This window comes from Mustela lutreola, chromosome 8, assembly GCF_030435805.1.
Source record: "Mustela lutreola isolate mMusLut2 chromosome 8, mMusLut2.pri, whole genome shotgun sequence".
NCBI lineage: Eukaryota > Metazoa > Chordata > Mammalia > Carnivora > Mustelidae > Mustela > Mustela lutreola.
The window spans coordinates 77,514,743-77,803,100 of NC_081297.1; the positions used below are offsets into that span (position 1 = coordinate 77,514,743).

The 288,358-nt window shown below is 38.5% G+C and overlaps 2 protein-coding genes, 1 long non-coding RNA gene and 1 pseudogene across 10 annotated transcripts; 2 read left to right on the forward strand and 2 right to left on the reverse strand.

Annotated features, from left to right (window-relative positions):
* Positions 1-13,350: 13,350 nt before the first annotated feature.
* On the reverse strand, positions 13,351-67,196 carry LOC131838898 (uncharacterized). The gene is made up of 3 exons (XR_009356735.1): positions 67,087-67,196; positions 20,420-20,590; positions 13,351-13,507 (listed from the first exon to the last, which is right to left on the reverse strand). It is a non-coding gene; the product is annotated as an uncharacterized LOC131838898 (long non-coding RNA).
* Positions 61,534-166,453, forward strand: AMN1 (antagonist of mitotic exit network 1 homolog). Of its 3 annotated transcripts, none has more exons than XM_059185709.1 (10): positions 61,534-61,658; positions 61,995-62,154; positions 64,599-64,678; positions 102,812-102,980; positions 132,211-132,343; positions 135,860-136,004; positions 137,876-138,093; positions 144,716-144,772; positions 151,384-151,495; positions 165,883-166,453. In XM_059185709.1, the coding sequence occupies exons 5-10, from the start codon at positions 132,227-132,229 to the stop codon at positions 165,954-165,956; spliced, it is 723 nt and encodes a 240-aa protein (XP_059041692.1). In that variant the 5' UTR covers positions 61,534-61,658; positions 61,995-62,154; positions 64,599-64,678; positions 102,812-102,980; positions 132,211-132,226; the 3' UTR covers positions 165,957-166,453. The 3 variants fall into 3 exon arrangements, with proteins under 3 accessions (XP_059041692.1, XP_059041690.1, XP_059041691.1); XM_059185707.1 differs by having other exon boundaries at positions 61,536-61,658; positions 102,812-103,000; XM_059185708.1 differs by having other exon boundaries at positions 61,538-61,647; positions 102,812-103,000.
* A 2,551-nt stretch (positions 166,454-169,004) lies between these two features.
* Positions 169,005-176,272, reverse strand: ETFBKMT (electron transfer flavoprotein subunit beta lysine methyltransferase). Of its 6 annotated transcripts, none has more exons than XM_059185706.1 (6): positions 176,114-176,265; positions 175,459-175,637; positions 175,039-175,077; positions 173,914-174,354; positions 171,869-171,999; positions 169,005-170,892 (listed from the first exon to the last, which is right to left on the reverse strand). In XM_059185706.1, the coding sequence occupies exons 4-6, from the start codon at positions 174,237-174,239 to the stop codon at positions 170,549-170,551; spliced, it is 801 nt and encodes a 266-aa protein (XP_059041689.1). In that variant the 5' UTR covers positions 174,240-174,354; positions 175,039-175,077; positions 175,459-175,637; positions 176,114-176,265; the 3' UTR covers positions 169,005-170,548. The 6 variants fall into 6 exon arrangements, with proteins under 6 accessions (XP_059041689.1, XP_059041685.1, XP_059041688.1 ...); XM_059185702.1 differs by having other exon boundaries at positions 174,940-175,077; XM_059185705.1 differs by lacking the exon at positions 175,459-175,637 and having other exon boundaries at positions 176,114-176,272.
* A 13,063-nt stretch (positions 176,273-189,335) lies between these two features.
* Positions 189,336-189,979, forward strand: LOC131839786 (histo-blood group ABO system transferase-like; annotated as a pseudogene).
* Positions 189,980-288,358: the final 98,379 nt, after the last annotated feature.

Below are 288,358 nucleotides of genomic sequence, written 5' to 3' on the forward strand. Positions count from 1 at the left end.
AGGGATGGAGCAGCCAAAACATAGTAGCAGAGTGCACACAGCACACACCAGAGACACTTCCTAAAGCACCCTGTGGTGCTTTCCATTATATAATCACTTCCCTACGGTGGTTGTATAATGCCCAAGGACATTACATTATACAACCACTTCTTCATAAAGCCATTACTCTCAGGAACAGGAAATATTAAACGATTTTCTAAAACAGAGAAGAAGACACGGACCTAGACAAAATGTCAAGACAGAGGAATTTATCCCAAGAGAAGGAACAAGAAAAAGTCACAGCCAGAAATCTAATCAAAACAGATATTAGTGATATGCCTGATGGAGAACTTAAAGCACAGTCACATGGATGGTTGCTGGCCTCCAAGAAACCATGGAAGACATCAGGGAGACCCTTGCCACAGAGATCAAAGAGCTAAAAATACCAATCAGGCAAAAATGAAAAACGTAATAATTGAGATGCAAAACTGTCTGGATATAATGATCACAAGGATGGAAGAAGTAGAGGAATGAATAAGTAATACAAATAGAATAATGAAAAATAATGAAGTGGAACAAAAGAGAGAAAGAACCATGGATCATGAGAATAGACATAGGGAACTCAGTGACTCCATCAAACACAATTTCATTCATATCACTGTAACCCAGAAGAAGAGAAAAGGGGACAGAAGGCTTATTTGAGGAAATAGAACTGCAGACTTCCCCAAATTGGGGAAGTAAACAGACATCCAAATCTAGGAGCACAGAGAACTCCATTCAAAACCAACAAAAACAGGCCTACACCAAGATATATTGTGGCTAAATTTGCAAAATACACTGCTAAAGAAAAAAAATCCTAAAAGCAGCAAGACAAAGGAAGCCCCTAACTTAAAAGGGAAGACCCATAAGGTTAGCAGCAGATCTCCCCATAGGAACTTGACAAGCCAGAAGAAAGTGGCATGTTATATTCAACATGCTGAATGGGGAAAATATGCAGCTAAGAATACTCTATCCAGCAAGGCTGTCATTCAGAATAGAAGGTGATAAAGAGTTTCACAGACAAACAAAAACTGAAGAAATTCATGACCACTAAACCAGCTCTCTAAGAAATATTTAAGGGACCCTCTGAGTAAGAAGAAAGACCCAAAGCTGCAAAGACGAAAAAGGAACAGAGAAAATCTCCAGAAACAATGACAAAATAAGTAAAAATGGTAGTAAATAAATATTAGTAATTACTCTGAATGCAAATGGACTAAATGTTATAATGAAAAGGTGTAGTGTACCAGAATGGATAAAAATATTACCCAAGGGCAATCCTCTTAGATCCCCTTGGGTCCCCTCACTCCTTGGGAGCTTTGTACTATCACTTTGCTATTCAATAAATCTTGCTTTGCTGCCCGCCCACACCCCCCAAAAACCATCTATATGCTGCCTATAACACACGCATTTTAGATCTAAAGATAACTGCAGATTGAAAGTAAGGAGATGGAGAAACATTTATCATGCTAATTTAGGACTTCAAAAGAAAGCCAGAGTAGCAATACTTATATCAGACAAACTAGATTTTAAACCAAAGACTGTAACAAGAGATGAAGAGGGGCACTGTATTGAAATAGAGGGGTCTCTCTGAAAAGAAGACATAACAATTGTAAATATTTATGCACCCAATTTGAGAGCACCCAAATATGTAAAACAATTAAAAACAAACATAAAGGAACTCATTGGTATTAAAACAATAATAGTAAGGGACTTTTGACACCCCACCTACAGCAGTGACCAGATCATCTAAGCAGAAAATCAATAAGGAAATAATGGCTTTGAATGACACACTGTACCAGATAGAGTCAGAACATTTCATACTAAAGCAGCAGAACACACATTCTTTTCACGTGCGCATGGGACATTCTCCAGAACAGATCACATACTAGGTCACAACAAATACAGAAAGACTGAGATCATACCATGCATAGTTTCTGACCAAAGTGTTATGAAACTTGAAGTTAACCACAAGAAAAAATTTGAAAAGACAACAAATACATGGAGGTTAAAGAATGTGCTACTAAAGGGGTGCCTGGGTGACTCAGTCAGTTAAGTGCTGGTTTTTGGCTCAGGTCATGATCTTCAAGTCCTAGGATTGAGCCCTGCAGGGAGCCTGCTTCTCCCTCTCCCTCTGCCCCCTCCTCTGCTTATGTTCAATTTATCTCTCTCTCTGTCAAATAAATAAATTCTTTTAAAAAAAATTTTACTTATTTATTTGACAGAGAGAGAGAGAGAAAGAGACCACAAGTAGATAGAGAGACAGGCAGAGAGAGAGGGGGAAGCAGGCTCCCCGCTGAGTGGAGAGCCCAATATGGGGCTCCATCCCAGGACCCTGAGATCATGATCTGAGCCAAAGGCAGAGGCTTAACCCACTGAGCTACCCAGGTGCCCCCAAAAATAAATTCTTAAAACAAAAATAAAAGCAAAACAACAACAACAACAAAACATGCTACTAAAGAATGAATGAATATATCCACCAGAAAATTAAAGAAGAATAATAAAAATACATGGAAACAAATGAAAATGAAAACATATGGTCCAAAACTTTTGGGATGCAGCAAAAGTGGTCATACAAGGTAACTGCATAGCAATACAGACCTAACCTCAAGAGGCAAGAACAATCTCATATAAACAACCTAATCTTGCACCTAAAGAAACTGGAACAACAAATGATGCCTAAAGCCAGCAGACAAGGAGAAATACTAAAGATTAGAGCAAAAATAAATGATATAGAAACAAAAAAGAACAGATCAACAAAACCAGAATTTGGTTCTTTGAGAAAATATTGATGAATCCCTAGCTGGACTTACCAAAAAGAAATGAGAAAAGACCCAAATAATAAAATCACAAACGAGAGAGGAGAAATAACAACCAATACCACAGAAATACAAACAATTTTAAGAGAATAGTATGAAAAGTTATATGCCAATAAATGGGGCAATCTGGAAGAAATGGGTACATTCCTGGAAATATATAAACTACCAAAACTGAAATAAGAAGAAATGGAAAACTTGAACAGACTGAGAATTAGTAAAGAAATTGAATCAGTAATAAAAAATCCCCCAACAAAAGAAAGTCTAGGGCCAGAAAGCTTCTGAGGAAAATTCTACCAGACATTTAAAGAAAAGTTAATACCTATTTTTCTCAAACTGTTCCAAAGGATAGAAATGGAAGGAAAACTTCCAAACTCATTCTACCAGGCCAGCATTCCCAATTCCAAAACCAGACAAAGGCTCCACTAAAAAAGAGAACTACAGGCCCAAATCCCTGATGAACATGGATGCAAAAATTCTCAAAAAGATACTAGCAAATTGAATCCAACAGTACATTAAAAGAATCATTTGCCATGATCAAATGGGATTTATTCCTGGGCCACACAGGTGGCTCAATATTCATGAATCAATCAAGGTGATACACCACATTAGTAAGTGGGAGGATAAGAATGATATGATCCTTTCAATAGATGCAGAAAAAGCAATTGAGAAGTAAAACACACATTCATGATAAAAACTGTTAACAAAATAGGGTTAGAGGAAACATACTTCAATATCATAAAGGCCATATATGAAAAACCCACAGCTAATATCATACTCAAAGGGGAAAAATGGAGAGTTTTTCCTATGTAGTAAGGAATAAGACAGGGATATCTACTCAGTACTGTTATTTAACATAATATTGGAAATCCTAGCCTCATTAATCTGACAACAAAAAGAAAAAGAAGGTCTCCAAATTGGCAAGGAAGAAGTCAAACTTTCAGTATTTGCAGATAACATGATACTCTACTTAGAAAATCTAAAAGATTCCACCAAAAAATAGCTAGAACTCATATGTGAATTCAGTAGTCACAGGATACAAAGTCAATGCACAGAAATTTGTTGCATTTCTATACACCAATAGTGAAGAAGCAGAAAAAGAAATTAAGGCATCAGTCCCATTTAGAATTGCACCCAAAACCATAAGATACCTAGGAATAAACCTAAGCAAAGAGGTAAAAGATCTGTAATCTGAAAACTATAAAACACTTATGGAGGGCGCCTGGGTGGCTCAGTGGGTTAAGCCGCTGCCTTCGGCTCAGGTCATGATCTCGGGGTCCTGGGATCGAGTCCCGCATCGGGCTCTCTGCTCCGCAGGGAGCCTGCTTCCCTCTCTCTCTCTCTCTGCCTGCCTCTCCATCTACTTGTGATTTCTCTCTGTCAAATACATAAATAAAATCTTTAAAAAAAAAACACTTATGGAAGAAATTGAAGAGACACAAAGAAATGGAAAAACATTCTATGCTTATGGATTGGAGGAATAAAAATTGTTAAAATGTCTATACTACTCAAATCCATGTACACATTTAATACAATCCCTATCAAAATTACACTAGCATTTTCCACAGAGCTCAAACAGTCCTAAAATTTGTATGGAAACACAAATGACCCCAGTAGCCAAACAATATTGAAAAAAAAAAAAGGCAAAGCTGGAGGCATCACAGTGAATTCCAGACTTCGTTATATTACAAAACTGTAATGATCCAGACAGCAGAGTACTGACATAAGAGTAGGCACATAGATCAATAAATCAGAATAGAAAACCCAGAAGTGAACTCATAACCATATGGTCAACTAATCTTTGACAAAGCAGGAAAGAAAATCCATGAAAAAAAAAAAAAAAGTTTCTTCAACAAACGATATTGGCAAAACTGCACCGCAACTTGCAGACGAATGAAACTGGACCACTTTCTTACACCATACACAGAAAGAAATTAAAAATGGATTAAAGACCTAAATATGACTTAGGAAATTATCAAAATCCTAGGTGAGAACACAGACAGAAACCTCTTTGACTTTGGGAGTAGCAACTTCTTACTAGAAATGACTCCTGAACCAGGGGAAATGAAAGCAAAAATAAACTATTGGGAGTACATTCAGATAAAAAGCTTCTGCACGGTGAAGGAAACAACAAATCTAAAGGTGACCTTTGGAATGGGAGAAGATATTTGCAAATGACATATCTGATAAGGGGTTAATATTCAAAATCTGTAAAGAGCTTATCAAACTCCACACACAAAAAATAACCCAGTTAAGAAATGGGCATAAAATGTGAATAGACAATTTTTCAAAGAGGACATTCAGATTGCTAAGAGACACATGAAAAGATGCTCAACATCATTCATCATCAGGGACATACCGATCAAAACTATCATGAAATTCACCTCACACCAGTAAGAATGGCAAAAATTAACAACACAAGAAACCAAAGGTGCTGGCAAGGATGCAGAGAGAGGGCTCCTTTTGCACTGTTGGTGGAAATGGAAACTGGTGCAACCACTCTAGACAACAGTACAGAGTTTCCTCAAAAAGTTAAAAATAGAGGGACGCCTGGGTGGCTCAGTTGGTTAGGCAGCTGCCTTCGGCTCAGGTCATGATCCCAGTGTCCTGGGATCGAGTCCCACATCGGGCTCCTTGCTCTGCAGGGAGCCTGCTTCTCTCTCTGCCTCTGCCTGCCATTCTGTCCGCCTGTACTCGCTCTCTCTCCTTCTCTCTCTGACAAATAAATAAATAAAATCTTAAAAAAAAAAAGTTAAAAATAGAACTACCCTACAATTCAGTGTCCACTACTAGGTATTTACCCAAGTGATACAAAAATCCTGGTTCAAAGGAACACATTCACTCCAATGTTTATAGCAGCACATATGCAAATTATGTAAAGAACCCAAGGGTCCATGGATTGATGAATTGGTATAGAAAGTGTATAAATACAATGGAATATTACTCAGCCATTCAAAAGAATGAAATCTTGCAATTTACAATGATGTGGGTGGAGCTAGAGAGTATTATCCTAAGTGATATAAGTCAGTCAAAGAAAGACAAATGCCATATGATTTCACTTATATGTAGAATTTAAGAAACAAAACAGATGAACAGGTGAAAAAAAAGAGTCAAATGAGAAAAACAGATTTTTAAGTATAGAGAACAAACTGAGGGTTATAGGAGGGGAGATTTGTGGGGGGATGGGTTAAATGGATGATGGGGATTAAGGGGACACTTCTGATGAACACTGGGCATTGTATGTAAGTGATGAATCACTAAATTATACACTTGAAACTAATATTACACTGAATGTTAAGAAACTGACTATAAATAAAAACTTGACAATGATAAATATCTATCTATAGATAGATAATTCTCTATAGCTGCTTTCATTGTACAACAAAAGAGTTGAGTATTTGCTATATTTCACAGAAAAATTTTGCTAAGCCCTGAATCAAATTACAGCCCAGCTGTAAAATGGGCATTTAATAACTGCATTATATTAATATGAGAGTTTAATGAAATAATGTGCCTAGTCAGCAACTGGCCAGTCAGATATTGTCAGTGTTACAGAATTTACAATTACAGTTGACTCTTGAAAAATGCATGGGTTAGGGGCTCTGCTTCACACCTGCACAGTCAAAAATCCAAATATAACTACTGACTTCCCCAAAACTTAACTACTGATAGACTACTGTTGACCAGAAACCTTACCAAAAACACAAGTCAGTAAAGACATATTTTGTATGTTGTATTTATTATATACTATATTCTTACAATAAAGTAAGCTAGAGAAAAGAAAATGTTAAAAACACATAAGGAAGAGAAAATATATTTATAGCACTGTACCATAATTATTTTTAAAAATATGTGTGTAAGAGAACTCACACAGTTCGAACCTGTGTTGTTCAAGGATCAGCTGTGAAGTTCTTTCACATCAAGATAGGGAGGACTGTTGGAATCTCTGAGCTTCAGCATGCGATAAACACTGAAGTATAGATGTTTTCATATATGTAGTTGTGAAAGATACAAAGCTATTGGGGACACACAGAGGACCCTCTGGGAAGATCTGCCATATCCAGAGCTACATTTGAAGTCTGGTTCATGGGAGGCACAGAAAACATGAATCAGAAGTTTTCCACAACAGCATCTCAAGAGTTTTCTCTTTTCCCCATCTTTTTGGATGGGATGCTTATAGCTCTATAGATGCTCCTTAGAAGAATTCTGCAAATTGTGGGAAGAGGGCCTTGCCCAGAAATTATGCTAAAATAATCTCTGCAGCTATTTTAGTTATGTAATGCTAGATAATAAACGACTCCAAACTACTCATAGTTCCGTAGTTTAAACTCCAAGCAAGGTTTGACTACATGGTTCTTCTCTGTTCTATGTGGCAACGGCCATTGTTACTCACTAGGCTGATCTAGGTATAGGCTCAAGCTAGGCTGGAAGGCCCAAGAAGATGTCACTCACATTTCTAGTGCCTCAGTGTTCCTCCACATGGTCTTTCTTTCTCCATGTGGTCTCTCCCTTCAGTAAACCTGCCTGAACTTCTTTACACTGAAAGGGTTTAGGGCAACCCTGTCAAAACATGCCACTTTGGCATATGGACTATTTTGAGCTGAAAGCAGTGGAGATGCTATGGGATCAAGATAAACTTTTGCCCTTTCTTTAACTATACAGAAGAACCTAAATTGGGGGGTCTTTCACAGACTAGGGTTATTGCCAGAGATAAATGTTATTTGAGTGACCTACCTATAGAGCAGAGCGAACATCTAATTACCAAGCGTCTGTTCTTCTTATTGCTCTGTGAATTGCATCCTTTCCCTTTGAAGTCCCAGACTCCTACTCCCTTCTATTTAATTCAGAATGAAATATATAACTCATTTTACCTGTCTTTGGAATTTCCATGTCTGTATGGATTCCCTGTATCAAGGAAATTAAATCTGATTTTTTTTCCTGGCAATCTGTTTCATGTCAACTTGATTCACAGTTCAGCTAGAGAGACCTTGAAGGGGACAGGAAGTTCTTCCTCTTCAACAAGACCATGAAATCTAGCTTCTTGAAACAAAAATGGAAACTTCTAGACTCCTGAAGAGCTAAGCCTAGAATTGGCACAGCATCACTTTGTTGGAAGGAAAACTTTTCTTCTACTAACTTAGGTCTATTCATTGGGAACCTGGAAATTGATTGACAACAGACAGATTAACAGGAAAACAACAACCACAACCACAACCACCACAACAAGAACAACCCACCAAGTTTTATTAGCTTGCATGCAGGAATGTCCAAAAGAAGAGACTCACTGAGCAGTTGGGCATAAAGGAGAATGAGGAGGGGGTGTAGATATAGGACTTCTATGAGAAAGAAATAGGAGAACAAATGGAAGGTATTACAACTTATAATCATATTTCTTTATGCGATTTCTCTCTCTCTCTCTCTCTCTCTCTCTATATATATATATATATATATACACAGAAGTCTCTGTATTAAGTCAGATAAGGGAAGCTCAGAGAAGGCTTCTTTTCACATCTGCTCAGTATCTCAAATATCTTCATTTTAAAACAATCTTTATACCATCTTGGTGGGATGTGAGTTCCTTCAACTTCCACTTTATTTCTACTAATCAAGGCAAGTTACAGGTCAGACCAGATGCACAAAAAGGAAATAATTTCAACTTTCTTTCTTTCTTTTAAGTAGGCTCCACATCCAGCATGAAGTCCAACACAGGGCTTGAACTCATGACCGTGATATCAAGATTTGGACGCTTACCTGACTGAGTCACCCAGGCACCCCAATATTCTCTTCTTCTTAATGGCTGGAGTAGCACGTGCATGGAAGTAGGAAAGAATTAAGGAAGGTCATCTTTAAGGACTATCTGCCTCAGGAGCTGAAGCGAAAGGACTTGAAAGGACTGTTCTGTCTAGGCTTTCCTAACTGTGGCTCCAGGGACCATTTTCTGCATTAGACAGGGAAAGGAAGCTCCCAGGAAAGTAAAAAGGCTGTTTCCTAAATCCCTCAAGTGCTACCCAACTATTGCCCCACCAGCTATTCTAGATATATCACAAAGAAGCCTAGCCTCTCAAAAACCCCAAATCAGATGTCTCATCTCTGGCTCTTGTTCATGAATCAGGTTATTACTGAATGCGGCCTGTTACAATGATGAAGGCAGGATGAAGGAGAACTGGAGAAGATCTAAGAGTAATGGGCAAAGATTCATCAGAAAAACCTTTTTGAAAGTATAATAGGTATGTGCCATGTTATTTAAGCTGTATTATTCACTTTAACTAGAAAACTTGAGAAATAAACAAGTGAAGATACATTGAATTATTTAGAGACAAGTAGTTTGTGAGACAGGTAGAATTCATAAGATGTGCTCATGAACGTTGTATTCATGAACACTGAATATACACGAGGTATACGAAGCAACAAAAAACTGTGAAGCATTAAATACATGTAAGAAAAACAAGTGCTAAGTGTTTATGAAGTCATAGTTGGGCAATCAGCAATCCCTCTTGTTCAACTATAAACCACAATAGTTAAAACCAGAAATAGACAAGACCATTTAACTCATGCTTGAACTAAAACCCATTGTTCTTATTTCTTATCACACTTTCTTGAAGGATTGATGACGATGTTTTACAGTGACCAGAACATTCCAACCACGGGGCCACAAAAGCCCTGATAGCAACAAGAATACCTAGAAGACCACACCCCACACTTTCCACTTTCCCTTCCCTGCCCATGATCACATGCTGAACACATACCAAGCCCCATCCACGATCACATGCTCCCTGCCTGCTCTCTTACATGCACCACTCCACCCCAGCAACATCTGCTTAGAGCTTTAGGTGTCCATCTTGCAGCCTAGAGCTTGCCACTGCCCTAGGCTGCCACCACCTGAAATAAATTTCTCCCTTTCACTTTTCCAAACCCTGTTCTCTTAAGTTATTGGCTTCTCTTGCAAAGAGTTTATCTGACTATGTTGGCAAACCCAGCTGGAACCTTCACTTTCAATTTGCCAGCCCCTCAGGATTCCCTGGAATGGAGTAGTAGGCCATGGCATTATGGGTTATGGGTTCGATTCCTAAGTTAGTGGCTCTGATAGATCTGTAACAGCCCTTGCCATGTAGATAAAAGCATGATTATTCAGCAGGCTAACTGGCAAGTTACAGCGTATTTACCTCTGGGTCTCTCCGATATGAAAACCCAAATACCTTTCCTCTAATTGAACCCACTTTCTCAGACTTTGAGTCTTGTTCCTGAAACTATGTGAGTTAGCAGGGAAGGCTGCTGCAGCAGAGAGAGTGGCAGAACATATGAACATCATACATCCCAGGATTCAGGTGATAAGGCCATTGTATCCCACTTACATCCCATCTTTTTCATTTTTATTTTTCACTTGAACTCTATCTTAATTGTGTTAATTTTACTCCATCTCTTTTTCCTTACCACTTGCTTGTTTCAGATTTATTCACTAAACCATGTATTCTGGGTACCTTTATTTGTCTGTGAACCTTTCTGTACCATGGGCTCTAAGTTAGCTTGCTGGGTAGTATAGTTGGCAAGTATAACAAATAATCTCCCACAGAACAAGAAATTTCTTAAATTCAGATTGAGATGTTGAGTTTCTGCTTCCATGATATTAACATGCTAATAATTTTTTTAAAGGTTATGGGAATCAGCCTGGTCTCTGTTTTTAATTTATCCTGGGACCCTAAGAGCCCAGGGTTTATGAAGAAGAGTCCTTGTAAGTTCTACACTACATGTAAACAAAGAGCAGTGAGCATTCCCTTGAAGAATTTATTTCTGGGGCTGACTCTTTTCATTGCTCTTTTACCATTTCCGATTTTCTTTGTTAAACCTCTCAAGAGCAGTATAAAAATTTGTTTTTCTTCTCCCCAAACACTTGCCCCATAACCTACTACGGTCTACCCTTCCCACTTACTTGCCACTGAAATTCATCAGTTGAATGTTCCAGTGCCATTGTAATGAATAAATCCAAAAGTTTGTTCTCATTTCTTATTTTGTGCTCATGTGTCATTTGACACTATTAATCTCTTCCTATTTGGCTTCCCTGATATTTTAAACCCTGTTTCTTGTACTTCAAGCCCTTTTACTCCACTCTCTGGGATATATTTTCAAAATCCTTCTTCTGTATCTCCTTAGGTAGTATAGGGGATCAAAATATGTCACTCCCAAATATGCCACTTTGGCGTAAAAATTATTGTAGGCTGAAGAAAACTGAGAAACATCACACACCAAAAAACTTCTCTGCCCCCCCATACTTGCCTAAAAACACATACATTTTTTCAAAAATTTTTGAAGTTTTTATTTTTTTATTATTTATTTTTTAGGGAAGTCTATGCCCAATGTGGGGCTTGAACTCATAACCCTGAGATTGAGTCACATGTTCTATAGACTGAGCCAGGCAGGCACCTCTAAGTTTTTATTTAAATTCCAATTGGTTAACATATAGTGTAATATTATTTTCAGGTGTACAATACAGTGATTCAACACTTCCATGCAACACTGGGTGCTCATCACAAGTGTACTCCTTAATCTCCACTATCTATTTTTACCCATCCTCACCCCCTCTCCTCTTTAGTGACCATAAGTTTGTTCTCTATAAGAGGTAAAAGTCTGTTTTCTTTTCTTTTCTTTTTTTTTTTTTTAAGAATTTATTTATTTGACAGAGATCACAAGCAGGCAGAGAGAGAGGGGAGAAGCAGGCTCCCTGCCGAGCAGAGAGCCCGATGTGGGGCCCAATCCCAGGACCCCAGTATCATGACCTGAGCCAAAAGCAGAGGCTTTAACCCATTGAGCCACCCAGCACCCCAAAAGTCTGTTTTCTTGTTTGCCTCTCTCTCTTCTTTTTTTCCTTTTGCTTATTCGTTTTGTTCTTAAATTCTGCATGAGTTAGATCATACAACATTTGTCTTTTATTGAGTGAGTCATTTCACTTAGCATAATACATTCTAGATCCATCCATGTTGTTGCAAATGGCAAGATTCCATTCTTTTTTTATGGCAGGGTAATAGTCTATCATGTATATATACCACCTCTTCTTTATCTATTCATCAATTGATGGACAGTTGGACTTTCCATAATTTGGCTATTGTAGATAATGTTGCTGTAAACATCAGGGTGCATGTATCCTTTTGAATTAGTATTTTTGTATTCTTTGGGTAAACACCTAGTAGTGCAGATCATAGGGTAGCTCTCTTTTTAACGTTTTGAGGAACCTCCATACTGTTTTCCAGAGCAGCTACACCTGTTGGCATTCCCACCAACAGTGTAAGAGGCTCCCTTTCCTCCACATCCTTGCCAACACCTGTTGTTTCTTGTGTTGTTGATTTTAACCAGTCTGACAGGTATGAGGTGATAACTTATGTAGTTTTGCTTTGCATTTCCCTGATGATGAGTGATGTTGAACATCTTTTCATGTGCCTGTTGTCCATCTGTATGTCTTCTTTGGAAAAATGTCTATTCATGTCTTCTGCTCATTTTTTAATTGGATTATTCATTTTGGAGGTGTTGAATTTTATAAGGTCTCTATATATTTTGGATACTAACCCTTTATCAGATAAATCATTTGAAATATCTTCTCCCATTTGATAGGTTGTCTTTTGGTTTATTGTTTCTTTTGCCCTGTAGAAGCTTCTTATTTTGATATAGTCCCAATAGTTTATTTTTTATTTTATTTCCCTTGCCTCAGAAGACAGATCTAGAAAGAAGTTGCTATAGCTGATGTCAAAGAATTTACTGACTGTGTTCTCTTCTAGGATTTTTCCATTGAGTATTTTTTCCTGCTTTGCTGAAGACTGATTGACCATATAATTATGGGTTTACTTTTGGGCTTTCTGTTCTGTTCTATTGACCTATGTGTCTATTATTGTGCCAATACCATACTGTTTTGTGCCAGTACCATACCATACCACTATATTACAGCTTTCTAATATAACTTTAAGTCTAGAATTGTGATGACTCCAGCTTTAATTTCTTTTTCAAGGTTGCTTTCACTATTCAGGGTCTTTTGTGATTCCAAACTAAATTTAGGGTGTTTTGTCCTGGCTCTGAAAATACGCTTAGCCTCTTAATCACCAGAGACTCTTATTAGTGCAGAGATGGCATTGAGAGGAATATACATAATCAACTTTATGAAAACAACTCCTGCCTTCCATTATTTTGTTATATATTTGCCTTCCTGTAGTTTGCCACACCTGGAAGCCCAGAAACCTTGAGGGGTAGAGGAAAATTTTACTTTCTTCCCCTGTAGTGCCTTTTCTTGTTCCTTTCGGCATCCTTTCCATCTCTATTCATTGGCTTCAAAGAGTAAGGGAACAGAAGTAGGCCCAGCAACTTAGGCAATGGAGATCAGGCAAAACCCTAGCAACAAGTGCTCTTTGCATTGCTACTCTACCACCCTTTAAGCAAAATGCTCCCAGAGACTAGAGTATTTAAGAGAGGTTGGGGTTGTGGTAGCATGGATAATAAAGCACATTCTGTGTAGTGGAGAGGCTTGACAGTCTTGGAGAAGCTGACACTAGAATCAGAGATAAAAAAAAAAAAAAAATCAGAGATCATAACCTGAGAGCAAAAATTTGAGTGCTCGAATACCACAAGGTTTTATTATTGCTGCCAGCTGCTCATGGTGAATGGCCAAATTAACATGCCAGGAACTGTCTCACTGTGACCTTGAGAGAGAGAGAGAGAGAGAGAGAGTGTGTGACCAGTCTGTGTGGCGTTCCTAAGAGATAGCTGCCTTAAAAAACACAAAATCAAAGAGAGCAAAACCACAAATAATCCGCCATCCTGGAGGCTGGGGGAGACTATGGGAAGTGATACAAGGCAGTCATAATGCCTAAATCACATCTCTGTGTGTAGATTGATGTTGTTAATGTAAAAGATATTACTTAATAATTACAAGAGAAAAACCAGGAAAAATGTTATAACCTATTCAAAGAAGTCAAAGAAGGGCACCTGGATGGCTCAGTCGTTAAGCAGCTGCCGTCAGCTCAGGTCATGAGGCCCACATTGGGCTCCCTTCTCAGCGGGAAGCCTGCTTCTCCCTCTTCCACTCCCCCTGCTTGTGTTCCCACTCTTGATCTGTCTCTCTCTGTCCAATAAATAAATAAAATCTTAAAAAAAAAAGAAGTCAAAGAAGAACAAGTTTATGTGGAATAAAGAAATGTTGAAATTAATATGCAAATGAAAGCAAATGGCTTGGGGTGGGGCCAGTGCTTGTCCTCCACAGGAACAGACACCATTTGCATATATATGGGCAAGAATTATTTTCCATTGTTTTCAATGCTTTGATGTTTCAATCAATTATTTTAAATTGTTAACAAACTTGCAGAGGTGTAAAATAGCTCTTTTAAGTTTAGAATCAGATAACCAAAGAAAGTGTGCTGTAGACAATGGGGTTTTCCACTGAAGCAATTTTTTCCCTAAATGCAAAGCCTTGGAAGGAGACACAGCAAACATCTTTGCCAAAGTTAGGGAAGTGCTCTGTGTTTTCTTTCAGACAGTTGTATAAAACGGGCTCTTAAAAAAATGTATTCAGACAACGTTTGTTCTAAAAAAATGGGAAACAGTATTTAAAAGTTGAGTTGAATTGAGTGCTGCACAATTTAAAGGATAAACACAAAACTCTATAGTCAGTGACTGAGTTTGAATTCCAGATTCACCATTTGACAGCTGTTTAATCTTGAACAAGGTACTTAGCCTTTGTAAGTCATTTTCTTAAGCTACAAAAATAAATAATAGTAATACCATCCTTCTTGCAACTATTGTGAAGATTAAATGAGAAAATGTATGTAAGGCACTTAGCACTATGGCACATAGTAAACATTTATAATATTGCCTATTATTATTATTATTAATTGCTATGAGACTGAAGTAACATAGAATGGCAGGACCTGAAGATGACATTGTGAGGCCAAAAACTGTGAGTCACTCTCTGAGTAACATCTTCAGAAGGGCCTTGATTTCAGACAATGTAAAGTTCAAATATATGTTAGTAACTTTGGGAAAAGTTATGCCTGGAAGAGTTTGAAGTGTCCTGTGTTAGCCAGTTCATAGAATTATAGAAATTTAGAGCTGGAAGTAGTCTTAGTCCAGTTTTTTTCTTGCAGGCTAGGAAACTATTATGGACATGTTGCTTGGATGTCACAGAAAACTAAAGGACCGTAATGGGAAGCTCTGAGAAATGAAGGAGAATATGCCATCCCAAAATATGCCAAAATATGTATTATTTAAAACTGAAGACAGTTGAGAACAGATGGAGAAAGTAGTCTTCTTGGAGATTCCCTCATCTGATTAAAAGTAGAAACTTCTGAGAAATGACGACAGTCATAAATCTCCTTTCCAGGAGAGTTCTATGACCATGAAGATGGAAAGCTAGCACTGAGATAAGTCTATACAAACAAATCTTATTAAAATAATCTTTATTTTCTCTTAGTTCTCCATGTATTTACCTTCTCTAAAAGCCCCCTTTCCTTTATCCAGTACTTTATAGATATTTTACTGCCCTTTGTTAAAATGGTGTATAAGCTCTCAAGCCTAACTACCTTTTCAGCTTTCACTTCTTTTCTGTAACTCCCAATGCATATAAAATAAAAAATATAAACGTCATCAAGAATTTATATGCTTTTCCTTCTATTCTTCTTCTTTTGCCAATTTAATTTGCAGGCTATAGTTACAGAATTTAAGAGGGTAGAGGAAAGTTTTTCTTCCTCCAAAGAAATAACTGTCAGGAAGATCAGGTGTCGCAGTAATCCTAAAGGCCTAGGAATGAGAAAGGTATCTGACTTGAGAAAACCTGAGCAGGCAAGGTCCCTGTTTACCTCTCAACTATACCACCCAACACTTCACTCTGATAATCCATTTTCTATCTCCTTTCCCTTCTCTTTTCTCTTTGAACAGATTGAAAATCAACCAAATTTAATGACTTTCTAACAGAGACACTATGTTTTTATGAACACTTAGTTCTTTGTCTTCTGATATGTAGCACAAATAGCATCCCTCCTACAAAATCAAACCAGGAAATAAAACAAACAAATTTAGCCAATTTTGAACACATCTGGGGAAAAACTTTTCCTCTACTCACTTAGGTCTTATCGCCAAGTGCCTGCAAATTAATTGACAATAGACAGATTAACAGAAGAAAACACATTTTATTCACATACCTGTAGGAGCATTCAGATGAAGAGGTGCCCTGAATAGCTAGAGATAAGGGTTTAAATACCAGTTTAATAGGGGAATTCAAGGAGGGAGAAAGGGCTTCCACGGGAAGAGCAAATGGGCTTTTAGGGAAACAAATGGAAGGTATGACATTTTGTGATAATGTTTGTTTATGCAATTTCTCATCCCTGTGTGAGTGGTCAGTCTTCTCCCTAGGAGTAAGGCTCTCTCAGAGAGGGAATTTATGGCAGCTTCACTCTCTGCTTCTTAGTCAGATAAGGGAAACTTTGAAAAGGCTTCTTTCTGCATCTGCTATATCTCAGTGTGTCAGCTTAATCATCATACCAACTCTGGGAATCTGAGTCTCCAGAGAACTGTCTGATGCAAAGGAAAAGAAAGTCACTTCAAAGGAAATTCCAGAAATTTAACAAATATCCATATACATATAAAATTTCAGGTGATCACATTAAAGTTTATTTTTTAGAAATTAATTAATAATGAAAAATATAGTGATAATTATACTGTAAGTTTCTATGAAAAAGAGTGATGAATATTAGTCAGTGCCTCCAGAGTTTAAGGAACACAGACACATGTAATAATGACTTCTATACAATTGAATTTCTTATGTAATAGGAAACAAAACATTTAATATCATTGAAAATTTGTCACCTATGATCTCTAGAATATGGGAACAATGAGTACCTTGATATCCTGGGGGATATGTTAGAAGTATCAATGCTTTATGAAATTGTTGAGTATTTTATTTTTCCTCCATTGTGGCCACTGCGATGTCAGCTGTGTTTAGACCTACACTTTCTACTCATATTTTGTGAGTTTGTTCTATATCTCAGTACCATGACATTTTCCAGTCTTAGGTACTGGGGCAATCTGATTATTTGGTTGTGTATAGAACACCACCTAACCTACCCTCACAATATGATTTTTATTTGGCAATCAACTGTCCCCAAACTCAGTGTTTTAGGTTAAGCTTGTTGCTTTATTGAGGCATATCATCTATCTTGACTTGCCCTGAACTCTCAAAGCCCCAGTGACTTTCCCAGGATTCTTTTTAGTAGATCCAAATCTATATACTCACTCGACAAATATGAGTTAAGCATTTATTATTTGCTAGGCATGTTCTAGACTTCTAGAAATACAAAAAAGAATATAACTTATATAGGTTTTTGTGAATCTCAGCCTAGTAAAAAAGAAAGACCTGTAAATAAATTATTGAAATATAATGTCAGACATGTTGTAATATAAATGAGCATAATAGAAGCCTCCTTAAATGACCTCTTCTTAACCTACTCAATGGATTAAACAATGCTCATGGTTCTTTCAGCAAGACTAAAAGAAGACTTCAGCTACCTTCATTTGGACCTCAGTCTGTACTTTCTAATACATTAAGTTCTTCTTTCCAAGTCATCTCTAAACTCAGGCAAAAAAACCAAAACTACCCCTCAAGCAATGACAACTGCCCCAAGCCAGCAGTACCTCCTGTGGTTGCCAACAACAGACAACAATCAACCAGACTTTTACTGCCCACCGGCATGTACCCACCTACCTTTGTCTCACATTCTCCTTATATGAACCTAGAAGTATTTTCAGCATTTTGGAGAGGGTTTTTGAAACATTAGTCCACTATCTACCTGGTGTTGGCCTCGCTGAAATAAATTTCTTCTTTTACAACTGCCACTCTCTGCCTTTGGATTTTGTCAGTGGTGAGTAGCTGAACCTGGTCTGTTTGGGACCCCTGGAGCCAGGTGCTTTTGTACCTCTTCACTCCCGTTATAAGACATGGCTGATAGTCATGGCAATTTGAGCATTTTCAACCAGTGGACTCATGTCTATAAATATAATCACTTCTGCTTTTATACCATCATATTGCATTCTTACTAGTAATCAGACATGCAAGAAGAATAAAAAAAGGAAACTTGTTCAAATTCTATTTATTATAGAGGTATACTAATTAAAACAGTATGTTCTGTAGGAGGGGGAAATTTTTGATGTATGAAAGTGAAGCATGGTATTTCATGCTTCAGTGGGAGGGGAGGGGAACAATTCAATAAATTGAGCTGGAAAAATAATTATCCATATAAAAAAAGAAATTGGATCCCTAGCTCACACCATGATAAAAATCAAACAGAGAGATTAAGGACTTGAAAATTAAACATAAATGGGCGCCTGGGTGGCTCAGTGGGTTAAGCCGCTGCCTTTGGCTCAGGTCATGATCTCAGGGTGCTGGGATCGAGTCCCACGTCGGGCTCTCTGCTCAGCAGGGAGCCTGCTTCCTCCTCTCTCTCTGCCTGCCTCTCTGCCTGCTTGTGATCTCTCTCTGTCAAATAAATAAATAAAATCTTTAAAAAAGAAAATTAAACATAAAAATTTAAAACCTTTAGTAGTAAATATGGATAAATATATTTCGGGCTTTTGGCTAGTGAAGGAATTCTTAAGACACAGAACTACTTAACCTAGAGGATATGAAAAGTCTGCCATATAAAATAAAGAATGTGTATTCATCAAAAACACCTTAAAGAAAATGGAAAGTCAAGACACAAACTTGAAGAAGATATATTCATTACACATAACTGATTAAAGGATTAGTATCGACTATAAAAAACAACAACAACTATAAATGAAAGGGAGAAGGACCAATCCACTGGAAATAAAATGGACAAAGAGCATGAATAGGTTTACGCCTGAAGAAATACTAAGTTTAATAAAAATGAGGAGATACTCAATTTCGACAGTAATCAGGACCACAATCAAGACCATAGTGACGTGTCATTTTCTACTCATCTGATTGGCAAACAACATCAAGTATTGGAGAGGATGTGGGTCAGCATACATCTTAAACATCGTTGGGAAGGACATAAATCAATTTAGGCATTTTTGAGAAAAGTAACTCTACTCCCAACTATATACCTTAGAGAAACTAGTTTATGTACACCAGGATCCAAATACAGGAATGCTTGCTTTATGACTCCTCATAATAGTAAAAGCAAATATACAAAACACCTAAAAGCTCTTCAACAAGAGAGTGAATATGTATAAAATATTAGAGGGGTGAAAATGGATAAATGAACACATCAATATGAAAGAATCCCAATAATGTTGCATTTGAATGAAAAAGCTGAGACTGATAATATTAAGGATAATACGATGTACATTTCATAAAATTCAGAAATAATGAAAGTTAAACAGCATGTTTTGGGCACACATGCAAAAATAACTTTAAACAATAAAGTAATATAATCAGATGAACAGAATATGGAATACCATACAAGACAAGTTATCTTGTAAGTATACAAGATAAGTATCTCATATTCTCAGAAGATTAAAATAATACTGCAGGGAATGGCTAAAATTAACAAGTCAGGAAATGACAGATGCTGGCGAGGATGTGGAGAAAGGGGAACCCTCCTACACTGTTGGTGGGAATGCAAGCTGGTGCAACCACTCTGGAAAACAGCATGGAGGTTCCTCAAAAAGTTGAAAATAGAGGTTCCCTATGACCCAGCAATTGCACTACTGGGTATTTACCCTAAAGATACAAACATAGTGATCTGAAGGGGCATGTGCACCCGAATGTTTATAGCAGCAATGTCCACAATAGCCAAACTATGGAAAGAACCTAGATGTCCATCAACAGATGAATGGATAAAGAAGAGGTGGTATATATATATACAATGGAATACTATGCAGCCATCAAAAGAAATGAAATCTTTCCATTTGTGATGACGTGGCTGGAACTAGAGGGTATTATGCATAGCGAAATAAGTCAATCAGAGAAAGACAGCTATCATATGATCTCCCTGATATGAGCAGGTAGAGATGCAACATGGGAGGTTTGGGAGGTAGGAAAAGAATAAATGAAACAAGATGGGATTGGGAGGGAGACAAACCATAAATGACTCTTAATCTCACAAAACTAAGGGTTTCTGGGGGGAGGGGTATCGGGAGGTGGGGTTATGGACATTGGGGAGGGTATGTGCTTTAGTGAGTGCTGTGAAGTGTGCAAACCTGGTGATTCACAGACCTGTACCCCTGGGGATAAAAATACATTATATGTTTATAAAAAAATAAAAAAAATTAATAAAGGTAAAAAATATAATACTGCAGGAGTAGGAAGTAACTAAAAGATAAGCAGAGGATAAACATTTTCAAATGTGCATTTAAAATTTATTAATCTGGTGGCTGCATGGAAGATCATTTACAAGTATATGGACAAAACCTCAGTGGTTAAAGTACAGGCATACCTCAGAAATACTGTAGCTTTAGTTTCAGACCACCACAATAAAGTGAATATCACAATAAAGTGAGCCAAATGAATTTTTTGTTTCCTAATGCATTTAAAATTATGTTTATCTATACTGTAGTCTATTAAGTGTGCAATAGCATTCTGTCTAAAAAAATGTACATACCTTAGGAGTACCTGAGTGGCTCAGTTGTTGAAATGTCTGCCTTCGGCTCAGGTTATGATCCTGGGATCCTGGGATCCTGGGATCAAGTTCTGCATCTGGGCTCCCTGCTCAGTCTCCCTCTCCCTCTGCTGCTCCCTTGGTTTGCACTTTCTCTCACTCTTCACCAGCTTTCTATCAAATAAATAAACAAAATCTTTAAAAAAATGTGCATACCATAAATAAAAAATACTTTATTGCTAAAAAAAAATACTAACCATCACTGAGATTTTAGCTAATCATAATCACTTATCACAGATGACCATAGCAATTACAATAATTATGAAAAAGTTTGAAACATTGTGAGAATTACCAAAATGTGACACAGAGAGACTACATGAACAAATGCTATAAAAAAAATGGCACCAATAGACGCTCAACCCAGGGTTGATGCAATCCTTCCATTTGTAACAAATGCAATATCTGCAAAGCATAATAACACAAAGTACAAATAAAATGAGGTATGCCTGTATAATGACACATGAAAATCACATAAAACCATGTCCCTCTTCTTCTTCTGTAGCACACTTAAATAAATTATACAATTTATTGCAGGCTTGATTGTAATTGTGAAATATTGGAAGCAATCTAAATGCCCATACATAGAAGAGTGGTTGAATCAACTATGGCATATCTACACAATGGAGGACTATGTAACTATACAAAACAATGAGGATGATCTCTATAAAGCAGCACAGTTTTTGTCAACTATTGTGACTAGACTATTTGTCCATTTAATTTATAGATGCTTATTTCTAGAATTGTGAAAACATTGACTTTATACCTTTTGTATATTTATCTTGAATGCAACTACCTTGTTAATACTTTTATTGATTCTTGTAGGTTTTTCATTTGTTTGCTTTTTTATTGGAGTCTTTGGAATTTCCAGGTATAAATTTTATAATCAGTCCAAAGGGATCATTGTTTCTTTTCCATCATACATGCCAGGTTTTTTTTTCCACTTAAAAAAAATCTTACTGAATTTATTAGAAGACTTAGGATAATAATAAAAATTATAGATGGCATCCCTGTCTAGTTGCAAATTTTACTATTTCACCATTTAAAATAGGAAAAAGATAGAAATAATTTAAAGGAAAAGATCAATCAATTCCATTATATTACAATTTTAAAACTTTGTTCATCAAAAGACCCCATAAAGAAAATGAAAATTCAAATTACAACCTGGAAGAAGATACTTCATACACATATATAATCCTGATAAAGATTAGGAAGATTAGAACCCAGAAAATGTAAATAATTTTTACAAATAAGTAAGAAAGACTAAATAACTCACAGAAAAATGGGGGAGAGGTGCTGGGGCAGGTTTTGACTTCAAGGGACAGTAAACTGGGTGCCCGTCACCCAATTACCCCACCCCTCCACCAACCTTCAATTTTTTTCCTGTGATTAAGAGTCTCTTATGGTTTGTCTCCCTCTCTGATTTCAACTTATTTTTTTTTCCCTCCCTTCCCCCGTGGTCCTGTTTTGTTTTTTAAATTCCAAATATGAGTGAAATCATATGGTAATTGTCTTTCTCTGATTGACTTATTTCACTTAGTATAATACCTTCTAGTTCCATCCACATCATTGCAAATGTCAAGATTTCATTTTTTTGATGGCTGAGTAGTATTCCACTGTGTGTGTGTGTATGTGTGTGCGCGCATGTGCGCGCGCATACGCGCATGCACACATACATACTACATCTCATCTTTATCTATTCATCTTTCAATGGCCATCTGGACTTTTCCCACAGTTTGGCTATTGTAGACATTGCTGCTATAAACACTGGGGTGCAGGTGCACCTTCAGATCATTGCTTTTGTATCTTTGGGGTAAATATCTAGTATTACAATTGCTGGGTCATAGGGTAGCTCTATTTTCAACTTTATGAGGAATCTCCATAATGTTTTCCATAACATCTTGCATTCCCACCAACAGTGTAAGATGTTCCCCTTTCTCTAGATCCTCACCAACATCTGTTGTTTCCTAACTTGTTAATTTTAGCCGTTCTGACCATGCGAGGTGGTATCTAATTGTGGTTTTGATTTGTATTTCCCTGAAGCCAAGTGATGTGGAATATTTTTTCGTGTGTCTGTTAGCCATTTGTAGGTCTTCTTTAGAGAAATGTCTGTTCATAGCTTCTGCCCATTTCTTGATTGGGTTATTTATTCTTTGGGTGTTGAGTTTGGTAACTTCTTTATAGATTTATCTGATAAGACATTTGCAAATATCTTCTTCCATTCAGTCAGTTGTCTTTTAGTTTTGTTGACTGTTTCCTTTGCTGTGCAAAAGATTTTTTATCTACATGAAATCCCAATAGTTCATTTTTGTTTTTGCTTCCTTTGTCCTCAGAGATGTGTCCAGCAAGAAGTTGCTGTGGCTGAAGTCACAGTAGTTGCTGCCAGTGTTCTCCTGAATGATTTTGATAGATTGCTGTCTCACATTAAGGTGTTTCATCCATTTCAGTCTATTTTTGTGTATGGTATAGGAAAATGGTCCATTTTCATTCTTCTGCATGCGACTGTCCAATTTTCCCAACATCATTTGTTGAAGAGACTGTCTTATTTCCATTGGATATTCTTTCTTGCTTTGTTGAAGGTTAGTTGGTCATGGAGTTGAGGATCCATTTCTGGGTTCTCTTTTCTGTTCCATTGATCTTTGCATCTGTTTTTGTGCCAGTACCATATTGTCTTGATGATCACAGCTTTGTAATAAAGCTTGAAGTCAAGAATTGTGATGCCACCAACTTTGTGTGTGTGGTTTTTTTTTTTTTTTTTTTTTAACATTCCTTTTGCTATTTGGTATCTTTTCTAGTTCTACACAAATTTTAAGATTATTTGTTCCAGCTCTGTGAAAAATGTCAATGATATTTTGGCAGAGATTGCATAGCCTGCATCCATGTTCATCAGGGATATTGGCCTGTAATTCTTCTTTTTATTGGTGTCTTTGTCTGGTTTTGGGGTCAAGGTAATGCTGGTGTCATAGAATGAGTTTGGAAGTTTTCCTTCCATTTCTATTTTTTTGAATCAGCATCAGAAGAATAGGTAATCATTCTTCTTTAATTGTTTGATAGAATTATCTGGGAAGCCATCTAGCCCTGGGCTTTTTGTTGGGAGATTTTTGATTACTGCTTCAGTTTCCTTGCTGGTCATGGGTCTGTTCAGGTTTTCTATTTCTTCCTGTTTCAGTTTTGGTAGTTTATACATCTCTAGGAACGCATCCATTTCTTCCAGATTGCCTAATTTGTTGGCATATGGTTGCTCATAGTATGTTCTTATAATTGCATTTCTTCAGTGTTAGTTGTTTTTTTTTTTATTTTTATTTATTTGACAGACAGAGATCACAAGCAGGCAGAGAGGCAGGCATAGAGAGAGGAGGAAGCATCTCCCCGCTGAGCAGAGAGCCCAATGCGGGCCTTGATCCCAGGACCCTGAGATCATGACCTGAGCCGAAGGCAGCGGCTTAACCCACTGAGCCACCCAGGCGCCCTCTTCAGTGTTAGTTGTGATCACTCCTCTTTCATTCATGGTATTATTATTTTGGGTCCTTTCTCTTTTCTTTTTGATAAGTCTGGCTAGGGGGTTATCTATCTTATTAATTCTTTCAAAGAACTAGCTCCTAGTTTTGTTGATCTTTTCTACCATTCTTTTGGTTTTCTGTTTTATTGATTTCTGCCCTAGTTTTTATTAATATTTATTAATTTTCTTTTCCTGCTTAGTTTAGGCTTTATTTGCTGCTTTTCTCCACCTCCTTTAGGTGTAAGGTTGGGTTGTGTATCTGAGACCTTTATTGTTTCTTAAAGAAGGCTTGTATTGCTGTATACTTTCCTCTTCAAACCACTTTTGCTGCATCCCAAAGGTTTTGAACAGTTGTTTTCATTTTCATTTGTTTCCGTGAATTTTTTTTAGTTCTTCTTTAATTACCTGGTTGACTCACTCATTCTTTAGTAGGATACTCTTTTGCCTCCATTATTTGAGTTCTTTCCTAATTTCCTCTTGTGAATGTGTTCAACTTTTAAAGCATTGTGGCCTGAAAATATGCATATTCTTATGGTACTGGTTGAGACCTGATTTGTGACCTAGTATGTGATCTAGTCTGGAGAATGTTCCATGTGCACTTGAGCATACTTTTGGTTATTGTGAGTTTGTGCATCTGGGTATGTATGTGTATACAGTGAAGAATATATTAGAAAATATTTCTATTGATTGTCCTTCTTCCCCAGCAGAAACACATGTTCATATTTGTTATGTTTTTGCCTAACAATGCAATTACTGAAAAGTAAGTGCCTTATGTTTCAAACATGAAAACATTCAAGATTTAGTTAAGTTTGCTCTGTTAACTTTTGTATATGAAAAAAAATTGTTTTTCTTTAAGGTGTCTTGCTATCAGCCTTGTGTCGTATGTGACTAAGATATCTTTGGTCCAATTTCCTTTGATTTAGGTACCCAGGCAGACATAGAAGAATTTCTCCATTTTCTTTGTTTCAACCTATACATTGTCCTTTTCTTTTTGTTCTTAAATAGCTTAGTCACACTTTAGTAATATATTCTCCCATGAAGGGATGAGGTCAGCAAAAAAGTGGTCTTGCTCTTTTTCTTATTATTTTTTTTTTAATAAAGAGCCAGATAGTAAATATTTAGGCATGGCAGGCCATACAGTTTCTGTCACAACTAATCAGCTCTGTCCTGTCGCATGAAAGTAGCCATAGACAATACGAAATTAGTGTAGCAATATCCCAATAAAATTATTTATGGACATCAAAATTTTCTTTTAATTTTCATGTGTCACAAAGTAGTCTTTTGATTTTTTAAGTATTTAAAAAATGTAAAGACCATTATTAACTTATGGATTGTACAAAAATAGGTAATGGGCCAGATTTGGCTCATAGGCTATAGTCTGCCAATCACTGATCTAGACTAAGAAAGAAACAGGGTAGAGCAAGTGCCTAGGCTTCTCTTTGTAAGGATTGTTCACTCTTCCTGACTGATAATTGAGACCACCTGCATCAACACAGCTTAACTATTGAGACAGAGAACTAAAATATTTGGCTCAGGAAATCTTATCCAATAAATCAATAATATCACTGTCCCTTTGGAGAAATTTTTCATACCTAATTTTTTCTAGATAAGCAATTGTTCATCTAGGCACACATCTTTTCTGTTAGGACAATAGATCAACCACGTGGACAAAAAACTTACTTATCAAGTAATTGTTTATTTACCATTACTCATTTCAAGCTCCTCATCTCACTCTATCTACCAATGCTAAACTATTATAACACAAATTTTGTCTGATCCCAATCAATTTTATTTCTTGAAAGATACATCTATGCCACTTGAACTCAAGGCTCTAAAGCTGTATGAAATATCTTCTTCTGACTTCACTCTTTGGAAGCATTACCAAGAATATCAAGGTGGTATTCTTCCTTACTGCAGCTATTCTAACAGTTTTGTCTGTTTAACAGGTTTTTCTAGTAATATTTTGGAAGAGTTGATGGTTGATCTGAGTAACAGCTCTATCCTCAATTACTGGTTTTGTATTTCCTTTATTATTTTTTTGGATTTCAAGATAGGCTAGCTTACATGCACTTATTATGTAATTATTCATCAACCTTATCTTATGTACACACTGTTCTTACAAGTACATTCAGAGTTCTCTCTTTTTCAGCAAGGTTGAAATTGTGAATGTCCTTTTTTTTTTTTTTTAAGATTTTATTTATTTATTTGACACACAGAGAGAGATCACCATAGGCAGGGAGATAGGCAGAGAGAGAGTGGGGAAGCAGATTATGGAAAATTGTCTTCTAATATCTCTTAAATTGCCCCCTTTCAAAGATCTTGTTTTGAACATTCCACTGTACTTGCCTTAAAAGAAATCTCATTCTTTCCAACTGTTTCCATTGTGGAGACTCCCAATTAAGTCCTGCTAATTTCCTCAATATCAAAACACTGTGGGTGACAAACTTAAAGTGTTCAATCACATTATTTTGGCAAAAAGTACAATGATAGATGGTGTATGGAACAATAATCTTGAGCTAAATGAGGCTATAGGAAAGCTTCTATCTCTCACAATTTATTTTAAAAAGCCAATTATATTAGATATTAGGAACTGTGTTTAGATTTACTACTTGTATAAAAAAGGAGAGTAAAGGGATGCCTGGGTGGCTCAGTTGGTTAAGCAGCTGCCTTCAGCTCAGGTCATGATCCCAGCGTCCTGGGATCGAGTCCCACATCGGGCTCCTTGCTTGGCAGGAAGCCTGCTTCTCCCTCTTCCTCTGCCTCCTGCTCTGTCTGCCTGTGCTCACTCTCCTCTCTCTTCACTCCTCTCTCTCTCTGACAAATGAATAAATAAAAATCTTTTAAAAAAATAATAATAAATAAATAAATAAAAGGGGAGTAAAGAAAGAATACATATGTAATTTATGGTGTGTAGACATCAATGTAATTTTTGTATTTTGTATCATGTGAATTAGATTATTTAAATTTTTTAAATATATCCTGTCAGGCATATATACTAAAATGATTCAGAATAGGAATAGGGTAATCTTCATATTGTTGCATGGTTTCTTTGCATTCATGTCCTTCCATTTCCTTTTCTTTGACCCAAGATGATGATAGTGAAGGAATAGTGTGAAAAAGATATTTTGAAGTATTCTGGCAATGTCTTCAAAATTCTGAGGGAATTTCATTTCCAACATAAAATTCTGTACCTAAATGAATGATCAATCCACTGTGAAATTTACACATAACTTTCCTCAGGAAATTTTACTTACATTCCAGGATAGTAAAATAATGTCTTTTTCTACAAGGTAGGATAAGATAGATTTGCCAGCAACACTGTAAAGATCAGAGTCTCTGAAACTTGGACTTCATCTTCTTTATTGAGCCCCGGAAGCATGTGTAGGTACCATCTGGCCCTTCCTGTGTTGCTCTTTGAGGACTGGGGCTCAGGAAACCAGAGCTATCTATATGTTTTCTTGGCTCCTGCCTTCACTGTGAGTACACAGTTTTTGTCTCTGACACAGAGATTTCCTGTTTTCTGCTAGTGTGTATACAAAACCCTATGGGATCATAATGTGTTAGATTGCAAGCAGCTTAAAATCTCATACCTTTCATAGTTTCTGACTTAGCAAGAAGAGATTAGGGAAAGTAGAGTTGGAAAAGAGTGACTATATGAGTGTCATTTAAATAAATGGGGTGTTGGTCCCTTTCTAGAGTGACAGGGCAACTCTCTTACTTTAAAAATAGTAAGATTCATGGTTATTGGTGTTGCTCACTAATAAATGATCCTCCCCTTCTTTCTGACACATAGGATTAAATTGAGGTTAGATTGGACCAAGTTAATAGTTCTGGCCAATGGTTTATGAACAAAAATGACATATGCCCCACCCCTTTTTTTCAGATGTAGAAAAGCCAATCCTAAAATTTGTGTGGAATTGCAAGAGTCTGTGAAGAGTTAAAATAGTATTCAAAAAGAAAAAAAAAAGAATAAAGTTGGAGACTCATGTTTCTTCATTTAAAAACTTACAACACAAAATTACAATAATCAAAAGGGTATGATACTGTCATGACAACAGACATATCAACCAATGGAATAGAATTGAGAATCCAGAAATAACCCATACATTTATGGCCAGTTGATTTTCGACAAAGATGCCGAGGCCATTCAATGAGGAAAGGATTGTCTCTTCAACAAGAGACTAGCTTAACTGGATATCCACTTGTAAAAACAATGGAAGTTGTACTCCTACTTCATATCACATTGGAAACTTAATTTAAAATGGATTAATGACAGGGACCCCAGGTAGCCCAGTCAAAGGGCTGACTCTTGATTTTGGCTCAGATCACGATCTTAGTGTCATGAGATTGGGCCTGTGTCAGTTTTTGCACTCAGCAGGGAGTCTGCTTGAGATTCTCTTTCTCCCTCATCCTTTGTCCCTCCCTCTGTTCATGTATTCTCTCTCTCATTCTCTAAAATAAATAAATAAAATCTTTTTTAAAAAAAATGGATCAATTGACTGGAATATAAGATCTCAAATTATAAAATTTAGAGTAAAACAGGGATAAATCTTCAGGACCTCAAATTTGTCAAGCAATTCTTAGATATGACACAAAAAGCACAAATAACAAAAGAAAAAAAATAGATTGGATTTCATCAAAAGTAAAAAGCTTTTGTGCAGTAAAGGACATTATCAAGAAAGTGGAAAGACAACCCACAGAATGGGAAAAAAATGTGCAAATCATAAAGGTCTTATTCCCTGAATACATAAATAACTCATAACTCAACCACAAGAAGACAAAGAACCCAATTTAAAAATGGGCAGAGGAAGCAAATAGACATTTCTCCTAAGAAGATACAGACATACAACATCATCTGTCATTAGGGAAATGCAAATCAAAATCATAAAGAGATACCATACCCACTAGAATGGCTATAATAAGAAATAAAGAAAGAAAGAAAAAAAGAAAGAAAGAAAGAAAGAAAGAAAAAACAAGTGTTGGCAAAGATGTGGAAAAATTTCAACCTTCATATACTGTTGGTGAGAATGTAAAATAGTTCAGCCATGTGGAAAATAGTTTAGTTCCTAAAATAGTAGAACATAGGATTTTCATTGATTCAGAAATTCCACTCCTACATATATAGCCAACAGAATTAAAGACAGAGATTGAAACAAATACTTGGACATTAATATTCATAGCAGCACTACTTACAACAGCCCAAATATCCAATCCAAATACCCATCAACAGATGAATGGATAAAACTGTGGCATACACATTTGCGACAACATGGATGGAACTAGAGCGTATCATGCTTAGCGAAATAAGTCAAGCAGAGAAAGACAACTATCATATGATCTCCCTGATATGAGGAAGTGGTGATGCAACATGGGGGCTTAAGTGGGTAGAAGAAGAATCAATGAAACAAGATGGAATTGGGAGGGAGACAAACCATAAGTGACTCTTAATCTCACAAAACAAACTGAGGGTTGCTGGTGGGAGGGGGTTTGGGAGAAGGGGGTGGGATTATGGACATTGGGGAGGGTATGTGCTTTGGTGAGTGCTGTGAAGTGTGTAAACCTGGTGATTCACAGATTGTACCCCTGGGGATAAAAATATATGTTTATAAAAAATAAAAAATTTAAAAAAAAAACAAATAAAACCTATTTCTTAAAAAAAAAACACACAAAAAAAAAACCCTGTGGCATACACATACAATGGGATATTATTCAGCCGTAAAAAGAGATGAATTACTCTTACATGCTACAATCTAAACAAATCTTGAAAACATCACACTAAGTTTAAGGAGCCAGGCACAGAATGTTACTTATTGCAGGATTCCATTTCTATGAAATGTCCGAAATAGATAAATCTGAAGAGACAGAAAGCAGCCTGGTGGTTGTCAGAGACTAGAAGGTAGGAGGAATGCAGAGTAACTGCTTAATTGGTACAGGGTTTTTTTTCAGGGTGATGAAAATATTTTGGAACTAGATTTGGAACGAGAATTGGGTTATTCACAACAATCACAACATTGTGAATTCACAACATTGTGAATGTGTTAAATGTCACTGAATTGTTCACTTTAAAATGGTTAATTTTATTGATGTGAATTTCACCTCAATTTTTGAAAAAAGTGACATATGTCATTGCCAGCATAAGCATTTAAGTGCCCAATGTGAGAAACTAAGGAATTTTCCTCCCTAACATGGCAAATGCCAATATTCAAGATGGCAAGTACTTTATCAGCTGAGTGGCTGGATGACTAAGCGTCTAAGATGAACAAATCTCTTGAAGAACCCCAGGGTAAATGTAAGTAGCAAAAACCTTTGTTGTTTTAAACTACTGCGATTTGGGGATTATTTTCTCTGCAACATAATCTAGTCTATCCTAACTGATAAAGTGCTACCAAGTATTCTTCTACTATGGGGTTTATGTAACAATGAGGCTGGTCTGAAAGGATTCCTTAGGGAAGTTGTATTTGAGCTGAGTTGAAGAGACTATGAAAAAGAAAAGGAAAAACACCTCAAGAAGAAAGAATATTATGTGCCAAGTTTCTGAAGTGGATGAAAATAAGGCACATTCATAAATGTGGTTCATATTTTGAAAGCAAAGGGAAGAATGGTAGGCAGTGAACATAATAAGGTAGAAAAGGAGAGATAAGGTAGGGTCTTACAGGCCTTGTTAAAGATTTTGGTTTTTATGATAAGAATAATAGGAAGTCTGAATGGTGTTAATGAAAATAATGACAATAACACCTAATATTTCTTGAGCAATTATTATGTTCCACTTACCATTCTGACAACTTTGTAAGTATTGTCATTCAATCCTCTGCAAAAGCTCTATAAACTGTTATGATTATCTCCTACTTTACAGATTAAGATATTTAAATACAGGAGAAGTTAATGGTTTTTGCTTATTTCCACAAAAATTTGTAAGTAGTAGAGCCATAATTTTAAACTAGGAAATCTAGTTTCAGGGTCATAACAAGATTTCTATCTTTACATTGTATTTCACCACCTCAGACCTGAAATCACCCCCCCCCCCCCCAATTAAAAGCCAATGTTTCCTTTTGGGGGAGTAGTATTTAGAAACTATAATCTGGGCACCCAGTGTGATCAATGCTACTGGAGTGTCATTGCTTATGTACCACACTAGTGAACAAAATTAGGAAGTGACACAGTTTTTAAATCATGAATTGATATTGACATTGACAGTTCAAATTTAACATTACTATTTTCCTCTCATTTTATTTTTGTTTCTTATTTTTTATCCTTCTATATCTTATTTGTCTTATAGTTTACTCGATATACTTTATTTGCTTCATCCTATGATATATGTAAAATAGTTATGTATAGTTTTTAAAAGCCAACGTCATGAAGAACAAAGAAAGAAAGAAGGTGGGGCAAATGTTCTAAATTAAAAATGTCCCAAAAGACCAGACAACCAAATATAATGCATGAACCTTGATTGGATTCTGGGTAGAAGAGAAAAACTAACAAAGAAACAAAACTAGCAATAAAAGGCTGTATTGACCCTTGGGGGAATTTGAATATGGACTAGGTATCAGATGCCATTATAGAATTATAGTTAATTTTCTTGGATGGGGTAACAGCTTGTAGTTATAAGGAGACTCTCCTTATTTCTAAGAGAGAATTCCTGAGATATTAATAGTTGAAGTGTCATGATACCTGCAACTTTCTTTTAAAAAATATTTTATTTACTTATTTGAGAGAGAATTACAAGCAGAGGCAGGCAGAGAGAGGGTGGAGCAGGCTCCCTGCTGAGCAGAGAGCCTGATGTGGGGCCCTATCCCAGGACCCTGAGGCCATGACCTGAGCCAAAGGCAGAGGCTCAACCCACTGAGCAATCCAGGAGCCCCTGCAACATACTTTCAAATGGTTAGGAAAAAATGCCTAAACACACAGACACAGACAATTAAAATGTATACTCTAAAATGAACAATTTCCTTTAAAATGGAAAAATAGTTGATTCCAGGTCTGGGACAGGGAAATGTCAAATAAAAACAAACCCAGACTTAGGTAGGGAGAGACTTTAATTAGAAAGAAAGACTATTGTCTCAGAAATCTGCAAGCAACTAAAAATAAAACATAAAATTATTTTTATTTTATAGGGTAAAAGAGGAGAAGCAGAGATATGCAGAATCTTTTGTGGAGAAACTGAATAACCAAAGGAAGGACCAGTGAGAGGAAAAGGGTCTCACTGCAGCCAGCCAGAAGCTAATAAGCAGGTGCATGTTCCACTTTACTTTGCATGTGTTCTTGCTGAGTCTCAGGACAAGCACAGTTAGGAGCTTACAGGGAAATAGAAGCCTGATTACACTTTGGTCAAGACAAAAACAGAGGGAAAGAGATGGGCAGTTGTGAATACTTAGAAGATATAAAATTAGCTTAGAATGTCTTGATGTAACCATAAAATTAGATTTCCTAGTATTTCGTTTTGTTTTATTTTGTTTTGAGGAGATGTTCTAGTTTTAGATGATGGCTCCACCACTTGCAAAATTTGTAGAAATGGCACAACAAAAAATTATACACACAGACATTAAATATGACAAAGTAAACAGTATGAATTTAGGTGAAAGTCATATAGATGTGTATTATATTATTTCTATTTTCCTGTGTGTTTGAAAGTTTTTCATAATAAGAAGTTGGGGGAAATACACCCCTCAAAATATTGTCATTTCAACATGTAATTATGAGCATATCTCAGTGACTGACAGCATGGACTCTGGAATCTAATAAAGCTGGGTTGAAATCCTGGCTCTACTATTCATTTTGTTCTATCAAGTGCCAGCCAATATAAATAATTCAGTCCTTATAACAATCCTATGAGGAATATATTATTATCCACATTACACAAATGAAGAAACTGAGGCACAGAGAGGTTAAATAACTTGGCAAGGATTACAGAGCTAGCAAAGTGTGGAGCTAGGAATGAACCTTGTCAGTCTGGCTCCTGAGGCCCTACTAATGAACTACTGTATCTGGTTTTTGTATAGAATCTGGTATGGTGTCTCAGTGGAGAGGCCCAGGATACCATTGAGAATATGGAAAGGGAGATAGAAATGTAAATTTTAGAGTCATCAGCCAGTAACCAGCTTATATGAATGTCAATGCAATGAGGTGCATATATGAAAAAAATTTCCCCTCAAATCAGTGCTTTCAATCATGCTCTGCTGAATTCCCTTTTCACATCCTGTAACAACATCTATGAACAGAGTCCATGATCTCCATTTGGATTCCTCACTTTTAGTTAGTCACTCCCCCTGCGTGTGTTCCGTCTCTCGCTGTGTCTCTCCCTATCAAATAAATAAAATCTTAAAAAAAAAATTCAATCACATGTCTGATTCAAAACTTCTCTACCCTCCATTTCTTGCTAGAGTTTTGGCTTGAGAAACCAAAAGTAGTGGCTGGTGGGGATTGGGTCAGCAAGAGTCAGTTCCTTTATTTCCGCCACCATACTGACATGAAATCTGGCTTTCACTTGATCAATTCCTCCTCAACCTACCCTCAGCCATCTCTTTCCAGTTTTTTTCCACTAGGGTCCCCTCACCTAACAGTGATTTGGGGCCAGCTAACGGCCCAAGAAAACATGCCATGCCAAATAGTGAGAGTTGTGACCACTCCAAGGCTGCTGCTCACTGTCATGCTAACAACTCCAAGGTTCATCTGGACAAGAAATGTCAGTCTCCTTTTTCCAGGCATTCCAAGCTCTCTAAGTGTTTCTGTTGGAGTCTTCTCTCTCACTTGGTTTTGTGAATGAAGCAAGGACCATGTGGCTATGGTCTAGTCTGACTCAATGTTTCCATACCACTCTCCATCCTCTTCTGTAGACTGGAGTTGGGGTAGGGTGAAAGCTGGTTTGAATAAAGCTCATACTATTGTCTGTTGGCAAGCTCAGGGGTAGAATCTAGCCCCAAAATGGGTGACTATTTTAAAATGTCTTTCTTGCTCTTTGCCTCAGCTTTCAACACTAGCCCCTGATTCTGATTCAACAGGAAGAATCACTTTCACCATCTTTGTTATAGACGCACATATGGTAAATGAAGCCATGAGAGTTGACCTAAGACTTCAGGAACTATAAAAATAACAGAGAGTGAGAACTACTGTGTCCTTTATTAATAATCAGGTCTCAATTGGAGTGATGACTTTTTTAAAATGGTATAGTACATTTGAAAGTTGTGAGAAAATAGACCCTGAGAGTGCTCATCACAAGGAAAAAACAATTTTTTCCTTTTCCTTTTTTTGTGTGTATCTATGAAATAATGTTAACTTATTATAGTGCTATATATCAATTATATCTCAATAAAACTGAAAAAAGATGTTAAAATATGATTATGCATTGGCAATGATAGTAAAACATTAAATAACCATTGTAGAGTCACATCTTGAAATGTCTTATGTTGGCTAAATATATTCAGAGTTGCCATTCAAAACATACATCATGAAGGGCAAGGGGTCCTATGCTGGGTAAATGTCGATGAGGAAGAAAGAAACAATTAGAAGATCCACATTAATAAGTACAATAAAACAAAGGGATTCCAGGGAAAAAGAAAAGTCAGAAACAACCAAGAAAGCTGACATGCATCTTCCATCTCTCAGAGAAAAGAAGTATCGAGGACAAGGAGATGGAGCCCATGCATAGATGTCTTCTATTGTCCCAAAGGACCCAACTGAGCCCACACCCTGGTTTATAATGCCTTTCTAGGTTGACTACAGCTTGAGTGTCAACAACAGGGACCCACTGGAATTCTTCTCAAAAGTGTTTATTTCATCACGTTCACTGCTTCCTGGTTCAGAGTATTTCCCAACATAGCACAGCACCTCCTCTTCAGTGGTCTTCAAATCAGGGTATGTTCTCTTTAGGGGAACTTAAAGAATTCTATGATGTACATGAGTATGAAAAACTTTAAAAGAACCAATTTCTGTCTCTCAGTTTCTATTTGTTGTCTCATAGAACCGACCTGCCTGGGAATGTGTCTGGGGTCTTCTAGTATTCTTATTACCTTTCTCTGAACTTACAAAATAAGGCACACCTCTGACCCATCCTAAAATGTGTACAGTGTGTGGAATGTGAAGGTGGAAAGCTATAAAAATGCTCTTTGAGGCATGAAATAAAGGGACTATTCATCACATTCAGCTTTATTTCCTCTAGTTACCCAAATGACCAACCCATGCCTTGATCAATTAGCTATTTATCCATTACTACATAGAAATCACCTCAAAAATTTAATAGTTTAAAACAATAAACAAAGTTCCCCTGGGTCTTTAAACCCATGGTGGGATAGGCTTTCTCACCAGTTTGAACCATCAAGATAGGTACAGGGAATCTTGGCTTCTGGAGAGGCCGAAGCAGAAATTTCCAGCAGGGTTTTTTCCCTCTGATCACATAATCAAGTCAGGTGATCTAACTGGTTAGGCTGGTTGGAAACCATCAGTAAAGAAAGTGACCGTGGGGTTTGCCAGGGGAGTTTCAGATTTTAAACAGCACATCATAAATTCCACCACCTTTATGTTAACAAAGAGTCAAAATCCAAACATCTAGCCTTCCTTAAAGCTATAAATCAACCTATTGTCTATCCACATTTTCCAAGTAAATGGCCTCTCCTTTAAGAGCTCTTCATACAAACTCAACAAACAAGGGTTTAATGCATATTGGTTAAACATCTAGAAACGTTGGTGCCTATTTGATACATATTCTGTAAGTCTTTGCTGAGAGAAAAGAAGAAGGAAGAAAAAGGAAGAGAAATAAAAAACATTTGTGGGTCCATTTCCCTTTCTGCTCCTACTCTTTTCCTCTCCTAAGCATTTTCACTTCCTCGTCTATACTGCAGTTCCCCACTTAGCTGTTTAAACTTCCCCTTCTAAAAGGGGCAGTGTAACCTTGCTATCTTAACCTTCTGATACCTATAAAATCTGTTTCCCTCTTCTAACACTGATTATATGCTCTTTTCTCTTATTCCTGCATGTCTATGGTCTGAGCTCCTACTGGGTCATCTTTTAGCTCATCCCAAGACAGACGTTAGACTTCCTGCTGTAGAAGATAGAATAGACTTGATATGTCCTGTGTATATACCCTGTGTATACCTGAAACTAATGTAATGCTGTATGTCAACTAACTGTAATTAAAATAAAAAATTTCAAAAAAAAAAAACCATAATATCAATATCCAGGTTCTACTTACCACTTTTTCCTAAGCAAATAGGTTAAAACTGATTTGTAACCTTTAATATTTGTGTGATTTATTTTAGTCACTTCCTTATTATTTTCTTTGCAATCTGTTTTCTCCTCAATAAATTTGTTCTTCATTCTTTGGGGATATTGAATTTTAGTGTGTGAATCTTATTAATAAAGATCCAGAATGCTAAAAACTCTCTTTAAAAGACCACCCATTACATGAGGTAGGCCAACACATCAGGTCTAGTCACTCAGCCCTCACATCTCCAAGGCAGCCTTGAACTATGGTTGACCTTTGGCCAGCCCACAGCAACATGGTCCTCAGAGCATTCTTTACATGACTAATTGCTGATTTTATTGTGTACATCCAGAATGATGCACAGTGCATGAAAGCTTGCCAATTTGCTTTGCACAAGACCAAGATTGATGACGTACACCTGGTTTCATTGTTGAGGTCCTGAGTTTTGGTTCCTACCACTGGTAGCACATAAGGATATGCCTGTGACTGGTCCTCTTTAAAGCCTCATTCTTTGAATCCTGAATGAGCTGCTCTGAGCAAAGACATTCCACCTATATCCCTGTAGTTTGCTTCTAGATATAAAACATACCCTGTGTGCCTTCAGATTAGGAAGAACTTATAATACATGTTAGATGTCTCTAGATACTACCTAATGCCTGTCATTTTCCTATTGCTTTTGCTCTGTAGCCTACGTTGTACTAAACTTTAGCTGTAATTTTAACTTGCTATTGAGTCTTGTAAAAATCACTTGGCTTGGCGTGATCTTGGAGCCCCCAAAACATCATCTATCCCAACCCACGTATATGTTGCCTTTGAAATGTATCTGGTAACTAATCATTCCATTGTTGTTTAAATATGACCAGTAATGGTGAATTCACCACGTACTTGTGGTACATAAACTTAGAAATCATTTGACTTTAACAATTATGTAATGCAATATTCCTGACTAAAAACTGAACAGAAAAGTTGAGTGATAAGAAACTATTCTGTCAGGGGCACCTGGCTAGGTAAGCATCTGCCTTCTGCTCAGGTATGATCTCCAGGTTCTTGGAATCAAGCCCCACACTGGGCTCCCTGCTCAGCAGGGAGTCTGCTTCTCTCCCTGTTTGTGCTCTCTGTCTCTCCCCTTCAAATGAATAAATAAAATCTTTTTAAAAAGTTTTAAAAAGGAACTCTTCTCTCAGTCAGAACACTATCCTTTTTAAGAATCTAGGAGAGCCTCAAGACGGCAATTTTTGTTTTTTTCACTAGAGATTGTATCAGGAAGTATGAAAGAAAAAATCCACCTCATAGAGAAATCATGAAAAAACAAATAACAAGTGTTGGGGAGGATGTGAAAAAATAGGAACCCTCAAACAATGCCGGAAGGAAGAGTTTAGAAGTTCCCCAGAATGTTAAATATGGAGCTATCATATGACCCAGAAAATTACTCAGAACTATATACCCAAGAGAAATGAAAACATGTTTAAAAAAAAAAAACCTGTACATGAACATTCAGAGCTATTATTCATCATAGCCAAAAAGTAGAAACAAATATCCTTCAACTGATAAATGGATAAATTAAATGTGACATAGCTATACAATGGAAAATTATTCAGCAATAAAAGGAAACAAAGTACTGATGCATGTTATGACATGGATAAACCTTGAAAGCATGGTAAGTAAAGAAGCTAGTAACAAAGGACTGCTTTGTTCATACATGGATTTTATAAAATGTCTGAAATAGGTAAATCCATGTAGACAGAAAGCAGATTTGTGGTTGCCTAGACTTTGAGTAGAAATGGGAGTGATGAGTGATGAAAATCTTCTAAAATTTATTTTAGTGATCTTTGCACAATTTTGTGAATGCACCAAAACCACTGAATTATATACTTTAAATGGGTAAGTTCTATGGTAATTATTGGAACCCTCAATTCATTATTTCTAAACTAACAAAAACATGCTATTATTAACTGTACTATGTATTATGAAGAGTTGACAAGCATACGTTACTTTCATGATAAAATATTTTAAAATTATATGCTACTAGAATCTCTTGCTAGTTGTTAATTTTAACTAGATAGACTCATAGACAGTTTGTTAAAATAAAAAAAATCTAGCTAAGTCATAGGCTTACCCTCCCATAATGCATGAAAGAAAAGAGGAACTAACGATCTTCTCATTTGCAAAGCACTCTTACAAGAATTTATACTATTTATTTCCACAGAGATGTCAATTGCAACGTTACTAATGGGGCAACAAATTATCAAGTAAAGCAACAATTCAGAATTATAAACTTCAAGGAAGAAGGGAGCTAAACCCTTGGAGTTAGCATAGTCACATGTCCTCTGAACACATTAAGACAAGATCTATCTTTCAGTCTTGTTTAACATGTGTATCAAGATTTAACATGTGTATCTGCCTCGTGGTTTGAGTGGCACCATGAGTGGTCACGTAGGAGGAATATGCGTACATGACCAGATTCCTGTAAGAATTCTGGGCCCTGCGACCTAAGTGGGCTTACCTTGGCAGAGATATCTTGTACAAATTCCTATAATTTGCTACTAGACTGAAAGAACTGTAGTGTGACCGACATGTAGGGAAGACCTGGAAGTCTATGCCTAAGCTCTCTGGTCTTCACCTTGGCATATCTTTTTTTTTGTTGATCCTATTTTCTATCTTATGCTGTATAAACTTAAGCCATGATTATAACCTGTTATTTAGTTAAATGAGTCCTCCTAATACATTTTCAAACTAGTATGTTCTTGGGACTCTCCAAGTACATGAGTTTCTCTGAAGGTTATTTTTAAGGACCTATTAAACAACTGAATGCTATGTTTTAATAGTTTTACAAGATTCTTTTTCTTAAAAAATTATACTTCCAGGATACCTAGGTGGTGAAGTCAGTTAAGTGTTGAACTCTTGGTTTTGGCTTAGGTTGTGATCTCAGGATCATGAGCTTGAGCCCCACAACTGGCTCTGTGCTCAGAGCATTATCTGCTTTGGAGTCTCTCTCCCTCTGCCCCTCTGCATGTTCTCTCTCTGTCCCCCTGCCCCCTCTGTTTTTAAAATAAAAAAATCCTAAAAAAATTATAATTCCAAGGAAGATATTTGCAAATGATATATTTGATAAGAGGTTAATATTCAAAGAATTGCTAGTTGTTAGTTTTAACTATATAAGACTCACACTTTGCTAAAATAAGAAATCTAGCAAAACACAGGCTCCCCCCACCCCCAGCATGCATGAAAAAGAAGAGGAACAAAAAGGAACTCATACAGCACATCTGCTTATTTCTGGAATTATCTGGAGTCATGGTACCAACCCTTAGCCAAATCCTGGGACCAAACTTGAACAATTCAACATCAAAAAACCCCCCAAATAATCTGATTAAAAATGGGCAGGGGACCTGAATAGACATTTCTCCAAAGAAGACATACAGATGGCCAATAGACACTTGGGAAGATGTTCAACATCACTCGTCATCAGAAAAATGCAAATCAAAGTCACCAGGAGATATTACATTACCACCTGTCAGAATGGCTAAAATCAAAACACAAGAATCAACAAGTGTTTGTGAGGAAAAGAACTCTATACACTGTTGGTGGGAGTGTAATTTGGTGTAGTAACTATGGAAAGCAATATGGAGATTCCTCAACTATGGAAAGCAATATGGAGATTCCTCAAAACATCAAAAATAGAAATACTGTATGATCTGGTAATACCACTAATGGGTATTTACCCACTAAAAATGAAAAGACATATGCACCCTTATGTTAATTGCAGCATTATTTACAATAGCCAAGAAATGGAAGCAACCCAAATGTCCATCCATAGATGAATGGATAAAGAAGATGTGGTGTGTGTGTATGTGTATAATATATGTTATATATTATATATATGTGTATATATATATATAATGGGATATTACTCAGCCATCAAAAAGAATGAGATCTTGCCACCTGGGACAATATGGATGGACCTAGAGAGTATTATGCTTAATGAAATAAGACAGAGAAAGACAAACACTGTATGATTTCACTCACATGATTCTACTTTATGTGGAATCTAAAAAACAAATCAAACGAATAAACAAACAAAAAGCAGAAACAGATCCATAAATACAGAAAAAAACCAGATGGTTTCCCAAGGGAAGTAGGGTGGATAAAGGAGAATGGGAAGCTTCTAGTTATGGAATAAATAAGCCACAGGGATAAAAGGTACAGGTATAACATAGGGAATATAGTCAATGGTATTATAACAGCATTGTATGGTGACAAATAGTAGCTGTACTTGTGGTGAGCACGGCTTAATGTATAAACTTGAGTCACTATATTGTATACCTGAGACTAATGTAATATTATATGTCAACTATACTTCAATAAAAAATAGTTTCAGTAAACAGAAAAAACTATACTTCCAAGGACAGATTTATAATAAGAAATAGAACATTCTTAAAGTTATGAAGTTACACCATCTCAATTTTGCACAGAAAAGAAAAATCAATATTTTTGTGACTACCCACTATTTAATATTTAAAATCAAATATTTCAAACAAATTTTATGTCACAGAAAGATAGTTCTTCCTCTGTGGTATGGGAATAAAAACATATCATTTATCTCTTTCTGAGTCATCTTTTGTTAATTAGAAAGGCTTGCATTGATAAAGACAAGCTCTAGATTTTCAGTAGTTAACATTGTAAGCTAAAAGCAGAACTGTGAAGACCAATTTTACTGGCATAAATATAGTTAAGAATGAATAAGACCTTATAATAACAATTAAATAAGGAACACATAGCATTACTCTTCCACACTGTTTGGTCACATATCTATAAATGTGACAATAAAGGAAGTATCATTAGAATGCTATTCTCTACAAATTTATGGCAATATAAGCAAATATACCCTAAATGCTGCTTTATTCTTTTATAAGCAATTGTATCTTTACATATGCTTTTCTGTCAGGTCAGGCAAATTTTACTTTGGTACAACAAGAGATAATGGGTCATTAGGTTAAAAGATAATAGATTTGGGTCACAGGGTCACCTGGGTGGCTCAGTGGGTTAAAGCCTCTGTCTTTGGCTCAGGTCATGATCCCAGGATCCTGGGAAATCTCTGCCCAGCAGGGAGCCTGCTTCCCTTCCTCTCTGTCTGCCTCTCTGCCTACTTGTGATCTCTGTCTGTCAAATAAATAAATAAAATCTTAAAAAAAAATCGATTTGGGTACAGCCAGGGAATATAAACTTAAGTTGATTTGTGTATATTTTTAACAGGACAAAAGTTTGAGGCTGTTACCCAGAATGCACAGAGTTATCTAAATTGTCTCTGAAGTAAAAATTATTTACTTTTCGAAAAAAGTCCTTCTTTCCTGTTTTAACACAAATAAACAATAATAAATTAGAATAAGTGGCAGAAAGTAAAATAAGAAAATTCCTATGTTGTTTTCTTTAGCTTTATGTGGAAAAATAAACCTTTCTGACACTAATCTCTCTTGTAAATATACAAGGTATGTATCTGAAACCTTATCACACAGAGCAGGATAGCAACTCCCTGACTTCATAAAAATAAATCAAAACAAAAACTTGTGAGACAGTCCTCTATTATGAACCAGAAAATTGTTTCCTAGATCAGGAATGAGGAAGATTGTTTCTTAAGTTCAATTCCTTGCTTTTTATCGTCTTCAGTTCTTCCTATCTATCTGTCTATCTATCCATTTATGTGTCTGTCCATATTCCAGCTTTACTGAGATATAATTGACATGGGTTCTTCCTATTTATACTGAAGTCATGTGTTTTGTTACCAGGTCAACAAGCCTACTCCTGAAGTGCTGATCCTGGGAAGAAAGTGGTTTTTGTTTTTTTTCTCCAACAGTCAGAGGTATATCTCTGATGACCTTGGCCTTCCAAGTAGGATACAGAACACAGAAGAGATCTTTTTAAATGACAAACTTGATTACTATAAAAAATTACATAGCTTAAGTCAAGAATTTATTAACAAAGTCAAAAGACTTTGTTATAAGTCTTTTAAGATATAAGAATACCTGGAAACACACAAGGCCCATTAAGGTGATTGGGATGTAATATCATCGAGAAAGGACTAAAATGTAATTGTATCCAACATTGCTAAAATATCAATTTTACACTGTACAAAGAAATTTTGCAGTAAAAGCAAATGTTAGAGGAGATGATTAAAGGATAGCAAGAGAACAAGGTTTGGGCACTGATTACCTAATTACTATCGTTGAGTCCAGAGAAGTTGACTATGGTGGACACATTTACTTTGTGCCTGAAGGATAAGGTTGGTTTACTTACCTCATTATAATTTGGCTCAAGAATTTCATAGTTTTGGGTAAATGTATATTCCTGTTGTTCTAATTCCATTCTCCCCTAAGTAAACAGATTGTTAAGTGCTTCCCAGTCACCAAACCAGAGGGCATGAAAAAAATATATAATTTCACTATAAATTTTTCTGATAGATGTCCTGTCTTATAAACACTTTCTTCTGAGTTTATTTATCAGGGTATTCATGGAGTGTGATCAATTCTGGATTTATTAACAATATTTTTTTAGATTTTATTTATTTACTTGACAGAGAGAGAGATCACAAGCAGGCAGAGAGGCAGGCAGAGAGAGAGAGAGAGGGGGAAGCAGGCTCCCTGCTGAGCAGAGCCCGATGCAGGACTCGATCCTAGGACCCTGGGATCATGACCTGAGCCGAAGACAACAGCTTAACCCACTGAGCCATCCAGGTGCCCGATTTATGAACAATTTTAAATTTTCACATCTGTGAGCTGAGAACCAGACTGTACATTGATGACTTTAATTAACAGTTTCACCTCATGAGCCCTTACCCAAGCAGCAATTGATCTCAGACATTCCTATTTCAGGTAGCCTTTGGTGCATTACAAACCAACACCAAAATCAGTAACCTAAAACCTAAAATGTATTGTTCATAATTTCTGTGGATTGCAGTTCATCAGCTGGGTGATTTTTCTGCTGATCTTTCCTGGAATCACTCATGTAGCTACAGTAATCTCTCCAAGTCTCTAATGAGACTGTTCCAAGTCTCATTCACATCCCTGGCACTTGTGCTGGCTGTCAACTAGTGTTCCTCAGTTATGGCCTTTTTCTCCAGTAGCTGAGACTGAGTTTATTTACACAGTAGTCTCAGGGCAGTATTCTAAAAACGAACAGAAACACAAGACCTTTGGAGTCTGAAATTCAAAAATCTGTAATACCTCTTCTACATTATATTGGACAAAGTAAGTCATTAGACCAGTCCTAGATTCAAGAGGTAGGCATGATAGTCAATTTTATGCATCCACTTGACTGGACTGGGAGAAGGGATGTCCAGACAGCTGGTAAAACATTATTTATGAGCGTGTCTATGAGGATGTCTCTGGGAGAGTTTAGCATTTGAATCAGTAGGCTGAATAAAGATTTCACCATTGGGAGTAGGCATCTTCCAGAACAAAAAGGATGGAAAAATTCATTCCGTCTGCTTGAGCTGAGACATCCATCTTCTCCTGCCCTCAGTCATTGGCACTACTCAGGTGTTCAGACTCAGACAGGACTCATACCATTGGTCTCCCGATTCTCAGAAATTCAGAGTTGGACTAACTTATACCACTGGTTATCTTAGTTCTTTAGCTTGTAAATGGGAGACCCTGGGACTTCTTGGCCTCTGTAATAACGTGAGCCAATTCCTCTTATATATATATCTAGAACTGTTTCCGTATATGTCTTATTTGTTCTGTTTTTCTGGAGATCCCTTACTTACACAGTGAAGAAACAGTCTCCATCTCTTTTCAGGAGAAGCTACAAATGAATCTGTAGCTATATGTCATCCTCCACTATTTCTAACATAAATTCATCAGTTGTTCCAATGATGATGTTTATAGAAAAAGAAAAGATTCTGTAGTTCTAGGACCCAATTTGGCATCACATGTTGCATTTAATTGTCATTTCTCTTTAGTCTCCTTTAATCTGGACAGTTCCTTAGCTTTTCTTTTTCTTTCAAATGAAATTTTAAAATTTTGTCTTTTGAACTATTTGACATTTTGAATTTTATAGAATATCCCTCAATTTGTCTGATATTTCCTTGTAATTAGATCATGTGTTTTTGGCATCAACGTTGTATAAGAGAGGTTATGACCTTTTTGTTATATTACATCAGGAGGAAATAGTATCAATTTACTCCTTTATTGGTGATGTTAATTTTGATTGGTCTTTCCACTGTAAAGTTACAGTTTTTCTTTTGTAATTAATCAGTAATTTGTGTAATGATATACTGTCCCTTATTAAACATTAAACTTTTACTTGTTAAACTTTTTAAACCTTTACTTATTAAAACTTTTACTTATTAAACTTTTACTGACTAGTTTTAGTATCAATTAATTATTTCAATTATAAAATTTATAGAAGAAAACATTTTAAAATTTAGGTTCAAATTTTGGTTTGCTACATTTCAACTGTATGATTGATCTTAGGGCACTCATGATGGCTCTGAACCTTAGTTTCATCACTTGTAAATTGTAGACAATACCAATTATTTTATAAAGTTGTGAACATTAAAATAAGATAATATATGTAAAGTACTTAGCAGAGTGATTACCATTTATTTATTTTAACTAGTTTTTACTGGGTTCTCTAATTTTTATTAGTGTTCTAGGAAGTCATGACTAAAACAGTATCTTTGCCTTAAAAGAGATTATAGTCTATTCTACAGCAGATGTCAACAAACTTTTTTTTACAAAGGACCAGAATGTAAATATTTTAGGAGCCATACAGGCAATACATAAATGAATGGGTGTTGCTGTGTTCCAATAAACTTTACTTAGAGAATATGTTGGGGACTAGACTTGGCCCATGGGCCATTGCTTTCTGATTTCTCTCCTTTTTTTTTTTTTTAAAGAATTTATTTATTTATTTGTCAGAGAGAGACACAAGCAGGGGGAGCCTCAGGCAGAGAGAAGCAGGCTCCCTGCTGAGCAAGGAGCCGGATGCAGTACTTGATCTCAGGATGCTGAGATCCTGACATGACCTGAACAGAAGGCAGACACTTAACTGACTGAGTCACCCAGGCACTCTGCTGATCTTTCTTCTATAGGAAACAGACCAAAAATAGTTATAAATTCCCATAAGTGCTATGAAGGAAAAATACAGGTATTAGGAGATTATATAACCCTGACCTCATCTTGTCTAGAATATCAAGGATAATAAAGCTGAGGAAATAACATGTACACTAAGACCTGAAAAATAGGTAGCTGGTAACCAAATATATGGTGGCTGGGAGCTTTGTAGGCAAAGCAAATAGGATATGCTACAGTACTCAGGGAGAAAGTTACACTGCATTTTTTTAAGACTGCAAATAAAGGCAATGTGACCAGAGGGCAAAAACATAAGAAAGGTGTTGTGAAAGTCTTTTCACAAATGGCTATTAATTTCTTACTACATGCCAGGCATTGTTCTAGCTAAAAGGAATATGTTAGTGAATAAGACTGACAAGGTCTCTGTCACCCTGGGGTGGACATTTGGGAGGGATAGAGATGGACAATTAATTAATAAATATTACATATTTAATATATAACTGCATGTATGTAGATGCATGTATAAATGAGTATAATAACATTGTGGTAAGAGCTAAGAAGAAAATAAATGATTTCTTCTATGATATAAAACAGGATGAGAGTATTTTAGATGCATGGTTGGAGAAGACTTTTTGAGGAAGTGACACTTGATCTGAGATTTGAACACTGAGAAAAAGCCAAACATAGGAAAGCAGGAAGAATAACATTAAAAATGTGAAACAACAAAAGGAAATAAGACAAAAAAGAGCCAGTATTGAGGACAGAATCCTAACCCAAAGAGAGAATGCTTTGAAACAAGATTGAAGACATAGGCATAGCTCAGATAATTGGAGTTATTAGTGAAAAATTTAGATTTTACTTGAAATGCACCAAAAATCCACTGCAAAGTTTTATTGAAGGGAGTTACATTACATTTATATGTTGAAAAGATTTTTCTGGGTAATAGCATGGTGAATGCAATAGAAGACACCAAGATCGAAAGTAGGAGAGGCAAGTTAAGAGACCATTTGCACTAATCCAGGTGAGAGCCTACAAAGCAGCTACAGGAGGGTGGCAACAGTATAGATGGAGGGAAACGAGCAGATTAGAGAGATATTTAAAAGTCAAAACTGATTGGATTTGGTGGTTGATTGGATATGAGCATTAAAGGAAAAAGATGATCTCTAGGTTCCTGAAGGGAGAAGTTGGGTGATTGGTGGGGCCATTCACTGGGACATCCAAGTGGAAATGGTAAATATGCAGTTGAAAAGAGGATTTCAGGGGTACCTGGGTGGCTCAGTAGGTTAAGCCAGTGCCTTAGGCTCAGGTCATGATCCTGGAGTCCCAAGGTGAGTCCCACGTCTGGCTCCCTGCACAGCAGGAAGTCTGCTTCTTCCTCTGACCCTTCCCCTTCTTGTGCTCTCTCTCTCTCTCATTCTCTCTCTCAGATAAAGAAATAAAAATCTTCAAAAAGAAAAAAAAGAAAGAAAACCCCAGGAGCTCAGAGGAGATTTTATAAAACTGGGGATGCATTTTTTCCATCGGTGGTCACCAAAGTCACAGATGTAGATAGCAACACCTGAGAAGAAAGCATGAAGAAGGGAAGCCAGCCTAAGTCTGAGTCTTGAGAAACTTGGACATTTAAAGATGTCAGAGGGGACAAACTGATCAAGGAGACTAGAAAGAATTGAGTATAGTGTAGGCAGAAGACCAGGAAGCGTACTGTCATAGAATGCTTCTGAGGGACAACAAAAATGAGAAGTGAAAAGCAGCCACTGGATTTAAAGACAAGGAGATCATTGATAGCCTTGGTAAGAGTTATTTTAGCAGAGAGCACAGAGCTAGATTACAGTGGTGATAGGGATCATAGAAGACTTTGAGAAATGTCTTTTATCATAGATAGATAGATAGAAGATAGATATAAAAGGAGTAGATGCATAGGCCACAGAGTAATCTCTTAGTCAATAATTATTTTTGTTACTATTATCTTATAGTCACTTAATAAATGTCATAGATACTTGAAATTTTTCAATTAAGTATCAAATTTGCTTGCTTAGTCCACATTAATTTTTAATGTTAATTTTGCTTTTTAAAATATGCAATACACCCAAATGGTTCTAAATTCAAAAGGAACAAACAGTACAGTGAAATGTTTACTTCTCACCCTGTTCCTCCACCCCCAGTTTCTTTCCCAGAGGAACCAATGTCATGAGTTTAGCTGGCTCATTCTTTTTAACAACTGCATGGTAAGTACTCAGTTATATATGTTACCATACTTCATTTGACTTGTATGCTAGTGATGGATATTTAGCTTGTTAAGAGTCTTTTCCTATTACAAATAATAAAGCAATGAACAATCTTGTAGGTGTGATTTCACATATGTGTAAAGTATCTTAGGTCTGTCTCTATAGAAGCAGATATTCTGGGGGAGATTCTCCTGGAAGTGTTTTATTAGAATACTCAGGAGTAAACCTAAAAAGAGTGAGGGAAGCAGGACAAGGAAGGGGAAGAGGTAAAGCAAGAATGTGGTTTCAGATGACTGGAATCAGTCCATTCCTATAGGGAGCTCTAAAGCATAAATTGCAAGCAGCTTCTATCTGCCCTTAGGCTAGGGACCAGAACATTTGTACCCTCACTGTAGGAGTGCTGACAACACTGACTCCATCTTTGGCCGTTTGTTTTGGTCAGGCCTTCACAATGACTTCCCTCAAGGCTGTGTGTTCCAGGGCCCATGGAGGTTAATGTATGACGAGAATACAGGAAGGTTTGCTCTGATCTTTCCTTAATTGGCACACAGAAGATGCCACTTTAAATAACTAGTAGAGAAGACTGGCTGACAGGAGGCACCACTTTAGATAACTATCCTTTGACCTCACCACAGTGATCCCTTCACTCTAAAAAAGTCATGGGTTAGGGGCACCTGGGTGGCTCAGCGGGTTAAAGCCTCTGCCTTCAGCTCAGGTCATGATCTTAAGGTCCTGGGATGGAGTCCCACATCGGGCTCTCTGCTCAGCAGGGAGCCTGCCCCCCCACCCCCATCTGCCTCTCTGCCTATTTGTGATCTCTGTCTGCCAAATAAATAAATTAAACCTTAAAAAAAAAAGCCATAGGGTTAGGGTCCAAACTGGGCAGAAAATAGCTGTGTGGTGCCTGGATCCTTGCCCACCTGATCTCCTCCATCAGTAAGTTAGTCACCCTAATACTCTGTGTACATGGTATGGAGCAGCTTGCTTCATTTTTCAGTCTCTAAAAGGCATTCTCAGTCTGGAGAATACTTCAGTGCCCCTCCCTCCACCTTCTAACACCCAAATAGTCACTGGCTACTCCAGGGTGGGGGTGGGGATGGGGAGGTATGGGAGATCCGCTCATAGTTCCAGGCACTTTAAAGTTCGGGTGGCTCTAATCATCCAAGGGCAATCCTCTGGGGTTGTAGGTAGAAGCCCTTCCCAGGAGCTCCCACAGCTGCGGGGTGTGGGGGAAGGGTAGCAGGAACAGGCACACTGAAATGGTAGCAGGGATGCCTGGGGGCACCAACAGATTCTGCAACAGTAAGTATAACTGTAGGATAAATTCCTAGAGGTAATATTGCTGAATGGAGCTAATATTACTAGTTGCCTACTCAAACAAGATCCACCCCACCTCTGCCCAACTCTTCCTAATAGATCATCGATCTCATTTGAAGTAGCTGTGTGCCCCATTCAAAAAATACTTTCCTATCCTCCTGGGCCTCTGGGCTGGTCATGACAGTTTTTGAAATAAGATGGAGGTAGTAGTTTCTGGGGATAGTGTCCCTTTCTGAATTAAAAAAAAAAAACCCAAGCTTATTTTTTCCTCTTTGCCCTTTACTTCACATCTTTCTTTTTGCCAGGAGTGTACAAAAATGGGTCTGGAAGTGCAGCAACCATCTTGTGACCCTGAGACAGAAAGAAGGAAAATGAAGTTCTCTGCAAGAAATTGGGGCAAGTCAACAGAAGCCATGAATTAAAAGTGACTTCCTGTACCCAAGCTTTAGTGTTGTAGGGTCAGTAATAATTATTATACAACCTGACATTCATTTATATGGTATTTTCTAAGTCACAGGTGTGCTTTCACAAAATTCGCCTCACCCTCATTCTTTCAATGCCTCCACCTCTGTGTGATAGGTATCAGTACCCTGGGGCGGGGGGTGGTGGAAAATTTCCTGCAGTATTAAGAGCACATAATTCACTGATGGCTAATTTTGAGTTAGTTTGCTCTCCTTTTAGCAACTAGCAAAGATCCACCACCTTAGAAGTATGGAACTTTGTAATTTGGGGACACAGGACAAAAGTATTCCTGTGGGATAGAGTATTTTGAAAAGCATCCCATACCCCCAAATTGAAGTGTTAGGGTAGAGTCCCACAAAGTGGCAAAAGTCAAAGGAAGAATGCACTAAATGGGAGGGAGAGAGCACAGAAAGCATATCTATACATTATAAAACACGAATTTTGCCCATTCTGAAATTCTGCACTACAGTCTTTGGGAAAATTAATTTTCCCTGTGTTCCTGCAGGACATTGAGCTACGGATATTGATCTACTATGAAGATGAGAATACTTGTCCTTTACAGCCAGCTTGTAGAAACATTTGCTGCCATTATAAGGGTCATGAAACTTACCTTACCTGGAGTCGACGCCTTACATCCTGACCAGCAACTTTCTCTCCTCCCTAGAGAGGCCTAAGGAAGGACTTTGGGAACTATCTGCCTGTGTGTTTACACATCAAAAGAACAGAAAACTGGTTGCAATTTCAAAGAGGCTAGTTTTATCTTCCTTCTGAGACAATTTAGATAACCGAGCTTCGGAAGGGTAACAAAACAAGATTCTTCAACTTCTGTTCTAAGGATAACTTACATTAGAAGCAAAGACTTTACTCCTTCCTTTAAGAAAGGGGAAGAAAAACAGTTATTCCTCCCTATATAAGCTCCCAGAGTCCCTCTCTTGTAGGGTGATCCTTCCCTACATATAGGGCTAGCCACCATACTCTCACTGAGTCTGCCTGCGTGGGGTGTGAGGCCTAAGGAACAATGCAACACTGTTAGTCCACCTAGTGATATTACAGTGAGTAAATAAGGCTCTGATCTTTCATCCAGAGACCAGGTGTTTTTACTAGTACCCTCTCCCCCACCCCGGCGTCTCTCATTCTCCCATTCCCCCTACCTATTTACCTAACTCTGTGCAAGCAGGGTAGCATCTAAGACCCATCTCACTTCCTGACTTGACATTATCTTCCTTTAAGAAATTAGTGAATTACTCAACACTGAGTTTCTAATATGTATAGGATATGACTTACACATTTTCTTGCCTAAAATGGAGGAAATCAAAACTTGGAAAAAAAATCTTTTTTTTTTTTTTTAAAGATTATTTATTTATTTATTTGACTGACAGAGATCACAAGTAGACAGAGAGGCAGGCAGCGAGGAAGGGAAGCAGGTTCCCTGCTGAGCAGAGAGCCCGATGTGGGGCTCGATCCCAGGACCCTGGGATCATGACCTGAGCTAAAGGCAGAGGCTTTAACCCACTGAGCCACCCAGGCACCACAACATTGGAAAAAATCTTAATGGGCAAACATTTTAAAAATGTACTTTTAAAATGTCAACGTCAAAGAAGACGAAGGCTGTGGCACCATTCCAGATTAAAGGAGACTAAAGTGACATAGATGCTGAATGAAAAATGTGAAGGAGAAGGTTTGTTACAGAGGGCATTACTGGAACAATTGGCAGAATTTGCACATGGGCTGTATATTCATAATAACAGTGCATTGATATTAAGATTCCTTAATTTGGTAATTATACTGTGGTTTTGTAAGACACTACCTTTTTTTAAGGATAGATGTTAAATTAGGTGTGATAGGTTGTGATACCTGTAACTTAGTTTTAAAGGGATAAAGAGAAAAAAAAATCAAATTTGGAAAAATATTTACTGAACATTGTTGATCTAGGTGAAGGGAATTCCAGAGTTCATGGTACTATTCTTATAACTCTTCTCTAATTTAATTTTTTTTTTCCAAATAAATGAGAGGAAAAGTATTCTTCTCCAGTGACTAATATGTGGCAGTGTGGAGGCCGAGAAAATTAAGGCCATCCCACCTCAAGTTTAACGTTAGCATGAGTACAGCCATCTTAGCTTCGGCAGCCATCTCAGGCCCTGTGACCAGGGACTGAACTTTACTCTACTTTAGCTTTAGTAACAGGAACCCCACCCTGCTTTAGTTCCAGGAAAAACAGGACCCTGCCTTTAGTTCCAAGAAAGTACCTAACCCTATAAACAACCTGGCAACAGCTAATCAGCTTACTGCAGGAAAGTCTGAAATTTTCCCGCTCCCCTCCCCCAAGCCTCTGGTAACCACACATAAATACCCCTGCCTTAACTAGACTCGGGGTCCAAGTCCCTACTCTGCTGTGTTGGGTATACTTGGGCCCAAGCTTAAGCTTGTCGAATAAACCCTCTTGTGATTGCATCGGTGTTGGCTCCTTGGTGGTCTCTCGGACGCAAAAACTTGGGCATTACAGCAGGCTCTGAGCTAGCCACGGCCCTAGAGAGTAATGGATGTGATATATTCCCAGGCCTCAAAAACCTGACATTTAGTAAGGAGCTAAACAGGGAAATTGATACAATGTGATAAAACTTAAAAGCACATTATTTATGTTTATGTTTATGTTTATAACTATTTTCTTTTCACATGGCTTATGTGACACCCCTCTCTGTTTATCTTCCTCCTTTCTCCCTGGCTACTACTTCTCAGTACCTTTGGCTAATTCCTCTACATCTCCTCACAGAATTCACTCTTTGGACTTTTTCCCTTCTCTGGCTACTCTTGATCCTCAGGTGTACTTAATTAGTTATATGGCTTTAATATAATTTATATATCCAGCCTTGTCCTCTCCTCCAAACTCCTGCCTATTCCACAACCCCACCTGAATGTCAGGGATCACAAACTCAATTTCTCTAAAAACAAACTTCTGATTTCCTTTCAGTCCTACCCTTCCTGGAAAATATGTGCAAGTCATATATCTGACAAAGGACTTGACTCCAGAGTATAGAAAGAACTCTCAAAAGGCAGAAACAGGAAAATAAACAGCCTTATTTTTTAAATGGTAAAAGATTTAAACAGTCAGTACACCAAAGAGGATGCACAGATGGCCAATAAGCACATGAAAAGATGCTCAACATCACTAGTCATTAGGGAAATACAAAATAAAGCTACAATAAAAATGAATTACTACATACCTACTAGCATAACCACACACAAACAGCCCACAAAAAATTGACAATATGAAGTGCTCTGCATCCTTAAAGTAACTGGATTTTGTATACATTGGTGAGAATGCAGAATAGGACAACAATTTGGAAAACTCTTTGGCAGTTTCTTTTAAAGCTAAACATACACTTAGTATATTTATCTAAAGGTAATGAAAATCTATGTCCACACACAAAAAAAACCTGTATGTGTTTAAAGCAGCTTTATTCATATTCATTAAATCCTGGAAACAACCCAAATAGCTGTCAACTGGGGCGGGGGTGGGGTGGAAATCCTACGCTTCCTATAGCATTACCCAGCTCAGTGAAGAAAAATTTCTTTTACATGGCTAGGACAAAAATGATGGAGTCATCTTTGATGTCTTTCTCTCAAACTCTACGTGAATCCTTTAACAAACTATATTGGCTTTATTTTTATTTTTAAGATTTTATTTATTTATCAAAGAGAGTGCGGGAGAGAGAGAGAGAGAGAGCGAGCGAGCATGAGCAGGGGGACCAGCAGGCAGAGGGAGAAGCAGGTCCCTGCTCAGCAGGGAGCCTGATGCAGGGCTTGATTCCAGGACCCTGGGATTATGACCTGACTTGAAAGCAGATGATTAACCTGCGGAGCCACCCAGGCATCCCTATATCAGATTTAGATCCTAAATGTAATATATCCATAACTAACCATCTCATAGCATATCATTGCTACCACTGTGTTCCAAGCCATCATCATTTTTTTTTCTTTAAGATTTTATTTATTTGACAAGGACACAGCAAGAGAGGAACACACACAGAGGTTGTGGGAGAGGGAGAAGCAGGCTTCCCACCAAACAGGGAGCTGATGGAGGGTTCAATCCCAAGGGATGATGACCTGAGGTGAAGGCAGATGCTTAATGACTGAGCCACCCAAGTGCCCCCAAACCATCATTATTCCTTGCCCAGATTATTGCAATAACTTTCTAGTTAACCTCAATACTTCTCTGTATCTGTTCTTCATACTATTAAAAATACAACCCAGTTCATGTCACACTCTGGCTGAAAGCCTGCAATGACATGCTGTATCACTCATGATTTTACAACCAACACCTAGCCCTAGCTACCTGGTCTTATCTCCTTTTGTTCTTCCCATTAGTCCCTAAGCTCCAACTATATTGACTTCCTTTTTGTTTGTTGAATACAAGCATGCTTCTACCTCAGGACCTTTGCACATATTTTTCTTATCTTTTCTTTCAAATTTTTATTTAATTTCTAGTTAATGAACATACAGGGCTATTTGGGTTTCAGGAGTGGAATTCAGTGATTTGTCATTTACATACAACACCCAGTGCTTATCATAACAATGCATTTGCTTTTCCTTCTGTTTGGAATACTCTTTCATCACATGGTCATATTGCTAAATCACTTCCTCTCTTAATTCCTTCAGGTCTGTATTTAGATGTCATCATTTTCATGGTGAAGCTTTCCCTGACCACCCTATATACTATCCCATATTTCTGCCACCTCACCCCAGGACTGCTAACCCTCCTAGCTCTTATTTTTCTCCATAGCACCTATTACTGTTTGATATAATATCTATTTATTTATTGTTATTTGTGTTCTCCAATTAAATCTAAACGCAAAAATTTAGTTTTCACCCTGTATTATCTCTACATCTAAACCAATGTCTGTCATATACTAGGTGCTCAATAAATATTTATTGAAAATGTGAATGAATGAATAATAGAATATAAGAAATAGAATCAGAAATAACAATTATATTTGGTTAAAAGCCTTGGAAGATGGTGAACGTGGTCATATAGATATGGGTATCTGGAGGATTTTAGGTTCTATGAGAAAATTGTCCTGGTCAGCAATAAAGAAGAATGAAGTTGCATAGCTGGCTCTCAGATAAGAGATTAGAGAATGAAGGCCAAGTTCGGCTTCAGACTTGCAACTGCCCCACCTAACTCACCATGTAAGCCAAGAACACACTAGAAGCTGGCCAAAGGAATCAGTAAAAGGCTCCACAAAGCAGGACTCCCCAGGCATGCACTGGTTTCCAAGGAGATGAGACTCGTCCTGAGGATAACATTATAATGAAAAAATGAAGTAAATTCTCTATAAGAGTTGAGCAGCACATTGGTTTAATTAGTGCCACCTTGGAGGAAGATCTGGGGGAAATGAAACAGTAGATTAAGGATAAGATAACCTGAGCACAGATTTTAGATTGTAAATAAAATATAAACCAAGAATGGGCTCAAGAACTTCATGGGTACTGATCATCCGTGAACCTTCCTCTGACTAGATTAGTGTTTAGGATTTATGTTTATAAATTTGATGTTTGACTCAACAACATTGATTTATTTTATATTTCAGTAAAAACAAAGTTATTTCTTTGTTGTTGTTGTTGTTTTTTTTTCTGAAATGAAACAGAACTTATTCTCTAAGTAGTTTGTGTGCCTGGCAAAGGGATAGAATGCCTATGGCCTCTTGCTGCTTTGCTTGCTTGCTCTGCCTCTTACTATATTATTGCAAAGAATCTCTCCTGATGCGGAGAGTATCAGGAAAGAGGGAAAGAGCAACATAAATCATCATTTAATATACAATGAAGGATGTGAACTAGTTTTTTTGTGATCACTTCCCAATATATACAAGTACAAATCTTTATGCTGTTAACCTGAAACTAATATAAAGTACGTCAATTATACCTCAATAAAACTTATATATTCACACAAATGTATTCACACACAGTGTGATGGTGAAGGTCAGTAATATTAGTCATAGTCATTTTAAAATGTTATATTTGTGTGATACTTTACAAATTCAAAAGTGCACTATCCTCTCATTTTATCCTTACTACTGCCCCCTTGAGTTAGGTGTCAGCACTTCCATTTACAGTGAAGAAACTGAGGCTCAAGCAGGTTAAGAGCACTAGCTCAAAGTCATCTTCACTTTTGTTTCCTTTGCCTTTGGAGACATATCTTGAAAGAAGTTGCTGTGGCTGATATCGAAGAGATTACTGCCTATGTTCTCCTCTAGGATTCTGATGGATTTCTGTCTCACATTGAGGTCTTTTATCCATTTTGAGTTTATCTTTGTGTACGGTGTAAGAGAATGGTCATTCATCTGTGACCTACACTGAGAATGAAGATATATACTGGTGTGTCTAAGATAGTCCCAATTTGTGCCTATTGTCCTAGTGTTATACTTACTAATAGCAACTCTTTGACTCTCCAAAGTCTCCTAGATGCACAATAAATTTTATGGTCAATCTACCAATATCTACTTCTTTTATTCACTCAAGTCCAGTTCTTTTTTCATTATTGCTTTGTTTCTTCTATTTACAGCAGTTTGGGGTGGTTATAACAGTCTAAACAGCTGGCATAGACCACACTGCGCTCACTTCTATGAGAAAGGGCATTTCAGTTTGCAAACAAACTCATCCTTAACAAACTTCTAAAATGGAAAATTACCAATATAGTATAGCAGTTAAATGACCAGGGTATCAAGCTCAGCTCTACTACTTCCTAGCTATGTGGCTTTGGGGAAATTAATGTAGAAAAAAATCAGCCAGAGCATCATTAGCATAGGACTTTACTTTAAAATGTTGGTCCTAACATAGACACTTTTCTTCTTTTTTCTTTTTAAGGATTTTATTTATCTATTTGTCAGAGAGAGAGAACACAAGCAGGGTGAGCAGCAGGCAGAGGAAGAACCAGACTCCCCACTGTGTAGGGAGGCTGATGTGGGACTTGATCCTGGGACGACAGGGTCATGACCTGAGCTGAAGGCAGATGCTTAACTGACTGAGCCACCCAGGTGTCCCAAATAGACACTTTTTTAAAGAAGATGTCCAGATGACCAACAGACACTTGAGAAGATGCTCTACATTACTCATCATCAGGGAAATGCAAATCAAAACCACAATGAGATATTATCTCACACCTGTCAGAATGGTTAAAATTAACAACACAAGGAAAAAACAGGTGTTGGAGAAGATGCGGAGAAAGGGAAACCCTCTTGCACTGTTGGTGGGAATGCAAGCTGGTGCAGCCGCTCTGGAAAACAGTATGGAGGTTCCTCAGAAAGTTAAAAATAGAGCTATCCCACAACCCAGCAATTGCATTACTGAGTATTTACCTAAAGGATACAAAAATACAGATTCAAAGGGGTACATACACCCCAGTGTTTATAGCAGCTTCATAAAATAATAGCCAAACTATGGAGAGAGCCTAAATGTCCATTGACTGATGACTGATGAATGGATAAAGAAGATATAATGGATAAAGAAGATGTGATATTGATATAGATATCTATATCTATATACCTAGATATATAAATATCTATATCTATATCTGTATCTATATATCTAGATATATATATAGGATGGATGAGAAGGATGGTTCGCCATCCTTCTCAACCCAACCAAGTTGCCATCTCTAAACCCCAATGTACTGAATCTGCAAGGAACAGCTAAGGGACTGTATCAAGGCTTTCTTGTATTTCACAATAAGTTCACTATTTACTACTTAGATTACATATTTATTTTAGACCAATATGTAATCATTTACATAAACAAAGCCCCACATCTATATAGATATATATATATATATATTAATTAGTCATATATTCACATATTCATTATTCATATATATTATTATTCATATATATGATTTATTCATATATATTCATATATTCACATATATATTCATATATATTCATATATATCTAGATATGTATACATATCTATATATCTAGATAGATATATATATCAACCATCAAAAAGAATGAAATTTTATCATTTACAATGATGTGGATGGGGCTAGAGTGTATTACACTAAGTGAAATAAGTCAGTCAGAGAAAGACTCCATATATGATCTCACTCATGTGAAATTTAAGAAAGAAAAATAGATGAACATATGAGAAAGGTGTAGGGAGAGAGAGAGGGAAATAAACCATAGAGCCTCTTAATAGATAACAAACTGAGGGTTAGTGGAGGAAGGGGGGAGGGGAGATGGGATAGATGGGTAAAGGGTATTAAGGAAGGAACTTTGTGTGATGACCTCTGGGTGTTGTATATAAGTGATGAATCTCTGAGTTCTACTCCAGAAACCAATGTGCACTGTATGTTAACTAAAATATAAATTAAGAAATAAAATAAAATAATAAAAAATATAAAATGTTGGTCTTGAGAAAGCTCCTGAAAGAACTAGAAAGCAGTTTGTCTTCAGGAAGGAAGGGGCAAGAATTTTACAGAATTTGGCTGGAGTCAGGGAGGAGAATGTCAGTCAAAACTCAGCTAGTTTGGGGAATAGCTGGTCAGAAAAGCATTTCAGAAGAGGAAGAAATTGCTATTGCACATTAGCAGCCATAATTTGGGCAATTTGAATTTATCAAAATGGATGGGAGACACAGACCAGGATTAAAATCCTATGCAAGAAGGAATGGGAGGAACAATTCAGGCAAAGTAGACATACAGGGGGCATATAGAAAACTCTTGGAACTTCAAGGACTCTCACATAAATCCAAAGCTCAATTTCCTCATCTGCAAAATGAGGGGATATATGGCACATACCTCCTAAGTTGTGAGAAGACAAAATATATTATTAAATATAAAGCAGGCAAAATAGTGTCAGACACATATTAAGTGCTTAATAAATGTTATTATTATTATTTTCTTTCTTTACTTACCTCTGCCTTCTTACCTTTTACTTTACCGCTTCCTTCTAGGATGTAAATGAGGGTGAACACATATTTGCCAGAAAGATTTTTTTTTTTTTTAAAGATTTTATTTATTTATTTGTCAGAGAGACAGCGAGCGAGAATGAGCATAGGCAGACAGAGTGGAAGGCAGAGTCAGAGGGAGAAGCAGGCTCCCTGCGGAGCAAGGAGCCCGATGTGGGACTCGATCCCAGGACGCTGGGATCATGACCTGAGCCGAAGGCAGCTGCTTAACCAACTGAGCCACCCAGGCGTCCCTTGCCAGAAAGATTTAAGGCACTGCCATCTCCAGAATTTTTTTATAAAGTTGGGCTTAGGGCTCACAATTCATTTGGAAGGGGGTTAATAACAAAAAGAGGCTTGGTTTGGCATTAGTGCCTTGATACTTTAAATAAATTCCCACATATATCCTTTGATGTGGAAAATGACTTTTTCTCAAAGAACTAGCCCAACACTGGGTGCCTGGGTGGCTCACTGGGTTAAGCCTCAGGTGATGATCTCGGGTCCTGGGATCAAGCCCCACATTGGGCTCTCTGCTCAGCAGGGAGCCTGCTTCCCCCTCTCTCTCTGCCTGCCTCTCTGCCTACTTGTGATCTCTGTCTGTCAAATAAATAAATACAATCTTAAAAAAAAAAAAAAGAACTAGCCCAACACTAATCCCTGTGACACCATACCATTCGCCATCCTTCTCAACCCAACCAAGTTGGCATCTCTAAACCCCAATGTACTGAATATGCAAGGAACAGCTAAGGGACTGTATCAAGGCTTTCTTGTATTTCATAATAAGTTCACCATTTACTACTTAGATTACATATTTATTTTAGATCAATATGTAATCATTTACATAAACAAAACACACTTACTAAATAATAAATAAATAAATAAAACACAATTTACTAAAGAAGATTTGATTCATACTTTCCATATGTTTGAGAGGGAAAAATCAATTGTTTACAATAAAAGATGAATGTTCTATAGTTCCTCGAGTACAGATCCTTTACCTCTTTGGTTAGATTTATTCCCAGTTATCTTATGGTTCTTGGTGCTATAGTAAATGGAATCGATTCCCTAATTTCCTTTCCTGTTTTTCATTGTTAGTGTATAAGAAAGCAACTGATTTCTGTGCATTGATTTTGTATCCTGCCACACTACTGAATTGCTGTATGAGTTCTAGTAGTTTAGGGGTGGAATCTTTTGGGTTTTCCATGTAAAGTATCATGTCATCTGTGAAGAGAGAGAGTTTGACTTCTTCATTGCTGATTTGAATACCTTTTATTTCTTTTTCTTGGCTGATTGCTGTTGCTAGGACTTCTAATACTATGTTGAACAAGAGTGGTGACAGTGGGCATCCTTGTCGTGTTTCTGATATCAAAGAGAAGGCTGTCAGCTTTTCCCCATTGAGCATGATATTCTCTGTGGGTTTTTCATAGATTTTATGAAGTTGAGGAATGTTTCTTCTATCCCTATACTTTGAATTGTTTTAATCAGGAACAGATGCTGTATCTTGTCAAATGCTTTTTCTGCATCAATTGAGAGGACCATGTGGTTCTTCTCTCTTCTCTTATTGATTTGTTCTATCACATTGGTTGATTTGTGAATGTTGAACCAGCCCTGCATCTCATGGATAAATCCCACCTGGTCATGGATCCGTACTTGAGGAACTACAGAACGCTCATGAAAGAAATTGAAGAAGACACAAAAAGATAGACCATTCCATGCTCATGGATGGGAAAAATAAACATTGTTAAAATGTCTATACTGCCTAGAGCAATCTGTACTTTCAACGCCATCCCAATCAAAATACCAGTGGCATTTTTCAAAGAGCTGGAACAAACAATCCTAAAATTTGTATGGAACCAGAAGAGACCCCGAATTGCTAAGGAAATGTTGAAAAAGAAAAACAAGATTGGGGGCATCACATTGCCTGGTTTCAAGCTTTACTAAAAAGTTGCGATCACCAACAGCATGGTACTGCTGACAGACACATAGACCAGTGGAATAGAGTAGAGAGTCCAGATAAGGACCCTCAATTTTATGGCCAAATAATCTTTGACAAAGCAGGAAAAAATATACAGTGGAAAAAAGACAGTTTCTTCAATAAATGGTGCTGGGAAAATTGGACAGCTACATGTAGAAGAATGAAACTTGACCATTCTCTTACACCATACACAAAGATAAACCTGAAATCGATAAAAGACCTCAATGTGAGGCAGGAATCCATCAGAATCCTAGAGGTGAACATAGGCAGTAATCACTTCAACATTGGCCACAGCAACTTCTTTCAAGATATGTCTCCAAAGGCAAAGGAAACAAAAGCGAAAATAAACTTCTGGGACTTCATCAAGATCAAAATCTTCTACACAGCAAAGGAAACAGTCAACAAAACAAAGAGACAACCCACAGAATGGGAGACGATATTTGCAAATGACAGTACAGACAAAGGGCTGATATCCAAGATCTTTAAAGAACTCCTCAAACTCAAGACACAAAACAGATAATCATGTCAAAAAATGGGCAGAAGACACTTCTCCAAAGAAGACATACAAATGGCTAACAGACACATCAAAAATGTTCATCATCATTAGCCATCAGGGAGATTCAAATCAAAACTACATTGAGATACCACCTTACACCAGTTAGAATGACCAAAATTAACCAGAAAGTAAACAACATGTGTTGGAGAGGATGTGGAGAAAGGGGAACCCTCTTACACTGTTGGTGGGAATGCAAATTGTGCAACCACTTTGGAAAAAGTGTGGAGATTCCTTAAGAAATTAAAAATAGAGCTTCCCTATGACCCTGCAATTGCTCTACTGGATATTTACCCCCAAAATATAGATGTAGTGAAAAGAAGGGCCCTCTATACCCCAAGGTTCATAGCAGCAATTGCCACAGTTGCCAAACTGTGGAAATAATCAAGATGCCCTTCAACGGACAAATGGATAAAGAAAATATGGTCCATATATACTACGAATTATTATGCCTCCATCTGAAAGGATGAATACCCAACTTTTGTTCAACATGGAAGGGACTGGAAGAGATTATGCTAAGTGAAATATGTCAAGCAGAGAGTGTCAATTATCATATGGTTTGGCTTACTTCTGGAGCATAAGGAATAACATGGAGGACATGGGGAGATGGAGAGGAGAAGTGAGTTGTTGGAAATTGTAGGGAGAGAAAAACCACGAGAGACTGTGGACTCTGAGAAACAAACTGAGAGTTTTGGAGGGAAGGGGGTGAGGGGTTGGGTAAGCCTGATGGTGGTTATTATGGAGGGCACATATTCCATGGAGCACTGGGTGTGGTGCATAAACAATGAATTCTAGAACACTGAAAAGAAAAAAAAAGATGAGAACCCCAAAAGTCATCTGAGGTGAGGGATAGAGAGCATGCATAGAGATTATGGAGACAGGGAACTTCCCAAGCTGTACTCAGACTTCACCCACTCAGAAGACTGGAACCCAGACCAGCAACGCATGGTAGTTTAAAGGTGTTTTATTTGTTACTCATTACTTAGAGATTTTACTATATTTTCCTTGGGGGAAAAATAACTCCTTCTTTTGGCTTTTGGAAAATAAGGTAGATTTCTTCAGATGTCGAAAGTATTAATGACTAGTTCAATAACTTCTCTAGCTCTAAGACTAAAAAAATAGTGGTTAACTTCTATTTGCTGTTTAGTAATTTTGTTTCCAGAAATCACAAATTTTCTGTTATTTTCTTGCTGGAACTGTTCGAACTCTATCTAGAACCAAAGGCTTAGGTGATAAGAACAGTTTCTATTGTTAAGTGTCAACTTTCTACACCTTTTGCTCTATCTGGACAACAGAACAAGTGCTTTACGAGATATGTGCTGCTATGAATCAAGGTCTGGAGAGGCTGTCCATTTTTTTCCTCTGTTCAAGGAGAGGAGTCTCCTCTGAAATCAAAACTCACCTAACTAAAAAGAAACGACGTTTTACTTCATGGAACAAATATCATGTAGAAAGGTAACACTTTTATAAGGCAAATTATTGTTTCTAAATTCAAAGTTTATATTTATGGCACCAGACTAGATGGTCCTTCCCTATCCCAAGATTATACAAATACTCAACTTGGGTTTTTTTTTCTTTTGTATTTATTGTTTTATGACAAGTGTTTCATTTCATTTTACTCCTTTATGTTTTCCATATTTTAAATTGAACAAGTTTTACTTTTATAATAAAAAAATATAAAAACAAATTTGTAAAAATGCACAAACAAAGGGATTCACATAGTGTCAAAGAAATGAAAAGGTAAACAATAAGGGCAGAAAGAGTTCTGAGAAAAACAGATGGAAACTAAGGTGGCAAGTCTGCTTTGCAAGGGCAGTGGGATTAAAATGGCCTTGAACAGAAGTGACATAGATTAGAAGAGAGGAAAAGGGGAACGAAGGATCAGGGGAAGGAAAAAAAGCAACAAAAGCACTAAGTTTATGCTAAGGGGGAAATTAGTCGGTTTGTCAATTAGTCTGTTTGAATTTTTATGCAAAAGAGAAAACTTCAGGGAGGTAGTATCCACACTGTAAAGAGTTTAGAATTCGGATTAAAGAAACTTTATTCTGCAAATCTCAGACACAAATTCAAGAACTGAGTAGAGTCTTAACTTGTATTTGCAAAGGAGACAAGTTAGTGCAGAACTGGCTCACCTAATCAAGAAAATAGAAGTCTTTGAATAAAAACCCACAAGGTCAGGCGATAACTCAGTTTGTTCTATGGTAGTCAGTAATTCTGGTTGGATAAATTTGGGGTTCATTTTGATAAAAAAGAAAAACAAAATGTTTCTGTCTTTGGAATAAAACACAACTTTATGGCTTATCTTAGAATTCAAGGCTTTTTAGAATATTCCTATTTTTTAAGACTCAGAGTGGAATGTTTTTAGAAATGTCAGCCTTTTCTAGGCTTTGGTACAAAATGGGCTTGATTAGTCATTGTTGTGGACAGGGTTGGACAAGACATCAGTTTTCTTCGCCATATTGTGTAGACTAGAGTGTAGAATGTAAAACACCCAGAGGTTTCAGCCAGGCACGGGGTAGAACTGTGACTCCACAGGGTAGAGTTGTGCACTGCACAACTGCAGGGGGTGCTATGTACACAGTGTCCCCTGGAGTTAAACAATGCAAAATTGGCTCAGCTTTCCTTGAGAACCTAGAAGCCAGGCAAGTAACATAAATCAGTGAAGCATATGACCAACCTAAAGGATTCCAACTAATTAAAAAAAACAATGTTCAAAACACAGTGAAGAAATAACACAAATATATTTTGACTATATCCAGCCTTGGAGCTCCACTTTGCAATTTCTGCTAGAGTGTAGAAATAGTCATCTTTTTGAGCAGTGTAATGATGTGTTAAAGAGATTTGTAAAATGAATCATAGAGAAAAAAGACTAGAAAGAAGGAGAACAGTAAGAAAACTACTTCAATAGTCAAGAGCAGAGGAGAAACAAGAGCCTGGCCTAGGCTGAAGATAGTCGGATAGAAAGGAAAGAATTTTTAGGATTCATTGATAGAATTCAGATTTGATTCAGAATCAAGTCATTTCAGATGACTTCCCACAAGGAAAAAAGCAAAGGAGTTCAGAGTAATGCAAGGTTTTGAACCTAGGTCCTTAGGAAAATAATTGGGAAAAAAAAGATTTACCTTTGAAACAGATTCAGATTTTTTTAAAAAAAGGTTTTTTAGATTTTAGATCTAAAAAATAACTTAAATTTTACATACAAAAAATCAATTTTAGACTATAATAAAAATCATGTTTTGAAAGATTATTTAATGCTATAGTACTGCTTATATTGAAAATATGAGGGAAAAAACCAAAAAGAGGGAGAGAATTGGAAAAACTATACAAAAATGTTAACAGTGACTACCTTTGAGTAATGTGATTATGAGTTCTAATAATTTTTTTCTTTATATTTACATGCAGTTTCCAAATTTTCTACAATGAAGGTGCTATGTTTATAATTAGAAAAAATTCTTTTGATATCCTAGGAATTCACCTTTTACAAAATCAATAAATTAAATTTCCATTGTTTTGTTTTTGTGACAAGTATTTGCAGTAGCAAATGCTAATAGGTTAGCTTTCTTTTTTTTCCCCCCCCTTTGGTTAAGAAGGCTCCACACCCACTGTGTAGCTCAATGCAGGGCTTGAACTCAGGACCCTGAGATCAAGACCTGAGCTGAGATCAAGAGTCAGACACTTAACTGACTGAGCCACCCAGGCAACCCTAGGTTAGCTTTTTGGTGTTGGGAAAATAGAGCTTGTTCTACAGTGCTAAATACAAAGTCCTTGTAATCTCAAAGAAGTATTCAATATTTTCCAGTAATGCAGACTTGCAGGCATTATTTTTTGACTGAAAAATTAATTTCAAATGTGTTAATAATATTGTTTAAAAGATAGTGGTTTTGTTTTCTTTTTTTCAGCATTAGCTATTAGCCTTTCTCAAGTTGCACTCAAGACTTAAAGACCATCTGAGCTCTTGTCAAGAACATAAAGATTTAAGGTAAGAAGAAAAGTTAACAGTATCAACAATAAAAATAATAATATGTTTATAGCTTTAAAAATAGCTTTACATATATTTGATATAAAGCTATTTGACTTTTGGGGCGCCTGGGTGACTTAGTCATTAAGTGTCTGCCTCAGGTCATGATCCTGGGGTCCTTGGATCCAGTCCCACATTGGGCTCCCTGCTCAGTGGGAAGCCTGCTTCTCCCTCTACCACTCCCTGTACTTGTGTCCCCTTTTTCACTGTATCTTTCTCTGTCAAATAAACAAAAATAAAATCTTAAAAAAAAAAAAAGCCTATTTGACTTTTAAGAAAAAAAATTGACTGTAATAATGGCAGGGTTTTTGTTTTGTTTTGTTTTGTTTTGTTTTTTAGCTCTACTTTGTGGAGGAGACATTGCGATTCAGAGAGGTGTCTCTTGCTCAGTATCACACAGCTACTAAATAGTAAAATCAGGATTTAAATCAAGGTCTTCTTCTTCCAAGTACTTGATTTTTCCCACAAAGTATTAATGGGAAACCATGAAACCCATGTCCACCTCATTAGACCCTTCTCTGGTCTGACAGCAGGGCCTGATTACTCTTGCCACCTTTGGCCAGGGTCATGACCTTGTCAAGCTCCAGGCTCTCACTGTCGTCCAGCCTGCTCCAACCTAGTGAAACCCAAGTACAACAAAGGAGAAGAGACAGTGATAAAAAAAACAAAAACAAAACAAAAACTCGTTAAGAAATAAAGCCACTGTCTTTCATTTCTTTGAGGCATATTTGGCATTTTAAACTTTGAACAATGGTTTGCAGAGAAGTCCTTCCTAAATGAATATTAAAGTTCTGAGATAATGGAAATGACTGCAAATTTACTAGTTTATTAGGCAATAAGTCACATCTACCAACAGAATAATTTTTATGCATGCATCTTATACTTGTCATAAATGGACAGAACGGGGACAACAACTCTCTTGGATGACCTGAGGCAGAACTTCAAGAATCAGCTTCAGTTCCACCTGGTTTTATCCCCCAAATTAGTTTTCCCTTCATACTTCTTTTATATGATCGCATTTGGCAGTTATACCCACTTGCTGGAAGAATTTCTCATTGTTCTATGATCAAGAGTATCATTTGTCTTACCTGATACTCCACTGTTGATCATGCAAACACGATTTTTGCTTTGAACATGACTTTGATATATTCTCAGATTGTTCTTCATGCGTGCATGGGTTCTTTGTAGGTGTCATTTTTTTCTTCCTGGATCACTGACTTCTCGTATACACTTTTTGGACATTTGTTCATGCTTTTATGCTTGATACCCATACTCCTTTGTTCAGTATGGGTGGGTAATTTGGATATAGTAGCAAATAGCTCACCTGTCACTCTACTACTTACTTAAAAAGCAACACTGCCTTCTCTAAAGTTTATAGCAATGTCATATAATAAATATTTATCAAATGAGTCATTAAATGGATATCAACTACGAGGTATTATAGACAACTTTGAGTGGGATGTTACAAAAAGTAGGAGATTCTGATGCAGGTTTTTTTTGTTTTGGGCTTTTTTTTTCAGAAATAAAAATGATTAAAGTTTAATTGTAAGTTAGAATTTGAAATATTTCAAGATACCAAACATAAGCAATAAAGAATAAGCTTAATGAACAAGAACTTGTAAAAACGACTGGACTTGATAAATTCTTAGGAGGAGAACATCCTTCTGCCCAAAGCTACTCCCTACTGTATTATTTATCTATTTATGCTGGTAGGGTTCAGAACATGCTATCCCAAAATATGAATATTGAAAATTTTAACTGAAGGAATTTGAGAAAACAAACAGAAGCAGAAAGATCACTCTGACCTTTCTTCTACACTTCTGCCTTGAATCAGGTCACAAAACCCTCAGGTCCCTCCCTATATAGGTGGAAAGAGCATCATTATCTCCAGGATAAAAGGACACCAAGAAGAATTGACTTAAACAGGCCTATTTTATTCCTATTATATTTTATTCCTATAATATATTATATATTTCTCTATTATATTCCTCCACAACAATGTACTCTTCAAACCTAGCATAAAAGTACTTGGGTCTGTTCCTTTGGGTCTTCATTTCCTTATGAAGGCTCCCGTGTCACATAAAACGTATTCAATTTGCTTGTTTTTCTCCTACTAATCTGTCTTTGTTAGTTTAATTTTCAGACCCAGCCAGAGACCTTCACAGTGTTAAGGAACACTTTTTCTTCCCTGACACTGCATAGCAAATTACTTGAGACTTAGCATCTTAAAACAATAAATATTTATTATCTCACACCATTTCAAATGGTGAGGAATCTGGGAGCAGCTTAGCTGATTGTTTCTGCCTCAGAATTTCTCATGAAGTTACAGCCAAGATGTCAGCCAGGGCTGCAGTCCTATGAAGGCTTACCTGAGCTGGAGGATCCCCTTCCCAGCTCCGCACTTGGTTGTTGGCAAGAAGCCTCAGTCCCTCACCAAATGTGTCTCTCCATAATACTGCTTATGAAGTGAGAGCCGGCCTCCCCCAGAGCTAATGATGAGAGAGAGAGAGAGAGAACACACACACCAAGATGAAAGCTACAGTGTCTTTTATGACCTCATCTCAGAAGTGATACAACATCACTTTTGTTGTGTTCAGTCAGTCATGAAGACCAACCCTGGTACAACCTGGGAGGAAATGACACCAGTGTGTGAATACTGGGAAGCAGGGCTCATAGGGGAACATCTTGGAATCTGGCTACCACCCTTCCCTTGTATTCTTTATTACCTTCTCCATCTCCCATTGCTCTTTTGATCTTTCAACTTCAACTACTTTCTTCTTACTAGGTCTTCCCCTATCTTGGTTTTAGACACTCTGAAACTATACTCTGAAGCTCCACTTCTATACCTTCTTGGGGGAAAAAGAAAAAACAAAACCGTTCCAAAATGTTCCTCCTAGTTCAGCTCTAGTTACCCACTGTGTCTCCATGGTTGAATTCCCGAAAGAGAAGTCAACACACGCTTCCACTTCCCTACCTCCCATTTCTTCAGCCCACAGTGATTTGACCTGCTCCTCAAACTTTCCAGGGGAGCCGTGGTCCCCAGGTCACTGGAACATTGCAAGGAGTTCTCAGTTTAAAATTCCAAAACATTTCTCCCCCTTAATTAATGTCTGCAGCATTTGTTTTCCATGAATCTCTTTTCCCTGGGCTGCTGGGACACCATTCCTCCCTGGCTTTTGTCCTAACCCTTTCATGACTATTTCTCAGCTTCCATTGCCGATCTTCCTCCTTTACCTCCCCGTAAGTATTGGCATCCTCCACAATTCAATACTTACCTCTTTTTTCTTATTATTCTAAACTCTCTCCCTGTATTTTTTTTATTCCAGAGGCTTTAGCTACCATCTCTATGCTGCTAACCGCCAAATCTAAATCACCAGATTCGTTCTCTTTCTTCAACGGCACGCCATTATAACCGACTCCTGGCTTAACATTGTGAAAGCCCCTTGGGTTTCTCAATAGAGAAGAGTTTGTTCAGTTCAAAGAGATCAATTACTTCTGAGAACTTTAGCTGGGAAGGGAAATTTAAAAAAAATCGATTCTAAAGGAAACCTTATCTCTAAAAGAGTTTTATCCATTTGGTACAACCTCTAGTGCAAAGGCATGATGGAGATGATCCCACCAGAGGGCTTCCTCTCTTCCTAGAAGAAGCCACCAATATGTCCACCAAGCCATTAGTCATCATTTTGGTTTAACATGAAGAACAGCAGATGGCTCACCCTCATTATTAGTTTATGCAGAGATTGGTAAAAGCCAGAGCTGTGCTGAGCCTCATAATCAACTCCTATCTGTCAATACCTCCTTCAGATACTTCATGATAGCTGTGCCAAGACTCCCAGAATCTTGCCACATTCTGTCCCTCTGGACAAATTGTTCAGCTAAGACCAACCTCTCCCTGGAATGCTCAGGGTTTCAGACCTAAATCCCCCTTAAAGTCCTGTCATGAGACCACGTTCTGAGTCACGTTCCACAGTGTGTTGTTAGCGTAATCACTCTTGTTTCTACTGCAGCTACTCCTGCTGCCCTCACACTTTTACCCGTAAATGTGCTGTGAGCAAAAGCATTTCAGGCTCAACAATGTCGTGATGTGGTGCGTTGTCAAGCACCCCAGGCAGCAGCCTGCTGTTCTTATACCTACAAGGTCAGGAACATCTCACATTTCCCTGTTGGTTATGTGCCCTGCCTCAGGAGCAAAGCTAGGTGTCAGGTGAGTAGGTGTTTCCTTTTATTCGAGCCACAAATCTTGTTTTTGCCAGGGAAATGACTGGCATTGAGACTAAGCTCCCAGAACTTCTTCACCTCTTGGAGTCTCCAGAGCCTCGTTCTAAGGCTAATGAGACCATCTCTGTACTTCAAGCCCAGCTATTCAAAGAGACTGTCAGAAACCAGACAGCAGAGCTACTGCTCTTCTAAGGTATAAAACTGATTGGAAAAATATTAAATAAATAAAACTGATCAGGGATCACAAGAAAAACTCTTCTTTCACCAAGGGGAAATATCTAAACATTGAAAAGCTTCAGTAGTATGGGGGGAATTGAAAAATAAAATGAAATGTTAAATAGAAAGAAAATTTGACATATGTACTGAGAAAATGCCATGCCTAACAAATTTAATGCTAGTCCTAGATTACTTATGGAGAAAAGGTAGAGAAGAAGAAAGGAAGAGAGGAAGGAAAAGGAAGAAAAGGAAAAGGAAGGGCAAAGTGATAGGAGAGAGAGCAAAAGGAAAAAGTATAGAAAAAGAGCCTCTTCATCTAGAAATCAATGAAAAAGTTCCAAGGCTTCGTTCTAGATACTCTGAAACTATCTGTGCCACTTAGTCAAGTTCCCTTCATCTCATAGTGCTACTTTTTAATTTACTGGGATTCCATAAATTTATGGCTGGTGTTGTTTTATACCAATATAGTTGTATTTTTGTCATTTTGAGAATGCTTTATAGACTTATAACTAAGACATAATTCACAGGTGAAATAGACAAAAGGGATTATGAGTACACTTACCTTGATGAGTGCTGAGAAATGTATAGGATTGAGTTATTATATTGTACACCTGAAACTAATACAACTTTGTATATTAATTACACTTCAACAAAAAAAGACGTTATATGCATCCTTTATCACGTTAATTAATTGTAGCCACATGTAATCTTGATGTTCTGATGATTACTGGGAAGAAGGCACAAAAAATTTCAAAGAGCATCTCTAGCACCAGGACAAACCAGAAGCATTCTGATCTGACAGTTGTTCAAAGACTGAGTAGTACTAACTTCACAACATACCAGAAGCCCACAGTAAGAAATAAAGCTACTAGAGGACTTCAAGTCCACAGTTGTCAACTTAGGAGGAAGAATTTTGACAGCAGAGCAGAATACAACCTCACTCCGTCTGCAAATACAGCAGAATACAACCTCACTCCATCAATCTGCCCAGTCTAACTCTGTACATTACACTGGTGCATATATGCAAAAGGAAACACTGAATGACACCGAGTATTACAAACACTTACAGAATATAGATAATCATAAGGAGACTCTTAGCACTGTTATAATCAGTGTAAATTTGGGATGGTTTTGATTATATATGTTTTTTTCAAAAGTTTATTCTCATGTGCTGGGTTTGAAATAGCACAACACTGGCATGAATCACAAATTCAATAAAACCTTCCAAGATTCCATAAACCTGGCACCTCTGTCTTCTTGACATTCTCTTGTTATATTTAAGACAAGCTGTTGAGCTTGAGGGGGAGGTTAGATGGGCAGCCTGAAGAAAATTGTAAGTGTTTGAAAAATTTGTTGAGGGAATTTTAGAGAAGCAGATGGCCCAGAACAAATAAAATGATTGCCTAAGCTCTACTGGAGGTTCACCTGAGTTTAGAGGTCATGGATTTATTGTCCCATGGTGGAATTTGTCCCATGTAAAACCCCATATGGTACGTTCTTTGCCAAGTTGCCTCCTTATAGGAATGGAGAAGGCCGACTGTTAGTTGGGGGTTACAGAACAGGTGGAATAGGAGAGTAAGAACATGAGAGAGTTGAGATGGCTGCAAATAATGACAGATGATGAGGCCTCCAAGCTAGGGATAACAGTGAGGCCAGAAGGAGCCTTCAAAAGCAGGAGAACTGGAGGGACAGGGTGCTAAAACAGGTGAGGTAAGGGCATTTCTGGGAGTCTTCTCAGATGATGCCAGAAATTTTACGATGTAAACCAGGTGAGAGATATGTCCTGAGAAGCTGAAGTATGTCATGAAGGGTCACGAAAGAACAAATACAGTTCTAGCTGTGTTTTCATTTCTGAGACAGTCAGAAGCATACTAATTATTTGGTTCTTGAAAACCTAAGCAGGAGGGAGACAGTTCATTGCCATAGCCATCTAAAAAATAAAATCTGCTCTAAAGATTTTACAGCTTTGTGTTGAGCACAGGAAAAATGAAAACTATATTGATCATGGTATTTACAAACTAAGTGAAGAATGTCTGAAGAGCATTTTATGAAAACTCGTTTTTCTACCTACACCTTTCTCCAAAGAACCGTTTTATGACTCCCGGTAATTCTCTCAAACAAAAAGAGCATTAACAATCTGAGGGGTTTGAAGTGGCCAGGGGGTGGGAGGTTGGGGGAACCAGGTGGTAGGTATTAGAGAGGGCACGGATTGCATGGAGCACGGGGTGTGGTGCAAAAATAATGAATACTGTTATGCTGAAAATAAATAAAAAATAAATTAAAAAAAAAAAAGCAAAAAAAAAAAAAGAGCATTAACACAAGCCTAGAGGCAGTAAGTTTTTTGTTGCCTAAAGATAGTCCTACTGATAAAAAGAAATTGAAAGCAGGTATCTTTTTTTTTTTTTTTAAAGATTTTATTTATTTATTTGATAGAAATCACAAGTAGGCAGAGAGGCAGGCAGTGAGATGGGGGCAAGCAGGTTCCCTGCCGAGCAGAGAGCCTGATGCCAGGGCTCGATCCCAGGACCCTGAGATCATGACGAGAGCCAAAGGCAGAGGCTTTAACCCACTGAGCAACCTAGGCACCCTGAAAGCAGGTATCTTTATTTGCTTTGTATTAAAAGGAAGGAAAATATATCAGAGGAAATCGGTCATTTACAAAAAGAGCAGAGCACATCAAAATGAACCTTTCTGGAATGTGGAGGGCAAGAAAAGAGTGTAGGTATAAAAGGGCAACCTGAAGGATCCTTGCGTTGCTGGAAATAATATGTACTTGGACTGTATCAGTGTCAATATGCTGGTTGTGATACTGTACTATAGTTTTGCAAAATGTTACCACTAGAGAGATCTTTATATTATTTTTTACAATTGTGTGTGTATCTATCATTATCCCCAAATAAAGTTTAATTAAAAAGAAAAACACACACACAAACACAAAATGAACTTTCCTAGCTATAGGGAAGAACAGTCACCTCCACTCCTTGTGTTTCCATATGCAGTAATTTAAGTGAGGCCAGAATGATTCTCTAACCTGGCTGCTCATTTGTTCTCTGGGTAACCTCAAATTTCCTGGAAAGCTGAGAATCACCAAGTCTCTCTCCACCCTTCATTTACTACCCCCCAGGGGGATAGGAGAGCCTCGGAGAAGAACCACGTGTGAGTTGGGGAGAATAAATAGCTCAGTCCTTCCCCCACACTTTCTAGACCTGTGTTTTGCAGAGAGTGTGTCAGCTTTCCTCTCATGGGCCTGTATTCTACTGGGAAGCCCTGTGTTGTTCAACTGTACCAGTAACTACTGGATTAAGTCTGGGAAAAGTATGACAGCACCCACTTCACCATGTCGTCAGTCAGCTTTATTAAGGTGACAGTTTGACCTTCATTTGTCTGATTCTGTATCTCCTTCAACGGATACCGAATCCAAGAGGGAGAAAGGGACACTATTTTTGAGGTACCCGGTTCCTGCAAGAAAAGAGTTTTCGGCTGGCATGAACTCATACATCAGACCCAGGGACGCCTGGGGATATGACCTCAGATTTGCCTTCTTGCCATTCCGCTCTCCAGAATGTAGCAAAGCAAGATAAATGTGGAATGTTAGGAGCTCACGTTGCACCTGGTTTACAGAAGCATGCATTGTGAAATCTCTGACTAATGAGCTGCAGCTGCACCGGGAGGCATGTGACTTGGCATCTACTCCTGAAGAGACTGTACGAGCATGGGATTATACACGCATAGGGAATAGAAAGGGGGGCTGCCCCAATGGGAAGCTGTCTGCCCTGGATTCAACCTCATCTCTTGTGCCTGAGCCCTGCCGAGTGGAGGAGAGTAGAAGCCACACCTAACCTGTCACCAGGTATCCTACAACCCATGTAGCAAGTAGTCCAATGACATTCTAGCACCTGCTAGCAGTACCTGCTCTTCAGTGACTGGATGAACTTCTTTTCTAAGTTCACTTAGCTGTTGCAGTCATGCTGGAGGTTAGTGCAGCTATCCCTCATTCTGACACTGATTTCCATTCTCCTTCCCTTTCTAGAGATGCAGCAGAGCTCAGGTACCTTCTCAGATTGCCTTGCAGGTGGAGCTGGCTCCCAAGTCTCTGTTCTGGCAAATGAAATAAACTGCATTTTTCTGGTACTGCCTCTTCTACTTCATTCTTCTTGCCCAGACCACATGCATGATGCCTGAGGCTTACAGTCATTGCAAAGCAGGTACATGGCAAGACAGGAGGGGTTGGTTAATGGTGTCATGGAGGCACCAGACAAGTCTTGGACCTCCTATTGCCAGACCTGTGGAGTGTCCTGGATTATCCAGCTAGATCCAATGTGATCATAAACGTCCTTATAAGGGAAAGAGGGAGGAAGAGAGAAGGATCAGAGAAAGATGAGGCAACAGAAGCCAGGTCAGAGGAATGCTGTGTTGCAGGCTACGAAGGAGGAGGAAAGAGGAGGAAGGAGGCTGTGAGGCAAGGAATGTGGGCAACCCCCAGAAGATGGAAGAAGAAACAGATTCTTCTCCAGAGCCTCCAGAAGGAATGCAGCCCTTCTAACACCTTAATTTTAGCTTAGTGAGGCCTGTGTCAGTCTTCTAAACTACTGAACTATAAAACAATAAATCCATGTTTATACCACTATGCAGTAATCTTTTACAGTGGCAATATAAAATTGGTAAGCTCTATTAAGACCTTTTTTTTTAAAGATTTTATTTATTTTTTCGATAGAGAGAGATCACAGCTAGGCAGAGAAGCAGGCAGAGAGAGAGGAGGAAGCAGACACCCTGGTGAGCAGAGAGCCCGATGCGGGGCTTGATCCCAGGACCCCGGGATCATGACCTGAGCCAAAGGCAGAGGCTTAACCTACTGAGCCACCCAGGTGCCCCTCTATTAAGACCTTTTAATAATAAATTATGATTAATCTAAGGAAATTTTTTCCTTTCAGTGCAAGACACCTGTAATTTTCAAAGCAAAAAGAGACGTAACTTATTTTTTAAGAATTAAAAAAAAAAAAAAAATCCCCAGGAACCTAGGAAATGACTGATGTTTTTCTAGCTTATGGTGACAAAGACCAAAGCTGGTTTTAAGCCTATTGAATTGATCAGTGACAACTTACTCCAGTAAACACACCTCAGGAACAGGAAACATGCTTTTATAGCTCATGTTTCTAAGGCTGATTTTCAACTACTCCTGCCTCAGTAACCAGTATGTCCCCAAATAATACTCCTATAAAACCTCTATTTGCTCTGTTCAGTGAGACTATGTCTGATCAGCATAGCTTTCCCTTACCTAAGTAAGCAATAAATTCAGTTTCTAGGTTTCACATTTTTTAAATTTATTTTCAGCATAACAGTATTCATTGTTTTTGTACCACACCCAGTGCTCCATGCAATCCCTGCCCTCTATAATACACACCACCTGGTACCCCGACCTCCCACCCCCCCGCCCCTTCAAAACCCTCTGATTGTTTTTCAGAGTCCATAGTTTCTCATGGTTCACCTCCCCTTCCAATTTCCCCCAACTCCCTTCTCCTCTCTATCTCCCCATGTCCTCCATGCTATTTGTTATGCTCCACAAATAAGTGAAACCATATGATAATTGACTCTCTCTGCTTGGCTTATTTCACTCAGCATAATCTCTTCCAGTCCCGTCCATGTTGCTGCAAAAGTTGGGTATTCGTCCTTTCTGATGGAGGCATAATACTCCATAGTGTATATGGACCCCATCTTCCTTATCCATTTGTCCATTGAAGGGCATCTTGGTTCTTTCCACAGTTTGGCGACCATGGCCATTGCTGCTATAAACATTGGGGTACAAATGACCCTTCTTTTCACTACATCTGTATCTTTGGGGTAAATACCCAGGAGTGCAATTGCAGGGTCATAGGGAAGTTCTATTTTTAATTTCTTGAGGAATCTCCACACTGTTCTCCAAAGAGGCTGCACCAACTTGCATTCCCATCAACAGTGGAAGAGGGTTCCCCTTTCTCCACATCCCCTCCAATACATGTTGTTTCCTGTCTTGCTAATTTTGGCCATTCTAATTGGTATAAGGTGATATCTCAATGTGGTTTTAATTTGAATCTCCCTGATGGCTAGTGATGATGAACATTTTTTCATGTTTCACATTTTGGGTGATGATCTTATCCTTGGTATACTGTACATTCTTCTTAATTTAACAAGGTTCAAAGAAATCACAAGGTGCCAGGTTTTCATACTAACTGTTAAGTGAGGGAGTTGGGAAAGAGAGAAATAGGAGAATTTGTTTTGGTTACGTGAAAAAATCAAGAGTTGTTTAAAACTCTTGATTTGTTCTTGTGTTTTATTTGAAAAACAAAAACCCTAAAACTAAATAAAATCACTCATGATTCCAGCATCTTCATTTTTTAAATATTTAAAGAAGTGCAAGTCCTCCATCTCCTTCCAATCAATCCCACCCACGAGGGGTAATTGCTAATAACAATTTTATGTAAATCTCTTCAGATGTAAACTTAGGTACAGAGGTGTTATAATAAGCCTATTTGAACTGGTTGCCATGGTGTTGCTGGGGCCTTTGAAATGTATTTTGTATGGTTAATTATAGTTTGGTATTTTAGCATGGTTGTGGGCTTCATGAGAATGGTAACCATGGTACATTCTTCTCTTCATAACAAATTATGCTACATATTTATGTAGCTACAAATTATGCCACAAATATTTATTGAATTTAACTAAGAACTAAGTTTCTCTAAATAAGATCCCATTTAATTTCTGGTAGAGAATATAATATTTAGCCCTAAGGTGATAGAGATAAAGATTTTGAGTCCAACTGTAATAGACTCTGGGATTTTAATGTTTGAAGTTCTAAAGCAATACTGCTCAAAGAGTGGTCAAAAAAGTTTGGCCATTTCAGGGGAAAAAGTATAGAAGTTATTTTGTTCCCACACAGTTCATAAAGGTTAAGTTAAGATTAATTACTTCTTTTACAGAAATCCTCTTGTATTTTTAGTTTATTATTTTCAAAATAGATATTATCTTCATGATTCAAAGTTGAAAATGGCTGGGGTGCCTAGCTGGCTCAATTGGTAGAGCATATAAGTCTTGATCTTGGGGTTGGGAGTTTGAGCCCAATGTTGGGTGAGGCAGTTACTTGAAAAATTAAAAAAATGAAAAAAAAATTGAAAAAGATCAAAGGATAAACAGTAAAAGTTCTTCTAACCACATCTCCTAGCCAATACTGATTTGTCTGTTATGTATCCTTCCAGAGATATTTTACAGTATTATAAGAAAACCCACACATACACACACTTCTGATCTTTTCATTCGAGTAATTTCGGCTATACACTCTTCTGCACCTTCCATATCAGTACACAAAGAGCAGTCTCATTTTCTTTTACAGCTGCAGAGAATTCTTGAATGGACACAAAGATACTTCTCTTTTTAAATTACAAAGAAGGTCTTAATAACTTTGTACAAGTGTTAGTTCATAATACTTGAATACATCTGTAGGACAAATTCCTAGAAACAGACTTGTGTCAAAAGGTATGTGAATGTATAACTTTTAAAGTTAATTGCTAAAGTCTCTCTTCATGGAGGCAATTCATCTCTCATGGAAATTAGAGTTCCTGGTCCCCCATAGTCTCAGCTACACAATACATCATTATCCAACATATTTTCTCTGCTAATCAAACAGCTCAAAACTGAACTCTTAGCAGGACATTAACTTTCATCCTATTGTGAGTGAAGTTAATTTTTAAAAAATATGTTTGAGTCATTTGTATTACTTTTTCAGTGAATGATTAAGTACTTATTTTAGGTTAAGTAGTTATTTTAGGAAAATTAACCCTTTGTGATACGAATATAAAATGAATTTCCTCAAGGAGCCATTGCTATTACTTTATGATAACTCCTCCCAAGAAGAATTTTTAAAAATATGACTTGCAAATATTTTATCATTTGCTTGTCTCTTCACTTTCTGGATAATGTCTTTGAAGCACAAAAGTTTTAAACTTAATGAAGCCCAAGGAATCCATTATTTTTTTCTTTTCTTACTTATGCTTTTGGTGCCATATCTAAGAAACCACTGCCTAATGCAAGACCATAGAGACTTTTAATTTATGTTTTCTTATAAGATTAAGCTCCTGTATCTAGGTGTTGATCCATTTTCAGTTAATTTTTGTATATAGCAGGTGATACTTGTGTTTTAAATTTGTTTATAAATTCCAGGTGCCCTAGAACTGCTCATTAGTTCATTACTTCCTCAGAATTCCTCAGGAATTGTCTTGACAGCCTTATTGAAAATCATTTTACCATAAGTATATGGGTTTTTTTCTGGACTCTCAGTTCATTCCATTCATCTCTATGTCTATCTTTAATGCCAGTACCACAAAGTATTGAATATTCTAGCTCTGAAGTAACTGAAATGAGGAATTGTGTATTCTGATTTTAAATTTTTTATTATACATCTGAAATAGTCTTTAAAAAATTGACATACAATATTGTAAATATTGTATTACTTTCAGGTGTATAACATAATGGTTTGATAATTTATATACACTATGAAATAGTCACTGCAATAAGTCCATCATCACCATACAAAATTGTAACAGTATTATTGGCTATATTCCCTATGCTATATATTATAGCCCTGTATTTTACTTATTTTGCAACTGGAATATTGTGCTTTATTTTCAACATTGTTTTAGCTCTTCAGGGCCTCTTGACATTCTCTGTGAACTTGAGGACTAGGTTTTTCATTCCTGCAAAAAGGCAATTGGAATCTTGACAGGGATTGTATTGAACTGGCAGATTAATCTGGGGGAGTACTATTATCTTAACAATATTAGATATTCCTTTCTATAAACATGGGTATCATTTCAATTCCAGTCTTCTGTCATTTCTTTCAATGGTATTTTGTTTTTCTATGAGTCATCCACTTCTTTCATTACATTTATTTTTAAGTATTTTATTCTTTTTAATACTATTATAAATGGAGTTATCTTCTTCAGTTTTGGAATGTTATTACCAATGTATAGAAATACAATCATTTTTGTATATTGATCTATATCTCTGCAACACTGCTAAACTCATTTATTAGCCCTAATGGATTTGTGGATTCTTCAGGATTTTCTATATATTAAAAAATGTCATCTGCAAATAGAAATAAATTTTACTTCTTCTTTTAAAATCTAGATTCGTTTTATTTCATTTTCTTGCCTAATTGCCTTGGCTGGAACCTCTAGTATGATGCTGAGTAGAAGTGATGGAAACAAACATATTTATCTCCATATTTTTTAACTTTGAATTTTCCCCCAAATTATAAAGATAATTGCATTAGCTAGGAAAATGTTGGTAGAAATAGTAATCATCATATTTTTAACCATTTGTTAATGGGAGTACTTCTAATATTTTCCTATTGATCATAAGCTGGCTTGGAGGTTAAAATAGATTTATGGTAAGATAATGTATTCTATTCTTATTCTTTAATAAACATCTTTGACGCAAAAGTAGATTTTATTTTTCAAAGGAGATTTTAAATTTTTATCAAATTCTATTTCAGAGTCTGTAGAATTGAACTTCTTTATATCTATTCATAAAATATATATCCTGATATTTAATCACCTTTGTATTCCTGAAATAAATCCCATTTTGTCATGTTATTCTTTTAAGATACTGCAGGTTTCCTTTGCTTAATATTTTATTTAGTATTTATTTAATCAATATATATAAGTGAAACTAATGGACATTTCTTTTCCCTATCATCTTTGTCAGATTTAGTATCAAAATTATTCATGCTTCATATAAAGAATTTGGGAGGTTTCTTTCTGTATGTGCTGGAATAACTTAAATTTTGGAATTATCTGCTCCTTAAAGTTTCAGCATAACAACTTATAAAAAGTTATTTGATTGTGTGGGATAGCTCTTTATACTTTCTTTTACAGTAATTGACTTGTTTAAACTTTTAGTTTTTTTTGAGATCAGTTTTGGTATATTACAGCTTCTTAAAAACAAATCTATTTTATCTAGAATTTCTAAATTATTGCATCAAGTAGATTTGTGCTTTTTTTCTTAATTAATTCACTTAAAAGTTTATCTTTTTTTTTTAAGCAACCAGCTCTTGTGTTATTTAATTTTACTATTTTTTATTTTAAAATTAAGTAATTTCTTCTTTTATCTTTTTAATCTCTTCTCTCTGTTTTCTTAGAATTATGTTGCTGATCTTTGTTTAATTTCATTTGGATGCTTACTTCATTTGTTTTCATTCTTTCTTCTTAGTTAATATGGTGAAATTTTCTAACTGCTTTGTAATTTATTTACCTGTGACTAAGAGCTGGTTGGGAATATTTATAGAGCTATATTCTAGGATATGTTTTTGTCAGCATGACCTGACAAAATTTACATCTGCTTAAAAAACAAAATCATTTAAGCAGGCACTGAGAGCCAATGACAAAACTGGTCAAACTTAATGCTTGACATAACTTTAGTTTACTAAGGGATGGCTAACCCTAAACTTTATGTGAACTTTCTGTGCTGAACCTGGTTTGCTCCATCTTAGATCCAAACTCCACCCATGTGTCTAACACCAACTAAAATTTCCTGCTTTGATCTTCCTGCTTTTACAATATTTAACAAAGTTCTTTAAGGTCAATTTTAGTATGTGCTTTCCTCTTTCCACAGCATACCTGTCCCATGGTCTCTGAACATAAAAGTTTTGGTTGCCCACTTCTTCTCAGGAATGTTTTTGGCTTAGGTTTTAAGTATCTCTCTATTGCAGTAGTCCCCCTTAATAAACTCTTGCCTTTCTAATGTCCAGACTCCACATTTTTGTTTTGACACCAGAATAGTTTGAAAGATACTTTGATTTCTAGAACTTCATTGATTTTTGGATTTAAGTTTTGTTCCTAGTGACTTTTGCTTATTATAGGTTATTTACAAATGTAGTAGGTTTTTTGAATCCTCTAGTACAATCCCTATTTTAAGCAAATTGTGACATATTACCAAAGCATTTAAAATATGTTTCCTCTAAACACTGCTTTAGCAACATGACATATGTTCCAATATGTAATGTTTTTATTATTGTTTTATCTAAAAAGGTGCAATTCCATTTTTCTCTTGGGCCCAAAAGTTTTTAACCCAAGATATTTTATTTCCAAGTGGGCCCTTTGTTGATTATACTGTTACTAGAGGAAGTTATCTGTACTGTTTTTTTCTTTTCTTTTCTTTTTGGAATTTATTGAGATTTCCTTCTTAATTAGGAACATAAATAGGAGGTATATTCTCTAATTTCAGAATCACAGAATTTGACATACAACAATTAACTCTACTGTATTATGTTATTTAAGTCCATTATATCCTCATTTGTTTCTTTGTATGCTTTATCTGTCATGAACTGGAGGGATGAACTTAAGTATCCTGCCCCTAATGCGCTTCTGTCTACTTCTCTGTATAGAACTTAACTTTTTTAAGGACTATGCTTATACTGATGCTGTTATTTGTACATAGATATCCCTGCTATGTCTGTGAATTGCACCTTCTCCATATGATGTCCCTTATCTTATTTAATGCTTTTTCTCCTCTTATTTTTAAGTTTCTCTTTCCTTACAGCATAGAATTATTTTTTTGGTATCCAATCTGACTTTCCCCCCTTTTACTGCATGACTTTAACTCATTTATAATTGTTACGTGTATTTATCATTATTTATATGAAAGATATGTTTAGTCATGGTTATGTCATGTTAGATTGTGGTATGATTCTTGCTTTTAAAGTTAAAAAATTATTTCCTATTTGGGATTTTACTTGGTTATATGTATGTATAATTCTTCTGATGGCTATGACTATTTGTATTTTTGTCTAATGTCTAATCTTTTCTTTCTTTAGGTAGGATTATAAATGCCATAGTCTAAGCAATAAATTAGTAACTTGCTCCATCCTTCCACCTCCCCTTTCTCTTCACAACTTCCCAATTTAAATTAATTATGTTATCTTTCTTAATGTTTAGCTTTCAGTTTAGTAAAAATTAATGCCCATATTTGTTTTCATTTTAATCCTATTTGTCAGCAGTCCTTAATGCTATCTATCTTATGTTTTCTAGTCACCTATTCCATAAAATTTGTCCACTGGCAGAATCTTCAAGTGAGTTAATGGAAACATCATCCCTATGATCTTGTATTTTTAGGATTCTCTGCCTTTTTACTTACACAAAAGTTTGACTGGAAATACAATTCCTGGGTCACACCTCTTTCTTTGACTTTGTTATTCTATCTCTAATATCTTCTAGGAATGAATATTATAGAGAAATCTGGTCAGCCTGTTTTTCTCATTATAAGTGATTTGTTTTCTTTAACTTTCAAAGAATGCTTATTTTTGAAATCCAGTAATTTTATGAGGACATATATTGGTGTTGACCATGTGGGACTATTTTGTAAAAATAATTATGCCTTTTCATCAATTCTGGAAAATTCACAGCCATTATTTCTCTATATATTTCCTCTCCTCCTTTCTTATTATTCTTTCTATGTGGAACTCTAAACGTTAGATCTTGTCATTCCATCTTCCATATCTTTTAGCCTTTTTCTTTTTTCACATTTTCCATTTTCATGTGTCTCATACTACATTCTGGATCAGTTCTTTGGAGTTTACAAATTCTCATTTGGGTCATCTAATTGATTTAATCCTTTCACAGTTGTTTATTTGTTCTTGTTGCCAACAATTGCATTTTTTAATTTCTGGTTTCTTTTGGATTGTTCCCAACATGTTTCTGAAAATTCCTGGATGTTTCTAATTGAATGATAACTTTAAAATTGCATGCTTTTTTTAAACAGTTCACACACAGCTGTTTTATGTTATACATATGTAACTATAATTCCAATCCTTGGAATTTTTAGGGAATCTAAATCTGCTGTTTGTTTCTGCTGACTCTCACTCATGGTTATTGTCTTCTTGTGTGTTTGGCAATCTTGTTTCTGAGTTCACTGCTTAATCATAATCTGTCAAGGTCCTCTGGACCAAATTTGGAGAGCTCTCCTCTAGACAATGTTTGTTTCTATTTCTGTCAATAACCAAGATGACTTCAGTCCTCTTTGGGGCTTTGGCTTAGAGTGTCCCAGGTACAGCTTGTCCAGATAGCTGCCATTCCAAGGGCTGGTACCCAAAACAACTGTGTTGTTACAGGAATATTTTCTCAGGCCAGTATTGCTCTTCCTGGCTTCCCGCAGCCAGGCAGATTCCTTTTACTCTGGCTATCTACACTGTTTTCCAAGCCAACAGGAATCTTACTATGACCCAGTGTTTTGTGTGGGAGTTTGTTTGACTTTTCCCCAGGTGATGATACTTTCTTTGCTTCTTGGACCCATGTAGATACAGGGAAGCTCTTGTAACCAATCTGTGAATTGCATTCCTGCTTTTTAAATGAGGTATTTAGGTTCTATACAGGATATTTAAGCTATGTCCTTAACTTATAAGCAGTATATTTTGCTACTTAACCCTAACTCTGACACCAAGCCAATCTGAAACCCTAAATCTAATGAGATCTTTCTAAAATCTGCACTCTCAACATCCTCCCGTACTCTCACTCTCATCCACTTATTTTGTAATTTAAGGATTTATATCATACTATTTCTTTTTCTACTCTATACTTCTGGGTGATTTAGCCTCCAAAAGGAAAAATGCTAACTTTATGCTACTGTCTTCAAATAATAAGTCCTGCTACATTCTCTGTGATAACATTGTTTTAAAAAAATATCACATGAACTATAAGACCCGTGCTTGGCAATTTGGCTCCACTAATATTCAATTATCAGGTACAGTTCATCTTGATTTCAAATACTTTCCCAACACTTTAATTTTTGTGTTGTTACTATTGTGTGGTCTTATATCTCCAATGTTTGAAGAAATGTTATTAAGAATTTCAGAAGCACTAAAGCAAAAATATAATGATGAAAATAGTAATGTAAATGTTAAAATTCAGAATTTCATAAGTATAAAAAATGAACAGGACCCCCATTTTTAAATAAGAGGCAAATGTGATAATTTTACAGGCAAATGTGATAATTTTACAGAAATATATGAAGTGTGACAGTGACTATCTGAAAATTAGCAATGTATTTTTTTTTCCATGCTGTGAAACTTTGTCAAGTTTTGGCAAGAAATTAATGACACTTTGATTTCAAGGTCTAACATAACACTGTAACCCCCAGTAAACCAATTAAATTTTTCATTACTAAAACAAAACAACGTCATACAGGATTAAATAAATATTTTTGCTAAAATCATAAAGAGCCCCAAACTATCAATAATTTATTCAGTGTTGTGTTCCTTGTACACTAAATGGGGTAGTTCTCACTATTGTCAAAAGTTCTGTAAAACAATGTGGAAAGTTGTTGAAGATACGTTCACAGAAAGCAAAACAAGCTACTGGCAAAATTCCATTGTCAACTTATTTGACATTACATAACATCAATGGCATTTAATGTGAAAGAGGAATTGATGTTCTGCACTCATGCTAGCAAATATTTTATTTAGAGTTGCATGAAGCCTCTAATCGCTAATGTCTAGAAAATAAATTAGTTCTTACACATATGTGGTTTAAGGAGAAGTGCTAGGGGACTTTTTACTCTGTTCATTACTAAAATCCAGTGATTCAGGAAAACTTTTTTTTTCCTAAGATAATCACTATTTTGTGAGCCATAACATGGACTGGAAAGGGTATGATAGATTCAGTTCTGATACCGGATAGCTATACATAACAAGGAATACATGCTCTGCTTCATAAGGAAGAATTGGTGGTCAATGATATGCCTCCTGGTATTTTTTGAAAGAAACTGTAAAAAAGAAGAAAGCTAAGTGTTCAACTCCCCAATGTGCTGTGTAAAGCCAATCAGGTTTTTGCCTGCTTCCTCCACAAAATATCTCTTATACTTACTGACCATCTTTACTTCGCCAAATCTAACATTTGGTTCTGTCTAAATCATACTTGATTTTTGAGCAGTATTTGACAATTCCTTTCTCTTTGAAACACTTTCCTCCCTAAGATTTCCTGAAACCACAGTCTTCTGTTCACCTTCTTCCTCACTAGTTGCTCCTTCTGAGTCTCTTTGGGAGGACCCACTGCTTCCTCTGCCTACCTTCTAATTATTAATGCTCTACATGAGTCCTTGATGCTCTTCCCTCCTGTGTCTACACTGTCTCCCTGTCTTATCTTGACCAGTTCCATAGTTTTATGACACCTTTATGCCACAGACTCACAAGTGTACACCTGTAGACCCACTTTTCATCCTAAACTCCAGATTCATATATCAGATTGTATTTTTGACTTCACTTAGATGTTGAAAAGCTCCTCAGCTTTAACATATCCTTCAAATAGTTTTGCTTCCCTCTCCCAAAACCTTGTTCCTTCTGTATTCATTGCTGTCCCAGTTAATGGACCACCACCTATCCTGTTACTTCATTTAAAAACCCCATAAGACATTCCAACTGGTGTTCCTGATTTATCTATCATTTCATTATAACATGGGTTCTTCACAGACAGGGTACTCCACACGGCATCCCAGCAATTATTTCCAATTGTATTTTTAAATCTATGAAAAATATTTCACATATGCAAGTAAATATAAAGGTATCTATACACAGGTTTAGAAATGTAACATTATCTGCAAAAGAATGATGCCCACTATCTCACACTATATATAAAAAATTAACTGAGAATGGACTAAAGATCTAAATGTAAGAACCAAAACTATGAAACTCTTTGAAAAAAACATAGGGGTAAATACTGTGTCTGCAGATTTGAAAGGATTCTTTTTTTTTTTCTTTTTAAAGATATTTATTTATTTATTTATTGAGAGAGAGCAAGATCATGCATGAGCAGTGAAGGGGCAGAGAGAGAGAAAATCCCAAACAGACTCCCCACTGAGCAGAGCCTGATGTGGGACTCAATCTTAGGATTGTGAGATCATGACCTGAGCCAAAATCAAGAGTAGAACACTTAACCAACTGAGCCACCCAGGTATCCCATGAAGGATTTTTTTTTTTTCATATAACACCAAAAGCACAAGCAACAAAGGAAAAAAAATAGATAAACTAAGTTTCATCAAAATTAAAAACTTTAGGGGAGGAGTCAAGATGGCGGAGAAGTAGCAGGCTGAGACTACGTCAGCTAGCAGGAGATCAGCTAGATAGCTTATCTAAAGATTGCAAATGCCTACAAATCCAATGGGAGATGGAAGAGAAGAAGAACAGCAATTCTAGAAGCAGAAAATCAAGCACTTTCTGAAAGGGAGGACTGGTGGAGAAGTGAATCCAAAGGGACGGGAAGATAGACCACGGGGGGAGGGGCCAGCTCCCGGCAAGTGGCGGAGCAATGGAGCATAAAATCAGGACTTTTAAAAGTTTGTTCTGCTGAGGGACATCACGCCAGAGGCCAATCTGGGGTGAAGCCCATGCGGGGTTAGCGTGGCCTCAGGTCCCGCAGGGTCACAGAAGGATCGGGGGTGTCTGAGTGTTGCAGAGCTTACAGGTATTAGGACGGGGAAGCCAGCTACAAAGACAGAGCCGAGGAGTGAGCTCACAGCTCGGGGTTACCTTGAACCGGTCGCAGGCTCGGTGAACTCGGAGCGCGGCTGAAAGCCAGGGAGATGGGAGTAATTGGGCACAGTTCTCTGAGGGCGCACTGAGGAGTGGGGCCCTGGGCTCTCGGCTCCTCCAAGCCGGAGACTGGGAGGCCGCCATTTTCATTCCCGTCCTCTGGAACTCTACGGAAAGTGCTCAGGGAACAAAAGCTCCCGAAAGCGAACCTGAGCGGATTACTCAGCCTGGCCCGTGGTAAGGGCAGTGCAATTCCGCCTGGGGCAAAGACTCTTGAGTATCACTACAACAGGCCCCTCCCCCAGAAGATCAACAAGAAATCCAGCCAGGACCAAGTTCACCTACCAAGGAGTGCAGTCTCAATACCAAGGAGAGCAGCAGAATTCCAGAGGAGGAGAAAGCAAAGCTCGGAACTCTTGAATTTCTCCCCATGATTCTTTAGTCTTGCAGTTAATTTCATTTTTTCTTTTTCAATTTTTTTTCTCTTCTAAGTTTTTTTAACTTTTACCCTTTTCATTTTTAACTTTTAAAAAAAAAACTATTTACCTAATATATATATATTTTCTTTATTCATTTTCTTTGCTTAATTGTTTCTTTTCTTTTTTTTTTTTTCTTTCTGAACCTCTTTTTACCCTCTTTCTCCCCCCTCACCATTTGGGATCTCTTCTGATTTGGTTAAAGCATATTTTCCTGGGGTTGTTGCCACCCTTTTAGTATTTTACTTGCTCCTTCATATACTCTTATCTGGACAAAATGACAAGGCGGAAAAATTCACCACAAAAAAAAGAACAAGAGGCAGTACTGAAGGCTAGGGACCTAATCAATACAGACATTGGTAATATGTCAGATCTAGAGTTCAGAATGACGATTCTCAAGGTTCTAGCCGGGCTTGAAAAAGGCATGGAAGATATTAGGGAAACCCTCTTGGGAGATATAAAAGCCCTTTCTGGAGAAGTAAAAGAACTAAAATCTAACCAAGTTGAAAAAAAAAAAAACTATCAATGAGGTGCAATAAAAAATGGAGGCTCTCACTGCTAGGATAAATGAGGCAGAAGAAAGAATTAGTGATATAGAAGACCAAATGACAGAGAATAAAGAAGCTGAGCAAAAGAGGGACAAACAAATACTGGACCACGAGGGGAGAATTCGAGAGATAAGTGACACCATAAGACGAAACAACATTAGAATAATTGGGATTCCAGAAGAAGAAGAAAGAGAGAGGGGAGCAGAAGGTATACGGGAGAGAATTATTGGAGAGAATTTCCCCAATATGGCAAAGGGAACAAAAATCAAAATTCAGGAGGTGTAGAGAACACCCCTCAGAATCAATAAGAATAGGTCCACACCCCATCACCTAATAGTAAAATTTACGTCTTAATGACAAAGAGAAAATCCTGAACGCAGACTGGGAAAAGAAATCTGTAACATACAATGGTAAAAATATTAGATAGGCAGCAGACTTATTCACAGAGACCTGGCAGGCCAGAAAGAGCTGGCATGATATATTCAGAGCACTAAATGAGAAAAACATGCAGCCAAGAATACTATATCCAGCTAGGCTATCATTGAAAATAGAAGGAGAGATTAAAAGCTTCCAGGACAAACAAAAACTGAAAGAATTTGTAAGCACCAAACCAGCTCTACAGGAAATATTGAAAGGGGTCCTCTAAGCAAAGAGGGAGCCAAAAAGTAGTAGATCAGAAAGGAACAGAGACAATATACAGTAACACTCATCTTACAGGCAATACAATGGCACTAAATTCATAACTCTCAATAGTTACCCTGAATGTGAATGGGCTAAATGCCCCAATAAAAAGACACAGGGTACCAGAATGGATAAAAAAACAAAACCTATCTATATGTTGCCTCCAAGAAACTCATTTTAAGCCCAAAGACACCTCCAGATTTAAAGTGAGGGGGTGGAAAAGAATTTACCATGCTAATGGACATCAGAAGAAAGCAGGAGTGGCAATCCTTACATCAGATCAATTAGATTTTAAGCCAAAGACTATAATAAGAGATGAGGAAGGACACTATATCATACTCAAAGGATTTGTCCAACAGGAAGATCTAACAATTTTAAATATGTTTGCCCCTAATGTGGGAGCAGCCAACTATATAAACCAATTAATAACAAAATCAAAGAAACACATCAACAATAATACAATAATAGTAGGGGACTTTAACACTCCCCTTACTGAAATGGGCAGATCATCCAAGCAAAAGATCAACAAGGAAATAAAGGCCTTAAATGACACACTGGACCAGATGGACATCACAGATATATTCAGAACATTTCATCCCAAAGCAACAGAATACACATTCTTCTCTAGTTCACATGGAACATTCTGCAGAATAGATCACATCCTCGGTCCTAAATCAGGCCTCAACTGGTATCAAAAGATTGGGATCATTCCCTGCATATTTTCAGACCACAATGCTCTGATGCTAGAACTCAATCACAAGAGGAAATTTGGAAAGAACCCAAATACATGGAGACTAAACAGCAACCTTCTGAAGAATGAATGGGTCAACCAGGAAATTAAAGAAAAATTGAAAAAATCCATGGAAACAAATGATAATGAAAACACAACGGTTCAAAATCTGTGGGACACAACAAAGGCAGTCCTGAGAGGAAAATATATAGCGGTGCAAGCCTTTCTCAAGAAACAAGAAAGGTCTCAAGTACACAACCTAACCCTACACCTAAAGGATCTGGAGAAAGAACAAGAAAGAAACCCTAAACCCAGCAGGAGAAGAGAAATCGTAAAGATCAGAACAGAAATCAATGAAATAGAAACAAACAAACAAAAAAATAGAACAAATCAATGAAACTAGAAGCTGGTTCTTTGAAAGAATTAATAAGATTGATAAACCCGTGGCCAGACTTATCAAAAAGAAGAAAGAAAGGACCCAAATAAATAAAATCATGAATGAAAGAGGAGAGATCTCAACTAACACCAAAGAAATATAGACAATTATAAGAACATACTATGAGCAGCTCTACACCAACAAATTTGACAATCTGGAAAAAATGGATGCATTCCTAGAGACATATAAACTACCACAACTGAACCAGGAAGAAATAGAAAGCCTGAACAGATCCATAACCAGTAAGGAGATTGAAACAGTCATCAAAAATGTCCAAATAAACAAAAGCCCAGGGCCAGACAGCTTCCCAGGGGAATTCTATCAAACATTTAAAGAAGAACTAGTTCATATTCTCTTGAAACTGTTCCAAAAAATAGAAATGGAAGGAAAACTTCCAAACTCATTTTATGAGGCCAGCATCACCTTGATCCCAAAACCAGACAAGGATCCCATCAAAAAAGAGAACTACAGACCAATATCCTTGATGACACAGATGTGAAAATTCTCACTAAAATACTAGCAAATAGGATTCAACAGTACATTAAAAGGATTATTCACCACGACCAAGTGGGATTTATTCCAGGGCTGCAAGGTTGGTTCAACATCCGCAAATCAATCAATGTGATACAATACATTAATGAAAGAAAGAGCAAGAACCATATGATACTCTCAATAGATGCTGAAAAAGCATTTGACAAGGTACAACATCCCTTCCTGATCAAAACTCTTCAAAGTGTAGGGATAGAGGACACATACCTCAATATCATCAAAGCCATCTATGAAAAATCCACAGCAAATATCATTCTCAATGGAGAAAAACTGAAAACTTTTCCGCTAAGGTCAGGAACACTGCAGGGATGTCCATTATCATTACTGCTATTCAACATAGTACTAGAAGTCCTAGCCTCAGCAATCAGACAACAAAAGGAAATTAAAGGCATCCAAATCAGCAAAGAAGTCAAACTATCACTCTTCGTAGATGATATGATACTATATGTGGAAAACCCAAAAGACTCCACTCCAAAACTGCTAGAACTTGTACAAGAATTCAGTAGTGTCAGGATATAAAATCAATGCACAGAAATCAGTTGCATTTCTCTACACCAACAAGACAGAAGAAAGAGAAATTAAGGAGTCAATCCCATTTACAATTGCACCCCAAACTATAAGATACCTAGGAATAAACCTAACCAAAGAGGCTAAGAATCTATACTCAGAAAACTATAAAGTACTCATGAAAGAAATTGAAGAAGACACAAAGAAATGGAAAAATGTTCCATGCTCCAGGATTGGAAGAATAAATATTGTGAAAATGTCTATGCTACCTAAAGCAATCTACACATTTAATGAAATTCCTATCAAAATACCATCCATTTTCTCCAAAGAAATGAAATAATCCTAAAATTTATATGGAACCAGAAAATACCTCAAATAGCCAAAGAAATATTGAAAAAGAAAGCCAAAGTTGGTGGCATCACAATTCCGGACTTCAAGCTCTATTACAAAGCTGTCATCATCAAGACAGCATGGTACTGGCACAAAAACAGACACATAGATCAATGGAACAGAATAGAGAGCCCAGAAATAGACCCTCAACTTTATGGTCAACTAATCTTCGACAAAGTAGGAAAGAATGTCCAATGGAAAAAGGATAGCCTCTTCAATAAATGGTGTTGGGAAAATTGGACAGCCACATGCAGAAAAATGAAATTGGACCATTTCCTTACACCACACACACAAATAGATTCAAAATGGATGAAGGACCTCAATGTGAGAAAGGACTCCATCAAAATCCTTGAGGAGAACACAGGCAGCTACCTCTTCTACCTTAGCCGCAGCAACATCTTCCTAGGAACATCGCCAAAGGCAAGGGAAGCAAGGGCAAAAATGGACTATTTGGATTTTATCAAGATCAAAAGCTTTTGCACAGCAAAGGAGACAGTGAACAAAACCAAAAGACAACTGTCAGAATGGGAGAAGATACTTGCAAACGATATATCAGATAAAGGGCTAGTGTCCAAAATCTATAAAGAACTTAGCAAACTCAACACCCAAAGAACAAATAATCCAATCAAGAAATGGGCAGAGGACATGAACAGACATTTCTGCAAAGAAGACATCCAGATGGCCAACAGACACATGAAAAAGTGCTCCATATCACTCGGCATCAGGGAAATACAAATCAAAACCACAATGAGATATCACCTCACACCAGTCAGAATGGCTAAAATAAACAAGTCAGAAAACAACAGTTGTTGGCAGGGGTGCAGAGAAAGGAGAACCTTCTTATACTGTTAGTGGGAATGTAAGCTGGTGCAGCCACTTTGAAACAGTATGGAGGCTCCTCAAGAAGTTAAAAATAGGGGCACCTGAGTGCCTCAGTCAGTTAAGTGGCTGCCTTCAATTCAGGTCATGATCCCAGGGTCCTGGGATCGAGCTCTGCATTGGGCTCCCTGCTCCATGGAGAGCCTGCTTCTCCCTCTACCTCTGTCTCCCAGTTTGTGCTCTCACTCTCTCAAATAAATAAGTAAAATCTTAAAAAAAAAAGAAGTTAAAAATGGAGCTACCCTATGACCCAGCAATTGAACTACTGGGTATTTACCCCAAAGATACAAATGTACTGATTCTAAGGGGCAGCCGCACCCCAATATTTATAGCAGCAATGTCCATAATAGCCAAACTGTGGAAAGAGCACAGATGTCTTTTGAAAGATGAATGGATAAAGAAGATGTGTGTGTATGTGTGTGTGTATATGAACACATACACATATACATACACACAATGAAATATTAGTCATCCGTCAGAAAGGATGAATACTTACCATTTACATGGACATTGATGGAACTGGAGGGGATTGTGCTGAGTGAAATAAATCAACTAGAGAAGGACAATTATATGGTTTGACTCATATGTGGGAATATAAGAAACAGAGTAGATGATCATAAGGGAAGGAAGGGAAAACTGAATGGGAAGACATCAGAGAAGGGGAAAAAAATCACGAGAGACTCTTAAATATGGGAAACAAACTCAAAGTTGCTGGAGGGGAGGTGGGTGGGAGGATGGGGTAACTGGGTGATAGGCATTAAGGAGGTAATGTGATGTGATGAGCATTGGGTGTTATACACAACTGATAAACTATTGAACACTACATTTGCCACATGTTGGCTAGCTGAATTTAAATTAAAAAAAAAAAAAGATGTGAGAAAAAACAGATTTTCCTTGCCTATACCTTGGTTGGAAGATATATTGCTTAGAACTGTAGGGTCATCTTACAAGCATGAGAAGAAATCTTGAGAATCACAGAGATGCTGAGTTGGAGTCAGGATGTCATTGAGCCACTGAGTAACCAACCATGGAACAATCCTACTCTGACTTTTCCTATGAGATAAAAATCTTAATGCTAAAGGCATTTTGAGTTGGGTTTTCAGCCAAATATATCCTACCTAATAACCTGTTACATTGCCCTCTTTTATTTTCTCGGCACTTAACATTCTGTGTAATATCTTGTTTGTTTATTGCTTTGTCTCCATCAATTAGAACATAAGCTCTTTAACATCAGGAGCTTCTCTTATTTGCTACTGTACCTAAAGCATCTTTAATGGTACCTAGTATCCAGTCAAGAGCCAATAATTATTAGTTAAACATGAATGAATGAACAATACCTTGATTTCTCTCTTTCCCTCACTTCTAATCCTTCAGCAAGTCTATTGTTCAACCTTCAAAATATATCCAAATTTGACTACTCTGACCATCCCTGGGGTTATCATCAGTAAGTGTCCTGGTTGGAAATGTCTCACCCTCCTGTTTACCTAGTAATCTCTTTACTCCTCTTCCTGTTTTCATTGATCCCATGTTTATTGAGGTACATGCAGGGCACTGGGCTACTCTCATGAACCCATAGTCTAGTCGGAGAATTGATAGAGGGATACTGACACAGGTCATTACTGCATAAGAAATAGGAGATACAAAGGTGGGTATGGTGGTCTGGGCAGCTGGAAACCTGCAGTCCTCACTCCAGTTGCACAGAAGACTAGGCAGAAGACAAGGAGCCCCTGTGTTCTGTGCAGGGGTGGAGATGGGGTTTAGTATTAGGTTGGGAGCATTTCCTTATATATATAAGGAAAGGTCAGGCAGATACTTGCAAATGTTCTTTGCCTCAGATGACATTATAAACAAAAATAACCCTTCCCAGGCTGTCACCTACGCTTCTGACTTACTGGCTGTAAAATGGAAATTCCAATGAACTTCTTCTTGGATTCAATTACTTTGGTAGAACAGCTCATCGAACTCAGGAAAAATTTTTACTTACTAGATTACCAATTTATCATAAAAGAATATAACTCAGAACTGCCGGATGTAAGAAACACCGAGCGTTAAGTTTTGGGAGAAGGAACATGGAGCTTACATGTTCTCTCTCGGTGCACCACCCTCCCCAAATCTTCATGTGTTCACCAATCCAGAAGCTCTCCAAACCTATTCTTTTGAGTTTTTATGGAGGTATCACAAGCAGGCACAGTTGACTAAATCGTTAGCTATTGGTGATTGATTTAACCTCCAGCCCCTCTTCCTCTCCCCAGAGGGAGGGGACACTGGAAGTTTCAATCTTCTAATCAGGTTAGTTCCCCTGGCAACCAGCCTCCTCTTTAGGGGTTTTCCAAAAGTCAATGCATTAACATAAATTCAGGTGTCGTTGAAAGGGGCATGTTATGAATAATATGCCGTATTCCTTTCACCTTTAAGGCTCTGGAGCTATTTCAGGAACCAAGGACAAAAAACCAAATACTATAACAAAAGATGTTCCTATTGATCTTAGGACAATTTCAAGAGTTTTAAGAGCTCAATACCAGAAACAAGATGAAGACCAAAACATAAATGTATACATATGTGTGTGTATAAATAATTATAAATCAAACATATTATTTTACACATATAAAATACATGTAAACATATGTATTTTATTATACACCTATATCAAATATATAAATATACATATTTTTTTATTATTATAAATCACAATACTACACTCACCTTGGGCAAAAATAAGGGTTCAGACTCTGAGGTTAGAGCTCAAGCTCTTAGACACATGTAGGCTCCATGGTTCTGAGATCATCACCACCATGACAGCAACCCAGGATTGCAACTTTCAGAGTCCCAGGCCTAAGGGCCCTATGGATGCATTTGCTGCTTACTACCATCATAGTTCTCCTTCCCTGGGGGCTCCTTCCACCTGCTCCTTATGTCCTTTCAACTTTATCAAGCACATTTTTTGCTTCAGAACCTTTCTCTTCCATCTCCAGAGCTCTGCATGGGTTAGCTCCTTTAATCTTCCAAGTCTGTTAAGTTAATTAAACAAGGAGGCCATTGGATTGAGGTGGCTCTAATGCCATAGTGGCCAACATGTACAAACCAGAGTCTAAGCCTGGAAATGCCTCAAGGTTCTAATATCAAAACACTAAGGATAACCAATCACAAAAAACCAACTAGACTTTAATATATAGCCAACCAAACAATTTCCTTTCTCTTTTTCTGCACTTTGTCCCCAGAAGTCTTTCCCCTGAATTCTACTGGTTCAGCACTCATAACTACATTTGGTTTGACAGCGCCTAATTCCAATCAATTTTTGCTCAAATAAACTTAAAAATTTCAATATCCCTTAGTTTATCTTTTAACAGATCTTAACAAAAATGTTACAGCCTTAAAGATACCTTCCTTGGGGCACCTGTGTGTCTCAGTTGGTTAAGCATCTGACTTTGATTCGTGTCATTATCCCAGGATCCTGAGATCAAGTCCCGCATCAGGCTCCCTGCTTAGTGAGGAGTCTGCTTCTTCTTCTCTCTCTCTGTCCCTCTGCCCCTCCCCCACCACTCATGTTCTTGCTCTCTCTCAAATAAATAAATAAAATCTTAAAAAAAGACAAAAAGATACCTTCCTTGACCACCAAAGCAAAATGAATCCCTCTATTTCTGTCTCTCCCTCTCCTTCTTCCTTTCTCTCTAGTACCCTTTGGTCCCCCATCCTATCTTGTTTTTTATAGTTCTTATCTCCACATATTTTTTTGTTTGTGTACTTGTTTTCTTGCTTTCACACTAAAATATAAACTCCAAGAGGACATATTTGTTTACTGATTTATCCTGCCTGGCACGTAATTGGCATTAAACACTTAGTTGAATAACTGTTATTAATGGCTTTCTAAAGTCTATCCAATGGAAATACCAGGAATTTGATTCCACTGAAAATGATCAATAAATGTGAGTTAGGAATTGCAGAACTTTATAAAAATAAAAATAACCAATGAAATTAACTAGAAAAAGACAGGGCTTATGCTGTCATTGCCCAGGCTCTCAGAATCTCAATAAAGACCACAATTTCCATCCTTTTCAGTTATAAAACTATAATAATTATTACTTTAGCTCAGACTGACTTATTACTCATTAATTTTTCAAAATGTTCATGATATTTAATTATCTTATCTAAAAAGCAATGACTTATAAACTGGCTATTTTCCACTCTATCTTTCCCAACTTTGGGCTTTAAAAGACTGACTAAATTCTGGGTGGGTTAAAACTATAAGCAGAAGCACCAGGAGATCAAAAGGGGTATGGAGAATAGGGTTAGAATATTTATTCTTCCAGGATCCCTCCCAGCTGGGTTGTCACAGGTGGACAATGTCCTTTTACTGACCCAAAAGCCATAGGTCCTTCTAGGTGACCTCACCTATGGCCACTCTCTCCTGGTTTTGGTAAACCAGGAAAGGTAAACCAGGGAGGAAAGTCCCTCCCTGACTTTCAGGACTAGGAGAGGTAAGGGCTTCCTGCTATTGCTAGTATAAGGGTATTAAACCACCCTTAACTCTGCTTTGCCTTAATTCCGGTCATACCTTTATGAACAGTTTATTTATTAATACTTCCTTGCCTGACCTGTTTGAACTTGCCCAGCTGTTTCCTGCAAGGATCCTGAGTCATACATTTTATGCCTCAAATTAAATCAAGGGCTAAGTCAATGGAAAATTTTAACAATGCCCAAGAATTCATAAGCATGGGCACTGTTGTTTCCAATTTGGAGTAAGATATGATATGAAATATAAAAAGAAATTAAATAAAAAGAACATGTGTTATTTTTCACATTGGCATGAATTAAGGACATTCCCACTTGGAAATAACCCATACATGGTAGGATAAAAAAGTAGTCACTCATTTGGCTTCTCTGTATTCTGTTTGTTTTCAGCCCCCTTCAGATTTATAACCTAAAGATCAGGTTTAGAAAATGTACTGGACATGGGATTGGCAAATATATTCTAGTCCCACCTTTGTTCAGAAATTGAGAAATCAGTCAACTTTTCTGAAACACAGTGGCCTGAACTGCAAAATTAAGTTGTTGAAATAAATTATAGCTAAGATATCCATTAGTTTTAAATCTCTGAAAACTGTCAAGAACTATCAAGAGTTTTTATTTTAAAGGTGGTAGGGGCAACAATATAGGATTATTTAAGAACCCAGCTCTGCAGCCTAATTGTTTGGCTTCAAATCCCAGCTCTACCACTGACTAGCACATGAAATTGGGCATGTTTCTTAATCTCTTTGGGCCTCAGTTTCCTTGTCTGGAAAATGAGTATGATAACAATACAAATATCTACATGAGGGTTTCTTTGAGGGTGAAATGAGTTAGAACTTGTAAAATACTCACTGTGTGCAAGGCATTATTCTAACCCCTCAATAAGTGTTACAGAAAATTTTCCACAATTTACTGATCTAGGAGGTTTTATTCAGCAATTCCTAAATGGGGCAACATCTCATCTAGCAGATAGAAAAGAGCTCTACAAAGCTGTTCAAGACAAGAAATGTTTACAGACCAAAGTGAGATGGAACAAGGAAGTTATACTTGGCATTTGCTGATTGGTTAAAGGGCTACTTCCCTTATATGGAGGAAAGGAGAGTCTTAGAGCCAGGTCAGATAACTTGTGCTGGTCAGGCAAGCACTGATTGGTTGGCCAAGACCCACTTTTTCTGGGAAGGGTAAGCATAGAACTTAAAATTCCAGTTTGCTGATGTGGGATTAGCATAAGTGGTGCCATCTTGGACCTAGTCTAGACACTAACAATACCCAACTGAAATGATTTGGGGTTAGTAGTAAATAATAATGTATAGGTTATACTGAGCTGAAAATTAACATTAGATGAGCCATTCCTGGGGCACCTGGGTGGCTCAGTTGGTTAAGCTTCTGACTCTTGATTTTGGCTCAGGTCATGATCTTGGGGTCCTGGGGTCAAGCCTGGTGTTAGGCTCCATGTTCAGCAGAGAGTCTGCTTGGGATTCTCTCTCTCTCTCTCACCCTCTGCTTCCAGCCCCCTGCTTAATCATGTGTACTCTTGCTCTCTCTCTCTCAAATAAATAAATAAATCTTAAAAAGAAGAAGAGCAATTACTATTTGAATCTATATTTTGATTTAAGTAGTATGCTTAAGTATGCTTATATTTAAGCAGTATAGTTTAAAAGTGAAGAACCTAACTTATAGCCTGTTCTTACATTTTGAGATATGACGTGTAAAGATGATTTGAACAATTTATTGCTATTTAATTGTGTGTACATGCATTCTTTCTTTTTTTATTATGTTATGTTAATCACCATATAGTACAACATTAGTTTTTGATGTAGTGTTCCATGATTCATTATTTACATGTAACACCCAGCGCTCCATGAAATCCATGCCCTCCTTGATACCCATTACTGGGCTTACACATCCTGCACCCCCCCCCTTTTTTTTTTAAAGATTTTATTTATTTATTTGATGGGGGCGATCACAAGAAGGTAGAGAGGCAGGCGGAGGTGGGGAGGGAAGCAGGCTCTCTGCTGAGCAAAGAGCAGACGCGGGGCTTGATTCCAGGACCCTGAGACCATGACCTGAGACGAAGGCAGATGTTTAATCACTGAGCCACCCAGGTGCCCCCCTCACCCCTTTTAAACCTTCAGTTTGTTTCCCGGAGTCCATAGTCTCTCATGGTTCATCTCCCTCCCTGATTTCCCCCCCCTTCATTTTTCCCTTCCTTCTCCTAATGTCCTCCATGCTGTTCCTTATGTTCCAAATAAGTAAAACCATACAATAATTGACTTTCTCTACTTGACTTATCTCACTCAGCATAATTTCCTCCAGTCCTGTCCATGTTGGTACAAAAGTTGGGTATTCATTCTTTCTGATGGTAAACACATACATTCTTAACAAATGACCCAATATTCATTACATACATACATACACACATACACAGTTGACCTAGGGGCCTGACCCCCCTACACAGTCGAAAATCCACATAAAACTTTTGACTCCTCCAAAACTTAATTTTTCATAGTCTACTATTAAGGAAGCCTTACCAAACATAAAGTCAACACATATTTTGTATGTTATATATATTTCACACTATTTTCTTACAATAAAGTAAGCTAGAGAGAAGAAAATATTAAGAAAATCATGAGAAAATACATTTGCAGTACTGTACAAAAAGAAATTCCATATAAGTAGACCTGCACAGCTCAAACCTATGTTGTTCAAGGGTCAACTGTGTGTGTGTATATATGTGCACATATCTGTAGACACTTATTATGTATTTTTCTACATGTACACAAACACACTAGGGATAAATAGCATGATTTAAGGTAACTAATGGTGCTTATTATTCCTATATAACCTGCCCAGAAAAACAAATCACAAGTTTTCTTTATATGGTAGCTAGGACAGAAAATGGAGGAAGTTCTGAGCTAAAGGAAACTACAATAAAGTGGGCACAGCAAAGAGGGGAGAATGGGAACATGACATCTTGCTCTTAGCCTAGCGCTGTCCACAAATCACTTACCATGCACCAGTCAAGACTTTAATAACCTTGCATTCCAAGATAAACCATGAATAACAGGAACCTCCTAAAAGCATTGACTAACAGGAAATCCTGAAAGCTTTGCTTCATGAGATAAGCCACAAAAATAAGAACATCCTGTTTTCCTTACAAAAAGACAGGAACATCTTATTCTTATCCAATCTAAATGGTCAGCTGCCATATCTGAGCTATAAATATCTGCCATATTATCAGAGCTATAAATTCCTCCTCTTCCATGGGATGAGCCACTACTTCTGAACTGCTAGTGAAAATGTTTTCTGAAAAGGCAACACAGGTAAAGGGGATAAAGAGGTATAAACCCGCAGTTGTAAAAGAAATAAGCCACAGGGATGAAAAGTACTGTATAGGGAATATAGTCGATAATATTATAATGACTCAGTATGGTGACTGATGGTAACTTAACTTCATCATAATGAGCATTTCATAATGAATATAACTGTTGAAACACCATGTTGTACACCAGAAACTTATATACTATGTCAACTGTACTTCAGTTATTTTTTTTAAAGTTTCCCTGTGTTCACATTTGTCTCTGTATCTTATTTTAACAAAGAGCTATTGAATAGTCAGTAGTAGTAGTAGTAGTAATAGGATTTCCTTGGGAATTCCTGCATATACCAAGGCCAGCTTCATGGGTGGACCACTGGTGCAGTTGTACAGGTTCCTACCTTGGCTTACTGTTCTGCTTTACCATCTTGAAAAACCTAGTAACTTTCTGAAAGGGGGCTTTGCGAGTTATACTGATGATCTTAGATGTACCATAAACCTCTCTCCTGAGCACTCAAATAAAGTAGAAACAGCATTGTCTTTGGAGTCTGACAGACCTACTTACTTAGGTCTTACTTACTCACTGTCATCTATAAAATAGCATAGCTCAGACTTGATTGATGACTACATGAGATCATGTAATCATATGTTTTATACCTAGATGGTCCATAAATAACAGTTCTGAGTTATTCCACTTTACCTTCTATAAAGGAGAGCTATACCCTTTTACAATCTCCTTTTCTCAGCATAAGTCTTAATAGAAGCAGCAAGTCATGTGAATAAGAACATATGGTAAATGAGAGTTGGGCTACTTGTGTGTTCATTTCCTTACTTACCATTCATTCCTCCCATTAGAATCAGACTACATCCTCCATCACCACCTCAAAGAGCCTTGATGACCTTCTTCTGGCTAAACCACCTTTAAGTGTTATCTCACTTGATTTCTCTTCAGCATGTGACAATTTGGGTTATGTTTGTCTTCTGTAGCACCCCACTATTTTTTTCTCTACCTCTTTGGCTGTTCCTTCTCAGTGTCCATCGCCGTCAATTGCTATTCTCAGCTACCTTTCCAAGGACTTGTTCTCACTTAAGGTACATCTGATCCACTCACTCTCTAAAATAAATAAATAAACCTTTGAAAAAAAAAAAAAGTTCTAAGAATTGTGATACTATGTATGCATCTTTGACCTTTAAAATAATTGGCTAAAGGGGCACCTGGGTGCCCCTCAGTCAGTTAAGTGGTTGCCTTCAGCTTATGTCATGATCCCAGAACCCTGGGATTGAGCCCCATGTCAGGCTCTCTGCTAAGCAGAGAGAGAGCCTGTTTCTCCCTCTCACTCTGCCTGCTTGTGCTTTCACTCTGTCAAATAAATGAACAAAATATTAAAAAATACACAAAAATTTTAAAAATACGATAATTGGCTAGAAATAACTAGGACTTTGTTATCTTACCTCATTATATAATTATTTTCTTAAAAGAAAAAAAAAACCCAGCTGTGATGACTTTTCCTTTGACTAATGAGAAGAATTATGGCACCCTGAACATCTCATAATAATGAGCAATGGCCTGCATTTTCCTAGTCTTGAAGAAGCAAGTAATCAGTGGGAAGACCCAGATGGACAGCTGTGCAGACTCAACAGATAGGAAGGACCATAAAGTCCTGTTAGGGCCAATTTAACGTTAAAACCTGTTAAACGCCTAGGGCCTGCCTGGGCCTACTTAGCCATAGTGACTCCATGTTGCCTAGGTAGCCATTTTGTTGTTTAATAAATGCCTCAGCTGTTATTGATACTGGTTCCGGGTAACCGTTGCTAAAATACATACCTAAAACAAGGCCATTTTGTTGTTTAAGAAACGCCTCAGCAGTTACTAGTATCGGTTCCGGGTAACCGTTACTAAAACACACAAGTCGGAGACATCCAATGAGCCAAAGCCACATATGTAGATGTCTGTGGTGTGCCCTATAAAACTAGCCTGTGAGATCAAGGGATGGTTGCTCTCTTTGGGGGTGGTCCTGGCCGGTCAGTCTGACTTCTAACGATTGGCATAGAATCAAGCTTTACATAACTTTCACTTTGTCTCAGCCTCGTTCCCTGAGCTGGTCAGTCTAACTTCTAATGCTTGGCATAGAATAAGGCTTTGCATAACTTTCACTTTGTCTCAGTCTTGTTCCTTTGACAATGGACCCAACAGTCCTACCCTCATCTACTCTATCAAGCTTTCTTTTTCACCTGGTATTCCAAGGTCTACATGGCTCTCAGAATAGCAGAGGATTCTTCAAAAAAAAAAAAAAAATACTGTATTAATAAGTAAATGCACATATTTTCACTGCTATTCAAGCTCTTCTTTAAAATCAAATTAGCACAATTTTCAGACTTATAGCTCCATGCCTCTATTGTCCATAGATACTGCAAAAGCCACATGTTCAACATTTAAATATTCTCCTCCTCTCTTCAAAAAACTCCTGTGATCCTCTCAGCTTAATAAATCGCACCACCATATGCCACCCATTCTCAGAATCCAAAGCCTAAAAATTCATCTCGACTCTTCACTTTCCCTCATCCCCACCAATCTCTAAATCCTATCAGTTCAACTTCCATTACCTCTTGAATCTGTCCATTCCAGTGCTACTACTATCAGCTCAGGCTATCATCAAAGTACTCCTATCTAGTCTCTACCTGTGACCTCTAGAGTTCTTTTAACACTTCACAGCCAGAGTTCTTTCTAAAACTCATTGACCTATGCATGCCCTGTCCCTGCTTAAAAACTACCTATGACTCCACCCGAAGTCTCCAGACTATGCCTGAATTGTTCAACATAACACAGCTCATCAGGCCCCATTTGGGCTTTCTGGTCAGAAGAGAGCATACCACCAGCCAGCCAAATCTAGCCCATTGCCCATTTTTGTACTTTGCTACGTAAGGCTTTCAGTTTTAAATGGTTGAAAAAACAATATATAAAATTTCATGCTAGTGAAAACTACATGAAATTCAAACTTCAGTGTCCCTAAGAAAACTTTATTAGAACACAGCTCCACTCATTCGTACTGCCTATGGTTTCTTTTGAGCTACAAGTTAGAGTAGCTCTGACCAAGGCAGTATGGCCTAAAAAAACTCTACAATCTTTACTGTCTGGCCCTTTATAGAAAAAGTTTGCCAACTCCTGCTCTACAATCATCTCTCACCACTCCCCCCATTGCAGCCACCTCCCTGAACTGTCTGCAGTCCTTAACAGCCCGCAGTTCTTTCTGTGAACTGCTCCCCCTACTCCTCGCTGGGTGCTCGCATATAACTTCATCTAAACATTTAACAGTTATTCTAATTGTCCTACTACTGGTCTGTTGCATGTGTTCACCACTGAATCCTCAGCACCAGCTCTATCTCCACTCTCCTTCAGTGCTTGATTTATGTGTATTGCCTTGAGTAAGCAGCATCCTGAGAAGATGAACAAAACTGGGGTCCAACTTTCAGCAGCTCACAAAAGGAAGAGAGACACATAAACAACAAATTAATCCTCAAGGAAGAATGGAAAAACTCAAAAAATAGCCGGTACTCTGCGGCATAACCAAAATGAAATAGTTCGACCTGGGAAATGGTGTCCCTTCTTTAGAATCCTGATTTGAACAGATGCCCCTCCACCATGATGAAATTCTTACTGAGCTTTTTTGCGGGCATGTAGTATCCTCATCTATAAAATAAGGCTAAAAAATCCCGACTTCACAGGATTAAATGAACGTAGTTAATTGAGAGCACGTACTGAAGTACGTGCTTCAGAGAAAATGCTGGGTAAACAGTGGTCACTCCTGGTTGCTCTAAAACGCTCCGTTTCACGTTAACGGAGTCCACTTCCAAGGGAGTCTCCAGTATGTGGAGACGCCAAATGCTTGGACCAGCATCAAGTACTGGAAAAGCAGGGCTTCTATGTAGAGCGCCACTGGAGGTGTGCCGGGTTAAGCTGCGCGCGGGGCTTGAACTCCAGGGAAAACGCCTGTAAACGGAGTCCGCGAGGTGGAAAAACTACAACTCCCGTCGTGCCTCACCAAGTTTAGGGCTACTCTACATTTTATCACCTCCCTTCTCTTCTTTCCCCCTGTAGTCCCGAGCGTGGCAGCGTCCCGGTCACCGGAAGAAGCCGTGTGACGTCACGAGGGCCTACGCGTCGCGCGGGGGGCAGGAGTTGACGGACGGTCTCTGGCTACGTTTGGGCGGCCCTGGGACCACGGAAGAGGCTCTCCTGGGCGGCCGCGATGCCTAGCTCGCGGCGGGTCAGTCAGCTTCTGGATCTGTGAGTCCACCCGGTCCCCGCCTCCCCTTCGCCCCGCCCCAGCGGAGCCCTGTGCTCCCTCTCTCTCCCCGCCCCCTTCCCATCTCTGGACCTCTGAAGAGGTCCTGCTGGTGTTTCTGTTTCTGAGTTCCTGATTTATTGTCTCCTCGTAGACGACAGTTGTGCCAAGTGGGCTGCTAGGCAGGTTTGCCCCTCTGTCCGCCCGGGGCGCCCCCAGATTGGTGTCCGAAATTTCAGTCAGCCTTGACAACTCGATGCCCCGGCAATTCCTGGCCGTGGCCTGTTTCTGACGGGAGCTGAAAGCCTCGGTAGATCAAAACAAAATACTAGATGTGGCTCTCAGAAGCCTTCAGCAAAGTTCCACCGTTCCTGTAACCGGGATAGGTACTGATTCTTCGAGGGAGCACGGCTCCTCCATCGCTTGATGGCGATTACAGGGTTCAGCTTCCAGTCCCATTCAGCAGCTGTGTGACGATGGGGAGGAACGTAACCTCCGTGCCTGAGGTCTTGACCTGTCAAATTAGTGTAACAGCAGTACCTATCTCCTAGAGTTGTAGTGAGGAATAAAATTTACAAATGTAAAGTCCTTAAAAGGATGCCTGGTGTCAAGTTTCAAGGAGCTTTACTTGGTAATAAATATTTTAGTGAGGGAGAAGCGAGAATCTCAGGCATGTCTTTGCAAACTGGCCTATAAACGGGGAATGACTAGGTGTGTTTAACCTTTACAGTGATTGGTTATTACAACGATTGGTACCACAATTTAAAGAACAGCGAGGGATTGGTTAAAAGTGATTATCTTACATTATTTTAGGGAGATGATTTAAGTTTTTTTTTTTAATGATTATCAGAGGGATTTATAAGAAATAACTTGTTAAGTTTCACTTATGTTCATGACATAAACCAGATTATGTTTCATTTATGTGATCTAACTGGTTTGCTCTGCTTGGGGGATTTTCAAGGGTGGTCTCCATTTTATTTTATCTAAAAAATTACCCTCTTTTGGTCGTTACCTCAGCGAGCTGAAAGTGTGAGCCAATATACTATTACCCCCGCTACCACTGTTGATGTAGTAATTGGGTTGTATGGTCATGTAGTTGCCATTACAAACAGTTGCATAGTCATTTTAGGCATGGGCAGTGGGATTATTGAGTTCTTTGAGTTGTGTAATCGTGATGGATATCATTTGGTGTGTGAGTGGCTGCTGAAAGGCATTTAAAACTCTTGAAAGGAGACAGCGCACTAGTGTGAGAAGGTGGGGGAGTTGCAGTGAAGTATCCTCTAGACCTAGTAGGCACTTGGAAGGCAAAAAATGAAACAAGCCTCTTCAGACTGTTTACACAGACTTTTATTCATTGTGACCTACTGACAACGGAGCCATTGGGTCCAGGTGCTATGCAGGTGTTCTCCACCCCCGTCCAAACCTTAAGCTACAGCTTTTATAAGCAAGGGGCTTGAGGTGCAGTCAAACCGGGTTATCTAAAGTGGTGTCTTTTGTGCACCACTCATCTCTCCTCCTTACCTAAAGTGTGCCTTCTGTGTGCCACTTGAGGGTAGTATTTTGGTCAGGGCATACATTAACATCCAAGACGCCTGGAACATGTAGCCCGGTGGGAGATCATTGCATAAGCATAAACAAAATGGTGGCCAAAGATGGAGTCAGTTTTGTTAGCACTCCTACAACTAGCAAGGTTAATACGATAACTATGAGGGAAGTAATAGATAAGTGTGAAGAATTCCTGGGAGCAGAGATTCCCAGGAGCCAGGATTTAACCAACTAAATAAATCGGTGGAAGAAGTATCACCTATTTGATGAAAGACCGACATTTGATCTTTAGGATCTTTTAAATTGGGAGTCATAGTTCCTAATTTATTAACATGGAATTTTTTTTTTAAACCAGTTAGAGCATATGCATCTCTTTGTTAACTAGTTAGGGTGTCTAAGGCTGTGTAGTTGTCTAATATAACTCTGGCTAGAGAGTTTATAGATTTTTGCTGTGATTGTAGGGATTTTGCAGAAGAGACGATTTCTCTTTGGAAATTTATAATTTTTTAAAAAGATTTTATTTATTTATGACAGACAGAGATCACAAGTAGGCAGAGAGGCAAGCAGAGAGAGAAAGAGAGAGAGAGAGATGGGGAAGCAGTCTCCCTGCTGAGCAGAGCCTGATGCTGGGCTCTATCCCAGGACCCTGAGATCATGACCTGAGCAGAAGGCAGAGGCTTTAACACACTGAGCCACCCAGGCGCTCCTCTCTTTGGTAATTTAAAAGCAGTCTTTTGTTGTTGTCTTTTCCAATAAACTAACTAAGTTCTCATGTCTTCATTTGGAATCCATCACAGAAAGCTTCTTAGACCTGGTGGAAAATAAGTTTTTTAATATTGTTTAGTGCCTTACACTTTTGAATCATGATTACTTAGGATAAACATGAGGATGTCTTATTTCGGGAGTGTTATAGGTGACTTCCTTCTCTCTCTCCCTCTCTCCCTTCTCCTCTCTTTTTTCCTCTGAAAACAAAACAAAACACCACTTGATTAAATAGGATCAAAGGTCATTGTGAAAAAACACTTAGTTATCTATTCAACCAAAGCAACAAAAAGATTTCAGAAGCAAATATAGAAAGTACATATTTGTTTAAAAAAAAAAAAAAAAGCCTTAGCTCTTTTTAATGTTGAAAAGATTGTTTTCCTAAGCAATCAAAAACCTGATAAAGACTAAGTGAAACACAGGAAATTATTTTCATGAGACATAGAATCTTTGTTTCCTAGACAAAATACACTAAAGGTAAAGAAAACCTTTCAAAATCTCTTACTAAAAACAGACTAACAATCCAAGAAACTCTGTCCTTTTAACAGAGAGAAAAGTAAACTGTTGTTTTTTGTTAGTGTATTATTCAACTCAGTTTTGGAAAACTTTATAAATAAATACATTTAATTTTAGCTAACTTTGACCATGTAGCATGAAATTTCTTCGCAAGCCTTCTGTAACTTTCTGCATCCATTTAGATTTTTGTTTTATTCCTTTTTTCTTTCTCATGCTGGGATAGCCATTTTAATTTAGGACACAATTACTCTTTTTTTCCTTAATAAGAACCCATCCTATATTCTTTGCATTCTCTTCATATAAAATACACATCCCATTCTCCTCTCATACTTTGTATACATAGTTTTCTTTTGCTCTTGTTTTAGTAGGCTTCTATTTACTTAGGGATTATGAATTTTAAGTGTTAGTAACCTTTATTTTCCAACAAAAACTAGGAAGCAGGCAATGGTAAACATCTGCCATACATCAACACCTTGTAGTAGATTAGCAAATTTATGAACACTTCATTACAAGAAATTATATTTTTTAAAGACATGCACTTTCACAGTACATTTTTTAAATGTGGCAAAAGACATGTCTACAAAGATCCATGTATTTTTTTGTTTCTTTATAAAAATTAAGTTGCCAAAAGTAAATAAACTTAAACATAAGTTTGGCAATTAATGTTTCAATACATTATCTTATTTGGAAATGACCTACGTTTCATTTCATTTCACTCATCTACATTAGATGAATATCCATCATCTAATTTGTCTACTTAATTTGTTTTTAATAATTATGCTTGGATTAACTATTAATACCTAATATCTTAAGTTTTTCTTGCTTACACATTTTGTAATGGAGATTAGCATCAGCTTATTTGACTAGTAAACCCAGGTAGGAAAGATTGTATTTTTGCATTATATTTAATGTTGACTACTCTGAAGACATGCCTGTTTTAATTAAATCAACACATTTAAACTATTTGGAAAGCTTTTATTCATTGAAGATTATCCCAGATCTTATGAACTCGAAAATCATTTGGGTTAGTTTCTATATTTCTGAGAGTTTTGAGAATGCTTAACTTATATAAGTACTTATTTTTCTTCAAGCAAATTAAATAGAGCTCTTTTTCAAAATCACATATACATGATATACATTCATAGACACATATACATTAATACATAGGCAGTTGTAAATAGATTTTATAGCTTTCATTTCAAAATTTTAACTGTGTGTCAAGTATAGTAATACAAAACTCAAAAGAACAGCTGGACCCAGATTGTGTTTCTGGCAGATAGAATAATTGAAATTTATCTACTCAGATGATTTAAGCTTTTTACCACAAGTTTTTTATTTGTGTGCTGCAAGAATTCTCTAGAGAGCTATTTTTGGAGTCAATTTGTCTTTTTTTTTTTTTTTTTTAAGATTTTATTTATTTATTTGACAGACAGTAGGCAGAGAAACAGGCAGACAGAGAGGGGGAAGCAGGCCCCCTGCCGAGCAGAGAGCCTGATGTGGGGCTCGATCCCAGGACCCTGGGATCATGACCTGAGCCGAAGGCAGAGGCTTCCACTGAGCCACCCAGGTGCCCCTGGAGTCAATTTGTCTTATAGACACTTTGGCATACCAACAAATGAATGCATTTATTGTCTTTAAGAAATTTTTCATCCTCTTGTTTAAAAGGTTTTCCTAAGGTGGGCTATTTAATGTAAGTTAAGGATTTTCCCATAATAGTCAATACAGTTCCACTTATTCTTTGTAAAGTTCACTCATTTTTTTCAAAAAGGTGTAAGATCTGAGTTTTGGACTAGTTGGAACCCATCTTTGCCTTTGATTCCTTAGGAATTCTTAATTATCGGGGGTACTGTTTTTCAGTGGCTGTTCCAAAACAGAGGGGATCACATATTTCACCCTCTTTTGAACAGAATAGCGTGACTTACTGAAAAGCTTCAGTAAAGATTACTCAGTAAAACCAGAAAGGTCAATGCAAAGGGAATTGAGTTTGAATCTGAGAAAGACTTACCCTGGAATTCCATGTTTGGTAAGAAAGCAGTGTGCAATGGGCTTCATGGCTGTTGGATCCTGGTTACTCACTGGCCTTGGGACTGAGTTGGGATCATCTTTGGATCCCACTTCTGACATCAGAAACTATTAAAATAAAATTCAGAGTTTTACTTGATAGGAATATTTTACTGAGCGAGAAATACATTGTCAGCAAACTGGGAGACTTCAAACTAGAAGTGGTTAGAATCTCAGAGGGATGTAATTACAGGATGGCTTACAAGGTGAGAATGAGGAAGTTGTTTAATCTTTACAATGACTGGTTATTTACAAGAGGAATTTACACAGTATGAAGATTCCTCAGAAAGTTAAAAATAGGATTACTGTATGATCCAATAATTTCACTACTGGGTATTTACCCAAGGAATACAAAAACACTAATTCAAAAAGATATATATACCCCATGTTTTTTTTTTTCCTTTCTTAAAATTAACATATAATGTAATGTATTATTTGTTTCAGGGGTACAGGTTTGTGTACCCCTCTGTTGATTGCAGCATTATTTTCAATAGCCAAATTATGGAAACCACCCAAGGGTCCATTGATAGATGAATGAATGAAGACATGAAACACATGCAATACATGCTTATGCACACATGCATGCATGCACACATTGAAATATTATTCAGCCATAAAAAAGAATGAAATATTGTCATATGAAACAGCATGGATGGAGCTAGAGAATATAATGCTAAGTAAAATAAGAAAAAGAAAAATATCATATGATTTCACCCTTTCTTTTTTTTAATTAACATATAATGGATTATATGGGGTTATAAGGGGTACAGGTCTGTAAATCACCAGATTTACATGCTTCACAGCACTCACCATAGCACATACCTTCCCCAATGTCAATAACCCTACCACCCTCTCCCGACACCCCTCCCCGCGGCAACCTTCAGTTTGTTTTGTGAGATTGAGTCTCTTATGGTTTGTCTCCCCCCCAGTCCCATCTTATTTCATTTATTCTTTTCCTACCCCCCCAAACCCCCTATATTGCCTCTCAGCTTCCTCATATCAGGGATATCATATGATAATTATCTTTCTCTGATCAACCTATTTCGCTAGGCATAATACCCTCTAGTTCCATCCAAGTTGGTGTAAATGGCAAGATTTCATTTATGTGTGATGGCTGCATAGTATTCCATTGTTTGTGTGTGTGTGTATATATATATATATATATATACATATATATATATATATATATATATACCACCTCTTCTTTATCCATTCATCTGTTGATGGACATCTAGGTTCTTTCCATAGTTTGGCTATTGTGGACATTGCTGCTATAAACATTCAGGTGCACTTGCTCCTTCAGATCACCACATTTGTAACTTTAGGGCAAATACCCAGTAGTGCAATTGCTGGGTCATAGGGTAGCTCTATTTTCAACTTTATGAGGAACCTCTGTGCTGTTCTCCAGAGTGGTTGCACCAGCTTGCATAACCACCAACAGTGTAGGAGGGTTCCCCTTTCTCTGCATCCTCACCAGCATCTGTCATTTTCTGATTTGTTAATTTTAGCCGTTCTGACTGGTGTGCAGTGGTATCTCATTGTAGTTTTGATTTGTATTTCCCTTATACTGAGTGATGTGGAGCACTTTTTCATGTGTTTGTTGGCCATCTGGATGTCTTCTTTGTAGAAATGTCTGTTCTGTGTCCTCTGCCCATTTCTTGATTGGATTAATTATTCTTTGGGTGTTGAGTTTGATAAGTTCTTTATAGATTTTGGGTAATAGACCTTTATCTGATATGTCATTTGCAAATATCTTCTTCCATTTTGCCAGTTGTCTTTTGCCACTTCCAGTCGGTGACGAGAGAAGAATTAGGCACAAACAAGTCAGCTGCAAAAGACTGGGAGCAGGGGACAACAGTCGAAAAGGACTGCTGCCAACTCCACTGTCTCACTTTTATTAGATAGAAAACAATAGCCAACAGAAGGATTGAAGACGTTAGTCACGTCTTGCAGGCAAGCAAGGAGGAGGGTAAGATTTATAGTTAACTAAGCACATTAAAAGGACTCATCTAACTAACAACGAGCACTTCTGAGAAGAGAAAGGAGTGACAACGAAAAAGGGAAGCAGGCGGTTTTCGTTCCACCCTGAGCTGACCGGGCGTTCCCGGGTGCTCGGCTTCCCTGAAGCAGGAGGCGTTCTGCCCTGGGTGGTCCAGGCGTTCCCGGCTGCCCGGCTTCGGTTAAGGGGTGGCCTTCTGCCCTGAGTGAGCCAGGTATCCCCAGCTGCCCAGCTTCTGTGAAGGGGCGGCGTTCCACCCTGAGTGAGCCAGGCATCCCCAGCAGCCCAGCTTCATGGTCGTACATTGTCCTTCTCCCCAAAGACCTGTTGTCAGTATATGTATTTCTTAAGGCCATATCTAAATGTGCTTGGCAACTGGTAAAATCCTCCAGGGGTTACAGTTTAAGTAACAAATTGTTCCAAGGGGCAGCAACAGTCTTTTGGTTTTGTTAACCATTTCCTTTGCTGTACAGAACCTTTTGATCTTGATGAATTCCCAATAGTTCATTTTTGCCCTTGCTTCCCTTGCCTTTGGCGATGTTCCTAGGAAGATGTTGCTGCAGCTGAGGTTGAAAAGGTTGTTGCCTGTGTTCTCCTCAAGGATTTTGATGGATTCCTTTCTCACATTGAGGTCCTTGAACCGTTTTGAGTCTATTTTTGTGTGTGGTATAAGGAAATGGTCTAGTTTCATTTTTCTGCAAGTGGCTGTCCAATTTTCCCAACACCATTTCCCATTGAAGAGGCTGTCTTTTTTCTATTGGGTAATCTTTCCTGCTTTGTCAAAGGTTAGTTGACCATAGAGTTGAGGGTCTATTTCTGGGCTCTCTATTCTGTTCCATTGATCTATGTGTCTGTTTTTGGGCCAGTACCATACTTTCTTGATGATGACAGCTTTGTAATAGAGTTTGAAGGATGGAATTGTGATGGCACCAACCTTGGCTTTCTTTTTCTTTTTTAAATATTTTTTATTTATTTATTTGACAGAGAGAGATCACAAGTAGGCAGAGAGGCAGGCAGAGAGAGAGGAAGGGAAGCAGGCCCCCTGCTGAGCAGAGAGCCCGATGTGGGACTCGATCCCATGACCCTGGGATCATGACCTGGGCCGAAGGCAGTGGCTTAACCCACTGAGCCATCCAGGCGCCCTTGGCTTTCTTTTTCAATAGTCCTTTGGCTATTCGAGGTCTTTTCAGGTTCCATATAAATTTTAGGATTATTTGTTCCATTTCTCTGAAAAAATGGGTGGGATTTTGATAGGGATTGCATTAAATGTGTAGACTGCTTTAGGTAGCATAGACATTTTCACAATATTTGTTCTTCCTATCCATGGCATGGAACCTTTTTCCTTTTATTTGTGTCTTCCTCAATTTCTTTCATGAGTACTTTAGAGTTTTCTGAGTATAGATTCTTTGCCTCTTTGGTTAGGTTTATTCCTAGGTATCTTATAGTTTTGGGTGCAATTGTAAATGGGATGGACTCCTTAATTTCTCTTTCTTCTGTCTTGTTGTTGGTGTAAAGAAATGCAACTGATTTCCGTTCATTGATTTTATATTGTGACACTTTGCTGAATTCCTGTACAAGTTCTAGCAGATTTGGAGTGGAGTCTTTTGGGTTTTCCACCTAAAGTATATCATCTATGAAGAGTGATAGTTTGACTTCTTCTTTGCCGATATGGTTGCCTTTAGTTTCTTTTTGTTGTCTGACTGCTGAGGCTAGGACTTCTAGTAGTATGTTGAATAGCAGTGGTGATAATGGACATCCCTGCAGTGTTCCTGACCTTAGCGGAAAAGCTCTCAGTTTTTCTCCATTGAGAATGATATTTGCGGTGGGTTTTTCATAGATAGCTTTGATGATATTGAGGTATGTGCCCTCTTATCCCTACACTTTGAAGAGTTTTGATCAGGAAAGGGATGCTGTCCTTTGTTTAATGCTTTTTCAGCATCTGTTTAGAGTACCATATAGTTGTTCTTTCTTTTATTGATGTATTATATCACATTGATTGATTTGTGGATGTTGAACCAACCTTGCAGCCCTGGAATAAATCCCACCTTGTTGTGGTGAATAATCCTCTTAAGGTACTACTGTTGGATACTACTGGTTAGTATTTTGGTGAGAATTTTTGTATCTATGTTCATCAGGGATATTGGTCTATAATTCTCCTTTTAGATGCAGTCTTTGTCTGGTTCTGGGATCAAGGTAATGCTGGCCTCATAAAATGAGTTTGGAAGTTTTCCTTCCATTTCTATTTTTTGGAACTTCCATTTGGAAGTTTGGAAATTCCAAAATGGAATTTTCATTTTCTCTGTTTCCAGAGAACAGGAATTAGCTCTTCTTTATATGTTTGGTAAAATTCCACTGGCAAGCTGTCTGGCCCTGGGCCCTTGTTTGTTGGGAGATTTTTGATGACTGCTTCAATCTTACTGGTTATGGGTCTGTTCAGGTTTTCTATTTCTTCCTGATTCAGTTGTGGTAGTTTATATGTCTCTAGGAATGCATCCATTTCTTCCAGATTGTCAAATTTGCTGGCATAGAGTTGCTCATAATATGTTCTTATAATTGTTTGTATTTCCTTGATGTTGGTTGTGATCTCTCCTCTTTCATTCATGATTTTATTTATTTGGGTCCTTTATCTTTTCTTTTTGATAAGTCTGGCCATGGGTTTATCAATCTTATTAATTCTTTTCAATGAACCACCTCCTAGTTTCGGTGATTTGTTTGTTTGTTTGTTTGTTTTTTGTTTCTGTTTCATTGATTTCTGCTTTGATCTTTATTATATCTCTTCTGCTGGGTTTAGGCTTTCTTGGTTGTTCTTTCTGCAGCTCCTTTAGGTGTAGGGTTAGGTTGTGTATTTGAGACCTTTCTTGTTTCTTGAGAAAGGCTTGTATTGCTATATATTTTTCTCTCAGGACTACCTTTGCTGTGTCCCACAGATTTTCAACAGTTGTGTTTTTATTATCATTTGCATCCATGAATTTTTTCAATTCTTCCTTAATTTCCTGGTTGACCCCATTCATTCTTTAGAAGGATGCTCTTTAGTCTCCATGTATTTGGGTTCTTTCCAAATATCCTCTTGTGATTGAGTTCTAGGTTCAGAGCGTTATGGTCTGATAATATGCAGGGAATGATCCCAATCTTTTGGTACTGGTTGAGACCTGCTTTGTGACCCAGGATATGATCTATTCTGGAGAATGTTCCATGTGCACTTGAGAAGAATGTGTATTCTGCTGCTTTGTGATGGAATGTTCTGAGTATATCTGTGATGTCCATCTGGTTCAGTGTTTCATTTAAGGCCTTTATTTCCTTGTTGATCTTTTGCTTGGATGATCTGTCCATTTCAGTGAGGGGAGTGTTAAAGTCCCCTACTATTATTGTATTATTGTTGATGTGTTTCTTTGATTTTGTTATTAATTGGTTTATATAGTTGGCTGTTCCCATGTTAGGGACATAGATATTTAAAATTGTTACATCTTCTTGTTGGACAGACCCTCTGAGTATGATATAATGTCCTCCTTATCTCTTATTATAGCCTTTGGCTTAAAATCTAATTTGTCTGATATAAAGATTGCAATCCAAGCTTTCTTTGGGTGTCCATTAGCATGGTAAATTGTTTTCCACCTGCTCACTTTAAATATGGAGATGTCTTTTTGTCTGAAATGAGTTTCTACTAGACAGAATATTGATGGGTTTTGTTTTTTATCCATTCTGATACCCTGTGTCTTTTGATTGGGGCATTTAGCCCATTTACAATCAGGTTAAGTATTGAGAGATGTGAATTTAGTGCCATTGTATTGCCTTTAAGGTGTGTATTACTGTATATTGTCTCTCTTCCTTTCTGGTCTACTAATTTCAGGCTCTTTCTTTGCTTAGAGGATTCCTTTCAATATTTCTTATAAAGCTCATTTGGTGTTTACAAATTCTTTTAGTTTTTGTTTGTCCTGGAAGCTTTTAATCTCTCCTTCTATTTTTAATGATAGCCTAGCTGGATATAGTATTTTTGGCTGCATGTTTTTCTCATTTAGTGCTCTGAATATATCATGCCCGTTCTTTCTGGCCTGCCAGGTCTCTGTGGATAAGTGTGCTACCAGTCTAATATTTTTACCATTGTATGTTACAGACTTCTTTTCCCAGGCTGCTTTTAGGATTTTCTCTTTGTCACTAAGACTTGTAAGTTTTACTATTAGATGATGGGTTATGGACCTATTCTTATTGATTTTGAGGGGGGTTGTCTGTGCCTCCTGGATTTTGATGTTTGTTTGCTTGGCCATATTAGGGAAATTCTCTATAATAATTCTCTCCAATATACCTTCTGCTCCCCTCTCTCTTTCTTCTTCTTCTGGAGTCCCAATTATTCTGTTGTTTTGTCTTATGGTATCAGTTATCTCTTGAATTCTCACCTCGTGGTCTAGTAGTTGTTTGTCTCTCTTTTGCTCAGCTTCTTTATTCTCTGTCATTTGGTCTTCTATATTACTAATTCTGTCTTCTGCCTCATTTATCCTAGCAGTAAGAGTCTCCATTTTTTATTGTACCTCATTAATAGCTTTTTTGATTTCAGCTTGGTTAGATTTTAGTTCGTTTATTTCTCCAGAAAGGGCTTTTATTTCTCCAGACAGAGTTTCTCTAATATCTTCCATGCATTTTTTGAGCCCAGCTAGCACCTTGAGAATCATCTTTCTGAACTCTAGATCAGTCATCTTACCAATGTCCGCATGAGTTAGGTCCCTAGTCTTTGGTACTGCCTTTTTTTTTTTTAATGGTTTATTTTTCTGTCTTGTCATTTTATCCAGATAAGAATATATGAAGGAGAGAATAAAATACTAAAAGTGTGTCAAAGACCCCAGGAAAATGTGCTTTAACTAAATCAGAAGAGATCCCAAATCCTGGGGGGAAGTAAGGGGGTAAAAAGAAGTTCAGAAAAAAAACATTTAAAAGAAAAAAATATAAAATATTGAAAAGAAAGTATATATATTAGACTGGTGAATAGAACAGAGTAACCCATTTAAATTTGGGAGTATTTTGGTGTCTAAGAAGGAACTACCTATCAAAATTTTAAAGAATGAAAAACTTTATATATACTACACACAAAATAAAGGTAAACATGGTGAAGGGATGGAATATGACTCAAAAGATGAAAATTTTTTTAAAAAACTTTTGAAAAAGGAGTTGATAAGATAAATTGGTTGGGAGAACAAAGAAAAAGAAAGTGGGGAGAATTTGCTCAGGCTGGAGAGTAGAACAAAGCCCTGTGCTAGATTTAGGGTATATTTTGCTCTATTAGAAGAAGTTCTATCCCAAATTTTTTTTTGGAAGAAAAAACCCTATGTGTATACAAAAAACAAATTTTAGATACAATGAAGGATAAAATATGATTTTAATAATGAAGGTTCAAAAAGATTTTTTTATGAAAGATATTTTTAAGATAAACTAGTTAAAAAACAGTAAAAGAGAAAAGAATAAAAGTTTAAAAAATTAGCATAAGAAAAAAATAAAATTAAAAAAATTAACTTTGCCAGACTAAAGAATCATGTGGAGAAAACCATGAATTCCATGCTTTGCTTTCTCCTCCTCTGGAATTCCGCTGTTCTCCTTGGTAAGTGAACTTGGTCTTGGCTGGATTGCTGATCTTCTGGGGGAGGGGCCTGTTGTAGTGTTTCTCAGGTGTCTTTGCCAGAGGCAGAATTGCACCACCCTTACCAAGGGCTGGGCTAAGTAATCCACTCGGGTTTTGATTTTGGAAACTTTTATTCCCTGAGCACTTTCTGTAGAGTTCTGGAGGACAGGAATTAGAATGGCGGCCTCCCAGTCTCCGACCCAGAAGAGGCTAGAGCTCAGTGCGCTCTCAGAGGAATACGCTCAATCACTACCATCTCCCTGGCCTCTAGCCACCCTCTGAGCTTACCCAGCCTGTGACCAAGCGTCTCTGTCTCTGGCACACAGCCCCTCCTTGAGTCTCCAAACCCAGGAGATCCCTGTGCTCTTCCAGGGTGGTCGCCTCGCATCTTGTGGGGTCCCTGCTCACAGAGCAGTGGCCCTACTGTGATCACGGTTTAAGGTAACACTGAGTTGAAAGCTCACTCCTTGGCTCTGTCTCTGTAGCTGGCTTCCCCGCTCTAATACCTGTGAGCTCTGTGACACTCAGACACCCCCGATTTTTCTGTGACCCCATGGGACCTGAGACCACTCTGTTCCTGTGTGGGCTTCACCCTGGCTTAGCCTCTAGAGCGATGTCCCTCAGTGGAGCAGACTTGTAAAAGTTCTGATTTTGTGCTCTGTTGTTCTGCCACTTGCCAGGAGCTGGCCCATCCCCCCACGGTCTATCTTCCCCTCACTTTGGATTCATTTCTCCACAGGTCCTACCTTTCAGAAAGTAGTAAATTTCCCATTTCTAGAATTGCTGCTCTTCTTCTCTTCAACCTCCTGTTGGATTTGTAGGTGTTTGGAATGGTATGATAAACTATTTAATTGATCTCTTGTTACCTGATATCATCTCAGCCTTCTATTCCTCTACCATCTTGACCCCTGTCCCCCAATTTCACTCTTATGTGGAATTTAAGAAACAAAGCAAATAAGCAAAGAGCAAAGAGAGAAACAAAGCAAGCAAAAAATTCGAAAATATAGAAAACGAACTTATGGTATGTTGAGGGGCAGCAGGTTGAGTGTGGAGAGATGGGTGAAATAAGTGAAGGGGATTAAAGAGTGCACTTATGAGCACTGAGTAGTGTATAGAATTGTTGAATCACTACATTATACACTGAAAACGAATATAACACTGTATGTTAAGTATACTGGAATTATTTTTTTTAAATGGGAGTTTATAGATGGCAGGGGATTGGTTAAAGGTGATTTAAGTGTTATTTATCATTATCAGAGACATTTACAAGAAATAACCTAGGTTAAGTTTCTCATATTCATGATATAAGCTAGATTAAGTTTCACTTATATGACTTAACTGGTTTTGTCTGCTTGAGGGATTTTCAAGTGTATCCATGTTATTTCATTTTAACCCTAGAAAGTAATAAGCACCACCAAGTGTTAGCTATTTTTATTATTTCACATGGGATATTTTGCTGGAATTTGCAGTAATAATGGCAATTGCTTCTCTCCAAGACCTTTCAGTTCATTAATATTACATTTAAAATATTGCTATGTAAAAATTAAGGCTGAGGAGAACAATTATCTTAACCTGCTGAGTGCTTTTGAAATCACTGAGATGTAACCTTTACATTATATCTCATAAGTTTCTGGCCCTCAGTCCATGGTCATGTTTGTTTTTGTTTTTTTAAGATTTTACTTTATTTATTTGAGGTGGAGAGAGCATGCTCAAGAGAGTATAAGCGGGGATGGGGGTGGGAAGGCAGAGGACATAGGAGAAGCAGACTGCCCTGAGCAGGGAGCCTGATGTGAGCTCCATCCCAGGACTCCAGGATCATGACCTGAGCAGAAGGCAAATGCTTAACCATCTAAGCTACCCAGGTGCCCCCACAGTCACTTTTTATAAGAGAAATCTGTTGTTTCTCCTATGTGTAACTTGGGCTTGGGTAGAGTCCTGAGTAAAGTATCTTGCTTTCATTCTTGGCTTAAATTTTATGCCTAATCAAAATAGGATTTTCTTTCTCAGTGAAAAATAGTTGAAGTAGTTAAGAGTGCAAGTTAGGAAGACAGACCAAAGTCTAGCTGAATTCCTGTCTTTATTCTGACGCTTCCCTGATACATCCATACAAATGATCCTCTGAACTTCTGTGACCAGAATCAAGTCTTTTATCTCTTCATAGCCACAGTTCGTTATTTTCAGGAGTTGCTCAATATTGGGGTAAGCATGTATTTAAAGTGCACATTTGGCATATGAAACACTATGCTGATGATTGTGGGAAATAACTAGCAGAAAGAAGTTACAGTCTTATGGGACTGGCATAAGTCAAATGTATAAATAGCAATAGTATAGGTAATGATAGCACAAAAGAGGGATTAACAAAGTGTTTTGAAATTTCTGATGAGGAAAAGAATATACAAGACTAGGAGAAGGCTTTGTAAAGGGGGTTGTATTTGAAGATTGGAAGCATCTTATAGTTAGAAATTGGAGGAAATGCATCCAAGAAGGAGTGGAATAATAAGGGCAAAGGCTTGACAAGCTGGAAAGTTAGAAATATGGGAGAAGACCAGAAATCAGTATTTCACCAGAAAGTAGCATTCCAATTTGGCTGGAGAATATAACATGAATGGCAGAGTAGTATGACATAAAGCCAAATTATTTGGAGTAGAGCTTTGGGAACCAGAATGATATAACAGTGTTTAATTCCTGTATAGTAGGAGCTATAAAAGGTTTTGGAATGGTTCTGGGAGTAGAGAGAGATTTGAATTAGAGAGAAGTTGAGAATAAAGAGACTCTTAGGAATCTACTACAGAATCTTGGAAAAAGGTAAAAAGAGCCCAAACAGGGAGACACATGTGAAGATGTTCATTGCAGAATTTCATTGTGGTGACAGAAAATTGGAAAGTCCATCACTGGGCAAGGTGCCATCGAGTATTATGCAGCTGTTAGGGAAGTGAAGAGTAGAGGTATATGGATGGAAATTTAAGACATCATGCTGGAGTGCCTGGGTGACTCAGTTGGTTAAGCCTCAGACTCTTGGTTTGGGCTCAGGTCATAATCTCACAGGCTGTGGGATTTAGCCCCCCATCCTGCTCTGTGTCTGCCCCCTCAACACACACACACACACACACACACACACACACACAACCCCCCCTCTTCACCTCCCCATCAGGTCTAGAGACCAGCCCCACATTTGATGGTGTGGAGTCTACTTGAGATTCTCTGTCTCTGCTCCTCTCCCTGCTCATATACATGAATACATGCTCCCCCTCTCTCAAATAAATATATAAAGTCTTAAAAAAATAAAACATAGTGCTTAGTGAGTTAGGAAGGACATTAGGTTTGAGGTTGGTGTTGAGGAGAATAACTACCGTGACTTCCAGTGCTTTGAGAAAACCTCAGTTGTTAGGCTTTCTGGCCAAGTAATCTGTGATTTCGTATTGTTGGAGCATTCACTATACCCCTGGGGGTTGCATCTTTCTGTAAGTTTGGCTGTGGCCAAATAAACAACTTGACAAATAAACAACTAACATAAAATAAATAAATAAAACATAATGCTTACTGAAAAAAAAAAAAAAAGAGGAAACAATAACATGTTAAGAAAAATTATCTAGAACTTGGAAGTAAAGTAAAAGGATTGGGGTGCCTGGGTGGCTCAGTCAGTTAATAATTTGCCTTTGGCTGAGGTCATGATTCTAGGGTCCTGAGATAGAGCCCCACATTGGACTCTCTGCTCAGTGGGGAGCTTGCTTTTCCCTCTTCCTCTGCCTGCCACTCTCCCTGCTTGTGCTTGCTCTCTCTCTCTCTGCAAATAAATAAAATCTTTTTTAAAAATAAATAAAATAAAGCAAGAAGATGACCACATGACCATTGTCATGTTGGGTGTTGTCCCCTGTAGGGTCCATATTTGCCTTGAGAATCACACTTCCTAATCCTTTTGGGAAAAGATGTGTTCAGGATAGTAGTTGGTCAGCAAGCTATTTCTGAGCTTGATCCAGAGTAACAATCAATTCTTTTACTGAGTGCCCTGTTTAGTCCAGAGGACGAGACTTCTCCGTGCAGGAAACTGCTTGGTTTACATCCTTGCATGAGTTCCTAATCTCCTCACTGACTAACACTTGGAATAGCACTGCCTTAGAGAATCTTTTGGATCTGGGATGTGGTGAATAGTTTTAAAGAGAAAGATCAAGGAAAGGAAAAAAGCAAAAATTAAAGTTTTCAGCTTTGTTGACCAGGAGAATGGTGATTAACATTAGATAATTATGGACAAGCAAGTGTCTTATGAGAAAAATAAATCAAAACATGCATTAGAAATATCAAATGGGCAGATCAAGGATTGAGTTTAAGATTAGGAGTAAATTCCTAATAGATGATAGATGAAGCCATTGTTAAGTTTAAAAGAGAGAATATGGGGAGAAGAAAAGACCAAATTTTATGCAACATTCATATTAGAAGTAGGCCATTTTGCCAAAAATCATTTCTTTGTTACATTAATTCACCATGTAAACCCAAGTGATGGGTTTTTTTTTTAACTATAAAATTTGGAGCGATTCATATTGGGTGAGATGTCTACTTCACCCATCCTCCCACTCCAACTCCAGCACCCCCCCCCCCCTTTTTTAACAGCCTTTGAAGATTTTGTTAAATTTTAGCTGGCCAGTTTTCATCTTTGTCTTGAGAACTTAGACCACCTGTGTCAACCCTTGGCACTGAAAACTGAGGTCACTTATGTCAATATAACTTGCTCCAGGAAATATTTGCAATCTGTTTATCTAAACAAATGTTTGATTACTAAAACAAATATCTTGATTGTTAAAACATACATTATGTGTATCAGGATAGATTGTTCACCAAGGCCTGCTTTGAGACCCTGTATCCATCAGTCATACCCTGTTAAATCACAGATTTTGCCCAATATCAACCTACTCCCCATCCTGGAGGGAGAATCCTGCATGTGCTCTTACATAACTTGCCCCTATCGAGATACTACCAAAACCCTGTTAAAGTCCTTGCTGTGATAAATTTAATAAACTTTCTTTGTTTGATCAACACACTTTTGGATAATCTTCATGAGCCATTTAATAGTTCTCATAGCATTATTTTTCAAAATACTGAATTTGTTTCTGTCCCAGCTCCCTGGTGTTACAGCTAGAGGGAACTAGAACAGAAAGAGGAAAGCATTTACTGTGGAGAATACATGGCACAGGCTAGACAGCTGAGCTCAGAGAAGATGACCCTTAAAGGGGCCAAATGAAAAAGACTGGGAAGAGAGAGCAGAAACAAGGATGGCATTGGGGGGAAAAGGAAAACATTTAAAATGTAGCTGAAATCTGCATAAAGGAAAATATAAGGGGAATGAATGTCAGTATAGCGTCTGATTTTACCCTTCTTATAAGCTAATACATTTTTTTAGTCTGGTCTTGTTTCATGGATGCTGGTAAAACAGAGGCTCTGGGTCAAAGGCAAATGGACTTTATTACTCATTGCACAACAAGTAGTATGAGCATTAGCGTGTTTATGTCACTCCCCCTTCACCTCCAAGACACACAGCAGCAACACAAGGGGCTCATGTCAACACAAGCAGTGGGCTGCATTCCAAAAGAGTAACACAGAGGTCCCAAATGAATGTCTAATCAATCTGTGAGATGCATTACAGGCAAGAAACACTGAATCTGGGGACTCTACCATTGTACAGTAAGCAGTAAGTAATGTAAGAAAGATGTTGGGCTTTAAAGCCAACAGCCACAAAAGAATTCTTGAGATGTCTTTGGTACAAAAAGGTGGTTTTATTAAAGCACAGGGCCAGGGCCTGTGGACAGAAAGAGCTGCACTGGGGTTATGAGGAGTGGCTCATTATATATTTTCAAGTTGGGAAAGAGTTAGAGATAGCGTAAGTCTCTAAGGAATTTTGGAAGCAAGGTTTCCAGGACCTTGAGGGGGCTAGCTATTGTTAGGAAAAACTCATTTATTACTGTCTAATAAAACCTTAGTCATGAACCCCCCAGATGTATATCAGTGGGCCATATGCTTGGGGGATGATTGCCAACATATATCTTGGGGGGGGGGGGTAGAGATAAAGGAAGTTTCCAAAAGAATTCTTGTATGTTAAAGTAGACTTACAGGATCCAGGGAAGGGGGAGCAGATTGGGCAAGGATTGCCTTTTGCCTTTAGCGAAGTCTCAACATCGAGGCAGTTGAGTCCTTAGAGGAATGTCACTCTTCCTGTTTCATGGACTTGTCAATGGACTGTAGGCAGTAAGGAAATTTAATAACTTTTCTTCTACCTTTGTTTCCCCCATCACATTGAGTAAAGGTAAAGAAGTACCATTTTTTTAAAGTATCATTTTGGGTAGAGCACAAAGTGGTGTAAATGGGGAGAGCATTTGCTACTAGATCCCAAGGAGTCTCATATCCCCAGACCTGGCTCACAAAACTTTTCTCTTCCCTCTTCTATAAAGTTATGTTTCCATTAGCATCCCATTCTCACCACAAAATTGTTAGATGTAGGATTTGATTTTACTTGATGAGACTGTTACGGTTCATACTGTTTGGTAGTGGCAGAAGACACAAGATTTCTGGGCTAGAGACAAAAGACTTTGTTACAGCACAGCAAGCCACATGAAAAGTTTATCTCATTTGTCCTTTTCCCTAAATCGCATGTGGATGACACAGAGGGCTAAGATGGATGCCTGAGCAGTGGGTAGATTGTAGGAAAAAAACCTGAGCTCAAGGAATACACAGTTTTATAACAACCAATAAGCAAACTTGCCCTTTGTCTTCAAGGGAGACAATACCTCATCTCTCAGAACTGTTTACTACAAACACAACCCACTTGAGAAATGGCCAAAATAAAGAGCAGCTGGGACCTTACCTTTTAGCATACCTATGGAACTATGAGAGGCCTAACTTACCACCAGCCAGAAGTTGGGAAACTATCTCACAATTGCTAAAACAATTTAGCAATTTAATGGATTTTTAAAAATACATTACTATGTATTTGTGTCTGTCTGTCTGTCTGTCTCTCTCTCTCTCACCATTTCTTTCAAAGAATTATTGTAGAATCAGTTGGGATAGAAGGACCTTGTACTGAAAATTAGGCAAACTTAAAATGACCAACTTATTTGAAAAGAGCCTAAGTACATATTTGAAAGAAAAGGAGTCATGATAATTTCTTCCTAATGGGATACAGGTATTAAATGGATGAGAGGATTGATGATATTTGGAAGACTTAGCCAAAAGAAAGTATGAGGAGGTCCATAGAGCTGCTCTCCAGCAGAATAAGCATAAAAGTTGAAAATTATAAAAGAAAATCAACTGCCTCAAGTCTCTGGAAGTCCTCCTAAGGGCATACTGCAAATGAAAAAACATTCATTCAAGATAATCTTTTGAAACTCAGAACAACAGCAGTCTATGACGTGTGAACTATACCTCCACTGTAGGTGGGAATAGCTAAGGTGATAGAACTACCTCTCCCCCCAGCTCCTTGTCAAGGTCTTCAGTATTTTCCTGGAAAAAAACAGGATGCCAGTATTTCTTATCACACTCTTCCCTAGATACTTGTTCACAGGCTAAATGATGGGTGAGTATGGTTGACGGTTGGGGAATTTCTACCTCCACCTAGCCCACACTTATGGAGGAGAAGTTCTATTTCAATATGGCATGCTGAGAATACTTAGAGGATGATCTCCCTTATCCCAGCTCATTCGTGGCTGGAGGTTCCATCCTAGAAGAGGCAAGCTGAGAAGAGCAGAGGCTACTGCCCAGCACTCTGCTCCTAAAGTACAGGTTTCACTAAGAGAGATTGATATCATCATCCTTGTTACCAGCTCTGAAATTGTAGCTTAGAGATTTTTTCCCCAGGAAGAAAGATAGGCTGCAAAACAAAGAATTCTGAAGCTGTCAAGAAAATGATTTTATTTGAAACAGAGGATGGAGGAAGTTCAAATCTAAATAAGTATTAACAAAGAGTCTGATAGCTTCATATGAGATGCAAACTAAACCATAGGCTAAGAAATTTACCAGAGAGAACCAGGGAAAGGGACATCTAACAAGAGCCTGCCCTGGGTTGGAACAAATCTTAAACACTGATCTCAGAAATGAATCCTACAAAGGAGTCTAAAATGATTTGGATGACATTGTGGAGCAACTTGTACCCCCACACATTATTGAAAACATTAGAGCAATTAATCTGTAATGCATGAAGGTTTACAGCTGGGTGTGATAGCAATACAGATTTAACAGAATAATCAGGGAATGATAGTCAGAGAGAACCCTACCCAAATCACTGACATACTAGGGTAACAATGCTTATATCCAAGCTGTGCCCACTAAGAAGCAAATCAGAGCTTGCATACAGTGAGGGAAATAGACTTCACTAAAATAGTCCAGCCATGTCACTAAAAACACAATCACAAATGTGTGGGATCAATAGCCAAAGTTACTACATTATATTATTTAAACTGTCCTGTTTTCAACAAAAAATTTCAAGACAATGAAACAGAAAGTTGGACCCATATGCAGAGAAAAATAGGCAACAGAAACTTCCTTAGAGAGGACTCAGATGTTGGACTTAGCAAGACTTCCAAGAAACTGTTATAAACATATTCAAAGAATTAAAGGAAGCCATATATTAAGTAAAGGGGAAAACTGCTTGACAATTCCTCAAAAAGTTAAACAAAGAGGGGTGCCTGGGTGACTCAGTTGGTTAAGCATCTGCCTTCCACTCAGGTCATGATCTCAGGGTCCTGGGATCAAGCCCCACATCAGGCTTCCTGCTCAGCAGGTAGAATGCTTCTCCCTCTCCCTCTGCCTGCTTCTCCCCCTGCTTGTATTCTCTCTCTCTGGCCAGTAAATAAATAAAATCTCTTAAAAAAAAAAAGCTAAATGTAGAATATTAATATTACCCAGCAACTCCACTCACAGGTATATACCCAAAAGAACTGAAACTAGATATTTAAATAAATATTCATACATATATGTTCATAGCAGCAGTATTCACAATAGCCAAAAAGTGGAAACAGCCAAAATGTCCATCACTAATGATTGATCATTAAACAAAATATGGGGGAAACCTGGCTGGCTCAGTCAGTCAGTAGAGCATGTGACTCTTGATCTTCAGGTTTTGATTTCAAGCCCCACACTGGGTGTACAGATTACTTAAAAATAAAATCTTTTTGAACAAATAATTCTAAAATTTATATGGAACCAGAAAAGACCTCAAATAGCCAAAGAAATATTGAAAAAGAAAGCCAAAGTTGTTGGCATCACAATTCCAGACTTCAAGCTCTATTACAAAGCTGTCATCATCAAGACAGCATGGTACTGGCCCAAAAACAGATACATAGATCAATGGAACAGAATAGAGAGCCCAGAAATAGACCCTCAACTCTATGGTCAACTAATCTTCGACAAAGCAGGAAAGAATGTCCAATGGAAAAAAGACAGCCTCTTCAATAAATGGTGCTGGGAAAATTGGACAGCCACATGCAGAAAAATGAAATTGGACCATTTCCTTACACCACACACACAAATAGACTCAAAATTGATGAAGGACCTCAATGTGAGAAAGGACTGCATCAAAATCCTTGAGGAGAACACAGGCAGCAACCTCTTCGACCTCAGCCGCAGCAACATCTTCTAGGAACATCGCCAAAGTCAAGGGAAGCAAGGGCAAAAATGAACTATTGGGGTTTCATCAAGATCAAAAGCTTCTGCACAGCAAAGGAAACAGTTAACAAAACCAAAAGACAACTGACAGAATGGGAGAAGATATTTGCAAACGACATATCAGATAAAGGACTAGTATCCAAAATCTATAAAGAACTTAGCGAACTCAATACCCAAAGAACAAATAATCCAATCAAGAAATGGGCAGAGGACATGAGCAGACATTTCTGCAAAGAAGACATCCAGATGGCCAACAGACACATGAAAAAGTGCTCCACATCACTCGGCATCAGGGAAATACAAATCAAAAACACAATGAGATATTACCTCACACCAGTCAGAATGGCTCAAATTAACAAGTCAGGAAATGACAGATGCGGAGAAGGGGAACCCTCCTACACTGTTGTTGGGAATGCAAGCTGGTGCAACCACTCTGGAAAACAGCATGGAGGTTCCATCAAAAGTTGAAAATAGAACTACCCTATGACCCAGCAATTGCACTACTGCAATTGCAATACAAACGTAGTGATCCGAAGGGCAGCAATGTCCACAATAGCCAAACTATGGAAAGAACCTAGATGTCCATCAACAGATGAATGGATCAAGAAGATGTGGTATATATACACAATGGAATACTATGCAGCCATCCAAAGAAATGAAATCTTGCCATTTGCGACAACATGGATGGAACTAGAGCGTATCATGCTTAGTGAAAGAAGTCAAGCAGAGAAAGACAACTATCATATGATCTCCCTGATATGAGGAAGTGGTGATGCAACATGGGGGCTTAAGTGGGTAGAAGAAGAATCAATGAAACAAGATGGAATTGGGAGAGAGACAAACCATAAGTGACTCTTAATCTCACAAAACAAACTGAGGGTTGCTGGGGAGAGGGGGGTTGGGAGAAGGGGATGGGGTTATGGACATTTGATTTTTGATGACTGCTTCAATCTCCTTACTGGTTATGGGTCTGTTCAGGTTTTCTATTTCTTCCTGGTTCAGTTGTGGTAGTTTATATGTCTCTAGGAATGCATCCATTTCTTCCCGATTGTCAAATTTGTTGGCGTAGAGTTGCTCATAGTATGTTCTTATAATTTTTTTGTATTTGCTGTTGGTTGTGATCTCTCCTCTTTCATTCATGATTTTATTTATTTGGGTCTTTTCTCTTTTCTTTTTGATAAGTCTGGCCAGGGGTTTATCAATCTTATTAATTCTTTCAATGAACCACCTCATAATTTTGGTGATTTGTTCTATTGTTTCTTTTTTTTTTTTTTTTTTTTTTTGGTTTTTGGTTTTTACTTCATTTATTTCTGCTCTGATCTTTATTATTTCTCTTCTTCTGCTGGGTTTAGGCTTTCTTGGTTGTTCTTTCTCCATCTCCTGTAGGTGTAGGGTTAGATTGTGCATTTGAGATCTTTCTTGTTTCTTGAGAAATGCTTGTACTGCTATATATTTTCCTTTCAGGACTGCCTTTGCTGTGTCCCACAGATTATTGAACTGTTGTGTTTTCATTATCATTTGTTTCCATGAATTTTTTCAATGGTTGACCCATTCATTCTTTAGAAGGATGCTCTTTAGTCTCCATGTATTTCTGTTCTTTCCAAATTTCCTCTTGTGATTGAGTTCTAGCTTCAGAGCCATTGTGGTCTGAAAATATGCAGGGAATGGATCCCAATCTTTTGATACTGGTTGAGGCCTGATTTATGACCCAGGATGTGATCTGTTCTGGAGAATGATCCATGTGCACTAGAGAGGAATGTGTATTCTGTTGCTTTGGGATGGAATGTTCTGAATGTATCTGTGATGTCCTTCTGTCCAGTGTGTCATTTAAGGCCTTTATTTCCTTGTTGATCTTTTGCTTGGATGATCTGTCCATTTCAGTGAGGGGAGTGTTAAAGTCCCCTACTATTGTTGTATTATTGTTGATGTGTTTCTTTGATTTTGTTTTTAATTGGTTTATATAGTTAGCTGCTCCCACGTTAGGGACATGGATATTTAAAATTGTTAGATCTTCTTGTTGGACAGACCATTTGAGGATGATATAGTGTCCTTCCTCATCTCTTATTATAGTCTTTGGCTTAAAATCTAATTGATCTGATACAAGGATTGCTACCCCAGCTTTCTTCGGATGTCCATTAACATGGTAAATTGTTTTCCACCTGCTCACTTTAAATCTGGAGGTGGCTTCAGGTCTAAAATAAGTTTCTTGTAGGCAGCATATTGATGGGCTTTGTTTTTTTTTTATCCATTCTGATACCCTGTGTCTTTTGATTGGGGCATTTAGCCCATTAACATTCAGGGTAACTATTGAGAGGTATGAATTTAGTGCCTTTGTATTGCCTGTAAGGTGACTGTTACTGTATATCTTTCTGATCTGCTACTTTTAGGCTCTCTCTTTGCTTAGAGGACCCCTTTCAATATTTCCTGTAGAGCTGGTTTGGTGTTTGCAAATTCTTTCAGTTTTTGTTTGTCCTGGAAGCTTTTTATCTCTCCTTCTATTTTCTGATCCTTTCTGTTCCTTTCTGATCTGCTACTTTTAGGCTCTCTCTTTGCTTAGAGGACCCCTTTCAATATTTCCTGTAGAGCTGGTTTGGTGTTTGCAAATTCTTTCAGTTTTTGTTTGTCCTGGAAGCTTTTTATCTCTCCTTCTATTTTCAATGATAGCCTAGCTAGATATAGTATTTTTGACTGCTAAAAAGAAAAAAAAAATGCTTTTTAAGTGAATGGTAAAACAATATATTCAGTGAATTTTTTTTTTTTGAAGATTTTATTTATTTGACAGAGACACAGTGAGAGAGGGAACACAAGCAGGGGGAGTAGGTGAAAGAGAAGCAGGTTTTCCACTGAGCAGGGAGATTGATGCAGGGCTCGATCTTAGGACCTTAAGATCTTGACCTGAGCCGAAGGCAGACATCCAATGACTGAGCCACCCAGGCACCCCACTAGATTTTTTTTCTAGATGAAAGCATTGCAGAATATCTTTATGAACTTTGGGCAGTGAAGGAGTTCATAAAGAGAACCCAAAAGAAACTTGCCATAAAGGAAATATTAATATATTGGACTGCATTAGATTATACTCCTCTTCAACAATAAGACATGATTAAGAGAATGAAAAGGTAATCCACAGAATGGGAGAATATATTTGTAACATATATAACCAACAGAAAGCTCATATCCAGAATGTAAGAGGAACTCCTGCATATCGTAAGTAAAACACAGACCCAAAAGAAAACTAAGCAGGATACTTGAACAGATACTCCTCAAGAGGTTATCCAAAGGAACAATAAGGAAATGAAAACATGCTCAATTTAATTAATAATAAGATACTGAAACTTAAAGTCACATTACATTGCTACCATATATTCATAAATTGGCTAAAATTAAAAGGACTGACAATGCCAAGTGTTGGCAGGGATACGGTTTCCAGGAATCAGTACAGTCACTTCAGAAAACTATTTGGCATTTAGCTAAATATATACATACCTTATCAGCAAGTAGTTCTATGCCTGGATATATACTTGATCAAAAAACAGGCACACATGCAACAAAAGACCTGTCCAAGAGTACTCATATAACTATTATTCATAATAGTAAATTATAAACCATCTAACTGTTCATCAAAAATAGAAAAAGATAAATTGTATTGTTCAAACAATGGAATAGTAGGCTGCATTGAAAATGGACATGGACAAATGGAAAATTAAAATGAACAAATTATAGCTATCTTTAATGCAGATGAGTCTTATATTTTTTATTATAATTATTTTAATTTTTTATTTGACAGACAGAGATCACAAGTAGGGAGAGAGGCAGGCAGAGAGAGAGGGGGAAGCAGGCTCCCCACTGAGCAGAGAGCCCAATGCAGGGCTTGATACCAGGACCCTGGGGTCATGACCTGAGCTGAAGGCAGGGCTTAAACCACTGAGCCACCCAGGTGCTGCAAGTCTTATAAACATGTCAGCAAAAGAGGGGCACCTGGGTGATTCAGTTGTTTAAGCATCTGCCTTCAGGTCAGGTCATGATCCCAGGGTTTTGGGATTGAGTGCAGCATGAGGCTCCCTGCTCAGTGGGGTGTCTGCTTCTTGCTCTCCCTCTGCCTTCTCATGCTCTCTCTCTCAAATGAATAAATAAAACCTTTTTAAAAAGTTAGAAAAAGAAGCCAAAGAAATATAGAATAACTTTAAAACTGGACTGAATACAATCTGATGTGAAAAATAATATGGATAGAGATATTACTTAATGATAAAAGGAATATTGCCCAAGAAATTATAATGATCATGAATTTGCAACTAGTACCCAAGTCTTATGAAAAGGAAAATTGTCACTTACGAGGACAGTTGACAATTTCAGCCATGGTAGGAAACTTAATACACTACATTTTGCAAATACAGAAAACAGTAGTCGCATTTATGCATATATACTGTAGTAGTAAAAATAAAATCATGGATACAAGCTGTTTTTAAAAACTTCATGCTAGTGGTTGCGTCTGCAAAAGGAGATAAAGAGGAAACGTATATAGTTGTGCAAAGGAAGCTTTATTTTTATCTGAAATGTTTTATGTCATAACTTTTCAGCCATTTGGCTAAAATCAAGTGTGAAATGTTTTATGTCTTAAGAAACGTATCTGACACAATATGATAAATAATAAATTTTAAAATTCTAGACTTATGGTGCAGAGATTTTATATCATCCTATTTTTATGTATTTTTGAAATTCTCATTATAAAACAATAATGTACAAAAAGCAAAAACTCAAGTAAATGAAAGTAAAACTTAATTTCAAAATATAAGTATTGTAAATTAAGATTTCTACAAATTTAGGGGTACCTGGGTGGGTCAGTCAGTTAAGTTTCTGACTCCTGGTTTCAGCTCAGGTCATGATCTCAGGGTCGTGAGACTGAGCCCTCTGTCAGGCTCTATGTTCAGTGCAGAGTCTGATGGAGATTCTCTCCCTCTTCCTCCCCCTCTGCTCCTTCCCTCTGCTCATGTTCTCTTTTTCTCTCCCTAAAGTAAATTAATAAAATCTTTAAAAAAAAAGAATTCTGCTAATTCAGTAAAAAAATAACTGAAGATAGTTAATACTATCAAACAATCATATATATTCACATATTTGTGTGCATATACATATACTTATATGGAGAGATATTTCTAGACATACATGATATACTAGAACATTACATCTCTCTGAGAACATATATTCTCTGAATACTTATGGAACAAATACAAATTCAGTCATATATTTAGCCACAAAAACAACCTGTTCAAGTTTAAGTAAAAAAATAGCAAAATGGGCAAAGGATATGAATAGACAGTTTAAAGAAAAGCATATCTAAAGAACCAACAAGTTCATAAAAAGATGTCAAATTTACTAGTAATTAGAGGAATGAAAATTAAAGTAATAAAAGATACCACTTTTCACACATGGGATCTTCCAATATTTAAGAGTATGAAGATCTAGGGGCACCTAGGTGGCTCTGCCACCTAGGGCATCTGCCCTAGGTGGGCATCTGCCTTCAGCTTAGGTCATGATCCCAGGGTCCTGGGATCAAGCCCCATGTTGGGCTCCCTGCTCTTTGGGGAGCCTGCTTCACCCTCTCCCCTCTGCTTGTGCTTTCTCTCTCTCTCAAATAAATACATAAAATCTTTTTAAAAAAGAGTATGTAGATCTTAAAAACACTGGTGAGTGAAAACTAAACAAATCTATGACAAATGTCAGATGTATAAATTAGAAATACATACAACAAGCATGTTAAAAAGACACATACAACAAAAGGGTACACACTAGACATTAGAATGGATTCCTGGAGTGGGGAGGTGGGACTGGGAAATGAAGACAATGGAAATAAATGGAAAAATAAATGGAAAAATAAAATGAACCTGTTGCTTGATGGATATGGAGGAATACAATACTCTAGTACTGCTGATAGAATTATGAAGTGTCACTGACTTTCTAGAAAATAATTTGACAACATATGTTAACATGTCCTAGAAACAGTGGAATGTTCATAAATAGAATAACTAAATAAATCCTCCATGCTGTGAAATATTATATAGCCATTAAGGGAGCACTAATACTTGGTACCCTGAAGAATTCTGTAAGACATTATTGAGTGAAAGAGGGTATAGAAAAGTGAGTATACAGTGAGGCCATTTTAGGTAACAGTGATTCCCCCCATCTCTTTAAATGTGCTTGTGTTGTGTGTGTGTGCACACACGCATATGTGTGAAAGCCCCCCAAAAAATATACACTAGACATTAGTGGGAGGAATAATCTAATGGAATGGGGAAGGATAGGAGAGGGACATTAATGAATGTCAAGTTATATCATTGGAGGTATTTGTAGTCAGAGATTTAAGGAAAATTTATGTTTGTTTAAAGTATGATTTTCTCAGATGGTTGGAATTTCAGGCTACATAGGGGATGTGTGGGTCAGATGGGCCTTGATTATTGCCTGCTCTGGTAACTCTTCTTTATACATACACAATCCTGGCACTAAGTTTGTTATCTCTATGATGTGTACTATTTGTGCAGTCTTTGCAGTTGTAGTTCTTTCATCGTTTCATTATACATATAATTTTTAAGAAAAATAGTGAAAACTTTGCTAGATAGATAAAAGTTGTCAATCAGGAGGCCCTTGTTCAATATTTATTTTGGAATATGTAACTGATCTTGGTTACTAATACTTAATTGGTTACTAATTACATATTGGTTACTAATCTGTAACTAGTCTTGGTAGTAACTGTGTCTTAGTAATTATACTGACTAAGGAAAAACTTTTTTTGTCATTTTTTTTGCAGTTTTACTTTAATTTTTTTAATTAAATTAAATTAAATTTTGTGATTTTTTTTGTCATTTAGAATGCTTTTTAGTAAATGAGGTATGCTGAGAAAAAAATGTAAAGGAAGAACGTCAAAGCCTGACAGAGCTCATGCTAGACTTTCGAATCTTAGCAAGCTTTAGTTGTAAATACTGATACAAATGTACACCCAGTTTATGAAAGGTCTGAGTTCAAGCAAAGACCATAAATATTTGGAATTGGTACCAAACCATGTAATTTACTGTACTGCATTTGTATTTCAGATGCCTGTGGTGCTTTATGAAGAACATTTCCAGATATATCACAGACATTAAGCCTCTGCCTCCAAACATAAAAGATAGACTGATTAAAATAATGAGTATCCAGGGGCAGATAACAGATTCAAATATAAGTGAGGTAAGATTATGTAAAATTGTGGGGCACCTGGGTGGCTCAGTGGATTAAAGCCTCTGCCTTCAGCTGGTGTCATGATCCCAGGGTCCTGGGACTGAGCCCTGAATTGGGCTCTCTGCTCAGTGGGGAGCCTGCTTCCCCCTCTCTCTCTGCCTGCCTCTCTGCCTACTTGTGATCTCTGTCTAATAAATAAAAATAAAATCTTCTAAAAAATTTTTTAAAAAAGAGTATGTAAAATTGCAAAGCAAGCATATTACATTTTACTGTTAGATGTGGTTTCAGATTTTTGGAACAATGACATATAGTAGGCTCAGTAATAAGTTTAAAATATAACAAAATATTGGGGTTCTTTTTTTCCCCTCCAGATAGCCAACTAAGCTTGGCTATTCTATAAGGCAGTAAGTATAGTAAGGCCTTCTAACCTGAACTGAAATCCTAGCTTAGCCACTCTTTCTGACATTGAGCCTCAGTTCTCTTAACTGTAAAATGGGTTTGCAGCCATCATCACTGTCTGCCAAAACTCTAGTCTACGCTACACTTGTCTACTACAGAAACTCTGGTTCTAACCAGTTGCTGACTTTACTACACATTCTGCCCAAAGTCTATGATCAAAAGGAATCTGATGATAGCACTCTAGCCCATGACTGTCCCTGTAACAGTGTAATTGCAGTTAGATGTGCCATTAGTGTTTCTTTTAACATTAACCTGAGGTATCTGTAATGCTTTGTTTTCTTCATTTAGCTTGCACCGGAACATAGACATTTTAGTGTTGTTGTCTGCTTAGTTCTATCGAGGTAGAATAATATCCCCAGGTTCTTACTGTTAATGGCTCTGTGGATGTATTTAGTTTGTGTGTGGTCCACAGAATAATCATTATGACACTACAGAAAACTGGTGGTTTTCTTCACTTCCCCACCATCCGCATTTTGTTCTCACCCATTAACCTATATTGCAGTAGCTTAGATTTTTGTTTTATGGCAATCCTTAATATTCATTTAAACCTAATTTTACCTGAAAACAAACAAACAAACAACCAGCCCTAATTTTACCTGAATAGAAAAGGGCTAAGGAATGAATGACATAGAAAAAACCAAATATGATTTATTTGATGCTCTCCCTTGTTCTCCATCCTTACAAGTCCTACTTATGAAATTATTCAAAAAGCCAGATCTAACATCCATTACAAAGTTGCATGCATCACTGGATGGCTCTCTTTGAAATATTTCCTATATCTTTTTATAGTTGGCTGGAGAGACCTTTCTTAATATGACACCAGCATTAGAAACCAAGAAGAAAAAAATTGATGGATTTGATTACCTAACAATATGAACTTCCTTTATAGCTAGAAGAAAAAAAAGAAGCAAAATCAAGTAACAAAGTAGGAAAAAATTTGCAATACACATGCAGTTCCACAGGTTTGTTATCTTGACAATTAAAAAAAATCCCTATAAACCAGTAAGAAAAATCAAAACAAATACTAAAACAAAAGAATTAGGAAATACTCAAAGGAAAATATATAAATCCCTATTAACATATAAAAGGAAATTTAACCTAATTAGTAATAAAAGTCACAGTTTCTTTCAGTTTGGCAGACTTAAAAAAATAGTAATAAAAAGTAGTAATAAAAAATAGTGTGGACAGTGGTGTGGTCAATAGTCACCTTTATCTCCTATTGGTTGAAGTATAAATTGATTAAAACAAAAACAAAAACAAAAACCTTTTAGGAGGACAGCTTGCCATTAACTATCAAAAGTCCTAAAAAGGCGCTTACTATTACTATTACAACAATTTTAGTCCTAGTATTTTTTTGAGTTTTAGTGGGATATAACTGACATATAACATTGTATAAGTTTAAAGCAAACAATATAACATGATGATTTGATACATTTATACATTGCAAAATGATTATCACATTAGGATTATTTAACAACTCCATCACTTCATATAATTATAATTTACTTCTGACATTAATTCCAAGAAAATATGGAAAGCATATGATATATGCTTATCATAATATTTATAATAATAGTTCACAGTTACATATAGTATATATTATAAGCAAGACACCTTTACTTCTTACAAAATATAATCCCCATTTTAATAATGAGGACATTGAGGGCCACACACACACATACAAAAACCAGAGCTTGATCACACTCATAGGGTTCAAACTCAGGCAGACTGCCTCCAGAAGACATGTTCTTAATCACTATACTGTATTGCTTTCTAAATCAGCCTAAATGTTCAGCCGAAGCATTTGTCAGTGTAGAATGCATGTAATATGTTATGGTGTGTGCATAGAATGGAATAGAATACAACCACAATAAATCATTTTTGTAAAAAGTGCTCATCTTATAAGTATATATAATCTGATCCCATTTTTCATTTTTTTTAACTCAAAAAAAATCAGAACTAATACTGTTTTTCTCTGGGTATTGGTATTATGGTTAATTTTAGTTATAGTGGATAAAAGCATGGCCTTTAGAATTAGAAAGAGCTGTTTTCAATCCTAGCTCTGCTATTTTTTTTTTTTTTTGACTATGTACTTTGTTCTACTACTTAAGCTCCAGGTGCCTCAATTCCCGGATTTATAAAAAGTCTCTCAGGGGCCTGTGTTTGAGAGAGAATATTAAATGACATAATGTACATAGCACACTTTTTGTATCCTTCCTGGTAAGTGCTTAATAAATAGAAATAGTTATTTTACCATTTTTATAACTTTTCAATATTGTCTGATTCTTTTACATTAGTACTTTTATTACTTTTATTCAGAAAAGTAAAGGTATTTCTACTATGGAAAAAAGTAGAAAGCAGCCTGCTTAAGATTCTCTCTTCTTCCTCTGCCCCTTCCCACCCCCTCATTCTAAAGGAGGGAAGGAAGGAACAGAGGAGAGAAGGGAGGAAAGGAGAGAGGGAGGAAGGAAGGAAGGAAGGGAGAGAGGGAGGGAAGGAGCGAGGAAGGAAGGAAGGAAAAACCAAGGAAGAGAGCTCAGAACACTTTGAAATCAATTTGCTGTTTTTTGCCCTTAAGTAAACAATCAGTAATACTAGATTTGTTTGTACTCTCTCCCAATAAGAATGAAGGACATAAATGTAATAGAAAAGTGATACTCACATCCTATAACCGTTCAGTATATAGAGGCTATATATATACTCATACCTGCTGAGCAGAGGCACATAGCTAGGATCTCTAATAACAGAACTACTGGGAAAAGATAAGCACATGCTTATCAAGGTGGTGACCTTGATTATCAGATTTTCAGATCTGGTGTGTCCTTACTCTGTACCAGCTATCTCATCAAAGCCATGTGTAAAGTGGCAGCACTAGAAACCGTACCTCCAATTGAAAGTGGGCGTATTTTTTCCTGATTTATGTATGTATCTCCACTCAGGTTTTTGTATTCTTTGCTATATTTTCCATCCACCATTTGTCTGTCATGACCACCAAAACACTAAATATGGAACAAACTTTTATATTTATAGGAAAAATTTATTTTTTGCAATCATGTGTTTTTACAGATTTTACACCCTGAAGTCCAAACTCTAGATTTGCGAAGCTGTGATATTTCAGATACTGCTCTCCTGCACCTGTGTAACTGCAGAAAACTAAAGAAATTAAATTTAAGTTCCTCAAAAGAAAACAGGATTTCCATAACTTCAAAAGGTATGTTTATTAACACTGAATAAATTGATAAATTACTATTCACCATCTAGTATAATTTTGAAACAACAAAGAGGTAGTGAATATGTCAAAAATGAGTATGAAGATGTTAAAGAAGCAGAAATAGAAATATTCAATAGAATAGAATATTTCTATTCAATAGAAATATTCAAGCTAAGATAAAGAATCCAAATTAGAATTCCAACTTACAACCATTGCTGGAATTTAAGTGATACACTAAGTCACTACTTATAATTTAAACATATTCGAAGTAGGGGCGCCTGGGTAGTGCAGTCAGTTAAGCATCCAACTCTTGGTTTTGGCTCAGGATCATGATCTCAGGATCATGGGATGGAGCCTGGCATGGCATTCAGCTCCAGGCTCAGTGAGCCCTCTGCCTAGGGTTTCTCTCTCCCGGTCCCTCTGCCCCTCCCCCTCCAACCCTCATGCTCTCTCTCACACTCTCTCTCAAGTAAATAAGTAAATCTTTTTTTAAAAAAAAGAGAGAGAGAGAAACATATTTAGAGTAAACATGGATGGACATCCATGTAAGAGAGCTTAGAACACTTTGAAATTGATTTGCTGTTTACCAGTTCATACTTTGTTAAGGCTTTCTTGATGTAAAATTACCACAGAAACTTAAATCACCATCAGATTAAATTTTCTAGGCACTCTCCTATCAGTCTGTTCAATGATAGTTTGCTTTTTGTTTTTATGGGTTGGGTTTTTTTTAAGATGGCACTACCATCTGTCATCATACAACCCTATTACAACACCATTGACTATATTCCCTATGCTACCTTTTATCCCCTACAACGCATAGTTTTTTTATAGCCAGTCCAACCACATTTTTCAGTGTCATTATTACATGAATTAGAGGATTTTTACCCTATTGATTTTAAAAAAATCAATAAAGGATTTTAACCTTTTCCTTCAATATCAGAAAGAGGGACTAGGGCACCTGGTGGCTGAGTCAGTTAAGCAACTGTGTTGGCCTAAGTCATGATCCCATGATCTCAGGGTCTTGGGATTGAGGCCTGTGTTGGGCTCCCTTCTCCACAGGGAGTCTGCTTCTCCCTCTGCTCCTCCTCCCACTAGTTCTCTCAATCTCTCTCTTTCTCTCTCAAATAAATAAATAATCCTTTAAAAAAAGAGGAACTTATTTGACTAGCTAGGTTTCTGGGAATTTTTGTGAGTAGTTGGTTGTATTTTGAGATCATCTTGGTTAGCCAGTTAGGCTATTCTTAATACTACAAAGAAGCCTAAGTTTCTAAATGTTTATACAAATAATGCCTCACAAAAAATACTCTTATTTTTGTGGCACATTATCATGTACCCATCTCCAAGGTGTATTTACATCATTTTAATTGGATTTAAATGTCAAAAGGGGAAGAGAGAATGGAGAGGCGGAAGTATGATCCCTAAGGATAAGCATGAAAACAATCATGTAAGACATTTGGGCAGTTTAACTTTTGATGTCCCTTCAGACTCCACAAGAAAATTAACTTTATTACTTTAAAACTTTTGTTTTAATAAAAAGGAGATTCATCTATTATTTAATGATCTAATTTGATTCTGGATGTCTTTTGGCTATTTCCTAAAGGCAAATTTAGTTGTCAATAAAGGCTTGCCACTCCGCAGATATTCTCAATGATATACTACAGCGTATGTAGAGAATTCCTAAAATATTCCAAGAAAGTATTAATGATGACAGCATCACTGGAAAATAAGTATATCCTCAGAGATGGACTACTTCGCAAAAGGCTAACATACAGTTGGATATATCAATACCGGTGATTGCTAAAATGAAAATCAGTTGCATTTCTCATGTATATATGTGTACAGCTCATTGATACATAATTGTTTTCCCTCAGGAATAAAAGCTGTGGCTTCCTCTTGTTCATACCTGCATGAGGCTTCTTTGAAAAGATGCTGCAATCTCACTGATGAAGGAGTCCTTGCTCTTGCACTCAACTGCCGGCTGCTAAAGATCATTGATTTAGGTGGCTGTTTAGGTATTACTGATGTGTCCTTACATGCATTAGGAGAAAACTGCCCGTTTTTGCAGTGTGTTGATTTTTCAGCTACTCAGGTAAATGAAATAGAGACTTGAAATACTAGGCTGTATGTGTTTGCCCAGTGATTTTCCATGATTCATCAGAAGAACATAATTAATTTTTTAAAATTTTTGTTGGAATTGTTGACATCCTCATGCTTCCATAGTTATACAACTTGGCACATTCCTGTCAATTATTTTAAGCAAAAGTGAAAAAGATAAGGGTGGCTATAACATAAGTTTGCTGAATGGTGTTAGGGTCCATGATCAAAGGAGTGAAAGTGACACAAAGGGAAGGTTAAACAAGCACCAAGCATCAAGAATCAAACTGACCATTCGGGGCCTTCTCTTACAGAGAGAGCAACGACTCCCAGCCTCACAGGCTAACTTTTATAGAGTAAAGGCCATGTGGTTGAGCCTGGCCACACACAGGTGGCCAATGAGATTGCAACACACAGAGAAAGCTGCACAGTCGTTCTAGGTCACACACGAGTGGCCAATTGAATTACAAGTCACCCCATAGTAGCTATTTGAACTAGCCTATCACCTTGGTCAAAATTGGTGCCCAAAAGGCACCCAAAATGTGGGGCCCACACTCCTTGGTAGCTAGGGAGACAGTATGTGTGCTCCACTGATTGGATGTCTCCACCTGGCCCAACTCATCCCTGCATTTGGGCTCTTATCTCCACCTGCCCTGACCCACCCTTGTATTTGGGTTCTGTTATCAGGGACTGTTCGACCATATTTTACTGGTTTCCCAGACTTGTTTTCAAGTAAGTTACCCTGGGTGGGGGGCGCAGAGGGCAGTGTCAGTTTAAGTTTTACTGCATAACAACAAAATCACTGTTTAATCCAGATGAAATTGCTCTGGCTAAATAGGCCCTTACATTCCCCCTTTTTCTTTGGAGATTAGTCAAATGCTTGACTTTTCAACTAGTTCTATGTTCTCTTTTTAATGGCTGCCAGACTGTTTTTAATGACTCCAGTGTGATTTACCCAGAAACAGGATTCCTTTCCTAGGGCTACACAGAGCCCCCCCTTTTCTAGAAATAGTTATGTCAAGCCCTAATTGTCTATATTTCCCACCTATACTTTAACAATAAGAGCAACAATGAACTCAGTGAACTCATTGTTTTTGAGTCTTAGCTTTAGTCCACAGTCGGCAGGGTCCATTGGCAGTGGCATCCATCTCTGGGGGGGGGGCATCCTCATCCTCGGCTCATTTTACGTGACCTGCATGAACCCAGGCCCCAATGCCTTCTACTTTTATTGCCGTGGGGGTGGTCAGGATGACAGTAAACAGTCCCTTCCAGCGAGGCTCCAAGTTTCCCACTTGGTGGTGGCATATAAAAACCAAGTCCCTGGGTTGATAAGGACGTGGATCCACCTCTGTCTCCATCTCAGTGTGGGCAGTTCAGATTCCTGCATGGGCTAGACAGACTTTAATGCCTGCAGTGACTGGAGTACAGACTGATCAGTCATTTCTGCTAGGGCAACCTCTTAAAGCCAAGGGAAGAGCGGTGGGGGGTGTGTCTTCCAAACATTATTTCAAATGGGGTCACCTTGTTTAAGTAGGGTGTACATCATGCCCTGAGGAGGGCGAAAGGAAGGAGATCCACCCATCCACCACTAGTCTCCAGAATTAGCTTTGTCAAGGTCTCTTAATTTAAGAGTCCTGTTCATTCTCTCTACTTGCCTGGAGCTCTGGGGCGGGTAGGCACAATGGAGTTTCCAATTAGTGCCCATGGCATTGGCAATGCCTGTGAAATTGAACTCACAAATGCAGGGCTGTTGTCTGACCCCAATCACAAGAGGTAACCTAAACCTCTAGTAGCTTTTTGGCTACCACTCCTGCCATCTCATATTTGGCAGAGAAAGCTTCTACCCAGCCTACTGTTCGAATAGATGTTGGCGGTCTTACCCTTGGCCATCTGCAGTGCCTTGGTGAGTGCAATCAGCTCCGCTTTTTTTGCATGGAGGTTCTGTGTGGCAGGGCCACCATCCAGAGTTCCTGCTCAGGAGAAACCACCACAGCCCCTGCATACCTCTTTCCATTGACCATGTAGCTATTCCTGTCTATGAACAGAGTCATCTCTGCATCCAGGAGGGGATTCTCTGAGATCTGGCCTTATTCCTGTGACCTGGGTTAGGACCTCCCCCAGTCATGTGGGTGGTCATCCAGCTCCTCTAGCAGCAACGTGGCTGGATTTAGTACTGCTGGGGGCCAGAAAGTCACTTTTGGTTCATTGAGGAGGAGGGCCTGATACCCCGTCACTCAGGCATTTGTCATCCACCAGTCTGGTGGAGTCCGGAGAAGGCCATCCATAGTACGAGTGGGGTCAAGATGAGATTTTGACCTGAAGTCAATTTACTTTCATCCTTGACCAAGAGGGCCATGGCAGCAATTATACGGAGGCAAGGGGGGAACCCAGCCACGACTGGATCTAGTTTCTTGCTAAGATAAGCTACTGGCCTTTGCCAAGGCCCCAGAGTCTGAGTCAAAACTCCTTTGGCCACCCCTGCCTTTTCATCCACATACAAGTGGAAGGGTTTGGTAACATCTGGGATGACCACTGCTGGGGCACTCGGTAAGGCTGTTTGTAACTCCCGAAATGCTCCTTCTGGCCCAGGTGTCCACTCTATCATAGTGAGTCCTCCCTGAGTCACTTCATAGAGAGGTTGGGCAATTTCCATGAACTACGGTATCCACAGCCAGCAGTGGCCCATTGTCCCAAGAAACTCCCTCGGGGCGTGGTGGGGTGGGGGTATTGGGTCATCACCTGTTTCCTGGACTCAGACAGTGAATGCACTCCCCTGGGGAGATCAAAGCCAAAATAACTGGCGTGGCTCTGACAAAGCTGTGCTTTCATTGCTGACACCCGATAACTTTTTCATGCAGAGTCTGTAAGAGAGCTTTCGTGACTCATAGTCCTCAACAGCTATTTCTGCTATTCCCACTAACTCAGTCAGATTCTTCCCTTCAAATCTTTCAATTTTCTGAAGTTTCCTCCTTATATCTGGGGCTGACTGACTGGCAAAGACAAGATTGCCTAAACAAGCTATTGTGCAACCTCTCTGTAGTTTACCTTCAGAGTTGTCTAGCTTAGGTAAACAAATATTTAAAGACAGCCAAATCTAGAATTTAATAGCCCTAAAGTTGTTTTATTAAAACATAATTTTTCTCTCTAAAATAACCCTCATTTCCAAAGATAGCCAAATCAGGACTAATTTATTTGAAAAACAAGTCCAGTTTTAACTTGGCCTAATTATTTACATAAGCTCAGCAAGAACAGTGAGTGATCATATAGATCTTTTAGAATCTGCTTTGCTGGAACTTCAAAGTTCCAGCAAAGGAATCTCTAGGTTGAACTTTTAGTAGCCTCTCCAGGCCAGAAGGCAAGTCACATACTTGCCACCAAGCATGCCTGCAGTACCTGTCAGATTTGGGTGAATTTCTCTTCCTGAGGTCCCCAAAGTATCCTGAGGTTCCTGTACCTGCCAGGAAGTGACATTCTTTACTCAACTGGTGAGGCTGCTGGGAACTTTGTAAGCAAGGTATCAGGCCAACAGTTCCAAAGGGCTTTATGGCTCCAGGTTTTATAAAGTCGACCTTAGTTCCTTTAAGCTGTCTGGTCATATGTGAATCTTTTTAAAATATGACATTCCAGTCAAAGCCTTGGTAAAATAACCAGTGTTCCTAATGGTGTCCTGTTATAAGGAGAACAGATTCTTATTGAACTTATGCAAATGACTGGTTGCCAAGGAAGAAAGAATACTTGCTGAGACCTTTTGAGTTTTAGATAGTTCAGATAGAGAGAAAAGTTGAATGCCTTGATTTGTTTATGAATGAATACTTTTACATCTCTGTAAGTTACAGATAACTTAAGAAAAAGTTTCCCTAGTCTGGAAGAGCAAACATTACAGAACCAGTAATTGTTTAAAATAAGACAAAACATTAAGAGACACAACATTATAATCTTTCAGTTCATTTAGTCCCATGTTATTAATTCTGGTTTAGTCTGAATGCATCTCTTACTTCTGGAAATTCTTATCCATTTCAGTTACAGGATTTCAACATATCAAAGACCTGTATTTGTCCTGAAAGTCTCCCATATGAATTCCTTTAAGGTAGAATTCATTTTACAAGAGAATTAAAACAATTACAAATGACAAGAACTCAGAATAGATATGGTTAAATATCAAGTGATGATCCTTACCAAAACATTAAAACTGTAGGAAATGTATAGAACCTCTAGAGTAGTTACAGCATTTACCCAAATGTAACCCAAGGTTTATCATTGGTTTAGTAGTACTTCCTGAGTAACTTAGCATATCAAGGAAAAGCCTTATGAGTAAAAGAGATCTCATTTACAATCCTGGGCAGGCAAAGAGAAAAGCATTTGCATTTTCTTAGAAACATCTCAATCTCTAATGAAGACTAAATATTAACCAATTGTGAACTGTTACAACAATTCTTAGAAGGCAAATTTATGGATCAGTTAAGCACAAAACATGTTTACCAACAGATTTCAAAAGCACAAACCTAGTTCTAGCAACCAGTGATCTAGCATTTTATCCCATTTGGTTAAGACCTAGATGTCCAACAAATTTAATTCCATTTGTCATCCAAGCAAAACTTTAAAGTTTCAGGTTACCAAAGACTTTGAAAGCTACTTTAACAATTACCCATTAAAACTTTGAGACAGACAATTTTAGTCTGTCAGTTTTAGTCATCTCTTCGCTAACAGATTTCAACAAATAATACGAGCTTATTTGACCCTCAGTAAACTCTGATTGAAGTTTCACATTTACTGCTGTTAACTCAAAAGACATGTTCATCCTAATTAAAACAACAAACTTAACTTAGTTCAAATACTGATTTACGTTCCACATGGGCCCACTCCACTTCGAATGGAAGACATGGGTGGGAAGATCTGGAGTGAGGGGGTGTTAGGTCCAGGGGGTGCTCTCCTTGTTTCCTTACAGTGAAGAGAAAAGGAGCCATGGTGCAGGAAGCACCGAGGATGGTCTAGGGGCCAGTTATGCAGGCCGCACCCAAGTTGGTGCGGAAACAGAATGGGAGACAGAAGAACAAAGTGCCACCAGAAGGCTGAGAAAGGTTCCCAGTTTTAGAGCTCATCAGCTCCAACAGATGAGCAGATGCCATACCTTCCCGCCAGCAAGGAGGGAGGGGCTAGGCAGTCCATGTCGGGCCAGAGAAGGCAAGGAATTTCCCCAAAACAAAGGGAGTTTCAGCAGCTGCTTGGGAATATTTCTTACAGTCTCTGTCTCGAGTTAGACTAACCACAGTTGGCTCCAGTTATAGCCATTAACACAAGAAATGAGAAAGGGAGAAGACCCACATCTATTAGGAGGAATGGAGAGATGAAAGTCAGAGTCCCATTACTCTTTGCTTGCCCCATTTCTTCAAACACAACAAACAACACAACAGACAAAATAAGACAAGACAAAGACAACCACAGACCCAGTGGCCCTTACCCAGAACTTGCCACTGGTGGGGATTTTCTCAGTCCCCTACAAACACTCGCTGGTGGGGATTTTCTTGGTCCCCTACTAACATAACGAGCAACACAACAGACAACAAAAAGACAATACAGATACAACTTCAGGCCCAGCAGCCAGTGGGGATTTTCTTGGTCTCCTGCAAACACCTGCTGGTGGGGATTTTCTTGGTCCTCTGACCGCCTAGGGGGACTTGAACTGCTGGTGATCTACCAGAAGAGGGATGGGGCATCCCCGCATCCACTCCAGCCCTGGGAAGCAATGCTGTGTCCACCTTCTCCCCAGTGGGCTATACCCTGGAGTCCTCAACCAGACAGACAGACTGGATCTCACAGAATAAAATCTTGAGATCTTACCTCCAGAGGCTTTTCCCAGAAATTCTGATGCTGGCTCAGTTCTTGTTGTTTGATCCCAGACGAGCCCCCATATGTTAGGGTCCTTGATCAAAGGAGCGAGACTGGTATAAAGTAAAGGTCAAACAAAGATTTATTTTGCACTAAGCATCGAGAATCAAACCGACCAGCCTCACAGGCTAACTTTTATAGAGAAAAGGCCATGTGGTTGAGCCTGGCCACACACAGGTGGCCAGTGAGATTGCAACACAAAGAGAAAGCTGCACAGTCGTGCTTGGTAACACACGAGTGGCCAATTGAATTACAAGTCACCCCATAGTAGCTATTTGAACTAGCCTATTACCTTGATAAGAATTGGCACCAAAAGGCACCCAAAATGTGGGGCCCACACTCCTTGGTAGCTAGGGAGACAGTATGTGTGCTCCACTGATTGGATGTCTCCACCTGGCCCGACTCATCCCTGCATTTAGGCTCTGTTATCTCCACCTGCCCTGACGCACCCTTGTATTTGGGCTCTGTTATCAAGGACTGGTTGGCCATTTTTACTGGTTTCCCAGACTTGTTTTTAAGTAAGTTCCCCTGGGGGGCTGGGGGAACAGGGTCAGTTTAAGTTTTACTGCATAACAACAAAATCACTGTTTAACCCAGATGAAATTGCTCTGGTTAAATAGGTCCTTACAATGGGAGGCAACAAGACTATATATAAATGATTAATAATATTTAGAAAATTTTACTTTCATCTTTCTCATTTATGTAGCATGTTGCTCGTATTCTTTGCTTAGGTATCTGATGATGGTGTGATTGCGCTTGTTAACGGATCTTGTGCCAAGAAATTAGAGGTAATTTTAAGATATCTATAAATTTGATGCAAAACAAATTTTTATTTTATCCTCAGAAATTGCTTTTTGAATGAAGAGAGAAACCAGTGCCTTATTATCAATAGGTATTTCCATGACGTTTTTTGGGTTTGGTTTGGTTTGGTTTGGTTTTTGCCTCTAACTTTTTATTTCCAGAGTGGTGAGAAACTGGTAAAGTTAGGAGGTAAAGCATGCTCTAAATAAAAAACCATTTTATATCCAGTGAAAGTTCCCATTTTCCAGAAGTTTTAGCTTCTAACACATTGAAGGATAGTCTTATTATAGTAATGATTATGAAAATTCATCACTGTAAAGTGATGTTCTTTAGAATTTTCATTACCAGGGCTATTTAGTGGTTTGCCATTCTATTTTCTTAATATACGTGGAGGGATCCAGTATATACCTCTCATGTAAAAATTATTTTGAGCTAAAGATGTTTAAGAATCAACAGATGTAAAAAACAAGCTTTGTCTAAAATGCTCTCCCTCCATCTTCCTAAAACCAGAGCATTCCAAAAGATTCAGCTACCATCAAACTCCCTTCAAGGAAGACTACCCCATCCCAGGGAAGATCTCTCCTATCATTGGAGGAATCAGATGAGAGATGACATAAAAGAAAATTGTCAAAAGACTATCACACCTCCCATTTACTCTCTAAAGGCCCACTTTGTTTTCCCTAAAAGTCTTCTGTTTTTCTCTAAGTGTCCTTTCTCCCCCCTCCCTTTTCCTATTAAGCTGACCTATAAACCCTGTATTGTAGCCATTTCTTTGAGCTTTCTTTGTGACCTCATGTGTGACCAAACTTGCCTATTCTCTTGCTTTTGCCATTTTAATTCATGGGCTCCCAAAGATAGAACCCAAGAGAATTTAAGAGGAAAAAGTTTTTCCTCCCCAACAGCCACATTGTATAGCTCTTTAAGAAGATCCTAAATTAGTGTTCAGGCCTTCCATTTGGTGACTGATGTGGCACCCAAGATCTGCTTCTAAATATATTAAGAAGCCTTTTACCCCAGGATTTTGGTTTCTTCCTTTCCCAGTTGTAGTGAGGTTTTTAGTCTTATTCAATATAGATATGCTTTTTAATGATAACCCACATCAGGGGTGGCTGGGTGCTCAGTCGGTTAAGCAGTTAAGCATCTGCCTTCAGTTCAGGTCATGATCTCAGGATCCTGGGATCCAGCCCCATGTGGGCTCCCTGCTCAGTGGGGAGTCTGCTTTTCCCTCTCCCTCTGCCCCTCCCTCCTGCTCCTGTTCTCCCTCTCTCTCAAATAAATAAAATCTTTAAAAAAAAGCCACTTCAAATTCTTTTGGGAAGTAAACAGGCTATAAATGAATTATAAATGTTAACAATAACTAACATAAAAGAATAGCAGTGCTGTGTTTTTGCTAAAATATTTCTCCTTGAGTTATTGCCCAGAGACAATTTTTTATCCTTTTATATCTACATCCTGCATTTATTTATGTATGTCTATATAGCATATATATTTTACAAGTATTTTGATTAAGACATTACCATATTTTCTTATACTGAGTTCCACATACCAATTTGCATCCTTACTATAGGGGCAATAAACTCTGCCATAATGTTTACTGTTTGAAATACTAACATTGGTTAGGCACTAACTATATTCCAGCCTCCAAACTTACTATTGCTTTATATTCATTAGGTTATTTAATTCTTATAGTAACATTATCTTATAATCATCATTTTTAATAAAGTTCCCAAACAGTTAACATAGTTTATCTTTCCCTAATAAAACCACCAGGAAATTAGTTGTCATGCAGTGATAGGAAACACACCAACATATTTACTTCAGCATTTTAAAATTAGGAGCACCAACCTAAGCAGACTTAGAAAAAGATTCAGTTACCAGTAAGTGTTGGCGATTATATTGCCATATCATTGTATTTTTATTTTTTCAATTTTCCAAATCTTATTTCTGTTAGTGCCAAAACATTTCAATGGAAATCTCTCTAAACTTTATTGACTTAATTTCTTCCTTAAACAGAGTAAATATATTTTAACCTTTGTCTCATAGCATCTAGTATTTTTGTGACCACAATTTCTGACTCACATTGAAATACAAAATTTTTCATCTTTTTTACTGACTTTTCTGGACAATGTGTAGTCCTTTGTTTTATCACATGCTCTGTTTTAATCTCTTTTCATATGTTCTGTTCCTGAAAATTATATTACCAGTGTTGCTTAATTGCTTATAGCTTGAAAATAAATTCAATTAAAAGTCTAAGTACCTCAGGACACCCAGCTGGCTCAGTCAGTAGAACATGCAACTCTTGATCTTGGGGTTATGAGTTTGAGCCCCATGTTGGGGGAAAAGTTTACTTAATCATAATTAAAAAAAGTCTAAGGACCTCTCCTAAAGATTGATAAATACATGAACATGTTATAACATTTATTGAATGGTATGATTATTTCTGAAATTTCTGTTGATCTGAGTTCCCAGTGGACATAGACCATTTTGTTCATCATTTTATCCCCATGTTTTATTGCAGTTCCAGGCACATGGTAGTCCTTCAGTAAATGTTATCACATTAACTTTATATGATAGTCATTTTATAAATTTCTATAATCTTCATGGTTAGAACCTTATTTGCCTATAGAATTTCATTTGTTCAACAAAGATTTATTAAGTACCTGCTATATTCTAGGCATTGGTACATGAGAGAACAAAATCTGTTCATAGGATGTATCATTCTTTCCTTTTTGTGGTTGTTGGTAATTCAGATTATTTTCAGTTTTTAGCCATTAGAAATAATCATATGTTGGGGTTTATTTTTTTTTCTTCCATTGCTGTAATAAACTCCAAAAAACAGAACAAGTGGATAAATAGGTATGGCTACTTTAATGGTCCTAATTCATATTATAAAATTGGTTCCCGTGAAGGTTATGCTGTGAATTCACAATTTTGCCAAGACCCAGTTTGAGGCATTGCATCTTTTTTTATTCCTTAATATATTTTAAATGTTCAACACTATTCTTTCCATCTATTCTCAAATTGTATTTGTTTGTCTATAGCCTTTGTCAATTTATATCATAGGACATGTTTGCCAATTTATAACAAGATGGTTTTTTCCTCAGTTTTTATGAGTTTTCAATATACTCAGGTTTCCTTTATTTGTGAGATAGATTGATTATACTATATATAACCAACTTCATATCAACTTCTCAGGAGGAAAAATATTAATACCGTAAAATATATATGTCAACTATTAGATAAATCTTACTTCCAGAATTCTTAAAATGTATTTTATTATGGTCCCATATACATAACACAGAACTTACCACTTTAACCAATTTTGTGTACAAGTAGTGGAATTAAGTACATTCACATTGTTGTGCAGCCATAGCCATAATCCTCTCCAGAACTTTTCCTCATCCTACGCTGAAACTCATTACCCATGAAAGAATATCTCTGCATTTTCCCTTCCCCTCAGCCTTTAGCTATTTGTGTTCTACTTTCTTTCCTTTTTTTTCTGTTCTACTTTCTGTCTCTATGAATTTGCTTATTCTAGATAACTCATATAAATGGACCATACAATATTTGTCTTTTTCTGACTTAATGTCACTTAGCATAATGTTTTCAACGTTTATCTGTGTTGCTGCATGTGTCAGAATTTCATTCCTGGGGTGCCTGGGTGGCTCAGTTGGTTAAGTGTCTGCGTTTAGCTCAGGTCATGGTTTCAGGGTCCTGGGATAGAGTACTGTGTCAGGCTCCCTGTTCAATGTGGAGTCTGCCTCTCCTCCTACCCCTCTCCCTGGCTTGAGTTCTCTCTTTCTCTCTCAAATAAGTAAATAAAATCTTTTTTAAAAATTCGATTCCTTTTATAGCTGTATAATATTTCATTGTGTATAATATGTTGTATTCATATATATATGCACATATGTATATATGTTTATATAAGTTTGTTTATATGTACATGCTTATGTGTCTGTATGTATATACATAAATATTTTGTTTATCCATTCATCTTTCAATATTTGTTTCTACCTTTTTACTATCATGAATACTCCTTCTATGAGCATAGGTATACAAAAGTCTGTTCCAGTTCCTGATTTCGGTTCTTTGGATATATACCTAGAAGTGAAATAGCTGGATTATATGGTAATGCTATGTTTAATTTTTTAAGGAACTGTTATCACAGTGGCTGTACCATTTTACATTGCCACAGTGCAGAAGGATGCCAAATTAGACCATCAAATGAGGGAAGCATGAAAAAGAACAGAAAGTAATATAACACAAACCTGTGGACCAGCTGCTTAAATTTTAACATTTTCTGTACTTACTTCAGTTCCTCATTAAAAATTATGTTACATGTAAAGCTCCCCACACATTTTTTCTCCCTTTCCTCCTTCAAAGTAACCATGTTCTAAAGACAGCTGTGTATTTTCCCTTGTATGTTTGCATACTTTACCTATATATGGATAAACACATAGAGATAGGGATTCATAAAACAAGATGAAGTGTTGTCTTATGTCTTAAACTTTCACATAATAGTTTTATAATATATATGTTCTATTACAGTTTGCTTTTCATTCAAAATTATGTTTAATTTTTCAAGCTTTATTAAGATATAATTTGCATGCAATAAAGTTTACCCATTTTAAGTGTACAGTTTGATGAATTTTGGTAATTGTTACACAGCTTTTAACCACCACCACAATTAGGTATAAAACATTTCCATCACCCTATGATGTTTTCTCCCATCCCTTGCCTCCATCCCCAGGCAACCAGTGATTTACTTTGTCATTATAGCTTTTTTTTTTTTTTTTTTAAAGATTTTATTTATTCATTTGACAGAGAGAGAGAGAGAGTACAAGCAGGGGAGCATCAAGCAGAGTGGGAGGGAGAAGCAGGCTCTCTGCTGAGTCAGGAGCCGCATGTGGGACTCAATCCCACGACCCTGGGATCACAACCTGAGCTGAAGGCAGCCGCTTAACGAACAGAGCTACATAGGCCTCCCTGTCATTATAGTTTTAAAGTTTCTAGAATTCCATTCTAGAAATGGAGTCATGCAATGCACAGTTTTTTTGGTTTTTACTTTTTTCTTTTAATTCTTTCACTTAGCACATTGTTTTTGAGATTCATTCATGTTGTTGCATGTGTTAGTATTTCATTCCTTTTATTTATTTGTTCATTTTGCTGAGTAATATTCCATAGTGTGGATATGACACAGTTTGTTCAGACATTCCCCATTTGATGGACAATTGGGTGGTTCTAATTTTGGACTGTTATGAATACTACTGCAAAAATTTGCATACAAGGGGTGCCTGGGTGGCTCAGTGGGTTAAAGTCTCTGCCTTCGGCTCTGGTCATGATCCCACATCCTGGGATTGAGCCCCGCATTGGGCTCTCTGCTCAGCAGGGAGCCTGCTTCCCCCTCTCTCTCTGCCTGCCTCTGCCGATTTGTGACCTCTTTCTCTGTCAAATAAATAAATAAAATCTTTTTTAAAAAATTGCATACAAGTCTTTGTGTAGACTTACATTTTTATTTTTCTTGGGTAAACACCTAGGGGTGGGTGTTTACTGGGTAGCTCAGTCGTTAAGTGTCTACCTTCAGGTCATGATCCTAGGGTCCTGGGATTGAGTCCTCCATCAGGCTCCCTGCTCAGCAGGAAGTCTGCTTCTCCCTCTTCCACTCCCCCTGCTTATGTTTCCTCCTTGCTGTATTTCTCTCTGTCAAGTAAATAAATAAAATCTTAAAAAAAAAAAAAAAAAAAACACCCAGGAATGGGATTGCTGGGTCTATAGTAAGTACACATTTAGCTTTAAAAGATATGACTGTACTATTTGAGATTTATGTCTATTAATACAAGTAGATATTTTTCGTTTTAACTGTTTCATCTGTTCCATTAATAAACTACCATTTGTTTACCATTGTCCACTTTTTTATTATTATAAATAATATTAAAATGAGCACATTTATAAATTGTTTCCTTGGGTACATATACAGGAGTTACTCTGTGTATAGTATACATTTTCAATTAGAACTGCTGGGTTCTGGGATATACTTATTTTTAGTTTTAATAGATTTTGCCATATTGCTTTATAAAATGGTTGGGGGCTTAAATTTTAAGTCATCTCTACTTTATAAATTATTGCATACTTTTCATTAGTCCTTTCTATAGAATGTTTCTTGCAAATAGACAACTTGGTTCTTTTTGTTCGTTTTTGTTTTTTAAAGATGTTTTTATTTATATATTTGAGAGAGAGAGAGAAAGAGATCATGAGCACAGAGGGAGAGGAAGCGGAAGAAGCAGACCTCCCCACTGAGCAGAGAGCCTAACAATGTGGGGCTTGATCCCAGGACCCTGAGCTGAAGGCAGATGCTTAACTGACTGACCCACCCAGGAACCCCAGTTTGTTGTTTTTTAAGTTTTATTTATTTGAGTGATCTCTACACCCAACATGGGGCTCAAACCCATGACCTCAAGATCAAGAGTCTCATGCTCCTCCAACTGAGCCAGCCAGGCACCCCCAGTTCTTTTTGTATCAAGTATTGCCCATGCTTTTTCATGCTGTCATCACAAATCTGTTTTTTTCTTTTGACTATCCTTTCTTTATTTTTAAATAGGAGATTCATATGGGACACTGTGTGAATCTGACTGATGAGGCTGTAGAAGCTGTCCTCACTTGCTGTCCTCAGATACGTATATTACTCTTCCACGGATGCCCCCTAATAACAGGTTAGTATGATAGACTGGGTGGGTTCAAATCCTGGCTTCATCTTTTAGTAACTGTGTGATCTCAAGTAAACTATTCAACCCATTCCATTTTTCAGTTTATCTGGAAGATGGATATATTAGCAGTACCTACCTCATAAGCTTAGTCATGATAATTATCTGGCAGCACCTTATATGGTGGCTAGCCCATAGTGATAACTCAATAAATACTAGTCATGATGATGATGGTAATGGTCTTGATATTAAACATGATGTTTTACATAGACAAAAAAAAATCAGACTTATTCTATTACATCTATCAAATATGCTAAATGACCTGTTGGCTCTAATCTCATCAAACTATAGCCATTAATACTCAGATCAATTTGGACTCTTTGGCTAAGTGATACATACTTCACTGAAGGAGAACAAAGTAGTCACAGCCCATTCGACCTGCATAAGAGACATGATACTGGAAATAAAAAGTGCAGCATAGGGCATATAGCCAATGATGTTGTATGGTAACAGGTGGTAGCTGCATTTGTGGTGAGCATAGCATAACATATTGAGAACAATTTGGATTCTTAAGCTAATATGATACTTCACTGAAGGAGAACAAAGTAGTCACAGCCCATTTGTTCTGTGTAAGAGCCATGATACTAGAAATAAAAGGTACTGCATAGGGAATATAACCAGTGATATTGTTGTATGGTGACAGATGGTAGCTACATCTGTGGTGAGGATAGCATAACATAGATGTTGAATCACTATATTGTACACCTGAAACTAATATTATATTGCATATCAACTATACTCAGTAAAAAATTTTTTTTTATATTTTTATTTATTTGTCAGAGAGAGAGAGAGAAAGAGTGCGAGCACAGGCAGACAGAGTCGCAGGCAGAGACAGAAGGAGAAGCAGGCTCCCTGCCGAGCAAGGAGCCGATGTGGGACTCGATCCCAGGACACCAGGATCATGACCTGAGCAGAAGGCAGCCACTTAACCAACTGAGCCACCCAGGCGTCCCAGAAAAAAAAAAAAAATTAAGAAAAAAAGACATCTGGGTGGCTCAGTTCATTAAGTATCCAACTCTTAATCTCAGCTTAAGTCTTGATCTCAGGGTTGTGAGTTCAAGCCATGTGTTGGACTCCATGCTGGGTGTGGAGCCTACTTAAAAAAGAAAGGAAGGAAGGAGAAATAAAAAGAGGAGAGGGAGGGAGGGAGGAAAGGAGGGAGAAAGGAAGGAAGGAAGAAAGAACAAAAAGAAGGACCACTAAAGATAGTAAAAGAAAAGATTTTACCCTTAAAAATATTTTATTACTTATAAGAGCCAATTTATAGGCTTTTATAAGAACATGAATTTTAAAATTGTAAAAATATCATTTTTGTGTCATAATTTATATAAAATAATGAATAAAATACTATATTATTGTGGGGAAAAAAGAGCTATGATACTATATACAACTGTGTCCTGAAACCACATTTTTGCATTATGCCTACAGTGGCCACATACCACAGTATAACCTGTACCTCACTTGTAAGTCAGCACTGATGCCCAGTCCTTCCAGCTCATTTCTCTGATTACAGTCTAAACAGTTACTCCTCTAGGCTGAGTTATGATCCTAGAAGTCCTTTTAACAACCTCTGTTCTTTCTTATGTTTGGACTGTCAGTGTAAACCAAGTACATTGGTATCAGTGACATCTATTATGAAGACTAAATCTTTTGAGCCAAGACATTTCTCAAAAAACTAAAGCCATAAAGGACATTAGAAACTGTTAACAGTGCTTACCTCCAAGGAAAGTTTTTGTTTCAGGGACAAGAGTAGGAAAAACCCTGTACTATATACCCTTTGTATCTTTTGAATTTTCTATCATTGGATGGTTTTATCTATTTAAATTAGTAATAATAATGTAAAGAAAATCACTTAGAACAAGAAAGAGTCATGGGACTGAGTGCAGGGGATTGGTACTTGCATACATTATCCTGGGATTTGTGAAAGGCCAACAGAGGTTCCCTGGTCATCAAACAAGGCAGAAAATTGTATTCTAACCAGTAGGCTCTTATTTTAAGTTAGAGGAGACCACAGTATATAGAATGTAATAAGAGCAATCTTTGATAATCTTTCCAGAATACCAATCAAGATGTGTAAATCTATCCACTGAGCTATGTGTGCATTTGATCAATATATTGAACAGGCAAGGGGTACTTGTAAAGTGATTCTATTTTCTTCACACTACGTTATCACAAATCTGCTCTAAAGAGGTTAATTTTTCCCTACTGCCAGATAAAATCTCAGGTGCCACTGACTTATCTTTCTCAGGTAATTAAAATGTCTTGCCATTCCATGTCACTGAAACCTCTCATTTTAATAATTAAAATGTCTTAGGTCCATGCAGTACTCCAAACTAGCTCAAGTTAGAGCTTTTGCTCCCTCCAGTCAGCTCAGATTTGGCTGCAGTGGGTAAGGGGACGTTGTTGGTTTCTGTATTTTACCATTCCTCACTTCTCTTCTTCCTTCCCCATCTTTCCCATATGGTTTCTGATCCCACAAATGTTAGTACAGGTTGGGACTGGGATAAGTAGGAACAGAGGTACTGGAAGGGAAAGTCTTGACCAATCCTACTGTGATCAGGTGTCAGCACTCCAGGCCTTATGGGTGAACTGATCTGTCCTCTCTCAGCAGTGGGGCACTTTTGGGGTTCTTCAGGGTCTACTTCCTACCAGCCCCTCATCATTGCATATACCTCCTATTTGCAGTTCTCTTGATTCAAGCCCGTGTGTCTCTTCTAGTTAGTAGCTATTATTTTCTTCTTCTGTCCCCAGGCATGCAATAATATACCTTCAGTCTCTTTCTTCTCAGGTTTCCTAACTTAGCTGGGTTGCTTTCTTGAGCAAAATGTAAGGCAACCCCTTGGCAGCCCTCATATGACCACAAGAAACACATACTTTAGGCAATGACAGTGCAGATATGTCCCAACCTCAGTCTTCTCTTTAGCTTCAGAGACTCTTGCCATAGCCTTTTGCCCTTTAGTTTTCTCAGATGTGGGTCTGATATTAGCATCCTGTGTCCCCCAAGCTCCAAGAGACATATCAGACTCTCCAACCAATCTCCTTAGAGTTTCCTTTCACTAGGCTTGAATGGAAAAGCAAGCACCTCCAATCCTTTTCCCAGAACTCTCTTCAAAGAAATCCTTTCTTCAACTTCCAACTCTCTGTCCCTTCTCACTGTAACACTTTTGTATCTTTGAATGGATGAAGTGCCATGGATTCCAAAATCATATTTCAGCCAAGCATTTGCAAGTCATATACAGGTGGTCTTGAATCTCACTGGAATAAGAGAGTAGCTGGTACCTCTAGTCCTGGAACCTTAGCTGAAATAGTCCTATTTTAATGTTCTGTTATATTTGTCTCAGGACAACTTGGGTGGCAACATATTATAAAATCAACCTTTGCTAATTTTACCTTCATTATCTTTCTGGTTACCCAGTGGACACTCTTCTTTGATATTATCGTCCAAACTCAGTAAGTGGTCATTTCTTAAAGGTTAGTTGCAGTGTGGAAGGTGAAAATATATCAATAAAATTTTTATACACTCACATTACAGTCCACTGCTTTGTCTTGTATTTTGATCAGGTCTTTTACCCATACGTGATTTTGCAATGTCATGCATTGGTAGTTTGGAAAATATTGGTTCTCTTAGTAATATGGATCTTCCAATGTTGACACATTTCATTATAGAAAAAAAAATCACATTTGTTAATACGACCATTGGATAGTTGTCAAGTTCATAATGGCAGCTATAAATTTTCCAAAATCCATTTGAAAGCTAAAATTTTATCATTGGCAACAAACAAAGAAAACATTTGTTTTCTTTGAAGTGATAGCCTAAGGTGCCTTGGGTGTCTCAGTTAAGCAGCTGCCTTCTGCTTGGGTTATGATCCAATGGTCCTGGGATTGAGCCCCACATTGGGCGCCCTGCTCAGTGAAGAGGCTGCTTTTCCCTCTCCCTCTGCCTGCCACTCTGCCTACTTGTGCTCTCTATCTCTCTGTCAAATAAATAAATAAAATCTTTAAAAGAATTATTTGAAGTAACAGGCTCATATTGCTCTTTTTCAGGAATAATCTGTGCTGGCTAGGAAGTGCGTGGGGAGACAGGGTAACCGGGTGACGGACATTAAGGAGGGCACTTGATGTAATGTGCAGTGGTTGTTACATGAAACTGATGAATCACTAAATTCTACCTCTGAAACTAATAATACAGTCTATGTTGATTAATTTAGTAAAAAAAAAAAAAAGAAAAAGAAATAGTCTGATAAGTACCCAAGTCTGAACAACCTTTGGTTGTCAGCTGTCCTTTCAAGTAAAAATGATGTTCCATGAATAAAGTGACTATCCTAGCTCACAACCCTAAAAGGTTTTCAGACTGTAGGATCTATAGACCACACTTTGAGAACCATTGCTTTATAGTAAAGAACAATTACCAGTTAACTTTAGCAGTTAGAGCAGGAACACACTATCCCTTTTGGATCAATTCTTATATTATCATGTGGCTTTACTAGAAGTGAAAGTACACCTTAAGATGACAGGAGTTCAAAATACTTGGAAAGAATAACAGTTTTGATCTAGAAGATTATCTAGGCCAGCAATTAACAACTGTTACTGCTATGTAAATGAATCAAAGATGGCTTGTATGTAGTTTGTTTTTTTTTTTCTTTCTTTCTTTCTTCCTTCCTTTTTTAAGATTTTATTTGAGAGAGAGGGAGAGAGCATAAGCAGGGGAGGCAATAGAGGGAGATACAAGGGGCTCCAACCCAGGACCCCAGGATCATGACCTGAACTGAAGGCAGACATCTAACCAACTGAGCCACCCAGGCACTCCTATGTAGTTTATTTCTTGATAGCATGTTGGGACTATTAGTTCAAAAAGTCCACCAACATCTAAATCTTAATTCAGTCAGTGATTTTCTTTTTTTTTTTTTTTTTCTTTTAAGATTTTATTTATTTGTTTGACAGAGAGACAGCTCACAAGTAGGCAGAGAGGCAGGCAGAGAGAGGGAGGGGAAGCAGGCTCCCTGCTGAGCAGAGAGCCCGATGGGATCCTAGGATGCTGGGATCATGACCGGAGCCGAAGGCAGAGGCTTTAACCCACTGAGCAACCCATGTGCCCCAGTCAGTGATTTTCAATACAGCCTAAAGAAGCAGAGTTTTAGCTATCTACAGCTGCCTGTTTTGCATACCCTGAAAAACTGCACTCAAGCCACTCTTGCCCTTTGGAGCTCTCTGACCTAGAGACTCCTTTATCTTGATGCTAAGCAGCAACATCATGGCACACAAACTTCCTCTCTAATCCTCTGGGAATTCCTTTACCCTCCTTTCCTTCTTAGTAGTGTCCCTCCCCAACCCCACTCCCCACCCCCAACCCAAACACACATTGTTGTCTTTGGAAGATACCATGTTGTGAGGGACTTTTGAAAGCAAATCTGTCAAAGTGCTGCCCAAATAAAGCTTCTTGTGTCCTACTGCCACCTTGTGGTCGTATCTTTTTCCTTCCTCTGCCTGAAATCCCTTAACTATAGTGACATCATATGATGTTCTAGAAAATATCAGAGGTATTGTGTTGGAGTTTAGGGCAGGCCACGCCCAAAATATGCCATGGAGTATTTTTATTATTTTGAATTAATGTTAATTAAGAAACAGCCAATGCAAGTACACTCTGACCTTCTTTGGTCTCCCAAAAGTAGGAAACAAATCTCCCATGTGACTGGTACCCTCCCTGTACCAGGAGCTAGAAAGACATCCTTATCATCAGAGATGGGGAATTCAGGGCCTAAGAAGTTTATATAAACAAGCCTTAGTACTTTTACTAATTTACTACCACAGCCTCAGTTCTGTTTAGAATTCCTTATTAATTAAAGCTCTCAAACATAAGCTTTCTTTGTCCTGTCAGGTCATCAAAATTTTATTTCTCTGTCTAAAAAGTATAAAAGCTGTCTGTCTCAGTCACTTCTTAGGTCCCATATCTATAAGACCTCCATACATGCAAATTAAATTTGATATTTTCCTGTTAGTCTATCTCCTGTTTAATTCAATGAGAAGAATCTTAAAGGATAGAGGGAAATTTTTCTTCTCCAACAATAGCATAGAACTAAAAGTGGCTTTTTTTTTTTTTTTTAAAAAAGAAAGATTTTATTTATTTGTTTATTTTAGAGAGAGAGAGTATTCAAGAGCTGGGGGTGGGCCAAGGGAGAGGGAGATGGAAAGAATCTCAAGCTGATTCCACACTGAGCTTGGAGCTCAATACAGGGCTCAATTTTCTGACCCTGAGATCAAGACCTGAGGTGAAACCAAGAGCCTGAGGCTTAACCAACTGAGCCACCCAGACACCCCAGGACTAAAAAGGTTTGTGTAACCAAAAAGTTAGAGAAATGCAGCATACTGCTATAATGAATGTTAATTTATCAAAGGGTCTGAGAAATATTATAGCTAAGAAACTTTTCTAAGCATTTCCCCCAAATTTTTTAGCACAGAACATTTTATGGACCTCAACTTGCCCTTGTGTATAATTGTGAGTCATAAAATTGGGAGATCTGATAACAATCCAAAAGAGTTCATATATGATTACTTTATTAATAAAGGTTCATAAAGAGAAGAAGCTGAAGTTTTTCAACTACCCAGATCATTTCTACTCTTCCTCCTTTCCTGGAAGAAGTATACAACTACCATTGTATGCTTTTGCTACTATCATTAAATGAAAATAAAATGGGGTTATATATTCACCTTATATTTAATTTTTATTTATTTCTTCTCCAAAGAAATAAATGGTTTCATTTAGCAGGTTGGCCCAGTAAATGAGTTTTTTCTTCTTTTGATAACTTATGTAACATTTTTCCTCCTGCTTATATATTTATGTGGTTGCTTATATATGACTATATAAGACAATATGATTTACTTTCCATAAAAATATATGTACATAAGTATGTTCAGTTATAATATAATACAAAAATATGTCTACATTAAGTATGTTCAATTATAATAATATAAAAATTTTGGTACATAGGTATGTTCAATTTTAATCATCCTCAAAGCAATCTGACCCCCATATTGACAGTCTTACCATAGTTTCCCCTCAAGGTCCCTAAATTAATAGGTTTATCTTCTCTAATATAATCCTAAGTATTTTTTTAATTTCATGACCTTAAAGTTGGACTATAAACAGAACTCGACATTATAAATCATATCTTAAAACTATTTGAAACACTTGATTTTATTTCTGCAAAAAAGAAAATGAAAACTAAACTGCTATTTAAGATATTGTAAAGTCTAATTTCTTAGAAAGAAAATTGCAGGTCCAAGATAGAGTCACCTGCCGCAGTGCAGCAAACTTAGACTTAACTGAAGTTTCAGTTTCTCCAAGGAGTGAAATTTTAAGACAATTAATGTAAAATTTCCTGGTAAACACCAATGAGTTCATCTGTTGCATGAGCCCTCCTCATCCCCCCCCAAAGAAAGGTAAGGTAATCCACCTGATAGAACCCTTTGCCTTTCCCTCTATGAGAAGGTAACCTTAACTGAACCAATCCCTACTATTTTTTTTTCTAATAACTTCTTTCCCTACTCTCCTTCCTATAAAAATCTTCCATTCTGTACAACTCCTTAGAGCTTCCCTCTGCTTGCTAGATGGAGTGCTGCCTGATTCATGAATCAATTAATAAAGCCTATAATTTACTTGGCTGAATTTTGTTCTTTGATATAATATACTTTTTCTAGATGTTATAGAAGCAGGAAAATAATTTTACAACTTGTTAAATTCTTTTAAATTCAGTTATGCCTGCAATGATTATCACTAAGTTCAGTTCACACACCTTTACTAATCTCCTACAACAGACATGCATTTCAGTTTCTCATAATTATCTATACAAGTTTCACAGTATTTATGGACACAGAGGTTTAGATTTTAGAAGGACAATAAAGCAGTTAGACAGCACTAGATTTAATTTACATTTTACACTGAAAGGCAGGAAAAACCAACAAGAAATCTGCCCCTTTTGATTGAATGAATCCAAATTTTAGTTATATGTGAGGATTTGTTTCAGCCTGATTACTATACAAGGAGGTTCTTTACTAGACCCCTAGATCGTAAATATGTCAAGATTTTCCACTTAGAGCCCGAAACAAATGTATTTTAAGACCCAAGTAGTTTGCTTCAGAGTTTCCTTTAATTAAAGTCTATTCCTTGCTTAAAGGACAACTCTTCTTATTATTTTGTATTTTACTTTTTCTAACTCCTATATCATTTGTTTCCTCATCATGATTTATTCATTCATTACTGACTCTGTGCCACATAACTTCTTTATTCTAGACACTGTAATGAAGCATTGGAACTTTGACCATTGTTTGTAAGAATCTGCCAGACTTAGTTTTTTCACTGTGTATTCTACAAAAACATCTAAATTACATTTTCCTTGATCATTTGAAAAAGTTAGTTAATTTCTATTTCCCACAATTTCTTCTTTTTCTTGGTGCTCTAAAAGTCCTTAAAGTGGTCTCTATATTAATCATAGATATTGAGAGACAGTAAAATCTTCCTTAGACTTCATCTACACAACACCCTTGTTTTAAGGATAAGGGAAGAGAGAATGACCTTAAGTGGAAATACTTGGTACTAGAACTCGAAGTAAAAACTTAAGTCACCCGATCCACAATCTCTGATTCTTTCCCCAGCGAAGCAATTTCCTGTGCCTTGGTGTCAAGTGGCTTAACTATTACTAGAAAAGGGGGGGGGGGCATGTGGGTGGCTCAGTGGGTTAAGGCTTTGCCTTCGGGTTAGGTCATGATCTCAGGGTCCTGGGATGGAGCCCTGCATCTCAATGGGCACTTTGCTCAGCAGGGAGCCTGCTTCCCACACCCCTGCCTGCCTCTCTGCCTACTTGTGATCTCTTTCTGTCAAAATAAAGGAATCAAATCTTAAAAAAAAAAAAAAAAGAGGGAAATAGAAAAGTGACACCAAGAAACAGAAGTGTGATTTGTACGGATGACTTTTTGAGTCTTTTTCAATCTTGAGAGTCTGTGTTCAGAAGGGTGGTAGAATATGCCACCCCAATATGCTTCTTCAGGGTAAGGATTTTTTTGAGCTGATTATTTTTGAGAAACAGCAGACTCTAGGAAAGCTCTGAATAAGGAGCAGAAGTTGTTAGGGTACAGAGTCGACCACCCCTCAATTAGACAGAGAACACTCTCGATAATGCAAGTCACACAGCGAGGTTTATTTCCAGCTAGCTGGGGTCCAATTATCTGCCCGGCGCAGCGGGTTTCAACAAGGACCCCGAGCACTCAAAGTCAAGGGTTTATATAGCATTTTTAAGGTACTTTTTCATAGCTACATACATCTCTTGCACCCCACTTTGACAGTTTAACTTTGTTTAACCTTTTGCCACCCTGGCATCACCCTGGCGGTTAAGTGAGATTTAGGTTTAGAAAAAATTTAACTTTATTTACATTTCCTTCTGCCTCACTCTCCTTCAGTTTTATGGTGGGGAGGGTGACCTTAGGCCTTGAGGTACTGAGCCACTTGTCTCTGGAAATTGGGCCATTGAAGAGATAGCCCTTTTTGTTGTAAATCACCAGGACATTTGCAAACCAAGGGAGACTCCTGTCTTGCAGGATTGTGGTCTCTGCAAGTTATCTATTTGTTTTTCTTTAACATCTGGTCCCTGTGGTGCCATCGCCTAACCGCCCTGGTGGTATATGATTAAGTTTTTTCTTAGGTTTTAGCTACTTTCTCTTGGTTAGAGACGCTCAGTGAAATGGCTTCCCGGCCTTCAGGATGGTCATTCTTATGCTAACCCACTCTTACAGTGCAAGGTGCCGGCTTTTGCTTTGCCAAGATGGCTGTACTTTTGTCAGGGCTAGACTCTGGTGGGTACAGCCTTGTTTTTCTTGGCCTCCACACCTGAAGCTGGTTTCCAGGACTTGTGTTTAAGTCCCCTGAGGGAAGGGGAGCAGGGACAGTTTAAGGGTTAAACAACAAAGTTTTTGTTTAACCTCAATGGAAGTCTCTGGCGAAAATAAAAATATAAAATAGGTCCTTACAAAGTTACCCTTTTATAAGAGAAATTTGCATTTTTAAAGAAAAATCCCCATCTTTAACTATCTCTCTCTCTATGCTAGGAAAAAAAGGGCAACTTTAAATCACAAGAGAATCTTAACAACAGAGACACCGACATAAATCTGTATAAAAAACCATACCTTTACTTTTTACTGTGCTTTTTCTAATAACCTCCCACAATTTGATCCCTTCCCAACCCCTCCCCCCAACATCTTTCTTTTGTCTTTAGCTGAAGTTGGTATTTAAGGTGGTGGCTACGGCCATCTCAGGGAGTTTACTCATTTTCCCCGGCGTATCTCTCATGCATGCATGAAGTATACATGTTTTTCTCTGGTTAATCTCTCTTTTATTATAGGGCGGTCTCAGCCGAGAACTCAGAAGGATAGAAGGAAAATTATTTTTTCTTCCCTACAGTTTCTACAGTGTTCTGGCAAGGGATCACTAAATACTTGGAGAACCCACAGTTTCTCTTTATAGCATAATAAACTCACAGGCATTGGTTATTCCTACTATTCAAAGCATAATCCTAAATACTCTGTTTTCTCCAGAAAAAGGTGGCTGAGCAGACTTTGAGTAATGTAATACTGCCATCTAGCATCAAAATTTCAAAATTACCGAAAAATATACTGTATGATTTACTGGAGGGAAAAATGTCATCCTATTTATGTATAATAATAAATTTCTATAGAAGGATGACACAAATGCGGTCAGAAAACAGATATTTATATATGTTTGATAGCATGTTCATAATCAGTAAAAATGCCAAAATAATTTAAAAACACCAACCACTAACCAAAATGAAATTGGGAAGTATAAGTTTCCAATTTAATCTTTCTTTTTAAAATTGTATTTGTTGCTGTGGGTCTCTTGAATTCCCATATAAATATTAGGATCATCTTGTCAATTTCTAAAAAAAAGAGAGAGAGAGAAACAACTGGGACTCTGGGAGAGATTGCATTGAATCTGCAATCAATTCAGAGTATTGTCATGTTAGTACTATATTCTAATTTATGAACACAGACAGATGTCTTTCCACTTATTTAGATCTTGGATTTCTTTCCACATTGTTTTGTAGTTTTCAGACTAAGTTTTTCACTTTTGTTAAATTTATCGCTAAGTATTTTATTATTTTTTATGGTAATATAAATGAAATTCTTTTCTTAATTTAACTTTTGGATTGTTCATTGCTAGTGTATACAAATATATTTGATTTTTGTGTATTGATCCTGTACTGTGCAATCTTGCTGAACTCATTTATTAGTTTTAATTTTTTAGTGGATCCCTTAAGATGTTCTGTAATTATATAGGACATTCTATATGAATTACATAATGTACAAATAAAAATAGGTTTACTTCTTTCCTTCCGACATGAATACCTTTTATTTTTTTTCCTTCCTAAATTTCCTTAGCTGAAACCTTCAACGCAATGCTGAATAGAAGGTGGGGAAGAATAGGGACACCTGGGTGGCTCAGCCAGTTAAGTAGCTGCCTTCAGCTCAGGTCATGATCCCAGGGTCCTGGGGTCTGGCTCCCTGCTCAATAGGAAATCTGCTTCTCCATCTCCCTCTGCCCCTACCCACCCTGCTTGTGTGTGTGTGTGTATGCATGTTCTCTAATAAATAAATAATATTGAAGAAGAAGAAGGAGGAGGAGGAAGAGGAGGAGGAGGAGAAGAAGAAGAAGCAAGAGCAGACATCCTTGCCTGTTTCTCATCTTAGGAGGAAAACATTAGTCTTTCATCATTAAATACGAAATTTAGTTCTTTCATATAAGGTTGAAGAAGTTCCCTTCTATTCCTAGTTTGTTGAATGTTTTTACACGAGTTTTGTCAAATGCTTTTTCTGTGTCGATTGAGATGATCATGTATTTTTTATCCTTTATTCTACTGATATATGTCACAGGCAGAATAGCACCCCTAACCAAAGATGTCCACATTTTAATGCCCATTAATTAAATGTGGAATGCCCTCATTCCACAAGGCTGCAAATGGAACTAAAGTTGCTGATCAGTGGACTTTAAAATAGGGAGATTATCCTGATTATCCAGGTGGGCCCAGGGTAATCATAAGGGTCTTTATAAGGGAAGGAGGCAGGGGGAAGGAGAATCATGGAGTTGGCAGCATGAGAAGGACTCTGTCCACTGTTACTCATTTTGAATATGGAGGCATGCAAGGAATGTGGTGGCCCCTAGAAGCTGGAAAAGTCAAGGAGGTGAATTCTCTCCCTTGAGCCTCCAAAAAGAAGTGCTGATCCGGATTAGCCCAATGAGGTCTAATTTGGAATTCTGACCTCCAAACTATACAATAATGAATTTGTGTTGCTTTAAGTCACAGATTGTAGTAATTTATTACAGTAGCAATAGGAAACTAATAAAGTGTATTACATTGACTGATTTTTCAGATGTTAAACCAAACTTTCATTCCTGGAATAAATCCCAGTTGATCATGGCACACAAGTTTTTTTAATATATTGCTAGATTTGATTTGCTAGTGTATTGTTGAGGATTTTTGAGTATATATTCATTAGAGATGTTGGTCTAGTTTTGTATATGTGTGATGTCTTAATTTGGCTTTAGCATCAGGGTAATACTGGTCTCACAGAATGAGTTGGGAACTACTCTCCGTATTAGTAAAGCCACTCCAGCTTTGTTATAGTTACTGTTTTCATGATATAACTTTGTCCATGCTTTTACTTTCATGATATAACTTTGTCCATGCTTTTACCTGTCTTTAATCTAGATTTCCTATATAATGGATTTCCTTTACAATAAATATTTTTATGGCAATAAAACTGCACTTTTTCTCTTATGAGCTGCTATTTTTTAAAAATTAGCTGCTGATGTAAACTTTTGCTTTTTTAAGTTTAATTCCTTTTCATTTTCATATACTCTGGTTCTCTTTTTTGCATCAAGTCTTGGTATTTGGGCTTCTTTTTGGTTTGTTTAAAATAAAATTTAGAGAGTGCCTGGGTGGCTCAGTCATTTAAGCATCTGCCCTCAGCTCAGGTCATGATTCTAGGGTCCTGGTATTTGGGCTTCTTTTTGGTTTGTTTAAAATAAAATTTAGAGAGTGCCTGGGTGGCCCAGTCATTTAAGCATCTGCCCTCAGCTCAGGTCATGATTCTAGGGTCCTGCCCATCAGGCTCCCTGCTCAGTGGGGAGTCTGCTTCTCCCTCTGCTCCTCCCCTGCTTGTCTTCACTCTCCCTCTCAAATGAATAAATATTTAAAAAAATTAAAAATTAAAAAATAAAATTTAGAAACCGTATGTTAGACCCACTTTTTTTTTTTTTTTTTTTCTGTTGGTTTGTGAAATCTATAACTCTAACAACCACTAAACTAGAAAATTTCCAAGACTAGTTTGGAGTGCTGTTGTATACACAACATAGGCTGTTTCTATTAAACAAGTTTAGTAAACTTAAGAATAATTTTTAAAGTAGTAACATTTTATCAGTATTTTTGCTTTAACTCATATTTTTAAAAACTTTTTAAAACTTTTATTTGTTTATTTGACAGAGTTCACAAGTAGGCAGAGAGGCAGGCAGAGAAGGTGGGGGGGGGGGAGGCTCCCCACCGGCAGAGAGCCCGATGTGGGGCTTGATCTCAGGACCCTGGGATCATGACCTGAGCTGAAGGAAGAAATGTAAACCATATTAAAATCAATACTATACATTGAGAATTCAGAATAATTGAGAACCATCTAAAAGTCCAATAATATGGATTGGTTAAATTATAATGAATTCATGTTTTACTTATCTATTAAAAATCATGTTTTATAATGTATTGTGTGACATGGAAAATGTTTACCTCTAGGTCAAGTTGTCCTATTCTAGTAATTGCTCCCTCCCCTAACCATTTTGGGTATGTTGCTGCTTCCCAAATTGTCTTATCACATCTATTGGCTTTCTTTAATCTGGCTCACTGCTTTGCACCCAGTTGCTTTGTTAATCCCTGCTCAAGCACACCATGTTAGTGTGTCTGTTGCCTGCCAGGACCCTGAGAAAATTTATACACAGGTTAATGGTAACATTATAGCTTTAATCTCTGGCTGGGGTAATTAAGACAAAATTGCAGAGAAAATGATGAATGCCTAATTTCAAGTATTATTATGATATGTGCACTGCAGCTGATAATGAGGGTTACCACTAATTAAATGTTTTAAGTTATTGTTCTTTATATATTATCCCCTTCAATCTTTTCAATAACCCTATGAGGTATCATAGTTATCATCCCTAGTTTATACATGAGGACAAATTAAATATCTTTGATTATTGTGAATTAATATATTGTCATTGTTTTCTTTTGTAGATCATTCACGAGAAGTCCTGGAGCAATTAGTAGGCCCAAACAAACTAAAGCAAGTGACATGGACTGTTTACTGATGCCTATTGAAGCTTTTCAAAGCAAGGATCTTTATACTACATTCCCAGGAAACAATGGTCTTAGAGATTGGCTTTCAGATAATGTGCTTTTTGCTTTGAAGTTAACAGACCCTTAAACATTTAATAGTGCTATTATCCTGTTTGTTTGCGGAGTCATTGTTTTTGATATGGTAAGCCTAGCATGCCCTCTGATGTATTGGAGTTGGGGGGCTGTGGGAGGGGAGTATTGTGTTTGTTTCTTAAATAACAAAGTTTTAAATTACCAGTTTTTCCTGGAGATTTCCTTCTCCTACCTGCCTAGTTGAGAGAAATTTACCAGTATGAATAACCATTAGGAGAATTCTTAGTATCCCTAAAAGCGTAATTTCCTTCCTAGTTATTTTCTGGCCCCTACTTTCCTTAAGTATTTAAATGCTCATTGGCCAAAAAGCAAAGTTGAACATCAGGCCTATGTATCCTCACAGAATTTAATATTTCAATAAAACAAAGAAATAGAATAGTTTACTGTCATAAACCCATGACATCATCCAACTCAGCCATTCAGAATATGAATGTTACTGAGACCCTTGCCCAGCCACTTAATTAATTGTCATGGCTACTTTTCCCAAATACATGCTATTGATCTATGAAACTTCCTCCTTAACAACTGCATTCAGGAAAGCGGAAGAATGAGTAAACAGTATCAATATAGAGGCTGTTTCCTAAAGATCTATCAGTTTCATATCCTGAACTAAACAACACAGATCTTAGTTTTCAAATGAGTTGCAGTACTCTTTTTATAATCATGAAATTCTCTGAAGTATATATAGTGTGTTTAAACCATCCCAAATTTAGTATATTCCCTGTGCCATGAGACTGTCTCAGTAGAACTTTTTAAAAAAAGATTTCCTACTTTAACTCTGATGTAGTACAAAAGAAGGGACGTATGGGATGGTAGATTTCTTCTAAATGTTTAGAAGAGGGTTTGTACAGTCAACTCTATTTCTTGACCTCACTACTAATTACTTTATAAATGCGGTATATATATATATATATATATATATATATATATATATATATAAAGTAGTATATATATTTATAAAGTAATTAGTAGTGAGGTCAAGAAATAGTATATATATATATATATATATATATATATATATATATATATATCAGATATATATTGCCCCTCATAGATAGGACATATGTATATATGTGTACAATGGGTAAGCTTGTTCCACCTATGAAATTTTTCTAAAGACAAATTCAATAAAATGTTATAGTAAACATCAAGCAAAGTTGGTAGCTTTTCCCCCTTTTGGGGAAACAAGTTTTTCAAGATCTAAAGTGTCAGCTTTTTAGGGTCTATAAGGAATTATCTTCCTAGAAGCACTTTGCAGTTTAATATTCTTGCCTTTCTATATTGCTGGTTGTATTAATATTTCTGTTTAAAATTTCAGTACCCCATTCCTACCTATTTCTATCATCCTCACTTCATACTTCGACCTCTTTACTTTTCTTCTTACCATCTGTCACCCTCTGGCATCTTATCTGTTTTTATGATCTGCTCCCTAGAATACAAGCTTCATAAAGACAGGAACTTTTGTCTTTTCTTCCCAATGCCTAGAACAGTATCTGTACATAATAAGCACCCAATATTTGTTAAATGAATAAACACACAAAAAATGAATGAATAAATAATGGAGAAAAATGAATAACTAGAAATAATACCCATACTTCCAGTTTCTAGCTTGATGTTATTAAATGATTAGAAGTCCTCACTCCTGTCCTTCTAAGATAAAAGCTGAACAAACTGAAAATCATGAAGTGGTACAGTATTACATGAATGTGGACTTAAGACTAGTTATAAGTGTATACTAGGGCAACCACTAAACACAAATTTTTAAATATGTATAATTTCTATCCGAGAGGAGAGAAAATGGAATCATATAAAATTCTCAATTAAAGCCAGAGAAGGCAGGAAAAGAGTGGAACACCAAAAAAGAAACAAGGAACTAGGGCAACAAATAGAAAACAGTTATAAATATGGTAGAAATTAATCCAGCTATATCAATAACCCTTTTAAATGTGAATGGTCTTAATACAAACCTGTTTGTTAAACTATTGTTGTGGAAAATCTGAAGCAGCCGAGGAAACTCAAGGGGCATGGGGCAAAGCAGGAAGACTTAGCTTTATTATAGCGGGCAGGCCCAGCGGGATCATTTCCCAAAGACTGAGCACCCAACAGGGTTAGGAGTGAGTTTTTACCGTTACGGGTGATGGGGGATGGCAACAGGACATTTTCACAGTCTCTCAAGGCCAAATGGCCCCTTCAAGTGGAAGTATAATCTATGTGGAGGCATCTCAGGAGAGTGCTAAATCACCCCTGGGGACTTGTTTCTTTTTCTTTTCTTAATCAAACAGGACCCGCCTCTGGTCTTCTTCTTCTGCCTCCGCAGAGCAATGAGTTGTTATCTTAACCAAATGGGATGGCCATTTGGTCTTTTCTTCTGCCCTAGCAGGAGCAATGGGGAGTAGCTGAGGGGTTAGGGACTGGGGCCGGGGAGTCTCTATCCGCATCACTATGAAGTCATTCAAGGCTCACCATTATATAAAGGGGAGATTTTAAAATATCTCAAGTAACGGGCACCTGGGTGGCTCAGTCGTTAATCAGCTGCTTTCAGCTCAGGTCAAGATCCCCGGGATCCTGGGATCAAGGCCTGCATCGGGCTCCCTGCTCAGTGGGAAACCTGCTTCTCCCTCTCCCACTCCCCTTGCTTGTGTTCCCCCTCTCTCTCTGTCTCTCTCTCTCAAATAAATAAATAAAATAAAATATCTTAAGTAACATTTGGATATCTCAAAGACCTTGTACCCTTCTAATAAGTCACCAAAAGAGGATAACAAAAACAGGGTTTGTAGATATTTAGACATAAACATAAATCTCTTTGTCTCATCAAGTTGACTTCCGCAGTGCTCCAGAGTATAATTTACTCTTATCTTGCTGGGAAGTGCAATTTTCAATTGGAATTTTCAAAGGATATTGTCAACAAAACTTTTTCTTCTCAAATATCATCCAATGCCATTGTAACCTTTAATTTCTATTAATTTTAACCAAGTCTGAATCAAAATTTAGGTTGATCACATTTAAGACCCAACATACCAATGGAAATTAGATGCACAAAAGTTGTTTCACTGGGCGGAAATAAACTCTGACTTCCAAGTTCAACAATATCCAAATCCTCCAGAGCTGGGCTCCCAAACTCCCATCGAATTATCCTATTTTCCTATCTAAGCAACAGCTTGCCCTTAATTGCTTTCTCCACATTTCCACTGTATGACTATAACTCTGATCACATTGGGATTATGGTAATCCCAATGGCACGCATGCGTTATTAGACAGTTTGTATATAATGCACACGTTATGAACAACTCCAAAGCAGTACTTGAAAACATTAGAGAATTAGAAAGGGTGCATTTTATATTTCACTTGTAACACATGTAACGCTGGTGTTTAGTTTTAAATTAGAGAATAGAAAATCTATAGTACAGAATCATAAGACCCAAAAGTAAAACTCGGAGACCTCCCATCCCAGTCTCCCAGGTATCTGGTACCCTCCCAGAAGACAACCACAGTTAGCAATTACTTATTTTTCAGGGATATGCTATGTATGTTGCGAACAAATATGTATTGTATTTGTATATATATATACACACACACACACACATACACATATATGGGTACCTACAGACATCTTTTCATATGTTCCTCTATAAATAGTGGTATGCTATACATATTCTTCTTCACATTCTCATTTATGTCATAGGTTTTTTTATTGATATATAAGATCCTGACAACCTGGACCACGAAGTGGTAGCATAACCAATTTCTAGCTAACCTTAGTGAACCATAAAGAAGCATCAGAAAGTGTCATGGTATCGCTAGGAAATTCTAAAATCTTTAATTAATTAATTAATTTTAAGATCTTTATTTTTATCCACGATTGTCAGTTGAGGTCCTATTGTGTACCAAGTACTGTATGAGGCACTTTATTCTTTCATTTAATAAAATACACTTGAGGTGAGGTTTCTTAAGTTTGTTACAGTTTTATAGATGAAGAAATTAAAGTTCAGAGAGCTTAACTGGCCTAAAGTCCCAACGAGAAAGTGACAAGAGTTGCCTGACTCCAAAGCCAACATACTCTGTAGCACACTAAATGCAGCTCTGATCTTTACAGGTCATTGTTTTTGAAATACAGTACTTTTCTCTATTTTGTATTGTGTCTAATTTGAAGTTCCATCATATAGTTATTCTCAACTACAGAAACAGACTTCGCTTTTTCATTTTCTTTCTCATTCTTCTCTACTATATAAATTACATGTTGCTACCATTTTGGTACTGCCTTCTAGAATTCTATTCCTATAGCAGTAAAAGTAGAAAACTGTCAGGTAGAGATTTGCATATTTGGCATAATGCAGAACGAGTTACATGACAAAGGCTGACAGAACTTACGACTTACTATTTTGGAAACAAGATATACATGCTTTAAACTGGAGGGTCTTTCAGCGTTAAACCCAAACATAGTTATATTCACACTTGGAAGCACTTGGACAACTCAAGGCTGAAAATCCCATACTGTGCTTGTTGTCAACCCATTGTTTTCCCTCCTGGTAGGCTCTGGAAGTGAATATTCTACCACTTTGTGCAGTTGATGTTGAATGCTATGTCCACTAAACTGGGGTCGTCCAGGGTCACCAATCAGTACTTGAGTTCTGTGGGTCCAAAAGCAATTCTTCAGCCATTGATGAAGACTGTCTGCAAGGTCTTCATCATAAAACATATCTCCAAGCACAACAAGGTCCCACTTTTCTTGTTCCAAATCCAAAATGTTTTTGGTTAAAATGGGGAAAGGGTTCAGTTGGTTCAATTCACAATTCAGTATGATAGCCATTCCTGCAACTTTAAAAAAAGCACATAATGAATTGCTTTATGCTAGGCAGTTTTAATCCCTTATTGATTAATTTAAGTAATTTAGAAAATCTAACAATATTTTTTCCCTTTTATTGAAAGTTGTTTTTTAGGTAAAGAATATCTACCAACATAAACTATTTACTGCAATTTTCAAATATATGAGTGGGATATCCTAAAAACAAAACAAACAGTACAAAACACCTAGAAATGTGGAGGTTTCAAGGAATACTTGCTGATCTAATAACCAAGAGGTTTGGTTTATTATAGCTGTCTAGGGAAACAGGTCTTGGACTTCAGCAACCTGAGTCCCCTGTATAAAATAAGGATCTTGGGGCACCAGGGTGGCTCAGTCCATTAAGTGTCTGACTCTTGATTTCAGCTCATGTCTTGATCTCAGAGTTGTGAGATCAAGCCCTACACTAGGATCACATGCTGGGTGTGGAGACTGCTTAAGATTCTCTCTCTCCCTCTTCTTCTACCCCTCTCCACCCCCCCCCCCCAAATAAATAAATAAAATAAAAATAAGAATAAAAGCTAGATCCTCAGTAAAATTGAAAAATAAAAGAAAATCAGATAAAATTTAAACTGACTTGTCTCAACTTGGGTTTTAATGGAATAAAATCACCCTCAAAACACAAGGCCTATCTTCACTTGGGTTTTGGGTCAAATATATACAACCTACATATTTCAGGAAATCCCTTGCCCAGAAATTAACAGTAAGTATTCCTGGCTTGAGACACTTTGGGCTATCCGACAGACATAAATACAAATCCTCTTAAGAAATATGCACTTCAATTCAGGACCCACAGGATCTTCACAGATTATGTCTCACTGAACATAAGTTCACAATATCTGATGACAAAATATGCATGGAAATAAGCTATCATGTTGAGGCATCCATACCTATTTATCCTGGAAGAAAATAAAGATGAGCTTTAAATATTTTAAAATATGAGATCCTTACTAGGGTCTATGTCATTGGCCAAGATCCTTGATGCCCCACTCATCTTGGCAGCAATAGCTGTAGCTCCACATCCACTCCCAAGATCTAACACAGACTTTCCTTTAACAACATCAGGATTATCCAAAAGATACCTAATTTGGAAAGAAAACAAAGAACACTATCTGAGATAGAAAATCTTTTTTTTTTTTTTTTAAGCTCTATGCCCAACATAGGGGTTGAACTCATGACCCTGAGATCAAAAGTCACAAGCTCTAATGACTGAGCCAACCAGGCAATCCCCCCAAAAATGTCTTTTTAAAATACTGAGCACTTATTATGATCCTGAAACAGTCAAGCACCTACAATATAGACCAACAAAATACTGTTATAATAAGGATTCAGTAAACTAGATTCAAAATTCAAAATTAATTGTCCATCAGAGAGTGGTATTACCTATAGCTTATGTTGAGTTATAATGACCTCTCTGGTAGGTACAAAGTCCAGTTCAATCAATTTGGACCAAGGCTAAACAGTTATCAAACACTGAAGATGGATGAGAAACCCTGAAATAATATATATCAACCAACACTTGACCTTACTACTGAAAAATAAAGAATATCAGGGATTATGGCAAAGTAGGGGTGTACATGGCTGTCTAAATGGAAAGCTGCTACTCATCTTTAGCTCACTGCTGCCATGTAGAAATCCTGTGTTAATCAGATACTTCTGTTTTTTCAAGATCAGACATTTTTACATGAAATTTGCCAAGTTTATTTTTATTTCTTATTTTTTTAAACTTCCCAAGTTTTAAATGTTTGCAACTGATTTTTCATTTTAAGTTTACATGTAAAAGCCAAACAAAACACATCTGTTGGTGTACCAACTTGTGACCTCTAATCCAGTCTTAAGGAATTTGATTGTATTTTTATTTGAAGTTGACAATCACTCACTTTAATAGACGTCACTGAAAATGTCAATATTTGCAAGGTATGATGTAAGTGAACATAGCTTGAAAATTTGGCAACAACCAGAAAATCAGAATTTTTTGATAACACCTAGAAAGCTTTCCAATCTTCAGGATTCTCTAAACAGCTCTACATATGCATTTATTTATTTTGCATTTAAACTATAGACAACATTAATTCTGTTAGGTCATCCCACTCCCGCAAATGAGAAGTGCTTATCCATTTAATTTTAGAGGTCAATAGGCTGAAGGTATAAGCAAGTTTAATCATTAAATAATCTAAAAGCAAAAACCAGACTGAAATGCTAAAAGCTCTTGCCTTTGTCTCAGCAGTTGTGTTTTAATAAAAAGCATAGTGTGATGTATGAGAGAATGTCCGAAAGAATATTTCTGCAGTGTGGGGGCTGGGGGGTGGGGGAAGAGGAGACCTTAACAATGTAGATTCAGGGCACACCTGGCTGGCTCAGTTTGTACAGCATACAACTCTTGGTCTCAGGGTTGAGAGTTCAAGCCCCACAATTGGCATAGAGCTTACTTGAAAAAAAAAAAAAAAAGAAAATGCAGATTCAAGTCCAGAGTTGAGCTGAGATGTCACTATGTCACTAGAGAAAAGGGAATCCTTGTGGGGCCCACTCAACTCAGATCTCTTGTTTTTTGGGTAACTGAAAGAAGTGAGCCTCCAGGGAGGGATGGAGTGTGAGGCTCAAGGAGCAACATTGATGAGATTAAATTAGGAGAGCTGAAGGACTGGGGCTTTAAGAAACTGCACTGGCCATACCTTATGAACCATGAACCAGAGAACAGTGTGAAATTTCCAGGTCATTCATAGTATCTAGGGTCTTGACAGCTGATCCTAGGGTTTCTCTTAGAGAGAGAGCTATATTTGGGGAAATACACTGATCAGCCTGGAGTATGCTTAAATTGCTCCAAATTAAGAAAACAAGAATTTGGGGGTTTCACTGTTTTTTGTTTGTTTGTTTTGTTTTGTTTTGTTTTTGTGAGGAGCAAAGAGAATGCAGAGTTGGAAGGGGCTGAAAAAAGAATCTGAAGAAAACAGGATCTGTTTGGGCCTTAAAGCTTCCCATTTCAGATAGGGAAATACCTAGACAGGGCCTGGCCTCCTGGCCAGTAGATTGCCCAGTAAGGCTCGCTGTAGGGCCACAGGTCAGCTTTTTGCCACCAGAACTTGCATCTGGGCGTCAAAAGCCGCAACTGGATTTCAGGGGTGAGGCTGCCACTGCTGGTGACTTCAGTGTTCTCTTCCAGGAAAGCTTTCATCTCGGGGTCCAAAAAGCTTCCAGTTCCTCTCCAAGGGGAATGGCCCCAGGGAAACAAGGAAAGACCATTGCTTCTCACAGCTTTCAGAAAGACATCACAGTGGTTCACGTGAAATAGTGCAAATGATCTCCAACCTAGGCTTGAAGCCATCGTCCTTTTCCAAAACCCAGGTTCTGTCAACGTGGCTGTTGATAAGAGCTGCTGCTCCTCCAGAGGAAGGAAGGGTCTGGCTGATACAATAATCTCAACTGGAATCTGTGGGTCTCTAAAAACAGAAATAATACTGAAAATTCCAAGGTTCACTGACACTTCCAAATCCCATTACACAGGAAGAACATATTACAGTATAAGCTCTGTAGCAGATGATTCATAAGTGCAAGCCCATTTCAGATGGAAATATTGGTGCATCAACTTAGGAAAATCCAACCTTTTAAAAGGAAGTATTTTGGGGTGCCTGGGTGGCTCAGTGGGTTAAAGCCTCTGCCTTCAGCTCAGGTCATGATACCAGGGTCCTGGGATTGAGCCCCGCCTCTGGGCTCTCTGCTCAGCAGGGAGCCTGCTTCCCTTCCTCTCTCTCTCTCTCTCTCTCTCTCTCTCTCTGCCTGCCTCTATGTCTACTTGTAATCTCTGTCAAATAAATAAATCTTTTAAAAAAATTTAAAAGGAAGTATTTTCACAACAAAGGCCTTTTAATAATTTAGAACAATAAACATACAAGCATTTGATTTTGAGAGAAAACCTCCGGAACATCCAGTTACATAAAATTAGGTTACATAAAATAAGGTTTAAAGTTCTTTCACACACACACACACAAAATAAAGTTCTTTAACACATTCAATAAATCACTTACCCTTAAGCAGGCACTGTGAGCAAAATAAGTCTCCATCTTTGGGACGCTTAGATTCTAGCGGTGAGGTAGAGCTGTCACCAGGGCAAACACGGTTCTTACCTTTATGAAGTCTTGCCAAGAGTTGTGGAGGTTACCAAACTATAATTGTGGACAAAGATATACAAATTATACTGAGTAAACTCTATTTATGTAATGGTTGTTGTAGCATAAAACATCAATGTAATCAAAAGTCAGATTTTTTTCTTAAAACTTCATGGACTTGTCATAAAAGAGTATCAACTCGCAAATATCCTCCTGTAACTACCTCCGATGACTCATCTTTACCAAGCCTAGGCCGAAAAGGCTTGCTCCAATAGAAAAAGGCCTTGGTAACAATAAGAAAGAATAAGAAACAGCTTAAACACAAACTACATGCCCAGTTATTTGGGACCTCTGAACTGTTCTTTATAAATGTATTAAACAGTCCTGTACCCATCCGCCCAAATATTTACAGTAGGCGCCCCAAACTCAAACGCCTACCAGGGGGCCGGACTGGTGACCCTGAGTGGTGCCGCTGGTTATAGCAGAGATGCTGTGGCGACCTGGAGACTGTTTCTGAGCAGTGCAAAGGGGCCAGCAAACTGCTTCCAGGTAAAAAGACACGCTGCCAGATCTTCCAGTTTCTCAAGATAATCCAAGGCTTCACACATAACCCCCCACTTGTAAACAAAAGCGAGCAATTAAAATATCAGAACACAGGGCAGACTAAAACGCCTGCCAGGCCACTTGTGTACGAGCTCAGGGTAGACCTGCACTGGGTGTCATCTCCCCTTCGTGCTCTCGGAATCCCAGGGTCTCGCCTCTTCTCTCTGGATTAATTGTTAGGAGCGTTGGGTCAGCCCTTGAATCGCACGAGCCGAGGCTTGTAAACACAGCACGGCAAACAGGAGGTGATTTTGGTTTGGAACCTTAGGTCGTCTACACCGGCGCCTCCCCCTTCCACCCCAGTACCAATGGAGCATCCTTTGTGAACGTGATTTTGCGGGGGACACTATGTACCTGTTATTAATTGTTAAGGAAAGAAGAGGGGTTAAAAGGGGTAAGTTTCCAAAGTGTTCCTGACCACGTTATTTCCCTCCGAGGAGAACGGGACTCGGTCTTAAAGGGGCAGGCACAGTCGTCCTTTTGTCCTTACCAGGCTGGCCTAACAGCCGCCCAGCGAAGCGCTTGCCTTTGTGCGTCCTCCTGGCATTCTTCAGTATCGCACCTGGTGCGCCGAGTTCCCCCAACCCGCAGGCTGCGCGCGACTCCGGGTGCCGTGCGTGGACCGCGCGCCCCGCCCTCCTTCCCAGCAGCCTCCCTCGGCCTTCTCCTACTTTTCTTAAAGCGGCAGGGCCTTCAGAAGAGGCGGAGCCCCGACCTCGCTCTGGAAGCATGGGACCATCAAACTGATTTCTGCGAGATCCAAACTGTGGAGCGTTTGCTTTTGCCAGTCACTTGTTGGAAAGGAAAAAAGTTTCTCTTCCTTTCCTCCATCCTTCAAAGCTTCTTCCAGCTGCTCTTAGAATTAAATTGACATGAAACACATCAGCCGAAGAAAACCAAATTGGATCTTGTCCCTGTGGGAAGGCCAGGTGTAGGAGAGATGCAAAAATAGAAAAGTAAAAGGTTTACATGTCACCCTGAACTAAGGAGAAGGGAGTTTGGGACTTCAAACGGAAGGAAAGTAATGCACAGAAGATGAAAAGGTATAAATGTTTACTGGGCCGCACAGAAACTATAGGACAGGGAGAGAATTTTAACAACAGACTTGGCTGAATTCCTCCCTATCACACCTAGTTCATATTATGCTGTAATTATCCATGGAAATAGATTTCTTTTGGAGCACATCCTCTATTTATATTCTTCACGTTAAAAGGCTTCCCTCCGGAGGCCTGGCTCCCAGGCCCTCCAGTTTGGGGACCCCTGAGCCACATCCCAGGACTCTACCTGCCAGTCAGGAGCAAACCTGCCTTTTGGAGTTGTGCAAATCCCTCAGAGCTGGAGAAACCTGCATGGACCCCCAAGGCCACCCCCACCTTCGGCGCCCACGGCTGCCCATTAACCCAGAGCCTGATGTCCAGCCTGATCTCATTCCTGGACTCTGCCCCAGGGAGCTCCCCTCAGCGTGGGTCGGGCTGTGGTCCCAGACTGGTGAAAGACGCACCTAGCAAGAAGGCCCTCCAGATACCGGGTTTGGTGCACGGCCAGAATCGCTACACAACGCGGCCAGCTCTAAACAGCACAGTTTCCTCCTGGGTGCCAGGTGGAATCCTGGGGTGTGGCTCTGGATTCCCCAATCTGGAGGGCTTGGGGGACAGGCCTCTGAGGACAGAAACCTGAAAACGCAACCTAGGGTTAGGGTTAGGGCCTAGGGGCGTGGCAGGCCTGATCTGCTGGCACGGAGGCTGAGCGGGATTGCCCAGGGACTGAGTGGATGGCTGGGGTCAAAGGGGGCATCAGGCTCAGAGTTTGGAGCCAAGTGGTGTTGGGGAAGGTGGGGGTGGCCTCAGGGAGGAGTGCAGGTTTCTCCTGCTCTGAGGGTTCCACAGAGCTCCAAACGGCTGGTTTGCTCCTGGTGGCAGGTGGACTCCAAGGGTGGGGTTCAGGGGTCCCCATTTTGGAGGGCTTGGGGGGGCCGATCTCTGGGCACAGAAACCTGACAACGCAACCATACCGTTAGAATTAGGGCCTGGGGGCATGACAGTCCCGATCTGCCAGAGCTGAGGTGGCATCCCCAGAGGGCAGAGTAGAGGGCGGGGCTGGCCAGCATTCTGAGGTGATCTGGGCTGGGACTGCACCTGGTGATTAGAGGGCATTCTCACAGGGTTCCCGCGGGCACCCCTGGGGACCTCGGTCGGGGCCCAGGTGACTCCCCTGAAGGCTCCTGCCATTGGAAGCGAGTTTAATGGGGGTTTCTGCCCAATTCTAATGAGCATTCTGCCCAAATTGGTACTGATTTGGGCAGAATGCTCTTGAGAATTGGCCGGTGTTGGTGGCGACTGGGGCCATGTGTGCACCCTGTGTTGGGAGGGCTTCTAGCCCTTCTAGCTTCTTGCTAGGTGCGTGTTGGGTTAGGGTTAAGGTCAGGTTTAGGGTCAGGATTTAGGATCATGGTTTAGGGTCACGGGTTAGAGTTAGGGCTTAGGGATTTGCTAGGGTTAACTTATTTGCCTTTAATACAAGATGTCCACACTTAAATAAGATATTTTTTTAGAGGGTATATTATGGTGAGCAAAGGTTAGCATGTAACCCAAATAGTTACAGAGAAGAACCAAATGTTCCAAAGCAGCACTTAAGACAATTATTTCTTGACAGTTATGTTTTATGGTCAATATAATTAAAAATTGAATTCCTCTGTGACTCTTCTCCCAGAAGAATTCGCTGGCCCTGTCTTTCTGGTCTTGGCTGAAAAGCATTTTCTCAGTAGACTTCCTTAATGGGCCTCTCTGAATAGAATGGCTCTCACAGCCCTTAGCCTGCATTACTTCCTATCTTTGTTTTATTGATTATATCCCACAGTCTTTGCAAGTTCCCAGGTGGTATTATATTTGCCCTAAGAAGACACTCCATAAATATTTATTAATTCAACAAGAATGACTTTCTTTTTAATAAAAAATATTCATGTTTTATCAGTGAATTTTTTTAACCATATCAGAATATATTTGGAGAAAGCTATTGCTCCATGAATATACATCTGTCAAGGCTGTGGCTTTATTATGTCCTGTCATGCTTCCCTGAACTAGTCGGAGCACTCATGGCCCATGTATGAAGCTCAGCCTCAAACCTTGTGGATGAGTTCTGTGACGGCGCTGGTGGGTATTTGGGGGACTTGCCCTGTTGGACAGCACCATGTCATCTGGGGCCAGATGTGACGTGAGCACCCTCCCTTTCCCTAGCTTTTTCCATCTCTCTCTACCCTCTGTCAGCATGTGGGTTTCCTACCAGCCATATCTTTGCAGACAAACTCTGAGATGGCCTATGGCTTGGGACTCCATTGACATCAAAGTCTCATTATAACCAGTATCAGAGGTTTCTGTGGCACTGACATAACTTTTGTTCCCGAAATATGCCCCATGAAGAGTCCCTGAGAGTCAGGGAGTCCAGGAAAGATAAATGGGTGATTGTGGCTCTAGCTAAAGCCACTCTGCGGGGTCATGCTGGAGGCCACCTCCCATCTCAGTCTGGCTCTTTTGCTGATTTCCAATATGACCTAGGAGAGTCCCTTCATTGGAGCTTCAGGCTCCTCATTTCTAAAATGAGAAAATGTTTTTAGATTAATTGATTCACTAAAGACTATGGAGTGAGATCCTAGGAAGCGCTGGGCAATCTCCAAGATACATTCTATCTCAGGAGTTCTGACTCCCATCGTCCCTGCTCCTGTTGATTTCCCTCATTGGACACAATGGCTATTCCATGGAAATTTCCTAGGGCAACACTGGGCTAGCAAGTATCTTCAGAGTGTGCACCCAGGTTATCTGTGCCCCCAGGTCATCTGAGAAGCCATGAGCAATTCTGAACCCAAACCAAGGTTTTGGCAGTGCTACCTACTTGCACACAAACAGCAGTGCCTGAATCAGGCCTTCACTGCAACAGCTGAGCCGGCTTAGTGAGGGCCTTGCCCAAGACACTAGCCCCATGACACTATGAGGGCAGAGTGAACTTAGGCAATGCGACAAGGGATTCTACATCAGGGTAGATGATGCAAGGCACCGTTTCACAGCAAACATGACAAAAAAAAAAAACCCATTTAAATGACAGAATAGGGAGCGCCTGGGTGGCTCAGTGGGTTAAGCCGCTGCCTTCGGCTCAGGTCGTGATCTCAGGGTCCTGGGATCGAGTCCCGCATCGGGCTCTCTGCTCAGCGGGGAGCCTGCTTCCTTCTCTATCTCTCTCTCTGCCTGCCTCTCAGTGTACTTGTGATTTCTCTCTGTCAAATAAATAAATAAAATCTTTAAAAAAAAATAAATGACAGAATAGTAAGTTATTAAACGTACTCTGTATGATGGCAGTGATGGGAAACGTGAAGGGTGGGGTCAGAAAGGGGAATGGGAGTTCTTTGAAGCAGGCTGGAGTCATCATGGGTGGGAGTGGGGTGTCTCATGGAGGAAGAGACCAGGAGACTTGTCACGGGTTACAACAGTGCTGCATCAGGGTGTGCACTCTGCCTGACCCATGGCCCCCAGGGGCATTGGGGGCATTCTGGCTCCAGAGGATTCACAAACTGCAAGTTGGCCTGAGCAGAGCCTTCGTGATATGTCTTCTTATTTCCTGGGTGTGGCTCTTTCTCTGCTTCTGGAGGCTGTTGATTCTCCTTTGGTTTTCCTCTGAGCTGCAGTATTTTGTGTGGTTTCAGGACTGTTAGTTGACACAAATTCTTCCTGAAAAGAAGTGGAATAGAAGTCATCATTGTTTCCTAACTAGACCTGAATAGATTCAATAGTAATAGCCCTTTCCCAGGCCCCTGGGCGTTCATCTGCTTGCCAACTCTGAGATTTTCAGAAAACATCTTCTATTCTGAACAGGTTGAAAAAATTAGTTTGGTTTTTAAAAAAATTCAACAAAGTCACACTTCACAATCTATACAATGATCTGTGAACATTGAATGAACAAGGTTTGACAGGAAAAAGGATGAATGGGCTTTGCAGTGCGGCTTGGGGCACTGTGTACTCACTGTTGCCTCTGTGTGGCCACTCTCCAGATAGCACATGGCCAAATGGGTTCCCATTTACTGGATTCAAGGGAGAAAAAGGCAAAAGAAAGTTGGTCCCTGAATTCCTTAGCTCCTAAAAACCATCCTTTAATTTATGAGCAGGATTATACATAGAGTATCTCTTAACTAGAGATTAGGGTTAGAATCAGGGTCAAGTTACATACATTAATTATGGACAGCTTTTTGTATGTCAGTCTTACCTGCCTAAGGTGTTTTTAAAAAAATAAAATGGGAGAGGATATAGTCACCAAAGCACTGAGCACATTACCTGTCCCTGAAAATAGGAAAACAAACATAATTATTGTTTCATCTTAGCTGAGGACCAGGAGCTGGTCCTACAGGTACTAGGCAGGTGTCATCTGTGGCCAGCTGGCCATCTCCCGCCGACACCCACACGCAGTTCAGCACATCCTCTGCTCTGCAGCAAACGGACGGACCAGGTACAGGTGGGACTCCCTCCTGTCAGGCATGACAGGTAGAGAAGTAGGCTAGCTCACATACACATGACATGTTCTTTTGGTTCCTTGCTATCTGCCTCCACTTTCTGTCACCCTGGTCCTGAACCTTTAGCTCCTGGGAGAACTTGGGTTTTCAGATTTCTGTTGACATTTCAAACTGTAGATCTGTGTTACCTTTGTTCCCTATCTGTGGGTTGGAGATGAAAGCAGGAAAAGTCATCATAGTCTGAAAGCAACAAAAAGAAATATCAAGTGTACTCTGCCCCTGGCACCTCAGGCTTGAAAGCCATGGCCAGCTACGTACTTCATGTTCTACACAATCAGGTTTAGGGACTCACAGATGTATGTTAAATGAAATTTACTGAAAGAAATCTTGTTACCAAAATTTTTGCCTTGTAGAAGACAGTTTAGGGACACCATCCCTCACCTGCCCTGTCATTTTCAATCTGACCAATGCCTGGTCATACTGACACGTGTAGCCACACAAGCTCACAATTGTGACATCCTCCTGGAGCACTTTCTGGTACCCCGCCCTCCAGTCTGGCCAACCCTGCATACCCCCAGTCCTCCTGAGTGTTCCCTGTTGTGGTGCATGTCACACAAGGCTACCATTTGTTGTCTCTCAGTCTGTCCTTTCTGCTTGGAGTAGATCTCTCTCACAGGTGCCTGGCTGGATGACAAGTGGAAGAATGGTTTCAGAACCTTTTGTCCTGGAACAGCAAGTGTCCTTCAAAACCCTGATGGGCAGGGGGAATCTCTGTCCCTCTGTGTTCCCCCAGGCTCAGTGCAACATAGTGTCCAGGACAAGGGACTTGGGAGTCCTCCCAGATGAAGTTTGTTCTATGAAGGTGGATTCCTTCTGAGATCATTATGGAACCACATTGCATGGCTATTCCTGTGGGACAGAAAGCATGCTACTGTGTGTTATTCTCCTTGCACACTGTGGCTAACGAAGAAACACATGGTCACACTCACAAGTTTACACTTACACCTCCGTTTCTGAGCATCACTACCATGGAAACAACATGAATTCCCATTGGGCTGCAGACCTGTAGACATGCCATTCAAGGTGTACATAGAGTAGGATGGAGATGGATTTCTGGCTAAAAGGATGGAAGTCCTTGCCTCTGGGGGTGAAGAAATTAGATTTTACCCAGAAGGTGTTACATTCTACTTGAAGAAGTGAGATGATGCTAGGATCTTTGAGACCAGGGATCGGCACAGACTTTTCTGGAAAGTCTTATGTAATGATTTTCTGTTAGGTGTTGCAGGCCATGTGATGTCTCTGACAATGACTCCACTCTTGCACTGTGGCTTGAAAGCAGCCACAGATCATCCATAACTAATGTTCCAGAACACACTTGATTGAGAGAATGCGGGGGGAGTTCCCATTTGGTCCCCGGGTGGTAGTTTTTCACACCCCAGATTTGCAACATGATGGATGATGGAGGAGAGGGCTCTTCTTTTCCAGTGGCAGAGTAGGAGTACACTGGGATCTATCTGTCTGACCCCAGCCCCTGAGCATGAAAGGATAAAAAGATGATAGTGAGATTGGGCAACAATTAAGGCCTCAGAGGGCTATCGTTATTGATAATTTTTTGGGTGAATTCCCTTTCCCCTACCCCTTTTCTCTGTAGGCCTCAAGCTTCCCATAAAATGTCTGTGGTTGAATCCCATGTAGGTAATGTTTGGCTCAGTTCTTCTCCATTGTCTGGCAGGTATATGTGGGTTATATACAACACAGATGCTCATCTTGTTCAGGTCAAGACCATGAGCACACTTGGGGTTCTCCTGAGGTAGCAGAGGATCTAACATGTGTGGGCTTCAGGATGAGTTCGATAGCCCTCAGCAATGTTATGGAGTATGGGCCTGGCCTAGGCCACTTCTGCAGTCATGATGGAAAAGCCTGTGGCCTGGGTAGTCCACCCCATGCTTGGCTCTGCAGGCTGAGACCCAAGCTTCCTCCCACCTCAGTGGCTGGGACCAGGTCACATGCCCATGGATGAGCCAATCCCTGGAGCCAGGGAGTGGAGCCATGGAAATTGGCACAGGTTGAAAGGACCTCTGTTGTAATGACTTTTCTAATGGTCGTGGTGGCAAGGGGATGTCCTGCGCCCTCTTCAGGCGGTAGAGGGCAGTGCAGGACTAGGGGAGCTCAGCATTCATCCAGAAGCACCTGCTCCCTCCTGGAGCCCAGCTGAAGCCATTTCATTCTGGAAATTCAAGCTGCATAAAGTTCAATATCCTCCAGCCTCTCCAAAATAGCTAAGGAACAATGAATTGAAAACAATATTGAATGACAACAGTCCCTGACCCAAACAGTGGCACTGAACTGGACCCTGGCTCTGACACAGATCCATACTCTGACCTCAACTAGCTCTCAAGACTGGCCCTGATCCCAATCCAAGACCCTAACCCTAGCCCCCAACCCAAACAATGCTCACAAGAAAAAAAAAGGTAGAAAATGAAAATATCCATCACTGGTGAATGCATAAGCAAAGTGTGCTGAAGGGTTTGAATTTGGGTTCAGGTTCAGATTTCAGTCAGAGTTCTAGATTAGCTTTGGGTTTAGGGTCAGGGTGAGGATTTAGAGTGAGGTTCAAGGGACCAGTTAGAGTTTAGGGCTTTAGGTTTATGATTTAGGGTTTAAGACTCAGGGCTTCTGGCATAAAGTTCAAGGTCCAATTTGGGGTTTGGGTTCATGCTGGGATTTGGGTTCAAGGTTCATGGCTCAGAGTTCTGATATAGGGTTTGGGTTCATGGTTCAGGGCTTGGGCCCAGGGCTCAGTTTCAGAGTCTAGGCTTCAGGTTCAATTTGTGTATATTGACTTTGTTTCTTACAAGTTTCTTGAATTTATTAGTTTTGTTCACCTTAAACTCAAACTGCCAGTTATTTGACCAGCAAAATGGGTTTATTTGGGAAGAGCAGAGAATGGCAATCTGGGATGAGCAAGCTATGGTCACATCACAGGCAAGTGCAAGAAACAAAGGAGAGGAACATTATTTCATGGAGAAGGAAGAAGTTGGGATGGTTGCTTGGAAGGAAGGTCCACTGGAGAAAGGCAGGGGTTTGCAGTGATGGAGGATTCTCACCGAGCTGCGGGGATGGTGATTTCTTGTAGGAGATGAACCCTCCAGCTTCCCCTGGAAGGGCCTGGAAGGGATGAGTCTCTCCGTGGGGGATTCTAATTCTGTAATGGGTGCCAGATGCCCCCTTCCAACCTCCCCTTCTGGCCTCCCCAGTCCACTTTACCGAGGCTTCCTTTCACACTTTTTCACAGTTCTAACCAGGTTGTGGTGGAGCGTTGTGGAGAATTGGAATTCCAGATCCCACTGCTTCTACTGCACTCAGGACACAGGGCCCCCTGATTTAATCCTCCCACGAGTCTCTTGCTAACATGTCGCCTCCTTCAAGGGTGAGTGGCCTCTCCACGGTGGGTGAACTGAATCTGGGAGGGCTTGGCCTCCATCCCAAAGTCTGATGTACTCTCTGCTTCTGTGACATGCTACTAACGTGAATGTTTGGAAGAGTCATTTACTCTGCGGTGATTTCAAATCTGCAGTAACTTGTCACAGCAGCACAAATGTCCTTTATCTGCACACTCAGACTCCCCAGCCGTCGTTTCTTTATCACATTCTTTTCACACAGGTTACTTCAGTGCTTTTACCCCAAACAGCGACACTGTCCAGTGGAACCACCATGTAACCGCAAGTGAGGAAATCATGATGGTGCCCATATTTGAACCCATACCACAGGCCCACTTCAGATGTCATCACTGGCCTGACAGTCTGAAATGTCTTCTCCATTCGGATCCAGTTTTCTTCTGGAACTTCTTCCAGGACTTTCCCTTATTTGGATAACCTTGATGGACTTAAGGAGCACAGATGGCTCCAATCTGAGTGGTATTTCTATATGGCTTATGTCACTGGGGCCGTTTTCAGTGTTCATCCACATTGTGACATGCATCAGTCCTTCATTCACTTTTTCACAGTGACTAAACATAAGAATATTGACCCCTTAAAACCATTCACGTACACGATTCTCTGGCCTTCGTTCAGTTCCCACATTTGTACATTGTTCTCCAGAATTTTCTCATTCTCCCGGAGTAAGCCTGTATGCATGAAACACCATTGTCTTTTCCCCTCAGACCCTGTAGCCACATCCATCTTTGTCTCCCAGATACCTCATCTAAGTGGGTTCACACAGTATCTGTCCTTCCTTGACTGGCTGATTTCACTCAGTGTAATGACTTCCAGGTTCAACCCCTGTTGTAGCCTGTGTCAGAACTCCCTTCATTTTCAAAGGCTAAATCATGTTCCATGGTGTATAAACCACATTTTGTTTATCTAGTCATCTGTCAGTGGACACTTCGATGGCTTCCACCTTTTGGCTGTTGTGAGAAATGTTGCTCTGAATATGGGTACTCCTACTTCCAAAATTTGGGGGCATATAGGCTGCAGTGGAATTCTGTGTTTAATATTTTATGGAACTGCCATATTTTCCCCCCAAAATGAATTATTTTACTTCATTCCTTCATAGGGCAGAACAATATAGGCATTTATGGATCTACCTCATTTTGTTTATCCTTTTCCCCACGGATGGACATTTGCATAGTTTCCGGTTTTTGCCTATTGTGAACACTGCTGCTATGAATATTCCTGTACATTTTTGTTTGTTTGCTTGAACCAGTGTTTTCAGTTTTGTTGTTATATATCTAGGAGTACAATTGTTGAAACATGGTAATTTTGCTTTGATGTATTTGAGTAAATGCTGAACTATTTTATATATAGACTGCACCATTTTTCACAAGTGAAGTTTAAGGGTTTCAATTTCTCAACATCCTTTCGTTATTTTTTGTTTTCTTGATCATAGTGATTCTACTTGTTTAAAATGATATAAAAATGGGACGCCTGGGTGGCTCAGTTGGTTAAGCAGCTGCCTTCAGCTCAGGTCATGATCCCAGCGTCCTGGGATCGAGTCCCATATCGGGCTCCTTGCTCGGCAGGGAGCCTGCTTCTCCCTCTGACTCTGCCTGCCACTCTGTCTGCCTGTGCTTGCTCTCCCTCTCTCTCTCTCTTTGTCAAATAAATAAATAAAATCTTAAAAAAAAAAAAATAAAATGATATAAAAATGATTTAAATCTTCATTTCCATAAAGACTAATGATGTTTAACATCTATTCATGTGCTATTCACCATTTTTATGATTTCTCTGGAAAAGGATCTATCCAAGTACTTTGTCCCTTTTAAAAATGGGGTTGTCTTTTTGTTCAGTTGTAAAGGCTCTTTACATATTCTGGGTAACAGACTCTTACTAGATAAATAATGTACAAATATTTTCTTCCATTCTGGGGACTGTCTTTTCACTTTCTGGATGGTATCTTCTGATGTACAAATATTTTAAACATTTTTAACGTTCTTTTTTAGTGAGAGAGAGTGTGCAAGTGGACAGGGGCAGAGGGAGTAGGAAAGAGAATCTTAAGCAGGCCCCACACTCAGTGTGGAGCCAGACGTGGGGCTCAATCTCATGACGCTGGGATCATGATCTGAGCCAAAAATTAAGTCAGACAGTTAACCAATTGAGCCACCCAGGTACCAGGACAGATTTTTAATTTTGAGGCTATTACTTAATCTATTTTTTTCTTTCCCTTCTTATGCTTTGGTGTCAGATCTAAAAGCATCGCTAAATCCAAGGTTATGAAGATTGATCCCCATTTGTTTCTTCTACAATTTATAATTTTAGCTTTTACATTTAGGCCTTTAACTTATTTTGAGTTAATGTTTATATGAGTTGTGAGGTAAGGGTCCAGTTCTATTCCTCTGTACATGGATAGCTAATTGTCTAGCACCCTTTGTTGAAAAGACTATTCTGTCCCCCCAGTGTAATGTTGTCCACCCTTGTCAAAATTCAGTGGACCATAGATGAATAGGTTTATTTCTGGGATCTCAGTTAAATCCCATTGATCTGTATGCATACTTTTAAAAAATTAGTATTTATTTAAATTTTTTTGGTAAATTTAAATTCAAACAATTACATATAATGTATTATTTGTTTTAGGGTGTATACATACCTTTATGACAGTATCACAATGTTTTATTTACTGTTGCTTTGTATTAAGATTTGAACTTTGGAAGTATGACCTTTCACCTTTGATTTTCTTTTTCAAGATGGTTTTGGCTATTTTGCGGTCCCTTAAAATTCCATATGACTATTACGATTAGCTTGTTCATTTCTTCCCAAAGGCCTTTGTGAGATTTCTTGGGAACACATTGAATTTCCACATTGCTTTGTGTAATATTGCCATCTTATCAATAGTATGTCTTTTCACCACCATGGGGTGTCCTCAGATTTATTTAGGTTTCCCTTACTTTCTTTCAGCAATATGTTGTAATTTTTAGTGTATAAGACATACACCTTCATTACATTTATTCCTAAGTATTTTGTCAATGTTGATATTTCCTAAAATGGAATTATTTTCTTAAATTCCTTTTTGGATGATTCACTGCTAGTGTATACAAATAAGAGAGATTTTTGTGTATTGATATTTTGTCCTATAATTTTGTGGAGCTAGTTGTAATAATTTTTTGTTGATTCTTTAGGAAGTGCTCTATATAAGATGATGCCATCTCTGGTCTCTGAATAGAACTAGTTCTACTGTTTCCTTTCACACATGGATTCCTTATTTCTTGCCTTATTGTTCTGGGCAGAACTTTCAGTACAATGCTGAGCAAGGAGTGAAAGTCAGCATGTTCGACTTGTTTGTGATTTCAGAGTAGAGCTGTCAGTCTTATTGAGCATGACATTTGATTAGGGTTAGGGTTAGGGCTTAGGGTTAGGGTCTCCCTGTCCTCTGCTGTACAGAGCCCATATTTCTCTGGTAACTGACAGAGTGATCTTTTCAGAACAAAACCTTTGATCCTCTCTGTGACCTGCTCCCCAGCTGCCTGTCGTCTCCAGCCTTACCTCTCTTGCCATATCCTCCCCACCCCTGTGGGCCTCCCAGATGTGTGGTCATCCCCATGTGCCTTGGGCCTGACTCCATGCCTTTATATTCTCCTGCCCTCTGCCATGAGCAGTCTTCTCTCCCACTGCTTCATGTCTGGCTTGTTCCCCTGTTGGCTGGACCTGGCCTTGCCCCCCACCCCAGCCTCAGTGACCTGACTCATATCTGCTGGGTGTGTGTGGCCTTGTTTTCTATTTAAATGTAGTGCCCACTTTCCCCATGTGAGCGATTTACTAAGCTGCCAGGTATGGGGCAGGCACAGGGAAGTAGCCTTAGTGCCTGTGTGAAAAAATCAGTCTCAGGGTGCCTGGGTGGCTCACTCATTAAGCATCTGCCTTCAGCTCAGGTCATGATCCCATGGTCCTGGGATCGAACCCCAGCGTGTTGGGCTCCCTGCTCAGCGGGGAGCATGCATCACCCTTTCCCACTCCCCCTACTTGTTGTCCCTCTCTAGATGTCTCTCTCTGTGTCAAATAAATAAAGCCTTAAAAAAATCAGTCTCGGAGGGGCTCACCACCCTTGCTGACATTGGGGAAGCTGCTGTCCTCACAGGTAGTCCCCTCAGAGAGAAAAGACTTCCAACTTCTTGGGGCCAGGGCGATGTAGACCTGGACCTGGAAGCTTACACTCTTGGATTCTCGGCTGGGACCTAAGCAAGCCCCCTCTTCTTCTAGCAGTTCTCTTTTCCCTTCCCTGCCCATGGGCTGGACCTGATTCCTGATCTGGGAGAGTTTGGGGGTGACTGCTCCTAGGAATAGCAATGGTTGACTGATGGACCTTGTCAGCAAGAGGCCCAGTAGCCTTCAAGGGAGGACTTTGTCGGGGTAGAGACAGCTCTGTGGGGGCCAGTGACAGGGTTTGCCTGGGAGCTCAGCACAGGGTGAGTGTTCCTGGCTCTAGCATGCTGACTGTGGGGTTGGTTTCCCCCTTCTGAAGCCTCAGGCTCCCCTTTGTATGATGGGGTGCCGATAGCATAGGTAGGGAGGCCCCACAAGGAGACTTGCTTGGGACAGGCTGAGAGAGCAGCTATAGCTTAAAACAGCCCTGTGCCTACCCCCTTGAAGAAGGTACACACTTCCATGGCCCCCAGCTCTGGGGTTCTGCCACCAGCCTCTGACAGTGATCCTTCTCCCACCTTGTCCCTTGTCCTTGTAGACAGGTGGTCTTCCTGGAACTGTTTCTGCAGAGGGCAGAGAAGCCCATCATGGTGGGACAGAGGGTCACCTACTAGGTCATCACCGACCAGCAGGCTGCAGGGCCCATGTGCCCCCCTAGGAAGTCTGGAGGGTGGTGGTCCTCAAGGTCCCTGGTCCCCATACTGGCAAGATGTGTTCATGAAATGCATGGCCATGTTCAGCCTCTTCTGTGAGTGGCACTTCCTCCATGAGGTGGATGACCTGGTGTGTGGGGATGTGGACATAAAGTTTTGTGACCATGTGGGCATGGAGATCCTTTCTCCCCTCTTTGGCGCCCTGCACTGCAATTTCCACTGGGTGTTTCATGAAGACTTCAGCTACCAGCACTGGTCACAGTTCCAAGCTCACATCCTCAGGGACCAGGATGATGTCTACTACATGGGAGACTTTTTTGGGGGATTGGTGGTAAAGGTTCACTGACTGACTTTGGCCTGTCACCAGATGATGGAGGTTGACCTAGCTAGTGGGATTGAGGTTGTGTGGCATGACGAGAGCCACTTGAACAGGTACCTGCTGGACCACAAGCCCACCAAGGTGCTATCCCCGGAGTACCTGTGGGACCTGCGGTGGCTGGGCTGCCCTCCCTACCCTTCATGAAGAAGCTGAAATTTGAGCTGTGCCCAAGAATCACCAGGACATCTGGGACTCATGAAGAGTTGTCCCAGGAAGACCTGTGGGACCCATGGTGGCTGGGCTGCCCTCCCCTACCTTCATGAAGAAGCTGAGATTCAGGCCATGCCCAAGAATCACTAGGACATCTGGGACTCATGAGGAGCTGTCCCCATCTCCATCAGGGGGTGCTGTCCTGAGCAGAGCTGTCAGAGCAGGTTCCTACTTCTGTCCCTTCGAGAGAGACCATGGAGCCCAGCCCTGCCCACACGGGCATGTCCAGGGCCCCCAGCTGCACCCGCACACAGGAGGCCTGCCTGGGGACAAAAGGTTCTCTCTTGGTGGTCTGCATTTTGATAACTTCTGGGTCATTTGCAGCTGTGAATGGCTCCAGTTTTATGTTGGATGATTTCTGTGTCAATGCTGAGCAACCATCCTTAAAAAGAACAACCACATCGGGCTCTCTGCTCAGCAGGGATCCTGCTTCCTCCTCTCTCTGACTGCCTCTCTGCCTACTTGTAATCTCTGTCTGTCAAATAAATAAATAAAATCTTAAAAAAAAAAAAGAACAATCAAGGGAAAAGGCTTTCTTCCTGGTTCTAGACCGACACTGCCTGGTGGGGCTGGGAGTGGTCCTGCAGTGGCTGTGGAGCCAGGATGGCTTCTGCTTGGGTCTTCCCTCCCAGTCCTTGCACCTTGCCATGGCCATGGGGCTTCAGAGGTAGGGGTGCACCGAGCCACCTCTCAGACCTTCAGTCCCCTGACTGCCAGAGGCCTTGACTGTGGTTGTTAGCTCAGCCTCCAGAGGCATGGAGCCCTCTGAGTTATGTATGGTTTCTGCCTTGGTTTTATTTTTTATTTTTTAATTTAATTTAATTTTTAAAATTGAAATTCATTAGCCAACATATAGTACATCAGTAGATTTTAATGTAGTGTTCAGTGATTCCTTAGTTGCCTGTAACACCCAGTGCTCTTTACAACATATGACCTCCTTAATACCTGTCACCCAGATACCCCATATCCCCATTCCCCTCCCTTCTGTAACCCTCATTTTGGGTCCCCAAGTCCAGAGTCTCTCATGGTTTGTCTCCCTCTCTGATTTCTTCCCATCAGTTTTCCTTCCCTTCCCCTGTGGTCTTCCGCTCTATTCCTTATGTTCCATGTATGAGAGAAACCATATGATTATTGTCTTTCTCTGCTTGACTTATTTTGTCAGTGTAATCCCCTCCAGTTCCATCGATGTCGATGCAAATGGTGGGTATTCATCCTTTCTGATGGCTGAGGAATATTCCCTTGTATATATGGACCACATCTTCTTTATCCATTCATCCGTTGAAGGACATCTGGGCTCTTTCCACAATTTGGCTCTTGTGGACATTGCTGCTATGAATATTGGGGTGCAGGTGACCCTTCTTTCACTACATCTTTATCATCAGGGTAAATACTTGTAGCTGTAGTTTCAACTTCTTAAGGAAACTCCATACTATTTTCTAGAATGACTGCACCAGCTTGCATTCCCAACCATATACCAACGGTATAAAAAGTTTCCCTTTTCTTCACAACCTTGCCAACACTTGTTTCCTGTCTTGTTAACTTTAGGCATTCTAACTGGTGTAAGGTGTTATCACATTATAGTTTTGATTTGTATTTCTCTCATGTTGAACATTTTTTTATGTGTCTGTTATGAACCTCCTCAGTCTCCTCTACTCCCCTCATTTTCCTTCTCAGCCTGAAGACCAGTTCCATCCTGATGCCAGGAATATACCCTGGGAGTCTTGGCCTCACCTACCCCATGTGTCCTGTCCATGTCAGGTGCCTGCACACCTCCATCAGCTGGCCACCTGCTCCTTTCACAGATGTCCCCATCTCAGGAGAAGAAAACACCAAGTCCAGACCCTTGGATTCCTCTGTGACTTGTTGCTTTCCAACAGCTCTCCCAGTAGTGAGGTGGCTACTGGAGGACATTCGATGCCCAAAGCATATAAAGGTGTATGTGAGTTTCTGCTGCCGGGCAATGGGTAAGAGTTGGTGCAAATAGAAGCCAAGCAGAATCACTGGAAGAAAGGCAGAGTGATGAGGAGCTTTAGAGAAGAAGGGCCTGGAAGCTCTGACCTATTCCCAAGCCCCTGGGACACTGCATGCATGGGCTGGGTGCCTGCTCAGGGCCAACCTGAGAAGGCCTTAGGCTCTGCCCTCTGGTGATTGTCAGACTAGGCAAGTAGAAAGTGAAAGCCAAGGCAGAGTTTTAAGAGGCCTGGCTGGTGCTGAAAGTGCATCCTGACATCTACAAACCCAGAGGCCTCCTCCCCATCTGTAAAGACTAGAAGTTGTGTGTGTGTGTGTGTGTGTGTGTGTGTGTGTGTGTGTGTGTTTCAGAAAGAGCGCGGTTTCCAAATGTTTAAGGAAAACTCACCCAGTCAACAGTTGACCACTACTTTCGCAGGCCAGACACTTTTGTGGTCACACATGACAAGGGATACAGATTTGACAAAATCAGTTCAGAAATGTCACTAAGCCAACAGCAGAGCTGCAGTGAGAAGAACGGCAGCAGTGAACCCTGGGGACGGAAAGAACTGGTATTTGACTTGCTACATTACATTATTCACAGTGTTCCAGATCCAAAGGCAGAGAAATGAGTGGTGGTGACACAGGAAAGGAATATATTTCAGTACAGCTGACACTGGAAGGCAAAGGACTGGCATGGTCTCAAGGTGTTGAAAACACTCCTGGGGGGGGGGGCACCTGGGTGGCTCAGTGGGTTGGTTAAGCCTCTGCCTTCAGCTCAGGTCATGATCTCAGGGTTCTGGGATCGAGCCCCGCATCGGGCTCTCTGCTCAGCAGGGAGCCTGCTTCCTCCTCTCTCTCTGCCTGCCTCCCTGCCTACTTGTGATCTCTATCTGCCAAATAAATAAATAAAATCTTTGAAAAAAAAAAACACTCCTGGGCTTTTATATGCAGAAAATATAGGAAGAAGGCCAATGGGCAGGTTCGGGGGGTCAGTAAATTTCAGGTCAATCATTGTCTTGGGGTCCATCACAAGCAGGGCCTTGCTGGTGTCAGGCAGTGGTTAGTGCTTGAGGGGTCATTTTGGTGCCTGCTGGGGCTTTGACTTAACAGATGAGCCCGAAGGAGGGACGTCATCAGTTAGGAAGTACAGATGAACGTTAGAGTGGAGGTGGGTAAAGGCCTCTTTCACTCCAAGAGCAGGGGAGCTCCGAGCCTCTACTACATACCTTGCCCTGCTCATCTCTTCCAGCTGCCTGGTCCTGAGTTCAGTCCTTTTAATGAACTGGTCATCTAGTAAGTAATGTGTTTCTCTGAGTTCCATGAGCCACTTGAGCAGACTATTTAAACATGAGGAGGAGGTTTTGGGGCCCTCCAATGTAGCCATAGTTCAGAAACATGGGTGACCTCTCTGCCCAGCCATTGGCTGACCACTAAGTTAACAGCACAGGGATTCAGTGGCCACTCACAGCAAAGAACACAGATTTGTCAAAGTTAGTTTAGAAAAATCACTAATCTCCCTGACTCCCCCAGCCATGCTCAGCCCTTTGCTGCTTCCCAGCGGAGGGTGGCGGTTTTAACCAAGTTCAGAAGAAGGGATGGCTTTTCCTGACTCCACCTGTGCCCTGTCCCCACCCCACCCTCCCGCCCAGGGCTGTAAGAGAGGAAAGTTTTCTTCTACTTGTCTTAAGGTTCCTGGCTGTGTTTGGAAATTGACAAAGACAGATGAACAGGAGAAAAGCTGGTAAAGTGTATTGATTTTTTTGTGGGAGCCTCACAAGAACGTGGAGACCAGCAGAGGCAACTGGAGAAGACAGGTCTACATTTTAGGCAAAGAAGCAATAAATGTGTAAAGAATTGAGAGACACAGAAGTTTGAGCTAGGGCTGATAAGTGGTAAAAAAGTAACTAGGAAGATAAAGGTTAGTTTAACCAGTTTTGTTCCTCTAGCCTTTGTGGCCCTAAATTCCTTGAGTCTGGTGATAAGCATGTCCTCCCTGTGGTCTGGGGAAATAAAGTGCCACATTAGAGTATTCCGACCTACTTCAGGGAAGAAGGGCTGATGGCTGGGGACCAGAGGGACCTTCCTGCTTCTTCTCTTTGGAAAATTCTTTCAGTTTCTATATTTAATTTGCCAAGGTGGTGCCATATTTGGAATAGTGTATCCTGACCCTCATTGGCCTGGTGCTATACTTCATCTCCTCCTAGTATCCAGGACATTGAATGTGCTGCCCTGGAGACCTCCCAGCCCTGGAGCAGCCCCTTGTCCAGGGAGGTGCCTGCCTCCAGGGGAGGGTTGCCTAGGACTTCCCACTTGGTTGCCCTGTTGCTAAGGGTGGCAGCCCCTCCTCGGGGAGACTGGGTGAGACAATGCAGATCTTACTTCAAGAAACTGACTTCATTTCCTGCAAATGTCTACCCAGTAGTGGGATCCTACAGGAATTCTATTTTTCATATTTGGGGGAAACTCCATACTTTTCCCAGCATGGCTATGCCAACCAAGGTCAGTTTTGGATGATTTTACCTCAAGAACCTCTCCAGCAGAGAACAATGAGAACATTTTCAAGGCCTTTCAATGTATGCTAACCATAGGAACAAACTGGTAACTCAGAAACTATTGAAATGAAGAACTGGTTCTCCTTCTTCCATTTCTGGCTAGCTTGCTGGTCTGTGGCTCGATCCCACGTTAGGCAGCTAGAAGGTTGACCTCCCAGGTTGGCTGTCACTGAGATGGCTACTGTTTCCAGAAATTCTTTGGGGGTATGGCTGGGTTTCCCCACCTGTGCACAGATCAAATTGGCAACCTCTGACAGTGGAGCCACAGGTCCTCCAGGCATGGTCCCTCCCCCATCCCCCAGTGGAGCCATCACACTGAGGGTTTAGGCAGATGGGACCTCCCCCTAGGCAAAACCACCTGATATTCCCACTGTCACTACCTGACCTTCAGATGTTCCTCACTTACTCCTGTGCCTCTGGTGTCTTCCTGGAACCCTGACCTGGCAGTTTTTGGACAGTTCATCCAGCAGTACCCTCACTTTCTGGGAGGGGGATTTACTGGAATCTGCAGTGTGTCATGCTGCTCCACCTGGATCACTTTTTGGAGGCACATCATCTGGGCCATTTGAGGACCCAAGACCATGGGCCTGTGATCTGGAGGGGTTCTGAGCAGAGCTGGCGGGATGGGAGGGCTGCAAGGCACAGAGGCAGGTTTCCAGAAATCTGTCTGGGGTCCTTGGCATTCTACCAATTTTGAATCAAAGCCCTGAGATCTTTAAAATATCAGCAATGTTATAGCGTGGGCCAGAAAATTACATGTCTCTGTGTGCCCAACACCACCTAAACTACTGGCCATTTCTTGCACTTGAGCTGAGTACAAAGGATTGGAACTAAGAGCTTGAGGGGAGGTCCTGGGCCAGATTTTGTGTTTGGGGACATAGGCTATCCAGACAAGCTTGTCTGAGCCTCAGGAGGGGGCCTGTGTGGAGACCCCAGCTGCAGACACTGCTGTCTACTGATGCCCCCTCAGTCCGTCCCAGTGCACCTGCTGCTGGAGGAGGGCCTGCCCCTTCCTCTCTACTGGAGGGCTCTCTCCTACACCAGTCATGCCCTTCCCCTGCCAGTCACTGCCAGCCTGCAGCCTGGGAGGGTGGATACCCCGACCACCTCCAGTCCTGGGGACAGATCCAGTGCGGGTGGGACATGGTCTCCCAGCAGGCCTGAGTGCCAGGCTCCCACAGTGCTCATTCTTTTCCTGGGTAATCACTACCATGTCCTCCCTCAGGCTCCCTGGGCCCTACTCCTCCTCTGCTCAGGCACCACTCTCAGCCCAGGCTCCACACACTGGGACTGGGAGTGAGTTGTCTGGACCTTCTGGACTCGCACTTCCATGCCCGTGACATGGGCACAGGCTGGCCTCACAGACTCATCAGAGGAGACCCAATGCAGGAAGATGCAGGTCACTTCAAGGGAGATGCCAGGTGACCTAGAGGGAGCTCACAGGTCTTACACAAAATGTAGGGCTCATGGAGCCCAGTGTGGGGTGTGAGCACTGCCAAGGGGCATGGGGAATCCTGGTGAGGGTGGCCCTAGTGGGGGCAGTGGAGACCATAGAAGGACCACAGAAAAGGCAGGAGACAAAGAAGACGACAGGACAGAGCTTCCCAAGGAGGTCGATAGAAGAGTCAGAGGATCACAGAGACCCTTGGGAAAACTCGGAGGCCCTGGAGATGGTGGCTGAAACACTGTCATTTGGTCAGAAAAGTTGTGTCACAAACCCTCAGTTGACACTGGATGATTTACTCTTTGTTGCTTCTAGGAATCAGGGCCTATGGGCCATTAGCACTCAAACTGCATGAAGTCTAGAATATATTTACTTTTCATCACTTTTCAGGACTAGATTTTTCTAGAGGAAGTGCTAAGCATGGGTCTCTCCATTCTTTTCTTTGTGCAACCAGCCTCTGTTTTCAGGAGTAGATTCCTGGTGCTCATCACCACTGCTAGCCCTGAGGACTGCCCCCTGTCACCTCCCACAGTGGACATGACCATGTGGGTTGGGGGGGAGGTGCTCACTGATGAAGTCTCAGTGCTCAGTACAGAGCAGGGACCCCAGATCTTCTGCTGAATGAGGGAGGGCATGAGGGAGGAAGTGGAGGAAGGGTAAGGAGGAAGGGAGGGGAAGGAGGGAGGGAGAGATGGGGGAGGCAGGGGGGGAGGATAAGAGTGAGGGAGGGGAGATGGGAGGTCAGGCAGGAGGGTGGGAGGGAGGGCGAGAAGGGAGAGAGGGAGGGAGGGTGGAGAAGGAGGGAGGGAGGATGAGAGGGAGGGAGTGAGGGGAAGAAGGGAGGAGGGATGGGAGGGGGGCAGAGAGGGTGATGGAGTGGGGGAGGGAAGGGAGGGTGGAGGTGAAGGAGAGAGGGGTAATGAAGGAGACAGTGAATAAATGAGGTAGGGAAGGAGTGAGTGAAAGAACAGAAGTCTGGTTCATACATCAGGAGCCATCATCTGGGGTGAAATCCGAGGGCATCACAGCCTGCGCCTTGGGTGGTGGCTCAGGGCACATCCCTCTGTCCTCCCAGTGCTGACCTTCCTTCTCCCTGGCCCTCCTGTCACCCTGGATCCTCTCCACCTCCTCAAACAATTCTGAACGTTCCTAGGAGCAGGGTGGCAGGAGAGGGGTCTCAGGAGGGGCTTCCTGGATCCTGTGCCTGGATGACCCTGGGACAGTAGCTACAGGACATTCTCTCATGAGGACTGGGACCGTGGATCCCATCCATCTCCTTGAGCGCTAGCGCTGTTCCATCCCTGCTCTCTCCACCATCGCTGTGCTGAACACTGCTGACAATACATCTGTGAAAAATGGTGCCAGAGTTTCTGGGGCTGAGTCTGAGGTCGAGCACTGCTAGGTGATGGGTGCACCTGTGGCCTGGGATGGGTGCTGCTCACTGTTCTCCCAGACAGGGGGGCCCGTCACCCTTCTCTACAGGGGAACTGTATTAGACCTCTGGTTCTTCACCTTCTCCCCAGGGCTGCCGGTCCCCACACCAGACACCTGCTACTCTGAGGGTGACCAGCACTGCCTTCATAGGGTTTCCTTGGCCAGAGTCCTCCCCTGGGAGCTCCCGCATCTCTGACACATACTCCCCACATGCCTATTCCCCCTGGGCTGGCATACATTTGATCTCTGTCTCTGTGGAACCCCGTGACTTGCAGCCTGGTTTGGAACAGAGTCAGGTGAAACTTTTCTCTGGCCTTGGGTTGTGAGTGATGTGTTTGCCCTCTGTGGTGTGTCTTCCAGCTTTCTGCATTTCCCTGGTTTCTGTGTGGGCCACAGGAGGAACCAGCCGTGTCCTGTCTGGGGTCAGGCTATGGTGTCCCAGCAGGAACAAGGGTTTTGACTCCGAGATTGTGTTTATAATTCCTAAAGGGGCCTCTATAATTATATCTCATCTGTAATCCATTGGGGGTTTCAATATCGAATATGGAAAATTCTATGTCACAGAAAATAACACAGAAAAAAAAGAGTCCCCTTTGAAAATAGGTGGACAGACACAAAGGCACATAAACTGTGATTCCACATACAGAAACATCCAGAACAGGTAGAGGAACAGAGAGAGAAAGCGGCTTAGAAGTTGTGAGAGGCCAGGCTGGAGGATAAATGGGCAGGGAGGGCTTTGGGTTCAGGGTCTCCTTTGGGTAAGGAGATATCCTGTAGCGATGTTCTATGGTGTGGTGGCACAGCGTTGGGAATGTACTTAATGCTTGTGACGTGTTGAAGTGAAAACAAGTAATTTTATTTAAAACAGATGATAAACAGTATGCAGACCATGAAAAGATAAAATAAGTTAATATGCACCAGAAGGAAAGAATATACAGGTAGGGGATGAAGCATTACTGCAGGCCGTAAGGGTCGGGGGACTAGAACAAGGAATAATTGTATGAGGAGCAGGGCTGTGGGCTCTGGATATGGCTCTAGGAGCCCCCACCCCGGAGCAGGAGTAGGGGCAGGGGTTGAGATAGGGACAGGGACAGGAGCCAGAACAGATGCAAGAGCAGGAGCACAAGACTGGGGCAGGGGAAGGGGGAGTGGCTCTGGCAGGGGCAGGGACAGGAGCAGGGGTAGGAGTGGGGGCTGGAGCAGGGGAAGGGGCAGGGACATGGGGCAGGGGCATCAGGACCCTTGACAAGAACCCATACCCAGAGCGGAGGTGAGGAGACAGGCTAGGCTGACAGCCAAGCATCCCCAAGGGGCCAAGGGGGGGTTGCCAGGGCACTGGGAGAGGACAGGGCCTGGGTCTGGTGTCCATCCTGGGCTACTGGAAGTAGGAAGAAATACCCCCCCCCCCCCACGACCACCACCAAGTCCAGACGGAGTTACAGCACAAAAGTCCTCAGCTTACTATTTTGTCAATTGGGCTATAGAGATGGGGTGTCCCTAGTGTCCTACAGGCTTGTAGAAAATTCTGTTGGCCTTAGATCTTCATCCCTGACCCACTGTGCTCCCAGTCCTGGGAAATGCTTTATACTCCCTTGAGGTCCTTCTGAGCAGAGAACAGCCTGTGGGTTTGGGGGCCTGATGACCTGGGTTTGCAGAATGTGGCAGAGCATTGGACCACTGGTCTAGGAAATAAGGCCAGGGCCCTCCAGTTGCAGCCTCAAGGTCTCCATTTGGAAGAGGTTCCAGAGTCAGTGTTCTGGTCAGGGTGAGGAGGCCTTAGGAAGGAACCAAGCACCAGGACAGGAGAGGGAAATGGGGAGAAGGTGGGTTTCTGAGGTATCTCACATTGCCCCCAGAACCCCCAGGTCCTGCTCCTGGGGGACACACAGAGAAGACAGAGACAGAGAATGAACACAAGAGAGGAAACCAGGAGAAGTCACAGACTTTCTTCAATCGGGTTGGAAACAACATCCTATCATTTTGCTCCATTCTATTCCTTAGGGCACAATCACACAGGTCATCCATGCTGGAGGGGAGAGAATTCCACAGGTATATGTGACCAGGATTCAGGAATGCCAGGAGCCACTGTGGGGACTTCCCAGCACATGAGCACAGATGAGGCCCTGGGACTGGGCCTAAACCTGATGGGAGCCCCTGGAAGTCTGTGTCACAATTGAACAAGGTCAGAATCAGTTCACTGCAACCTTCCCACAGGGGCTGGGAGACAGGCAGGAGGAGGGTGGCTTTTCCTGGACCCCAGAGCAGACCCAGGCCCCTCTGAGCTGGGTTCTATGCTCTGCCCAGCCCCCAACTCATCCTTGCATTGCCACGTGCATGTCCCAGCCCCTTGTGATAGCAAGAACATATGTAGAGGTCCTACCCCTGATGGTGTCCCTAGAAGTAGGAGCTAGAAGACCCCACTGTGCATATGGGGAGCATGGAGAGGCCCTGAGAGACACAGGGTCTGTCCAGGGTCACAGTCCTGGGCTTGAGCAGGAGCCTGGTCTGAACTCATCTCTGTGTTCTCACAATGAGGACACCATCCACACCCACGCCTTGCAGGGACTGTAGGTAGGCTGTGTGGGTGTCTCTGTACAAACAGAGCATGGGGTAGATGGTGAGCATTGAGCAGCTGGGGGAGGAGAGCCCTCAGGGGGCTCTGATATGTGGAGGAATTCCAGTAAGGGGTCCTCAAGAAGAGGTGACCTCACTTCCCTGACAACAGAGCCTAACAGAATTTGGAACCCAGGTAACCAGGCACCCACATTCCAGAGACAGCCCCCTACCCAGCTCATTTTGTTGGAGATCCTCAAAAGAAGAACATGTTTGAGTGTTGCGTCCCAAAGTCTGGAGGCTGAAGTCAGAGGAAACCACACCCTGCAAACACTTTGCCTTACTGGGGATCTCATATCAGGGCTCCCTGACATCTCTGGTTATTTGGCTGGAAGTACAAAAAGGTAACACCATGAGGCCCAGAGCCAGTAGTGTGGTTGCAGGGTTGTAGGGTAGCTCTGTTTTCAAATTCTTGAGGAACATCCACACTGCTTTCCAGGATGGCTTCACCAGCTTGCATCCCCACCAACAGTGTAGGAGGGTTCCCCTTTCTCCACATCCTCGCCAACAGCTGTCATTTCCTGACTTGTTCATTTTAGCCATTCTGACTGGTGTAAGGTGGTTTCTCATTATGGATTTGATTTGTATTTTCCTGATGTTGAGGGATGTTGAGCACTTTTTAATGTGTCTATTGGCCATTTGATGTCTTCTTTAGAGAAATGTCTGTTCATGTCTTTGGACTATTTCTTTTTTTTTAAATTTTAAATTTTTTATTTTTTATAAACATATAAGATATTTTTATCCCCAGGGGTACAGGTCTGTGAATCGCCAGGTTTACACACTTCACAGCACTCACCATAGCACATACCCTCCCCAAAGTCCATAACCCCACCCCCCTTCTCCCAGCCCCCCTCCCCCCAGCAACCCTCAGTTTGTTCTGTGAGATTAAGAGTCACTTATGGTTTGTCTTCCTCCCAATCCCATCTTGTTTCATTGATTCTTCTCCTACCCACTTAAGCCCCCATGTTGCATCACCACTTCCTCAAATCAGGGAGATCATATGATAATTGTCTTTCTCTGCTTGACTTATTTTGCTAAGCATGATACGCTCTAGTTCCATCCATGTTGTCGCAAATGGCAAGATTTCATTTCTTTTGATGGCTGCATAGTATTCCATTGTGTATATATGCTACCTCTTCTTGATCCATTCATCTGTTGATGGACATCTAGGTTCTTTCCATAGTTTGGCTATTGTGGACATTGCTGCTATAAACATTTGGGTGCACGTTCCCCTTCCCCCTTCGGATCACTACATTTGTATATTTATGGTAAATACCCAGTAGTGCAATTTCTGGGTCATAGGGCAGTTCTATTTTCAACATTTTGAGGAACCTCCATGCTGTTTTCCAGAGTGGTTGCACCAGCTTGCATTCCCACCAACAGTGTAGGAGGGTTCCCCTTTCTCCACATCCTTGCCAGCATCTGTCATTTCCCGACTTGTTGATTTTAGCCATTCTGACTGGTGTGAGGTGATATCTCATTGTGGTTTTGATTTGTATTTCCCTGATGCCGAGTGATATGGAGCACTTTTTCATGTGTCTGTTGGCCATCTGGATGTCTTCTTTGCAGAAATGTCTGTTCATGTCCTCTGCCCATTTCTTGATTGGATTATTTGTTCAGTGGGTGTTGAGTTTAGTAAGTTCTTTCTGATTTTGGATACAAGTCCTTTATCTGATATGTCATTTGAAAATATCTTCTCTCATTTTGTTTGTTGCCTTTTGGTTTTGTTGACTCTTTCCTTTGCTGTGTAAAAGCTTGCTATCTTGATGAAATCCCAACAGTTCATTTTTGCTTTTGTTTCCCTCACCTTTGGAGATGTGTCTAGCAAGAATTTGCTCTGACTGAGGTCAAAGTGGTTGCTGCCTCTGTTCTTTTCAAGGATTTGGATGAATTCCTGTTTCATATTGAGGTCTTTCATCTATTTAGAATCTATTTTTTGTGTATGGTATAAGGAAATGGTCCAGTTTCATTCTTCTGCATATGGCTGTCCCATGTTCCCAGCACCATTTATTGAAGACAGATTTTTTTCCCCCATTGGATATTCTTTCCTGCTTTGAGGAAGATTGGTTGACCCTAGAGTTGTGGGTCCATTTCTGGTTTTTCTATTCTGTTCCATTGATCTGTGTGTCTGTTTTTGTGCCAGGACCATACTGTCTTGATATTACAGCTTTGTAATAGAGCTTGAAGTCTGCAGTTGTGTTGCCATCAGGGTTGGTTTTCTTTTTCAACTTCCCTTTAGCTATTTGGGGTCTTATCTGCTTCCACACAAAATTTGGGGGTTATTTATTCCAGTTCTGTGAAAAATGTAGATTTTGATAGAGATCTCATTGAATCTGTGGATTGTTCTGGGTAGCATAGACATTTTCACAATATTTGTTCTTCCAACCCAAGAGCATGGAATGTCTTTCCATTACTTTGTGTGTTCCTCTATTTCTTTAATGACTATAGTATAGTTTTCTGAGTACAGATCCTTTGCCTCTTCAGTTAGATGGATTCCTAAGTATCTTACGCTTTTTGGTGCAATTATACATGGGATGGACTCCTTAATTTCTCTTTCTTCTGTTACTGTAGACAAATGCAAGTGATTTCTGTGTATTGATTTCATACCCTGCTACTTTACAGAATTTCTGGATGAGTTCCAGCAATTTAGGGGTGGAGTCTTTTGGGTTTTCCACAGAAAGTATCCCATTGTCTGCAAAGAGTGAGAGTTTGACTTCTTCTTTGCGAATTCAGATGCCTTTTATTTCTTTTTGTTGTTTGATGGCTGAGACTAGGAATTCTAGTACTATGTTAGTGATGAGAATGGGCATCCCTACGGTGTTCCTGACCTTAAGGAGAAAAACTCTCAGTTTTTCCCCATTGGGAATGATATTCTCTGTGGGTTTCCCATAGATGACCTTTATGATGTGGAGATATGTACCCTCTATCCCTCCACGGTGAAGAGTTTTGATCAAGAAGGGGTGCATTAGTTTGTCAAATGCTTTTTCTACATCTATTGAGAGGATCCAATGGTTCTTTTTCTTTCTTCTATTAAGGTAGTGGATTCCATTGATTGATTTGCAGTTGTTGAACCACCCTTGAGACCCAGGAATAAATTTGATTTGGTCGTAGTGAATCATCATTTTAATGGGCTTCTGGATCCTATTGGCTAGTATATTAGTGAGAATTTTTGCACTGATATTCACAAGGGATAGTGGTCTGTAATTCTCCTTTTGGGTAGGGTCTTTGTCTGGTTTTGGGATCAAGGTAACGCTGGCCTCATCAAAAGGGTTTGGAATATTTCCTCCCAGTTCTAGTTTTTTGAAGTTTCAGAAAAGTTATTAAATCTTTTTTAAATGTTTGGTAGAGTTCCCCTGGGAAGCCATCCGGAGCTGGGCTCTTGTTTCCTGGGGGATTTTTGATGACTGCTTTACTTTCCTTTTTGATTATGTGTCTCTTAATTTTTCCTTTTCTTCCTGATTCAGTCTTGTTTGTTTTTATGTTTTTGGGAGTGCATCCATTTCTTTGAGGCTATCTGATTTGTTGACACAGAGTTGACATCCTATGTTCTTGTAATTGTTTGTATTTCCTTGGTGTTGAGTGTGATCTCTCCTCCTTGATTCATGATTTTATTAATTTGGGTCCTTTCTGTTTCCTTTTTGAGAAGTCTGGTCAGGGATGTATCAATCTTATTAATTCTTTCAAAGAAGCAGCTCCTAGATTTTTTATTTTTTATTTTTTATTTTATTCTTCTTTTGGTTTCTACTTTATTGACTTTTGCTCTAATTTTTCTAATTTCTCCTCTCCTTTTGGGTTTAGGCTTTCTCTGCTACTCTTTCTCCAACTCATTTAGGTGTAGGGTTAGGTTGCATATTTGAGAATTTTCTTAGTTTTTGAGAGAGGCTTGTACTGCTATATTTTGCCCTCTTAGGATTGCCTTGCTGCATCCCAAGGATATTTAACAGTTGTGTTTTCATTCTCTTGTGTTTCCATGAATTTTAAATATTCATCTTGAATTGACTGGTTGACCCATTCATTCCTTAGTAGGATGCTCTCTAGCCTTCATGTATTTGAGTTCTTTCCACCTTTCCTCTTGTGACTGAGTTTCATTTTCAAAGCATTGTGGTCTGAAAATATGCAGGGAATGATCCCAATTTTTTTTAAGTACTTTTTTTTTTAAAAAAAGATTTTATTCACTTATTTGACAGACAGAGATCACAAGTAGGCAGAGAGGCAGGCAGAGAGAGAGAGGGAGGAGGAATCAGGCTCCCTGCTGAGCAGAGAGAGAGCCCAATGCAGGGCTCGATCCCAGGACCCCAAGACCATGATCTGAGCCGAAGGCAGAGGCTTTAACCCACTGAGCCACCCAGTGTCCCGAATGATCCCAATCTTTTGAGATAAGAATGAACATGGCGGCCTCCTTATCTCTAGCCCTGGAAATGAGAGCACGGGTCCCCACTCTTTAGTGTGCCATCACAGAACAGTCAATCCTTCATGTTTCCCTGGTCTCTATCCATACTCTGTGCTCACCAGACCTGTGAATAAGCATTTCTGTCTCTGGCACATGACCCTGTTTAGAGTCTTCAAACCCAGCAGACTCCTGTAGCATGCTCAGGCACCACTCATCCTGGGGGAGGAAGGGAGCTCTCCCCAGTTGTGCTGCTTCTTGGGCCCCTTCTCAAAGATCAGTGGCCATACTGTGCCATGAATTACAGTTTATGGCAACCTCCATTTTAGAGCCCACTTCTGGTTTAACTCTTTGCAGCCGGCTTCCCAGCACTGATACCTGGGAGCTCTGCTGCCCTCAAGCATGCCTAATCTTCCTGAGACCCTGAGGATCCTGAGACCACACTGTCCCATCGAGGAATCCACCCCCTGCCCAGCTGCCAGAGTGACATCCCTCATCAGAGCAGACTTGTAAAAGTTCTGATTTTGTGCTTTGCTGCCCCTAAAACTTGGCAGTATCCAGCTGACTGAAGCTCCTTCTCCACAGGATTTATCTTCCCACCTATCAGCTTAGACTCACTTTTCCATACCTCTTACCTTGTGAAAAGTGGTCATTTCTCTGTTTGTAGATTTGCAACTATTCTTTTCTTGGACCTATTCTTGAATCTGCAGGTGTTCAGAATGATTTGATAGCTATCTAAATTCCTTATGGCAGATAAAATGAAGGTCTCCTATTCCTCCGCCATCTTGGACTCTCTCTCTTCTTTCTCCAGATTGCTTTGGGTATTTGGGGTCTTGTATTTCTTGGAATAATGCTATTGGAATTCAGAAAGGGATTTCATTCCACCTATAGATTGCTTTGGGTACAGTGAACATGTTAACATTATTAATTCTTCCAGTTAATGAGCACGATATATGTTTCCATTTATTTGTGTTATCTTCCAAATCTTTGGCCCATACATTTACCCTCCAACACACACATTTTTCTTTCCTTTTCCACCATGTGTTCAGTATACAAGGTCTTTCTCATTCTTGGTTACTTTTATTCCTATATTTATTTACTTATTTATTTACTTGATGCAATTGTCAATGGCATTGCTTTCTTATTTTATCTTTGTGAAAGTTGGTCATCAGTACATAGAAATACAAGTTGGGGCACCTGTGTGGCTCAGTCAGTTAAGTGTTTGCCCTCAGATCAGGTCATGATCTTGGGGTTCTGGGAATGAGTCTGGCATTGGGCTCCTTGCTCAGCCAGGAGTCTGGTTTTCTCTGACTCTCTGCTGCTCCCCCTGCTTATGCTCTCTCCCTCTCTCTCTGTCAAATAAATACATTCTTTAAAAAAAAAGAAATTCAACATGTCTCTGTATATGGACTTTGTATCCTGCAGTTTTACTGAATTTGTTGTTCTAATTTATTCAAATTTGTTTACTTGCCAATAAAAATTCTATTTATTTATTTATTTTTTGTGTACTCCTCAGGGATTTCTACATATAGTATCATGTCATCTGCAAATAGTGATCATTTTCTTTTCCTATTTAGATTTCATATTTGTTTTGTTTTATTTTGTTTTGTCTAAATGGCTTGACTAGGGCTTTCAATACAATGGTGAATGAAAATGGTAAGAGTGGGCATTTTTATCTTGTTCTTACTGGTAGTGGAAAAGTTTTCAGCATTTCACCCTCAAGTATAATGTCAGCTGTGGGCTTTTCATATAGGGCCTTTTTTTGGTTGAGGTATGTTCCCTCCATACCCAGATAGTTTAGAGTCTATCATAAATGCATATTGAATCTTGCCAAGTGTTCCTTCTGCATCTATTGTAAGAATCATAGGATTTAAAAAAATAAAAAAGAATCCTAGGATTTCTATCTTTTATTTTGTTAAGGTGATGGGTGTATGGTATTAGTGGATATGCAGATGTGGAATCATCCTTGCCTCCCTGGAATAAATCCCACTGGATCATGTTGTGTGATTCTTCTGATGTATTATTGAATTAATGTTGCTGATAATTTTTTGTGGATTTTTGCATCTCTGTTCATGAGGGATATTGGCCTTTCCTTTTCTTGTAGCTTCCTTGTCTTGTTTTGGTAGCAGAGTAATGCTGCCTTCATGAAATGAGTTTGGACGTATGCCCTTCTCTCCTTTTTTAAAAACAGTTTGGGAAAGGGTGGTATTAATTCTTCTACTGTCTGGCTGAACTCAGTGCAACTCTGGTCTTGTGCATTTGTTTGTTGGGAGGATTTGATTATGGAATTAACCTTTTTACTAGTAATCAGTCCATTCAGATTTTTTTTTTCTCCTTCATGTTCATCCTAGGTTGCTGTTAGAAACTTACCCATTTCTTCTAGGTTGTCAAAGATATTGGCCTCTACTTGCTCATAATACTCTCTAATGATCCTTTATATTTTTGAGATAGTCATCATAAAAGCTCATGTTTCTTTCTTTTTTCTTATTTAAAGTTTTTCACATTTTTAACTTAAATTCAGTTAACCAAAGTATAGTTTTTGATGTAAGGGTCAATGCTTCATTAGTTGCATGTAACACCCAGGGCTCATCATCACATGTTCCCTCCTTAATACTCATCACCCAATTATCCCACCCCCAAGCCTATATCTCCTTCAGTTTGTTTCCTATGATTAAGAGTCTCTCGTGGTTTGTCTCCCTCTCTGATTTCTTCCCATTCAGTTTCCCTCCCTTTCCCTGTGGTCTTCCACACTATTCCTTGTGTTCCACATAGGAGTGACACCATATGATTATTGTCGTTCTCTGCTTGACTGATTTCATTTAGCATAACCCCCTCCAGCTCCATCCATGTCAATGCAAATGGTGGGTATTCATCCCTTCTGATGGCTGAATACTATTCTATTCTATATATGTACCACATCTTCTTTATCCATTCCTCTGTTGAAGGACATCTCAGGTCCTTCCATAGTTTGGCTCTTGTGGGTATTGCTTCTATGAACATTGAGGAGCATGTGCCCCTTCTTTTCACTGCATCTGTATCTGTGGGGTAAATACCCAGGAGTGCAATTGCTAGGTCATAGGGCAGCTCTATTTTTAACTTTTCTAACTTTTTGAGGGAACTCCATGCGATTTTACAGACTGACTGCACCAGCTTGCTTCCTACCAACAGTGTAAGAGCATTTCCCTTTTTCCACAACCTCACCAACAGCTGTTTCCTATCCTGTTAATTTTAACCATCCTAACTGCTGGAAGGTGGTATCTCATTGTGGTTTTGAATTCCCTGATGACAAGTGATATGTCGCAAGGTACATTAAATTTTCTTTTGATTTCTTATTTGACTATTTGTTGTTTACTAGCATGTTATTAAATTTCCACATATTTGTGACTGTCCCATTTTCTTCTTGTGACTGATTTTTACTCTCATACTATGGTGGTTGGATAAGATTTGAACCAGAGTGTGAAGGGAGCATTCAGTGTAAAGGTTAGTTTTCTGAGGGCAGACCATGACTTCCATGGGGACAGGGGAAGGTTTTGTGAGACTGGGGGCAGGTGGCCAACCCTTGTTAGAATTACTGATTACTCCCATGTGGGCTCTGTACCACTGTTCACGCTGTAGTCCTGATGGACTTGTACTTCCTTAGAAACATTTTCCAGGAGGTGCAGGGTGGCTTTCTCTAATAGAAAGGTGCCATGTGGGTTCATGACATGGCCCCAAGTCAGCAACCAGGATGTATGGTAAATTAGGGGATCAGAACCTGACATTCTGTTGGAAGTGACAGAAACAGGGCATGGCAAGTTGCATGACAATAGCCAAGGTCCTGAGTGATCCACTGGGTATTGATGGTGGGTGGAGTAGTAGGGCCCATGGATCTGTCTCCTCAGAACCTATGGAATTCAGGGATACCCTCCTGTCTATTGTGTTTGTAGAGACAGGTAGACATCAGGCATGAGAGTCACACTAGACCGCCATCAGGGGGGCAGTATGTGGTGGGAGCCAGTGCTCAGTTCTCATGAAAACTGATCGGGATCTGGTGACTGATTCCTAGCAGCAGCATGGGGAGAGGAGGGTACTGGTGGTGCACACTTCCTAGGGTTGTGGTCAGCACTAGTCTGGAGTCCACTTAAGTGAACTGTGCCTGGGCACCCAGTCACTGTAGCTATGGGCACTGTGCTTGTGGCACTTTCATGCTGGGGCTCCCATGCTGATGCCTCCTACTTTTCATCATCTTCATGATCTTGAGCCTCTGCTCTTGCCCCATGGCCCCTCCAAGTATTGCCCTCCCTCCATCTGCCTTCATCCTCTGCCTTGTGCAAGCCAATGCCAGGGTAGCCTTCTCAAGAGGCAGCTCTGTCAGCCCCATGATGGAACACTTCCACTGATCCCCTGTGAGGTGAGGATGAAACCCTGCCCTGGAAGGGGGTTGCAGGTCCCCAATCAAGAAAGTCACGTCTCCCTTTTCAGCCTGGCCTGCCCTCCCCTCAGTCCTCCTCAGGGAAGCTGTCTCTCACTTTCTCAGCTGACAGCTCTGACCCTAAAAACCAATATTGTTTTCTGTTTCTCCATGTCTTAGTTCATCCGTGGCATGTCTTTCAAACCTCTTAGTGGGTTTTCAGCAGTCCTTAGGGCTGTCTGCTCAAAGAGGGGATGACCTTGGAGGGGTAGCTTCTCCTGCCCACTCCCTCAGCATGTCCCTGCCCAGGAGCCAGCTGCCCCATGGAGTGCTGAGGGTCCTGAACCAGCCCATTCTGAGCCCAGGCTGTATCAGCAATGTAGACTGATATGTGCCAGGAGTGATGGGCAGGTGGCATGGGCCAGGTGCTGGCAGTTTCTCTTTCTCATTCCTTCCCTTCTTTCCCTCCCAGAGGTAGGTCAAAGCAGCCTCCATGCCCCACATCATGATCCCTTGACCTGTGCCTCCAGCATTCAGCTAGTGAGCTTGGTGGTTTCTCGTTGCTTCTGTCTCCCATACCTGCACCCATGGCAGTTCCTGGATCAGGAGAGGGATCATACTCTTGTCTGTACTTGACCCACTTCCTATCCCACCTTTGTGTCTTCCATGGATATGCTTGGAAGAAATCTCTTCCACAGGAAATCCAGTAGCCAAATGGATCCAAGTAATGACCACTGAATTAGTGATCCAGGATAGAGAACAAACCAGCTCTGAAACCTATCCCACACTATGTGACCATCTCGTACTAAAACAGAAATAGTAATAGCTTTCTGGATTATGACATGGCATCTTTCTCTACTTATATTCTCTTGAATGCAAAGGTGCTGATCCTGGATGAAGAGGGACCATGCTCCTATGGGCTAGGTTTAACAAGTAAAATATAAGAATTCAGTGAAATTTGAATTCCAGGCATAGAGTGAATAAATATTTTGAGGGAATTCTCCCAAGTAGAGCATATGAACATTGTGTACCAAAGTTTTTTCAAATAGGTTACCAAAAGAAAAATCTTTTTTATTGCTTATTTTAATTCTAGTCACGTTAACATACAGTGTTATATTAGTTTCAGGTGTACAATAGCATGAGTCAGTAATTCTATATATTATGTATATAAGTGTACTCTTAGTCCCCTTCATCTATTTCATTCATCCCTCCATCCACTTCCCCTTTGGTAATCATCAGTTTGTTCTCTTTTGTTAAGAATTTGTATTTTGGTTTGTCTCATTTTTCTTACTTATGTATGTTTGTTTCTTTAATTCTACACAAGAGTGACATCTTATGGTATTGTCTTTCTCTGACTGACTAATTTCAGTTAGGATAATCCTCTCTAGATCCATCTGTGTGGCTGCAAATGGCAAGATTTCATTCTTTTTATGGCTGAGTAATATTCCACTGTGTGTGTGTGTGTGTGTGTGTGTGTGTGTATACACATCTCTCATCTCATTTAACAATTTTGCATTTTATCAGTGAACACTTGAGTTGCTTCCATATTGTGATCTTGTAAATAATGCTGGAAGAAACATAGGGGTGCATGTATCCTTTTATTGTTATTGTTTTTGTGTGCTTTGGGTAAATACCCAGTAGTGTGGTATCCTAGGGTAGCTCTATTTGTAACGTTTTGAGGACCCTCCATACTGTTGTCCAGAGTGGCTTCCACAGGATGCTTTTCTACCAATAGCACATGAGGGTTCCCCCTTTTCCACACCCTCCCAGCACCTGTTGTTCCTTGTGCTGTTGATGGGAGCCATCCTGACAGTATGTGGTGATATCTCCTTATACTTTTGATTTGCATTTTCCTGGGCTTGGGTGATGGTGAATATGTTTTCATGGGACCATTGGCCATCTGTATTTCTTCTTTGGAGAAATGTCTGTTCATGTCTTCTGACTATTTTTTAATTGGATTATTTGTTTTTTTTGGTGTTGAATTGTATGTATCCACTCCATATGTTTTGGACACTATCCCTTTACTGCATAGAATATTTGCAAGTATCTTCTCCCTTTCAGTAGGTTGTTTTATTATTATTACTTCTTTCTTGTTCTTCTGCTGTGTGGAAATTTTTATTTTGTTATAGTCCCAGTAGTTTATTTTTGCTTTTATTTCCTTTGCCTCAGGAGACAGTCTAGAAAAATGTTGCTTTGGTCCATGTCCAGAAGTTACTGATTATTATGGTTTCAGGTCTTCCACTGAGGTCTTGAAATTGTTTTGAGTTTATGTGTCTGTATGGTGTAAGAAGCAGAGTGATTTCAGATTGAACCTGCCATGATCCCAGATCCTAACCCTAGGTTGGTGTTCTCAAGGACCACGCCCAGAGGCCTGACTCCAAATCCCCAGGGAATTTTCCTCTGAGCTGCAGTATTTTGTGTGGATTCAGGGCTGTGGCCTGCTGGCCACCTCCCCAACCCCTGACACCCACACCCAGCTCAGCACATCCTCTGCTGTGCTCAAGGGCAGCAAATGGACAGACCGGGTGCAGGTGGGACTCCCTCCTGTCAGGCATGGATTGCTTCCAACTGGTAAAGAAGTGGGCCAGCTCATATACACCTGATTATTCTTTTCATTCCTTGCTATCTGCCTCCCCTTTCTATCACCCTGGTCCTGAGCCTTTAGATCCTTGGAGAACTTGGGTTTGCAGATTTCTGTTGAAATTTCGAAGTGTAGATCTGTGCTGCCTTTGTTCCCTGTCCTTGGGTCAGAGATGAAGGCAGGAAAAATTATCATAGTCTGAAAGCAACAAAGAGAAATATCAAGTGCGCTCTGCCCCCAGAACCTCAGACTTGAAAACAATGGCCAACTACATACTTCAAGTTCTATACAATCAGCTTTAGGGATTCACAGATGCATGTGAAATGGAATTGTACTGAAAGAAATCTTGTTACTGAACTTTTGCCTTGCAGAAGACAGTTTAGGGACACTGCCCCTCACCCGCCCTGACATTTCCGCTCACTAACACATGTAGCCACAAAAGGGCATGATTGTGTCATCCTCCTGGAGCATTCCCAGCCCCGGCCCTGGGTCTGGCCAACCCTGCACAACCCCAGTCCTCCTGAGTGTCCGCTGTCATGGCACTTGTCACACAAGGCTGTCATTTGTTATCTCTTGGTCTGTCCTTTCTGCTTGAAGTAGATCTGTCTCACAGATAGGTGGCTAGATGGCAAGTGGGTGAATGGTTTCAGGATCTTTTGTCCTGGAATAGCAGGCATCTTTCAAAACCCTGATGGGCAGGGGGAGTCTCAGTCCCTCTGTGTTCCACCAGCCTCAGTAGAACACAGTGCCCTGGACAAGGGACTTGGGAGTTCTCCCAGATGAAGTTTTTTCTATGAAGGTGGCTTCCTTCTGAGATCATTATGGAACACCTTGTGTGGCTGTTCCTGTGGGACAGGCTGTTCATGCAATGTATTCTCCTTGCACACTGTGGCTACCAAAGAGGAAACACATGCTCACACTCACAAGTTCACACTTACATCTCTGTTTCTGAGCATCACTACTGTGTACACTACAGAGAATTCCCTTTGGGCTGCAGACATGAAGATGTACCATTCAACGTGTAAGTAGAGGAAGATGAAGATGGAATTATGGCTAAAAGGATGGAAGTCCTTGTCTCTGGGGGTGAAGAAATTAGATTTTACCCAGAAGGGGCTACATTTTACTCAAAGAAGGGACCCTAGGATCTTTGAGACCAGGGACTGGCACAGAATTTTCTGGAAAGTCTTCTTTTAAGATTTTCTGTTAGGTGCTGCAGTCCAAGTGGTGTCTCCAGCAATGACTCCACTCTTGCACTGTGGCTTGAAGGCAGCCATAGACTGGCCATAACAAATGTTCCATCTGCACTTGATTGTAGAATATGGGGGGAGGTCCCATTTGGCTCAAGAGTGATAATTTCCCACGCCCCAGATTTGCAACATGATGGATGATGGGGGAGAGGGCTCTTCTTTTCCAGTGGCAGAGTGGGAGTACATTGGGATCTATCCTACCTGACCATGGCCCCTCCACTTGAAAGGAAAAAAAAAAGATGATCGTGAAATTGGCCAAGAATTAAGGCTTCAGGAATTTCCTCACATTTCCCTGCAGGATTCGAGCTTCCCACAACACATTTGTCTGTGGTTGAATTCCATGTTGGTATTGTTTGGCTGAGTTCTTCCCCACTGCCTGGCAGGTCTACCTTGCAGGTAATATACCACACAAATGGTCATCTTGTTTAGGCCAACACCATGAGCACATTTATGGTTCTCCTGAGTTAGCAGAAAATCTAGTATATACAGGCTTCAGGATAAGTCCAACAGCCCTCAGCAATGTTATGGATCACCTGGCTTCCTGGGCCCTCTGTGGTACTGGCATGGGCCTGGCCTAGGCCACTTCTGCAGTCACAATGGAAAAGCCCATGGCCTGGGTGATCCACCCCATCCTTGGCTCTGCAGGCTGAGATCCAAGATTCCTCCCACCTCATTGGCTGAGACCAGGTCACATGCCCATGGATGAGCCATGTGGAGACATGGAGATTGGCACAGGTTGTTAGGACCCCTTGTAATGACTTTTCTAATGGTCATGGTGGCATGATCTTCTGGGATGCGTCTGTTAATGAAACAAATATTAATTTTTGAGAGCAAGTGGGTCCAATGTACTGGTTTACCACCTAGCACCTCAGTCCCAGCACCTCGGTACTACTGTACTACTCTGCAAAGACAATGGCTGAGAATGAACAAGGTGGATGGAAACTGGTCTGGAGTGTGGTAGGGAAGGGTGTGAGTGTGGTGGTGGTGGGGGGGTTAGGATAATAGTTCTGGCCAAGTTCTATCTCCAGATTATCTAGTTTCACGAAGGTGCAGGGAACCCATGGTGTTTCACCATCCATCATTTTGCAGAGGCAGAATATGTCTTTTGCATGGAATATGGCGAGACTTGTTCCAAGTATTCTCTAGCTTGTGCGGTAATCAGAGAGAGCAGCACCCTCCATCCCTCCATCTGCTAAGATAGGTGTGAGAGGCTGAGTGTTCTCAAGAAGATGTCTGGCTTTCGCAGGGCTCACCATGAGCCTGCATACAGGACTGATGAGGACCATTCATGGTTTTGTTCTGAGGATTGAGTATTGGAAGAATGTGGTGCCCCGTGTAATCCCAGGCAACAGACAGACCTAGAGTCTGCTGTAGATTTACTTCATGGGAGTGGTAGTGATCTACAGCATCTGCTTCACAAAATGTCTGTCCTTTATTGAGTTCTGGGTGTGGTTTCTGTGACTTTGTCCTAATGGCTGGGATTTCCAAGGAGTAGGATTTTGGGGCTTCACTGTAAGAGTTGGTCCCCTGGGAGAGGGCTGGTCCCCTTCTGCTGAGAAGTGTGTCTCTAGTGGTTGGAGTGTGTATTACAAGTCTAGAGGTCAATGGTGAGGTGGTCATCAGACCATTGTTATTGATAATTTTTATGGGTGAATTCCATAGGATGAGATATTAGATCTTATGGCTAGAAATCCTCATTAAGTGCCCATCAATGGTGCTTTCTCTGAGTTTCATATTTGATACCTTTGTATAGCTTCTAAGTCCTCCTTGTACTTGGTATTCCAATGAGCAGTGCATTACAATGTTCCCGGCATTTTACTAGTGTGTTGATGAGAATTTGAGAAGGAAAATGTTGTCAGGGATTCCACAAATTGTACACTGGGACATCCAAATAATAAAATTTATTTTTGACACCAAGTAGGAAGTATCCTGCTGTGATTCTTAGTTTAAAGCAGGGGAGGGGGACCTCTTTCAGTACTGGTAATGAGTACCATAGGCTTTCCTAGGGAACATTATCAGATTCATTTGGAAACTTGGTCTTTGTTGCTGTGGAAGAATCAGGAGTTGACCAATTATTTGTCTCCTGTTCCATTTTCCATGAATATTTCTCCAATATTTAGTTTTGAATTTCTATCATTGTGAAATCATCCCAACTTTGGCATCAGCTTACCCTTCTCTGCCAAGGGTATGTTTGGGCCAAGACAAAAACTGCTTCTGGGTAACTGGGAGACTCTAGGACTAGAATGCTGTCAGTAGGGAGTTACTGGAATCCTAAATTCCACACCAGCTCCTGACATCCAGATGAAATACATTTCAGATTTTGAAACTTCGGATAGAAATTTTGTGTCCATGTTGACAACTGAAGAAAATGTCATTCATAAACTTAACCTTAACCCCTAACTTTAACACTGAAACCTAACCTGACCTTAAAGTCCAAATGGGAACCCTGAATTCTAAACCTAAAATTCAACTGGAAGCCCAGACTCAGAATCTGAGCCCTGGATCCAAGCCTTGAACCAGGAACCCAAACCCTAAACCAGAACTCTGAGTCATGAATGCTGAACCCAAATCCCAACATTAATTCAAAACCTTGAACCGTGAATTGGACCTTGAACTTTGTTCCATAAGCCCTGAGTCTTAAACCCTAAATCATAAACCTAAAGTCCTAAACTCTAACTCTTACTCTGTTTACTTGACCCTCACTGTAAATTCTCACCCTGACCCTAAACCTATACCCTGATCTAGAATTCTGACTGAAACCTGAACCTGAACTCAAATTCAAACGCTTCACCACACTTTGTTTATTCATTCACCATGGGTGAATATTTGCAGTTTCTACCTTTTGTTTCTTGTGAACATTGTTTGGATTGACGGCTAGGGTTAGGGTCTTGGATTGGAGTCAGGGCCAGGCTTGAGAGCTAGTTGAGGTCAGAGTGTGGGTCTGCATCAGGGTCATGTTCTGTGCCACATGGACACTGAGCACCCGGTGTGCCCCTCCAACCTCTCCTTCTGGCATCCCCAGTCCACTTTACTGAGGCTTCCCTTCATTCTTTTTCACAGTTCTAACCAGGTTGTGGTGGAGTGTTGCAGAGAATTGGAATTCCAAATCCCATTGCTTCTACTGGACCTAAGACATGGGGGCCCCTGATTTAATCCTCCCACAAGTCTCTTGTTAACATGTGGTCTCCTCGAAGGGCAAATTACCTCTCCATGGTGGGTGAACTGGATCTGTCAGGGCTTGGCCTCCATCCTGAAGTCTGATGTCCTCTCTGCTTCTGTGATGTGTTAACATGGATGTTTGGAAGAGTCATTTCCTCCGCAATGATTTCAATGTGCAGTCAACTTGTTACAGCAACACAAATGCATTTTATCTCCATATTCAGATTCCCTTGCTGTCATTTCTCTACCACATTTGCCACTTCAGACAGGATGCTTCCATGTGTTTGACCCCAAACAGGGACAGTGTGCTGCAGAACTACCATGTAGCCTGAAATAAGGAGATCATTACAGGTTCCATGTTATAAAAAAGACTACAGGCTCACTTCAACTGTGTCCACCTGCCCATCTGTCTGAAATGTCTTTTATCATTCTCCAGGTTTCTTCTTCTGCTTAGAGTGAGGGTTAGACATTAGAGATTAGGAGATAAGGTTATGGGTAAGGTTATGGATAAGGATTAGGGTTAGTTTAGGGCTAAGGTGGGGCTCAGGCTCAGAGTTTGTGTTTAGGGGATTGATGACAGTGGGGGATTGCTGGGATGGTCCCAACTTTGCTTTCAGATTTCTTCTGCCCTGAAACCTTTCTGGTGGTCCAATGACAGTGTTATTCTGTGTTGCAGGCTTAGTCCTCAGGTATTGCTCAGCTGTCCACAGTCCCTGGGGCATTAGAGGCAGACCCTTGGGGACAGACCTCTCAGAACACAACCTAGTATAAATATTTGGTGCCTAGGGCATGGAAAAACCAAAGTGAAGGTGCATCAGCTAGCTTCCAGTGGGACTGAGATGAGGGCGTGTGTCAGTGGCCACTAAATGTGGGCGTGGCCTCAGGTGGACATGCAGATTTCTCCTACTCTGAATCCTTATCAGATTTCCAATTGACACGTGTTCCTTCTGTATGGCAGGTGGAGTCCTCTGGTATTCTTCAGATATCCCCAACAGGTAGGGCATACATATCAGGACTCTGGGGACAGAACCCTGAAAACCCAGCCTAGGGTTAAGGTTAGGGCCTAGGAGCATGTCAGGCATGGACTGCCCAGGGTGTTTCAATCTCTACTGGGGGATGTGTCAGACTCCAGCTTTGTGTCCAGGGGCCACTAAATGTGTGGGTGGCCTTAGATGGGCATGCAGATTTCTCCAGCCCTGAATCTTTTCCAGAGTTCCAAGGGGCAAAATTTCCTTCACTGAGGCCAGCTGAGTCCTCTGCTATTGCCCAAGTGTCCTGAACTCCTACCCTTCAGAGCACAGCCACTAGGGATAGACCCCTCAAAACCCAACCAAGGGTTAGGGTTAGGACCTAGAGGCATGGAAGAACATATCTAAAGGTGCTTTGGGGAGTGTTCTCAGGGCTGAGTTGAGAGCATGGGTCAGGGTGAGTGTTGTCTCTGGGTTTGTACCCAGAGGTCACTAAATATGGGCATGGCCTGAGGTGGGCATGCACATTTCTCCTACTCTGAAATCTTTCTGAAGATCCAAATGGCCTGGGGTCTTTCTGTCTGACAGGCAGTATCATCTGGTATTGCTCTGGTGTTCCCAATCTCTGGGGATTTGAAGCAAGGCCCTTGGGCAAGGTCCTCTCAGAACCCATCCAAGGGTTATCATGAGAGACTAGGGGCATGGCAGGACTGATCTGAAGACCCCTGGTGAGCTGTCCAGGGGGGCTGAGTTGAGGGCATGAGTGAGGCTAAGTGTCTGGCTCTGGCTTTCTGCTTCCAGATCAGCAGGGAGTCTGCTTCTCTCTCTCCTTCTGCCTCTGCCTCTGATTGTGCTCTCTCTCTAATGAAAAAATATTAAAAAAATAATAATAAAATGCATAACCTCCTCTATCTACATGTGGTCAATTCTGATTTATCAGTACAAATATAATTCATAGGTTAACTTTGTAGTTTTATTGACTCTCATGTAGATATCCATAGTACACCGTGCATACTTTTATCATTACAATTTCCATAAAATGATTATCAGTATGTGATTATGTGTTACTCATTATCACTAGACCTATAAGAATGAATGATAAACATATACATTTATTGAATGATAAACATATATACTTAGATACGGATGCTTTTGTGACAGAAAATAATGTTCACACTACACAGTGTATATTTTTGAAAGTAAAAATCCAAAGAGGAGTTTGATAATATTAGTTTAGACTTTTATTCATAGTACTTGTTTTTTCATTGTATAACAATAAATGTTTCAAAAAGTTTCAAAGGAACAGAAAGGTTGCAAAATAATTATTTTTATGTACTCCATACCTAGTTTCCCCTGCTAAGCACACTTGATACACCTAATGAACTACAGCATGAACACCATACAGTCTTGCATTAAACGTGTAGATTGCTCTAGATAGTATAGACATCTTCACAATATTTATTCCAATCCCTGAGCATAGAATGTTCTATTTCTTTGTGTCTTCCTCAATTACTTTCATGAGTATTCTATAGTTTTCTGAGTATAGATTCTTTGCCTCTTTGTTTAGATTTATTCCTAGGTACCTTATGGTTTTGAGTGCAATTGTAAATGGAATCGACTCTAATTTCTCTTTCTCCTGTCTTGTTGGTATATAGAAATTCAACCATTTTCTGTGCATTGACTTTATATCCTGACATCTTACTGAATTTATGTATGAGTTCTAGCAGTTTTGGAGTGGGGTCTTCTGAGTTTTCCATGTAAAGAATCATATCATCTGCAAATAGTGAGAGTTTGAGTTCTTCTTTGCTGATTCAGATGCCTTTTATTTCTTTTTTATTATCTGAGTGCTGAGGCTAGGACTTCTAGTACTGTGTTGAATAGCAGTGGTGATAGTGGATATCCTTTCTGTGTTCCTGAGCTTAAGGGTAAAGCTCTCAGTTTTTCCCCATTAAGAATGATACTCGTGGGGGCACCTGGGTGGCTCAGTGGGTTAAGCCTCTGCCTTTGGCTCAGGTCATGATCTCAGGGTCCTGGGATCAAGTCCTACATCCGGCTTTCTGCTCAGCAGAGCCTGCTTCCCCTCTCTGTCTGCCTGCCTCTCTGCCTACTTGTCCTCACTCTGTCAAAATAATAGACCCAAAGGTGTTTTTGAGTCTAAAATGAGTCTCTTGCAAGCAACTTATTGATGCATCTTGACTTTTTATCCATTCTGATACCCTGCGTCTTTTGATTGCATCATTTACCCCATTTACATTCAGGGTAACTATTGAAAGATATGAATTTAGTGCCATTGTATTGCCTGTAAGGTGACTGTAACTGTATATTGCATCTGTTCCTTTCTGGTCTATGTTAATTTTAGGCTCTCTCTTTGCTTAGAGGACCCCTTTCAGTATTTCCTGTAGGGCTGGTTTGGTGTTTGTCTTGGAAGCTTTTTATCTCTATTTTCAATGACAGCCTAGCTGGATATAGTATTCTTGGCTCCATATTTTTCTCATTTAGTGTTCTGAATATATCATGTGAGTCCTTTCTGGCCTGCCAGGTCACTGTGGATAGGTCTGCTGCCAACCTAGTATTTTTATTTTTTAGGTTACACATATCTTGTCTAGAGCTACTTTCAGGATTTTCTCTTTGTTTCTGAGATTTGTAGTTTTACTGCTAGATGATGGGACGTTGACCATTTTTATTGATTTTGAAGGGAGTTCTCCACACTTCCTGGATTTTGATGCCAGTTTCCTTCCCCAATTTGGGGGTGTTTTCTGCTATGATTTGCTCCAGTATACCTTCTGCCCCTCTTTTTCTTCTTCTTCTGGGATCCTAATTATTCTAATATTATTTCATCTTATGGTATCACTTTTCTCTCAAATTCTCCCCTTGTGATCCAGTAGTTGTTTATCTTTTTCTCAGCTTCTTTAAGCTCCATCACGTTCTCTTCTATATCACTAATTCTCTCTTCTGCCTCATTTATCCTAGCAGGTGGTGCCTCCATTTTTTATTGCACCTTATAAATAGCCTTTTTGACTTCAACTTAGTTAAATTTTAGTTCTTTTATTTCTCCAGAAAGGGATTCTCTTGTATCTTCTATGCTTTCTTCAAGCCCAGCTAGTACCTTTAGTACCTTTATAATCATCATATACTCTATTGTCATGAACTTTCATTCTGACATCTTACTAATGTCTGTATTGATTAGGTCCCTGGCAGTTGGTACTGCCTCTTGTTTTTTGTTTTGTTTTGTTTTGTTTGTTTGTTTGTTTGTTTTTAGGTGAGTTTTTTCCAGAGAAGAATAGATGAATGAGAGAACAAAATGCTAAAAGGGTAACAACTACCACAGAAAAATACACACTAAACAAGTCAGAAGAGACCTGAAACTGGGGGAAAAAGAAAGGAAGAAAAAAAAAGGAAAATAAAGAATAGGGTCAGGCTGGTGAATATAACAGAGCCACACCCTAGATTTTGGGTGTATGGTCTGTTAGAAGAAATTGCCTCCCAAAATTTTAAGGAGGAAACTTATCTTTATAGTCATTCTATGAAAGGATGGAATATGACTGTAAAGATGAAAATTAAAGATCTTAAAGAATGAGTTGATAAGTTTGTTGACAAAAGAGGGGAAAAATTTGTAAAAATATGTGATTAAGCAGGAGACTAGAACTGCCATACACTAGATTTAGGGTATATTTTGGTCTGTTAGAAGAAACTGTATCGCAACATTTTAAAGAAAGAAAAACATAAACACACACACACACACACACACATACATACCAACAATAAGGTTAAATACAATGAAGGGATAGAACAATGTTAAAAATGAAGGAATTGATAAGACATTGGTTGAAAAAGTAAGGAAGAAAAAATTAAAAAAAGAAAATTAGAAAAAAAAAACTCCAAAAGACTAAAGAATCATGGAAAAAGGGAAAAAAATGGAATTCTATATGCTGTATTCCCCTAGCACTGGAGATTTGCAGTTCTCAGTGACTGGTAAACATGGTCTTGGCTGGATGTTCTTGATGATCTTCTGGGGGAGAGGTTTGTTGCAGTGATTCTCAAATGTCTTTGCCCAAGGCTGAGTTGCACCTCCCTTGTCAGGGGCCAGGCTAAGTAATCTGCTCTGGTTTACACTCAGTAACTTTTGTTCCCTGAAAGCTTTCTGTATAGATTTGGAGGATGAGAATGAAGATGGTGGCTTACCAATCTCCCACCCAGAGGAGCTGAGAACTTGGGGCCCCACTCTTCAGTGTGCCCTCAGAGAAAAGTAGTCTATCACTCTTGTCTCCTTGGTCTCCAGTGGCACTCCATGCTTAACCATCCTGTGACTAAAAGTTCCTTTCTCTGGCACACAACCCCATTTTGAGTCTCAAAACCCACAGCAAATTGCTGTGGCAGGCTCCTGTGCCACTCTTCTGGGGGAAGAAATGTATTCTCCCTGGATCTGCTGCTTGTGGGGTCCCTGCTTGAAGAGCAGTGGCCCAACTGGGCTGCGGATCATGGTTTATGGCAACCCTGAGTTGAGAGCCCACTCGTCCACCCCCAGCTCTAATACTTGGGAGCTCTGCCACACTCAGACCCTGGTCTTTGTGTGACGCCAAGGGTCCTGAGACTACACTGTCTCAGTGAGTGTTCCATCCCCTGCTTAGCCACTCAAGTGACATCCCTCATTGGAGCAGACTTCTGAAAGTTCTGATTTCGTGTTCCAATGCTCTCTCACTTGCCAGGAGCTGGCTGACAGAGGCTCTCTATCCCTGTGGTCTATCTTCCCAAATAGCGCCTCGGATTCACTTTTCTGCATGCCTCAGATTCACTTCTCTGCACCTCCAACCTTCCTGAAAGTGGTCACTTTTCTGTTTGTAGAATTGCTGCTATTCTTTTCTTTGATAGCCTGTTGAGTTTGTAGGTGTTCAGAAAGTTTCAACTCCTGGGACCTAATGATATTTAGGTCTCCTACTCCTCTGCCATCTTGCTCCTCATAACAGGTGTGATATAAATTTTTATGGTGGTTTTGATTCACTTTTTCCTGATGATTAGTGATGTTGGGCAAATTTTCATGTACCTGTTGGCCATCTATGAATTCTCTGGAAAATGTCTGTTCAGGTCTTCTCATTTTAAAAATGGACCTTTTTTTTGGCTATTCATTTGAAAGAGTTCTATATATTTTGGATGACTTTAGCCTTTTATCCAGTAGATGATTGAAAATGTCTTCTCCCATTCTATCCATTGGTTTTTTTTTTTTTTTTTTTTTTCTGTGCAGAAACTTTTTAGTTTGACATAATCCACTTGTTTTTGTTTTTGTTGCTTCTGCTTTTGGTATCATCTCTTAAAAAAAAAAAAAAAAAAAAAAAAAAAAAAACCATTACCAAGATCGAGCTCAAGTTTTTCTTTTGCTTTCTTCTAGCAGTTTAACAGTTTCAGGTCTTAAATCTTGACTCCATTTTGAGTTTATTTTTGTAAGTGGTATAAGTGGTATAAGTAGGGGTCCAATTTCATTCTTTTACATATGATTATTTAATTTTTCAAGCATCATTATGGAAGATACTATTCTTGCCCCAGTGAGTATTCTTGGGTCCCTTTTCAAATATGAGCCGACTGTATATACAAGGGTTTATTTTTTATTTACTGAGAGAATTCTGTTCCCTTGGTCTGTGTGTTTACTTAGATAACTGTATTTGTAATAGAGTTTGAAAATAGTAAGTGTGATGCCTCCAGCTTTGTTTTTTCTTAGAATTTCTTTGGTTATTCAAGGTCATTTATGGTTCCATACAAATTTTGGAACTTTAAAAGATATTTCTGTGAAAAACAATGCCATTAGAAATCAGTTAGGAATTCTATGAGATCTATAAATGGCTTTGGGGAGTTTGGATAGTTTAACATTAGTTCTTTCCATCCCAGAACACAGGCTGTATTTCCATTCATTTGTGTCTTTGTCAAAAAACCAGAATCTGAAAATAAATAAATAAATTAATAAATTAAAAAAAAAAAAACTTTCAAAAAAAAAAAAAAGACACATTGTGTCTTTTATCAATTTTTTTTTTCTTTTCTGAGTGCACAGATCTTTCATCCCTTTAGTGAAATATATCACTATGTAATTATTTTTCTGTTTTGGATCCCATTGTGAATGGGAGTGTTTTCTTTTTCAGATATTTTGTTGTAAGTGTATAGAAATGCAACTGATTTCTTTATGTTTTGTATTCTTGGACTTCACTAAGAATACATTAATTAATTCTAACAATTTTCAGTGGCGTGTTTAGAATTTTCCATATATAAGATCAGGTCATCTGCAAATAAGCAATTTTACTTCTCCCTTTCCAATTTCTTTTTCTTGCCTGAATGTTCTTGCTAGGACATTCAGTACTATGTTGGAATAGGAGTGATAAGAATGGGTCTCTTTGTCTCATTTATGATTTTAGAAGAGTGGCTTTGTATTTTTATGTTGAGTATATGTTAGCTGTAGACTTGTCTGTTACAGTGTTTATTATGATATGTTCCTTCTATATCCAATTTGTTTAGCATTTTTATTATGAAAGGATGTTGAATTTTTGTCAAATGGTTTATTACATTTATTGATTTGCATATGCTGAATCATTTTTGTATCCCAGGGATTAATCCCACTCTATTGTGGAGTATAATGCTTTTAATATGCTTTTAAACTTTATTTGATAGCGTTTCGTTAATATTTTTGCATTTATATTTAGCAGGGATATTGGTCTATGGTTTCTTTTAGCTTATTTGGCTTTGGTATCAGGGTATTGCTGGCCCCCAAAAATCAAAGGCTAGGGAACATTTTCAAACTCATTTTATGGTTGTGGTAATTCTGAGACTATTACAAGAAATCGCCAAGGAATCCATCTGGTCCTGGGCTTTTATTTGTTGAGAGGTTTTTAATTACTGCTTTAGTCTTCTTCATCCTTACTGGTCTATTCAGATTTTTTACTTCTTAATGATTAACTTTAATAGGTTCTATATTGTCAGCCTATAATTGCTTATGGTAATCTCTTAGAATTGTTTGTATTTGTAGTCTTTGTAGTCTATCAACTGTATTTGTATTTGTAGTCTATCAATTGTAATATCACCACTTTTAATTCTGAGTTTGATTTTTCCTTAAGTCTACCTAAATGTTTGTCAATTTCATCTTTCATAAAACCAGCTCTATGTTGTTGTTCTGGTTTTTATTTGTTTCGGCTCTGATCTTGTTATTTTCCTTTTACTAACTTTGGGCTTACCTTGTTCTTTTTCTAGGTCTTTGAGAGGTATAGTTAGGTTGTTTATTTGAGATCTTTATAAACTTCCCTCATAGAATTGCTTTTTCTACCTCCAATAAGTTATGGTTTGCTATGTTTCTATTTTCTTTTGTCTCAAGATAGTTTTTAGCTAGTCTTTTCATTTTTTTCTTTGACTCACCGGTTGTTCGGGAGTGTGTTTAATTTCTACACACTTGTGAATTTTTCAGCTTTCCTCCAGCTGTTGATTTCTTGTATCATGTCATTGTGGTCAGAAAACATAATTTGTATCCATTAATTTGAATAATGTTCCCTGTTCACTTGAGATTCTGTATTCTGCTTCTGTTGGTACAAATGTCCTCTATATATCTGTAGGGCCATTTATTCTAAATCAAAGTGCTGATAAATTACCTTATTAATTTTTTAGGATAATCTGTCCATTGTTGAATGTGGGTAATCAAGTCCTCTGTCATGTTTTTATTGTTGTCTATTTTTTTTCTTAATATATAAGGTACTCTGATGCTGCTTTCATGTATATTTATGATTGGCATATATCCTTGATGAATTATCCATTTATCTATAATATGGCCTTCCTTATCTCATTAGTTTTTTTTTCCTTGTTACAGGTTTTGACTTAAAGTCTTTTTTTCCCCTTAAATAAGTACAGCTATTCCTTCTCTCTTTAGTTTTCCATGTGCATGAAATATCTTTCTCCATAACTTCATTTTGAGCCTGTATGTCTCCTAAAGCTGAAATGAGTTTCTTTTAGGCAGCATATAGTTTGCTCGGCTTCTGATTGGAGAATCTAATCCTTTTATATTTAAAGAGTTAATGATAAAGGACTTGTAGGTAATGTGTGATTCTCTTGTTCTTTTCTTCTCTTCTTGTCCTCCTGTGTGAATTTAGGGTTTCCCATAGTGGTATGCTTTGAGTCACTTCTCTTAATCATTTTTTTTTTTAATCTACTCAAAGTTTTGTGGTTTGTGGCAAACACAAATCACACTTCTAATGGCCTCTGTTAGGCTAACAACTTCAATTACATTTAAAAACTCTAATAATTTATTCTTCCTTTATGTTTTTAATGTGCAACTTTGCAACTTATATGTTTTTATTGCATAACCATTAAAATCATTGTAGTTTAGACATTTGTAATACTTTTTCCTTTAACTCTTACACTAGGGTTAACTGACACCCCACAAGTTAACACATTGCATTATTAGAGTATTCTGAATTGATTGTATTATTTAACTTTACCAGTGTGTTTTTATACTTTCATATATTTTCATATTTCTAATTAATGTCCTTTCATTTTAGCTTGGCAAATTCCTTTGAGCCTTTTTTGTAAGGCAGGTGACATGGTGATTATCTCCCTCAGCTTTTGTTTGGGAATGTCTTTACCTTACCTCCACTTCTGAAGGACAACTTTGCAGGGTAAAGTGTTTTGGGTGGCAGGGTCCTGTTCCCCCTTCCTCCTGCCCTCAGCCCCAGTTGACTATATCCTCCCACTCTTAATCTGCAAACTTTCTTCCAAGAAATCCAGTGGTAGCTTTATGGGAATTCCCTTTTGTGAGAGAATTTCCTCTTACTGCTCTTGCTGCTTAAAATAATTCTCTTTGTCTTTGATTTCAGACAAAACATACAATAATGTTTTCTGGAGACAATCATTTTAGTTTGAAATTTGGGGATAACATATTATTTCAATAAGTTTGGATGTCCAGATCCCTCCCCATGTTTGAGAAGTCCTCAGCCATTAAATCTTTTAAGGTTTCTATTCCATTCTTCCTCTCTTTTCCTTCTGAGATTCTAATTTACTTTTCATGATATTCCATGGTTCATGTTGGCTTTCTTCACTCTTTTTTCTTTGTTCTCCTTTGAAGAATTACAAAGGTCTTATCTGCTACTTCACAGAATCTTTTTTCTGCTTGACCTGTATGTTTTTGATGCTTTTGATTGCATATTTCATTTCATTCTCTGTATTCTTTAGCTCCAGAATTTATTTGGTTCTTCTAAAATTATTTCTGTTCAACTTTGCATTTTGTTGGTGTATTTTTTTCTTGATTTCACTGTGTTATCCTTATTATTTTGGGGGGTCAAAAATTCAAATTTTTCAATATTTTCAAACAAGAGACTCTTCTTTGTTCCTTTATTCCACTATACAATACATGTGGAAAATATCTGTACAAATTTTTTTGAAGCTGAATGTGCTAAAAATATCATGGATACAGTTGTTAATATCTTGTAGTATATATGTGCAAATTCTATGACTCTTCACTAAGTTTAGAAGACAATGAATTTAATGATCCTGTGTTCTTTGCTAATGCTCCTTGACTCAATTGTAGAGGAGTTTTACAAAGATTTGCAATTTTTAAAAATATTTTATTTATTTATTTGACAGAGATCACAAGTAGGCAGAAAGGCAAGCGGGGGCGGGGGGAGCAGGCTCCCTGCTGAGCAGAGACCCCCCCCCCCCAATGCGGGGCTTGATCCCAGGACCCTGAGACCATGACCTGAGATGAAGGCAGAGGCTTAACACACTGAGCCACCCCAGTGTCCCTACAAAGATTTGCCAAACATTTAACTTCAAATGAAAATTTTCTTAAAACAGAAGGAATGCTTGCCTAATATTCAGTAATCAAAGACCAAAAGAAAAACCAAAAAACAAAAAAGCATGATCACACTGCACATGAATGAGCTACATTTACATCTCTAAGAAAAGCAAAACCTCATTTGTGAAGCTGAGAAAGTATAAAAATTTATACTGATGATGATTTTACACATTTTTCTACCATAAATCAATATGTAGTTTTTAATTATTGGTAGTTATGTAAATTAGTTACAAAAACTAAGAAAAATTCTTGTAGCTCATTGAGATTCCTTAAAACAGCTATTTTGAATTCTTTATCAGGTAAATAATTGATCCTCATTTCTTTGTGGTTGATTCCTGAAAAATCATTGTGTTCTTCTGGTGTTGTCATATTTTTGTCGATTTTTTGCATGTTCCTTGAAGTCTTACATTGCTGATTTCACAGTTAAGGAAGCAGTCACTCCCTGTATTATTCACTAACTAGCTGAGAGAAATACCTTGCCAGCCCTGCTAGAGATTCCGAGGCTTTCCCAGACTTTTCTTAAAGATACAGCTGCTGAATACTTTTTGCTACCTCATGTGACAGAATTCTTAAAGCTCATGTGTCTTCCCTCATTCCTCTAATAAAGATATTTCTTAATACCACAAAGCCATACCTGTTGTTGACAGTCTTTGTTTTGCTTGCCCTAGAACGGTGGCAATGCTCAAGATTGTGGTACTCTTCTAGGTCCATAGATTTGGTTTAGCTTTGTGAACACACTCACTAGCCCTCTGTGAAACTCTTGCTGCTGCTGGGAATGCCAGTGAGCCTTTGGGATCTGCATTCTAGGTGTCCCCTGTGACTCACTGGGGGCTTCCTGATGGTGTCTGTGACATGTTTAGTAAAATCTGTTTCCATCTAGTACATCCACCATGCCATAGCTGTCCTTTTCTTAATCATTCACTGCTTCCAAGTCATGAAGTTCAGTACTCAGTATTCTGGATAGGACAAAAGAGAAATGAGACTCTTAGGCAATGTTTTGCCCTGATGGAGAAGCTGTGTACTATTTACCCACTCTTACTTTTCTCCCTGGAAGAAATCATGGACTGAAAAGTTTCTCTTAATACGGAGCTGTGCTGGTTTAGGGGATGGGTGATGTGGGTAAAATGAACCATTACCAGTTTCCATGCCTCCATCTTGTATTTTTTTCATTTGACCAATGTGCTGAAACTTCCCCAATGAATCCGTGGATTTCCAGGAAAGTCTTCCTTATCCATAGGTGGTTGTCTCAATCAGTGTGCTATAGGCGAAAGAGCAAAAACCACTTACCTCACCATTGTGATGATATCACTCCATAATTAATTATCCATTGGTGTCTTTTCTAAGCAAAGCACAAGTTCACCCTCACGCCTCCAACTCTAATGCACCCATTTCATTCTGGCCCTTTCCCCCTTTGTTTATCTCCCATTTCAACAGTGAGAACCTGAGTGCCACCATTTTTTATCCACTTACATAATAGTTCAATTCTAGTATATAAGTATACAGGTTTCCTAATTGTTAATCAGTACACGTATAAGATACAGCTTTACCAAATTATGCAGAGTTTTTACACTGCTTCTCTTCTTTATAGTCTTAGACTCTTTATTAATTTCCAAAGTTCTTTACATGGCTACCTTGTGCTTTTCCCTTTTAGTGAGGTTATGTCCTACATTTTGATAGAATTAGATTATTTTCTTCCAGTTTGCCTTATGTCTTTGGAACCCCTAACCTTCTAATGGATTTTAAAACGTTTTTTTTTTTTTTTTTTTTTTTTTTTTTTTACATTAAGTTTCACTCTTTGTACTATGAAGTTGTAATGGTTTTGACAAGTTCATGATCTAATGTATTCATCAGTACTCTCTCACACAGAATTGGTTTATCCTCCCCAAATCCTGTTTCACCTATTAAACTTTCCTCTCCCTTAGAATCCAAGGTCATAACTCTTTTGCTTTCTGTCCTATAGTTTTTACTTTTTCTGAAGTTCATGTAAATTTAATAATTCAATATGTAATCTCTTCAGGCTGACAACTTTCAGTTAGCAATATGCAGTTAACTTTCACTCATATTAATAGCTGATGACCTGTTATCCCTTAATACTAAATAGTAGGTATAGCTCACTGTTTGTCCTCACACATTTTGAAGGACATCTCGAGTTTTTCCAGTTTTGAGCAATTATAAATAGTGCTGCTGTAAACTTTCACATGGATGTGTGGACATCAGTTTTCAAAAGAGGTGAACAAATACAAAGAATGTGATTGCTGGATCAAAGATAACCTCTGTTTAGCTTTTTAAGAAAATGTCAAGGAGTCTTCCACAGTGGATGCACCATTTTCATCCCTTCCAGTGATGGAAATTACTTCCTGTTTCTCGAAATCCTTGACAAAATTGCTATTCTTAGGGTTTAATTTTTTTAATTTTTACTGATTCTAAAATGTATGGAGTATCTTGTTGTTTAATTATCTTTTCCCTATGACACGTGGTTGTTGATGATCTTTGAAATTCCTTAACCTGTGATTTGTCTCTAAATAATTTTGGAAGTTTTCTATTACTATTTGAATATTCTGCTGCATCCTCTTTTTCACCTTTCCAATCATGCCTACATTGGTACTGTTCATCAGTTCTTAGATGTTCTGATATCTTTTTCATTTTCCTTTTTTTTTTTAAATTTATTTGACAGACAGAGAGCACTAAGTAGGCAGAGAGGCAGGCAGAGAGAGAGATGGGGAAGCAGGCTTCCCGCCAAAGCAGAGAACCTGATGCAGGGCTTGATCCCAGGACCCCGGGATCACGACCTGAGCCGAAGGCAGAGGCTTAACCCACTGAGCCACCAAGACACCCTTCATTTTCTTTTCATGTTCTCATTTCAGTTTGATTGTTTTGAAGTTCACTGATTCTTTCCTTGGGGTGTAAAATTGGTGAGCTGATCAAAGGCATTCTTCATTTCGGTTACTTACTTCTTGATTTCTTGCGTGTGCTTTAGATTCTCTTGTATTGTTGTTACCTCTCTGGTGACAGAGTACTGTAAAACACTTGTCTGATAATTCCTACATTTGTGTCACATCTGAATTTGTTTCTGATGATGGTTTTTTTTTTTTTTTTTTTAAGATATTTATTTATTTATTTATTTGACAGATCGCAAGTAGGCAGAGAGGCAGGCAGAGAGAGGGGGAAGCAGGCTCCTCACTGAGCAGAGAGCCCGATATGGGGCCTGATCCCAGAACCCTGGGATCACAACCCAAGCTGAAGGCAGAGGCCTTAACCCACTGAGCCACCCAGGTGCCCTGATCGTTTTGTTTTTAAGGTTTTGTAATTTTGTTCAAATTTTGACATTGTATGTGCAATAGGTGTTATCTATGTTGTAATGTGAGCAGTTATACTAATTTGCCTAGGATTTCAGCTTTCTTTAGTAATAGGTTTCAAATACCTCTACTGTTCATATTTTTACCTTTTCTTTTGAATTTAGGGCTTCTCTTTGCCCTGTTCCTCAGAAGGAGTATACATCTTGGGATCTCTTTCAACCGAAATTCACTGTTAATATACTTGAGGTTTATTGGGATGATGGCTAGATGTGAGAGAATGAAAGCAAGCCACATTCTTTGGAATAAATCTCAGTCTTATAGTTTTCCTCTCTCTTTGGGGTTTGCCTTTCTCAAGTTTTTCTCGTTTTTTTCCAGGGATACAACTTTTATCTTTTTTGTCTCCTCATCTGTTTTATTATCAGCATTCCCAATCTTTTTTGTTTTGTTTTGTTTTTTTGAAGCCCTGTCCTGTTGGGAAATTGGTTTTTCTTTCTCTTTTTCATATAGAAACTTTACAGTGTTATGTAATTCCTTTCCACATGGGAAGTAAGGTCTGGCTAAAGGATTCCCTGAGACTTGGGCTTCATGATGAGGTTTTTGGAGGGTATCATAGATTCGTTCCTTGGAATCATGAGGTTGTTTTTCTCAGATTTTTTTCTCTGAAAGCCTAGTGCAGTCTCTGGAAGGAATTATGACCCTCAGAAGTTTCTTACTTCAGTCCACACTCCACTCGCAGCAATTTCTGATTTTAAAATAAAGTAAGTAAGTCTTACTATCATTAATGGCTTCTAGCTGCTGCTGCTCCTTCCTCTCCTGGGGTAACTGTTTGCCCTCTGCTCTGAGTTTTCTGATAATTCCTAAGAAAGTTGTTCATTTTCAGATTGTCCAGCTTTTCTTATTGTAGACAAAGAGTGCCAAATTATGACACTTTTACAACTTGGACATGAAACCAAAAGACTGGGTGTTTTTTTAAAATAATTTTTTATTTTTTTATTAACATATAATGTATTAATTATTTAGCCCCAGGGATATAGGTCTGTGAATCGCCAGGTTTACTCACTCATAGCACATACCTTCCCCAATGTCCATAACCCCACCATCCTCTCCCTACACCCCTCATCCCAGCAACCCTGTTTGTTTTGTGAGATTAAGAGTCTCTTATGGTTTATCTCCCTCCTGATCCCATCTTGTTTCATTTATTCTTTTCCTACCCCCCAAACCCCCCATGTTCCCTCTCAACTTCCTCATATCAACTAGCTGGCTTTTAAATTAAATTAACCTTAGAATTATATCAAGGATCAATTTATTAATTACAAATAGCATTATATTGCATAAGATAAAATCAGTAAATATTATATTGTTATTTAAGTGTTAAACTTGTAGGAGCATGAATTTCCAGATATTTTGCAATATTTTATCCATGCTCAAAAACAGAATAATCAACATGATTTCAAACATTTGGATTTCAACTTTTAAGTTTACAGATCATCTCAATTATACTTCTGAGCTCTCCAACAAATTTATTATAGCCTCCTATTTATTTTCAACAGTATGAAGTATTTTCATCAGACAAGTATGCAGTATATAACTGTAGCAAAGGAGTATAACAAATTCTTAAAAATCCTATTACTTCTACCCTTGTTTCTGCTTTATACTTACTCTATAGGAACTCCATAAACCTCATTGTCTTCTATTTAGGCACCAGTAATATTCTTCACTCATCTACCATCTCCAACTTCACTGATACATACAATATATTATGAGGTGCTAATTGATACTTGTCTAATTCTTAATTCTCTTTAGGCATATTGAGTTCCTTGGGATTCTTTGGCACTTAAAGTAAAATCTTGTTTCAGACCTCTATAGGATTTGTAAGCAAGTATTTGTATTCTGTCAATCATACAAAGTCTGGGTACTTCCCACTTAACAGTGGCTGTTATTTTTCTTAATTTATATATTAAGTATCAACCCATCTGTGCCTCAGTTTCTGCTATGTACTTTTCTTAAATCTTTAAGTAGACATGTGATTCTTCCTTCACTCACTAGTTTCCAAACTCCTAAATTTCTACTCTATCTTTAGAATCAGATAAATAATGCATGCAACATATGAACATTCTATAAAATTACACTGTAAGAATAAAGAAATGTACATGAGGTGGGAAAGAAATGTCCATAAACTATACTCTTTCTGGAGAAGTTAACATATACACATATTTATCTATTTTTCCTTTTCATACATAATTACTTGGGATAAGTGTTAGGGCCAATTTAATGTTAAAACCTGTTTAACTATTAGGACCTGCTTAGCCAACTATTAGGACCTGCTTAGCCAGAGCAACTCCATATTGCCTAGGTAGCCATATTGTTGTTTACATCCATGGACTTCATTCCGGGAATAAATGCCCCCGTAGTTCCTGGTATGGTTCTGGGTATCAATCTGGGGAGTAAATGCCTTAACAATAGAAGTCATGTACCTTGGATCTGCGGTTATGCTCTATAAAACCAGCCTGTGAGATTGGGAGGGGGTCACTCTTTTTGGAGGTGTCCCTGGCCTGTCAGTCTGACTTCTAATGCTTGGCATAGAAGAGAGCTCTACATAACTTTCACTTTGTCTCAGTCTCGTTCATTTGATAATGGACCCCAACAATAAGGATTTTTCTTCTCTACATTCTATGAAAACTAATAAGATGAGTTAGCAATTGGCTAGGTTTGCTTTGTGAAAGTACTAAATGTGATCTTAATATGAAAATGCTATTTTAAGTAATATAGAAAAGTTCATCAGACATTTTTAATGAACTCTTATGAATTTAAATGAACAATCTGAAAGTTAACTCCAAATTTAATGACAGTCACACATTAATTACCAAGGGAGTTTGGAATTCAAGGAAGTTAGTAACAGCTAGACAAAACTTATTTTAATCATCAAATTTAAAAACCATTCAAGTACTATTTTGTAGGAATTGGAGAAAAAGAAAACAACATGGAAGGAAGTGAAAAAATGATGGAAAGGGTGAAGAGAAAAAAGTAAAGGACATGATCTTAGGAAAAAAAACAGCTTTTTAACTATATTCATCAATTTGATAATGTGGTTTAAAATCCTATTGAAGAATGTATGTATATTTTACTAATCATTTTTTTAAAGAGTTCACTTATTTGAGATAGAGAAAAAGTGAGAAATTGAGAGAATGAGTGGGAGGAGGAGCAGAAGGAGAAGCAGACTCCCTGAGGGGCAGGAAGCCCAACCTGGGACTCAATCCCAGGACGCTCAGATCATGACCAGAGCCAAAGGCAGATGCTTAACTCACTGAGCCACCCAGGTGCCCATGAATTCATTTTTGATAGTGCTTAGACCAGTTAAACATACTTAGTTACAAAAGACTTTCATTAGCATCCTAAGATACCTCTGTGGAACTACAGTTGCTTCAGTGGTATCCAGAGCTGTCATTTTTAATTTCTCAACCACAGAAGTTTTAAAAATGGAGTCTAAGTAAAACCATTTGTTCATGTACAGAAGAGAGTAACAATGAGTTGAAATAGTTCAGGTCAGAGAAATACTCTGCAAGGTTCAGGAGAGTGTGTGTGTTTATCAGTGACAGACATTTTATATTCGTTCTATGGGTACAAAGTGAAAAACAAACATTTATCACTGCAAAGCTTTTTCAGCTAAGAAAGTGCTAATGCATTCTTAGATTTTGACCCACAGTGAGGTCTGTCAGGTCTTGGAGGGATAATTGTGGACTTTTGCTAAAAACAAGCCATAGTTACCATATTCCCAAATCCTGACAATTGCTCATTTTCTTTTTTCTCTCATCCCCACAAACACAAGATTATCAGTTCTTGTGTCCTACTTACCCTGACTTTATTTCTGTCTTGCACTGGGATTTTTTTTTTTTTTTTTTTTTTTTTTTTTAGTGCTAGAGGCATAGTAACTTATCTAAAATACCTGATTTGCATTTTGAATATTTCAGTTGATTCCCTGCATCCATGAGCATGGATGGAACAAAAACCTAATGTTTCATCCAAATAGGATCCAAAAGTATTGGATAGTTGCCAACTTAAGAATATAAGAATGTAATCAAAATATTTGCAGTTGTCATTCTATGAACAAAAAAAATATGACTTTAAAAGTTTTCAGAAAGTATGTTGGACAGTAAGTCAGAAAATTAAGAGAGAATTGGGGAAGAAGGCTAATGGTGATGTTAAAAATACTAATATGTGGAGGAGATAGCAAAGTTTACCACACTAAAGGAGAATTAAATGAAGGAATAAGTTTTAGAATAATAAAATGGTACTAAAATATAGTGGAAAGTTTCAACGTAGTTAAAAAGTAGGTTTTTAATCACTAGGAACTATAGTGAAAAGAAAGGTGATAAACATTTTGTTAATGTTTAAGGATTACAAAAAGAGAGGACTTCTTATAATGGAGTAACAGGGAATAGACTTATGTTTCTACTTAAAACAGTGGCTTTCAAGAAACTGGAAATCCTTAAAAAAAAAAAAAAGGAAAATAATCCTTAAGAAATGTGAAATGAAACAAGGGAGCCCTGTAGTCACCTGTTTACTGTAATGAGAGTTTCCAGGCCTTAAAGCCAAAAGGGTAACTGAGGCAGAGGGGCGGACTCCAGAGGGGAGCAGATGTTGCTGAACATCTACATAGTTCTAAAGAGTTTGGAGTCAGATTACTCAACATTTTGGTACTTTTATTTTTATTTTTTTGAGGAACCTTCATACTGTTTCTACAGTGGCTGAACCAGTTTACATTCCCATATACAGTGTATGAGTATTGGTTTTTCTTCACATCTTCACCAACACTTGTTTCTTGTATTTTTGATTTTAGCCATTCTGACAGGTGTGAGGTGATATCTCAGTGTAGTTAGGATTTGAATTTCCCTGATGTTGAGCATCTTTTCATGTGTCTGTTGACCATCTGTACATTTTCTTTGGAGAAATGTCTGTTCATGCCTATGTCCATTTTTTAACTGGATGGCTTATTTTGGAGGGTGTTGAGTTGTATAAGTTCTTTACAGATTTTGGATACTAACCCTTTAACAGGTATGTCATTTGAAAATATCTTCTCCCATTCCCTAGATTGCCTTTTAGTTTTGTTGATTGTTTCCTTTGTGGTACAGAAGCTTTTCATTTTGGTGTAGTTCCAATACATTATTTTGGTTTGTATTTCCCTTGTCCCAGCAGATATATCTAGAAAAATGTTGCTACAAATGATATCAGAGACATGAAAGCCTGTGCTGTCTTTTAAGGTTTTAATGGTTTCAGATCTCACATTTAAGTTCATAATCAATTTTGAGTTTATTTTTGTGTATGGTCTTAATGGTCCCAGCTCATTCTCTTGCTATCTAGTTTTCCCCAACACCATTTGTTGAAGAGATTGTTTTTTTCCCCCACTGTATGTTTTTGCCTCCTTTGCCAAAGTTAATTGGCCACTTATTTGTGAGGTGATTTCTGGGCTTTCTATTCTGTTACCTTGATCTTTTTGTCTTTTTTGGTGGCAGAACCACACTTTTTTTGATTACTGCAGCTTTGTAAATTAACTTTAAGTCAGATTTGTAATACCTCTAGCTTTTTTCTTCTGTCTCAAGATTGCTTTTGCTATTCAGGTTTCTTTTTCAGTTCCATACAAATTTTAGGATTGCTTATTCTAGTTCAGTGAAAAATGATGCTGGTATCCATAGGGATTGCATTAAATCTATAGATTGTTTTGGGTAGTAGGCACATTATAACAATACTTATTTTCCAATCCATGAGCATGGAATATCTTTCTTCAACCAAAGAATACAAAAACACTACTTCAAAAAGATTTATGTACCCGTTTTTATTGCAGCATTATTACAATAGTCAAATTATGGAAGCAGCCCAAGTGTCCACTGATAGATTAAAGTGTGTGTGTCTGTGTGTGTGTTTGTACAAACACACACATACATATGAATATTAACCAGCCATAAAAGAAAGAATGAAATCTTGCCATATGCAATAACATTGATGGATCTAGAGAGTATAATGCTAAGTGAAATAAGTTATTCATAGAAATGTAAATACCATATAATTGCACTCATACATGGAATCAAGGAACAAAACAATAAACAAAGACAAAAAGAAGACAAACCAAAAAAGTAGATTCTTAACTGTAGAGAATACACAGATGGCGCATGAAGGGGAAGTCGGTAGGGGATAAGTAATATAGGTGAAGTGGATTGCAAGTATACTTATTATGAAGTGCACTAAATAAGGCATAGAATTGTAGAATCACTACATTGTACACCTGAAAGTAATACAACACCATTTATTTACTATGCTGGAATTAAAATAAAAAAAATAAAAATGAAAGAAAATTAAAATGAAAGAAAAGATAGAGTTTGCAGAACAAAGAGAGAAGAGAACTCTTTGGAGTTGCCCTAGAATAATTGTGGCGTATGAACTGGCACACACACAGATGAAGAAACTTCCTGACAGCTGGAAAAGGACCAACTAAAAGGGTTAGAACAACAGTATCCAGTGCTCTCATGGGGCTGTGCTATTGCCTGTCTACAAGCCAGAGTGGAAAATCTAATAATTCACAAACCAGTGGCAGAGAACTTAGAAAGGTCTGCCCTTAGTGGTTGCTATAATTAGCCTTAGAATAAACATGATTCTGTGGTTGCCTAAAAAATATCTTAAAACACAGATTCAAATGATCAATGAAACTGTCTTCAAGTAACTTAAATATGTTCTAGCATAAAGCTCAAAAAACTTAGATCATTTTTTATCCCTAGAGCTTTCTAACCTCTAAAAAATTAGAAGCCGCAGTATCTTTTAGCCATTCAAAAATTACCAAGCATGCAAAGAAGCAGAAAAACATACCTAGAATGAGGAAAAGAAACAAATCTGACATAGTAGTGACACAGATACTAAAAATAGCACATAAGTAATTAAAGCTATAGTTTATATATTCAAAAAGCTAAATGACAGGTTAATGATTTGAAAGAGAAAGATATGAAAAGAATCCATTTGACCTTGTAGCAAAAATTATGTTTAGCATAAAATAAATACATTGCTATAAAACATTGCAGAAAAAAATTCATAAACATGGATACTTCATAGAAACTGTTTAAAACAGAAAGAATAAAAATGGGGGAAAAAACAATGTGATTTGTGATACAACTTCAAGCAATCATTGTACTTATAATTAGAGTCCCTGAAAGAGAGGGGTCGAAAATATTTGAAGAAATAATTACCCGACAATTTCCCAGTTTGATAAAAACTAAACCCAGGTATTTAGAATGGTCAAGGAATGTTGAGCGCTAATAACACAAGGAAAATTATACCAAGGAATATCTTAATTACATGGCTCAAATATTGGTTTATTGGTTATAAATATTTAAAGACATCCTGAAGAAAAGTATATGTACAGAGAAACAATAGTAAGGATGAAATGAATTTTTTGTTACCTCAAAGCAAGAGAAGACAGTTGAACAACATCATAGAAGTACTGAATAAAAAGTCATCAAGCACAAATTTGATGAATAGAAAAAACTCTTATAAAACTGAAGGTAGGGACACCTGGGTGGCTCAGTGGGTTAAAGCCTCTGCCTTTGGCTCAGGTCATGATCCCAGGGTCCTGGGATCGAGCCCCACATTGGGCTCTCTGCTTCCTCCTCTTTCTCTGCCTGCCTCTCTGCCTACTTGTGATTTCTCTCTGTCAAATAAATAAATAAAATCTTTAAAAAAAAACTGAAGGTAAAATAATTTTTTTTCAACTACAACCTGAGAGAATTAATGTACCAGATCTATACTATAAAAACAGATAAAGGTAGTCTTTTAGAATTCTGGTCTAATCTAGCAAAGAAGGAAGACCCTGAACTCACCTCCATAGACATACCAGACTTAAACCTATTTATATATAGAACAGTTCCTCCTGATAAAAAGCAGAGGACAGAACTGAACCACCTCTGTGCAACAAAAGATAGGCCACATAGAAAATAGTAGGAGAGAGAGGCTTGGCATTGAAGGAAATCCCCATCCCTGATAATGCAGATTGTATTAGGGAAGAATAGCAGATTTGTCTGTCCCAGGGCAGAGAAAAAAAGCTGCCCTTTTATTTTTATTTTTTAGACAGAGAGTGAGGAGCAAGAAAGAGAGAGAAAATCTTAAGCAGATTTCCCACTGAACACAGAGCCCTCTAGAGACAGAGCCCAGTCTCCTGACCCTGAGATGATGACCTGAGCTGAAATCAAAAGTAGGATGCTTTATCCATTCGTCCGTTGACGATGGATAAGGAAGATGTGGTCCATATACACTATGGAGTATTATGCCTCCATCAGAAAGGACGAATACCCAACTTTTGTAGCAACATGGATGGGACCGGAAGAGATTATGCTGAGTGAAATAAGTCAAGCAGAGAGAGTCAATTATCATATGGTTTCACTTATTTGTGGAGCATAACAAATAGCATGGAGGACATGGGGAGATAGAGAGGAGAAGGAAGTTGGGGAAAATTGGAAGGGAAGGTGAACCATGAAAGACTATGGACTCTGAAAAATAATCTGAGGGTTTTGAAGGGGTGGGGGGTGGGGGGTGGGAGGTCGGGATACCAGATGGTGGGTATTATAGAGGGCATGGATTGCATAGAGCACTGGGTGTGGTGCAAAAATTATGAATACTGTTATGCTGAAAATAAATAAAAAATAAATTAACAAAAAAAGTAGGATGCTTAACCAACTGAGCCACCCAGGTGTCCCAAAAGCTTCCATTTTTAAAGAGCAACTAGTATGTGAAAGATCCAGTTACTTTCCAGGTGCTGAAAAGTTCTCTGGGTTTAACAGGCTGATGAAAACCACTGTTTACCATCTTTCCATCCTGATAGAGTAGCTAGGGACAGGGCTCCTTCTACATGCCATAGGCAGCCTGCAGGTCCAGTGAGCCTCCCAGGTCCTAGCCCACATGAGCCATGAATATCCCAGCTACAAAAAGCTGTAATTTAAGAAGAACAACTAGAAAATAAAGGACCTAGTCCTAGGACTCCCAGATGGAAAGGGAACTTTGAGAACTTTCTCTGAGCCTGAGGGTCTGAAAAGTGCCACTGCTTACATTCCTTATCTACCTTGATAGTTCAAGACAGGAGCAAGGTCTGGCCTGTAGGAGCAAGGTCTGGCCTGCAGCCTCAGAGAGTCCTGGGTCCCTATACCATACCCACCCTAGCCAACCCATCAAGGCAGCCCCACTGTGAGGTTCACCAGGACTCCTGAGCAGGACTCCTGAGCAGTGCTCACTACAGCTCCAGCCATTAGGCCAACCACCACCAACTGAGCACCACAGAAAACTCCAGGCCCATATCACTTTGGCTCCAAACAGCTTGGTAGGGTACTTTTTTTTTTTTTTAAGATTTTTATTTATTTATTTGAGAGAGGGACAATGAGAGAGAGCATGAGAAGGGGGAAGGTCAGAAGGAGAAGCAGATTCCCCGTGGAGCTGGGAGCCTGATGTAGGACTTGATTCCAAAATCCCGGGATCATGACCTGAGCCGAAGGCAGTTGCTTAATGAACTGAGCCCCCCAGGTGCCCTGGTAGGGTACTCTTGATGTAGACAGAAAACTCTGTGACCTTCTGGCTCATACCTTCTTTTGCTATAGCCAAAACTCTCAGAGTACCCCTGCATAGAGTGCCCTTGGAGCTGCTAGCCTGTGCCTACTTTGACTCCAGCTCCCCCCCCCACCAGTACAGAGGAGAATCTCTGTACTGAACACCCCACCATAACCTAGCATGCTTTACTTTGAGCTTCAGGTTTTCTTCCAGAGCACCCTCTCTGTGGAGAGTTCTAGTCCTACCCCAGCCTATGTCCACTTTAGCTACAGCTGTCCTGCCATAGCAACCTCTGTATGAAGAGCCCCAGGATGCTGGCTTGCTCCCCACTTTGGTTCCAGCTGCCCTGCTAAGGTGTCTCCTGCACAAATACCCCAAGTCCCCCTTGCCCACATCCTGGCACAGCTCCATTAACCTCACTAGGGTACTCTCTTATACAGGGAGCCCCAGGACACACAGACTTCCACTGTATTTTCAACTGTCCTGCCACAAGGCCCTCTGTACAGAAAGTCTTAGGACTACAGCCCATGAGCCCTTGAGATCTGCCACCCTGTCAATGCACCAGCACAAATGTCCTGAGATCCCCAGCCCACACAACACTGCCCCGACTAGCCAGCCAAAGTCACCAGGCACACAGAGTCTATGCAGGGAATGACCACAAACAAGATCATCACTTCAGATTTGGGAGAAGTAGCTGTGTTACCTAATTCACAGAAACAAATGAATAAAGTGAAGCAAAATGAGGAGACAAAATACATGCCAATGAAAGAATCAGAAAAAAATCTCAGAAAAGAACTATATGTAATCTGCTTGATAAAAAAATTGAAATATTTTCCTGGATCCATCACATCTTTGATGCCGAAACAGTCTCAATAAACTTAAAAAGGTTAAAATTATATCATCCAATTTTTACAGTAAGAATAGCATAGAACTAGAAAATAATTACAAGAAAAAAATGGGAGAAAAACAAGCATGTGGAGCCTAAACAACATGTTACTAGACAACCAATGGGTCAACAAAGAAATCAAAGAGGAAATTTAAAAATGCATGGATACAAATGAAAAATGAAAAAAAACAACAATCCAAAATCTGGGATTCAATGATAGAAGTTCTAGGAGGGAAATTTAGAGAGCTATAGGCCTGCTTCAAGAAACAAGAGAAATCTCAAAACAACAACAACAACAACAACAAAACCAGAAAACCCTAACATTACACATGAAGGAACTAGGAAATGGAAAACAAAGCCCTAGCAGAAAGAAGGAGATAATAAAGTTCAGAGAAAAAAGGAAACGATCAATGAAACCAACAACTGGTTCTTTGAAAAGTTTAATTTACAAATGTTTAGCCAGACTCATCAAGAAAGACAGGACATAAATAAAATGAGAACTGAAAGAGAAATAACAAACAATACCACAGAACTACAAAGGATTATGAGACTACATTGAAAAATTATATGTCAACAAATCAGACAACCTAGAAGAAATGGATAAACACCTAGAAATACAAATCTTCCAAAACTAAATCAGAAAGAAGTAGAATATCTGAACATACTAATTACTAGTAAAATAATTCAATCAGTAATAAAAAACTCTCATCACAAAGTTCAGAATCAGATGGATTCATAGGTAAATTCTACAAAATATTTAAAAAACAATTAATACTTTCTTTGAACCATTCCAAAAAATCTAAGAGGAAAGAAAGTTCCCAAATTCATTCCATGAGGTCAACATTACCTCACACCAAAATAAAAAATGCTACAAAAGGAAAACTACAGGCCAATATCCATGATGAATATAAATGCAAATAGTACTTTAAAAAAGTCTTTCATCATTATTAAGTGGGATGTATTCTGGGGAAGCAAGGGTTGTTCAAAATTTACAAGACCATAATGTGATAAAGCACATTAACAAAGTGGAGGATGAAAGTAATTTGATTTTTGGGTACCTGGGTGGCTCAGTCAGCTAAGCATCTGCTTTTGGCTCATGTCAGGATCCCAGGGTCCAGGGATTGAGCAGGGAGCCTGCTTTCTCCCCTCCCTCTGCTTCTCCCCCTGCTTGTACTCTCACTCTGTCTCTGTCAGATACATAAATAAAATCTTAAAAAAATATAGATGCAAAATTTCTAAATGGAAATTAGCACAGCTAATTCAACAATATGTTAAAAAGATAGTACATCATGATGACTTGGGGTTTATCCCAAGTTTGCAAAGTTGGTTTAACTTTTTAATATCAAGGAATGTAATTCACAATATTAATAAGCTAAACAAAATTCTGTTACCTCAATTGACAAATAACAAAAGTGTGACAAAATCCAAAATTCTTTTTTCTCATAAAACTAGATCCAGAAGGGAACTTCCTCAGCATGATTAAGAGCATCTACAAAAACCAAAAACTAAAGACATTTCTTTTAAGTTAATAACATTCTTAATGACAAAGAAATGTACACTCTCCCTAAAATAATCAGGAAGAAGAAGGTGTCTGCTCTCATTACTTTTATTCAACGTTACATAGAAGGTCTAGGTACTGAAGTAAAAGGATAAGAATTAAAAGGCATCCACATGGAAAAGGGAGAAATAAAATTGTCTTTATTCACAGATGATAAGAAGATCTATGTAGAAAATCTGATGAATCTATAAAATCACTGCTAGAAGTTAATAACTTAAGCAACACTGCATATTACAAATTATAATACAAAATCATTGTATTTCTTCCTAAAAACAATGGAGATGAAATTTTAAAATAACTTCTAAAATTGTATAAAATTAAGAAATATGCTGGGGTATACCCAACAAAATCTGTGAAAGACCTATTCACAGAGCACTTCAAAATTGCTAAGGAAATTAAGATAACAAATGTGGAAAGCTAAATTATTTATTTATGATTTAGAAGGCTCAATCTTGTCAAGATATCCTTTCTCCAAAAATGTATCAAAAGATTCAATAAAATTCCAGTGAAAATCTTAGCCAGTTTGTAGAAATTAACATACATTTGTTAGAAGAATTTTATATCCCTACAATAACCCCCCCAAAATCTTATACCTCACATCATCTAGAAATATAAACTTATGATGGGTAATAAACTTGATATAAAATTAAAATTATAAAACTTCTAGAAGAAAGCCTTTTCTAATTATACTAAAAGCATAATTCAAAAATGAAAAAATCTATACATTGGATATCATAAAAAAATTCTCTTCAAAGACAGTCATACACTTTGCACACACACACACATACACATTCTCATATGTTCTTAGGTTTGCTTATGTGTAAGTGAAATGAGTGACAGCAATAAAACAAGGAATGATAGGGAGGGATTGTGATTACTTGTAATTATAAGGATCTTTTATCACCTGTCAAATGTTACAGTATTATTTAAAAGTGGATCTGGATCTGCTAAAATTAACAAATCAGGAAATGGCAGAGGTTGGCGAGGATGCAGAGAAAGGGGAACCCTCCTACACTGTTGGTAAGAATACAAGCTGGTGCAGCCACTCTGGAAAACAGTATGGAGCTCCTCAAAAAGTTGAAGATAGAGCTACACTATGACCCAGTAATCACACTACTGGGTATTTACCCCAAGGATACAAATGTAGTGATCTGAAGTAGTACATGCACCTGAATGTTTATAGCAACACTGTCCACAATAGCCAAACTATGGAAAGAACCTAGATGTCCATCAACAGATGAATGGATAAAAAAGATGTGCTGTATGTATATGTATGTATAATACACACACACACACACACACACACACAAAAGTGGATCTGGATTTGGCACAGACATATATTGCAAACTCTAAACAACCGCTAAAAAATTTTAAACAATGCAAATGCTTTTGACAACATTCTGGAAAAAAAAAAGGAGAGAACATGGAATCATAAATTGCTCAATTAAGAACAGGAAAGGACAGTACAAGAGAACAAACTTACAGGCCAATAGCCCTGATGAACATGGATGGAAATACACAGATCCTCAACAAAATACTTTAAAGAAGACAGACAATAGCTGCCCAGTTTTCCCAGCTCCATTTATTGAAGAGACTGTCTTTTTTCCACTGTATATTTTTTCCTATTTTGTTGAAGATTATTTGCCCATAAAGTTGAGAGTCCATATCTGGGCTCTCTACTCTGTTCCACTGGTCTATGTGTCTGTTTTTATGCCAATACCATGCTGTCTTGGTGATTACAGCTTTGTAGTAAAGCTTGAAATCAGGTAACGTGATGCCCCCAGTTTTATTTTTGTTTTTCAACATTTCCTCAGCAATTCGGGGTCTCTTCTGATTCCATACAAATTTTAGGATTACTTGCTCCAGCTCTTTGAAGAATACCGGTGGAATTTTGATTGGAATAGCATTAAAAGTATAGATTGCTCTAGGCAGTATACACATTTTAACAATGTTTATTCTTCCAATCCAAGAGCATGGAATGGTCTTCCATATTTTTGTGTCTTCTTCAATTTCTTTCATGAGTGTTCTGTAGTTCCTTGAGTCTGTACCTCTTTGGTTAGGTTTATTCCCAGGTATCTTATGGTTCTTGGTGCTATAGTAAATGGAATCGATTCTCTAATTTCCCTTTCTGTATTTTCATTGTTAGTATATAAGAAAGCCACTGATTTCTGTACATTGACTTTGGATCCTGCCACATTGCTGAATTGCTGTATGAGTTCTAGTAGTTTGGGAGTGGAGTCTTTTGGGTTTTCCATATAAAGAATCATGTCATCTGCAAAGAGAGAGAGTTTGACTTCTTCATTACCAATTTGGATACCTTTTATTTCCCTTTGTTGTCTGATTGCTGTTGCTAGGACTTCTAATACTATGTTGAACAAGAGTGGTGAGAGTGGGCATCCTTGTTGTGTTTTTGATCTCAACGGGAAGGATGCAAGCTTTTTCCCATCAAGGATGATATTTGCTGTGGGTCTTTCATAGATAGATTTTATGAAGTTCAGGAATGTTCCCTCTATCCCTATACTTTATGTAGAAGAATGAAACTCAACCATTCTCTTACACCATACACAAAGATAAACTCAAAATGGATAAAAGACCTCAATGTGAGACAGGAATCCATCAGAATCCTAGAGGAGAACATAGGCAGTAATCTCTTCGATATCAGCCACAGCAACTTCTTTCAAGATATGTCTCCAAAGGCAAAGGAAACAAAAGCAAAAATGAACTTTTGGGACTTCATCAAAATCAAAAGCTTCTGCACAGCAAAGGAAACAGTCAAGAAAACAAAGAGGCAACCCACGGAATAGGAGAAGATATTTGCAAATGACAGTACAGACAAAAGGTTGATATCCAGGATCTATAATGAACTCCTCAAACTCAACACACACAAATCAGACAATCATATCAAAAAATGGGCAGAAGATATGAACAGACACTTCTCCAATGAATACATACAAATGGCTATCAGACACATGAAAAAATGTTCATCATCAGTAGCCATCAGGGAGATTCAAATTAAAACTACATTGAGATATCACCTTCCACCAGTTAGAATGGCCAAAATTAGCAAGACAGGAAACAACATGTGTTGGAGAGGATGTGGACAAAGGGGAACCCTCTTCCACTGTTGGTGGGAATGCAAGTTGGTGCAACCTCTTAGGAGAACAGTGTGGAGATTCCTCAAGAAATTAAAAATAGAACTTCCCTATGACCCTGCAATTGCAGTACTGGGTATTTACCCCAAAGATACAGATGTACTGAAAAGAAGGGCCATCTGTACCCCAATGTTTATAGCAGCATTGGCCATGGTTGCCAAACTGTGGAAAGAACCAAGATGCCCTTCAACGGATGAATGGATAAGGAAGATGTGGTCCATATACACTATGAAGTATTATGCCTCCATCAGAAAGGATGAATACCCAACTTTTGTAGCAACATGGACGGGACTGGAAGAGATTATGCTGAGTGAAATAAGTCAAGCAGAGAGAGTCAATTATCATATGGTTTCACTTATTTGTGGAGCATAACAAAAAGCATGGAGGACATGGGGAGATAGAGAGGAGAAGGGAGTTGGGGGAAATTGGAAGGGGAGGTGAATCATGAGAGACTATGGACTCTGAAAAACAATCTGAGGGGTTTGAAGTGGCGGGGGTTGGGAGGTCATGGTGGGTATTATAGAGGGCACAGATTGCATGGAGCACTGGGTGTGGTGAAAAAATAATGATACTGTTATGCTGAAAATAAATAAATGAAAAAAAAAGACAAACAATATGAACAAGTAGGTTTATGCCATGGATGTAAAAATGTCTCAACATCTGCAAATCAATGTGAAATACCACATTAACAAAAGGAAAGGCTGAAATCTTATGTTCATGTCAGTAAATGCACTAAAACCATTTCAAAAGTTCAACATACATTTTATAAAAACTCTCAACAAATTGAATTTAGACAGAACATGCCTCAACATAATGAATGCAGTGTATCAAAAACTCATAGTGAATATTTTACTTGATGGTCAAAAGCTGAAAGCATTTCTTTTAAACTTAGGAAGAAACAGGATGCCTCCTCTCCTCACTTTCATTCAACATAGTATTGGCAACCCTACCTGGAGTAACAGGCAAATCAGAAAGAAAGAAATATAAAGCTTGTCTATATATCTATAAAATATCTATTAAAACTAAAATCTAAAATATCTATAAAAAACTCTAAAGTCAACACCAAAAAAAAAAAAAAAAACCCTTTTAGAGCTAATACATGAATTCAATAAAGTTACAGGATAAAGAATTAATATAAAACTCTGTTGGATTTCTATACACTAATAATGAGCTATTAGAGAAATTAAGAAAATAATCCCATTTGGAGTTGCAGCCAAAAAAAAAAAGAAAATATATAGAAATAAATTTAACCAAGGAGGTGAGAGAACTGAACACTGAAAACTGGAAGATAGTAGTGAAAGGAAAAAACCTGGATGGCTTTGGGTATTATGATAACTTTTTGGATACACCACCAAAGGCTCTAGCCATGAAAGAATAATGGCTAAATTGGACTTCATTAAAGTTAAAAAATGCCTATTCCATGAAAGAGAGTATGAAAAGAATGACAAGACATGCCAAAGAATGAGAAACATTTTTGCAAAAGACACATCTAATACAGGATTGTCATCTACTTATAACATTTAACATACAAGAAACCTTAAAACCCAGAAGTAAGAAAACCTCACCAGAAAATGAGCCAAAGACCTTAACATGTGCTTGACCAAAGAAAATACACAGATGGCAAATAAGCACATCTAAAGATGCTCCACATATTATGTCATCCAGGCAATGCAAATTAACAGTGAGATACCACCTCTCACCTGTTAGGGTGGCCAAAATCTAAAGTTCTAACACCACCAAGTGCAAGGGTGTTGTGAAGCAACAGGAACTTTCATTTGTTGCTGGAGAAAATGCACAATGTTGCAGCCACTTTAGAAGAAATTTGGGTAGTTTATTACAATACAAAATACCAACAGTCATGCTGCTTATTTACCCAAAGATATCAAACATTTATGTCTACACAATAACCCAGAGAGGGATGTTTTTAGCAGCTTTATTCATAAGTGCCCAAACTTGGAAGCATCCCAGATGTCTTTCAATAAATCAATTTATTAATAAACTGAGGTACCTCCTGACAATGGAGTATTAGTCAGTGCTAAACAAAAATGAGCTAGTGAAACATGAAAAAACATCAAGGAAACTTAAATACAAATTACTAAGTAAAAGGCCATATACAAAAATACAAAATGCTATACACTATATGGCTATCAGAATATGACATTTTGGAAAAGGCAAAACTTTGAAGACAGAAAAAAAAAAAAAAAAACCAACTCCAAGTTGCCTGGTATTTGGGAGGAGGAAGGATGAAAAGGTCCAGCATGAACCAATTTTAAGGCAGTGAAACCACTCTGTCAGATGCTATAACACTGAATACTTGTCATTATACATTTGTCCAAATACATAGAAGGTTTAACATCAAGAGTGAATTCTATGATAAACTATTGACCTTGGATACAATGATGTATCCATGTATGTTCATCAGTTCTATCAAAGCACTTTGGTATAGGATTCTGGTAATAAGAGAGGCTTTGTAAAAGTGAGGGTGACAAGTACACAGAAAATCTCTGTACCTTCAGCTCCATTCTGCTGTCAATGTAAAATTGCTCAAAAGTTAAGTCTATTGAAAAAAAAATATGAGAACACGTAAAAGGATGAAAAAAAAAAAGAATTTGCCACTTATATTGAGAAAACAAAGCAGATAATGGTGTGGAAATCAAGCATTCTACTCAGTATTGGCATACTTAGGAGTAGAAAATGCTGTTGTCATTGAAATAAAGTTGATAAAAGAGACAAATATAACGATTGCCAAGTTGCAACTGAAAGTCTTTAAGAAAAGAACCAAGTTCATTTACATGATCAATATTATAGAATATTTGCCTTATATTTTTGGAAATTATAAATATAGTGAAACAGGGGCATCTAGGTGGCTCAGTTGGTTAAGTGACTGACTGCCTTTGGCTCAGATCATGATCCTAGAGTCTCAGGATAGCCCCACATCAGGCTCCTTGCTCAGCAGGGAGTCTGCTTCTCCTTCTGACCCTCCCCCCATCATGCTCTCTCTCTTTTTTTCTTTTTAAGTTTTTTTTTAAGATTTTATTTATTTATTTGACAGAGAGAAATCACAAATAGACAGAGAGGCAGGCAGAGAGAGAGGGGGAAGCAGGCTCCATGCTGAGCAGAGAGCCTGATGTGAGACTCGATCCCAGGACCCTGAGATCATGACCAGAGCCAAAGGCAGCGATTTAACCCACTGAGCCACCCAGGCACCCCCATGCTCTCTCTCTTAAATAAATAAAATCTTAAAAAATAATGAAACAGACAAAACTTTATGACCATATAATAGCAGATATTTTTATAATCTATAATTATCTTAATGTGTGTTACAATTTAAATACATATTGAATGAGAGTAGTAGAATAACTTAATCAAACATGGACTTAATCTTATAATTTGTTTTTAAAAATATAAGTATCCAGAAAACATACACAGTCCAAGAAAACAAACGAGATCCCTAGTGGTATATAGATTTTTTTCCCCCAAATACTGTCCATGCATTCACAAGAATTTTAAATGTGGTCAATTGTTATACAATTTAGACTATTCATTGGGTTGTTTTTGTGTGTTGAGTCATTGATTTTACTTCTACTCACCAACATTTTCAGTTCCCTTAAAGTCTGGCTATCTACCTAAATCTGTATCTGTCTTCTAACATGTGTACCAATTCAATGACCTTTGAGTAGAAGATTATAAGTGTGGGGAGAGTTAGTATTTTTGTTTTCAGTCTAAATTGCATTCCTACCCTAGTAGTATTTATTTTACTACTGATGATTTGTTCTAAAAACAGATAATCTCACAGTTTTGAAGCTATTCTATTGGATAACTGAATTTCTCATAAAAAGCCCCACATAAGGCTCAGCACCCTGAGCACCCTGAGATCATGACTTGAGCTAAAATCAAGAGTTGGACTCTTTTTTTTTTTAAAGATTTTATTTATTTATTTGACAGACAGAGATCACAAGTAAGCAGAGAGGTAGGCAGAGAGAGGAGGAAGCAGGCTCCCTACTGAGCACAGAGCCCAATGCATGGCTCAATCCCAGGACCCTGGGATCATGACCTGAGCCCAAAGCAGAGGCTTTAACCCACCAAGCCACCCAGGTGCCCCAAGAGTTGGACTCTTAATTGACTGAGCCACCAAGGTGCCCCAAATGAATACTGTTTAATGCAGTCCAACATGAACATTAAAGATGATTATTTGACTATGAAGTATGTACATTTTATGTTAAACTTAAAATGAACCACTAGACAAAATGGTGATATAGCAATCTGCTTCCACACCACCACACACACATACGTTGATTTGAACAACTATTTTGCACACAGAACTAAAGATTCAGGTCAGGGATTATAGCATACAGGTAGAACACAGGAATTTATAAAGATGCACTGAGAGTGCCTCAGCTTTAAGGACACAAATAGGCTCAAAGTGAAGACAGGGAGAAAGACATTCCATGCTAATGGAAACCAAAAGAAAACAGAGGTAGATTTACTTATATAAGGAAAAAAAAAGGAACATTAAGTCAAAATTGTAACAAAAAAGTCATTTTACAATAAACAGATCAGTTTATCAATAGACTGTAATAGCCACAAATAGTTATCTGATCCTGCAGCATGTAAATGTACTAAGGAAATATTAATATATCACTATAGAGAAACATAATACAATAATAGTAAGGACTTGAAAACCCCACTTTAAACAATGGATATATCACCTAGACAGAAAATCAATACGGAAACATTGGACTTGACCTACACCAAATGGACCTAAACACGCATTCAGATAATTTCATCCAACAGCAACAAAATATACATTCTTCTCAAGCATGCATAGAGCTTTTCCAGGATATGTCTTATCTTAAGTGAGAAAACACATGGTGGTAAATAAATTTAAGAGAACTGAAATTATACCAAGTATCTTTTCTGACCACAATGCTATGAAAAATGAAATCAGTAATAGAAAATAATTCACAAACATGTGGAAATTAAGCTGCTCCCAAACTGACAATGCATCAAAGAAATAAAAACATAAGTCAAAAAAACTTGAAACAAGAGAAAATGGAAACACAATATGCCAAAATTTATGTGATGCAGCAGCAACAGTTCTAAAACAGAAGTTAATGCCTACCTTAAAAGAAAGCTCTCAAATAAGCAATCTACATGTACACCTCAAGGAACTAGAAAAAGAAGAACTTAAACCCAATGTTAGTAGAAGAAAAAATAGGACAAAGATCAGAGCAAAAATAAATGGACATTAAAAAAAAATAGAAAATATAACTAAAAGCTGTTTTTTTTTTTTTTAAGTATAAAAAAGTTGAGAACCCTTAGCTAGGCTAAAAAAAGAAGACTCAGAACTGAAAGAGTAGATATTATACCTAGTAGGAAACACCAGGACCAGATGATTTCACTGGTGAATTCCACCAAACATTAAAAAAAAATAACACCAGTTCTTCTCAAACTCTTTTTAAAAACAGGAGAGGAGGAAACACTCCTAAAGTAAACTTTAAAAAAAAATTTTTATTTATTTATTTGACAGAGAGACAGTGAGACAGGGAACACAAGCAGGGGGAGTGGGAGAGGGAGAAGTAGGCATGAGCAGGGAGCCCAAAGCAGGGCTCCATCCCAGGACTGTTTATTTATAAACATCTATTTATTCCATAACCAGGACTCTGGAATCATGACCTGAGCCGAAGGCAGACTCTTAACTGATTGAGCCACCCAGGTGTCTCCAAAACTAAACTTCATTTTATGAGGCCAGCATTACCCTGATACCAAAGTCATATTAAGACACTACGTAGAGGGATATTGGCCTGTTTTTTTTTTGTGTGTGTGTGTTTGTTTATTTGTTTGTTTAAAAAATTATTTATTTTAGAGAGAGAGAGAGTGAGCATGAGCAGGAGGGGCAGAGGGAGAGAATCCACACTGAGCACAAAGCTTGATACAGGGCTCAATCTCATGACCATGAGTTTGTGATGTGAGCTGAAACCATGTCTGTCACTCAACTGTACCACCCCATGCCCTCCTGGCCCGTGGTCTTCTTATAAATATATTTACAAAAAAATCTCAACAAAAATCTAGCAAATTAAATCCAGCAGGACTTTGAGAAGATTATACACCATGATCACATGGGATTTTCCTCTGGGATACAAGTGTTGATCAATATATGCAAATAATTAAATGTAATGAATTAATAATATGAAGACAAAATCAAGGAGACAAACCATAAAAAACTCTTAATCATAGGAAACAAACTGAGGGTAGCTGGAGGGGAGTTGGATGAGGGGATGGGGTAACTGGGTGCTGGACATTAAGGAGGGCATGAGATGTAATGAACACTGGGTATTATGGAAGATTGATAAATCACTGACCTCTACCTCTGAAACCAATAATACATTATATGTTAATTAACTGAATTTAAAAATAAATATGGAAGAAAACTATAATCATCTCAATAGATGCAGGAAAAGCATTTTCCAAGATTCAATATCCCTTCATGCTAAAAACACTCAAGAAACTGGATATAAAAGTAATGCATCTCAACATAACAAAATCTATATATTTATTAAAAAAACCTCAGTGGGATAAAACTGAAAACTTTCCTGGTAAGATTAGGAATAAGATCACGGTGCCCACTCTCAGCTCTTATTCAGCACAGCAGTGGAAGTCCCATTAGAGCAATTAGGCAAATAAGGAAATAAAAGGCATCCGGATTGGAAAGGGAGAAGTAAAACTATTTCAGTTTACAGAAAATATGATCTTACATAGAGAATCCCTGAAGACCCTACCAAAAAACTATTAGAACTAACCACCAAATTAAAGTTGCAGGATATAAAATTAATATGAAAAGATCAGTTGTGGGGACGCCTGGGTTAAATGTCTGACTTCAGCTCAGGTTATGATCCCAGCATCCTGGGATCAAGTCCTGCATCAGGCTCACTGCTCAGTGATATGACTGCTTCTCCCTCTGCCTGCTCTGTCGACAGCGCTCCCTGCTTGTGCGTTCTCTCTCTCTCTCTCTTTCTGAAAAACAAATAGAATCTTAAAAAAAAAAAAAAAAAAAGATTAGTTGTGTTTCTATATACTAAGAAAAAAACTATCTGAAAAAGAAACACAATTCTTATAAGAACATCAAAATATGCCGGGATATCTTTAACCTAGGAATGAACATCCTGCCATTTGTGAAAACATGAATGGACTTTGAGGACCTTATTCTGTGTGAGGTAAGTCAGAGAAAAATGAACTATATGATATCAGTCACATGTGGAATCTAAAAAAGCCAAACTCACAGAAACAGTAAAATGGAGGGTCCCAGGGGCTGGGGGATAGAGGGAAAGGACAAATACTGACCGAGTTTACAAATATACAATGAGTAGTAAATAAGCTCTAGAGATCTAATGCACAGGATAGTAAATAAATATATTATAGCCATCAAATTTGCCAAGAAATTAAAACATAATTATTGTAATCACTAAAAAGAAATATAATGTAACATGGTAGAGGTGCTAATTAGTGCTATGATGACAATTATATTGAAATACATAAATGTATCAAGTTAACATTTTATACAACTTAAATTTTACAGTATTATATATCAAATCCATTTTATTAAAAAAAATTTAAGGGCACCTGGGTGACTCGGTTAAGCAACTGCCTTCGGCTCAGGTCCTGATCCTGAAGTCCCGGGACCAAGTCCCACATCAGGCTCCCAGCCCCATGGGGAGTCTGCTTCTCCCTCTGACCTTCTCCCTCTCATGCTTTCTCACTCTCATTCTCTCAAATAAATAAAAAAATCTTTAAAAAATTTGTGGAGCATGGAGGACATGGGGAGTTGGAGGGGAGAAGGGAGTTGGGGGAGAAGGAGAATGGGAGGTGAACCATGAGAGACTATGGACTCTGAAAAACAATCTGAGGGGTTTGAAGTGGCGGGAGGTAGGAGGTTGGGGGAACCAAGTGGTGCGTATTAGAGAGGGCATGGATTGCATGGAGCACTGGGTGTGGTGCAAATATAATGAATACTGTTATGCTGAAAATAAATTAAAAATTAAAAAAAATTTAAGACACTGATGAAATAACTGAATTCAGTGATGAATAAATGAACATTGTTAAAATGTCCATACTACCCAGAGCTATCTACAGAATCAATGAAAGTCCTATCAGAATTCCAATGATGGTTTTCATAGTAAGAGAAAAACAATCCTAAAATTTTATGTAACAACAAAAGACTGAATCACCAAAAGAATCTTGAGGAAAAGCAAAGCTGGTAGTCATCATAATTTTTGATTTCAGACTTTAATACAAAGCTATAGTAATCAAAACCGAATACAGACACACAGAACAATAGAACAGAATCTAGAGCCCAGAAATGAGCCCTTGCATATATGGTGAACTCATATTTCACAAGGAAATCAAGAAGATTCAATAGAGAAAAGATAGTCTCTTCAATATGTGGTGTTAGGAGAACTGGAAAATAACATAAAGAAGAATGAAACTAGACTCCTATCTTACACCACTCCCCCAAATTAACTTGGAATGGCTTAAATTCTTATATGTAAGATCCCAACTGTAAGACTACTAAAAGAAAACACAGGGAATAAGTTCCTTGATATGGGTCTTGGCAATGATTTTTTTGGATATGACAACAAAAGCATAAGCAACATGCCAAAAATAATCAAATAGGACTATATTGAATTACAAAGCTTCTGCAAAGCCAAAGAATTAGGAAAACAAAAAGGTAACCTACAAACAGCAGAAAATATTTTTAAAACCATCTATCAGATAAAGAGTTAATATAAAATCTATATAAATTACTCACACAACTCAATAGCAAAACTCAAGCAATCTAATTAAAAAATGGGGGGAGAACTTGATAGACATTTTCCCAAAGAAGCCATACAGATGGGTAACACCTTTCATGTAGAAAGGTGCCCAACATCACCTCATCAGAGAAACGCCAATCAAAACCACACTGAAATCGTATTTCACACCCGTTAAAACAGCGATATGGAACAGACGAGACATATGTTGGCAATGCCGTGGGTAAAGGGGAGCCCTTGAGCACCATTTTGGGAATATAAAATGGTAAGCCACTATGGAAAACAGTACAGAGTTTTCTCAAAAACATGAAAACTACTATCATATGATTGAGGAAATGCACTCCTAGGTAGTATATATAAAGGAAATGAAAACAGAATCTTGAAGAGATATTTGTAGCTTCATGTTCATTGCTGCATTACACAAAACAACATGGAAGCGACTTACATGTATATTGAAAGAAAAATGGATAAAGAAAAGTTAGTATATATCTACAAAAAATGGAATTTTTAAAAAAGATGTTATTTATTTGAGAGAGAGAGAAAGAGCACAAGTAGGGTGAGGGTGGCAGAGGGAGAGGGAGAAACAGGCTCCCTGCTGAGCAGGGAGTCCAAGGTAGGGTTTGATACTAGGACTCCAAGATCATGACCTCACCCGAAGGCAGATGCTTAACTGACTGAGTCACCCAGGTGCCCCTGTCCACAAAAGTGGAATATTATTTAGCCCTATGAAAGGAGGAAATTCGTACTTTGCAACACTCAGAAATCCTAAAAGAATTAACTCTTTGGGGGAGGAATCAAGATGGCGGAGAAGTAGCAAGCTGAGACTACTTCAGCTAGCAGGAGATCAGCTAGATAGCTTATCTAAAGATTGCAAACACCTGCAAATCCATCGGCAGATTGAAGAAAAGAGCAGCAATTCTAGAAACAGAAAAATAACCACTTTCTGAAAGGTAGGACTGGCGGAGAAATGAATCCAAAGCGACAAGAAGATAGACCTGGGAGGAGGGGCCGGCTCCTGGCAAGCGGCAGAGCAACGGAGCACAAAATCAGGACTTTTAAAAGTCTGTTCCACTGAGGGACATCGCTCCAGAGGCTAAACCGGGGCAAAGCCCACGCGGGGTCAGTGTGGCCTCAGGTCCTGCAGGGTCACAGAAGGATAGGGTTGTCTGAGTGTCGCAGAGCTTGTGGGTATTGGAACAGGAAAGCCGGCTACAGAGACAGAGCCAACAGTAAGCTCACAACTCGGGGTTACCTTGAACCGGGCACAGGCTCGGTGAGCTCGGAGCAAGCCTGGAGGTCAGGCAGATGGGAGTAACTGGGCACTGAGGAGTTGGGCCCCAGGCTCTTGGCTCCTCCGGGCTGGAGACCAGGAGGTCGCCATTTGTGTTCCCATCCTCCGGAACTCTATGGAAAGTGCTCAGGGAACAAAAGCTCCTGAAAGCAAACCCAAGCGGATTACTCAGCCCCTGGTAAGGGCAGTGCAATTCCACCTGGGGCAAAGACACTTGAGAATCACTAAAACAGGCCCCTACCCCAGAAGATCAACAAGAAATCCAGCCAAGACCAAGTTCACATACCAAGGAGTGCGGTTTCAATACCAAGGAGAGCAGCAGAATTCCAGAGGAGGAGAAAGCAAAGCACGGAACTCATGGCATTCTCCCTGTGATGTTTTAGTCTTGCAGTTAATTTAATTTTTTTCTTTTTCATTTTTTTTCTCTTCTTCTGCTAAAATTTTTTCTTAACTTTTACCCTTTTCTTTTTTAACATTTTTAAACTAGTTTATCTAATATATATATTTTTTCTTTTTTATACTTTTCTTTATTCATTTTCTTTTTTTAATTCTTTTCTTTTTCTTTTTCTTTCTTTCTTTTTGAACCTCTTTTTATCCCCTTTCTTGCCCCTCACGATTTGGGATCTCTTCTGATTTGATTAAAGCATATTTTCCTGGGGTTGTTGCCAACCTTTTAGTATTTTACTTGCTTCTTCATATACACATAGCAGGACAAAATGACAAGGTGGATAAATTCACCACAAAAAAAAGAACAAGAGGCAGTACCGAAGGCTAGGGACCTAATCAATACAGACATTGGTAATATGTCAGATCTAGAGTTCAGAATGACAATTCTCAAGGTTCTAGCCGGGCTTGAAAAAGGCATGGAAGATATTAGAGAAACCCTCCTGGGAGATATAAAAGCCCTTTCTGGAGAAATAAAAGAACTAAAATCTAACCAAGTTGAAATAAAAATAGCTATTAATGAGGTGCAATAAAAAATGGAGGCTCTCAGGGCACCTGGGTGGCTCAGTGGGTTAAAGCCTCTGCCTTTGGCTCAGGTCATGACCCCAGGGTCCTGGGATCGAGCCCCGTATTGGGCTCTCTGCTCAGCAGGAAGCCTGCTTCCCCCTCTCTCTCTCTGCCTGCCTCTCTGCCTACTTGTGATCTCTGTCTGTCAAATAAACAAATAAAATCTTTAAAAAAAAATGGGGGCTCTCACTGCTAGGATAAATGAGGCAGAAGAAAGAATTAGTGATATAGAAGACCAAATGACAGAGAATAAGGAAGCTGAGCAAAAGAGGGACAAACAGCTACTGGACCACGAGGGGAGAATTCGAGAGATAAGTGACACCATAAGACGAAACGACTTTAGAATAATTGGGATTCCAGAAGAAGAAGAAAGAGAGAGGGGAGCAGAAGGTATCCTGGAAAGAATTATTAGGGAGAATTTCCCCAATATGGCAAAGGGAACGAGCATCAAAATTCAGGAGGTTCAGAGAATGCCCCTCAAAATCAATAAGAATAGGCCTACACCCCATCACCTAATAGTAAAATTTACAAGCCTTAGTGACAAAGAGAAAATACTGAAAGCAGCCCGGGAAAATAAGTCTGTAACATACAATGGTAAAAATATTAGATTGGCAGCTGACTTATCCACAGAGATCTGGCAGGCCAGAAAAAGCTGGCATGATATATTCAGAGCACTAAATGAGAAAAACATGCAGCCAAGAATACTATATCCAGCTAGGCTATCATTGAAAATAGAAGGAGATATTAAAAGCTTCCAGGAAAAACAAAAACAGAAAGAATTTGCAAACACCAAACCAGCTCTACAGGAAATCTTGAAAGGGGTCCTCTAAGCAAAGAGAGAGCCTACAAGGGGTAGATCAGAAAGGAACAGAGACAATATACAGTAACAGTCACCTTACAGGCAATACAATGGCACTAAATTCATATCGCTCAATAGTTACCAAAAGTGAATGGGCTAAATGCCCCAATCAAAAGACACAAGGTATCTGAATGGATTAAAAAAAAAAAAACCCATCGATATGTTGCCTCCAAGAAACTCATTTTAAGCCCGAAGACACCTCCAGATTTAAAGTGGGGGGGGGGGAAGAATTTACCATGCTAATGGACATCAGAAGAAAGCAGGAGTGGCAATCCTTATATCAGATCAATTAGATTTTAAGCCAAAGACTATAATAAGAGATGAGGAAGGACACTATATCATACTCAAAGGGTCGGTCCAACAAGAAGATCTAACAATTTTAAATGTCTATGCCCCCAACGTGGGAGCAGCCAACTATATAAACCAATTAATAACAAAATCAAAGAAACACATCAACAATAATACAATAATAGTAGGGGACTTTAACACTCCCCTCACTGAAATGGACAGATCATCCAAGCAAAAGATCAACAAGGAAATAAAGGCCTTAAACGACACACTGGACCAGATGGACATCACAGATATATTCAGAACATTTCATCCCAAAGCAACAGAATACACATTCTTCTCTAGTGCACATGGAACATTCTCCAGAATAGATCACATCCTCGGTCCTAAATCAGGACTCAACTGGTATCAAAAGATTGGGATCATTCCCTGCATATTTTTGGACCACAATGCTCTGAAGCTAGAACTCAACCACAAGTTGAAGTTTGGAAGGAACCCAAATACATGGAGACTAAACAGCATCCTTTTAAAGAATGAATGGGTCAACCAGGAAATTAAAGAAGAATTGAAAAAAAATCATGGAAATAAATGATAACGAAAATACAACGGTCAAAATCTGTGGGACACAACAAAGGCAGTCCTGAGGGAAAATATATAGCGGTACAAGCCTTTCTCAAGAAACAAGAAAGGTCTCAGGTACACAACCTAACCCTACACCTAAAGGAGCTGGAGAAAGAACAAGAAAGAAACCCTACGCCCAGCAGGAGAAGAGAAATAGTAAAGATCAGAGCAGAAATCAATGAAATAGAAACCAAAAAAACAATAGAACAAATCAACGAAACTAGGAGCTGGTTCTTTGAAAGAATTAATAAAATTGATAAACCCCTGGCCAGACTTATCAAAAAGAAAAGAGAAAGGACCCAAATAAATAAAATCATGAATGAAAGAGGAGAGATCACAACTAACACCAAAGAAATATAAACTATTATAAGAACATACTATGAGCAACTCTACACCAACAAATTTGACAATCTGGAAGAAATGAATGCATTCCTAGAGACATATAAACTACCACAACTGAACCAAGAAGAAATAGAGAACCTGAACAGACCCATAACCAGTAAGGAGATTGAAACAGTCATTAAAAAATCTCCAAACAAACAAAAGCCCAGGGCCAGATGGCTTCCCAGGGGAATTCTACCAAACATTTAAAGAAGAACTAATTCCTATTCTCCTGAAACTGTTCCAAAAAATAGAAATGGAAGGAAAACTTCCAAACTCATTTTATGAGGCCAGCATCACCTTGATCCCAAAACCAGTCAAGGATCCCACCAAAAAAGAGAGCTATAGACCAATATCCTTGATGAACACAGATGCGAAAATTCTCACCAAAATACTAGCCAATAGGATTCAACAGTACATTAAAAGGATTATTCACCACGACCAAGTGGGATTTATTCCAGGGCTGCAAATTTGGTTCAACATCTGCAAATCAGTCACTGTGATACAACACATCAATAAAAGAAAGAACAAGAACCATATGATACTCTCAATAGATGCTGAAAAAGCATTTGACAAAGTACAGCATCCCTTCCTGATCAAAACTCTTCAAAGTGTAGGGATAGAGGGCACATACCTCAATATCATCAAAGCCATCTATGAAATACCCACTGCAAATATCATTCTCAATGGAGAAAAACTGAAAGCTTTTCTGCTAAGGTCAGGAACACGGCAGGGATGTCCATTGTCACCACTGCTATTCAACATAGTACTAGAAGTCCTAGCCTCAGCAATAAGACAACAAAAGGAAATTAAAGGCATCCAAATCAGCAAAGAAGAAGTCAAATTATCACTCTTTGCAGATGATATGATACTATATGTGGAAAACCCAAAAGACTGCACTCGAAAACTGCTAGAACTTGTACAGGAATTCAGTAAAGTGTCAGGATATAAAATCAATGCACAGAAATCAGTTGCATTTCTCTACACCAACAAGACAGAAGAAAGAGAAATTAAAGAGTTAATCCCATTTACAATTGCACCCCAAAACATAAGATACCTAGGAATAAACCTAACCAAAGAGGCAAAGAATCTATACTCAGAAAACTATAAAGTACTCATGAAAGGAATTGAGGAAGACACAAAGAAATGGAATAATGTTCCATGCTCCTGGATTGGAAGAATAAATATTGTGAAAATGTCTATGCTACCTAAAGCAATCTACACATTTAATGCAATTCCTATGAAAGTACCATCCATCTTTTCAAAGTAATGGAACAAATAATCTTAAAATTTATATGGAACCAGAAAAGACCTCGAATTGCCAAAGGGATATTGAAAAAGAAAGCCAAAGTTGGTGGCATCACAATTCCGGACTTCAAGCTCTATTACAAAGCTGTCATCATCAAGACAGCATGGTACTGGCACAAAAACAGACACATAGATTAATGGAACAGAATAGAAAGCCCAGAAATAGACCCTCAACTCTATGGCCAACTCATCTTCAACAAAGCAGGAAAGAATGTCCAATGGAACAAAGACAGCCTCTTCAATAAATGGTGTTGGGAAAATTGGACAGCCATATGCAGAAAAATGAAATTGGACCATTTCCTTACACCACACACGAAAATAGACTCAAAATGGATGAAGGACCTCAATGTGAGAAAGGACTCCATCAAAATCCTTGCAGAGAACACAGGCAGCAACCTCTTCGACCTCAGCCACAGCAACATCTTCCTAGGTATATCGCCAAAGGCAAGGGAAGCAAGGGCAGAAATGAACTACTGGGATTTCATCAAGATCAAAAGCTTTTGCATAGCAAAGGAAACAAACAAAATCAAAAGACAACTGAAAGAATGGGAGAAGATATTTGTAAACGACATATCAGATAAAGGACTAGTGTCCAAAATCTGTAAAGAACTTAGCAAACTCAACACCCAAAGAACAAATAATCCAATCAAGAAATGGGCAGAGGACATGAACAGAAATTTCTGCAAAAAAAGACATCCAGATGGCCAACAGACACATGAAAAAGTTCTCCATATCACTCGGCATCAGGGAAATACAAATCAAAACCACAATGAGATGTCACCTCACACCAGTCAGAATGGCTAAAATTAACAAGTCAGGAAATGACAGATGCTGGCGAGGATGCGGAGAAAGGGGAACCCTCCTACACTGTTGGTGGGAATGCAAGCTGGTGCAACCACTCTGGAAAACAGCATGGAGGTTCCTCAAAATGTTGAAAATAGAACTGCCCTATGACCAAGCAATTGCACTACTGAGTATTTACCCTAAAGATACAAACGTAGTGATCCAAAGGGGCACGTGCACCCGAATGTTTATAGCAGCAATGTCCACAATAGCCAAACTATGGAAGAACCTAGATGTCCATCAACAGATGAATGGATAAAGAAGAGGTGGTATATATACACAATGGAATACTATGCAGCCATCAAAAGAAATGAAATCTTGCCATTTGCAACAACATGGATGGAACTAGAGCATATCATGCTTAGCGAAATAAGTCAAGCAGAGAAATACAACTATCATATGATCTCCCCAATATGAGGAAGTGGTGATGCAACACCACTTAAGTGGGTAGGAGAAGAATAAATGAAACAAGATGGGATTGGGAGGGAGACAAACCATAAGTGACTCTTAATCTCACAAAACAAACTGAGGGTTGCTGGGGGGAGGGGGGTTGGGAGAAGGGGGGTGGGGTTATGGACATTGGAGAGGGTATGTGCTTTGGTGAGTGCTGTGAAGTGTGTAAACCTGGTGATTCACAGACCTGTACCCCTGGGGATAAAAATACATGTTTATAAAAAATAAAAAATAAAAAATAAAAATAATTAACTCTTATATATTTTTATTGCTCAGACCTATAAATATGCTTATCCTGATATCAATAAAGGCCAAAAAAAAAACCTCTCTCTATGCACTTTATAATTAATAATATATAAACTGCTTTCACATAGTGTTGGGGTTTTTTATAGTTAAGGTATTGAGCATTATCAGTTTGTAAATATTACATTCTCCCTGATGAGCAGAGCCCCTCCCCCCCCATGCGGGGCTCCATCTCAGGATCCTGGGATCAGGACCTGAGCTGAAGGCAGTGGCTTAACCCACTGAGCCACCCAGGCACCCCAACAAATTTTAAAAATGTATGTTCAGAAAAAGCAAAGAAAAATCAGTTTCAAAGTGCTACCCTCCACAAGAACTAGATTGAATTTCACTGGAAAATTCTACCAAACACTGAAAAGAAGTCAATTCTAATGCCAGTTAGATTGTTGCAAAGATTAAGAAGGACCAGAAAACAGAGCTTTTTTGTTTGTTTGTTTTTAAATAAATGAAGGTATTGATGTTTTATATTCAATTAAGAGAGTCATTTCACTTTAGAAGGATGTTAAAGTTATAGTGGCATAAAAGATATACAATAAAAAGTATGGACTACTCCTGCTTAATCACAAATAAAATAATTGCAGAAGGATCTAAAATCACACTATAAACAATATATCATTGTCAAGTAGGATTTATTCTAGAAATTGGATGATTTAATACAGTATATCCACTAATATAATTCACACTATTGACATAAAAACTTCTAAAAAGCACACTATTTGTTAACAAAGCATCAATAAAATAAAAATTATGATGACTTCCTAACCTTGAATTTACACAGTTCTACCTACGTGGGTTGTGAAGTTAGTATCTGACACACTAAGATAGAGCAATTACCACTAAAATACAGAAAAGGACCACTAGTTTTTATATTAATATTTAACTCTGAACTATAGTTATTATTCAAAACAATAAGAACACAGAAAATGTGAGAAATAAGAATTGAAACCAAGAGAAAAAAACTTAATTTCCTAATTTTTTGATAGCAGGTCTGGAAAGTGAAAGATAAAGTTCAAAAAGAATAAAACTTCAGTAAGCCATCAGAATATTAAAAATTATGAAATTTAAAAACCTTTCTTATAGTCCAAGAATAATTACAAAGAAAATCTTGTTAAAACAACAACAACAACCGAGTAAAATACATAGGATTAAAAAAGTGCGAAACCGGGGTGCCTGGGTGGCTTAGTCAATAGGTGTCTGCCTTCCGCTCAAGTCATGATCCCAGAGTTCTAAGATCAAGCCTGATCAAAGAGTTTTGGGATCCAGCCCCACATTCGGCTGCCTGCTTGGCAGGAGGCCCGCTTCTCCCTCTTCCACTTCCCTTGCTTGTGTTCCATCTCTTGCTGTCAAATAAATAGATAAAATCTTTTTTTAAAAAAGCACAACACCAAGAGAAGGAAAACTTTTAAATACCTCAGAAAAACACAAAAGTAGTTTTGAAAAAAAAATGGAAGGAAACACCATTTTTTTAAAAAAATTGAGAATCAAATATAAAAACATCAATCCACACCAGGTAAAATACAAATTTACTGTGGTCCCACTAAAAGTGCCAAGACTTGGGGTTATTATGAAAAAAAAAAAAAAAAAAAAAGAAAGAAACAATAAAAAGATCAGTAAGGCAGTACTACCAGATATTAAAATAAAAGAATTGGTACTATCAGATATTAAAATAAAAGAAAATGCCTTTCTCATAAAATGTGCTATTTGTACATGAACAATCAGATACTGGCACCAAAAAGTAAAATTGGTACCTATGAAAGTATAATATATGTAAAGTATAATATATAGTAGATTATACTTATATAGTAGATTATACCAAGTACCTATTAAAGTATAATATGTAGTAGATTAAGTCTCAGGGGGAAAAAATAGAGTTTTTGATAAATGTTTTAAAGGCAATTCAAGGCCAGCCTGGGTGGCTCAGGCCCTGATCTCAGAGTCCTGGGATCAAGCCCGCATCAGGGTCTCTTCTCAGCAGGGAGCCAGTTCCCCTCTCCCTCTTCCTGCCTCTCTGCCTGCTAGTGATCTCTCTCTCTCTCTCTGTCAAATAAATAAATAAATAAATAAATCTTAAAAAAATAAAGGTGATTCAATAGTTATTAAAAAAACAGTATAGTTAAAATGTTTATCATTATTTTCACTATTATATACTCCAAATGAATCAGAAATCTGGATGTTTAAATCATGCAAGTACAACAAAAAAACATTTATTAATTATCCTAAGTTGGAGTTGGAAAGCCTGGGTATTAATTCTCAACATTCAGAAGCATTAAAAGATGAATAAATTTCACTATTTAAAAAAAAAAAACTGGAACACAGCAATACATACATATTTCAAACTAAAACCAGAATATATGTACAGATTTTTATCATAGATATTTAATCCCTGTATACATTCTTTCTCTTCCTCTCTCCCATCCACTCTTTCCTATTATATTTCTGTATGTATCTATTTAAGAAAAGCAAATTCTCATAAAAATTGAATAACATAAAAATACCTTTGACAGAAAACATAGCATAAATATGTATAAATTTAGGAAAAATGTTCAGACTCACTTCTAATAAAAGAATTTCAAATTAAGAACCATATTTTAGTCTCTGTGGCACAATCGGTTAGTGTGTTCAGCTGTTAAGAACCATATTTTAAATTGTTCTTAATTTTTAGTACATCAAAATCTACAAAAATTGATAAAACACTCTATTGCCCTTGTCAGGCAGGGGGAGCTCTTCTCATAGTTCACTGGTGTATATGGGTAAAATTATACAAAATATATTGGGGAAAATCTGACACCACCTTGAAACACTGGATAGCAAATCCACTGCTTAGGCATCCAACTATATGTAGATGTAGTCCTTAGCAAATCCACTACGAGGCATCCAACCTAAATATAGTCCTTTGCAAATAAGGTGGAAAAAGTTGATGCTAGTGTTATCCACTGTAACACTGATAACAGCAAAAAATTTAAAACAGGGCAAATGTTCAAATTAAGGTACTCTTTAAATTTTTTTTAAAAAATGGTACATCAACACAAAGAAGTACCATATAACCATACAAAACGATGAAAGAGATACGGAGTCTCCTTTATCTGAGTAGTGGTCAAAATGAGTGTAGAGTCAAAAGCAAAAATTTTCTGGGGTACCTGATGGTTCAGTCAGTTAAGCATCAACCTTCAGCTCGGGTTGTGATCTGGGGGTCCTGGGGTCCAGGCCAGAATTGGGTTCTCTGCTCAGCAGGGAGTCTGCTTCTCTCTCCTGTACTCTCTCTCAGGTAAATAAGTACAAATCTTTTTTTTTTTTTTTTGAAGTAAAAATTTTCTTAGTATATTCTTATGCAATTTTGAATTTTTAAGACTAAGTGAATATTTTATACATTCAAAACATTTGGAAAGAATTTTCTAACATCTAAAATTGAATACCACTGAGAAAACTGATCCCAACTTTATGTCAAATTATTAACAACCAAGTAAACTGAGGAACAGAGGCTCTTCGTGCTCATTCTTAATGGGACTTACTTTAAAGCAAGAAAAGAACTGAAGAAAAATCTTGTAGATTTTAATGCAAAACTATATTTCTGCATTAATTGAAACATATTACATATATCTTTTAACTTAAAATAAGTATATGGCTTTATGCACTAAAAATGCCAAGAAGCAGTGATATCCAGAAGCAATACTCTTTATACCATCTTGATAATATGGAATATGTACTATAAAGACTCACCAAAGATAGATTCTTGAAAACAAGTAAATGGAAGGTTATCCTGAATCTTTTTTTTTTTTTAAGATTTTATTTATTTGTCAGAGACAGAGGGAGAGAGAGCAAGCGAGCACAGGCAGACAGAGAGGCAGGCAGAAGCAGAGGGAGAAGCAGGCTCCCTGCAGAGCAAGGAGCCGGATGTGGGACTCAATCCCAGGACCCTGAGCCGAAGGCAGCTGCTTAACCAACTGAGCCACCCAGGCATTCCAGGTTATCCTGAATCTAACCAAGCCTTCATATATAACTTCTATTTTACTGTTAATAGAAAAAAAAATTAAAAATGGTACATGTAAGAAAGCAGTAAGATAAATCTAGATTGTGGTACACTCTGTAAGATATCTGGCATGGTGTTAACCAAACATCAGTATTTTAAAAATAAGGAGTTAGGAATCTTGGAACACTAAAAAAATAAAAATTAAAATAAAATAAAATAAATAAAATAAGAAATTAGGGAAAAAATAAGAAGTTAGGAAACTTCTAGATTAACAGACTGAAAAGACCTAATAACAAAACATAAGAATGTGAACAGAGACTTCTCCAATGAAGACATACAAATGGCTATCAGATACATGAAAAAATGTTCATTATCACTAGCCCTCAGGGAAATTTAAATTAAAACCACATTGAGATATCACCTTACACCAGTTAGAATGGCCAAAATTAACAAGACAGGAAACAACATGTGTTGGAGAGGATGTGGAGAAAGGGGAACCCTCTTACACTGTTGGTGGGAATGCAAGTTGGTACAGCCTCTTTGGAGAACAGTGTGGAGATTCCTCAAGAAATTAAAAATAGAACTTCCCTATGACCCTGCAATTGCAGTACTGGGTATTTACCCCAAAGATACAGATGTACTGAAAAGAAGGGCCATCTGTACCCCAATGTTTATAGCAGCAATGGCCACGGTCGCCAAACTATGGAAGGAACCAAGATGCCCTTCAATGGATGAATGGATAAGGAAGATGTGGCCCATATACACTATGGAGTATTATGCCTCCATCAGAAAGGATGAATACCCAACTTTTGTAGCAACATGGACGGGACTGGAAGAGATTATGCTGAGTGAAATAAGTCAAGCAGAGAGAGTCAATTATCATATGGTTTCACTTATTTGTGGAGCATAACAAATAGCATGGAGGACATGGGGAGTTAGAGAGGAGAAGGGAGTTGGGGGAAATTGGAAGGGGAGGTGAATCATGAGAGACTATGGACTCTGAAAAACAATCTGAGGGGTTTGGAGTGGGGGGGGTGGGAGGTCAGGGTACCAGGTGGTGGGTATTATAGAGAGCACGGATTGCATGGAGCACTGGGTGTGGTGAAAAAATAATGAATACTGTTATGCTGAAAATGAATAAATTTAATTAAAAAAAACCATAAGAAATGATTACTGATAAAGATTAATGGGATATGTTCTTATTTTCATTGAACACACTCCATAATATTTAAGATATAAACTGTCATAGTGTTTTCAGCTTATTGTGAAATCATATTTATACATATACATGAATATAAATACATGCATGAATATCAACACACATAATTACATTCATATGTATGTGTGTAGGCAGACAGAAAGGAAGAAGAAACAAATACAGCAAAATAATGATTTTCTGTGTGCATTGTGGTGTTCATTGTGTTATTCATTCATGTTGCCTGTCTGCAAATTTGTATAAGAAGTAGTTTAAAAAAAAAAGTGTACTTAGACCTTCTTTATTTGACAAGTTATAAAAGATTTTGTTTATTTATTTGACAGAGAGCTCATAAGTAGGCAGAGAGGTAGGCAGAGAGAGAGAGGGAAGCAGGCTCCCTGTTGGGCAGAGAGCACGATGTGGGGCTTGATCTCTGAGTCCTGAGATCATGACCTGAGCCAAAGGCAGAGGGTTCACCCACTGAGCCACTCAGGTGCCCCTGACCTATTTCTTGAAGCAGTTAGACTATGTGTTGCCAAAAATGTTATGTAATTCAATACAATTCCGTTTGACTTATTAATTTTATGTAAATAATTTCAATAGGTGAAAGGTGCTATTCAATTTGAGAAGCTAAACAATTGCTTACAATATAGCTTATGGTGCTAAAATAAATGAAAAGTGCTTCAGAAATGCTAATTTTGGAAATTATCTCCATTTTAATTTTTTTTATCAGTTTACCATGCATTTCATTTGAGGATTCTAAACTAGGAAAACCTGGATATAGAGAATAATGAAGACTTTTCCTGTAAGAATATCTGCTAACTTAAGGCTTAAGAAATATCTCTACTAGAAACATTTTAGGACATGAAGAGAAGTAGCCATATTTTCAACTTACATTCAGTATCTTCCCTATTTTGATAATACACTGTTAATAGTCTCAAGTTCCCAGAATATGATCATGATTAATCAGAAACAAAAAACGTGGGAAGAAGATAGGGATCCCTGGGATTACGATAATAAATATACATACATTGGCAATAGTGGGATTCTGGCAGGAATATCAGAAAATAAAAAGTTAGTAACTAAATGGATATCAATGTAAGGTCACATAACATATATAATATTATATAGTATATAATATATATTACATAGTATGTAATATATATACTAACATATAATATCAGTTTAAGGTCATATAATATATATTTAAAATGCTCCCAAGAATACATTTACTTAATAAGCAGCAAGCAAATATAATGAATGCTGAAAATACACACTCTGATGGATGAACATTAAGGACAGGACAATGGAGAAGCCAGTGTATTCTAGAAATCATTTTAAAAATAGTGCCTGTCATGAGGGGCAGCCTGTGAAATTATAATTAAATAAACCTAGGAGAGTAAAAAAACAAACGTCCAAGTAAGTTAATTTCTCTATTACCCTTAAATATATTATGGATTTAATTCCATATCATTGTACTAGGGGAATGGTATAACTTTTTATTTACTTTTAAGTTCATTCCTAGATTGCCTGTGTTACCAGGAAACTGCCTTCGTGTTTGCATAGACTGATAGCACTTGAAGCTAGAAAATGCCAGAATGTTCATTTCTTTGACTCCTTGACCAAATCACTTAACACTTTCCTATTTAAAAAATACTACATAAAGATAATTGTAACATGTATCTAATACTTAATATTTACATCAGGAATATTCACCTTTATTTCCAATTAAATAAGTGAGTTTTAAAACTTGTGTCTACTGCCATCACCTGATGTAGTCTCTCTCATTTTTTTATATAGAAAATTAAGTAAAAAACATCCCAAACTTGAATAACTATGATTTCAAGTAACCTATTAGTTAACACATCCAGAAAATCATGAAAGGAGAAACCAAACTAGCTAATGTATACTGAAATATGTTTTCTTCAAATCATGAAAGAAATATAAATTAATATATCTTCTCGTATTTTTGCTAATAAAAGTAAAAAGTTTTGAAAGGAAGCAGTTTATTTTGACATGGATATAGTGAAATAGTGCTTTCCATAATTAGGTAAAGAAGAATATGATATGACATTTCTAGAGGGTGTTATATGTAGAATGGGTATTACTAATGTTCACATGAGAAAGTAATTCTACTTCTAGGAGACTATTCTAAGGCAAATTAATTAAGGCTATTATCTATTTTCTTTTTTCATGAATGGAAGTTGAATCCAGGGTTATTTGTGGTAGTAAAATGTAGAAATTGGAAAAAGTCCAGAAATAAAGAGCTGGATATATTTTGGCTGTGAGAACTAATCAATGAATTCAGTAGTTTCAGGATATAAAATCATAAAAACTCAGTTGTGTTTCAAGATGCTAGCAATGACATATCTAAAACAGAAGGAAAGCATTCCCATTTAGAACAGCATCAAACACAATAAAATACTTATGAATAAATTTTACTAGGGAGGAAAAATCTGTACCCCATAAACTATAAGACTCTAAAGAGAGAAAATAAAAAGACACAAACAAATGGAAATTCTATATTCAAGGATCAGAATAATTAGTATTATTAAAATATCCATACCACATAAAAACTGTAAAGAGAGACAAAGTAGGGCATTATTTAATAATAAAGGGGAAAATTCAACAAGAAGATAGAATAATTGTAAATATTTATGTATCCCACATGGGAACATCCAAATATAGAAAACAATTAATAATAAACATAGAAGAACTAATTGATAACATAGGGGAGTTTAATGCTCTTGGCTCAGAAGAATAAACATTGTTAAAATGTCTGTACTGCCTAGAGCAATCTATAATTTTAATGCCATTCTGATCAAATCTCCACCTGTATTTTTCAAAGAGTTGGAACAAATAATCCTAAAATTTGTCTGGAATCAGAAGAGACCCTAAATTGCTAAGGAAATATTGAAAAACAATAATAAAACTGGTGGCATCTCGTTACCTGATTTCAAGCTTTACTACAAAGCTGTGATCACCAAGACAGCATGGTACTAGCATAAAAACAGACACATAGGCCAGTGGAACAGAATAGAGAGCCCAGATATGGACCCTCAACTCTATGGTCAAATAATCTTTGACAAAGTAGGAAAAATATACAGTGGAAAAAAAGTCTCTTCAATAAATGGTGCTGGGAAAATTGGACAGCTATATGTAGAAGAATGAAACTTTACCATTCTCTTACACTGTACACAAAAATAAACTTGAAATGGATAAAAGACCTCAACGTGAAATAGGAATCCATCAGAATCCTAGAGGAGAACATAGGCAGTAAACTCTTCAATATCAGCCACAGCAACTTCTCTCAAGATATGTCTCCAAAGGCAAAGGAAACAAAAGTAAAAATGAACTTTTGGGACTTCATCAAGATCAAAAGCTTCTGCACAGCAAAGGAAACAGTCAACAAAACAAAGAGGCAACCCATGGAATGGGAGAAGATATTTGCAAATGACAGTACAGACAAAGGGTTGATATCCAGGATCTATAAAGAACTCCTCAAACTCAACACACATAAAACAGGTAATCATATCAAAAAATGGGCAGAAGATATGAACAGACACTTCTCCAATGAAGACATACAAATAGCTAACAGACACATGAAAAAATGTTCATCATCACTAGCCATCAGGGAGTTTCAAATTAAAACCACATTGAGATACAACCTTCCACCAGTTAGAATGGCCAAAATTAGCAAAACAGGAACAACGTGTGTTGGAGAGGATGTGGAGAAAGGGGAACCCTCTTACACTGTTGGTGGGAATGCAAGTTGGTACAGCCACTTTGGAAAACAGTGTGGAGATTCCTCAAGAAATTAAAAATAGAACTTCCCTATGACCCTGCAATTGCAGTACTGAGTATTTACCCCAAAGATACAGATGTACTGAAAAGAAGGGCCATCTGTACCCCAATGTTTATAACAGCATTGGCCATGGTTGCCAAACTGTGGAATGAACCACGATGCCCTTCAATGGATGAATGGATAAGGAAGATGTGGTCCATATACACTATGGAGTATTATGCCTCCATCAGAAAGGATGAATACCCAACTTTTGTAGCAACATGGACGGGACTGGAAGAGATTATGCTGAGTGAAATAAGTCAAGCAGAGAGAGTCAATTATCATATGGTTTCACTTATTTGTGGAGCATAACAAATAGCATGGAGGACAAGAGGAGATGGAGAGGAGAAGGGAGTTGGGGGAAATTGGAAGGGGAGGTGAACCATGAGAGACTATGGACTCTGAAAAACAATCTGAGGGTTTTGAAGGAGTGGGGGGTGGGAGGTTGGGGGAAACAGGTGGTGGGTATTAGAGAGGGCACAGATTGCATGGAGAATTGGGTGTGGTGCAAAAACAATGAATAGTGTTATGCTGAAAAGAAATAAAAAATAAATTAAGTAAAGAAATAAATAAAACCTTAAAAATAAAAAAAGGATTGCCCTTTAGTCTCTGGTGAGGTAGCAAATACTATATCCTCCCTAAACTTCAATAGCATATATGGAATTTGCATACATAAGGATATGGCAAACACAGATTTGATGCCTATGTTTAGACTCTTTATGAGCAGGTTGCAAATTCTAAGGCAGCATTTACTCAGTGGAAAGTAAAGATATAATAATGACAATGTGCAAAGAAACTGCAGAGGTGATTTTGATCCTTAAGCTTTATTTAATCAATAAGGAAAATACTTTAATTTCTTTCATGAGTATTTTATAGTTTTCAGAATACAGTTCTTTTGTTAAGTTTTTGTTCCCCTAGTTATTTTATTACTTTCAGTGCAATTATAAATGGGATTGTTTTCTAAATTTCTGCTGCTGCTACATTATTAGTGTAGAGAAATGCAATGGATTCCTGTACATTGATTTTGTACCCTGTGACTTGACTGAATTCATTTATCAGTTCTAGTGGGTTTTTTTGGTGGAGTCTTTGGATTTATTATGTAGAGTAAAAAAAGATAAAAAAAGATTAATGGGATTTGTTCTTATTTTCATTGAATGCACTCTATAATATTTAAGATGAAAACTGTCACAGTGTTTTCAACTTATTGTGAAATCATATTTATACATATACATGAATATAAATACATACATGAATATCAACACACATAATTACATCCATATGCATGTGTGTAGGCAGACAGAAAGGGAGAGGAAACAAATACAGCAAAATAATGATTATTTATCTATGTGTGCATTGTGGTGTTCATTATGTTATGCATTCATGTTGCCTGTCTGATGGCAAATTTGTATAAGAAGTAGTTTTAAAAATGAAGTGTACTCAGACCTATTTCTTTGAAGCACATAGACTATGTATTGCCAAAATGTTGTGTAATTCAATACAACTCAATATGATTTATTAATTTTATGTAAAGAATTTCAGTAGGTGTAAGGTGCTGCTCAATTTGAGAAGCTAAACAATTGCTTACAACATAGCTTACGGTGCTAAAATAAATGAAAAGTGCTTCAGAAATGCTAATTTTGGAAGTTATCTCCATTTTCATAATTTTTTTTTAGATATTGGTTTACCATGCATTTCATTTGAGGATTCTAAACTAGGAAAACCTGGATACAGAGAATAATGAAGACTTTTCCTGTAAGACCATCTGCTAACTTAAGGCTTAAGAAATATCTCTACTAGAAACATTTTAGGACATGAAGAGAAGTAGCCATATTTTCAATTTACATTCAGTACCTCCCCTATTTTGATAATACACTGTTAATAGTCTCAAGTTCCCAGAACATGATCACGAGTTGATCAGAAACAAAAAATGTGGGAAGAAGATAAGGATCCCTGGGATTACATATGATAAATATACATACATTGGCAATAGTGAGATTCTGGCAGGAATAACAGAAAATAAAAAGTTAGTAACTAAACGGACATCAGTTTAAGGTTACATAACATAGATAATATTATATAGTATATAATATATATACTAACATATAATATCAGTTTAAGGTCACATAATATATATTTAAAACATCATAGATATATATGGAACATTCCACCCTAAAAAAAGAATATTCATTCTTCTCGAGCACACATGGAACTTTCTCCAAAACAGACCACATAGTGGGTCACAAATCAGGGCTCAACCAATACCAAAAGACAGATTATTTCCTGCATATTCATAGACCACAATGCTTTGAAACTGGAGCGCAACTACAAGAAAAAGTTTGGAAGGAATTCAAACACTTGGAAGCTAAAGACCAACCTGCTTAAGAATGTTTGGATCAACGAGGAAATCAAATAAGAACTTAAACTATTCATGGAAGCCAATGAGAAAGAAGACAACTTCAGTCCAAAACCTATGGGATATGGCAAAGGCGGTCCTAAGGGGGAAATACAAAGCCATCCAAGCCTCCCTCAAAAAAAAAAAAAAAAAAAAAAATTGAAAAATCCAGAATACACCAGCTCTCTTTACACCTTAAGGAACTGGAAAATCAACAACAAATTAAGTCAATGCCAAGCACAAGAAGGGAAATAATCTAAAATTAGAGCAGATACCAATGAGTTAGAACAATCTAATGAGTTACCAATGAGTAGAACACATCAATGAAACTAGAAGCTGGTTCTTTGAAAGATTCAGTAAGATTGATAAACCACTGGCCAAACTAATCCAAAAGAAAAGAGAAAGGACCCAAATTAATGAAATTTTGAATGAAAGGGGAGAGGTCATGACTAACACCTAGGAAACAAAAACAATCATCAGAAATTATTAACAACAGTATATGTCAATAAGTTAAGCAACTTAGAAGAAATGGATGTGAAACCTATAAACTTCTAAGACCAAAACAGGAAGAAATTGATAACCTGAATAGACCAATATCTAGCAATGAGATTGAAGCCATGATCAAAAACCTGCCAAAAAACAAGAGCCCAGGACCTGACAGATACCCTGGGGAATTCTACCAAAAATCAAAGAAGAAATAATACCTATTCTCCTGAAGTTCTTTCAAAAAATAGAAACAGAAGGAAAACTTCCAGTTTCTTTCTATGAAACCAGCATTACCCTGATTTCCAAACCCGGCAAAGACCTCATCAAAAAGGAGAATTTCAGACCAATATCCCTGACAAATATGGATGCCAAGATTCTCAACAAGATCCTAGCTAATAGGATCCAAGAGTACATTTAAAAAATTATACACCATGACCAGGTGGGATTTATCCCTGAGATGCAAGGGTGGTTCCATATTCTCAAATCAATCAATGTGATAGAACAAATAAATAAGAGAAGAGAGGGGGCACCTGGGTGTCTCAGTGGGTTAAGCCTCTGCCTTCGCTCAGGTCATGATCGCAGAGTCCTGGGATCTAGCCCTGCATTGGGCTCTCTGCTCAGTGGGGAGCCTGCTTCCCCCCACCCCCATCTCTCTGCCTGCCTCTCTGCCTACTTGTGATCTCTGTCAAATAAATAAATAAATAAATAAATAAAATCAATCTTAAAAAAAAAAAAAGAGAAGAACCACATGGCCTTCTCAATTGAGGCAGAAAAAGCATCTGACAAGATAGTGTATCCTGATTAAAACTCTTCAAAGTATAGGGATAGAGGGAATATTCCTCAACTTCATAAAATCTACCTATGAAAAACCCACAGCAAATATCATTTTCAATGGGGAAAAGCTGGCAGCCTTCCCTTTGAGATCAGGAACATGATAAAGATGCCCACTCTTGCCACTGTTGTTCAACATAGTACTAGAAGTCCTAGAAACAGCAATCAGAAAACAAAAAGAAAAAAAAGGTATTCAAATTGGCAAAGAAGAAGTCAAACTCTCTGTCTTCACAGATGACATGATACTTTATATGGAAAACCCAAAAGACTCCACGCCAAACTACTAGAACTCATGCAGCAATTCAGTAATGTGGGAGGACACAATATCAATGCACAGAAATCAGTTGTTTTCTTATACACTAACAATGAAAATATAGAAAGGGAAATTGGAGATTTGATTCCATTTACTATAGCACTGAGAACCATAAGATACCTGGGAATAAACCTATCCAAAGAAGTAATGGATCCATACTTGAGGAACTACAGAAAACTCATGAAAGAAATTGAAGAAGACACAAAAAGATGGAAGACCATTTCATGCTCATGTATCAGAAGAATAAATATTGTTAAAGTGTCTATAGTGCCCAGAGCCATCTATACTTTCAGTGCCATCCTGATCAAAATTCCACTGGCATTTTTCAAAGAACTGGAACAAACAATCCTAAAATTTGTATGGAACCAGAGGAGACCCCAAATTGCAAGGAAATATTGAAAAAGAAAAACAAAACTGGGGGCAACACGTTGCCTCATTTCAAGCTTTACTACAAAGCTGTGATCACCAAGACAACATGGTACTGGAACGAAAACAGACACATAGACCAGTGGAACAGAGTAGAGAGCCCAGATATGGACCCTCAACTTTATGGTCAAATAATCTTCGACAAAGCAGGAAGAAATATACAGTGGAAAAAAGACAGTCTCTTCAATAAATGGTGCTGGGAATTTTGGACAGTTATGTGTAGAAGAATGAAACTTGACCATTCTCTTACACCATACACAAAGATAAACTCAAAGTGGATTAGTTAATTTTTTAAATATCTATTTATTTATTTAACAGAGATCACAAGTAGGCAGAGAGAGAGAGGGAAGCAGGCTCCTGCTGAGCAGAGGCCCTGATGTAGGGCTTGATCCAAGGACCCTGGGATCATGACCTGAGCTGAAAGCAGAGGATTTAACCCACTGAGCCAACCAGGCACCCCTGGATAAGTAATTTTTGTCAGTAGTATAGGTTCTGAATCCAGTTTCATTGTTTTACATGTGATTACTCAATTTTCCAGCACCATTTATTGAAGAGATGTCTTTTCTCCACTGAGTATTCTTGGTTCCCCTGTCAAATATTAGTTACCATATGTGCTTGACTTTATTTCTTGGCTTTTGATACTGTTCCTTTGGCCCATATGTTTGTTTATATGCCAGTGCCATACTGTTTTTGATAATAATAGCTTTGTAGAATAGCCTGAAATTAGGAGGTATGATTCTTCCTGCTTTGTACTTTGTCCTCAGAATTTTATTGGGTATTAGGAGTCTTTTGTGGTTCCATATAAATTTTAGGAATCTCTTTTCTACTGTTGTAAAAAAGTCATTCAAACCCTGAAAGAATCTGTATTGAAATATAGATGGCTTTTGGAAGTACTGACATTCTAACATTAATTCTTCCAACCCATGAATATGAGATAACTTTCCATTTATTTGAGTATCCTTCAATCTTTTTAAAAAACTGTGTTTTATAGTTTTCTGAGCAAAGATCTTTTATCTCCTTAGATTGATTCCTAAGCACTTTACTGTTTTTAATGCTATTGTAAATGGGATTGATTTTTTCATTTTTCAGAAAATCCATTGCTAGTGTATTGAAATACTCCTGTTTTTTATGCTAATTTTGTATCCTGAAACTTACTAAATTCATTAATTAATGGTTTTTGGTTGAATCTTGAGATTCTATATAGAAAATCATATCATTTGCAAATAGAGACAATTTCACTTCTTCCTTTCAAATTCTAATACCTTTTACTCTTTTCCTGCTGGACCGCTCTAGTGAGGACTTCCAACAGCATATTGCATATGAGAGCTCAAGTAGGCATGCTTGTTTGGGTTCATATTATAGAAATTTTATCCAGCACTGCTGTGCTCGTAATGCTACTATTTTGTTTCACAGAATATGGGTTCTTGATATTGTTCTTAACCTTTATATTCCTTATATGGGGAATCTTTTAATTTTTTTTGAGCAAGTTTTAAAACTTACTAAGTATGAAAATCGTGCTTTAATTCTTCATTACTGTAATGCCACAGCCTGGACAATGTGAGCACAATAAGCTCTAAATAAAAATCTATTACATCTGCTGACTGGCAGTGTTAATTTCTCCTTTCTTCTTCTTTGTCTTCTTTTTTTAAATGAAGATTTTACTTATTTACGTGACAGACAGATCACAAGTAGTCAGAGAGTCAGGCAGAGAAAGAGAGGGAAGCAGGCTCCCCACTGAGGAGAGAGCCCCATGTGGGGCTCGATCCCAGGATCCTGAGATCACAATCTGAGCCAAAGGCAGAGGCTTTAACCCACTGAGCCACCCAGACACCCCTCCTTTATTCTTACATAAAACACAGACACTCCAAATCTTGGCAGGTGGAACACTCATATTGTTTTTTCTTTTAACTATAATTGATTCCTAGCAATATGTGGGGATGTCTTACTTACCTTTGCATTTGCATTGACTGGGACCCATGCCTACATCTACTAGGAGCCAAGTAACTTATTCCTGAGGAATAAAATGACTGAAATCTCATTACTCTCAACCTCAGATACACATGCATAGCCAGCAGGATATACATGTTAACAGAAATAGGTCATGTTTTGAAAGGATATTGCTTATAGTTGCTCTAACTTATCTCCTTAAAGAATAATTTCTGATTTCCACTAAGCATTGGCCAACCAGATCAACTGGTCTCTGCTATACCCATCAGTCCATATTGAGACTAATATGTTAATATCATTTTCACTTTTAATGACAAGACAAAGTAGTTTCCTTTTTAAATAAATCCTTGGTTTTCATAATCTCTACATTTGATCATCACTGTCTTTGCCAGGAGCTATTTGATTTTAATATTCAATTTTTAATAAAAGTGCCAATTGGGAAAATCTTACTTTGCTTTTAGGCTAAACATCAGTTGTGATTTTAATTTATTTTCTTTTCCTTTAGATAAAAGAAGTGTTTTCAAAGATACTGCATTTTATAAACACTGCATATGAAAAAGTTAAATACATAGAGAAAGAGAACTTTTTTACTGTGGTGGTGATTTTTCTTTCAGAATTCTAAGAAAGCAGAGGGCTGGCCTGAGTTTCTCTCTTCCTCTCCCTCTGACTTTGGTTCCTGCAGAATCTCTCTTTCTAAAGTAAATAGTTTTTAAATAAAGGAAAAATAGAAACAAACTCAAAAAGCACAACTATTTATGTATATTCTTTAAAATACTAGTACAGAAAACAGCAACTGTGTGTTACAATTCCAACATTTAAATGATGGTGTCTTCCACAATAATAAACCTAATTTAACTCCTTAAAAGTGAACTGTTAGTAGGTAATTAAGATAGATACATTCTTTCATCTTGTACCATTATGTTTTACAAAATATACATGTGATTTTATATGCTAATCTGGCACTCAAAAGATGTCCTTTAAATGCCTTTCCTGAAAGCAAGTACTGTCACTGAGTATGTGGAAGGTAGCTGCCCAAAGTCTGTCTATCTCAAACTTAAGGAAAGGTACTGTATGGATCATTCTTTTTTTTTTTTTTTTTGTCTCTGGGGAGGAAAGAAAATGTAGGATTTCCCATATTTCCTGTAATAATTTCGGCTGTGAGATACTTAGAATTACTAATTTATTATAGTTCTAAACATATAGGATTTTTCATTGACAAATTTGACTTTTTATTAATGAAGGTCGAGAATCATACACCATTTTTACATTGTTGCAGAATACAGAAAGTTGAACAAGTTGCCAGAAAAATAATCATTGTTTACAAAGTGAACACTTCCATTATGAGACTGCAGCTCCAGAAATAGAACACTGGAGTATACAAGGAAGTTTCACTTCCCCAAATTAAACTCAATTGGGACTTCTAGTTTTGCCTGGTCTTTAGCTTTAAATATGTCCACTCTCTTTTGTTTCTTCAACATTATGCCTGTGAAATTTATCCATTTTGTTGCATTAACAATGTTCCTTCATTAACATACTTACTACAGTATTTTTTATATTTATAAAGAAATAGAATATAGCAATTTTCCTTCATTAATATACTTACTATAGTATTCTTTTTATAAATATAAAAATAGAGTTATCCATTTTATTATTAATGAACACTTGGCTTATTTCTAATTTTACTTTAGTAATAGTTCAACAATAAGCAGTTTATATTGATTTTACTGACTGACGGTAACACTGAGCTGGGTCAATGACAAAGAATGGAATTGCTGACTATTGGGTTTGTATTTGCTCAGCTCTAGTAGATGTTGATCTGATAGATCTAGTAGATCCAATTTCCTAAAATGGATGCACCAATGTACATTTCTACCAGCACTATATGGGGAATTCAGTTACTCTGTATCCTTGTGAATGTTTGGCACGTTTGTACACTTTCAAAATTAGGCATTTTGATCATATGTCATGGTATCCTATTGAAGTTTTAATTAGTATATCCCTAATGATTCATTAATATATTTTTTGGTTTTATATATGAACTCAGTACCAAGATCTTGTTCAACTGTTTTGTACATTTGCTATCTGTGTCTCGATTTTTAACTGGGTTTTAGTTTATTTTATGTTGTGGTTACTAGCCTTTGTCAAATATAATTCATTGCCCATTATTTCTTCTACTCTGTGTCTTGACTCTTCACTTTAAGGATGATATCTTTCATTTTTTAAAAGATTATTATTTATTTATTCAACAGACAGAGATCACAAGTAGGCAGAGAGGCAGGCAGAGAGAGGGGGAAGCAAGCTCCCTGCTGAGCAGAGAGCCAAATGCAGTGCTCGATCCCAGGACCCTGAGATCATGACCTGAGCCAAAGGCAGAGACAACCCACTGAGCCACCCAGGCGCCCCAAGGATGATATCTTTTAATAAGCAGAGCTTCTTCATTTCAACCTTGTCTAAATCTATTTTTTCGATATTCCTTTTAAGACTAAGCATTTATTAATGCATTTATTTATCTTGCCAATAAAGAAATATTTGCATATCTTAGGGATATGAAAATATTCTCCGATATATTAATCCTTAAGAGTTCTTGTCTTTATAGTAACATTCAGAATTATTTTCATTTGAGTTAAGGTTTACCTTTTTCATACAAACATCTGCCTGAGCAAGTAGCATTTACTGAAAAAATGATTCTTCCCCAAGAGAAGAGCAGTGCCATTTGTCATTTAAAAACATTACTCATGGTAAAACTCTAAATGAAAGGGGAATTACTATTATGGATGGTATTATGGATGGGTGTGCTTCCAGATTGTTCTTTCACTGTGGTATTTTTCTGTCCTTGCAATAGTTGTATTTACTTCATTCAATAAGTATTAGTACGTGGTAGGATAAGTCTCCAGAGAATGTATTGCCCTAACAGTTCTTTGCTCTTTTGCTTCTTTTCCTGGTTTAAAAATAAATAAATATTAGAGTAAGATTGTTCGTTTCCATCAAATATAAACTTCTGGAGTTTTGAGTGCAATTCAACTGAATCTATAGAACAAAATGAGCTGGAGCCATATCTTTACCATAGTGAGTTTTCTACTCTGTCATTATAGTCTTAGATTTTCTTTAATTTATCCTAGTACTACCCCAAATATAGGACATTTTGTATGATACATTTTTGAACTTTGTAGGATGATCTTTACCTACAGAGAATATTTTATTCCTTGTTGGGCAGATAGGATTGACTAATTCAAATGTGGATTGCAATATTTGGGAGGCTCAGTCTAACTCTGTTCTCCCCAGGTTGTCAGGTACAGCCCTCAAAAAGTCTCATGGAAGCTCCTCCTTCAGGTCCAGAGCTGAAATCTGTGGTTTTTGTTGTTGTTGTTGTTGTTGTTTGTTTGTTCATTTGTTTTTCAGGATGGCTAGTTTCCCAGAGTTAGCCTTGTGCATCCATGAGGTATTTCAGGTACAAACTTCCCATACCTCACTTTACCCTGGCATCACGGTTTTCTCAAATTTGTCTGCATTGACAGCTCTAGACTTTTTTTTTTTTGTTTCTAAAACCCTGTGTTATTGTCAAAAGTTCTGCTTATTTCCTTACCTCCTCCCAGATCCTTTATTCAGAATCTCATATGCTTACTCTCAGAATGTATACAAAATAGACCCATTGTCTTTTTTTCTTATACATAAATACCCTGATATTTTACATCTCTTAAATCCATTTCTAATATAATAAGTTAACTATATTTTTTAAAGAATCACCTTTAATTTTTGTCAGATTTTGATATCTATGCTGTATTTATGCCAAAGAAATTTTTTAAAAAGTTCTTTTTCATATATTCTATAATAGTTCATGCAGTTTAGGGTTATTTGTTTTTTTAAAGAATTTGTTTAGTTCCCCTGTGCATCTCCCTGGTGTCTTTCCCCTGCAAAAGCCCCTGGTGGGATTTTCTTTAACTATTATTTTCCTAGTTTTTCTTGGGCATTGGTCTTTTTGAATTTTCCGTCTCTATGGAGATAGATTTTAAGGAGAATTATTTTAGGAAAAATTATATATATTAACTTATTTAGAAAAAAGACTTTAAAAGAATTTGTTATGTATTTCACCTAGGTTTTCAAATGCATCTCATGAAACTGCAAATTATAATTTGGTATGGACTAATGAATCTCCCTCATACAGTTTTATAAAACTGAATGAATCAGATTTGGTCTGTGTCTTATCAGTTATTCAAATAGGTAAGACAGGCTGTGAGGCAGAAACACAGGTTCTTCTCACCTCTCAACACTTGAGCAAGTCTTACTAAATACCACAGTCTCTTCTCAGTCCCACACTAGTAATTCACAGAGAAGAGTATCTCTTTATCCAAGATAAAATGGGACTATCAGAAGTGGAAGACATCTATGGCCAGTTGTTTGGCTACCTTACTGAGGTCCATTGGCAGCAAAGACAATATTGTGGCAGAAATAGGCAATATTGTTCCAAATGAATTATCAGTAAATTGATATTTGCTTGAAAATGCTGCACTAAAGACCAGGAAGGAGAGAAACAAGACAAAACCAAAATAAATTCTATTTTGTTTCCTTGAGTAAAGAATAGATGACAGTAAATTATATTGCTATAGCTTGAATCATTCCAATGTTATATCAAGGTTTGATAAGGTCAATCTGTAATATTCCATATTTTCAATAGAGAAACTATATTGACATAATACTTGTAAGAAACAGAGGTTCTTGAATTTGTCTAAAAATAGTATATTGTGAATTAAAGACATTTTTCAAGGCTAGCAGAATATTTTTACTTTGTTTAGAAATCTATGACTAGGACTTGGGTGACATCAGGGTTAAAATGAATGTCAAATAGTTTAAGATGCAGGTCAGAAGGATGGTTGTTTACTTGACTGTTAATGGAATAAAGCATTATAGCACTGATGAGGATACAGAAGGCTAGCTGAAGACACAACAGAAGGTGGCACCCTATACCACCCTCCCCCACCAGCCTGCCCTTCCTAACTTGTGTGACATTCCTCAAGTACTCTTGGCTGCCCTAAGGGAAAAACAAATAGTTAACTTGTAGAGATCACAATCCTGCAAGACCTGAGTCTCACTTTACAAATGTCCTAGTAATTTACAAGGAAGAAGCTTTCTTACCAATAGCCTAACTTCCAAAGACCCATAACTCAGTTCCTGAAGCCCTAAAATCATCTTCCCCTCCCTAAAATTGAGGAAGGCTGAGGTAGAGGGAAATGTAAATAAAGTTAAATTTCCTTTAAACCTAAAGCTCATTGGTAAGGACATGTGATAGCAGGAGTGTGACCTTCCTTCAGGAAGCTCTCAACTATCTTACTGTTAATGCCTTATTAAAGGAAAACAACCTTAACTTGACAAATAGCAAAGCCTCTGGCATCCTGTGTGTCTTCTTTTAAAACATGAAACTTCTTTCAAATCCTCCTTTTTCCTTATCTTCCCCAACCCCATATTCTATAATCACCATTCCTCACAACCTTGGGGCAGCAGCTCTTTCTGCTCACGGGCCCTGCCCTGTGCTGTAACAAGCCACCATTGGGCACCAAAAATGTCTCAAGAATTCTTTCTTGGTCTTCAGCTTTGGGCTTCACCCCACTGAACCTCTCTCAAATTCTAAAACTTCACCAGCATGACAAGGATAGAAAGGACTGTGGCAGTCACTTGGGTTAGTAGTTCTCAAAGCTTTTTCTTTTTAATTCAAATCCTCATAAAGTCTAAATATTTTTTAAAAAGCTAAAATCAAAGCTGCTTTATTAAAATAGCAGTCCCACCTGCCCTTAAATTTTCCCTTGTCCCTGTTAAAAGCACATCATTACCGGAGTTTCCAAGAAATCGCAAAGAAACATTGTGGGTTTGAAAACTTGTAATTTGGTGCAAGGTTGCCTTTTAGACATGGGGACAAGTCCTGAGACTGCTGAGAGGAAAGTCAGGCAGGAAAATCATTCTGTTCCTCCTGGTTCTGTTCCTTTGCCAACCCAGTGAACACCAGGGCTACTCTGACACCTGCTGCTCCCACAGCTTTTCCGAAGTCTTTCAGTGGAAGTGTTCTGGCTCTACTGAGATAAGGGAATTCAGGAGAAAATCACAGGGAAGGACTTTCCATTTGTGTAACTGAGAGTGAACAGAGAAGGAGAAATTGGAGCGATTATTTCTCAGTACAGTCTAAGGCAGTCTGGTTCATGACAGGAAGCCTATTCTGGCAACTTCAGCTCCCCACTGACAGTGTTGTTTCCTTTAGTCATTAATAGATAAAAAAGTTACTGGTATAGCCCACACAGACTTTTTCTTTCTGTGAATTTGTTAGATTGGAGAAAGGACCTATATCTTCAAACACATATGCTAATCTGTGGGTTGTTTTTTTTTTTTTTCCTATGTTAAAAACAGTATTTTCTCTGGAATGGTGGTAGTTTTTTTTTTTTTTTTTCCATCTTGTTGTTTAACATTGAGAATAATTCATGCTTAAAAAACTGTAATAGGAAAAGTAAGAATGCTTCCTCAAACTCTAGTGCCTATTTTGTGCAGGTAAAAACTATGGAAGGTCTATTTAGTATCCAAGAATACCCCTTCCACACAGATATAGGCATATTCAGTCAAGATCCTTAGGCCCCGGGAAAATCAACAAATTCTGAAGTATTTTGAAAGACTGCTATTAGCAATGTAACTGGAAGAGTAAAGAAAGCAAATTCATTAGAGGGCTTTTGAGGTAATCTCTTTGACAGCTGATTAGCTTATGCTTATCAGGATTCAGAACAAAAAACATTAATATGTTTAACATACTCTAATAGTTTCTCTAAGTTTAGGAAAGGCTCATAAGCAGATTAATCAATCAATCTATAATATAGCACAAGTGGGCTATAAAATAATTTTTATGCTAAATTTATGAGTACCTCTTATATAAAGGTAATGCTAGCTTCATGGGCTGAGTTGAAAAAGCCAAAAAAAAAAGTTGAAAGATTGCAGGAAAACACAACCTTTGGTGAGGGCAAATATCACCTAATCAAAAATGACCCATAACTGATAGATGTTGGATATAAGGAAAGAGAACATGGCATGAATTATTACACCTTTAGTACATAAGCTCAGAGAAATACTTTGTGTCATGTTCTAGGAATCACCACGTTTTCCAGTATCACTGAGGGGAGCAGGCCCTGTTCCTAGCTCTGTGTAAACATCAGTCACTGTTCCTTCTAATTCTTCCAGGTGCTTTTTTCCTGGCCTTGATTAGTTTCCTTACATGCATGCCTCGGTAAGTACTCAGCTGAATATTCAAGGGAACCTTCTACTGATCTCTGAAATTCTCCCTCTCCAACCAGCTCTTTCCTCACAGGATTCCCTACTGTGAACCCGTGCTGCTTTGAACTTTCACATTATCTGCTAGTGCTATCCCAGAGATCCATAGAACTATACGTAGGTTTATCCCCTGTAATGCCCCAGACTGAAAAGTCTTAATGCAGTAAGTATGGGTCTTTCTAGGGTTCATGTTCCCCCCCACACCCCCATTTCTAAGGGATCCTTTTTCTTCATTTTGTGATACCCAGTGCCTTGAAAACCACTTTTTCATAATCTTGTTCATTTTTTTTTAACAGTTTCACTGGGAAGCATAGATATGGTTCCTGTTACTCCATCCTGGCTGGAAGCTGAATTTCTGTACTGATATGGGAAACAGAGGCAGAAGAAAATCATTAAAATTCCTTACCTACTGACAAGCCCTTGAAACAGACAGAGTGGCTCTCCCCAGGGACTCAACTGCACTCACCTTGAGGTTTTGCTAAGAACAATCCTAGCCTGATCTACCCCCTACCCCCACAGGTCTAATCAGGATCCTGTAAGGATCCTGTTGTTGTTTTTTTTCTAATATTTTATTTATTTGACAGAGAGAGAGGATCACAAGTAGGCAGAGAGGCAGGCAGAGAGAGAGGAGGAAGCAGGCTCCCCGCTGAGCAGAAAGCCCAATTCGGGGCTTGATCCCAGGACGCTGGGATCATGACCTGAGCCAAAGGCAGAGGCTTAACCCACTGAGACACCCAGGTGCCCCCCTGTAAGTCTACTTTAACAATTCCTTTAGGAAACTTTATCTCTAAACCTCCAAGATAGTGTCAAGAATCATTCCCAAGCATATGGCCCACTGATATACATCTAAAGGGTCTCACCAGAATATTTTTATTATTGATAATAACCTTTCTTCCAGCCCCTCAAGGTCATGGAGACCTTGCTTCCAAAATTCCTTAGAGAATTACATCATCCATAATCCCCTTTGTCCTCACATACCTCCGAGTCCACCCCTACTCTGCCTTTAAAAACTCTGACTGCAATCTGGTTCGGGGTCCAAGTCCCTACTCCGCTGTGAGGGTATACTTGGGCCCAAGCTTAAGCTTGTCAAATAAACCCTCATGTGATTACATCGGTGCTGGCTCCTTGGTGGTCTCTCAGATGCGAAAACTTGGCCATAATATGTACTGTCTTGCTTCTTATTGATGACTCATTTCTTATTGAAGACATTTTCATTCTGTTAATGTTAGCTTATAAATAATATTGTGTCTTATTCCTGAAAAATGTTTTCATTTTGCTCTCATGTTTGATGTTTTCCCAAAGTAAATATAGAAAATTACACATTTTTCTACTATTTATTTTTTTATTTTATTTTATTTTATTTTTATTTATTGTTCAATTGCATCTAAATGTCTTTCTTTTTGGTTTTAACTATCTTGTTTCTGGGTGTTTTATCTGATCCATTTGTGATTCTTCAGTTATGCTTTCCAGTCTTTATTTTAGTTCATCAGACCCATAAATTTCTAGCCCATTCTCTACTGCTGTAATCTGTCCCATATCCTATATATTCTTCCATCTGGAAACTACCATTATAATGTGCTAGAACCCTGTCTTTTCTCATATATTTATCTTTCTGTTCTTATGTGTGTCTAAGAGTTCTTTAATTTTCTTCATTTAATAATTTTTAGGCTATTTATTATATTAAAAATCACTCTATTTTTATTTCTACATATTGATTTTGCTCTCTTATTTAAAGTTGTGTTGTCTTATGGAATTCTGATCTCTTTTCATATGTGGTCCAGGACTGGGGATTCAAGTATTCAAAGCTCTCTTTATTTTTCCCATCCATGGCATAAAGGAAAGAAAAATTCCATTCTGTATTTTGCCTCCTTCATATTTAGAGATTATCTATCACTTCAAGTACCCCAGCTTTGTGAGTGGTCTTCTTTATAGTTTAAGCTTGCCCTCAAGTAAGGCCACATCACTATTCACCACAGTCCACATGGAAACCAAGTCCTCAGGGCCAGGCAAGGATCACCAATGTCAACTTGATTTCTTTACTCTGAGATTCTTCTTCTTTGTCTTTCTAATTTGAGACAGAGCTTCCTTTTACCATTTTTTGAAAAAATATTTGACATATAATGATGTTTTAGTCATAGTTTATCAGTGGTTTTCATGAAGTTTTGCCTGGATAATGATCCAAAACTAGATCCATTTGCTAAGATTGTCAGAAAAATTTATGTAACTTTTAATATAGATTATTTAATTTATTCTGCATAATGACCCAATGAATGCAGGTGGATAGACACACACACACACACACACACACACACACACACACACAAGCTAAGGCTTAGGTGTTTTAAAAGACTTTGCCAGAATTACATGATTAGCAAATGTTTTGACTATGATTCAAATCCAGGTCATGACATCTCCTGGTTATGCACTTAGCTATTAACTTCTATAACCTATCTTTAAAGGCATAGGACATTTTGACATCTTACAGATGTATTTTTCTAAAAGGAGAAAGGACTTCAATTATTTGACCTGTAATTGACAATTGAGTATGAGTATATCCTATGCTCTTTGCTCTTTATCTTGTGAATCTGTCCGAATTACTGGAATTGGAGAAAAATGCAAGAAAATAAGGAAAAATAACATGATATGAGACACTGGCAGGTGGATCAAGCTTATGTCTCTTCCTTTGCTGAAAAGCTATACTATTTCAAATTCCACAGAAAACTACTGCATAACTTCCTCTCATGAAAATTCTGAGTTTACTTTGTGATGTGCTAAAATCAGACTTTTTGAAGTTACTCAAGATCAGTCCTTGATATTGCTTGTGCTTTACCTATTTATCTTGAATTTAAAAGCTTACTTAAGTGATGTATTGTCCTTAATTCAATTTGCTATTTCAGCACTACTGTCATTTGCATTTAAAAGGTGAATACATAAAGCCCTAATGAATTTCTCCTTTCAACAGCAAAAGCATCACTTACTCCATGAATGAGGTTAAGTAGATACATGTCATTGATATATCGTCATCATCACATCCCTATACCAAAATGCAAAGTTCAAATTATTTTCTTTAAATGTCGATATTGTCTCTGTGATGTTTTTTCTATTCTGCAGAATTTTTCAAAGAGTTTCTTAAAATCACATAAATTTTAGAAACTCCCAGTGAATTATAATAAGCATTTGTGTTTCTGGTACACACAGATTACTGCTCATCTGAAGTTCTAAGTCAGATTGAATCTTATTCATCCAGTCCCAATTAATTTGAAAATAACACCATTTTGTAAGCCCAATGTCCTAACAAGATAGAGGTTTCTATCCTTCAATGTTTGTCCTAAGTATTTTCCAATTCTCTTAAAATTGCAAGACTTGCACAGAATACCACCCACATGATCATTAGCAAGGATGATTATATCAGCGATAGAAAAACACTGAAGGACACAGGTTGGGACTTCTTCAATGTGACAAGTTACATAAGCTTATGGGGATGACTCAACAAAAGAGGAATCTGTTCAGGGGTCAACTTCTAGACCCCACAAAATAGCTCACTTCAGGTATGTGAGGTATAAATGGTTTGTGAGGTGTAAGGGATTCATTCCACTTTTGCAGGTGAGAAGGTGGATGGATTTTAGAAGCTTGCCTTTACTGTTTTGTACTCCTGTGTTCTGTCACCCATCCCCAAAAATGCCTGCCTGATTCTGTGTCAGCGACTCAAGAGACTTGAATATCTTTCTGTCTATTGCTCTAAGTTCTAAGCACAAACCAACTATTATGAACTCTCTCAAAGATTCAGAAAAGTTAAAGTTAGTCACCCCAAAACAAATGTCAGTGGGTCCTAGCTTTAGACCTTTGTGAGATCCATTCCTGTATGGTCATATGAAATTCCAAAACTTTAATCAATTCCAGTGGCAAGCTTGACCACCATGCTGATTACCAACATAACCTCGACCAGTTTTTCAGAAATTAATCTAGTCTCATCAATTACTAGTCTAATCAATTACTATACTAGTCTAATCAATTACTATACTAGTCTAATCAATTACTATACTAGCATAATTCTTGCCAGTTTATTTGTAGGCAGGGACCATAGGCCAATATGAGAAATGAATCCAACTTCTTTAATGATATGTATAAGCCACTGAATCAACAGATGCCAAATCTACCCATTTTAATTTACTTAATTTGAAATAAGTCACTCTATTAATTCAGGAACTTTTCACTGGTTACTTGCATCTAAGTGTAACTTAATTGATTTATTTTCTCAATATCGGCCATGAGTTATCCTATTCTTGAATACATTTTTATGGTATTCTTCTAATTTCTTAGTTATACATTTTTAGAGGTAGACTTTGTATGTATGAGGGGTTGGGGCATAGTCATGCTGTTAAAGCTTTAGTGTCTACTAAGCAAGTGCCCTCCAGGAAGATTGCATTAATTTATGTCCCTGAGAGCCTTACATAATCACCAATATTAGTATGAGGGGGAAGAGGAGGAAGAAGGGGAGGTGGAGA

What these genes read in the sequence shown, in the direction of transcription:
- AMN1 (XM_059185707.1), top strand. Translation starts at nt 102,963, where the DNA reads ATGCCTAGCTCGCGGCGGGTCAGTCAGCTTCTGGATCT. An exon ending in CAGATTCAAATATAAGTGAG is followed by an intron (nt 132,344 to 135,859) that starts GTAAGATTATGT and finishes GTGTTTTTACAG; the next exon opens with ATTTTACACCCTGAAGTCCA. An exon ending in TTGATTTTTCAGCTACTCAG is followed by an intron (nt 138,094 to 144,715) that starts GTAAATGAAATA and finishes TTCTTTGCTTAG; the next exon opens with GTATCTGATGATGGTGTGAT.
- ETFBKMT (XM_059185705.1), bottom strand. Translation starts at nt 174,239, where the DNA reads ATGGCTTCAAGCCTAGGTTGGAGATCATTTGCACTATTTCACGTGAAC. An exon ending in GGAGGCCAGGCCCTGTCTAG is followed by an intron (nt 172,000 to 173,913) that starts GTATTTCCCTAT and finishes TTTCCAAATTAG; the next exon opens with GTATCTTTTGGATAATCCTG. An exon ending in GGCCAATGACATAGACCCTA is followed by an intron (nt 170,893 to 171,868) that starts GTAAGGATCTCA and finishes CTTTTTTTAAAG; the next exon opens with TTGCAGGAATGGCTATCATA.